The sequence below is a fragment of the Lissotriton vulgaris genome, chromosome 11 (genome assembly GCF_964263255.1).
Source record: "Lissotriton vulgaris chromosome 11, aLisVul1.2, whole genome shotgun sequence".
Lineage (NCBI taxonomy): Eukaryota > Metazoa > Chordata > Amphibia > Caudata > Salamandridae > Lissotriton > Lissotriton vulgaris.
The window spans coordinates 45,499,774-45,788,131 of NC_141699.1; positions in this window are offsets into that span (position 1 = coordinate 45,499,774).

Consider the following 288,358-nt stretch of genomic DNA (forward strand, 5'->3'; position numbering starts at 1 on the left):
GAGGCCTGCTTCACCCTGCTGACTGCTCAAATGAGCCCGTCATTTCTATCACAAGTGACGTCAAGGACCAGCCCTCAGTCAGGCGAGGCCTGCTTCACCCTGCTGTCCACTCAAATTAGCCCGTCATTGCTAGCACAAGTGACGTCCAGGACCAGGCCTCAGTCGGGCGAAGCCTGCTTCACCATGCTGTCTGCTCAAATGAGCCCATTCATTTCTGGCACAAGTGACGTCAAGGACCAGGCCTCAGTCAGGGGAGGTCTGCTTCACCCTGCTGTCTGCTGAAATGAGCCCGTCATTGCTGGCACAAGTGACGTCAAGGACCAGGCCTCAGTCGGGCGAGGCCTGCTTCACCCTGCTGTCTGCTCAAATAAGCCCGTCATTGCTAGCACATGTGACGGCAAGGACCAGGCCTCAGTCAGGCGAGGCCTGCTTCACCCTGCTGTCTGCTCAAATGAGCTCGTCATTGCTAGCACAAGTGATGTCAAGGACCAGGCCTCAGTCAGGCGAGGCCTGTTTCACCCTGCTGTCTGCTGAACTGAGCCCGTCAGTGCTAGCACAAGTGACGTCCAGGACCAGGCCTCAGTCAGGCGAGGCCTGCTTCACCCTGCTGTATGCTCATATGAACCCGTCATTGCTAGCACACGTGACGTCCAGGACCAGGCCTAAATCAGGCGAGGCCTGCTTCAACCTGCTGTCTGCTCAAATGAGCCTGTCATTGCTAGCACAAGTGACGTCAAGGACCAGGCCTCAGTCAGGCGAGGCCTGCTTCACCCTGCTGTCTGCTCAAATGAGCTCATCATTGCTAGCACATGTGTCCTCAAGGACCAGGCATCAGTCGTGCGAGGCCTGTTTCACCCTGCTGTCAGCTGAAATGAGTCCGTCATTACTAGCACAAGTGACGTCAGGGACCAGGCCTCAGTCAGGAGGGGACTGCTTCACCCTGCTGTCTGCTCAAATGAGCCCGTCATTGCTAGCACAAGTGACGTCCAGGACCAGGCCTCCGTCAGGCGGGCCTGCTTCACCCTGCTGTCCGCTCAAATGAGCCCGTCATTGCTAGCACACTTGACGTCAAGGACCAGGCCTTAGTCAAGCGAGGCCTGCTTCACCCTGCCGTCTGCTCAAATGAGCCCGTTATTGCTAGCACATGTGACGTCAAGGACCAGGCCTCAGTCGGGCGAGGTCTGGTTAACCCTGCTGTCTGCTCAAATGAGCTCGTCATTGCTAGCACAAGTGACGTTAGGGACCAGACCTTAGTCAGGCGAGGCCTGTTCACACTGCTGTCTGCTCAAATGAGTCCTGCATGCCACCCTCATTGCTAGTACACGTGACGTCAATGACCAGGCCTCAGTCGGGCGAGGTCTGGTTAACCCTGCTGTCTGCTCAAATGAGCCCGTCATTGCTAGCACAAGTGACGTCAAGGACCAGGCCTCAGTCGGGAGAGGCCTGCTTCACCCTGTTGTCTGCTCAAATGAGCCTGTCATTGCTAACACAAGTGACGTCATGGACCAGGCCTCAGTCGGGAGAGGCCTGCTTCACACTGCTATCTGCTCAAATGAGCCCGTCATTTCTATCACAAGTGACGTCATGGACCAGGCCACAGTCGGGAGAGGCCTGCTTTACCCTGCTGTCTGCTCAAATGAGCCCGTCATTTCTATCACAAGTGACGTCATGGACCAGGCCACAGTCGGGAGAGGCCTGCTTCACCCTGCTGTCTTCTCAAATGAGCCCGTCATTTCTATCACAAGTGACGTCATGGACCAGTCCTCAGTCAGGCGAGGCCTGCTTCACACTGCTATCTGCTCAAATGTGCCCCTCATTGCTAGCACACGTGACGTCCAGGACCAGGCCTCAGTCGGGGGAGGCCTGCTTCACCCTGCTGTCTGCTCAAATGAGCCCGTCATTACTAGCACACATGACGTCCAGGACCAGGTCTCAGTCGGGCGAGGGCTGCTTCACACTTCTGTCTGCTCAAATGAACCCGTCATTGCTAGCACAAGTGACGTCAAGGACCAGGCCTCAGTCAGGCGAGGCCTGCTTCACCCTGCTGTCTGCTCAAATGAGCCCCTCACTGCTAGCACAAGTGACGTCAAGAACCAGGCCTCAGTCAGTCGAGGCCTGCTTCACCCTGCCGTCTGCTCAAATGAGCCCGTCATTTCTATCACAAGTGACGTCAAGGACCAGGCCTCAGTCAGGCGAGGCCTGCTTCACCCTGCTGTCTGCTCAATTGAGCTCGTCATTGCTAGCACAAGTGACGTCCAGGACCAGGCCTCAGTCGGGTGAGGGCTGCTTCAACCTGCTGTCTGCTCAAATGAGCTCATCATTGCTAGCACAAGTGACGTTAGGGACCAGGCCTTAGTCAGGCGAGGCCTGTTCACACTGCTATCCGCTCAAATGAGTCCTGCGTGCCACCGTCATTGCTAGCACACGTGACGTCAAGGACCAGGCCTCAGTCAGGTGAGGCCTGCTTCACCCTGCTGTCTGCTCAAATGAGCCTGTCATTGCTAGCACAAGTGATGTCAAGGACCAGGCCTGTCAGGCGAGGCCTGCTTCCCCCTGCTGTCTGCTCAAATGAGCCCGTCATTGCTAGTACAAGTGACGTCAAGGACCAGGCCTGTCAGGCGAGGCCTGCTTCACCCTGCTGTTTGCTCAAATGAGCCCCTCATTGCTAGCACAAGTGACGTCAAGGACCAGGCCTGTCAGGCGAGGCCTGCTTCACCCTGCTGTCTGCTCAAATGAGACCGTCATTGCTAGCACAAGTGACGTCCAGGACCAGGCCTCCGTCAGGCGGACCTGCTTCACCCTGCTGTCCGCTCAAATGAGCCCGTCATTGCTAGCACACTTGACGTCCAGGACCAGGCCTCAGTCGGTTGAGGCCTGCTTCAACCTGCTGTCTGCTCAAATGAGCTCGTCATTGCTAGCACAAGTGACGTTAGGGACCAGACCTTAGTCAGGCGAGGCCTGTTCACACTGCTATCCGCTCAAATGAGTCCTGCGTGCCACCGTCATTGCTAGCACACGTGACGTCAAGGACCAGGCCTCAGTCAGGTGAGGCCTGCTTCACCCTGCTGTCTGCTCAAATGAGCCTGTCATTGCTAGTTCAAGTGACGTCAAGGACCAGGCCTGTCAGGCGAGGCCTGCTTCACCCTGCTGTTTGCTCAAATGAGCCCGTCATTGCTAGCACAAGTGACGTCAAGGACCAGGCCTGTCAGGCGAGGCCTGCTTCACCCTGCTGTCTGCTCAAATGAGACCGTCATTGCTAGCACAAGTGACGTCCAGGACCAGGCCTCCGTCGGGCGGACCTGCTTCACCCTGCTGTCCGCTCAAATGAGCCCGTCATTGCTAGCACACTTGACGTACAGGACCAGGCCTCAGTCGGTTGAGGCCTGCTTCAACCTGCTGTCTGCTCAAATGAGCTCGTCATTGCTAGCACAAGTGACGTTAGGGACCAGGCCTGTCAGGCGAGGCCTGCTTCCCCCTGCTGTTTGCTCAAATGAGCCCGTCATTGCTAGCACAAGTGACGTCAAGGACCAGGCCTGTCAGGCGAGGCCTGCTTCACCCTGCTGTCTGCTCAAATGAGACCGTCATTGCTAGCACAAGTGACGTCAAGGACCAGGCCTGTCAGGCGAGGCCTGCTTCACCCTGCTGTCTGCTCAAATGAGCCCGTCATTGCTAGTACAAGTGACGTCAAGGACCAGGCCTGTCAGGCGAGGCCTGCTTCACCCTGCTGTTTGCTCAAATGAGCCCGTCATTGCTAGCACAAGTGACGTCAAGGACCAGGCCTGTCAGGCGAGGCCTGCTTCACCCTGCTGTCTGCTCAAATGAGACCGTCATTGCTAGCACAAGTGACGTCCAGGACCAGGCCTCCGTCGGGTGGACCTGCTTCACCCTGCTGTCCGCTCAAATGAGCCCGTCATTGCTACCACACTTGACGTCCAGGACCAGGCCTCAGTCGGTTGAGGCCTGCTTCAACCTGCTGTCTGCTCAAATGAGCTCGTCATTGCTAGCACAAGTGATGTCAAGGACCAGGCCTGTCAGGCGAGGCCTGCTTCCCCCTGCTGTCTGCTCAAATGAGCCCGTCATTGCTAGTACAAGTGACGTCAAGGACCAGGCCTGTCAGGCGAGGCCTGCTTCACCCTGCTGTTTGCTCAAATGAGCCCGTCATTGCTAGCACAAGTGACGTCAAGGACCAGGCCTGTCAGGCGAGGCCTGCTTCACCCTGCTGTCTGCTCAAATGAGACAGTCATTGCTAGCACAAGTGACGTCCAGGACCAGGCCTCCGTCGGGCGGACCTGCTTCACCCTGCTGTCCGCTCAAATGAGCCCGTCATTGCTAGCACACTTGACGTCCAGGACCAGGCCTCAGTCGGTTGAGGCCTGCTTCAACCTGCTGTCTGCTCAAATGAGCTCGTCATTGCTAGCACAAGTGACGTTAGGGACCAGACCTTAGTCAGGCGAGGCCTGTTCACACTGCTATCTGCTCAAATGAGTCCTGCGTGCCACCGTCATTGCTAGTACAAGTGACGTCAAGGACCAGGCCTCAGTCGGGAGAGGCCTGCTTCACCCTGCTGTCTGCTCAAATGAGCCCGTCATTGCTAGCACAAGTGATGTCAAGGACCAGGCCTCAGTCGGGTGAGGGCTGCTTCACCCTGCTGTCTGCTCAAATGAGCCCATCATTGCTAGCACAAGTGACGTCAAGGACCAGGCCAGTCAGGCGAAGCCTGCTTCACCATGCTGTCTGCTCAAATGAGCCCATTCATTTCTGGCACAAGTGACGTCAAGGACCAGGCCTCAGTCAGGGGAGGTCTGCTTCACCCTGCTGTCTGCTCAAATGAGCCCATCATTGCTAGCACATGTGATGTCAAGGACCAGGCCTCAGTCAGGCGAGGCCTGCTTCACCCTTCTGTCTGATCAAATGAGCCCGTCATTTCTATCACAATTGACGTCAAGGACCAGGCCTCAGTCAGGCGAGGCCTGCTTCACCCTTCTGTCTGATCAAATGAGCCCGTCATTTCTATCACATGTGACGTCAAGGACCAGGCCTCAGTCAGGCGAGGCCTGCTTCACCCTTCTGTCTGATCAAATGAGCCCGTCATTTCTATCACAAGTGACGTCAAGGACCAGGCCTCAGTCAGGGGAGGTCTGCTTCACCCTGCTGTCTGCTCAAATGAGCCCATCATTGCTAGCACATGTGATGTCAAGGACCAGGCCTCAGTCAGGCGAGGCCTGCTTCACCCTTCTGTCTGCTCAAATGAGCCTGTCATTGCTAGCACAAGTGACGTCAAGGACCAGGCCTCAGTCAGGCGAGGCCTGCTTCACCCTGCTGTCTGCTCAAATGAGCTCGTCATTGCTAGCACATGTGTCCTCAAGGACCAGGCATCAGTCGTGCGAGGCCTGTTTCACCCTGCTGTCAGCTGAAATGAGTCCGTCATTACTAGCACAAGTGACGTCAGGGACCAGGCCTCAGTCAGGAGGGGACTGCTTCACCCTGCTGTCTGCTCAAATGAGCCCGTCATTGCTAGCACAAGTGACGTCCAGGACCAGGCCTCCGTCAGGCGGGCCTGCTTCACCCTGCTGTCCGCTCAAATGAGCCCGTCATTGCTAGCACACTTGACGTCAAGGACCAGGCCTTAGTCAAGCGAGGCCTGCTTCACCCTGCCGTCTGCTCAAATGAGCCCGTTATTGCTAGCACATGTGACGTCAAGGACCAGGCCTCAGTCGGGCGAGGTCTGGTTAACCCTGCTGTCTGCTCAAATGAGCTCGTCATTGCTAGCACAAGTGACGTTAGGGACCAGACCTTAGTCAGGCGAGGCCTGTTCACACTGCTGTCTGCTCAAATGAGTCCTGCATGCCACCCTCATTGCTAGTACACGTGACGTCAATGACCAGGCCTCAGTCGGGCGAGGTCTGGTTAACCCTGCTGTCTGCTCAAATGAGCCCGTCATTGCTAGCACAAGTGACGTCAAGGACCAGGCCTCAGTCGGGAGAGGCCTGCTTCACCCTGTTGTCTGCTCAAATGAGCCTGTCATTGCTAACACAAGTGACGTCATGGACCAGGCCTCAGTCGGGAGAGGCCTGCTTCACATTGCTATCTGCTCAAATGAGCCCGTCATTTCTATCACAAGTGACGTCATGGACCAGGCCACAGTCGGGAGAGGCCTGCTTTACCCTGCTGTCTGCTCAAATGAGCCCGTCATTTCTATCACAAGTGACGTCATGGACCAGGCCACAGTCGGGAGAGGCCTGCTTCACCCTGCTGTCTTCTCAAATGAGCCCGTCATTTCTATCACAAGTGACGTCATGGACCAGTCCTCAGTCAGGCGAGGCCTGCTTCACACTGCTATCTGCTCAAATGTGCCCCTCATTGCTAGCACACGTGACGTCCAGGACCAGGCCTCAGTCGGGGGAGGCCTGCTTCACCCTGCTGTCTGCTCAAATGAGCCCGTCATTACTAGCACACATGACGTCCAGGACCAGGTCTCAGTCGGGCGAGGGCTGCTTCACACTTCTGTCTGCTCAAATGAACCCGTCATTGCTAGCACAAGTGACGTCAAGGACCAGGCCTCAGTCAGGCGAGGCCTGCTTCACCCTGCTGTCTGCTCAAATGAGCCCCTCACTGCTAGCACAAGTGACGTCAAGAACCAGGCCTCAGTCAGGCGAGGCCTGCTTCACCCTGCCGTCTGCTCAAATGAGCCCGTCATTTCTATCACAAGTGACGTCAAGGACCAGGCCTCAGTCAGGCGAGGCCTGCTTCACCCTGCTGTCTGCTCAATTGAGCTCGTCATTGCTAGCACAAGTGACGTCCAGGACCAGGCCTCAGTCGGGTGAGGGCTGCTTCAACCTGCTGTCTGCTCAAATGAGCTCATCATTGCTAGCACAAGTGACGTTAGGGACCAGGCCTTAGTCAGGCGAGGCCTGTTCACACTGCTATCCGCTCAAATGAGTCCTGCGTGCCACCGTCATTGCTAGCACACGTGACGTCAAGGACCAGGCCTCAGTCAGGTGAGGCCTGCTTCACCCTGCTGTCTGCTCAAATGAGCCTGTCATTGCTAGCACAAGTGATGTCAAGGACCAGGCCTGTCAGGCGAGGCCTGCTTCCCCCTGCTGTCTGCTCAAATGAGCCCGTCATTGCTAGTACAAGTGACGTCAAGGACCAGGCCTGTCAGGCGAGGCCTGCTTCACCCTGCTGTTTGCTCAAATGAGCCCGTCATTGCTAGCACAAGTGATGTCAAGGACCAGGCCTGTCAGGCGAGGCCTGCTTCACCCTGCTGTCTGCTCAAATGAGACCGTCATTGCTAGCACAAGTGACGTCCAGGACCAGGCCTCCGTCAGGCGGACCTGCTTCACCCTGCTGTCCGCTCAAATGAGCCCGTCATTGCTAGCACACTTGACGTCCAGGACCAGGCCTCAGTCGGTTGAGGCCTGCTTCAACCTGCTGTCTGCTCAAATGAGCTCGTCATTGCTAGCACAAGTGACGTTAGGGACCAGACCTTAGTCAGGCGAGGCCTGTTCACACTGCTATCCGCTCAAATGAGTCCTGCGTGCCACCGTCATTGCTAGCACACGTGACGTCAAGGACCAGGCCTCAGTCAGGTGAGGCCTGCTTCACCCTGCTGTCTGCTCAAATGAGCCTGTCATTGCTAGTTCAAGTGACGTCAAGGACCAGGCCTGTCAGGCGAGGCCTGCTTCACCCTGCTGTTTGCTCAAATGAGCCCGTCATTGCTAGCACAAGTGACGTCAAGGACCAGGCCTGTCAGGCGAGGCCTGCTTCACCCTGCTGTCTGCTCAAATGAGACCGTCATTGCTAGCACAAGTGACGTCCAGGACCAGGCCTCCGTCGGGCGGACCTGCTTCACCCTGCTGTCCGCTCAAATGAGCCCGTCATTGCTAGCACACTTGACGTACAGGACCAGGCCTCAGTCGGTTGAGGCCTGCTTCAACCTGCTGTCTGCTCAAATGAGCTCGTCATTGCTAGCACAAGTGACGTTAGGGACCAGGCCTGTCAGGCGAGGCCTGCTTCCCCCTGCTGTTTGCTCAAATGAGCCCGTCATTGCTAGCACAAGTGACGTCAAGGACCAGGCCTGTCAGGCGAGGCCTGCTTCACCCTGCTGTCTGCTCAAATGAGACCGTCATTGCTAGCACAAGTGACGTCAAGGACCAGGCCTGTCAGGCGAGGCCTGCTTCACCCTGCTGTCTGCTCAAATGAGCCCGTCATTGCTAGTACAAGTGACGTCAAGGACCAGGCCTGTCAGGCGAGGCCTGCTTCACCCTGCTGTTTGCTCAAATGAGCCCGTCATTGCTAGCACAAGTGACGTCAAGGACCAGGCCTGTCAGGCGAGGCCTGCTTCACCCTGCTGTCTGCTCAAATGAGACCGTCATTGCTAGCACAAGTGACGTCCAGGACCAGGCCTCCGTCGGGTGGACCTGCTTCACCCTGCTGTCCGCTCAAATGAGCCCGTCATTGCTACCACACTTGACGTCCAGGACCAGGCCTCAGTCGGTTGAGGCCTGCTTCAACCTGCTGTCTGCTCAAATGAGCTCGTCATTGCTAGCACAAGTGATGTCAAGGACCAGGCCTGTCAGGCGAGGCCTGCTTCCCCCTGCTGTCTGCTCAAATGAGCCCGTCATTGCTAGTACAAGTGACGTCAAGGACCAGGCCTGTCAGGCGAGGCCTGCTTCACCCTGCTGTTTGCTCAAATGAGCCCGTCATTGCTAGCACAAGTGACGTCAAGGACCAGGCCTGTCAGGCGAGGCCTGCTTCACCCTGCTGTCTGCTCAAATGAGACCGTCATTGCTAGCACAAGTGACGTCCAGGACCAGGCCTCCGTCGGGCGGACCTGCTTCACCCTGCTGTCCGCTCAAATGAGCCCGTCATTGCTAGCACACTTGACGTCCAGGACCAGGCCTCAGTCGGTTGAGGCCTGCTTCAACCTGCTGTCTGCTCAAATGAGCTCGTCATTGCTAGCACAAGTGACGTTAGGGACCAGACCTTAGTCAGGCGAGGCCTGTTCACACTGCTATCCGCTCAAATGAGTCCTGCGTGCCACCGTCATTGCTAGTACAAGTGACGTCAAGGACCAGGCCTCAGTCGGGAGAGGCCTGCTTCACCCTGCTGTCTGTTCAAATGAGCCCGTCATTGCTAGCACAAGTGATGTCAAGGACCAGGCCTCAGTCGGGTGAGGGCTGCTTCACCCTGCTGTCTGCTCAAATGAGCCCGTCATTGCTAGCACAAGTGACGTCAAGGACCAGGCCAGTCAGGCGAAGCCTGCTTCACCATGCTGTCTGCTCAAATAAGCCCATTCATTTCTGGCACAAGTGACGTCAAGGACCAGGCCTCAGTCAGGGGAGGTCTGCTTCACCCTGCTGTCTGCTCAAATGAGCCCATCATTGCTAGCACATGTGATGTCAAGGACCAGGCCTCAGTCAGGCGAGGCCTGCTTCACCCTTCTGTCTGATCAAATGAGCCCGTCATTTCTATCACAATTGACGTCAAGGACCAGGCCTCAGTCAGGCGAGGCCTGCTTCACCCTTCTGTCTGATCAAATGAGCCCGTCATTTCTATCACATGTGACGTCAAGGACCAGGCCTCAGTCAGGCGAGGCCTGCTTCACCCTTCTGTCTGATCAAATGAGCCCGTCATTTCTATCACAAGTGACGTCAAGGACCAGGCCTCAGTCAGGGGAGGTCTGCTTCACCCTGCTGTCTGCTCAAATGAGCCCATCATTGCTAGCACATGTGATGTCAAGGACCAGGCCTCAGTCAGGCGAGGCCTGCTTCACCCTTCTGTCTGCTCAAATGAGCCTGTCATTGCTAGCACAAGTGACGTCAAGGACCAGGCCTCAGTCAGGCGAGGGCTGCTTCACCCTGCTGTCTGCTCAAATGAGCTCGTCATTGCTAGCACATGTGTCCTCAAGGACCAGGCATCAGTCGTGCGAGGCCTGTTTCACCCTGCTGTCAGCTGAAATGAGTCCGTCATTACTAGCACAAGTGACGTCAGGGACCAGGCCTCAGTCAGGAGGGGACTGCTTCACCCTGCTGTCTGCTCAAATGAGCCCGTCATTGCTAGCACAAGTGACGTCCAGGACCAGGCCTCCGTCAGGCGGGCCTGCTTCACCCTGCTGTCCGCTCAAATGAGCCCGTCATTGCTAGCACACTTGACGTCAAGGACCAGGCCTTAGTCAAGCGAGGCCTGCTTCACCCTGCCGTCTGCTCAAATGAGCCCGTTATTGCTAGCACATGTGACGTCAAGGACCAGGCCTCAGTCGGGCGAGGTCTGGTTAACCCTGCTGTCTGCTCAAATGAGCTCGTCATTGCTAGCACAAGTGACGTTAGGGACCAGACCTTAGTCAGGCGAGGCCTGTTCACACTGCTGTCTGCTCAAATGAGTCCTGCATGCCACCCTCATTGCTAGTACACGTGACGTCAATGACCAGGCCTCAGTCGGGCGAGGTCTGGTTAACCCTGCTGTCTGCTCAAATGAGCCCGTCATTGCTAGCACAAGTGACGTCAAGGACCAGGCCTCAGTCGGGAGAGGCCTGCTTCACCCTGTTGTCTGCTCAAATGAGCCTGTCATTGCTAACACAAGTGACGTCATGGACCAGGCCTCAGTCGGGAGAGGCCTGCTTCACACTGCTATCTGCTCAAATGAGCCCGTCATTTCTATCACAAGTGACGTCATGGACCAGGCCACAGTCGGGAGAGGCCTGCTTTACCCTGCTGTCTGCTCAAATGAGCCCGTCATTTCTATCACAAGTGACGTCATGGACCAGGCCACAGTCGGGAGAGGCCTGCTTCACCCTGCTGTCTTCTCAAATGAGCCCGTCATTTCTATCACAAGTGACGTCATGGACCAGTCCTCAGTCAGGCGAGGCCTGCTTCACACTGCTATCTGCTCAAATGTGCCCCTCATTGCTAGCACACGTGACGTCCAGGACCAGGCCTCAGTCGGGGGAGGCCTGCTTCACCCTGCTGTCTGCTCAAATGAGCCCGTCATTACTAGCACACATGACGTCCAGGACCAGGTCTCAGTCGGGCGAGGGCTGCTTCACACTTCTGTCTGCTCAAATGAACCCGTCATTGCTAGCACAAGTGACGTCAAGGACCAGGCCTCAGTCAGGCGAGGCCTGCTTCACCCTGCTGTCTGCTCAAATGAGCCCCTCACTGCTAGCACAAGTGACGTCAAGAACCAGGCCTCAGTCAGGCGAGGCCTGCTTCACCCTGCCGTCTGCTCAAATGAGCCCGTCATTTCTATCACAAGTGACGTCAAGTACCAGGCCTCAGTCAGGCGAGGCCTGCTTCACCCTGCTGTCTGCTCAATTGAGCTCGTCATTGCTAGCACAAGTGACGTCCAGGACCAGGCCTCAGTCGGGTGAGGGCTGCTTCAACCTGCTGTCTGCTCAAATGAGCTCATCATTGCTAGCACAAGTGACGTTAGGGACCAGGCCTTAGTCAGGCGAGGCCTGTTCACACTGCTATCCGCTCAAATGAGTCCTGCGTGCCACCGTCATTGCTAGCACACGTGACGTCAAGGACCAGGCCTCAGTCAGGTGAGGCCTGCTTCACCCTGCTGTCTGCTCAAATGAGCCTGTCATTGCTAGCACAAGTGATGTCAAGGACCAGGCCTGTCAGGCGAGGCCTGCTTCCCCCTGCTGTCTGCTCAAATGAGCCCGTCATTGCTAGTACAAGTGACGTCAAGGACCAGGCCTGTCAGGCGAGGCCTGCTTCACCCTGCTGTTTGCTCAAATGAGCCCGTCATTGCTAGCACAAGTGACGTCAAGGACCAGGCCTGTCAGGCGAGGCCTGCTTCACCCTGCTGTCTGCTCAAATGAGACCGTCATTGCTAGCACAAGTGACGTCCAGGACCAGGCCTCCGTCAGGCGGACCTGCTTCACCCTGCTGTCCGCTCAAATGAGCCCGTCATTGCTAGCACACTTGACGTCCAGGACCAGGCCTCAGTCGGTTGAGGCCTGCTTCAACCTGCTGTCTGCTCAAATGAGCTCGTCATTGCTAGCACAAGTGACGTTAGGGACCAGACCTTAGTCAGGCGAGGCCTGTTCACACTGCTATCCGCTCAAATGAGTCCTGCGTGCCACCGTCATTGCTAGCACACGTGACGTCAAGGACCAGGCCTCAGTCAGGTGAGGCCTGCTTCACCCTGCTGTCTGCTCAAATGAGCCTGTCATTGCTAGTTCAAGTGACGTCAAGGACCAGGCCTGTCAGGCGAGGCCTGCTTCACCCTGCTGTTTGCTCAAATGAGCCCGTCATTGCTAGCACAAGTGACGTCAAGGACCAGGCCTGTCAGGCGAGGCCTGCTTCACCCTGCTGTCTGCTCAAATGAGACCGTCATTGCTAGCACAAGTGACGTCCAGGACCAGGCCTCCGTCGGGCGGACCTGCTTCACCCTGCTGTCCGCTCAAATGAGCCCGTCATTGCTAGCACACTTGACGTACAGGACCAGGCCTCAGTCGGTTGAGGCCTGCTTCAACCTGCTGTCTGCTCAAATGAGCTCGTCATTGCTAGCACAAGTGACGTTAGGGACCAGGCCTGTCAGGCGAGGCCTGCTTCCCCCTGCTGTTTGCTCAAATGAGCCCGTCATTGCTAGCACAAGTGACGTCAAGGACCAGGCCTGTCAGGCGAGGCCTGCTTCACCCTGCTGTCTGCTCAAATGAGACCGTCATTGCTAGCACAAGTGACGTCAAGGACCAGGCCTGTCAGGCGAGGCCTGCTTCACCCTGCTGTCTGCTCAAATGAGCCCGTCATTGCTAGTACAAGTGACGTCAAGGACCAGGCCTGTCAGGCGAGGCCTGCTTCACCCTGCTGTTTGCTCAAATGAGCCCGTCATTGCTAGCACAAGTGACGTCAAGGACCAGGCCTGTCAGGCGAGGCCTGCTTCACCCTGCTGTCTGCTCAAATGAGACCGTCATTGCTAGCACAAGTGACGTCCAGGACCAGGCCTCCGTCGGGTGGACCTGCTTCACCCTGCTGTCCGCTCAAATGAGCCCGTCATTGCTACCACACTTGACGTCCAGGACCAGGCCTCAGTCGGTTGAGGCCTGCTTCAACCTGCTGTCTGCTCAAATGAGCTCGTCATTGCTAGCACAAGTGATGTCAAGGACCAGGCCTGTCAGGCGAGGCCTGCTTCCCCCTGCTGTCTGCTCAAATGAGCCCGTCATTGCTAGTACAAGTGACGTCAAGGACCAGGCCTGTCAGGCGAGGCCTGCTTCACCCTGCTGTTTGCTCAAATGAGCCCGTCATTGCTAGCACAAGTGACGTCAAGGACCAGGCCTGTCAGGCGAGGCCTGCTTCACCCTGCTGTCTGCTCAAATGAGACCGTCATTGCTAGCACAAGTGACGTCCAGGACCAGGCCTCCGTCGGGCGGACCTGCTTCACCCTGCTGTCCGCTCAAATGAGCCCGTCATTGCTAGCACACTTGACGTCCAGGACCAGGCCTCAGTCGGTTGAGGCCTGCTTCAACCTGCTGTCTGCTCAAATGAGCTCGTCATTGCTAGCACAAGTGACGTTAGGGACCAGACCTTAGTCAGGCGAGGCCTGTTCACACTGCTATCCGCTCAAATGAGTCCTGCGTGCCACCGTCATTGCTAGTACAAGTGACGTCAAGGACCAGGCCTCAGTCGGGAGAGGCCTGCTTCACCCTGCTGTCTGCTCAAATGAGCCCGTCATTGCTAGCACAAGTGATGTCAAGGACCAGGCCTCAGTCGGGTGAGGGCTGCTTCACCCTGCTGTCTGCTCAAATGAGCCCGTCATTGCTAGCACAAGTGACGTCAAGGACCAGGCCAGTCAGGCGAAGCCTGCTTCACCATGCTGTCTGCTCAAATGAGCCCATTCATTTCTGGCACAAGTGACGTCAAGGACCAGGCCTCAGTCAGGGGAGGTCTGCTTCACCCTGCTGTCTGCTCAAATGAGCCCATCATTGCTAGCACATGTGATGTCAAGGACCAGGCCTCAGTCAGGCGAGGCCTGCTTCACCCTTCTGTCTGATCAAATGAGCCCGTCATTTCTATCACAATTGACGTCAAGGACCAGGCCTCAGTCAGGCGAGGCCTGCTTCACCCTTCTGTCTGATCAAATGAGCCCGTCATTTCTATCACATGTGACGTCAAGGACCAGGCCTCAGTCAGGCGAGGCCTGCTTCACCCTTCTGTCTGATCAAATGAGCCCGTCATTTCTATCACAAGTGACGTCAAGGACCAGGTCTCAGTCCGGTGAGGCCTGCTTCACACTTCTGTCTGCTCAAATGAGCCCGTCATTGCTGGCACAAGTGACGTCAAGGACCAGGCCTCAGTCAGGGGAGGTCTGCTTCACCCTGCTGTCTGCTAAAATGAGCCCGTCATTGCTGGCACAAGTGATGTCCAGGACCAGGCCTCAATCAGGCGAGGCCTGCTCCACCCTGCTGACTGCTGAAATGAGCCCGTCATTGCTAGCACACGTGACGTCAAGGACCAGGCCTCAGTCAGGCGAGGCCTGCTTCACCCGGCTGTCTGCTCAAATGAGTGCGTCATTGCTAGCACAAGTGACGTCAAGGACCAGGCCTCAGTCAGGTGAGGCCTGCTTCACCCTGCTGTCTGCTCAAATGAGCGCATCATTGCTAGCACAAGTGACGTCAAGGACCAGGCCTCAGTCAGGCGAGGTCTGCTTCATCCTGTTCTCTGCTCAAATGAGCCCGTCATTGCTAGCACAAGTGACGTCAAGGACCAGGCCTCAGTCAGGCGAGGCCTGCTTCACCCTGCTGTATGCTCATATGAACCCGTCATTGCTAGCACACGTGACGTCCAGGACCAGGCCTAAATCAGGCGAGGCCTGCTTCACACTGCTGTCTGCTCAAATGAGCTTGTCATTGCTAGCACAAGTGACGTCAAGGACCAGGCCTCAGTCAGGCGAGGCCTGCTTCACCCTGCTGTCTGCTCAAATGAGCTTGTCATTGCTAGCACATGTGTCCTCAAGGACCAGGCATCAGTCGTGCGAGGCCTGTTTCACCCTGCTGTCAGCTCAAATGAGCCCGTCATTGCTAGCACAAGTGACGTCAAGGACCAGGCCTCAGTCAGGCGAGGCCTACTTCACCCTTCTGTCTGCTCAAATGAGCCCATCATTTCTATCAAAAGTGACGTCAAGGACCAGGTCTTAGTCGGGCGAGTTCTGATTCCCCCTGCTGTCTGCACAAATGAGCCCTTCATTGCTAGCACAAGTGACGTCAAGGACCAGGTCTCAGTCAGGCGAGTTCTGATTCACCCTGCTGTCTGCTCAAATGAGCCCGTCATTGCTAGCACACGTGACGTCAAGGACAAGGCTTGCTTCCCCCTGCTATCTGCTCAAATGAGCCCGTCATTTCTATCACAAGTGACGTCAAGGACCAGGCCTCAGTCAGGCGAGGCCTGCTTTACCCTGCTGTCTGCTCAAAGGAGCCCGTCATTGCTAGCACACGTGTCGTCCATGACCAGGCCTCAGTCAGGGGAGGTCTGCTTCACCCTGCTGTCTGCTCAAATGAGCCCGTCATTGCTATCACACGTGACGTTCAGGAAAAGGCCTCAGTCAGGCGAGGCCTGCTTCACCCTGCTGTCTGCTCAAATGAGACCGTCATTGCTAGCAATTGTGACGTCCAGGACCAGGCCTCCGTCAGGCGAGGCCTGCTTCACCCTGCTGTCTGCTCAAATGAGCACGTTATCGCTAGCACACGTGACGTCAAGGACCAGGCCTCAGTCAGGCGAGGCCTGCTTCACCCTGCTGTCTGCTCAAATGAGCCCGTCATTGCAAGCACACGTGAAGTCAAGGAAAAGGCCTCAGTCAGGTGAGGCCTGCTTCAACCTGCTGTCTGCTCAAATTAGCCCGTCATTGCTAGCACACATGACGTCAAGGACCAGGTCTCAGTCGGCGAGTTCTGATTCCCCCTGCTGTCTGCTCAAATGAGCCCTTCATTGCTAGCACAAGTGACGTCAAGGACCAGGCCTCAGTCGGGAGAGTCCTGCTTCACCCTGTTGTCTGCTCAAATGAGACCTTCATTGCTAGCACAAGTAACGTCAAGGACCAGGCCTCAGTCAGGGGAGGTCTGCTTCACCCTGCTGTCTGCTCAAATGAGCCCGTCATTGCTTTCACAAGTGACGTCAAGGACCAGTCCTCAGTCAGGCGAGGACTGCTTCACCCTGACGTCTGCTCAATTGAGCCCGTCATTGCCAGCACACGTGACGTCAAGGACCAGGCCTCAGTCAGGCGAGGCCTGCTTCACCCTGCTATCTGCTCAAATGAGCCCGTCACTTCTATCACAAGTGACGTCAAGGACCAGGTCTCAGTCGGGCAAGGCCTGCTTCACCCTGCTGTCTGCTCAAATGAGCCCTTCATTGCTAGCACAAGTGACGTCAAGGACCAGGCCTCAGTCGGGAGAGGCCTGCTTCACCCTGCGGTCTGCTCAAATGAGCCCGTCATTGCCAGCACAAGTGACGTTCAGGACCAGGCCTCAGTCATGCGAGGCCTGCTTCACCCTGCTGTCTGCTCAAATGAGCCCGTCATTGCTAGCACAAGTGACGTCAAGGACCAGGCCTCAGTCAGGCGAGGCCTGCTTCACCCTGCAGTCTGCTCAAATGAGCCCGTCATTGCTAGCAGAAGTGACGTCCAGGACCAGGCCTAAGTCAGGTGAGGCCTGCTTCACCCTGTTGTCTGCTCAAATGAGCCTGTCATTGCTAGAACACGTGACGTCCAGGAAAAGGCCTCAGTCAGGCGAGGCCTGCTTCACCCTGCTGTCTGCTCAACTGAGCCCGTCATTGCTAGCACAAGTGACCTCAAGGACCAGTCCTCAGTCAGGCGAGGACTGCTTCACCCTGACGTCTGCTGAATTGAGCCCGTCATTGCCAGCACAAGTGACGTCCAGGACCAGGCCTCAGTCAGGCGAGGCCTGCTACACCCTGCTGTCTGCTCAACTGAGCCCGTCATTGCTAGCACAAGTGACGTCAAGGACCAGGCCTCAGTCCGGTGAGGCCTGCTTCACCCTGCTGTCTGCTCAAATGAGCCCGTCATTGCTAGCACAAGTGACGTCAAGGACCAGGCCTCAGTCACGCGAGGCCTGCTTCACCCTGCTATCTGCTCAAATGAGCCCGTCACTTCTATCACAAGTGATGTCAAGGACCAGGTCTCAGTCGGGCAAGGCCTGCTTCACCCTGCTCTCTGCTCAAATGAGCCCGTCATTGCCAGCACAAGTGAAGTTCAGGACCAGGCCTCAGTCAGGCGAGGCCTGCTTCACCCTGCTGTCTGCTCAAATGAGCCCGTCATTGCTAGCACAAGTAACGTCAAGGACCAGGCCTCAGTCAGGCGAGACCTGCTTCACCCTGCTGTCTGCTCAAATGAGACTTTCATTGCTAGCACACTTGACGTCCAGGACCAGGCCTCAGTCGGTTGAGGCCTGCTTCAACCTGCTGTCTGCTCAAATGAGCTCGTCATTGCTAGCACAAGTGACGTTAGGGACCAGACCTTAGTCAGGCGAGGCCTGTTCACACTGCTATCCGCTCAAATGAGTCCTGCGTGCCACCGTTATTGCTAGTACAAGTGACGTCAAGGACCAGGCCTCAGTCGGGAGAGGCCTGCTTCACCCTGCTGTCTGCTCAAATGAGCCCGTCATTTCTATCACAAGTGACGTCAAGAACCAGGCCTCAGTCAGGCGAGGCCTGCTTCACCCTGCTGTCTGCTCAATTGAGCTCGTCATTGCTAGCACAAGTGACGTCCAGGACCAGGCCTCAGTCGGGTGAGGGCTGCTTCAACCTGCTGTCTGCTCAAATGAGCTCGTCATTGCTAGCACAAGTGACGTTAGGGACCAGACCTTAGTCAGGCGAGGCCTGTTCACACTGCTATCCGCTCAAATGAGTCCTGCGTGCCACCGTCATTGCTAGCACACGTGACGTCAAGGACCAGGCCTCAGTCAGGTGAGGCCTGCTTCACCCTGCTGTCTGCTCAAATGAGCCCGTCATTGCTAGTTCAAGTGACGTCAAGGACCAGGCCTGTCAGGCGAGGCCTGCTTCACCCTGCTGTTTGCTCAAATGAGCCCGTCATTGCTAGCACAAGTGACGTCAAGGACCAGGCCTGTCAGGCGAGGCCTGCTTCACCCTGCTGTCTGCTCAAATGAGACCGTCATTGCTAGCACAAGTGACGTCCAGGACCAGGCCTCCGTCGGGCGGACCTGCTTCACCCTGCTGTCCGCTCAAATGAGCCCGTCATTGCTAGCACACTTGACGTACAGGACCAGGCCTCAGTCGGTTGAGGCCTGCTTCAACCTGCTGTCTGCTCAAATGAGCTCGTCATTGCTAGCACAAGTGACGTTAGGGACCAGGCTTGTCAGGCGAGGCCTGCTTCCCCCTGCTGTTTGCTCAAATGAGCCCGTCATTGCTAGCACAAGTGACGTCAAGGACCAGGCCTGTCAGGCGAGGCCTGCTTCACCCTGCTGTCTGCTCAAATGAGACCGTCATTGCTAGCACAAGTGACGTCAAGGACCAGGCCTGTCAGGCGAGGCCTGCTTCACCCTGCTGTCTGCTCAAATGAGCCCGTCATTGCTAGTACAAGTGACGTCAAGGACCAGGCCTGTCAGGCGAGGCCTGCTTCACCCTGCTGTTTGCTCAAATGAGCCCGTCATTGCTAGCACAAGTGACGTCAAGGACCAGGCCTGTCAGGCGAGGCCTGCTTCACCCTGCTGTCTGCTCAAATGAGACCGTCATTGCTAGCACAAGTGACGTCCAGGACCAGGCCTCCGTCGGGCGGACCTGCTTCACCCTGCTGTCCGCTCTAATGAGCCCGTCATTGCTACCACACTTGACGTCCAGGACCAGGCCTCAGTCGGTTGAGGCCTGCTTCAACCTGCTGTCTGCTCAAATGAGCTCGTCATTGCTAGCACAAGTGATGTCAAGGACCAGGCCTGTCAGGCGAGGCCTGCTTCCCCCTGCTGTCTGCTCAAATGAGCCCGTCATTGCTAGTACAAGTGACGTCAAGGACCAGGCCTGTCAGGCGAGGCCTGCTTCACCCTGCTGTTTGCTCAAATGAGCCCGTCATTGCTAGCACAAGTGACGTCAAGGACCAGGCCTGTCAGGCGAGGCCTGCTTCACCCTGCTGTCTGCTCAAATGAGACCGTCATTGCTAGCACAAGTGACGTCCAGGACCAGGCCTCCGTCGGGCGGACCTGCTTCACCCTGCTGTCCGCTCAAATGAGCCCGTCATTGCTAGCACACTTGACGTCCAGGACCAGGCCTCAGTCGGTTGAGGCCTGCTTCAACCTGCTGTCTGCTCAAATGAGCTCGTCATTGCTAGCACAAGTGACGTTAGGGACCAGACCTTAGTCAGGCGAGGCCTGTTCACACTGCTATCCGCTCAAATGAGTCCTGCGTGCCACCGTCATTGCTAGTACAAGTGACGTCAAGGACCAGGCCTCAGTCGGGAGAGGCCTGCTTCACCCTGCTGTCTGCTCAAATGAGCCCGTCATTGCTAGCACAAGTGATGTCAAGGACCAGGCCTCAGTCGGGTGAGGGCTGCTTCACCCTGCTGTCTGCTCAAATGAGTCCGTCATTGCTAGCACAAGTGACGTCAAGGACCAGGCCAGTCAGGCGAAGCCTGCTTCACCATGCTGTCTGCTCAAATGAGCCCATTCATTTCTGGCACAAGTGACGTCAAGGACCAGGCCTCAGTCAGGGGAGGTCTGCTTCACCCTGCTGTCTGCTCAAATGAGCCCATCATTGCTAGCACATGTGATGTCAAGGACCAGGCCTCAGTCAGGCGAGGCCTGCTTCACCCTTCTGTCTGATCAAATGAGCCCGTCATTTCTATCACAATTGACGTCAAGGACCAGGCCTCAGTCAGGCGAGGCCTGCTTCACCCTTCTGTCTGATCAAATGAGCCCGTCATTTCTATCACATGTGACGTCAAGGACCAGGCCTCAGTCAGGCGAGGCCTGCTTCACCCTTCTGTCTGATCAAATGAGCCCGTCATTTCTATCACAAGTGACGTCAAGAACCAGGCCTCAGTCAGGCGAGGCCTGCTTCACCCTGCTGTCTGCTCAATTGAGCTCGTCATTGCTAGCACAAGTGACGTCCAGGACCAGGCCTCAGTCGGGTGAGGGCTGCTTCAACCTGCTGTCTGCTCAAATGAGCTCGTCATTGCTAGCACAAGTGACGTTAGGGACCAGACCTTAGTCAGGCGAGGCCTGTTCACACTGCTATCCGCTCAAATGAGTCCTGCGTGCCACCGTCATTGCTAGCACACGTGACGTCAAGGACCAGGTTTCAGTCAGGTGAGGCCTGCTTCACCCTGCTGTCTGCTCAAATGAGCCCGTCATTGCTAGTTCAAGTGACGTCAAGGACCAGGCCTGTCAGGCGAGGCCTGCTTCACCCTGCTGTTTGCTCAAATGAGCCCGTCATTGCTAGCACAAGTGACGTCAAGGACCAGGCCTGTCAGGCGAGGCCTGCTTCACCCTGCTGTCTGCTCAAATGAGACCGTCATTGCTAGCACAAGTGACGTCCAGGACCAGGCCTCCGTCGGGCGGACCTGCTTCACCCTGCTGTCCGCTCAAATGAGCCCGTCATTGCTAGCACACTTGACGTACAGGACCAGGCCTCAGTCGGTTGAGGCCTGCTTCAACCTGCTGTCTGCTCAAATGAGCTCGTCATTGCTAGCACAAGTGACGTTAGGGACCAGGCTTGTCAGGCGAGGCCTGCTTCCCCCTGCTGTTTGCTCAAATGAGCCCGTCATTGCTAGCACAAGTGACGTCAAGGACCAGGCCTGTCAGGCGAGGCCTGCTTCACCCTGCTGTCTGCTCAAATGAGACCGTCATTGCTAGCACAAGTGACGTCAAGGACCAGGCCTGTCAGGCGAGGCCTGCTTCACCCTGCTGTCTGCTCAAATGAGCCCGTCATTGCTAGTACAAGTGACGTCAAGGACCAGGCCTGTCAGGCGAGGCCTGCTTCACCCTGCTGTTTGCTCAAATGAGCCCGTCATTGCTAGCACAAGTGACGTCAAGGACCAGGCCTGTCAGGCGAGGCCTGCTTCACCCTGCTGTCTGCTCAAATGAGACCGTCATTGCTAGCACAAGTGACGTCCAGGACCAGGCCTCCGTCGGGCGGACCTGCTTCACCCTGCTGTCCGCTCTAATGAGCCCGTCATTGCTACCACACTTGACGTCCAGGACCAGGCCTCAGTCGGTTGAGGCCTGCTTCAACCTGCTGTCTGCTCAAATGAGCTCGTCATTGCTAGCACAAGTGATGTCAAGGACCAGGCCTGTCAGGCGAGGCCTGCTTCCCCCTGCTGTCTGCTCAAATGAGCCCGTCATTGCTAGTACAAGTGACGTCAAGGACCAGGCCTGTCAGGCGAGGCCTGCTTCACCCTGCTGTTTGCTCAAATGAGCCCGTCATTGCTAGCACAAGTGACGTCAAGGACCAGGCCTGTCAGGCGAGGCCTGCTTCACCCTGCTGTCTGCTCAAATGAGACCGTCATTGCTAGCACAAGTGACGTCCAGGACCAGGCCTCCGTCGGGCGGACCTGCTTCACCTTGCTGTCCGCTCAAATGAGCCCGTCATTGCTAGCACACTTGACGTCCAGGACCAGGCCTCAGTCGGTTGAGGCCTGCTTCAACCTGCTGTCTGCTCAAATGAGCTCGTCATTGCTAGCACAAGTGACGTTAGGGACCAGACCTTAGTCAGGCGAGGCCTGTTCACACTGCTATCCGCTCAAATGAGTCCTGCGTGCCACCGTCATTGCTAGTACAAGTGACGTCAAGGACCAGTCCTCAGTCGGGAGAGGCCTGCTTCACCCTGCTGTCTGCTCAAATGAGCCCGTCATTGCTAGCACAAGTGATGTCAAGGACCAGGCCTCAGTCGGGTGAGGGCTGCTTCACCCTGCTGTCTGCTCAAATGAGCCCGTCATTGCTAGCACAAGTGACGTCAAGGACCAGGCCAGTCAGGCGAAGCCTGCTTCACCATGCTGTCTGCTCAAATGAGCCCATTCATTTCTGGCACAAGTGACGTCAAGGACCAGGCCTCAGTCAGGGGAGGTCTGCTTCACCCTGCTGTCTGCTCAAATGAGCCCATCATTGCTAGCACATGTGATGTCAAGGACCAGGCCTCAGTCAGGCGAGGCCTGCTTCACCCTTCTGTCTGATCAAATGAGCCCGTCATTTCTATCACAATTGACGTCAAGGACCAGGCCTCAGTCAGGCGAGGCCTGCTTCACCCTTCTGTCTGATCAAATGAGCCCGTCATTTCTATCACATGTGACGTCAAGGACCAGGCGAGGCCTGCTTCACCCTTCTGTCTGATCAAATGAGCCCGTCATTTCTATCACAAGTGACGTCAAGGACCAGGCCTCAGTCCGGTGAGGCCTGCTTCACACTTCTGTCTGCTCAAATGAGCCCGTCATTGCTGGCACAAGTGACGTCAAGGACCAGGCCTCAGTCAGGGGAGGTCTGCTTCACCCTGCTGTCTGCTGAAATGAGCCCGTCATTGCTGGCACAAGTGACGTCCAGGACCAGGCCTCAATCAGGCGAGGCCTGCTCCACCCTGCTGACTGCTGAAATGAGCCCGTCATTGCTAGCACACGTGACGTCAAGGACCAGGCCTCAGTCAGGCGAGGCCTGCTTCACCCGGCTGTCTGCTCAAATGAGTGCGTCATTGCTAGCACAAGTGACGTCAAGGACCAGGCCTCAGTCAGGTGAGGCCTGCTTCACCCTGCTGTCTGCTCAAATGAGCGCATCATTGCTAGCACAAGTGACGTCAAGGACCAGGCCTCAGTCAGGCGAGGTCTGCTTCGTCCTGTTCTCTGCTCAAATGAGCCCGTCATTGCTAGCACAAGTGACGTCAAGGACCAGGCCTCAGTCAGGCGAGGCCTGCTTCACCCTGCTGTATGCTCATATGAACCCGTCATTGCTAGCACACGTGACGTCCAGGACCAGGCCTAAATCAGGCGAGGCCTGCTTCACACTGCTGTCTGCTCAAATGAGCTTGTCATTGCTAGCACAAGTGACGTCAAGGACCAGGCCTCAGTCAGGCGAGGCCTGCTTCACCCTGCTGTCTGCTCAAATGAGCTTGTCATTGCTAGCACATGTGTCCTCAAGGACCAGGCATCAGTCGTGCGAGGCCTGTTTCACCCTGCTGTCAGCTCAAATGAGCCCGTCATTGCTAGCACAAGTGACGTCAAGGACCAGGCCTCGGTCAGGCGAGGCCTACTTCACCCTTCTGTCTGCTCAAATGAGCCCATCATTTCTATCAAAAGTGACGTCAAGGACCAGGTCTTAGTCGGGCGAGTTCTGATTCCCCCTGCTGTCTGCACAAATGAGCCCTTCATTGCTAGCACAAGTGACGTCAAGGACCAGGTCTCAGTCAGGCGAGTTCTGATTCACCCTGCTGTCTGCTCAAATGAGCCCGTCATTGCTAGCACACGTGACGTCAAGGACAAGGCTTGCTTCCCCCTGCTATCTGCTCAAATGAACCCGTCATTTCTATCACAAGTGACGTCAAGGACCAGGCCTCAGTCAGGCGAGGCCTGCTTTACCCTGCTGTCTGCTCAAAGGAGCCCGTCATTGCTAGCACAAGTGACGTCAAGGACCAGGCCTCAGTCGGGCGAGGCCTGCTTCACCCTGCTGCCTGCTCAAATGAGCCTGTCATTGCTAGCACAAGTGACGTCAAGGACCAGGCCTCAGTCGGGCGAGGCCTGCTTCACCCTGCTGCCTGCTCAAATGAGCCTTTCATTGCTAGCACAAGTGACGTCAAGGACCAGGCCTCAGTCGGGCGAGGCCTGCTTCACCCTGCTGTCTGTTCAAATAAGCCCGTCATTGCTAGCACAAGTGACGTCAAGGACCAGGCCTCAGTCAGGACGGGACTGCTTCACCCTGCTGTCTGCTCAAATGAGCCCATCATGCTAGCACAAGTGATGTCCAGGACCAGGCCTCCGTCGGGCGGGCCTGCTTCACCTTGCTGTCCGCTCAAATGAGCCCGTCATTGCTAGCACACTTGACGTCAAGGACCAGGCCTCAGTCAGGCGAGGCCTGCTTCAACCTGCTGTCTGCACAAATGAGCTCGTCATTGCTAGCACAAGTGAGGTTAGGGACCAGACCGTAGTCAGGCGAGGCCTGCTTCACACTGCTGTCTGCTCAAATGAGTCCCGCGTGCCACCGTCATTGCTAGCACACTTTACGTCAAGGACCATGCCTCAGTCGGGCGAGGTCTGGTTCACACTGCTATCTGCTCAAATGAGCCTGTCATTGCTAGCACAAGTGATGTCAAGGACCAGGCCTGTCAGGCGAGGCCTGCTTCACCCTGCTGTTTGCTCAAATAAGCCCGTCATTGCTAGCACAAGTGACGTCAAGGACCAGGCCTGTCAGGCGAGGCCTGCTTCACCCTGCTGTCTGCTCAAATGAGCCCGTCATTGCTAGCACAAGTGACGTCAAGGACCAGGCCTGTCAGGTGAGGCCTGCTTCACCCTGCTGTCTGCTCAAATAAGCCCGTCATTGCGAGCACAAGTGACGTCAAGGACCAGGCCTCAGTCAGGAGGGGACTGCTTCACCCTGCTGTCTGCTCAAATGAGCCCATCATTGCTAGCACAAGTGACGTCCAGGACCAGGCCTCCGTCGAGCGGGCCTGCTTCACCCTGCTGTCCGCTCAAATGAGCCCGTCATTTCTATCACAAGTGACGTCAAGGACCAGGCCTCAGTAAGGCGAGGCCTGCTTCACCCTGCTGTCTGCTCAAATGAGTCCCGCGTGCCACCGTCATTGCTAGTACACGTGACGTCAATGACCAGGCCTCAGTCGGGCGAGGTCTGGTTAACCCTGCTGTCTGCTCAAATGAGCCCGTCATTGTAGCACAAGTGATGTCAAGGACCAGGCCTCAGTCGGGTGAGGGCTGCTTCACACTTCTGTCTGCTCAAATGAGCCGTCATTGCTAGCACAAGTGACGTCAAGGACCAGGCCTCAGTCGGGAGAGGCCTGCTTCACCCTGCTGTCTGCTCAAATGAGCCCTTCATCGCTAGCACAAGTGACGTCATGGACCAGGCCTCAGTCAGGCGAGGCCTGCTTCACACTGCTGTCTGCTCAAATGAGCTCGTCATTGCTAACACAAGTGACATCAAGGACCAGGCCTCAGTCAGGCGAGGTCTGCTTCACCCTGCTGTCTGCTCAAATGAGCCCGTCATTGCTAGCACAAGTGACGTCCAGGACCAGGCCTCAGTCAGGCGAGGCCTGCTTCACCCTGCTGTCTGCTCAAATAAGCCCGTCATTGCTAGCACAAGTGACGTCAAGGACCAGGCCTCAGTCGGGCGAGGCCTGCTTCACCCTGGTGTCTGCTCAAATGAGCCCGTCATTGCAAGCACACGTGACGTCAAGGAAAAGGCCTCAGTCAGGCGAGGCCTGCTTCATCCTGCTGTCTGCTCAAATGAGCCCGTCATTGCTAGCACAAGTAACGTCAAGGACCAGGCCTCAGTCGGGAGAGGCCTGCTTCACCCTGCTGTCTGCTCAAATGAGCCCATCATTGCTAGCACACGTGACGTCAAGGACAAGGCCTCAGTCGGGAGGGGCCTGCTTCACCCTGTTGTCTGCTCAAATGAGCCTGTCATTGCTAACACAAGTGACGTCATGGACCAGGCCTCAGTCGGGAGAGGCCTGCTTCACACTGCTATCTGCTCAAATGAGCCCGTCATTGCTAGCACAAGTGACGTCATGGACAAGGCCACAGTCGGGAGAGGCCGGCTTCACACTGCTATCTGCTCAAATGTGCCCCTCATTGCTAGCACACGTGACGTCCAGGACCAGGCCTCAGTCAGGGGAGGCCTGCTTCACCCGGCTGTCTGCACAAATGAGCCCGTCATTACTAGCACACATGACGTCCAGGACCAGGCCTCAGTCAGGCGAGGCCTGCTTCACCCTGCTGTCTGCTCAAATGAGCCTGTCTTTGCTAGCACACGTGACGTCAAGGATCAGGCCTCAGTCAGGCGAGGCCTGCTTCACCCTGCTGTCTGCTCAAATGAGCCCGTCATTGCTAGCACATGTGACGTCCAGGACCAGGCCTAAGTCAGGCGAGGCCTGCTTCACCCTGCTGTCTGCTCAAATGAGCTCGTCATTGCTAGCACAAGTGACGTCCAGGACCAGACCTAAGTCAGGCGAGGCCTGCTTCACCCTGCTGTCTGCTCAAATGAGCCCGTCATTGCTAGCACAAGTGACGTCAAGGACCAGGCCTCAGTCAGGCGAGGCCTGCTTCACCCTGCTGTATGCTCAAATGAGCTCGTCATTGCTAGCACAAGTGACGTCCAGGACCAGGCCTAAGTCAGGCGAGGCCTGCTTCACCCTGCTGTCTGCTCAAATGAGCCCGTCATTGCTAGCACAAGTGACGTCAAGGACCAGGCCTCAGTCAGGCAAGGTCTGCTTCACCCTCCTGTCTGCTCAAATGAGCCCGTCATTGCTAGCACAAGTGACGTCAAGGACCAGGCCTCAGTCAGGCGAGGTCTGCTTCACCCTCCTGTCTGCTCAAATGAGCCCGTCATTGCTAGCACAAGTGACGTCAAGGACCAGGCCTCAGTCAGGCGAGGCCTGCTTCACCGTGGTGTCTGCTCAAATGAGCCCCTCATTGCTAGCACAAGTGATGTCAAGGACCAGGCCTCAGTCAGGCGAGGCCTGCTTCACCCTGCTCTCTGCTCAAATGAGCTTGTCATTGCTAGCACACATGACGTCCAGGACCAGGCCTCAGTCAGGCGAGGCCTGCTTCACCCTGCTGTCTGCTCAAATGAGCCCGTCATTGCTAGCACACATGACGTCCAGGACCAGGCCTCAGTCAGGCGAGGCCTGCTTCACCCTGCTGTCTGCTCAAATGAGCCCGTCATTGCTAGCACAAGTGACCTCATGGACCAAGCCTCAGTCAGGCGAGGCCTGCTTCACCCTGCTGTCTGCTCAAATGAGGCCGTCATTGCTAGCACACATGACGTCCAGGACCAGGCCTCAGTCAGGTGAGGCCTGCTTCACCCTGCTGTCTGCTCAAATGAGCCCGTCATTGCTAGCACAAGTGACGTCCAGGACCAGGCCTCAGTCAGGCGAGGCCTGCTTCACCCTGCTGTCTGCTCAAATGAGCCCGTCATTGCTAGCACATGTGACGTCCAGGACCAGGTCTCAGTCTGGAGAGGCCTGCTTCACCCTGCTGTCCGCTCAAATGAGGCCGTCATTGCTAGCACACATGACGTCCAGGACCAGGCCTCAGTCAGGTGAGGCCTGCTTCACCCTGCTGTCTGCTCAAATGAGCCCGTCATTGCTAGCACAAGTGACGTCCAGGACCAGGCCTCAGTCAGGCGAGGCCTGCTTCACCCTGCTGTCTGCTCAAATGAGCCCGTCATTGCTAGCACACGTGACATCAAGGACCAGGCCTCAGTCGGGCGAGGCCTGCTTCACCCTGCTGTCTGCTCAAATAAGCCCGTCATTGCTAGCACAAGTGACGTCAAGGACCAGGCCTCAGTCAGGAGGGGACTGCTTCACCCTGCTGTCTGCTCAAATGAGCCCGTCATTGCTAGCACAAGTGACGTCCAGGACCAGGCCTCGGTCGGGCGGACCTGCTTCACCCTGCTGTCCGCTCAAATGAGCCCGTCATTGCTAGCACAGGTGACGTCAAGGACCAGGACTCAGTCAGGGGAGGCCTGCTTCACCCTGCCAACTGCTCAAATGAGCCCGTCATTTCTATCACAAGTGACGTCAAGGACCAGGCCTCAGTCAGGCGAGGCCTGCTTCACCCTGCTGTCCGCTCAAATGAGCCCGTCATTGCTAGCACAAGTGACGTCCAGGACCAGGCCTCAGTCGGGTGAGGGCTGCTTCAACCTGCTGTCTGCTGAAATGAGCTCGTCATTGCTAGCACAAGTGACGTTAGGGACCAGACCTTAGTCAGACGAGGCCTGTTCCCACTGCTATCCCCTCAAATGAGTCCTGCGTGCCACCGTCATTGCTAGTACACGTGACGTCAATGACCAGGCCTCAGTCAGGCGAGGCCTGCTTCACCGTGCTGTCTGCTCAAATGAGCCCGTCATTGCTGGCACAAGTGACGTCAAGGACCACGCCTCAGTCAGGCGAGGCCTGCTTCGCCCTGCTGTCTGCTCAAATGAGCCCGTCATTGCTGGCACAAGTGACGTCAAGGACCAGGTCTCAGTCAGGCGAGGCCTGCTTTGCCCTGCTGTCTGCTCAAATGAGCCTGTCATTACTAGCACAAGTGACGTCAAGGACCAGGCCTCAGTCGGGAGAGGCCTGCTTCACCCTGCTGTCTTTTCAAATGAGCCCTTCATCGCTAGCACAAGTGATGTCAAGGACCAGGCCTCAGTCAGGGGAGGCCTGCTTCACCCTGCTGTCTGCTCAAATGAGCTCGTCATTGCTAGCACAAGTGACATCAAGGACCAGGCCTCAGTCAGGTGAGGCCTGCTTCACCCTGCTGTCTGCTCAAATGAGCCCGTCATTGCTAGCACAAGTGACGTCAAGGACCAGGCCTCAGTCAGGCGAGGCCTGCTTCACCCTGCTGTCTGCTCAAATGAGCCCGTCATTGCTAGCACAAGTGACGTCAAGGACCAGGCCTCAGTCAGGCGAGGCCTGCTTCACCCTGCTGTCTGCTCAAATGAGCTCGTCATTGCTAGCACAAGTGACGTCAAGGACCAGGCCTCAGTCAGGCGAGGCCTGCTTCACCCTGCTGTCTGCTCAAATGAGCTCGTTATTGCTAGCACATGTGACGTCAAGGACCAGGCCTCAGTCAGGCGAGGCCTGCTTCACCCTGCTGTCTGCTCAAATGAGCTCGTCATTGCTAGCACAAGTGACGTCAAGGACCAGGCCTCAGTCAGGCGAGGCCTGCTTCACCCTGCTGTCTGCTCAAATGAGCTCGTCATTGCTGGCACAAGTGACGTCAAGGACCAGGCCTCAGTCAGGCGAGGCCTGCTTCATGCTGCTGTCTGCTGAAATGAGCCTGTCATTGCTGGCACAAGTGACGTCAAGGACCAGGCCTCAGTCAGGCGAGGCCTGCTTCACCCTGCTGTCTGCTGAAATGAGCCCGTCATTGCTGGCACAAGTGACGTCAAGGACCAGGCCTCAGTCAGGCGAGGCCTGCTCCACCCTGCTGACTGCTCAAATGAGCCCGTCATTGCTACCACAAGTGACGTCAAGGACCAGGCCTGTCAGGTGAGGCCTGCTTCACCCTGCTCTCTGCTCAAATGAGCCCGTCATTGCTAGCACAAGTGACGTCAAGGACCAGGCCTCCGTCGGGCGGACCTGCTTCACCCTGCTCTTTGCTCAAATGAGCGCGTCATTGCTAGCACAAGTGACGTCAAGGACCAGGCCTCAGTCAGGCGAGGCCTGCTTCACCCTTCTGTCTGCTCAAATGAGCCCGTCATTGCTAGCACATGTGACGTCAAGGACCAGGCCTCAGTCAGGCGAGGCCTGCTTCACCCTGCTGTCTGCTCAAATGAGCCCGTCATTGCTAGCACAAGTGACGTCAAGGACCAGCCCTCAGTCAGGCGAGGCCAGCTTCACCCTGCTGTCTGCTCAAATGAGCCCGTCATTGCAAGCACAAGTGACGTCCAGGACCAGGCCTCAGTCAGGCGAGGCCTGCTTTACCATGCTGTCTGCTCAAATGAGCCCGTCATTGCTAGCACACGTGACGTCAAGGACCAGGTCTCAGTCAGGCGAGTTCTGATTCCCCCTGCTGTCTGCTCAAATGAGCCCGTCATTGCTAGCACACGTGACGTCAAGGACAAGGCTTGCTTCCCCCTGCTATCTGCTCAAATGAGCCGGTCATTGCTAGCACAAGTGACGTCAAGGACCAGGTCTCAGTCGGGCGAGTTCTGATTCCCCCTGCTGTCTGCTCAAATGAGCCCTTCATTGCTAGCACAAGTGACGTCAAGGACCAGGCCTCAGTCAGGCGAGGCCTGCTTCACCCTGTTGTCTGCTCAAATGAGACCTTCATTGCTTGCACAAGTGACGTCAAGGACTAGTCCTCAGTCAGGCGAGGACTGCTTCACCCTGACGTCTGCTCAATTGAGCCCGTCATTGCTAGCACAAGTGACGTCCAGGACCAGGCCTCAGTCAGGCGAGGCCTGCTTTACCCTGCTGTCTGCTCAAAGGAGCCCGTCATTGCTAGCACACGTGTCGTCCAGGACCAGGCCTCAGTCAGGGGAGGTCTGCTTCACCCTGCTTTCTGCTCAAATGAGCCCGTCATTGCTAGCACAAGTGACATCAAGGACCAGGCCTCATATGGGAGGGGCCTGCTTCACCCTGCTGTCTGCTCAAATGAGCCCGTCATTGCTATCACACGTGACGTTCAGGAAAAGGCCTCAGTCAGGCGAGGCCTGCTTCACACTGCTGTCTGCTCAAATGAGCCGGTCATTGCTAGCACAAGTGACGTCAAGGACCAGGTCTCAGTCGGGCGAGTTCTGATTCCCCCTGCTGTCTGCTCAAATGAGCCCTTCATTGCTAGCACAAGTGACGTCAAGGACCAGGCCTCAGTCCTGTGAGGCCTGCTTCACCCTGCTGTCTGCTCAAATGAGCCCGTCATTGCTAGCACACGTGACGTCAAGGACCAGGCCTCAGTCAGGCGAGGCATGCTTCACCCTGCTGTCTGCTCAAATGAGCCCGTCACTGCTAGCACAAGTGACGTCAAGGACCAGGTGTGAGAAGTTGGCCTGATATGTAGTGTTTCCAATTCTGGAACCACTTGGTATCAGTCCAAACAAACCCCAAAGATGTCTGGTTGTAAGTCAACCTTGTTAGACAAGCTATCCTAGTGGTAGCATGGACTAAGCAGCCTTAAAGGCTTAACCTAAGAGGTCGTGTTAAGCGAGCTGTTTTACCACATACAATCCTGTAATCAAATGAAAGGACACCACACAAGTATATATTATAAAAATATATGTATTTATTTCTAAATTACTCCCCAGTACTCTTTATGAGGAAAGGGGCACAAGCGTTAAATCAAAAGCACAGTAAAACATATAAAGTTGCACAATTATGGATGAGGGCGGGTGGCCACTCAAACCATATACTAAAAAAGTGGTATAAGGAACACCAATCGAACAGTGGTTAGGCCTAGGGCCTAGAGATTCGCTGGGAGCAGTCAGGACTAGCAATGCTGAAGTCGGGAGTAGCCCACAGGAGACGGGTGCAGCACGGAAAGTGCGGCTCGCACCAATGCAATGTCAATGGTGCGTAAAAGTTACTTAAAGTGAGTTAAAAGATACTTCCGCTGAACCTAGAGGAACAAAACTTTAGACACAGACCCTAGAGGTGTGTACCAGTGTGGGAACACCGGCGTTGCAATGTTACCTCACCCACAGGCCGTGGGTGCACAGGGTCGAAGTGGCGTCGGGTTTTGACACGCAGGCTCTTGGTGCTTGAAGCTGTTGCAGCTGCAGGCGATGTGAAGCAGAAGTGTCCGGTGCGATCCAAGGGTGGATCGAAGTAGAAAAGTACCTGAAAGCAGAGGGGACAGAGTCTGGGTCACTCAGCAGTGACCAGGGTGGAACCAGGACGGAACCAGGCAATGTCGGGCGCAATCAGGTGGTTGTCGATAGGCTTCTCTCCGCTGTCACGTGGGCTCTGGGGCATCTGCGACGTCCAGGAGCGGGTCACGATCTGTCCCACGTAGGCTCTCGCCGTCAGCACCGTCGGCTTCAAGATTGCAGCAAACAGCACTTGGCAAAAGCAATCCACGCGGAACCAGGAGATTGCTTATCACTCGAACCAGGAGGGTCAGAGTGGGGGCTCCTTTTCACAGGAGCTGGTGCAGATCTGGAGCAACCAGAAAAGCAAGTCGTATTTCAGTTTTCGTCGGCACAGGGGCCACAAGCCAGCTGGCAAGTGACCGGGCCAACACGTCGAGCCGCCACAAGCAGAAGGGCCCCACGCAGCACTCGTCGAGTGTGGAGGGGGTAGCTTTGGTGCAAGTGTAGCTCGGGGTGGGGGCTTCTCAAACCCCGGTGCACAGCTTCGAGGATCACTCGTGGGCTGCACGGTCAGCGTCTCGTGGCCTTTTCAAGATGGCGTGCCCCACGCTTCCGGTCGCCTCCACTGGTCTCAGCTCTGCAGGGACTGTGGATCGGCCTGGGAGAAGGAAGGCAAGCTTCATCTCGTTGATCTCTGTCGCTCGAGTTCCGACGGGAACTGCAACAAAGCAAGGGTCGAGGGCTGGATGGTACCTGTTTGCACAGGGTGGTCACTCCTTGACCACAAGGGAGATTCTTCAGTCTTCTGCGTTGAGTAGAAAGTCGAAGGGGCCAGAATTCGTTTCTTATGTTTCTTCAGGATGATCTGAGTTGCATTGGCACTGCTCCCACTCTTATTCGAATCTGGTGGGCTGGACATCCTGCTAGGTCCCCTCCTATGGGTGGGACCCAGGAAGGGGGTGGTTACACCCCTCTCCTTTGATCCAGGCCGTGCTGGGACAGGGGCTGGGAGGCCCCAGAACCGGTTTGGCCGGATTATGCAAGGGGCAGCCTTGTGCTCCCCAGGCAGTGTCTGGTTTCTTTGAAACCTCCCTACTACAATCCACTATCTCCTGTCTGGGGTGGTTTGACACCGCCCTGCGACAGGAAACTCTTTGTCCAGGCCACCATATGCTGAGTTTCGGTCAGCAGCAGGAGGCCAGACCCGTGTCTGTGGCAGAGGCATCCATTTTGTGGATCTGAGGCTCATTTTAAATCAACCGCGTTTCAGTAAAGTAACATGTCTTATCCCTCTAGAAGGGTGGAATGCTACCCCCGTCGCCAGAACTGGCGAGGGGGTAGTATTCCAATTCGTATGACACCTTACACGACATGTTTTGATAAAGCCAAACCAAAGTTGCTATATAACCGCGAGGATTATAAGGCGCTTAAGAGTATATGGTATGGCATTATCCCGGATCAGCTTAGGGAGTTATCCCGACAGCTGAAGACAGGCTCAGCTCATGCCAGAGCTCCATCTCACATAAAACCACGCACTCTGCCTCCAGGATTGATGAGGCCTTCCATAGGAGTGGCTTACAGGCTATATATGTGTCCAGATATAGGTTTAGATATAGGTATACTATATCTAAGCAAGGGTTGATTACACCCACTTGCCCCAGCTGAGTGATCAGCCAGTTGTGTCAATTTAAGAACCAGCCAGGGGTGGCAAAAGCTATGCTTCAGCCCCTGGTAGGCCTTGGTGGCACCTATGCCCTGAGCACCTATAGTGCATAGTACAGGGGCTGACAAGGAGTCCATTTCCAATTGTGGTATGTACCTATAGCACATGTATTATAAATTTAGAGAGAGAACAGCAGGCTGGGGGTCTGATTAGCAGGCCCACAGCCTCAGTAAGTCGAAAACCAGTGAAGCAAAAAGCAAAAATTGGGGTGACCATAGGATAGCAGACCCTACTCTCCTACACAACCCCCCCCCAAACGCAGGGACATTAAACTTAACCTTGACCAGATAAGTCTTCATGTTCTAAGTGGAAGTACCTGGAGAGACCATCTGCATTACCATGGTCAGTCCCTGGGCGGTGCTCCACTGTAAAGTCCATCCCCTGTAGGGAAATGGACCACCTGAGCAGTTTGGGATTTTCACCCTTCATCTGATTTAGCCACAAGAGGGGCTTATGGTCTGTCTGAATTAGGAAGTGAGTACCAAACAAGTATGGCCTCAACTTCTTCAGGGCCCAAACCACAGCAAAGGCCTCCCTCTCAATAGCTGACCAACGTTTCTCCCTGGGGGTCAGCCTTCTGCTAATAAAAGCAATGGGCTGGTCTTGACCATCTTGATTAAGTTGTGAAAGCACAGCTCCCACCCCCAACTCAGAAGCATCTGTCTGTACAATGAACTGTTTGGAGTAGTCAGGACTCTTCAGGATAGGTGCAGAGCACATGGCCTTCTTCAGGTCATCAAATGCCTTTTGACAGCTAACTGTCCACTGAACCTTTTTGGGCATCTTCTTGGATGTCAAGTCATTCAATGGTGTCACAATGGACCCATAGTTCTTTACAAATTTTCTGTAATACCCAGTCAGGCCCAAGAAGGCTCTGACTTGTGTCTGGGTAGTTGGAGGAGCCCAGTCCTGTATGGTCTGGATCTTGCTCTCCAGTGGTTGAACTTGACCCCCACCTACTAGGTGGCCCAAGTACACAACCTTGCTCTGCCCTATCTGGCACTTAGTAGCCTTGATAGTCAGGCCTGCCTTTTGCAGGGCCTCCAGAACCTTCTTCAGGTGGATCAGGTGATCCTCCCAGGTGGAGCTAAAGACAGCAATATCATCTAGATATGCTGCACAAAAGTCATCCAACCCAGCAAGGACTTGATTCACCAACCTTTGGAAGGTGGCAGGTGCATTCTTCAAACCAAAGGGCATTACCACAAATTGATAATGTCCACTAGGGGTAGAGAATGCTGTTTTGGCTTTTGACTCTTCAGCTAGTCTGATTTGCCAGTAGCCAGCTGTCAAATCAAATGTGCTCAGAAACTTGGCAGAAGCCAATTTATCAATGAGCTCATCTGCTCTTGGAATGGGATGAGCATCTGTCCTAGTGACAGCATTGAGACCTCTGTAGTCCACACAAAACCTCATTTCTCTCTTCCCATCTTTGGTATGAGGTTTTGGCACAAGGACCACTGGGCTAGCCCATGGGCTCTCTGATGGCTCAATCACTCCAAGCTCCAACATCTTTTGCACCTCAGCCTTTATACAATCCCTGACATGGTCAGGTTGCCTGTAGATCTTATTCTTCACAGGCAGACTGTCACCAGTGTCCACCTCATGGGTGCACCAGTTAGTCTGGCTGGGTGTGAGTGAAAACATATGTCTGTGGGCCTGCAACACCTGTCTGCAGTCCACCTGTTGCTGCTCAGTGAGACTGCCTGCCAAGGCTACTCCATCAACTGAACCATCATCAGGGTTCTGGGAAAGCAGGTCTGGGAGAGGGTCACTCTCTTCCTCCTGTTCCCCATCTGTGGCCATGAGGAGACTCATGTCCTCCCTGTCAACAAATGCTTTCAATCTGTTTACATGGAGCACCCTGTGGGGGCTCCTAGGGGTGCCAAAGTCAACCAAGTAGGTGACTTCTCCCTTCTTTTCAATGATAGAAAGGGGCCAGTCCATTGGTCCTGGAGAGCTGCTGGCCCCACTGGGTCCAACACCCACACCTTCTGCCCTGGCTGGTACTCAACCAGAACAGCCTTTTGGTCATGCCAAGCTTTCTGTAATTCTTGACTTGCCTCAAGGTTTTTGGATGCTCTCTCCATGTATTCAGCCATCCTGGAGCGGAGACCAAGTACATAGTCCACAATGTCTAGTTTAGGCTTTTTGAGAGGTAACTCCCATCCTTCCTTCACCAAACTCAATGGACCCCTTACAGGGTGGCCAAACAAAAGTTCAAAAGGGCTGTAGCCAACCCCCTTCTGTGGGACCTCTCTGTAAGCAAAGAGCAAGCAGGGTAAAAGGATGTCCCATTTCCGCCTAAGCTTCTCTGGTAAACCTTTTATCATTCCCTTTAGGGTCTTGTTGAACCTTTCAACAAGCCCATTGCACTGTGGATGGTAGGGTGTGGTAAACTTATAGTTTACTCCACACTCTTTCCACATTGCTTTCAAGTATCCAGACATTAAGTTGGTACCTCTGTCTGAAAGAACCTCCTTTGGAAAGCCCACTCTTGAGAAAACTGCAATGAGGGCTTTTGCCACCACAGGAGCTGTGGTGGTCCTCAGGGGAATTGCCTCTGGGTACCTGGTGGCATGATCCACTACCACCAGTATAAATCTGTGCCCAGATGCTGTTGGAGGATCCATGGGACCCACAATGTCTATTCCAACTCTTTCAAAGGGTACCACCACCACAGGAAGTGGTATCAGGGGGTCCTTTGTTGTGCCACCTGACTTGCCACTGGCTTGGCAAGTGACACAGGAGCGACAAAACTCCTTGACATTTTCTGACATGTGAGGCCAGTGAAAGTGTGGAACAAGCCTGTCCCAAGTCTTATTCTGGCCTAGGTGTCCTGCAAGGGGAATATCATGGGCCAAGGTAAGAAGGAAACCCCTAAACTTCAAAGGTATAACCAACCTCCTGGTTGTGCCAGGCTTGGGGTCTCTAGCCTCTGAATAAAGGAGTCCTTCATCCCAATACACTTTATGGGTACCTTGAGCATTCCCTGCAGCCTCAGCAGCAGCTTGCTGTCTGAGGGGTTCAAGTGAAGGGCAATCTAATTGGGCCTGCCCCAGGTCTGCCCTTGAGGGTCCCCCTGTCCCCAGAAACTCAACCTGGTCAGGTTCAAGCTCCTCTGAGACAGTCTCCTCTTGGACTGCAGAATCAGTTTCCTGTGAAACTTGATCCTCAACCTGGGGCAAGTGGGAAGGCACAGCCTTAACCCTCTTGCTCCTTCTCTTGGGTTGTGGTTGGTCTATTGTTTCAAGATCCACCACTGGTTCAGGAAGGCACTTCTTAGCCTGAGACCTTGTCACTATAAGGACATGAGCTGAAATCCCTAGCATTTCTGCATGAGTCCTGTACTCCACTTCTGACCAAACTGAGCTTTCAAGATCATTGCCTAACAGACAGTCTACTGGGAGGTCTGCACTCACAACAACTTTCTTTAGGCCATCTACCCCTCCCCAGGAGAAGTTCACAACAGCCACACTATGTGAAGTAGTGGAGTTGCTTGCATTGGTCACTAGGTAACTTTCACCTAGTACAATCTGACCAGGGTCCACAAAGTCAGGTGTCACCATTGTGACACTGGCACAAGTGTCCCTGTAGGCCTGAGCCAGTTTCTCATTGATTAAGGGAGTCTGCCTATATTTGCCCAGGTTACTGGGGCTTACTGCAGTGGTCAAAGATAAGTCCACATCATATAGGAGAACTGCCTGTGTGGGGATTCTGACTAGGCCAGATTCCACCTCAGTACCCAGGGTCAACCCTACTAAACCCTTTGGCTGTGTACCACCACTGCTAACTGTACTAGGGGGTGCAGGTGCTTTAGGAGCTGCAGTGGTGGGGACTGGATTTTACTTAGTGCATTCACTGCCCCAGTGTGAAACTGATTTGCAGGTATTACACCAAGGTTTCTTTGGGCCATCATTCTTCTTTTTCTTGTTTCCATTTTGGGAACCCCCCTCCTTATTGCTAGTTTGGGGGCCTGAAGACTTCTGGTCCTTTTCTTTATCTTTCTGATTCCCACCCTTCTGGTCTGTTTTCTTCTGGTCACCTTGGTTCTGGTTTTTCTGCTTAATCCTTGTTCTGACCCATTTGTCTGCCTTCTTTCCCAATTCTTGGGGAGAGGTCAAATCAGAGTCAACAAGGTATTGATGCAACAGCTGGTTCTGACAGTTATTAAGGATCTGCTCTCTCATCATAAGATTGTACAATCCTGTATAGTCTGAAACTTTACTTCCCTGCAGCCAACCCTCCAGAGTCTTAGTGGCACAATCTACAAAATCAGTCCAGTCCTGAGTCTGTGCTTTTTGGGTGTCTCTGAACAACAACCTGTATTGCTCAGTGGTTAGGCCAAACCCTTCAATAAGAGCACTCTTCAGAACAGAGTAGTTTTTGGCATCCTCAGGTCTAACAGTGAGGAGCCTGTCCCTCCCTTTCTCAGAAAAGGAGTACCATAAAATTGCTGCCCACTGATCCTCAGGGACCTGCTGTACCATGCAGGCCCTCTCAAGAGCAGTCATCCATTTGTGGATGTCATCCCCTTCCTTGTAGGGGGGCACAATTTTTGTCAGGTTTCTATTGTCATAGGCCCTGTCTTTCTCTTTAGGAACTTTGCTGCCACCAGTGGCATCTAAGCCACTTAATTTCTGCTCCCTTGCCAAGGTAAGTTTAGCTTGAGCCAAGGTAAGCTTAGCTTGAGCCAGAGCTACCTACTCCCTCTCTATCTGGAGTTGGACAGCCCTCATTCTGGCCCTATGCTCTTTCCTCTGGGAGGGAGTCATCCCTCTCTGAGATTCTCTTGAGGCACTAGAAAGATGAGAATCCCCTGATTGAGATCTCACCCTCCTGATACCTGGGAGAATTTGGTTATGAGATCTGGAGTGGTGCTGGCCCTCTCCATTCTCATGTAGGTCTAGGTTGGCCTGGTTAAGCCTGGCAACCTGTACCTGGTTTCCCCTCTGATCCTGATCTTCAGGCTCTTCTAAATCTGAGCCTTCCTCTTCCTCTTCCTCCTCCTCTTCTTCTTCATCTGGAAGATTCTCATTCTCAGGGGAGTGTATCCCTTCACCTGATTCTAAGGGAGCCTGACTCACCTTATCTAAGTCATCCTTTTCTAGGAGAGCTACTAGGGAAGGAATGGTAGGGCCTCTGCCCTTTTTCAGCCCCCTGGCTGTGCACAAGGCACTCAGGTCTTTGTGGCTAAGGTTGTCATATCTGGATGTTGTCCCTATAGGATCAACTATTACAGGAGCAGAGCCTGAGGCTCTACCTGTATCAGACATGACTGCTAGTGAGGTGTAAGTGATGCACTTACCTACACTAAGTGTTTTCCTACTGTACCTTGCTAGTGAGTTGTAGTCAGGGTGTGCTAATCCCTTTAATCTACAACTACTAAGTTCAGTAGAACTTAATATGCTAAGCTTTTGATTTATATGTACCTAAGGTACTTGATGTGATCTTTCAATTTGATGTAAAGATTGCAATGGTAAAACAAACAGCAAGCTCAAATCCGCACCGCTGCACACCAATGTGAGAAGTTGGCCTGATATGTAGTGTTTCCAATTCTGGAACCACTTGGTATCAGTCCAAACAAACCCCAAAGATGTCTGGTTGTAAGTCAACCTTGTTAGACAAGCTATCCTAGTGGTAGCATGGACTAAGCAGCCTTAAAGGCTTAACTTAAGAGGTCGTGTTAAGCGAGCTGTTTTACCACATACAATCCTGTAATCAAATGAAAGGACACCACACAAGTATATATTATAAAAATATATGTATTTATTTCTAAATTACTCCCCAGTACTCTTTATGAGGAAAGGGGCACAAGCGTTAAATCAAAAGCACAGTAAAACATATAAAGTTGCACAATTATGGATGAGGGCGGGTGGCCACTCAAACCATATACTAAAAAAGTGGTATAAGGAACACCAATCGAACAGTGGTTAGGCCTAGGGCCTAGAGATTCGCTGGGAGCAGTCAGGACTAGCAATGCTGAAGTCGGGAGTAGCCCACAGGAGACGGGTGCAGCACGGAAAGTGCGGCTCGCACCAATGCAATGTCAATGGTGCGTAAAAGTTACTTAAAGTGAGTTAAAAGATACTTCCGCTGAACCTAGAGGAACAAAACTTTAGACACAGACCCTAGAGGTGTGTACCAGTGTGGGAACACCGGCGTTGCAATGTTACCTCACCCACAGGCCGTGGGTGCACAGGGTCGAAGTGGCGTCGGGTTTTGACACGCAGGCTCTTGGTGCTTGAAGCTGTTGCAGCTGCAGGCGATGTGAAGCAGAAGTGTCCGGTGCGATCCAAGGGTGGATCGAAGTAGAAAAGTACCTGAAAGCAGAGGGGACAGAGTCTGGGTCACTCAGCAGTGACCAGGGTGGAACCAGGACGGAACCAGGCAATGTCGGGCGCAATCAGGTGGTTGTCGATAGGCTTCTCTCCGCTGTCACGTGGGCTCTGGGGCATCTGCGACGTCCAGGAGCGGGTCACAATCTGTCCCACGTAGGCTCTCGCCGTCAGCACCGTCGGCTTCAAGATTGCAGCAAACAGCACTTGGCAAAAGCAATCCACGCGGAACCGGGAGATTGATTATCACTCGAACCAGGAGGGTCAGAGTGGGGGCTCCTTTTCACAGGAGCTGGTGCAGATCTGGAGCAACCAGAAAAGCAAGTCGTATTTCAGTTTTCATCGGCACAGGGGCCACAAGCCAGCTGGCAAGTGACCGGGCCAACGCGTCAAGCCGCCACAAGCAGAAGGGCCCCACGCAGCACTCGTCGAGTGTGGAGGGGGTAGCTTTGGTGCAAGTGTAGCTCGGGGTGGGGGCTTCTCAAACCCCGGTGCACAGCTTCGAGGATCACTCGTGGGCTGCACGGTCAGCGTCTCGTGGCCTTTTCAAGATGGCATGCCCCACGCTTCCGGTCGCCTCCACTGGTCTCAGCTCTGCAGGGACTGTGGATCGGGCTAGGAGAAGGCAGGCAAGATTGATCTCGTCAATCTCTGTCGCTCGAGTTCCGGCGGGAACTGCAACAAAGCAAGGGTCGAGGGCTGGATGGTACCTGTTTGCACAGGGTGGTCACTCCTTGACCACAAGGGAGATTCTTCAGTCTTCTGCGTTGAGTAGAAAGTCGAAGGGGCCAGAATTCGTTTCTTATGTTTCTTCAGGATGATCTGAGTTGCATTGGCACTGCTCCCACTCTTATTCGAATCTGGTGGGCTGGACATCCTGCTAGGTCCCCTCCTATGGGTGGGACCCAGGAAGGGGGTGGTTACACCCCTCTCCTTTGATCCAGGCCGCGCTGGGACAGGGGCTGGGAGTCCCCAGAACCAGTTTGGCCGGATTATGCAAGGGGCAGCCTTGTGCTCCCCAGGCAGTGTCTGGTTTCTACTACAATCCACTATCTCCTGTCTGGGGTGGTTTGACACCGCCCTGCGACAGGAAACTCTTTGTCCAGGCCACCATATGCTGAGTTTCGGTCAGCAGCAGGAGGCCAGACCCGTGTCTGTGGCAGAGGCATCCATTTTGTGGATCTGAGGCTCATTTTAAATCAACCGCGTTTCAGTAAAGTAACATGTCTTATCCCTCTAGAAGGGTGGAATGCTACCCCCGTCGCCAGAACTGGTGAGGGGTAGTATTCCAATTCGTATGACACCTTACACGACATGTTTTGATAAAGCCAAACCAAAGTTGCTATATAACCGCGAGGATTATAAGGCGCTTAAGAGTATATGGTATGGCATTATCCCGGATCAGCTTAGGGAGTTGTTCCCGACAGCTGCAGACAGGCTCAGCTCATGCCAGAGCTCCATCTCACATAAAACCACGCACTCTGCCTCCAGGATTGATGAGGCCTTCCATAGGAGTGGCTTACAGGCTATATATGTGTCCAGAAATAGGTTTAGATATAGGTATACTATATCTAAGCAAGGGGTGATTACACCCACTTGCCCCAGCTGAGTGATCAGCCAGTTGTGTCAATTTAAGAACCAGCCAGGGGTGGCAAAAGCTATGCTTCAGCCCCTGGTAGGCCTTGGTGGCACCTATGCCCTGAGCACCTATAGTGCATAGTACAGGGGCTGACAAGGAGTCCATTTCCAATTGTGGTATGTACCTATAGCACATGTATTATAAATTTAGAGAGAGAACAGCAGGCTGGGGGTCTGATTAGCAGGCCCACAGCCTCAGTAAGTCGAAAACCAGTGAAGCAAAAAGCAAAAATTGGGGTGACCATAGGATAGCAGACCCTACTCTCCTACACCAGGCCTCAGTCAGGCGAGGCCTGCTTCACCCTGCTGTCTGCTCAAATGAGCCCGTCATTGCTAGCACAAGTGACGTCAAGGACCAGGCCTCAGTCAGGCGACGCCTGCTTCACCCTGCTGTCTGCTCCAATGAGCCCCTCATTGCTAGCAGAAGTGACGTCAAGGACCAGGCCTCAGTCAGGCGAGGCCTGCTTCACCCTGTTGTCTGCTCAAATGAGCCTGTCATTGCTAGAACACGTGACGTCCAGGAAAAGGCCTCAGTCAGGCGAGGCCTGCTTCACCCTGCTGTCTGCTCAATTGAGCCCGTCATTGCCAGCACAAGTGACGTCCAGTACCAGGCCTCAGACAGGCGAGGCCTGCTTCACCCTTCTGTCTGATCAAATGAGCCCGTCATTGCTAGCACAAGTGACGTCAAGGACCAGGCCTCAGCCGGGAGAGGCCTGCTTCACCCTGCTGTCTGCTCAAATGAGACTTTCATTGCTAGCATGTGAGAAGTTGGCCTGATATGTAGTGTTTCCAATTCTGGAACCACTGGTTATCAGTCCAAACAAACCCCAAAGATGTCAGGTTGTAAGTCAACCTTGTAGACAAGCTATCCTAGTGGTAGCATGGACTAAGCAGCCTTAAAGGCTTAACTTAAGAGGTCGTGTTAAGCGAGCTTGTTTTACCACATACAATCCTGTAATCAAATGAAAGGACACCACACAAGTATATATTATAAAAATATATGTATTTATTTCTAAATTACTCCCCAGTACTCTTTATGAGGAAAGGGGCACAAGCGTTAAATCAAAAGCACTGTTACACATATAAAGTTGCACGTTTATGGATGAGGGCGGGTGGCCACTCAGACCATATATTAAAAAAGTGGTATAAGTAACACTTTACGAACAATGGTTAGGCCTAGGGCCTAGAGATTCGCTGGGAGCAGTCAGGACAAGCAATGAAGAAGTCGGGAGTAGCCCACAGGAGACGGGTGCAGCACGGAAAGTGCGGCGCGCACCAATGCACTGTCAATGGTGCGTAAAAGTCAGTTAAAGTGAATTAAAAGATACTTCCGCTGAACCTAGGAACACAAAACTTTAGACACAGACCCTAGAGGTGTGTACCAGTGTATGGACACCGGCGTTGCAAAGTTACCTCACCCACAGGCCGTGGGTGCACAGGGTCGAAGTGGCGTCGGGTTCTGTCACGCAGGTTCTTGGTGCTTGGAGCTGTTGCAGCTGCAGGCGCTGTGAAGCAGAAGTGTCCGGTGCGATCCAAGGGTGGATCGAAGTAGAAAAGTACCTGAAAGCAGAGGGGACAGAGTCTGGGTCACTCAGCAGTGACCAGGGTGGAACCAGGACGGAACCAGGCAATGTCGGGCGCAATCAGGCGGTTGTCGATAGGCTTCTCTCCGCTGTCACGTGGGCTCTGGGGCATCTGCGACGTCCAGGAGCAGGTCACGATCTGTCCCACGTAGGCTCTCGCCGTCAGCACCGTCGGCTTGAAGATTGTAGCAAACAGCACTTGGCAAAAGCAATCCACGCGGAACCGGGAGATTGCTTATCACTCGAACCAGGAGGGTCAGAGTGGGTGCTCCTTTTCACAGGAGCTGGTGCAGATCTGGAGCAACCAGAAAAGCAAGTCGGATTTCAAAGTTCGTCGGCACAGGGGCCACAAGCCAGCTGGCAAGTGACCGGGCCAACGCGTCGAGCGCACACAAGCAGAAGGGCCCCACGCAGCACTCGTCGAGTGTGGAGGGGTGAGCTTTGGTGCAAGTGGAGCTCGGGGCTGGGGCTTCTCAAACCCCGGTGTACAGCTTCGAGGGTCACTCGTGGGCCGCACGGTCAGCGTCTCGTGGCCTTTTCAAGATGGCGTGCCCCACGCTTCCGGTCGCCTCCACGGGTCTCAGCTCTGCAGGGACTGTGGATCGGGCAGGTAGAAGGCAGGCAAGATTGATCTCGTCGATCTCTGTCGCTCGAGTTCCGGCGGGAACTGCAACAAAGCAAGGGTCGAGGGCTGGATGGTGCCTGTTTGCACAGGGTGGTCACTCCTTGACCACAAGGGAGATTCTTCAGTCTTCTCACGTCGTGTAGAAAGTCGAAGGGTCCAGATTTCGTTTCTTATGTTTCTTCAGGATGATCTGAGGTCCGTTGGGACTGCTCCCCCTCTTATTCGAATCTCGGGGGTTGGACATCCTGCTAGGTCCCCTCCTATGGGTGGGACCCAGGAAGGGGGTGGTTACACCCCTCTCCTTTGATCCTGGCCGCGCTGGGACAGGGGCTGGGAGGCCCCAGAACCGGTTTGGCCGGATCCTGCAAGGGGCAGCCTTGTGCTCCCCAGGCAGTGTCTGGTTTCATTGAAACCTCCCTACTCCAATCCACTATCTCCTGTCTGGGGTGGTTTGACACCGCCCTGTGACAGGAAACTCTTTGTCCAGGCCTCCTCTGCCGGGTTTCGGTCAGCAGCAGGAGGTCAGACCCGTGTCTGTGGCAGGGGCATCCATTTTGTGGATCTGAGGCTCATTTTAAATCAACCGCGTTTCAGTAAAGTAACATGTCTTCTCCCTCTAGAAGGGTGGAATGCTACCCCCGTCGCCAGAACTGGCGAGGGGGTAGTATTCCAATTCGTATGACACCTTACACGACATGTTTTGATAAAGCCAAACCAAAGTTGCTATATAACCGCGAGGATTATAAGGCGCTTAAGAGTATATGGTATGGCGTTATCCCGGATCAGCTTAGGGAGTTGTTCCCGACAGCTGCAGACAGGCTCAGCTCATGCCAGAGCACCATCTCACATAAAACCACGCACTCTGCCTCCAGGATTGATGAGGCCTTCCATAGGAGTGGCTTACAGGCTATATATGTGTCCAGATATAGGTTTAGATATAGGTATACTATATCTAAGCAAGGGGTGATTACACCCACTTGCCCCAGCTGAGTGATCAGCCAGTTGTGTCAATTTAAGAACCAGCCAGGGGTGGCAAAAGCTATGCTTCAGCCCCTGGTAGGCCTTGGTGGCACCTATGCCCTGGGCACCTATAGTGCATGGTACAGGGGCTGACAAGGAGTCCATTTCCAATTGTGGTATGTACCTATAGCACATGTATTATGAATTTAGAGAGAGAACAGCAGGCTGGGGGTCTGATTAGCAGGCCCACAGCCTCAGTAAGTCGAAAACCAGTGAAGCAAAAAGCAAAAATTGGGGTGACCATAGGATAGCAGACCCTACTCTCCTACATAACCCCCCCCCAAACGCAGGGACATTAAACTTAACCTTGACCAGATAAGTCTTCATGTTCTAAGTGGAAGTACCTGGAGAGACCATCTGCATTACCATGGTCAGTCCCTGGGCGGTGCTCCACTGTAAAGTCCATCCCCTGTAGGGAAATGGACCACCTGAGCAGTTTGGGATTTTCACCCTTCATCTGATTTAGCCACAAGAGGGGCTTATGGTCTGTCTGAATTAGGAAGAGAGTACCAAACAAGTATGGCCTCAACTTCTTCAGGGCCCAAACCACAGCAAAGGCCTCCCTCTCAATAGCTGACCAACGTTTCTCCCTGGGGGTCAGCCTTCTGCTAATAAAAGCAATGGGCTGGTCTTGACCATCTTGATTAAGTTGTGAAAGCACAGCTCCCACCCCCAACTCAGAAGCATCTGTCTGTACAATGAACTGTTTGGAGTAGTCAGGACTCTTCAGGATAGGTGCAGAGCACATGGCCTTCTTCAGGTCATCAAATGCCTTTTGACAGCTAACTGTCCACTGAACCTTTTTGGGCATCTTCTTGGATGTCAAGTCATTCAATGGTGTCACAATGGACCCATAGTTCTTTACAAATTTTCTGTAATACCCAGTCAGGCCCAAGAAGGCTCTGACTTGTGTCTGGGTAGTTGGAGGAGCCCAGTCCTGTATGGTCTGGATCTTGCTCTCCAGTGGTTGAACTTGACCCCCACCTACTAGGTGGCCCAAGTACACAACCTTGCTCTGCCCTATCTGGCACTTAGTAGCCTTGATAGTCAGGCCTGCCTTTTGCAGGGCCTCCAGAACCTTCTTCAGGTGGATCAGGTGATCCTCCCAGGTGGAGCTAAAGACAGCAATATCATCTAGATATGCTGCACAAAAGTCATCCAGCCCAGCAAGGACTTGGTTCACCAACCTTTGGAAAGTGGCAGGTGCATTCTTCAAGCCAAAGGGCATTACCACAAACTGATAATGCCCACTAGGGGTAGAGAATGCTGTTTTGGCTTTTGACTCTTCAGCTAGTCTGATTTGCCAGTAGCCAGCTGTCAAATCAAATGTGCTCAGAAACTTGGCAGAAGCCAATTTATCAATGAGCTCATCTGCTCTTGGAATGGGATGAGCATCTGTCCTAGTGACAGCATTGAGACCTCTGTAGTCCACACAAAACCTCATTTCTCTCTTCCCATCTTTGGTATGAGGTTTTGGCACAAGGACCACTGGGCTAGCCCATGGGCTCTCTGATGGCTCAATCACTCCAAGCTCCAACATCTTTTGCACCTCAGCCTTTATACAATCCCTGACATGGTCAGGTTGCCTGTAGATCTTATTCTTCACAGGCAGATTGTCACCAGTATCCACCTCATGGGTGCACCAGTTAGTCTGACTGGGTGTGAGTGAAAACAAATGTCTGTGGGCCTGCAACACCTGTCTGCAGTCCACCTGTTGCTGCTCAGTGAGGCTGCCTGCCAAGGCTACTCCATCAACTGAACCATCATCAGGGTTCTGGGAATGCAGGTCTGGGAGAGGGTCACTCTCTTCCTCCTGTTCCCCATCTGTGGCCATGAGGAGACTCATGTCCTCCCTGTCAACAAATGCTTTCAAACGATTGACATGGAGCACCCTGTGGGGGCTCCTAGGGGTGCCAAAGTCAACCACATAGGTGACTTCTCCCTTTTTCTCAATGATAGGGTAGGGTCCAGTCCATTTATCCTGGAGAGCTGCTGGCCCCACTGGGTCCAACACCCACACCTTCTGCCCTGGCTGGTACTCAACCAGAACAGCCTTTTGGTCATGCCAGGCTTTCTGTAATTCCTGACTTGCCTCAAGGTTTTTGGATGCTCTCTCCATGTATTCAGCCATCCTGGAGCGGAGACCAAGTACATAGTCCACAATGTCTAGTTTAGGCTTTTTGAGAGGTAACTCCCATCCTTCCTTCACCAAACTCAATGGACCTCTTACAGGGTGGCCAAACAAAAGTTCAAAAGGGCTGTAGCCAACCCCCTTCTGTGGGACCTCTCTGTAAGCAAAGAGCAAGCAGGGTAAAAGGATGTCCCATTTCCGCCTAAGCTTCTCTGGTAAACCTTTTATCATTCCCTTTAGGGTCTTGTTGAACCTTTCCACAAGCCCATTGCACTGTGGATGGTAGGGTGTGGTAAACTTATAGTTTACTCCACACTCTTTCCACATTGCTTTTAAGTATCCAGACATGAAGTTAGTACCTCTGTCTGAAAGAACCTCCTTTGGAAAGCCCACTCTTGAGAAAACTGCAATGAGGGCTTTTGCCACCACAGGAGCTGTGGTGGTCCTCAGGGGAATTGCTTCTGGGTACCTGGTGGCATGATCCACTACCACCAGTATAAATCTGTGCCCAGATGCTGTTTGAGGATCCATGGGACCCACAATGTCTATTCCAACTCTTTCAAAGGGTACCCCCACCACAGGTAGTGGTATCAGGGGGGCCTTTGTTGTGCCACCTGACTTACCACTGGCTTGGCAAGTGACACAGGAGCGACAAAACTCCTTGACATTTTCTGACATGTGAGGCCAGTGAAAGTGTGGAACAAGCCTGTCCCAAGTCTTATTCTGGCCTAAGTGTCCTGCAAGGGGAATATCATGGGCCAAGGTAAGAAGGAAGCCCCTAAATTTCAAAGGTATAACCAACCTCCTGGTTGTGCCAGGCTTGGGGTCTCTAGCCTCTGAATAAAGGAGTCCTTCATCCCAATACACTCTATGGGTACCTTGAGCATTCCCTGCAGCCTCAGCAGCAGCTTGCTGTCTGAGGGGTTCAAGTGAAGGGCAATCTAATTGGGCCTGCCCCAGGTCTGCCCTTGAGGGTCCCCCTGTCCCCAGAAACTCAACCTGATCAGGTTCAAGCTCCTCTGAGACAGTCTCCTCTTGGACTGCAGAATCAGTTTCCTGTGAAACCTGATCCTCAACCTGGGGCAAGTGGGAAGGCACAGCCTTAACCCTCTTGCTCCTTCTCTTGGGTTGTGGTTGGTCTATTGTTTCAAGATCCACCACTGGTTCAGGAAGGCACTTCTTAGCCTGAGACCTTGTCACAGCAAGGACATGAGCTGAAATCCCTAGCATTTCTGCATGAGTCCTGTACTCCACTTCTGACCAAACTGAGCTTTCAAGATCATTGCCTAACAGACAGTCTACTGGGAGGTCTGCACTCACAACAACTTTCTTTAGGCCATCTACCCCTCCCCAGGAGAAGTTCACAACAGCCACACTATGGGAAGTAGTGGAGTTGCTTGCATTGGTCACTAGGTAACTTTCACCTAGTACAATTTGTCCAGGGTCCACAAAGCCAGGTGCCACCATTGTGACACTGGCACAAGTGTCCCTGTAGGCCTGAGCCAGTTTCTCATTAATTAAGGGAGTCTGCCTATATTTGCCCAGGTTACTGGGGCTTACTGCAGTGGGCAAAGATAAGTCCACATCGTATAGGAGAACTGCCTGTGTGGGGATTCTGACTAGGCCAGATTCCACCTCAGTACCCAGGGTCAACCCTACTAAACCCTTTGGCTGTGTACCACCACTGCTGACTGTACTAGGGGGTTGTGAGAAGTTGGCCTGATAGGTAGTGTTTCCAATTCTGGAACCACTGGTTATCAGTCCAAGCAAACCCCAAAGATGTCAGGTTGTAAGTCAACCTTGTAGACAAGCTATCCTAGTGGTAGCATGGACTAAGCAGCCTTAAAGGCTTAACTTAAGAGGTCGTGTTAAGCGAGCTTGTTTTACCACATACAATCCTGTAATCAAATGAAAGGACACCACACAAGTATATATTATAAAAATATATGTATTTATTACTAAATTACTCCCCAGTACTCTTTATGAGGAAAGGGGCACAAGCGTTAAATCAAAAGCACTGTTACACATATAAAGTTGCACGTTTATGGATGAGGGCGGGTGGCCACTCAGACCATATATCAAAAAAGTGGTATAAGTAACACTTTACGAACAATGGTTAGGCCTAGGGCCTAGAGATTCGCTGGGAGCAGTCAGGACAAGCAATGAAGAAGTCGGGAGTAGCCCACAGGAGACGGATGCAGCACGGAAAGTGCAGCGCGCACCAATGCACTGTCAATGGTGCGTAAAAGTCAATTAAAGTGAATAAAAAGATACTTCCGCTGAACCTAGGAACACAAAACTTTAGACACAGACCCTAGAGGTGTGTACCAGTGTAAAGACACCGGCGTTGCAAAGTTACCTCACCCACAGGCCGTGGGTGCACAGGGTCGAAGTGGCGTCGGGTTCTGTCACGCAGGTTCTGGGTGCTTGGAGCTGTTGCAGCTGCAGGCGCTGTGAAGCAGAAGTGTCCGGTGCGATCCAAGGGTGGATCGATGTAGAAAAGTACCTGAAAGCAGAGGGGACAGAGTCTGGGTCACTCAGCAGTGACCAGGGTGGAACCAGGACGGAACCAGGCAATGTCGGGCGCAATCAGGCGGTTGTCGATAGGCTTCTCTCCGCTGTCACGTGGGCTCTGGGGCATCTGCGACGTCCAGGAGCAGGTCACGATCTGTCCCACGTAGGCTCTCGCCGTCAGCACCGTCGGCTTGAAGATTGTAGCAAACAGCACTTGGCAAAAGCAATCCACGCGGAACCGGGAGATTGATTATCACTCGAACCAGGAGGGTCAGAGTGGGTGCTCCTTTTCACAGGAGCTGGTGCAGATCTGGAGCAACCAGAAAAGCAAGTCGTATTTCGAAGTTCGTCGGCACAGGGGCCACAAGCCAGCTGGCAAGTGACCGGGCCAACGCGTCGAGCGCACACAAGCAGAAGGGCCCCACGCAGCACTCGTCGAGTGTGGAGGGGTGAGCTTTGGTGCAAGTGGAGCTCGGGGCTGGGGCTTCTCAAACCCCGGTGTACAGCTTCGAGGGTCACTCGTGGGCCGCACGGTCAGCGTCTCGTGGCCTTTTCAAGATGGCGTGCCCCACGCTTCCGGTCGCCTCCACGGGTCTCAGCTCTGCAGGGACTGTGGATCGGGCAGGTAGAAGGCAGGCAAGCTTGATCTCGTCGATCTCTGTCGCTCGAGTTCCGGCGGGAACTGCAACAAAGCAAGGGTCGAGGGCTGGATGGTGCCTGTTTGCACAGGGTGGTCACTCCTTGACCACAAGGGAGATTCTTCAGTCTTCTCACGTCGTGTAGAAAGTCGAAGGGTCCAGATTTCGTTTCTTATGTTTCTTCAGGATGATCTGAGGTCCGTTGGGACTGCTCCCCCTCTTATTCGAATCTAGGGGGTTGGACATCCTGCTAGGTCCCCTCCTATGGGTGGGACCCAGGAAGGGGGTGGTTACACCCCTCTCCTTTGATCCTGGCCGCGCTGGGACAGGGGCTGGGAGGCCCCAGAACCGGTTTGGCCGGATCCTGCAAGGGGCAGCCTTGTGCTCCCCAGGCAGTGTCTGGTTTCATTGAAACCTCCCTACTCCAATCCACTATCTCCTGTCTGGGGTGGTTTGACACCGCCCTGTGACAGGAAACTCTTTGTCCAGGCCTCCTCTGCCGGGTTTCGGTCAGCAGCAGGAGGTCAGACCCGTGTCTGTGGCAGGGGCATCCATTTTGTGGATCTGAGGCTCATTTTAAATCAACCGCGTTTCAGTAAAGTAACATGTCTTCTCCCTCTAGAAGGGTGGAATGCTATCCCCGTCGCCAGAACTGGCGAGGGGATAGTATTCCAATTCGTATGACACCTTACACGACATGTTTTGATAAAGCCAAACCAAAGTTGCTATATAACCGCGAGGATTATAATGCGCTTAAGAGTATATGGTATGGCATTATCCCGGATCAGCTTAGGGAGTTGTTCCCGACAGCTGCAGACAGGCTCAGCTCATGCCAGAGCACCATCTCACATAAAACCACGCACTCTGCCTCCAGGATTGATGAGGCCTTCCATAGGAGTGGCTTACAGGCTATATATGTGTCCAGATATAGGTTTAGATATAGGTATACTATATCTAAGCAAGGGGTGATTACACCCACTTACCCCAGCTGAGTGATCAGCCAGTTGTGTCAATTTAAGAACCAGCCAGGGGTGGCAAAAGCTATGCTTCAGCCCCTGGTAGGCCTTGGTGGCACCTATGCCCTGGGCACCTATAGTGCATGGTACAGGGGCTGACAAGGAGTCCATTTCCAATTGTGGTATGTACCTATAGCACATGTATTACAAATTTAGAGAGAGAACAGCAGGCTGGGGGTCTGATTAGCAGGCCCACAGCCTCAGTAAGTCGAAAACCAGTGAAGCAAAAAGCAAAAATTGGGGTGACCATAGGATAGCAGACCCTACTCTCCTACATAACCCCCCCCCAAACGCAGGGACATTAAACTTAACCTTGACCAGATAAGTCTTCATGTTCTAAGTGGAAGTACCGGGAGAGACCATCTGCATTACCATGGTCAGTCCCTGGGCGGTGCTCCACTGTAAAGTCCATCCCCTGTAGGGAAATGGACCACCTGAGCAGTTTGGGATTTTCACCCTTCATCTGATTTAGCCACAAGAGGGGCTTATGGTCTGTCTGAATTAGGAAGTGAGTACCAAACAAGTATGGCCTCAGCTTCTTCAGGGCCCAAACCACAGCAAAGGCCTCCCTCTCAATAGCTGACCAACGTTTCTCCCTGGGGGTCAGCCTTCTGCTAATAAAAGCAATGGGCTGGTCTTGACCATCTTGATTAAGTTGTGAAAGCACAGCTCCCACCCCCAACTCAGAAGCATCTGTCTGTACAATGAACTGTTTGGAGTAGTCAGGACTCTTCAGGATAGGTGCAGAGCACATGGCCTTCTTCAGGTCATCAAATGCCTTTTGACAGCTAACTGTCCACTGAACCTTTTTGGGCATCTTCTTGGATGTCAAGTCATTCAATGGTGTCACAATGGACCCATAGTTCTTTACAAATTTTCTGTAATACCCAGTCAGGCCCAAGAAGGCTCTGACTTGTGTCTGGGTAGTTGGAGGAGTCCAGTCCTGTATGGTCTGGATCTTGCTCTCCAGTGGTTGAACTTGACCCCCACCTACTAGGTGGCCCAAGTACACAACCTTGCTCTGCCCTATCTGGCACTTAGTAGCCTTGATAGTCAGGCCTGCCTTTTGCAGGGCCTCCAGAACCTTCTTCAGGTGGATCAGGTGATCCTCCCAGGTGGAGCTAAAGACAGCAATATCATCTAGATATGCTGCACAAAAGTCATCCAGCCCAGCAAGGACTTGGTTCACCAACCTTTGGAAAGTGGCAGGTGCATTCTTCAAACCAAAGGGCATTACCACAAACTGATAATGCCCACTAGGGGTAGAGAATGCTGTTTTGGCTTTTGACTCTTCAGCTAGTCTGATTTGCCAGTAGCCAGCTGTCAAATCAAATGTGCTCAGAAACTTGGCAGAAGCCAATTTATCAATGAGCTCATCTGCTCTTGGAATGGGATGAGCATCTGTCCTAGTGACAGCATTGAGACCTCTGTAGTCCACACAAAACCTCATTTCTCTCTTCCCATCTTTGGTATGAGGTTTTGGCACAAGGACCACTGGGCTAGCCCATGGGCTCTCTGATGGCTCAATCACTCCAAGCTCCAACATCTTTTGCACCTCAGCCTTTATACAATCCCTGACATGGTCAGGTTGCCTGTAGATTTTATTCTTCACAGGCAGATTGTCACCAGTATCCACCTCATGGGTGCACCAGCTAGTCTGACTGGGTGTGAGTGAAAACAAGTGTCTGTGGGCCTGCAACACCTGTCTGCAGTCCACCTGTTGCTGCTCAGTGAGGCTGCCTGCCAAGGCTACTCCATCAACTGAACCATCATCAGGGTTCTGGGAAAGCAGGTCTGGGAGAGGGTCACTCTCTTCCTCCTGTTCCCCATCTGTGGCCATGAGGAGACTCATGTCCTCCCTGTCAACAAATGCTTTCAAACGATTGACATGGAGCACCCTGTGGGGGCTCCTAGGGGTGCCAAAGTCAACCAGGTAGGTGACTTCTCCCTTCTTTTCAATGATAGGGTAGGGTCCAGTCCATTGGTCCTGGAGAGCTGCTGGCCCCACTGGGTCCAACACCCACACCTTCTGCCCTGGCTGGTACTCAACCAGAACAGCCTTTTGGTCATGCCAGGCTTTCTGTAATTCCTGACTGGCCTCAAGGTTTTTGGATGCTCTCTCCATGTATTCAGCCATCCTGGAGCGGAGACCAAGTACATAATCCACAATGTCTAGTTTAGGCTTTTTGAGAGGTAACTCCCATCCTTCCTTCACCAAACTCAATGGACCTCTTACAGGGTGGCCAAACAAAAGTTCAAAAGGGCTGTAGCCAACCCCCTTCTGTGGGACCTCTCTGTAAGCAAAGAGCAAGCAGGGTAAAAGGATGTCCCATTTCCGCCTAAGCTTCTCTGGTAACCCTTTTATCATTCCCTTTAGGGTCTTGTTGAACCTTTCCACAAGCCCATTGCACTGTGGATGGTAGGGTGTGGTAAACTTATAGTTTACTCCACACTCTTTCCACATTGCTTTTAAGTATCCAGACATGAAGTTGGTACCTCTGTCTGAAAGAACCTCCTTTGGAAAGCCCACTCTTGAGAAAACTGCAATGAGGGCTTTTGCCACCACAGGAGCTGTGGTGGTCCTCAGGGGAATTGCTTCTGGGTACCTGGTGGCATGATCCACTACCACCAGTATAAATCTGTGCCCAGATGCTGTTTGAGGATCCATGGGACCCACAATGTCTATTCCAACTCTTTCAAAGGGTACCCCCACCACAGGTAGTGGTATCAGGGGGGCCTTTGTTGTGCCACCTGACTTACCACTGGCTTGGCAAGTGACACAGGAGCGACAAAACTCCTTGACATTTTCTGACATGTGAGGCCAGTGAAAGTGTGGAACAAGCCTGTCCCAAGTCTTGTTCTGGCCTAAGTGTCCTGCAAGGGGAATATCATGGGCCAAGGTAAGAAGGAAGCCCCTAAACTTCAAAGGTATAACCAACCTCCTGGTGGTGCCAGGCTTGGGGTCTCTAGCCTCTGAATAAAGGAGTCCTTCATCCCAATACACCTTATGGGTACCTTGAGCATTCCCTGCAGCCTCAGCAGCAGCTTGCTGTCTGAGGGGTTCAAGTGAAGGGCAATCTAATTGGGCCTGCCCCAGGTCTGCCCTTGAGGGTCCCCCTGTCCCCAGAAACTCAACCTGATCAGGTTCAAGCTCCTCAGAGACAGTCTCCTCTTGGACTGCAGAATCAGTTTCCTGTGAAACCTGATCCTCAACCTGGGGCAAGTGGGAAGGCACAGCCTTAACCCTCTTGCTCCTTCTCTTGGGTTGTGGTTGGTCTATTGTTTCAAGATCCACCACTGGTTCAGGAAGGCACTTCTTAGCCTGAGACCTTGTCACTGCAAGGACATGAGCTGAAATCCCTAGCATTTCTGCATGAGTCCTGTACTCCACTTCTGACCAAACTGAGCTTTCAAGATCATTGCCTAACAGACAGTCTACTGGGAGGTCTGCACTCACAACAACTTTCTTTAGGCCATCTACCCCTCCCCAGGAGAAGTTCACAACAGCCACACTATGGGAAGTAGTGGAGTTGCTTGCATTGGTCACTAGGTAACTTTCACCTAGTACAATTTGTCCAGGGTCCACAAAGCCAGGTGCCACCATTGTGACACTGGCACAAGTGTCCCTGTAGGCCTGAGCCAGTTTCTCATTAATTAAGGGAGTCTGCCTATATTTGCCCAGGTTACTGGGGCTTACTGCAGTGGGCAAAGATATGTCCACATCATATAGGAGAACTGCCTGTGTGGGGATTCTGACTAGGCCAGATTCCACCTCAGTACCCAGGGTCAACCCTACTAAACCCTTTGGCTGTGTACCACCACTGCTGACTGTACTAGGGGGTGCAGTTGCTTTAGGAGCTGCAGTGGTGGGGACTGGATTTTTCTTAGTGCATTCACTGCCCCAGTGTGAAACTGATTTGCAGGTATTACACCAAGGTTTCTTTGGGCCATCGTTCTTCTTTTTCTTGTTTCCATTTTGGGAACCCCCCTCCTTATTGCTAGTTTGGGGGCCTGAAGACTTCTGGTCCTTTTCTTTATCTTTCTGATTCCCACCCTTCTGGTCTGTTTTCTTCTGGTCACCTTGGTTCTGGTTTTTCTGCTTAATCCTTGTTCTGACCCATTTGTCTGCCTTCTTTCCCAATTCTTGGGGAGAGGTCAAATCAGAGTCAACAAGGTATTGATGCAACAGCTGGTTCTGACAGTTATTAAGGATCTGTTCTCTCATCATAAGATTGTACAATCCTGTATAGTCTGAAACTTTACTTCCCTGCAGCCAACCCTCCAGAGCCTTAGTGGCACAATCTACAAAATCAGTCCAGTCCTGAGTCTGTGCTTTTTGGGTGTCTCTGAACAACAACCTGTATTGCTCAGTGGTTAGGCCAAACCCTTCAATAAGAGCACTCTTCAGAACAGAGTAGTTTTTGGCATCCTCAGGTCTAACAGTGAGGAGCCTGTCCCTCCCTTTCTCAGAAAAGGAGTACCATAAAATTGCTGCCCACTGATCCTCAGGGACCTGCTGTACCATGCAGGCCCTCTCAAGAGCAGTCATCCATTTGTGGATATCATCCCCTTCCTTGTAGGGGGGCACAATTTTTGTCAGGTTTCTATTGTCATAGGCCCTGTCTTTTTCTTTAGGAACTTTGCTGCCACCAGTGGCATCTAAGCCACACAATTTTTTCTCTCTTGCTAAAGCAAGTTTAGCTTGAGCCAAGGCTACCTCTTCCCTTTCTATTTGGAGTTGGACAGCCCTCATCCTGGCCCTATGCTCTATTCTCTGGGAGGAAGTCATTCCTCTTTGAGATTCTCTTGAGGCACTAGAAAGGTGAGAGTCCCTTGACAGAGATCTCTCCCTTCTATTACCTGGGAGAATTTGGTTATGAGATCTGGAGTGGTGCTGGCCCCCTCCATTCCCATGTAGGTCCAAGTTGGCCTGGTTAAGCCTGGCAACCTGTACCTGGTTTCCCACCTGATCCTGATCTTCAGGCTCATCTACATCAGAGCCTTCCTCTGGGTCTTCCTCTTCCTCCTCTACTCCTTCTTGAAGATCATCATTCTCAGGGGAGTTTATCCCTTCCTCTGTTTCTAAGGGAGTCTGACTCGCCTTGTCTAGGTCATCCTTTTCTAGGAGAGCTATTAGGGAAGGAATGGTAGGGCCTCTGCCCTTTTTTAGCCCCCTGGCTGTGCACAAGGCACTCAGGTCTTTGTGGCTAAGATTGTCATATCTGGATGTTGTCCCTATAGGATCAACTATTACAGGAGCAGAGCCTGAGGCTCTTTCTGTATCAGACATGACTGCTAGTGAGGTGTAAGTGGTGCACTTACCTACACTAAGTGGTTTCCTACTGTACCTTGCTAGTGAGTTGTAGTCAGGGTGTGCTAATCCCTTTAATCTACAACTACTAAGTTCAGTAGAACTTAATATGCTAAGCTTTTGATTTATATGTACCTAGAGGTACTTGATGTGATCTTTCAATTTGATAAAGATTGCAATGGTAAAACAAACAGCAAGCTCAAATCCGCACCGCTGCACACCAATGTGAGAAGTTGGCCTGATAGGTAGTGTTTCCAATTCTGGAACCACTGGTTATCAGTCCAAGCAAACCCCAAAGATGTCAGGTTGTAAGTCAACCTTGTAGACAAGCTATCCTAGTGGTAGCATGGACTAAGCAGCCTTAAAGGCTTAACTTAAGAGGTCGTGTTAAGCGAGCTTGTTTTACCACATACAATCCTGTAATCAAATGAAAGGACACCACACAAGTATATATTATAAAAATATATGTATTTATTACTAAATTACTCCCCAGTACTCTTTATGAGGAAAGGGGCACAAGCGTTAAATCAAAAGCACTGTTACACATATAAAGTTGCACGTTTATGGATGAGGGCGGGTGGCCACTCAGACCATATATCAAAAAAGTGGTATAAGTAACACTTTACGAACAATGGTTAGGCCTAGGGCCTAGAGATTCGCTGGGAGCAGTCAGGACAAGCAATGAAGAAGTCGGGAGTAGCCCACAGGAGACGGATGCAGCACGGAAAGTGCAGCGCGCACCAATGCACTGTCAATGGTGCGTAAAAGTCAATTAAAGTGAATAAAAAGATACTTCCGCTGAACCTAGGAACACAAAACTTTAGACACAGACCCTAGAGGTGTGTACCAGTGTAAAGACACCGGCGTTGCAAAGTTACCTCACCCACAGGCCGTGGGTGCACAGGGTCGAAGTGGCGTCGGGTTCTGTCACGCAGGTTCTGGGTGCTTGGAGCTGTTGCAGCTGCAGGCGCTGTGAAGCAGAAGTGTCCGGTGCGATCCAAGGGTGGATCGATGTAGAAAAGTACCTGAAAGCAGAGGGGACAGAGTCTGGGTCACTCAGCAGTGACCAGGGTGGAACCAGGACGGAACCAGGCAATGTCGGGCGCAATCAGGCGGTTGTCGATAGGCTTCTCTCCGCTGTCACGTGGGCTCTGGGGCATCTGCGACGTCCAGGAGCAGGTCACGATCTGTCCCACGTAGGCTCTCGCCGTCAGCACCGTCGGCTTGAAGATTGTAGCAAACAGCACTTGGCAAAAGCAATCCACGCGGAACCGGGAGATTGCTTATCACTCGAACCAGGAGGGTCAGAGTGGGTGCTCCTTTTCACAGGAGCTGGTGCAGATCTGGAGCAACCAGAAAAGCAAGTCGTATTTCGAAGTTCGTCGGCACAGGGGCCACAAGCCAGCTGGCAAGTGACCGGGCCAACGCGTCGAGCGCACACAAGCAGAAGGGCCCCACGCAGCACTCGTCGAGTGTGGAGGGGTGAGCTTTGGTGCAAGTGGAGCTCGGGGCTGGGGCTTCTCAAACCCCGGTGTACAGCTTCGAGGGTCACTCGTGGGCCGCACGGTCAGCGTCTCGTGGCCTTTTCAAGATGGCGTGCCCCACGCTTCCGGTCGCCTCCACGGGTCTCAGCTCTGCAGGGACTGTGGATCGGGCAGGTAGAAGGCAGGCAAGCTTGATCTCGTCGATCTCTGTCGCTCGAGTTCCGGCGGGAACTGCAACAAAGCAAGGGTCGAGGGCTGGATGGTGCCTGTTTGCACAGGGTGGTCACTCCTTGACCACAAGGGAGATTCTTCAGTCTTCTCACGTCGTGTAGAAAGTCGAAGGGTCCAGATTTCGTTTCTTATGTTTCTTCAGGATGATCTGAGGTCCGTTGGGACTGCTCCCCCTCTTATTCGAATCTAGGGGGTTGGACATCCTGCTAGGTCCCCTCCTATGGGTGGGACCCAGGAAGGGGGTGGTTACACCCCTCTCCTTTGATCCTGGCCGCGCTGGGACAGGGGCTGGGAGGCCCCAGAACCGGTTTGGCCGGATCCTGCAAGGGGCAGCCTTGTGCTCCCCAGGCAGTGTCTGGTTTCATTGAAACCTCCCTACTCCAATCCACTATCTCCTGTCTGGGGTGGTTTGACACCGCCCTGTGACAGGAAACTCTTTGTCCAGGCCTCCTCTGCCGGGTTTCGGTCAGCAGCAGGAGGTCAGACCCGTGTCTGTGGCAGGGGCATCCATTTTGTGGATCTGAGGCTCATTTTAAATCAACCGCGTTTCAGTAAAGTAACATGTCTTCTCCCTCTAGAAGGGTGGAATGCTATCCCCGTCGCCAGAACTGGCGAGGGGATAGTATTCCAATTCGTATGACACCTTACACGACATGTTTTGATAAAGCCAAACCAAAGTTGCTATATAACCGCGAGGATTATAATGCGCTTAAGAGTATATGGTATGGCATTATCCCGGATCAGCTTAGGGAGTTGTTCCCGACAGCTGCAGACAGGCTCAGCTCATGCCAGAGCACCATCTCACATAAAACCACGCACTCTGCCTCCAGGATTGATGAGGCCTTCCATAGGAGTGGCTTACAGGCTATATATGTGTCCAGATATAGGTTTAGATATAGGTATACTATATCTAAGCAAGGGGTGATTACACCCACTTACCCCAGCTGAGTGATCAGCCAGTTGTGTCAATTTAAGAACCAGCCAGGGGTGGCAAAAGCTATGCTTCAGCCCCTGGTAGGCCTTGGTGGCACCTATGCCCTGGGCACCTATAGTGCATGGTACAGGGGCTGACAAGGAGTCCATTTCCAATTGTGGTATGTACCTATAGCACATGTATTACAAATTTAGAGAGAGAACAGCAGGCTGGGGGTCTGATTAGCAGGCCCACAGCCTCAGTAAGTCGAAAACCAGTGAAGCAAAAAGCAAAAATTGGGGTGACCATAGGATAGCAGACCCTACTCTCCTACAGGGGTGCAGTTGCTTTAGGAGCTGCAGTGGTGGGGACTGGATTTTTCTTAGTGCATTCACTGCCCCAGTGTGAAACTGATTTGCAGGTATTACACCAAGGTTTCTTTGGGCCATCATTCTTCTTTTTCTTGTTTCCATTTTGGGAACCCCCCTCCTTATTGCTAGTTTGGGGGCCTGAAGACTTCTGGTCCTTTTCTTTATCTTTCTGATTCCCACCCTTCTGGTCTGTTTTCTTCTGGTCACCTTGGTTCTGGTTTTTCTGCTTAATCCTTGTTCTGACCCATTTGTCTGCCTTCTTTCCCAATTCTTGGGGAGAGGTCAAATCAGAGTCAACAAGGTATTGATGCAACAGCTGGTTCTGACAGTTATTAAGGATCTGTTCTCTCATCATAAGATTGTACAATCCTGTATAGTCTGAAACTTTACTTCCCTGCAGCCAACCCTCCAGAGCCTTAGTGGCACAATCTACAAAATCAGTCCAGTCCTGAGTCTGTGCTTTTTGGGTGTCTCTGAACAACAACCTGTATTGCTCAGTGGTTAGGCCAAACCCTTCAATAAGAGCACTCTTCAGAACAGAGTAGTTTTTGGCATCCTCAGGTCTAACAGTGAGGAGCCTGTCCCTCCCTTTCTCAGAAAAGGAGTACCATAAAATTGCTGCCCACTGATCCTCAGGGACCTGCTGTACCATGCAGGCCCTCTCAAGAGCAGTCATCCATTTGTGGATATCATCCCCTTCCTTGTAGGGGGGCACAATTTTTGTCAGGTTTCTATTGTCATAGGCCCTGTCTTTTTCTTTAGGAACTTTGCTGCCACCAGTGGCATCTAAGCCACACAATTTTCTCTCTCTTGCTAAAGCAAGTTTAGCTTGAGCCAAGGCTACCTCTTCCCTTTCTATTTGGAGTTGGACAGCCCTCATCCTGGCCCTATGCTCTTTTCTCTGGGAGGAAGTCATTCCTCTTTGAGATTCTCTTGAGGCACTAGAAAGGTGAGAGTCCCTTGACAGAGATCTCTCCCTTCTATTACCTGGGAGAATTTGGTTATGAGATCTGGAGTGGTGCTGGCCCCCTCCATTCCCATGTAGGTCCAAGTTGGCCTGGTTAAGCCTGGCAACCTGTACCTGGTTTCCCCCCTGATCCTGATCTTCAGGCTCATCTACATCAGAGCCTTCTTCTTCTTCCTCCTCTACTACATCATCTTGAAGATCCTCATTCTCAGGGGAGTTTATCCCTTCCTCTGTTTCTAAGGGAGTCTGACTCACCTTATCTAGGTCATCCTTTTCTAGGAGAGCTACTAGGGAAGGAATGGTAGGGCCTCTGCCCTTTTTTAGCCCCCTGGCTGTGCACAAGGCACTCAGGTCTTTGTGGCTAAGGTTGTCATATCTGGATGTTGTCCCTATAGGATCAACTATTACAGGAGCAGAGCCTGAAGCTCTACCTGTATCAGACATGACTGCTAGTGAGGTGTAAGTGGTGCACTTACCTACACTAAGTGGTTTCCTACTGTACCTTGCTAGTGAGTTGTAGTCAGGGTGTGCTACTCCCTTTAATCTACAACTACTAAGTTCAGTAGAACTTAATATGCTAAGCTTTTGATTTATATGTACCTAGAGGTACTTGATGTGATCTTTCAATTTGATAAAGATTGCAATGGTAAAACAAACAGCAAGCTCAAATCCGCACCGCTGCACACCAATGTGAGAAGTTGGCCTGATATGTAGTGTTTCCAATTCTGGAACCACTGGTTATCAGTCCAAACAAACCCCAAAGATGTCAGGTTGTAAGTCAACCTTGTAGACAAGCTATCCTAGTGGTAGCATGGACTAAGCAGCCTTAAAGGCTTAACTTAAGAGGTCGTGTTAAGCGAGCTTGTTTTACCACATACAATCCTGTAATCAAATGAAAGGACACCACACAAGTATATATTATAAAAATATATGTATTTATTTCTAAATTACTCCCCAGTACTCTTTATGAGGAAAGGGGCACAAGCGTTAAATCAAAAGCACTGTTACACATATAAAGTTGCACGTTTATGGATGAGGGCGGGTGGCCACTCAGACCATATATTAAAAAAGTGGTATAAGTAACACTTTACGAACAATGGTTAGGCCTAGGGCCTAGAGATTCGCTGGGAGCAGTCAGGACAAGCAATGAAGAAGTCGGGAGTAGCCCACAGGAGACGGGTGCAGCACGGAAAGTGCGGCGCGCACCAATGCACTGTCAATGGTGCGTAAAAGTCAGTTAAAGTGAATTAAAAGATACTTCCGCTGAACCTAGGAACACAAAACTTTAGACACAGACCCTAGAGGTGTGTACCAGTGTATGGACACCGGCGTTGCAAAGTTACCTCACCCACAGGCCGTGGGTGCACAGGGTCGAAGTGGCGTCGGGTTCTGTCACGCAGGTTCTTGGTGCTTGGAGCTGTTGCAGCTGCAGGCGCTGTGAAGCAGAAGTGTCCGGTGCAATCCAAGGGTGGATCGAAGTAGAAAAGTACCTGAAAGCAGAGGGGACAGAGTCTGGGTCACTCAGCAGTGACCAGGGTGGAACCAGGACGGAACCAGGCAATGTCGGGCGCAATCAGGCGGTTGTCGATAGGCTTCTCTCCGCTGTCACGTGGGCTCTGGGGCATCTGCGACGTCCAGGAGCAGGTCACGATCTGTCCCACGTAGGCTCTCGCCGTCAGCACCGTCGGCTTGAAGATTGTAGCAAACAGCACTTGGCAAAAGCAATCCACGCGGAACCGGGAGATTGCTTATCACTCGAACCAGGAGGGTCAGAGTGGGTGCTCCTTTTCACAGGAGCTGGTGCAGATCTGGAGCAACCAGAAAAGCAAGTCGGATTTCAAAGTTCGTCGGCACAGGGGCCACAAGCCAGCTGGCAAGTGACCGGGCCAACGCGTCGAGCGCACACAAGCAGAAGGGCCCCACGCAGCACTCGTCGAGTGTGGAGGGGTGAGCTTTGGTGCAAGTGGAGCTCGGGGCTGGGGCTTCTAAAACCCCGGTGTACAGCTTCGAGGGTCACTCGTGGGCCGCACGGTCAGCGTCTCGTGGCCTTTTCAAGATGGCGTGCCCCACGCTTCCGGTCGCCTCCACGGGTCTCAGCTCTGCAGGGACTGTGGATCGGGCAGGTAGAAGGCAGGCAAGCTTGATCTCGTCGATCTCTGTCGCTCGAGTTCCGGCGGGAACTGCAACAAAGCAAGGGTCGAGGGCTGGATGGTGCCTGTTTGCACAGGGTGGTCACTCCTTGACCACAAGGGAGATTCTTCAGTCTTCTCACGTCGTGTAGAAAGTCGAAGGGTCCAGATTTCGTTTCTTATGTTTCTTCAGGATGATCTGAGGTCCGTTGGGACTGCTCCCCCTCTTATTCGAATCTCGGGGGTTGGACATCCTGCTAGGTCCCCTCCTATGGGTGGGAGCCAGGAAGGGGGTGGTTACACCCCTCTCCTTTGATCCTGGCCGCGCTGGGACAGGGGCTGGGAGGCCCCAGAACCGGTTTGGCCGGATCCTGCAAGGGGCAGCCTTGTGCTCCCCAGGCAGTGTCTGGTTTCATTGAAACCTCCCTACTCCAATCCACTATCTCCTGTCTGGGGTGGTTTGACACCGCCCTGTGACAGGAAACTCTTTGTCCAGGCCTCCTCTGCCGGGTTTCGGTCAGCAGCAGGAGGTCAGACCCGTGTCTGTGGCAGGGGCATCCATTTTGTGGATCTGAGGCTCATTTTAAATCAACCGCGTTTCAGTAAAGTAACATGTCTTCTCCCTCTAGAAGGGTGGAATGCTACCCCCGTCGCCAGAACTGGCGAGGGGGTAGTATTCCAATTCGTATGACACCTTACACGACATGTTTTGATAAAGCCAAACCAAAGTTGCTATATAACCGCGAGGATTATAAGGCGCTTAAGAGTATATGGTATGGCGTTATCCCGGATCAGCTTAGGGAGTTGTTCCCGACAGCTGCAGACAGGCTCAGCTCATGCCAGAGCACCATCTCACATAAAACCACGCACTCTGCCTCCAGGATTGATGAGGCCTTCCATAGGAGTGGCTTACAGGCTATATATGTGTCCAGATATAGGTTTAGATATAGGTATACTATATCTAAGCAAGGGGTGATTACACCCACTTGCCCCAGCTGAGTGATCAGCCAGTTGTGTCAATTTAAGAACCAGCCAGGGGTGGCAAAAGCTATGCTTCAGCCCCTGGTAGGCCTTGGTGGCACCTATGCCCTGGGCACCTATAGTGCATGGTACAGGGGCTGACAAGGAGTCCATTTCCAATTGTGGTATGTACCTATAGCACATGTATTATGAATTTAGAGAGAGAACAGCAGGCTGGGGGTCTGATTAGCAGGCCCACAGCCTCAGTAAGTCGAAAACCAGTGAAGCAAAAAGCAAAAATTGGGGTGACCATAGGATAGCAGACCCTACTCTCCTACATAGCACAAGTGACGTCAAGGACCAGGCCTCAGTCAGGGGAGGTCTGCTTCACCCTGCTGTCTGCTCAAATGAGCCCGTCATTGCTAGCACACGTGATGTCAAGGACCAGGCCTTATTCAGGCGAGGCCTGCTTCACCCTGCTGTCTGCTCAAATGAGCCCGTCATTGCTAGCACAAGTGACGTCAAGGACCAGGCCTCAGTCAGGGGAGACCTGCTTCACCCTGCTGTCTGCTCAAATGAGCCGGTCATTGCTAGCACAAGTGACGTCAAGGACCAGTCCTCAGTCAGGCGAGGACTGCTTCACCCTGCTGTCTGCTCAATTTAGCCCGTCATTGCCAGTACAAGGGACATCCAGGACCAGGCCTCAGTCCGACGAGGCCTGCTTGACCCTGCTGTCTGCTCAAATGAGCCCGTCATTGCTAGCATAAGTGACGTCAAGGACCAGGCCTCAGTCAGGCGAGGCCTGCTTCACTGTGCTGTCTGCTCAAATGAGCCCGTCATTGCAAGCACACGTGACGTCAAGGACCAGGCCTCAGTCAGGCGAGGCCTGCTTCACCCTGCTGTCTGCTCAAATGAGCCAGTCATTGCTAGCACAAGTGACGTTCAGGACCAGGCCTAAGTCAGGCAAGGCCTGCTTCACCCTCCTGTCTGCTGAAATGAGCCCGTCATTTCTAGCACAAGTGACGTCCAGGACCAGGCCTTAGTCAGGCGAGGCCTGCTACTCCCTGCTGTCTGCTCAAATGAGCCCTTCATTTCTAGCAAACGTGACGTCAAGGACCAGGCCTCAGTCAGGCGAGGCCTGCTTCACCCTGCTGTCTGCTCAAATGAGCTTGTCATTGCTAGCACAAGTGACGTCAAGGACCAGGCCTCAGTCAGGCGAGGCCTGCTTCACCCTGCTGTCTGCTCAACTGACGCCGTCATTGCTAGCACAAGTGACATCAAGGACCAGGCCTTAGTCAGGCGAGGCCTGCTTCACCCTGCTGTCTGCTCAAATGAGCCCGTCATTGCTAGTACAAGTGACGTCAAGGACCAGGCCTCAGTCAGGCAAGGCCTGCTTCACCCTGCTGTCTGCTCAAATGAGCCTGTCATTGCTAGCACACGTGACGTCCAGGAAAAGGTCTCAGTCAGGTGAGGCCTGCTTCACCCTGCTGTCTGCTCAAATGAGCCTGTCATTGCTAACACAAGTGACGTCAAGGACCAGGCCTCAGTCAGGCGAGGCCTTATTCACCCTGCTGTCTGCTCAAATGAGCCTGTCATTGCTAGCACACGTGACGTCCAGGAAAAGGACTCAGTCAGGTGAGGCCTGCTTCACCCTGCTGTCTGCTCAAATGAGCCTTTCATTGCTAACACAAGTGACGTCAAGGACCAGGCCTCAGTCAGGCGAGGCCTGATTCACCCTGCTGTCTGCTCAAATGAGCCCGTCATTTCTAGCACACGTGACGTCAAGGACCAGGCCTCAGTCGGGCGAGGCCTGCTTCACCCTGCTGTCTTCTCAAATGAGCCCGTCATTGCTAGCACACGTGACGTCAATGACCAGGCCTCAGTCAGGGGAGGCCTGCTTCACCCTGCTGCCTGCTCAAATGAGCCCGTCATTGCTAGCACACGTGACGTCAAGGACCAGGCCTCAGTCAGGGGAGGCCTGCTTCACCCTGCTGCCTGCTCAAATGAGCCCGTCATTGCTATTACACGTGACGTCCAGGACCAGGCCTCAGTCAGGCGAGGCCTGCTTCACACTTCTGTCTGCTCAAATGAGCCCGTCATTGCTAGCACACGTGACGTCCAGGAAAAGGTCTCGGTCAGGTGAGGCCTGCTTCACCCTGCTGTCTGCTCAAATGAGCCTGTCATTGCTAACACAAATGACGTCAAGGACCAGGCCTCAGTCAGGCGAGGCCTGATTCACCCTGCTGTCTGCTCAAATGAGCCCGTCATTGCTAGCACACGTGACGTCAAGGACCAGGCCTCAGTCGGGCGAGGCCTGCTTCACCCTGCTGTCTTCTCAAATGAGCCCGTCATTGCTAGCACACGTGACGTCAAGGACCAGGCCTCAGTCGGGCGAGGCCTGCTTCACCCTGCTGTCTGCTCAAATGAGCCCGTAATTGCTAGCAAAAGTGACGTCCAGGACCAGGCCTCAGTCAGGCGAGGCCTGCTTCACCCTGCTGTCTTCTCAAATGAGCCCGTCATTGCTAGCACAAGTGACATCAAGGACCAGGCCTCGGTCAGGCGAGGCCTGCTTCACCCTGCTGTCTGCTCAAATGAGCCTGTCATTGCTAGCACAAGTGACGTCAAGGACCAGTCCTGTCAGGCGAGGCCTGCTTCACCCTGCTGTCTGCTCAAATGAGCCCGTCATTGCTAGCACAAGTGACGTCAAGGACCAGGCCTCAGTGAGGCGAGGCCTGCTTCACCCTGCTGTCTGCTCAAATGAACCCGTCATTGCTAGCACAAGTGACGCCAAGGACCAGGCCTCAGTCAGGCGAGGCCTGCTTCACCCTGCTGTCCGCTCAAATGAGCCTGTCATTGCTAGCACACGTGACGTCCAGGACCAGTCCTCTGTCAGGCGAGGCCTGCTTCACCCTGCTGTCTGCTCAAATGAGACCGTCATTGCTAGCAATTGTGACGTCCAGGACCAGGCCTCAGTCAGGCGAGGCCTGCTTCACCCTGCTGTCTGCTCAAATGATCCCGTCATTGCTAGCACACGTGACGTCAAGGACCAGGCCTCAGTCAGGCGACGCCTGCTTCACCCTGCTGTCTGCTCAAATGAGCCCGTCATTGCTAGCACATGTGACGTCCAGGACCAGTCCTCAGTCAGGCGAGGCCTGCTTCACCCTGCTGTCGGCTCAAATGAGCCTGTCATTGCTAGCACACGTGACGTCCAGGACCAGTCCTCAGTCAGGCGAGGCCTGCTTCACCCTGCTGTCTGCTCAAATGAGACCGTCATTGCTAGCAATTGTGACGTCCAGGACCAGGCCTCAGTCAGGCGAGGCCTGCTTCACCCTGCTGTCTGCTCAAATGATCCCGTCATTGCTAGCACACGTGACGTCAAGGATCAAGCCTCAGTCAGGCGAGGCCTGCTTCACCCTGCTGTCTGCACAAATGATCCCGTCATTGCTAGCACACGTGACGTCAAGGATCAAGCCTCAGTCAGGCGAGGCCTGCTTCACCCTGCTGTCTGCTCAGAATGAGCCCGTCATTGCTAGCATACGTGACGTCAAGGACCAGGCCTCAGTCAGGCGAGGCCTGCTTCACTGTGCTGTCTGCTCAAATGAGCCCGTCATTGCAAGCACACGTGACGTCAAGGACCAGGCCTCAGTCAGGGGAGGCCTGCTTCACCCTGCTGTCTGCTCAAATGAGCCAGTCATTGCTAGCACAAGCGACGTTCAGGACCAGGCCTAAGTCAGGCGAGGCCTGCTTCACCCTCCTGTCTGCTGAAATGAGCCCGTCATTTCTAGCACAAGTGACGTCCAGGACCAGGCCTTAGTCAGGTGAGGCCTGCTACTCCCTGCTGTCTGCTCAAATGAGCCCTTCATTGCTAGCACAAGTGACGTCAAGGACCAGGCCTCAGTCAGGCGAGGCCTGCTTCACCCTGCTGTCTGCTCAACTGAGCCCGTCATTGCTAGCACAAGTGACATCAAGGACCAGGCCTTAGTCAGGCGAGGCCTGCTTCACCCTGCTGTCTGCTCAAATGAGCCCGTCATTGCTAGTACAAGTGACGTCAAGGACCAGGCCTCAGTCAGGCGAGGCCTGCTTCACCCTGCTGTCTGCTCAAATGAGCCTGTCATTGCTAGCACACGTGACGTCCAGGAAAAGGTCTCAGTCAGGTGAGGCCTGCTTCACCCTGCTGTCTGCTCAAATGAGCCTGTCATTGCTAACACAAGTGACGTCAAGGACCAGGCCTCAGTCAGGCGAGGCCTTATTCACCCTGCTGTCTGCTCAAATGAGCCTGTCATTGCTAGCACACGTGACGTCCAGGAAAAGGACTCAGTCAGGTGAGGCCTGCTTCACCCTGCTGTCTGCTCAAATGAGCCTTTCATTGCTAACACAAGTGACGTCAAGGACCAGGCCTCAGTCAGGCGAGGCCTGATTCACCCTGCTGTCTGCTCAAATGAGCCTGTCATTGCTAGCACACGTGACGTCAAGGACCAGGCCTCAGTCGGGCGAGGCCTGCTTCACCCTGCTGTCTTCTCAAATGAGCCCGTCATTGCTAGCACACGTGACGTCAACGACCAGGCCTCAGTCAGGGGAGGCCTGCTTCACCCTGCTGCCTGCTCAAATGAGCCCGTCATTGCTAGCACACGTGGCGTCAAGGACCAGGCCTTAGTCAGGGGAGGCCTGCTTCACCCTGCTGCCTGCTCAAATGAGCCCGTCATTGCTATTACACGTGACGTCCAGGACCAGGCCTCAGTCAGGCGAGGCCTGCTTCACACTGCTGTCTTCTCAAATGAGCCCGTCATTGCTAGCACAAGTGACATCAAGGACCAGGCCTCGGTCAGGCGAGGCCTGCTTGACCCTGCTGTCTGCTCAAATGAGCCCGTCATTGCTAGCAAAAGTGACGTCCAGGACCAGGCCTCAGTCAGGCGAGGCCTGCTTCACCCTGCTGTCTTCTCAAATGAGCCCGTCATTGCTAGCACAAGTGACATCAAGGACCAGGCCTCGGTCAGGCGAGGCCTGCTTGACCCTGCTGTCTGCTCAAATGAGCCTGTCATTGCTAGCACAAGTGACGTGAAGGACCAGGCCTGTCAGGCGAGGCCTGCTTCATCCTGCTGTCTGCTCAAATGAGCCCGTCATTGCTAGCACACATGACGTCCAGAACCAGGCCTCAGTCAGGCGAGGACTGCTTCACCCTGCTGTCTTCTCAAATGAGCCCGTCATTGCTAGCACAAGTGACATCAAGGACCAGGCCTCGGTCAGGCGAGGCCTGCTTGACCCTGCTGTCTGCTCAAATGAGCCTGTCATTGCTAGCACAAGTGACGTGAAGGACCAGGCCTGTCAGGCGAGGCCTGCTTCATCCTGCTGTCTGCTCAAATGAGCCCGTCATTGCTAGCACAAATGACGTCCAGGACCAGTCCTCCGTCGGGCGGGCCTGCTTCACCCTGCTGTCTGCTCAAATGAGCCCGTCATTGCTAGCACACATGACGTCCAGAACCAGGCCTCAGTCAGGCGAGGTCTGCTTCACCCTGCTGTCTGCTCAAATGAGCCCGTCATTGCTAGCACACATGACGTCCAGAACCAGGCCTCAGTCAGGCGAGGTCTGCTTCACCCTGCTGTCTGCTCAAATGATCCCGTCATTGCTAGCACAAGTGACGTCAAGGACCGGGCCTCAGTCAGGGGAGGCCTGCTTCACCCTGCTGTCTGCTCAAATGAGCCCGTCATTGCTAGCACAAGTGACGTCAAGGACCAGGCCTCAGTCCGGCGAGGCCTGCTTCACCCTGCTGTCTGCTCAAATGAGCCCGTCATTGCTGGCACAAGTGACGTCAAGGACCAGGCCTCAGTCAGGCGAGGCCTGCTTCACCCTGCTGTCTGCTCAAATGAGCCCGTCATTGCTAGCACAAGTGACGTCAAGGACCAGGCCTCAGTCAGGCGAGGCCTGCTTCACCCTGCTGTGCACTCAAATGAGCCTGTCATTGCTGGCACAAGTGACGTCAAGGACCAGGCCTCAGTCGGGCGAGGGCTGCTTCACACTGCTGTCTGCTCAATTGAGCTCGTCATTGCCAGCACAAGGGACGTCCAGGACCAGGCCTCAGTCCGACGAGGCCTGCTTCACCCTGCTGTCTGCTCATTTGAGCCCGTCATTGCTAGCATACGTGACGTCAAGGACCAGGCCTCAGTCAGGCGAGGCCTGCTTGCCCCTGCTGTCTGCTCAAATGAGCCCTTCATTGCTAGCGCACAAGTGACGTCAAGGACCAGGTCTCAGTCAGGCGAGGCCTGCTTCACCCTGCTGTCTGCTCAAATGAGCCCGTCATTGCTAGCACAAGTGACATCAAGGACCAGGCCTCAGTCAGGCGAGGCCTGCTTCACCCTGCTGTCTGCTCAAATGAGCCCGTCATTGCTATCACATGTGATGTCAAGGACCAGGCCTCAGTCAGGCGAGGCCTGCTTCACCCTGCTGTCTGCTCAAATGAGCCTGTCATTGCTAGCACAAGAGACGTCAAGGACCAGGCCTCAGTCAGGCGAGGCCTGCTTCACCCTGCTGTCTGCTCAAATGAGCCCGTCATTGCTAGCCAAGTGACCTCAAGGACCAGGCCTTAGTCAGGCAAGGCCTGCTTCACCCTGCTGTCTGCTCAAATGAGCCTGTCATTGCTAGCTCACGTGACGTCCAGGAAAAGGTCTCAGTCAGGCGAGGCCTGCTTCACCCTGCTGTCTTCTCAAATGAGCCCGTCATTGCTAGCACACGTGACGTCCAGGACCAGGCCTCAGTCAGGCGAGGCCTGCTTCACCCTGCTGTCTGCTCAAATGAGCCCGTCATTGCTAGCCAAGTGACCTCAAGGACCAGGCCTCAGTCAGGCGAGGCCTGCTTCACCCTGCTGTTTTCTCAAATGAGCCTGTCATTGCTAGCACAAGAGACGTCAAGGACCAGGCCTCAGTCAGGCGAGGCCTGCTTCACCCTGCTGTTTTCTCAAATGAGCCTGTCATTGCTAGCACAAGTGACCTCAAGGACCAGGCCTCAGTCAGGCGAGGCCTGCTTCACCCTGCTGTCAGCTCAAATGAACCCGTCATTGCTAGCACACGTGACGTCCAGGACCAGGCCTCAGTCAGGCGAGGCCTGCTTCACCCTGCTGTCTGCTCAAATGAGACTGACATTGCTAGCAATTGTGACGTCCAGGACCAGGCCTCAGTCAGGCGAGGCCTGCTTCACCCTGCTGTCTGCTCAAATGATCCCGTCATTGCTAGCACACGTGACGTCAAGGATCCAGCCTCAGTCAGGCGAGGCCTGCTTCACCCAGCTGTCTGCTCAAATGTGCCCGTCACTGCTAGCACAAGTGACGTCAAGGACCAGGCCTCAGTCAGGCGAGGCCTGCTTCACCCTGCTGTCTGCTCAAATGAGCCCTTCATTGCTAGCACAAGTGACGTCAAGGACCAGGCCTCAGTCATGCGAGGCCTGCTTCACCCTGCTGTATGCTCAAATGAGCATGTCATTGCTAGCACAAGTGACGTCAAGGACCAGGCCTCAGTCAGGCAAGGCCTGCTTCACCCTGCTGTCTGCTCAAATGAGCCCGTCATTGCTAGCCAAGTGACCTCAAGGACCAGGCCTCAGTCAGGCAAGGCCTGCTTCACCCTGCTGTCTTCTCAAATGAGCCTGTCATTGCTAGCTCACGTGACGTCCAGGAAAAGGTCTCAGTCAGGCGAGGCCTGCTTCACCCTGCTGTCTTCTCAAATGAGCCCGTCATTGCTAGCACACGTGACGTCCAGGACCAGGCCTCAGTCAGGCGAGGCCTGCTTCACCCTGCTGTCTGCTCAAATGAGCCCGTCATTGCTAGCCAAGTGACCTCAAGGACCAGGCCTCAGTCAGGCGAGGCCTGCTTCACCCTGCTGTTTTCTCAAATGAGCCTGTCATTGCTAGCACAAGAGACGTCAAGGACCAGGCCTCAGTCAGGCGAGGCCTGCTTCACCCTGCTGTTTTCTCAAATGAGCCTGTCATTGCTAGCACAAGTGACCTCAAGGACCAGGCCTCAGTCAGGCGAGGCCTGCTTCACCCTGCTGTCAGCTCAAATGAACCCGTCATTGCTAGCACACGTGACGTCCAGGACCAGGCCTCAGTCAGGCGAGGCCTGCTTCACCCTGCTGTCTGCTCAAATGAGACTGACATTGCTAGCAATTGTGACGTCCAGGACCAGGCCTCAGTCAGGCGAGGCCTGCTTCACCCTGCTGTCTGCTCAAATGATCCCGTCATTGCTAGCACACGTGACGTCAAGGATCCAGCCTCAGTCAGGCGAGGCCTGCTTCATCCAGCTGTCTGCTCAAATGAGCCCGTCACTGCTAGCACAAGTGACGTCAAGGACCAGGCCTCAGTCAGGCGAGGCCTGCTTCACCCTGCTGTCTGCTCAAATGAGCCCTTCATTGCTAGCACAAGTGACGTCAAGGACCAGGCCTCAGTCATGCGAGGCCTGCTTCACCCTGCTGTATGCTCAAATGAGCATGTCATTGCTAGCACAAGTGACGTCAAGGACCAGGCCTCAGTCAGGCAAGGCCTGCTTCACCCTGCTGTCTGCTCAAATGAGCCCGTCATTGCTAGCACAAGTGACGTCAAGGACCAGGCCTCAGTCAGGCGAGGCCTTCTTCACCGTGCTGTCTGCTCAAATGAGCCCATCATTGCTAGCACAAGTGACGTCAAGGACCAGGCCTCAGTCAGGGGAGGTCTGCTTCACCCTACTGTCTGGTCAACTGAGCCCGTCATTGCTAGCACACGTGACCTCAAGGACCAGGCCTCAGTCAGGCAAGGCCTGCTTCACCCTGCTGTCTTCTCAAATGAGCCCGTCATTGCTAGCACACGTGACGGCCAGGACCAGGCCTGTCAGGCGAGGCCTGCTTCATCCTGCTGTCTGCTCAAATGAACCCTTCATTGCTAGCACAAGTGACGTCAAGGACCAGGCATCAGTCAGGCGAGGCCTGCTTCACCCTGCTGTCTGCTCAAATGAGCCCGTCATTGCTAAAACAAGTGACGTCATGGACCAGGCCTCAGTCAGGCGAGACCTGCTTCACCCTGCTGTCTGCTCAAATGAGCACGTCATTGCTAGCATAAGTGACGTCAAGGACCAGGCCTCAGTCGGGAGAGGTCTGCTTCACACTACTATCTGCTCAAATGAGCCTGTCATTGCTAGCACAAGTGATGTCATGGACCATGCCTCAGTCGGGAGAGGTCTGCTTCACACTGCTATCTGCTCAAATGAGCCTGTCATTGCTATCACACGTGACGTCAAGGACCAGGCCTCATTCAGGCGAGGCCTACTTCACCCTGCTGTCTGCTCAAATGAGCCCGTCATTGCTAGCACATGTGACGTCAAGGACCAGGCCTCAGTCAGGCGAGGCCTACTGCACCCTGCTGTCTGCTCAAATGAGACCTTCATTGCTAGTACACGTGACGTCAAGGACCAGGCCTCAGTCAGGCGAGGCCTGCTTCACGCTAATGGCTGCTCAAATGGGCCCGCCATTGCTAGCACAAGTGACTGTCTGCTCAAATGAGCCCGTCATTGCTAGCACAAGTGACGTCCAGGACCAGGCCTCAGTCAGGCGAGGCCTGCTTCACCCTGATATCTGCTCAAATGAGACCTTCATTGCTAGCACAAGTGACGTCAAGGACCAGGCCTCAGTCAGGGAAGGTCTGCTTCACCCTACTGTCTGCTCAACTGAGCCCGTCATTGCTAGCACATGTGACGTCAAGGACCAGGCCTCAGTCAGGGGAGGTCTGCTTCACCCTACTGTCTGCTCAACTGAGCCCGTCATTGCTAGCACAAGTGACATCAAGGACCAGGTCTTAGTCAGGCGAGGCCTGCTTCACCCTGCTGTCTGCTCAAATGAGCCCGTCATTGCTAGCCAAGTGACCTCAAGGACCAGGCCTTAGTCAGGCAAGGCCTGCTTCACCCTGCTGTCTGCTCAAATGAGCCTGTCATTGCTAGCTCACGTGACGTCCAGGAAAAGGTCTCAGTCAGGCGAGGCCTGCTTCACCCTGCTGTCTTCTCAAATGAGCCCGTCATTGCTAGCACACGTGACGTCCAGGACCAGGCCTCAGTCAGGCGAGGCCTGCTTCACCCTGCTGTCTGCTCAAATGAGCCCGTCATTGCTAGCCAAGTGACCTCAAGGACCAGGCCTCAGTCAGGCGAGGCCTGCTTCACCCTGCTGTTTTCTCAAATGAGCCTGTCATTGCTAGCACAAGAGACGTCAAGGACCAGGCCTCAGTCAGGCGAGGCCTGCTTCACCCTGCTGTTTTCTCAAATGAGCCTGTCATTGCTAGCACAAGTGACCTCAAGGACCAGGCCTCAGTCAGGCGAGGCCTGCTTCACCCTGCTGTCAGCTCAAATGAACCCGTCATTGCTAGCACACGTGACGTCCAGGACCAGGCCTCAGTCAGGCGAGGCCTGCTTCACCCTGCTGTCTGCTCAAATGAGACTGACATTGCTAGCAATTGTGACGTCCAGGACCAGGCCTCAGTCAGGCGAGGCCTGCTTCACCCTGCTGTCTGCTCAAATGATCCCGTCATTGCTAGCACACGTGACGTCAAGGATCCAGCCTCAGTCAGGCGAGGCCTGCTTCACCCAGCTGTCTGCTCAAATGTGCCCGTCACTGCTAGCACAAGTGACGTCAAGGACCAGGCCTCAGTCAGGCGAGGCCTGCTTCACCCTGCTGTCTGCTCAAATGAGCCCTTCATTGCTAGCACAAGTGACGTCAAGGACCAGGCCTCAGTCATGCGAGGCCTGCTTCACCCTGCTGTATGCTCAAATGAGCATGTCATTGCTAGCACAAGTGACGTCAAGGACCAGGCCTCAGTCAGGCAAGGCCTGCTTCACCCTGCTGTCTGCTCAAATGAGCCCGTCATTGCTAGCCAAGTGACCTCAAGGACCAGGCCTCAGTCAGGCAAGGCCTGCTTCACCCTGCTGTCTTCTCAAATGAGCCTGTCATTGCTAGCTCACGTGACGTCCAGGAAAAGGTCTCAGTCAGGCGAGGCCTGCTTCACCCTGCTGTCTTCTCAAATGAGCCCGTCATTGCTAGCACACGTGACGTCCAGGACCAGGCCTCAGTCAGGCGAGGCCTGCTTCACCCTGCTGTCTGCTCAAATGAGCCCGTCATTGCTAGCCAAGTGACCTCAAGGACCAGGCCTCAGTCAGGCGAGGCCTGCTTCACCCTGCTGTTTTCTCAAATGAGCCTGTCATTGCTAGCACAAGAGACGTCAAGGACCAGGCCTCAGTCAGGCGAGGCCTGCTTCACCCTGCTGTTTTCTCAAATGAGCCTGTCATTGCTAGCACAAGTGACCTCAAGGACCAGGCCTCAGTCAGGCGAGGCCTGCTTCACCCTGCTGTCAGCTCAAATGAACCCGTCATTGCTAGCACACGTGACGTCCAGGACCAGGCCTCAGTCAGGCGAGGCCTGCTTCACCCTGCTGTCTGCTCAAATGAGACTGACATTGCTAGCAATTGTGACGTCCAGGACCAGGCCTCAGTCAGGCGAGGCCTGCTTCACCCTGCTGTCTGCTCAAATGATCCCGTCATTGCTAGCACACGTGACGTCAAGGATCCAGCCTCAGTCAGGCGAGGCCTGCTTCATCCAGCTGTCTGCTCAAATGAGCCCGTCACTGCTAGCACAAGTGACGTCAAGGACCAGGCCTCAGTCAGGCGAGGCCTGCTTCACCCTGCTGTCTGCTCAAATGAGCCCTTCATTGCTAGCACAAGTGACGTCAAGGACCAGGCCTCAGTCATGCGAGGCCTGCTTCACCCTGCTGTATGCTCAAATGAGCATGTCATTGCTAGCACAAGTGACGTCAAGGACCAGGCCTCAGTCAGGCAAGGCCTGCTTCACCCTGCTGTCTGCTCAAATGAGCCCGTCATTGCTAGCACAAGTGACGTCAAGGACCAGGCCTCAGTCAGGCGAGGCCTTCTTCACCGTGCTGTCTGCTCAAATGAGCCCATCATTGCTAGCACAAGTGACGTCAAGGACCAGGCCTCAGTCAGGGGAGGTCTGCTTCACCCTACTGTCTGGTCAACTGAGCCCGTCATTGCTAGCACACGTGACCTCAAGGACCAGGCCTCAGTCAGGCAAGGCCTGCTTCACCCTGCTGTCTTCTCAAATGAGCCCGTCATTGCTAGCACACGTGACGGCCAGGACCAGGCCTGTCAGGCGAGGCCTGCTTCATCCTGCTGTCTGCTCAAATGAACCCTTCATTGCTAGCACAAGTGACGTCAAGGACCAGGCATCAGTCAGGCGAGGCCTGCTTCACCCTGCTGTCTGCTCAAATGAGCCCGTCATTGCTAAAACAAGTGACGTCATGGACCAGGCCTCAGTCAGGCGAGACCTGCTTCACCCTGCTGTCTGCTCAAATGAGCACGTCATTGCTAGCATAAGTGACGTCAAGGACCAGGCCTCAGTCGGGAGAGGTCTGCTTCACACTACTATCTGCTCAAATGAGCCTGTCATTGCTAGCACAAGTGATGTCATGGACCATGCCTCAGTCGGGAGAGGTCTGCTTCACACTGCTATCTGCTCAAATGAGCCTGTCATTGCTATCACACGTGACGTCAAGGACCAGGCCTCATTCAGGCGAGGCCTACTTCACACTGCTGTCTGCTCAAATGAGCCCGTCATTGCTAGCACATGTGACGTCAAGGACCAGGCCTCAGTCAGGCGAGGCCTACTGCACCCTGCTGTCTGCTCAAATGAGACCTTCATTGCTAGTACACGTGACGTCAAGGACCAGGCCTCAGTCAGGCGAGGCCTGCTTCACGCTAATGGCTGCTCAAATGGGCCCGCCATTGCTAGCACAAGTGACTGTCTGCTCAAATGAGCCCGTCATTGCTAGCACAAGTGACGTCCAGGACCAGGCCTCAGTCAGGCGAGGCCTGCTTCACCCTGATATCTGCTCAAATGAGACCTTCATTGCTAGCACAAGTGACGTCAAGGACCAGGCCTCAGTCAGGGAAGGTCTGCTTCACCCTACTGTCTGCTCAACTGAGCCCGTCATTGCTAGCACATGTGACGTCAAGGACCAGGCCTCAGTCAGGGGAGGTCTGCTTCACCCTACTGTCTGCTCAACTGAGCCCGTCATTGCTAGCACAAGTGACATCAAGGACCAGGTCTTAGTCGGGCGAGGCCTACTTCACCCTGCTGTCTTCTCAAATGAGCCCTTCATTGCTAGCACAAGTGACGTCAAGGACCAGGCCTCAGTCGGGAGAGGCCTGCTTCACCCTGCTGTCTGCTCAAATGAGCCGTCATTGCCAGCATGAGTGACGTTCAGGACCAGGCCTCAGTCAGGCGAGGCCTGCTTCACCGTCCTGTCTGCTCAAATGAGCCCGTCATTGCTAGCACAAGTGACGTGAAGGACCAGGGCTCAGTCAGGCGAGGCCTGCTTCACCCTGCTATCTGCTCAAATGAGCCCGTCATTGCTAGCACAAGGGACCTCAAGGACCAGGCCTCAGTCAGGCGAGGCCTGCTTCACCCTGCTGTCTGCTCAAATGAGCCCGTCATTGATAGCAATTGTGACGTCCAGGACCAGGCCTCAGTCAGGCGAGGCCTGCTTCACCCTGACGTCTACTCAATTGAGCCCGTCATTGCTAGCACAAGTGACGTCAAGGACCAGGCCTCAGTCCTGTGAGGCCTGCTTCACCCTGCTTGTGAGAAGTTGGCCTGTTAGGTAGTGTTTCCAATTCTGGAACCACTTAGTAACAGTCCAAACAAACCCCAAAGATGTCTGGTTGTAAGTCAACCTTGTTAGACAAGCTATCCTAGAGGTAGCATGGACTAAGCAGCCTTAAAGGCTTAACTTAAGAGGTCGTGTTAAGCGAGCTGTTTTACCACATACAATCCTGTAATCAAATGAAAGGACACCACACAAGTATATATTATAAAAATATATGTATTTATTTCTAAATTACTCCCCAGTACTCTTTATGAGGAAAGGGGCACAAGCAATAAATCAAAAGCACAGTAAAACATATAAAGTTGCACAATTATGGATGAGGGCGGGTGGCCACTCAGACCATATACTAAAAAAGTGGTATAAGGAACACTTATCGAACAGTGGTTAGGCCTAGGGCCTAGAGATTCGCTGGTAGCAGTCAGGACTAGCAATGCTGAAGTCGGGAGTAGCCCACAGGAGACGGGTGCAGCACGGAAAGTGCGGCTCGCACCAATGCAATGTCAATGGTGCGTAAAAGTTAGATAAAGTGAATTAAAAGATACTTCCGCTGAACCTAGAGGAACAAAACTTCAGACACAGACCCTAGAGGTGTGTACCAGTGTACGTACACTGGCGTTGCAATGTTACCTCACCCACAGGCCGTGGGTGCACAGGGTCGAAGTGGCGTCGGGTTTTGACACGCAGGCTCTTGGTGCTTGAAGCTGTTGCAGCTGCAGGCGATGTGAAGCAGAAGTGTCCGGTGCGATCCAAGGGTGGATCGAAGTAGAAAAGTACCTGAAAGCAGAGGGGACAGAGTCTGGGTCACTCAGCAGTGACCAGGGTGGAACCAGGACGGAACCAGGCAATGTCGGGCGCAATCAGGTGGTTGTCGATAGGCTTCTCTCCACTGTCACGTGGGCTCGGGGGCATCTGCGACGTCCAGGAGCGGGTCACGATCTGTCCCACGTAGGCTCTCGCCGTCAGCACCATTGGCTTCAAGATTGCAGCAAACAGCACTTGGCAAAAGCAATCCACGCGGAACCGGGAGATTGCTTATCACTCAAACCGGGAGGGTCAGAGTGGGGACTCCTTTTCACAGGAGCTGGTGCAGATCTGGACCAACCAGAAAAGCAAGTCGTATTTCAAGTTTCGTCGGCACAGGGGCCACAAGCCAGCTGGCAAGGGACCGGGCCAACGTGTCGAGCCAAAACAAGCAGAAGGGCCCCACGCAGCACTCGTCGAGTGTGGAGGGGGTAGCTTTGGTGCAAGTGTAGCTCGGGGTAGGGGCTTCTCAGACCCCGGTGCACAGCTTCAAGGATCACTCGTGGGCTGCACGGTCAGCGTTTCGTGGCCTTTTCAAGATGGCGTGCCCCACACTTCCGGTCGCCTCCACTGGTCTCAGCTCTGCAGGGACTGTGGATCGGGCTGGGAGAAGGCAGGCAAGCTTGATCTCGTTGATCTCTGTCGCTCGAGTTCCGGCGGGAACTGCAACAAAGCAAGGGTCGAGGGCTGGATGGTGCCTGTTTGCACAGGGTGGTCACTTCTTGACCACAAGGGAGATTCTTCAGTCTTCTGCGTTGAGTAGAAAGTCGAAGGGTCCAGAATTCGTTTCTTATGTTTCTTCAGGATGATCTGAGTTGCATTGGCACTGCTCCCACTCTTATTCGAATCTGGTGGGCTGGACATCCTGCTAGGTCCCCTCCTACGGGTGGGACCCAGGAAGGGGGTGGTTACAACCCTTTCCTTTGATCCAGGCCGCGCTGGGACAGGGCTGGGAGGCCCCAGAACCGGTTTGGCCGGATTATGCAAGGGGCAGCCTTGTGCTCCCCAGGCAGTGTCTGGTTTCTTTGAAACCTCCCTACTACAATCCACTATCTCCTGTCTGGGGTGGTTTAACACCGCCCCTCGACAGGAAACCCTTGTCCAGGCCTCCTCTGCCGAGTTTCGGTCAGCAGCAGGAGGCCAGACCCGTGTCTGTGGCAGGGGCATCCATTTTGTGGACCTGAGGCTCATTTTAAATCAACCGCGTTTCAGTAAAGTAACATGTCTTCTCCCTCTAGAAGGGTGGAATGCTACCCCCGTCGCCAGAACTGGCGAGGGGGTAGTATTCCAATTCGTATGACACCTTACACGACATGTTTTGATAAAGCCAAACCAAAGTTGCTATATAACCGCGAGGATTATAAGGCGCTAAAGAGTATATGGTATGGCATTATCCCGGATCAGCTTAGGGAGTTGTTCCCGACAGCTGCAGACAGGCTCAGCTCATGCCAGAGCTCCATCTCACATAAAACCACGCACTCTGCCTCCAGGATTGATGAGGCCTTCCATAGGAGTGGCTTACAGGCTATATATGTGTCCAGATATAGGTTTAGATATAGGTATACTATATCTAAGCAAGGGGTGATTACACCCACTTGCCCCAGCTGAGTGATCAGCCAGTTGTGTCAATTTAAGAACCAGCCAGGGGTGGCAAAAGCTATGCTTCAGCCCCTGGTAGGCCTTGGTGGCACCTATGCCCTGAGCTGAGGTTCCGTGACAATTTGAACCCGTGTTTTCAATATTGTCGGAAATACCAAATATTGGTATCAGCGAACCCCAAATGATCCATTTAGCATATCCCGGTGTTTTCGCTACGCTACGAGCAAGAGTACTCCTGTAATCAACCGCATTTCTGATCTAACCATGGCATCCATCTTAGATCATGGCGGCCATTTTGTGTTTCTTGCCCTCACATACGCAATAACCTCTGATCACTTCATTTCAATTAAGGACACGTAGCCTTAGCCGGAGATTCACCTCTCTAGTGACACGTGCACCTTAGACCAGAACACGCCGTAGTTGCATGACTCGACAAAGGCTGCCTCCCCTGCCCGAGGCCAGCCCTGCTGAACTGGTTCTCGAGTCCTTTTGCCTGATCACGATTAGGCGGCCGAAGTCGGTAGCCTTGCCCATTTACAACCCACAAACATCCCTTATCCCGCTTTTCTATCTTCTGCACCTGGCTCTGCTCCTTTCCTTCTGGGCCTTTATTAGGGGGAGGTAACGAAATTTACGATGAGGCGGTCCGGATCTTGAATGAAAAGTTGACATGAGATTATGATGGAAAAGTGGGAACCCCTCGTTCGTAATGTTTTGACATCAGATATTGTCGACGATTCCTGTGCAACGCCATCTATTTATTGTTTAGGACACAAAGGTTTGGGAATGTACTAACATGTGAAGAATTTGCCTGAAGCCCAATTAACAGTATATAAGGAGCAACCCTCTTTGTACAAATCGAACAGGCTCCTAGACACTGCCCATGCGTGGTTTCTGTGACTTCTGTGTCCCTGCAGTAATAAACCTTTGGTCTTTGACGCCACCATCGAGAAGCCCGTGTTTCTGTTTATTTGTGCACCAAGACAGGTGGAACTCCGGGGTCTTCGGGTGTTGTTCCCTGACACCTCTGGACGGAACCAAAAAGTCCAGAACTCCAATTGGCGCCCAACGTGGGGTGACGTCATTCGGTACCGGTCCAAAAGCCTGAAGAGTTCGAGAAGCTTCGTGTGAAGATTCCTGAGGGAGGCGCCCCACTTCATCGATCCCGGCATATCGCAAAAGTGGCCCGACGTTCTCTTCCACGAGGGTTCCCGTTCAGGACGGCTGCAGTGGGCCGTTGCCTTGACCGTCGCCCTGTCTTGGACCCGAGGTGCAGTCCTTAGTACGGCGAAACGAGACGGGTTTCTCCTTGGTGACGTCTTCAGTGCCTCAGTTAAGTATTTAGTGATTGCTAGCTGGTTACTTCGTGAGGGTTGTTAAAATCCTTTTTGGTTCTTGGTTTGGTTTGGTTTCGTAAGATTATCACTGGTTGTTGTTTTGGTTACGATAATCTATGTGGTTTAGTTTGGGTATCGATACATCAGTTCGTTTTTGGTAGGCCTAAGTTCTTGGTTCGAGTGCACATTCTTGTTTGTGTTGTTTGTTCTGTGTTCCGGATTACAAAATGGTAAGTCGGAGAAATTGTATGTTGTCATGTTTTGGTTGCAACAGTGATTCACGATTGGAGGACTCATGTCTGGTTCCTCCGATTGGGACTCCTTTATATGATCTTTATTGTAAGCATGGTGTGGGTCCTATATCTTATAATGAGGTTTGGGTCCGATACACTGAAAAGGACGGTGTCCTCAGTTGGCCACTGCATGGTAGTTTTGAACCCGAAATCCTTGATAATTTAGAAGCGAAATTGTTTAGGAAGAAAGCCCGGCCGGCAATGTTTGATTCTTTCCGTTACTGGCGAAAAGAATCTAAACAGAGAGAGATTAAAAGGTTGAAGAAAGAACAGAAAGAGCAAGAGTTGACTTTAGAACAAGCGGCTAAGCAGCTGCAAGTTAACGAGTCTGAGAAGGCCATAGAGGTGGCCATTAGAGAGCATAATTTAGCGATTGACAATTGTTATCCTGCCTTGCCATCGAAAACAGCTAAGATACTGGAGGACCCCGAAAACGATCCTCTGTCGTCTTACTTGTTACGGTCACCTCCACCGTATGCACAAGGTGCTACGGCTCCACCTGCACCAAATGTTCAATTGCCGGTTGCTGGACAACCTGGTATTCCTGCTCCTGCCCTTCAGAATCAAGCTCCTGTACCTCCTGTAGTCAATGTTAATGTTCCTACGGCACCTCCTCTTCCTGGGTTGCCAACTTCTTTACCTATACCTGTGTCGCTTACACCTACTGTTCCACAGGCTATCTTCCTTGATACTCCTACTGTCCCGCTATCTGTTCCAACTGCTACTGTGTTCTCTGCATCTGCCAGTATGTTGACTCCGCTCTCTGTTCGTCGAAGAATCACCGATTCTGTCTCTAGCATTCTATCTCCTTTCTATAAAACTTTAATTAAGACTCCTACTTCTGACTCTGTACAAAGACGTAGTCAGCTTCCAAGTACTGAGGAACGGGGAATATTAGATTCCACGGCTCTCAGATGGATTTCGAAGAGTAGGAGATATAGCACGAGAGATGTACTAGATACATTTATGCAATGGAATGAACCAACGCAACGATATGTTTTTGACGAGATGTGCTCTCTTTTACGTAAGGAACTAGAAGAAGATGACTCTGAATCGAATTTAGAAGAATTAATTAAGGTTCAGAAAGAGTTTGCTGCAGGAATGATAGTAGGTCAAAATATAAAAGAAGCGATGGAACTGATTTTAAGTTACAGAAATGATCCATCACTTCGTTCACCGAGAGACTTAGAGAAAAGTAGTATGAAGCAAACTCGCCAATATCCAATGAGGGAGGTTCCTCCAATTTGTACAAGCTGATGCTGCCAATGGTATTGTAGCCGCTCCGGCGCAATTCCAGAGAGTGTGGATACACATTCCGTGGAAGCGAGCCGAAGTGTTAGCAGTAAAACAGGCCTTGCCAGATCCGCGTAAGAATCCTGCTGGATACTATAAGGAATTAGCACAGACAGTTGAGGCTTGTGTAATGAATCTGGCGGACATTGACATGTTATTTGGCAATGTAGTTCCGCAACCAATTTGGGCTAAGATACGTAAAGAGAATCATCCAGTTGCCCTAGGTGGTGATTGGGCAGCTATCATTGCAGCGGATGGTCAGCAAATAGGTGGTTCCAAACCCGAACCTCTAATTGCTAATCTTCCAGGTAGGATAATAGACTTAATGAAGACTCTGATGCCCGCATTGCGTGTTAATTGGGACAAGCTGTCCGCATGCAGGCAGAAGAAAGACGAAAGTGTCTCCGACTTTTTCACGAGGTTCGAAGAGACTTTTGTAGATCATAGTGGTCAGGATATGAGCACAGAAGGAGGACAGAGATTGTTTGTTGATAAATTCGTGCACAATTTGTTACCTGAGCTATGCAATAAATTAAAAGATTCCGAGAGTGCGTGGGCTGTTTCTACAACTGCGCAAATACTTGCAACTGCACAGTATTATGAAAATAGGGATAAAGAAGAGAAAGAGAAATCAGATAAGAAAACGAAAGACTTAAAGACTAAAGTTCTTCTGCAGCAGGCGTATCCGCCTCGCATGAATCAGACTAATACACAGCAAGGTTCGTATCAAAGGACAGATTATAGTTCACCTAGGCCGCAATATCAGTGGAATCAGTGTGCGTATTGTAAGAAAGAAGGTCATTATAAAAATGAGTGTCCAGTCCTAGCGCAAAATAATGCAGCAGCAGCTCAGAGGGGTCGTGGTGGTTTTGTGCAGAATTCTAGAGGTCGAGGAAGAGGTGCTATGCCTCCACAGACGAATGACCGCCCTTCCAATCACTTTGATCAACGAAATGGACAGTCTGCTCAGCAAAATAGATCTCAACAGTATCATGTTGAAGACTATTGTGAAGTGGATGAGGGATTTCAGCAAAATGGGTACTAGGACAGCCATGGACAGAGAGAGGGAGTAGTATCAGTTCCAGTGGATCAGAGTGGGCCTTATGTCGCAGTAGCAACATCAGGTGTAGTCGAACCGTTTCTGTTGGATACTGGTGCAGCAAAAAGTTCTATCATTCATGCGAAACTCCCTGGCGCACCTTTGTCCGGCTTAACAAATGTTTCTGTAGGTTTTTCAGGCGCCCCTGTTTACAACCCCATATCTGGTCCTTTGTCTATTTCTGTTAGACCGTGCCAATTGAAAGCACCCCTGATTTTGACGACAGGTTGTAATGAGAATCTGCTTGGTTTAGACTTATTAAAACGACTATATGCGACATTGTACTGTTCTCCGGAAGGAGTACAGCTTACATTGGGTAAAAATATCACCTCTCCGATGTATTTGTCAATGGATGCACTCCCGCCAGAGCTGCATTCACTCCCTGATACTCTTTGGGCGACTGGTCCTAACGATGTAGGCCTTTTGGAAATACCACCATATGTAGTCACTTTGAAAGCAAATGTAAAATTTCCACGAATTCCTCAATACAAAATATCTAGTGAAGGTGAACGTGCACTTTTATTGATTGTACAAGATTTGATTAAGAAAGGTGTGGTTGAAGAAACTAGAGGAAATATCTGTAACAGTCCTGTATTACCGATTTTGAAACGAACTGATCCCACAAAGCCTCTAGTGTATAGGTTTGTCATTGATCTCAGAGAAGTTAATAAGATTGTGGTACCGCAGTTCCCTGTAGTTCCAGATATTACTGCCTTGTTAACATTAATTCCTGCTACAGCCACATGGTTTTCAGTCATCGACTTGAAAAATGCCTTTTTCAGCATTCCGATAGCCGAGGAAAGCAGAGATATTTTCGGCTTCTGTCTAGGAGGTCGAAGCTTCAGATTTAAACGTGCTCCACAAGGCTATTGTGAGAGCCCATCCATTTACAGTCAGGCATTAAAAAGTCAGTTAGATTCCTTTGTACTTCCTCAAGGTTCTGCCCTAGTGCAGTATGTAGACGATCTTCTAGTGGCTGCCGATGACAAGGAAACTTGCAAAGCAGCTACGATTTCGTTATTGCATCATTTGTCCAATTTGAATCACAAGGTATCACCTTCGAAAATGCAATACTGCTGCCAAGAAGTGACCTACCTAGGTCATCTCTTGTCAAAGGAGGGAAGGAAGTTGACCCCAGAGAGAATAAAAGCAATTACACAGATGAGTGTTCCTCGCACGCAGAGAGAAGTACGTGCCTTTTTAGGTATTACCTCTTACTGTAGGCAGTGGATCCCAAATTTTTCTCTTTTAGCAAAACCGTTGGTAGCTTTGACTGGGAAAAATGTTCCGAGTCCGGTGCCATGGTCTGCTGAATGTCAGGAGAGTTTTTCTGAGTTACGAAAAGCATTGTGTGCAGCTCCTGTTTTGGGTACACCCGACTACAGCAAGCCATTCACGCTCTATGTTCACGAGAGAGAAGGTTGCGCGTTGAGTGTTCTGACACAGAAATTTGGTGATAAACAACGCCCTTGTGCGTATTTTTCATCAACATTAGATCCGGTAGCTAGAGCGTTGCCTAGTTGTTTGAGAGCTACAGCGGCAGCTGCGGCTTCCATTCGACAATCTGCTGGTTTGGTGATGAATACCATGCTAGTGGTCATGGTTCCTCATGCTGTGGATACACTCATGAATCGAACCAAGACGCAACACCTTACCAGTGCGAGATTATCTGGCTACGAGCTGACACTGCTAGCGAGTCATATTCAGATCAAAAGATGCAATGTATTGAATCCAGCAACATTGTTGCCGGCTAATCAAGAGTCGAGTGATTCCGAGCCCCATGATTGCTGTTTTAGAACCGAGGAAGAGACAAAAGGACGAATTGATTTAAAAGACACCCCATTGTCAGATCCAGATGGCACGTTGTATGTTGATGGGTCATGTTTTAAATTGGAAAATGGTGATGTGACTGCTGCCTATGCGGTAACGACTTTGAGAACGATTGTGGAGACTGCAAGAGTGAGTCAGAATTCTGCCCAAGCTGCGGAATTAATAGCTCTAACAAGAGCGTGTGTCTTAGCTAAGGGAAAGAGAGTGAATGTGTTTACAGATAGTCAGTACGCATTTGGCGTGGCCCATAGTTTTGGCCGTTTGTGGAAAGAAAGAGGTTTCATTACGTCCCATGGGACTAAGATTCAACATGGTCAGTTAGTTAACGACTTGTTGGAATCTCTAACCTTGCCGACTGCAGTTGCGATTGTGAAATGCAGTGCTCATAAAGCAATCACGGATGATGTTGGTCGTGGGAATGCTTTTGCTGATGAAACCGCTAAACAGACAGCTAGGAATATGATGAGTAGAATGTATGTTGCAACATCTGCAAGATGGATTTCCGAGTCTGGAATGTGTGAGGATACAGTGGAAAGTGTAAAAGAGATTCAGAAAGAGGCAACTGAGGAGGAAAAACGTGCATGGAAAGAAAGTACGGGCAAGTTGGATTCGAGTGGGTGTTGGATTGATTTGTCAGAACAACAGCGTTGGATGTTGCCTGATGCGTATGTGCTTGCAGTGGTGACAATGGCGCATGGAGTAGCGCATATAAGTTCTAAAGGAATCTGTAAGATGTTAGCTCCGGTCTGGAAGAATGATGGGATCAGTAAATGTGCAGAGAGAGTGGTGAAAAATTGTATGGTATGCCTGATGCATAATCCTGGCAAGGGAACCCCAACTCCTGCTGGTCACTTCGCTCCTCCTTCCTGCCCCTTTGAGGTAATTCAGCTAGATTTCATACACATGGATCGCTGTAATAATCTGAAATACGTCCTGGTGGTAGTCTGTGCATTCTCCAGATGGATCGAAGCATATCCACTAAAGGACAATACTGCCCTATCAACTGCAAAAATTCTTCTCAAAGAATATTTCCCTAGGTATGGAATGCCACAGATTGTATGGTCAGATAACGGAAGTGAGTTTATAGGGAAAGTTATGCAGAGTGTGTGTGCCGGTTTGGGCATTAAACAGAAATTTCACAGTGCAAACCATCCCCAGTCTGCTGGTTTAGTGGAGGGTTACAATGGCACCCTCAAACTAAAACTAGCTAAAATACAGGCATCCACGGGTTTATCCTGGCCAGACGCACTACCCTTGGCTTTGTTATCAACGAGAGCAACTGTACATTCTAGAGTAGGGCTTAGTCCTTACGAAATTGTTTTTGGCCGTCCGGCGAATGTTTGGGGAGTGCCTAGGCCAAAGGAGTTTTGTTCTCTAGAATATCCTATGTTGATCGATTACCTTTACGACTTGACTGCTAAATTGAGTCTTATTCACCAACAGGTTTTCGATGCATTGCCAAAGCCTCCGGAGAGTCCAGGGCATCAGCTGAAACCCGGTGACCACGTTGTGGTCCGAAATTTCGCGAGGACAAAGAACCTTCAGCCCAAGTTTGTCGGACCTTTCCAAGTGCTGCTTGCAACAAGAACTGCCGTTCGTGTGGCTGGATGTAAGCACTGGATACACGCAACTCATGTCAAACGTGTACCTTTGCCACTTCCTTACGACGACTGGGTGAAGAAGGGAATTGGTGCCTCTGAATGCGAGCAAACACCCAAGTTTATCCCTTTCAGCGATGCCGAATTGGTAACTGACACTCCGAACTCTGACTCTCTCCTGAAAAGACTCCTTTGAACTCTGAACATTTGTCATCTGCGAACCTGAACACTGCAACAGCTACTAAGGATACATTATTTTCCGATCAAACAGTTCCTACAAAACTCAGATACAACTTACGACCTCGTAATATGGACAAATAAAGCAGGAAACTGCCTATTGTGATATTTTGAAATTTTGAACTTTTTGCCTTCAGCCAGGAAGTTTGCTATTTATTTTATTGTTTTTAATAATTGCCTTGCCGTCTGGGTAGCCGTAGGGTCGTGGCTGTGTACCTAGTTGAATCTGCGGGGGTCTGACACAAGGTCGATCTTTCTGTTGGTTCTGGGAACTCCCAGGGCTGATAGAGGCATTTTCATCTACGTACACATCATCAGTGGTCGCGAGCGGATTGTAGAAGATGGAGCTTCCTGCGCTGCAACGAGAAAATGGGATTTATGTTCGCAGAAACAGACTTTACAGAATTCTTCACAGCAAATGCTTTCTGATACAATGCGCCATTACATTTTTGATTGTTTTGATAACGTTGGTGGGTGGAATCGTCTTTGGTATGAGTTTGATTTTTATGCCAGTAACTACAGTACCTCCCCTTGATCCTGCTACTTCTACTGTTTCTTCTATACACTCTTTTCACTCGTTTCCTGAACATGAGCAAGCTCGACGCTCAGAATTTATCAATAACACTTTTGTACAGCTCTTGCACCAACACCAACTGGTAGTTAACACTACAGACTGCTGGGTGTGTGGCTTGATACCCCACACTATGGATAAAGGTATTCCCTATCTGGTTTTGCCTTTCAGCTATAATGGATCATTTCAGGCCCTTCAAACCATCTTTGCTTATGCCCTTGAAACCTATCCTCCACGTCCACCACGTTCCACTAAATATAACTCTGCCAACAAAGCTTTAGTCCAGGGAATTATTGACATGATCAAGGACGTCAATAATACTCCATCTTACCCTAGAGACGAATTGCGAGTATATTTGAGTTGGAATTCTTCAGAGTATCGCCTTAGTTTAGGGGAAACCAAGCGTAAAAGCTCAACTCCAATCTGGGTCGTACCTCACCGAGGTCAGGTCTGTTTGCAAGGTAATGGGAGAAATCCGAGAGCTCAGCTAGGGAGGAGTGAGTGCGTAGAGACTTACGTGTTTCCGTCTAACTCTTCCCCTGCTTTCCTTACTGCTAGGGGTACCTACTTCATCTGTCAAGATAGAGCGTATACATGGTTGCCTGCTGACTTTTCAGGTTCATGTTATATTGCTTGATTGTTGCCTCCAACGTACACTGCTTCATCTGATTATCACAAGACCAGAGTAGCAAGAGGTGTTTTCAGCAAGGAAGACACCGCTGGTCAGGAAGCTGGAGACTTCTTCAAAGGCTTCCTTCCGTTCTGGGGGCCTATGGCCAATAGTAGAAACTTACGTCAGCTAACACGGGTAGTTGAATCTACTATTACCGAAACTGCTGGTGCCCTTAGCAACTTGACAGCTGAGCTTCAGGCGGATAGACTCATGACGTTGCAGAACCGTATGGTTCTAGACGTAATACTTGCAGATCGAGGTGGGGTATGCAGAATGATCCAATCGAGCTGCTGTGTCTTTATTCCCAATAATGCTCCAACAGTCTATGAGGCGATCTCTAAACTACACAAGATTTCCGACTCTATACACGTAGACAAGGGAAATTGGTCCTTCATGGAGTGGTTTTGGACTCTGGTCTCAGCGTGGGGATGGAAGGTTCTGATGGTCATTGGTGTCATCTTAGTATTCCTATTCTCATGCTGCCTGATTATCCAGTGTGGTCCAGCTCTGTGTAGTCTTTGTGCTGCAACCTGTTTTAGGAAACCACCTGCGTTTGGAGAAAAGGCGCGAGAAAGGATGATGATACAACAGCATGTCACTGACCTGATGAGCATAGAATTAGACTCTGACATAGACTGAGTAATTGCCTATGTAAGGGCAAAAGGAGGGTCTCAGGTTCCGTGACGATTTGAACCCGTGTTTTCAATATTGTCGGAAATACCAAATATTGGTATCAGCGAACCGCAAATGATCCATTTAGCATATCCCGGTGTTTTCGCTACGCTACGAGCAAGAGTACTCCTGTAATCAACCACATTTCTGATCTACCCATGGCATCCATCTTAGATCATGGCGGCCATTTTGTGTTTCTTGCCCTCACATACGCAATAACCTCTGATCACTTCATTTCAATTAAGGACACGTAGCCTTAGCCGGAGATTCACCTCTCTAGTGACACGTGCACCTTAGACCAGAACACGCTGTAGTTGCATGACTCGACAAAGGCTGCCTCCCCTGCCCGAGGCCAGCCCTGCTGAACTGGTTCTCGAGTCCTTTTGCCTGATCACGATTAGGCGGCCGAAGTCGGTAGCCTTGCCCATTTACAACTCACAAACATCCCTTATCCCGCTTTTCTATCTTCTGCACCTGGCTCTGCTCCTTTCCTTCTGGGCCTTTATTAGGGGGAGGTAACGAAATTTACGATGAGGCGGTCCGGATCTTGAATGAAAAGTTGACATGAGATTATGATGGAAAAGTGGGAACCCCTCGTTCGTAATGTTTTGACATCAGATATTGTCGACGATTCCTGTGCAACACCAACTATTTATTGTTTAGGACACAAAGGTTTGGGAATGTACTAACATGTGAAGAATTTGCCTGAAGCCCAATTAACAGTATATAAGGAGCAACCCTCTTTGTACAAATCGAACAGGCTCCTAGACACTGCCCATGCGTGGTTTCTGTGACTTCTGTGTCCCTGCAGTAATAAACCTTTGGTCTTTGACGCCACCATCGAGAAGCCCGTGTTTCTGTTTATTTGTGCACCAAGACAGGTGGAACACCGGGGTCTTCGGGTGTTGTTCCCTGACACCTCTGGACGGAACCAAAAAGTCCAGAACTCCAGAGCACCTATAGTGCATGGTACAGGGGCTGACAAGGAGTCCATTTCCAATTGTGGTATGTACCTATAGCACATGTATTATGAATTTAGAGAGAGAACAGCAGGCTGGGGGTCTGATTAGCAGGCCCACAGCCTCAGTAAGTCGAAAACCAGTGAAGCAAAAAGCAAAAATTGGGGTGACCATAGGATAGCAGACCCTACTCTCCTACACAACCCCCCCCCCCCAAACGCAGGGACATTAAACTTAACCTTGACCAGATAAGTCTTCATGTTCTAAGTGGAAGTACCTGGAGAGACCATCTGCATTACCATGGTCAGTCCCTGGGCGGTGATCCACTGTAAAGTCCATCCCCTGTAGGGAAATGGACCACCTGAGCAGTTTGGGATTTTCACCCTTCATCTGATTTAGCCACAAGAGGGGCTTATGGTCTGTCTGAATTAGGAAGTGAGTACCAAACAAGTATGGCCTCAACTTCTTCAGGGCCCAAACCACAGCAAAGGCCTCCCTCTCAATAGCTGACCAACGTTTCTCCCTGGGGGTCAGCCTTCTGCTAATAAAAGCAATGGGCTGGTCTTGACCATCTTGATTAAGTTGTGAAAGCACAGCTCCCACCCCCAACTCAGAAGCATCTGTCTGTACAATGAACTGTTTGGAGTAGTCAGGACTCTTCAGGATAGGTGCAGAGCACATGGCCTTCTTCAGGCCATCAAATGCCTTTTGACAGCTAACTGTCCACTGAACCTTTTTGGGCATCTTCTTGGATGTCAAGTCATTCAATGGTGTCACAATGGACCCATAGTTCTTTACAAATTTTCTGTAATACCCAGTCAGGCCCAAGAAGGCTCTGACTTGTGTCTGGGTAGTTGGAGGAGCCCAGTCCTGTATGGTCTGGATCTTGCTCTCCAGTGGTTGAACTTGACCCCCACCTACTAGGTGGCCCAAGTACACAACCTTGCTCTGCCCTATCTGGCACTTAGTAGCCTTGATAGTCAGGCCTGCCTTTTGCAGGGCCGCCAGAACCTTCTTCAGGTGGATCAGGTGATCCTCCCAGGTGGAGCTAAAGACAGCAATATCATCTAGATATGCTGCACAAAAGTCATCCAGCCCAGCAAGGACTTGATTCACCAACCTTTGGAAGGTGGCAGGTGCATTCTTCAAACCAAAGGGCATTACCACAAATTGATAATGTCCACTAGGGGTAGAGAATGCTGTTTTGGCTTTTGACTCCTCAGCTAGTCTGATTTGCCAGTAGCCAGCTGTCAAATCAAATGTGCTCAGAAACTTGGCAGAAGCCAATTTATCAATGAGCTCATCTGCTCTTGGAATGGGATGAGCATCTGTCCTAGTGACAGCATTGAGACCTCTGTAGTCCACACAAAACCTCATTTCTCTCTTCCCATCTTTGGTATGAGGTTTTGGCACAAGGACCACTGGGCTAGCCCATGGGCTCTCTGATGGCTCAATCACTCCAAGCTCCAACATCTTTTGCACCTCAGCCTTTATACAATCCCTGACATGGTCAGGTTGCCTGTAGATCTTATTATTCACAGGCAGACTGTCACCAGTGTCCACCTCATGGGTGCACCAGTTAGTCTGGCTGGGTGTGAGTGAAAACATATGTCTGTGAGCCTGCAACACCTGTCTGCAGTCCACCTGTTGCTGCTCAGTGAGGCTGCCTGCCAAGGCTACTCCATCAACTGAACCATCATCAGGGTTCTGGGAAAGCAGGTCTGGGAGAGGGTCACTCTCTTCCTCCTGTTCCCCATCTGTGGCCATGAGGAGACTCATGTCCTCCCTGTCAACAAATGCTTTCAATCTGTTTACATGGAGCACCCTGTGGGGGCTCCTAGGGGTGCCAAAGTCAACCAAGTAGGTGACTTCTCCCTTCTTTTCAATGATAGGGTAGGGTCCAGTCCATTGGTCCTGGAGAGCTGCTGGCCCCACTGGGTCCAACACCCACACCTTCTGCCCTGGCTGGTACTCAACCAGAACATATAAATAAACAAGGAGAATCCTACTACCAGTGTGAAAGGAAAGAGGAACGAAGGGGGGACACACAGTGTTGTGTAAAATACCCCTCACACACCAACAGGCCCCTTGGTGTCATGCTTCATCATCGGGGTCTTCGCACCCCGCTAAGGGGATGCGGCACGCTTCGACCTGCGACTACGCGGGAGCGTTGACAAATCAGACTATGTGTGGTGTGTGTTGAGTGCAAGTGAAGGGAATTAGATGTGAGTGGGAGGTGTAGTGAGAAATTAAAAAGTACCTGGCTAGTGGGTAAAATGGAAAAAAACTTTATTTCGTACCCCTGGCTGGTGCTGTTAAAAAATGTGCAAAGGAACGAGGCTTCTTGTCTTATTTAGGGACAAAACCTCTGGTGTGCGTCGACATGTTTCGGTACAGGTGTACCTTCTTCAGGACGGGGCACAACTCCCAACCCTACTCACGTTTTTCTAAGGAAAATAGGTTTTGTTTTACTTTTTCTAAAAAGTGATAACACTCATTAAAGGTGGCTACAATGTGCCTACAGCGGTTCTCTGGAACATGTATTAATTTCTCACTACACCTCCCACTCACATCTAATTCCCTTCACTTGCACTCAACACACACCACACATAGTCTGATTTGTCAATGCTCCCGCGTAGTCGCAGGTCGAAGCGTGCCGCATCCCCTTAGCGGGGTGCGAAGACCCCGATGATGAAGCATGACACCAAGGGGCCTGTTGGTGTGTGAGGGGTATTTTACACAACACTGTGTGTCCCCCCTTCGTTCCTCTTTCCTTTCACACTGGTAGTAGGATTCTCCTTGTTTATTTATCAGTGCCCGTGGAGTGGGAATCCTACGTTGTACTCTACCTCCCTTCCTTGTTAAGTATACTCAACCAGAACAGCCTTTTGGTCATGCCAAGCTTTCTGTAATTCTTGACTTGCCTCAAGGTTTTTGGATGCTCTCTCCATGTATTCAGCCATCCTGGAGCGGAGACCAAGTACATAGTCCACAATGTCTAGTTTAGGCTTTTTGAGAGGTAACTCCCATCCTTCCTTCACCAAACTCAATGGACCTCTTACAGGGTGGCCAAACAAAAGTTCAAAAGGGCTGTAGCCAACCCCCTTCTGTGGGACCTCTCTGTAAGCAAAGAGCAAGCAGGGTAAAAGGATGTCCCATTTCCGCCTAAGCTTCTCTGGTAACCCTTTTATCATTCCCTTTAGGGTCTTGTTGAACCTTTCAACAAGCCCATTGCACTGTGGATGGTAGGGTGTGGTAAACTTATAGTTTACTCCACACTCTTTCCACATTGCTTTCAAGTATCCAGACATAAAGTTGGTACCTCTGTCTGAAAGAACCTCCTTTGGAAAGCCCACTCTTGAGAAAACTGCAATGAGGGCTTTTGCCACCACAGGAGCTGTGGTGGTCCTCAGGGGAACTGCCTCTGGGTACCTGGTGGCATGATCCACTACCACCAGTATAAATCTGTGCCCAGATGCTGTTGGAGGATCCATGGGACCCACAATGTCTATTCCAACTCTTTCAAAGGGTACCCCCACCACAGGTAGTGGTATCAGGGGGGCCTTTGTTGTGCCACCTGACTTACCACTGGCTTGGCAAGTGACACAGGAGCGACAAAACTCCTTGACATTTTCTGACATGTGAGGCCAGTGAAAGTGTGGAACAAACCTGTCCCAAGTCTTATTCTGGCCTAGGTGTCCTGCAAGGGGAATATCATGGGCCAAGGTAAGAAGGAAACCCCTAAACTTCAAAGGTATAACCAACCTCCTGGTTGTGCCAGGCTTGGGGTCTCTAGCCTCTGAATAAAGGAGTCCTTCATCCCAATACACTTTATGGGTACCTTGAGCATTCCCTGCAGCCTCAGCAGCAGCTTGCTGTCTGAGGGGTTCAAGTGAAGGGCAATCTAATTGGGCCTGCCCCAGGTCTGCCCTTGAGGGTCCCCCTGTCCCCAGAAACTCAACCTGGTCAGGTTCAAGCTCCTCTGAGACAGTCTCCTCTTGGACTGCAGAATCAGTTTCCTGTGAAACTTGATCCTCAACCTGGGACAAGTGGGAAGGCACAGCCTTAACCCTCTTGCTCCTTCTCTTGGGTTGTGGTTGGTCTATTGTTTCAAGATCCACCACTGGTTCAGGAAGGCACTTCTTAGCCTGAGACCTTGTCACTGCAAGGACATGAGCTGCAATCCCTAGCATTTCTGCATGAGTCCTGTACTCCACTTCTGACCAAACTGAGCTTTCAAGATCATTGCCTAACAGACAGTCTACTGGGAGGTCTGCACTCACAACAACTTTCTTTAGGCCATCTACCCCTCCCCAGGAGAAGTTCACAACAGCCACACTATGGGAAGTAGTGGAGTTGCTTGCATTGGTCACGAGGTAACTTTCACCTAGTACAATCTGTCCAGGGTCCACAAAGTCAGGTGTCACCATTGTGACACTGGCACAAGTGTCCCTGTAGGCCTGAGCCAGTTTCTCATTGATTAAGGGAGTCTGCCTATATTTGCCCAGGTTACTGGGGCTTAATGCAGTGGTCAAAGATAAGTCCACATCATATAGGAGAACTGCCTGTGTGGGGATTCTGACTAGGCCAGATTCCACCTCAGTACCCAGGGTCAACCCTACTAAACCCTTTGGCTGTGTACCACCACTGTTAACTGTACTAGGGGGTGCAGGTGCTTTAGGAGCTGCAGTGGTGGGGACTGGATTTTTCTTAGTGCATTCACTGCCCCAGTGTGAAACTGATTTGCAGGTATTACACCAAGGTTTCTTTGGGCCATCATTCTTCTTTTTCTTGTTTCCATTTTGGGAACCCCCTCCTTATTGCTAGTTTGGGGGCCTGAACACTTCTGGTCCTTTTCTTTATCTTTCTGATTCCCACCCTTCTGGTCTGTTTTCTTCTGGTCACCTTGGTTCTGGTTTTTCTGCTTAATCCTTGTTCTGACCCATTTGTCTGCCTTCTTTCCCAATTCTTGGGGAGAGGTCAAATCAGAGTCAACAAGGTATTGATGCAACAGCTGGTTCTGACAGTTATTAAGGATCTGCTCTCTCATCATAAGATTGTACAATCCTGTATAGTCTGAAACTTTACTTCCCTGCAGCCAACCCTCCAGAGCCTTAGTGGCACAATCTACAAAATCAGTCCAGTCCTGAGTCTGTGCTTTTTGGGTGTCTCTGAACAACAACCTGTATTGCTCAGTGGTTAGGCCAAACCCTTCAATAAGAGCACTCTTCAGAACAGAGTAGTTTTTGGCATCCTCAGGTCTAACAGTGAGGAGCCTGTCCCTCCCTTTCTCAGAAAAGGAGTACCATAAAATTGCTGCCCACTGATCCTCAGGGACCTGCTGTACCATGCAGGCCCTCTCAAGAGCAGTCATCCATTTGTGGATATCATCCCCTTCCTTGTAGGGGGGCAAAATTTTTGTCAGGTTTCTATTGTCATAGGCCCTGTCTTTTTCTTTAGGAACTTTGCTGCCACCAGTGGCATCTAAGCCACACAATTTTCTTTCTCTTGCTAAAGCAAGTTTAGCTTGAGCCAAGGCTACCTCTTCCCTTTCTATTTGGAGTTGGACAGCCCTCATCCTGGCCCTATGCTCTTTTCTCTGGGAGGGAGTCATCCCTCTTTGAGATTCTCTTGAGGGACTAGAAAGATGAGAGTCCCTTGATTGAGATCTCACCCTCCTGTTACCTGGGAGAATTTGGTTATGAGATCTGGAGTGGTGCTGGCCCTCTCCATTCTCATGTAGGTCCAGGTTGGCCTGGTTAAGCCTGGCAACCTGTACCTGGTTTCCCCTCTGATCCTGATCTTCAGGCTCTTCTAAATCAGAGCCTTCCTCTTCCTCTTCCTCCTCCTCTTCTTCATCTTCTGGAAGATTCTCATTCTCAGGGGAGTGTATCCCTTCACCTGATTCTAAGGGAGCCTGACTCACCTTATCTAGGTCATCCTTTTCTAGGAGAGCTACTAGGGAAGGAATGGTAGGGCCTCTGCCCTTTTTTAGCCCCCTGGCTGTGCACAAGGCACTCAGGTCTTTGTGGCTAAGGTTGTCATATCTGGATGTTGTCCCTATAGGATCAACTATTACAGGAGCAGAGCCTGAGGCTCTACCTGTATCAGACATGACTGCTAGTGAGGTGTAAGTGATGCACTTACCTACACTAAGTGTTTTCCTACTGTACCTTGCTAGTGAGTTGTAGTCAGGGTGTGCTAATCCCTTTAATCTACAACTACTAAGTTCAGTAGAACTTAATATGCTAAGCTTTTGATTTATATGTACCTAAGGTACTTGATGTGATCTTTCAATTTGATAAAGATTGCAATGGTAAAACAAACAGCAAGCTCAAATCCGCACCGCTGCACACCAATGTGAGAAGTTGGCCTATTAGGTAGTGTTTCCAATTCTGGAACCACTTAGTAACAGTCCAAACAAACCCCAAAGATGTCTGGTTGTAAGTCAACCTTGTTAGACAAGCTATCCTAGAGGTAGCATGGACTAAGCAGCCTTAAAGGCTTAACTTAAGAGGTCGTGTTAAGCGAGCTGTTTTACCACATACAATCCTGTAATCAAATGAAAGGACACCACACAAGTATATATTATAAAAATATATGTATTTATTTCTAAATTACTCCCCAGTACTCTTTATGAGGAAAGGGGCACAAGCGTTAAATCAAAAGCACAGTAAAACATATAAAGTTGCACAATTATGGATGAGGGCGGGTGGCCACTCAGACCATATACTAAAAAAGTGGTATAAGGAACACTTATCGAACAGTGGTTAGGCCTAGGGCCTAGAGATTCGCTGGGAGCAGTCAGGACTAGCAATGCTGAAGTCGGGAGTAGCCCACAGGAGACGGGTGCAGCACGGAAAGTGCGTCTCGCACCAATGCAATGTCAATGGTGCGTAAAAGTTAGATAAAGTGAATTAAAAGATACTTCCGCTGAACCTAGAGGAACAAAACTTCAGACACAGACCCTAGAGGTGTGTACCAGTGTATGTACACCGGCGTTGCAATGTTACCTCACCCACAGGCCGTGGGTGCACAGGGTCGAAGTGGCGTCGGGTTTTGACACGCAGGCTCTTGGTGCTTGAAGCTGCAGGCGATGTGAAGCAGAAGTGTCCGGTGCGATCCAAGGGTGGATCGAAGTAGAAAAGTACCTGAAAGCAGAGGGGACAGAGTTTGGGTCACTCAGCAGTGACCAGGGTGGAACCAGGACGGAACCAGGCAATGTCGGGCGCAATCAGGTGGTTGTCGATAGGCTTCTCTCTGCTGTCACGTGGGCTCGGGGGCATCTGCGACGTCCAGGAGCGGGTCACGATCTGTCCCACGTAGGCTCTCGCCGTCAGCACCGTCGGCTTCAAGATTGCAGCAAACAGCACTTGGCAAAAGCAATCCACGCGGAACCGGGAGATTGCTTATCACTCAAACCAGGAGGGTCAGAGTGGGGGCTACTTTTCACTGGAGCTGGTGCAGATCTGGAGCAACCAGAAAAGCAAGTTGTATTTCAAGTTTCGTCGGCACAGGGGCCACAAGCTAGCTGGCAAGTGACCGGGCCAACGCGTCGAGCCAAAACAAGCAGAAGGGCCGCACGCAGCACTCGTCGAGTGTGGAGGGGGTAGCTTTGGTGCAAGTGTAGCTCAGGGTGGGGGCTTCTCAGACCCTGGTGCACAGCTTCGAGGATCACTCGTGGGCTGCACGGTCAGCGTCTCGTGGCCTTTTTAAGATGGCGTGCCCCACGCTTCCGGTCGCCTCCACTGGTCTCAGCTCTGCAGGGACTGTGGATCGGGCTGGGAGAAGGCAGGCAAGCTTGATCTCGTCGATCTCTGTCGCTCGAGTTCCGGCGGGAACTGCAACAAAGCAAGGGTTGAGGGCTGGATGGTGCCTGTTTGCACAGGGTGGTCACTCCTTGACCACAAGGGAGATTCTTCAGTCTTCTGCGTTGAGTAGAAAGTCGAAGGGTCCAGAATTCGTTTCTTATGTTTCTTCAGGATGATCTGAGTTGCATTGGCACTGCTCCCACTCTTATTCGAATCTGGTGGGCTGGACATCCTGCTAGGTCCCCTCCTATGGGTGGGACCCAGGAAGGGGGTGGTTACACCCCTTTCCTTTAATCCAGGCCGCGCTGGGATAGGGGCTGGGAGGCCCCAGAACCGGTTTGGCCGGATTATGCAAGGGGCAGCCTTGTGCTCCCCAGGCAGTGTCTGGTTTCTTTGAAACCTCCCTACTACAATTCACTATCTCCTGTCTGGGGTGGTTTAACACCGCCCCTCGACAGGAAACCCTTTGTCCAGGCCTCCTCTGCCGAGTTTCTGTCAGCAGCAGGAGGCCAGACCCGTGTCTGTGGCAGGGGCATCCATTTTGTGGATCTGAGGCTCATTTTAAATCAACCGCGTTTCAGTAAAGTAACATGTCTTCTCCCTCTAGAAGGGTGGAATGCTACCCCCGTCGCCAGAACTGGCGAGGGGGTAGTATTCCAATTCGTATGACACCTTACACGACATGTTTTGATAAAGCCAAACCAAAGTTGCTATATAACCGCGAGGATTATAAGGCGCTAAAGAGTATATGGTATGGCATTATCCCGGATCAGCTTAGGGAGTTGTTCCCGACAGCTGCAGACAGGCTCAGCTCATGCCAGAGCTCCATCTCACATAAAACCACGCACTCTGCCTCCAGGATTGATGAGGCCTTCCATAGGAGTGGCTTACAGGCTATATATGTGTCCAGATATAGGTTTAGATATAGGTATACTATATCTAAGCAAGGGGTGATTACACCCACTTGCCCCAGCTGAGTGATCAGCCAGTTGTGTCAATTTAAGAACCAGCCAGGGGTGGCAAAAGCTATGCTTCAGCCCCTGGTAGGCCTTGGTGGCACCTATGCCCTGAGCACCTATAGTGCATGGTACAGGGGCTGACAAGGAGTCCATTTCCAATTGTGGTATGTACCTATAGCACATGTATTATGAATTTAGAGAGAGAACAGCAGGCTGGGGGTCTGATTAGCAGGCTCACAGCCTCAGTAAGTCGAAAACCAGTGAAGCAAAAAGCAAAAATTGGGGTGACCATAGGATAGCAGACCCTACTCTCCTACACTGCTGTCTGCTCAAATGAGCCCGTCATTGCTAGCACACGTGACGTCAAGGACCAGGCCTCAGTCAGGCGAGGCATGCTTCACCCTGCTGTCTGCTCAAATGAGCCCGTCACTGCTAGCACAAGTGACGTCAAGGACCAGGCCTCAGTCAGGCGAGGCCAGCTTCACCCTGCTATCTGCTCAAATGAGCCCATCACTTCCATCACAAGTGACGTCAAGGACCAGGTCTCAGTCGGGCAAGGCCTGCTTCACCCTGCTGTCTGCTCAAATGAGCCCTTCATTGCTAGCACAAGTGACGTCAAGGACCAGGCCTCAGTCGGGAGAGGCCTGCTTCACCCTGCGGTCTGCTCAAATGAGCCCGTCATTGCCAGCACAAGTGACGTTCAGGACCAGGCCTCAGTCAGGCGAGGCCTGCTTCACCCTGCTGTCTGCTCAAATGAGCCCGTCATTGCTAGCACAAGTGACGTCAAGGACCAGGCCTCAGTCAGGCGACGCCTGCTTCACCCTGCTGTCTGCTCCAATGAGCCCCTCATTGCTAGCAGAAGTGACGTCAAGGACCAGGCCTCAGTCAGGCAAGGCCTGCTTCACCCTGTTGTCTGCTCAAATGAGCCTGTCATTGCTAGAACACGTGACGTCCAGGAAAAGGCCTCAGTCAGGCGAGGCCTGCTTCACCCTGCTGTCTGCTCAATTGAGCCCGTCATTGCCAGCACAAGTGACGTCCAGTACCAGGCCTCAGACAGGCGAGGCCTGCTTCACCCTTCTGTCTGATCAAATGAGCCCGTCATTGCTAGCACAAGTGACGTCAAGGACCAGGCCTCAGTCGGGAGAGGCCTGCTTCACCCTGCTGTCTGCTCAAATGAGACTTTCATTGCTAGCACAAGTGACGTCAAGGACCAGGCCTCAGTCAGGGGAGGTCTGCTTCACCCTGCTGTCTGCTCAAATGAGCCCGTCATTGCTAGCACACGTGATGTCAAGGACCAGGCCTTATTCAGGCGAGGCCTGCTTCACCCTGCTGTCTGCTCAAATGAGCCCGTCATTGCTAGCACAAGTGACGTCAAGGACCAGGCCTCAGTCAGGCGAGACCTGCTTCACCCTGCTGTCTGCTCAAATGAGCCGGTCATTGCTAGCACAAGTGACGTCAAGGACCAGTCCTCAGTCAGGCGAGGACTGCTTCACCCTGCTGTCTGCTCAATTTAGCCCGTCATTGCCAGTACAAGGGACGTCCAGGACCAGGCCTCAGTCCGATGAGGCCTGCTTGACCCTGCTGTCTGCTCAAATGAGCCTGTCATTGCTAGCATACGTGAAGTCAAGGACCAGGCCTCAGTCAGGCGAGGCCTGCTTCACTGTGCTGTCTGCTCAAATGAGCCCGTCATTGCAAGCACACGTGACGTCAAGGACCAGGCCTCAGTCAGGCGAGGCCTGCTTCATCCTGCTGTCTGCTCAAATGAGCCAGTCATTGCTAGCACAAGCGACGTTCAGGACCAGGCCTAAGTCAGGCGAGGCCTGCTTCACCCTCCTGTCTGCTGAAATGAGCCCGTCATTTCTAGCACAAGTGACGTCCAGGACCAGGCCTCAGTCAGGCGAGGCCTGCTACTCCCTGCTGTCTGCTCAAATGAGCCCTTCATTGCTAGCAAACGTGACGTCAAGGACCAGGCCTCAGTCAGGCGAGGCCTGCTTCACCCTGCTGTCTGCTCAAATGAGCTTGTCATTGCTGGCACACGTGTCCTCAAGGACCAGGCATCAGTCTGGCGAGACCTGCTTCACCCTGGTGTCTGCTCAAATGAGCCCTTCATTGCTAGCACAAGTGACGTCAAGGACCAGGCCTCAGTCAGGGGAGGCCTGCTTCACCCTGCTGTCTGCTCAACTGAGCCCGTCATTGCTAGCACAAGTGACATCAAGGACAAGGCCTTAGTCAGGCGAGGCCTGCTTCACCCTGCTGTCTGCTCAAATGAGCCCGTCATTGCTAGTACAAGTGACGTCAAGGACCAGGCCTCAGTCAGGCGAGGCCTGCTTCACCCTGCTGTCTGCTCAAATGAGCCTGTCATTGCTAGCACACGTGACGTAAAGGAAAAGGTCTCAGTCAGGCGAGGCCTGCTTCACCCTGCTGTCTTCTCAAATGAGCCTGTCATTGCTAGCACACGTGACGTCCAGGAAAAGGTCTCAGTCAGGTGAGGCCTGCTTCACCCTGCTGTCTGCTCAAATGAGCCTGTCATTGCTAACACAAGTGACGTCAAGGACCAGGCCTCATTCAGGCGAGGCCTTATTCACCCTGCTGTCTGCTCAAATGAGCCTGTCATTGCTAGCACACGTGACGTCCAGGAAAAGGTCTCAGTCAGGAGAGGCCTGCTTCACCCTGTTGTCTGCTCAAATGAGCCTTTCATTGCTAACACAAGTGACGTCAAGGACCAGGCCTCAGTCAGGCGAGGCCTGATTCACCCTGCTGTCTGCTCAAATGAGCCCGTCATTGCTAGCACACGTGACGTCAAGGACCAGGCCTCAGTCGGGCGAGGCCTGCTTCACTCTGCTGTCTTCTCAAATGAGCCCGTCATTGCTAGCACACGTGACGTCAACGACCAGGCCTCAGTCAGGGGAGGCCTGCTTCACCCTGCTGCCTGCTCAAATGAGCCAGTCATTGCTATTACACGTGATGTCAAGGAACAGGCCTCAGTCAGGGGAGGCCTGCTTCACCCTGCTGCCTGCTCAAATGAGCCCGTCATTGCTATTACACGTGACGTCCAGGACCAGGCCTCAGTCAGGGGAGGCCTGCTTCACCCTGCTGCCTGCTCAAATGAGCCCGTCATTGCTATTACACGTGACGTCAACGACCAGGCCTCAGTCAGGGGAGGCCTGCTTCACCCTGCTGTCTGCTCAAATGAGCATGTCATTGCTAGCACAAGTGACATCAAGGACCAGGCCTCGGTCAGGCGAGGCCTGCTCCACCCTGCTGTCTGCTCCAATGAGCCCCTCATTGCTAGCACAAGAGACGTCAAGGACCAGGCATCAGTCGGGCGAGGCCTGCTTCACCCTGCTGTCTGCTCAAATGATCCCGTCATTGCTAGCACAAGTGACATCAAGGACCAGGCCTAAGTCAGGCAAGGCCTGCTTCACCCTGCTGTTTGCTCAAATGAGCCCGTCATTGCTTGCACAAGTGACGTCAAGGACCAGTCCTCAGTCAGGCGAGGACTGCTTCACCCTGACGTCTGCTCAATTGAGCCCGTCATTGCTGGCACAAGTGACGTCAAGGACCAGGCCTCAGTCAGGCGAGGCCTGCTTCACTCTGCTGTCTGCTCAAATGAGCCCGTCATTGCTAGCACACATGACGTCAAGGACCAGGCCTCAGTCAGGCGAGGCCTGCTTCACCCTGCTGTCTGCTCAAATGAGCCCGTCATTGCTAGCACAAGTGACGTCAAGGACCAGGCCTCAGTCAGGCGAGGCCTGCTTCACCCTGCTGTCTGCTCAAATGAGCCCGTCATTGCTGGCACAAGTGACGTCAAGGACCAGGCCTCAGTCAGGCGAGGCCTGCTTCACCCTGCTGTCTGCTCAAATGAGCCCGTCATTGCTAGCACAAGTGACGTCAAGGACCAGGCCTTAGTCAGGCGAGGCCTGCTTCACCCTGCTGTGCGCTCAAATGAGCCTGTCATTGCTGGCACAAGTGACGTCAAGGACCAGGCCTCAGTCGGGCGAGGGCTGCTTCACACTGCTGTCTGCTCAATTGAGCTCGTCATTGCCAGCACAAGAGACGTCCAGGACCAGGCCTCAGTCCGACAAGCCCTGCTTCACCCTGCTGTCTGCTCATTTGAGCCCGTCATTGCTAGCACAAGTGACGTCAAGGACCAGGCCTCAGTCAGGCGAGGCCTGCTTGCCCCTGCTGTCTGCTCAAATGAGCCCTTCATTGCTAGCGCACAAGTGACGTCAAGTGCAGGGCCTCAGTCGGGCGAGTTCTGATTCACACTGCAGTCTCCTCAAATGAGCCCGTCATTGCTAGCACAAGTGACCTCAAGGACCAGGCCTCAGTCGGGAGAGGTCTGCTTCACCCTGCTGTCTGCTCAAATGAGCCCGTCATTGCAAGCACAAGTGATGTCAAGGACCAAGCCTCAGTCAGGCGAGGCCTGCTTCACCCTGCTGTCTGCTCAAATGAGCCCGTCATTGCTAGCACAAGTGACATCAAGGACCAGGCCTCAGTCAGGCGAGGCCTGCTTCACCCTGTTGTCTGCTCAAATGAGCCCGTCATTGCAAGCACAAGTGATGTCAAGGACCAGGCCTCAGTCAGGCGAGGCCTGCTTCACCCTGCTGTCTGCTCAAATGAGCCCGTCATTGCTATCACAAGTGACGTCAAGGACCAGGCCTCAGTCGGGAGAGGTCTGCTTCACCCTGCTGTCTGCTCAAATGAGCCCGTCATTGCTAGCACAAGTGACGTCAAGGACCAGGCCTCAGTCAGGCGAGGCCTGCTTCACCTTGCTGGCTGCAAAAATGAGCCTGTCCTTGCTAGCACAAGAGACGTCAAGGACCAGGCCTCAGTCAGGCGAGGCCTGCTTCACCCTGCTGTCTGCTCAAATGAGCCCGTCATTGCTAGCCAAGTGACGTCTAGGACCAGGCCTCAGTCAGGCGAGGCCTGCTTCACCCTGCTGTCTGCTCAAATGAGACTGACATTGCTAGCAATTGTGACGTCCAGGACCAGGCCTCAGTCAGGCGAGGCCTGCTTCACCCTGCTGTCTGCTCAAATGAGCCCCTCATTGCTAGCACACGTGACGTCCAGGATCAAGCCTCAATCAGGCGAGGCCTGCTTCACCCAGCTGTCTTCTCAAATGAGCCCGTCATTGCTAGCACACATGACGTCCAGAACCAGGCCTCAGTCAGGCGAGGCCTGCTTCACCCTACTGTAAGCTCAAATGAGCCTGTCATTGCTAGCACACGATACGTCAAGGACCAGGCCTCAGTCAGGCGAGGCCTGCTTCACCCTGCTGTCTGCTCAAATGAGCCCTTCATTGCTAGCACAAGTGACGTCAAGGACCAGGCCTCAGTCATGTGAGGCCTGCTTCACCCTGCTGTAAGCTCAAATGAGCATGTCATTGCTAGCACAAGTGACGTCAAGGACCAGGCCTCAGTCAGGCAAGGCCTGCTTCACCCTGCTGTCTGCTCAAATGAGCCCGTCATTGCTAGCACAAGTGATGTCAAGGACCAGGCCTCAGTCAGGCGAGGCCTGCTTCACCCTGCTGTCTGCTCAAATGAGCCCGTCATTGCTAGCACAAGTGACGTCAAGGACCAGGCCTCAGTCAGGCGAGGCCTGCTTCACCCTGCTGTGCGCTCAAATGAGCCTGTCATTGCTGGCACAAGTGACGTCAAGGACCAGGCCTCAGTCGGGCGAGGGCTGCTTCACACTGCTGTCTGCTCAATTGAGCTCGTCATTGCCAGCACAAGAGACGTCCAGGACCAGGCCTCAGTCCGACAAGGCCTGCTTCACCCTGCTGTCTGCTCATTTGAGCCCGTCATTGCTAGCATACGTGACGTCACGGACCAGGCCTCAGTCAGGCGAGGCCTGCTTGCCCCTGCTGTCTGCTCAAATGAGCCCTTCATTGCTAGCGCACAAGTGACGTCAAGTGCCAGGCCTCAGTCGGGCGAGTTCTGATTCACACTGCTGTCTGCTCAAATGAGCCCGTCATTGCTAGCACAAGTGACCTCAAGGACCAGGCCTCAGTCGGGAGAGGTCTGCTTCACCCTGCTGTCTGCTCAAATGAGCCCGTCATTGCAAGCACAAGTGATGTCAAGGACCAAGCCTCAGTCAGGCGAGGCCTGCTTCACCCTGCTGTCTGCTCAAATGAGCCCGTCATTGCTAGCACAAGTGACATCAAGGACCAGGCCTCAGTCAGGCGAGGCCTGCTTCACCCTGCTGTCTGCTCAAATGAGCCCGTCATTGCAAGCACAAGTGATGTCAAGGACCAGGCCTCAGTCAGACGAGGCCTGCTTCACCCTGCTGTCTGCTCAAATGAGCCCGTCATTGCTATCACAAGTGACGTCAAGGACCAGGCCTCAGTCGGGAGAGGTCTGCTTCACCCTGCTGTCTGCTCAAATGAGCCCGTCATTGCTAGCCAAGTGACGTCCAGGACCAGGCCTCAGTCAGGCGAGGCCTGCTTCACCCTGCTGTCTGCTCAAATGAGACTGACATTGCTAGCAATTGTGACGTCCAGGACCAGGCCTCAGTCAGGCGAGGCCTGCTTCACCCTGCTGTCTGCTCAAATGAGCCCCTCATTGCTAGCACACGTGACGTCCAGGATCAAGCCTCAGTCAGGCGAGGCCTGCTTCACCCAGCTGTCTTCTCAAATGAGCCCGTCATTGCTAGCACACATGACGTCCAGAACCAGGCCTCAGTCAGGCGAGGCCTGCTTCACCCGGCTGTCTGCTCAAATGATCCCGTCATTGCTAGCACACGTGACGTCAAGGACCAGGCCTCAGTCAGGCGAGGCCTGCTTCACCCTGCTGTCTGCTCAAATGAGCCCTTCATTGCTAGCACAAGTGACGTCAAGGACCAGGCCTCAGTCATGTGAGGCCTGCTTCACCCTGCTGTAAGCTCAAATGAGCATGTCATTGCTAGCACAAGTGACGTCAAGGACCAGGCCTCAGTCAGGCAAGGCCTGCTTCACCCTGCTGTCTGCTCAAATGAGCCCGTCATTGCTAGCACACGTGACCTCAAGGACCAGGCCTCAGTCAGGCAAGGCCTGCTTCACCCTGCTGTCTTCTCAAATGAGCCCGTCATTGCTAGCACACGTGACGTCCAGGACCAGGCCTGTCAGGCGAGGTCTGCTTCATCCTGCTGTCTGCTCAAATGAACCCTTCATTGCTAGCACAAGTGACGTCAAGGACCAGGCATCAGTCATGCGAGGCCTGCTTCACCCTGCTGTCTGCTCAAATGAGCCCGTCATTGCTAAAACAAGTGACGTCATGGACCAGGCCTCAGTCAGGCGAGACCTGCTTCACCCTGCTGTCTGCTCAAATGAGCACGTCATTGCTAGCATAAGTGACGTCAAGGATCAGGCCTCAGTCGGGAGAGGTCTGCTTCACACTACTATCTGCTCAAATGAGCCTGTCATTGCTAGCACAAGTGAAGTCATGGACCATGCCTCAGTCGGGAGAGATCTGCTTCACACTGCTATCTGCTCAAATGAGCCTGTCATTGCTATCACACGTGACGTCAAGGACCAGGCCTCATTCAGGCGAGGCCTACTTCACCCTGCTGTCTGCTCAAATGAGCCCGTCATTGATAGCACATGTGACGTCAAGGACCAGGCCTCAGTCAGGCGAGGCCTACTTCACCCTGCTGTCTGCTCAAATGAGCCCATCATTGCTAGCACATGTGACGTCAAGGACCAGGCCTCAGTCAGGCGAGGCCTACTTCACCCTGCTGTCTGCTCAAATGAGACCGTCATTGCTAGTACACGTGACGTCAAGGACCAGGCCTCAGTCAGGCGAGGCCTGCTTCACGCTAATGGCTGGTCAAATGGGCCCGCCATTGCAAGCACAAGTGACGTTAAGGACCAGGCCTCAGTCAGGCGAGGCCTGCTTCACCCTGATATCTGCTCAAATGAGACCTTCATTGCTAGCACAAGTGACGTCAAGGACCAGGCCTCAGACAGGCGAGGCCTGCTTCACCCTGCTGTCTGCTCAAATGAGCCCGTCATTGCTAGCACAAGTGACGTCCAGGACCAGGCCTCAGTCAGGCGAGGCCTGCTTCACCCTGATATCTGCTCAAATGAGACCTTCATTGCTATCACAAGTGACGTCAAGGACCAGGCCTCAGTCAGGGGAGGTCTGCTTCACCCTACTGTCTGCTCAACTGAGCCCGTCATTGCTAGCACATGTGACGTCAAGGACCAGGCCTCAGTCAGGGGAGTTCTGCTTCACCCTACTGTCTGCTCAACTGAGCCCGTCATTGCTAGCACAAGTGACATCAAGGACCAGGTCTTAGTCGGGCGAGGCCTACTTCACCCTGCTGTCTTCTCAAATGAGCCCTTCATTGCTAGCACAAGTGACGTCAAGGACCAGGCCTCAGTCGGGAGAGGCCTGCATCACCCTGCTGTCTGCTCAAATGAGCCGTCATTGCCAGCATGAGTGACGTTCAGGACCAGGCCTCAGTCAGGCGAGGCCTGCTTCACCCTGCTATCTGCTCAAATGAGCCCGTCATTGCTAGCACAAGGGACCTCAAGGACCAGGCCTCAGTCAGGCGAGGCCTGCTTCACCCTGCTGTCTGCTCAAATGAGCCCGTCATTGATAGCAATTGTCACGTCCAGGACCAGGCCTCAGTCAGGCGAGGCCTGCTTCACCCTGCTGTCTGCTCAAATGAGCCTGTCATTGCTAGCACACGTGACGTCCAGGACCAGGCCTCAGTCAGGCGAGGCCTGCTTCACCCTGCTGTCTGCTCAAATGAGACCGTCATTGCTAGCAATTGTGATGTCCAGGACCAGGCCTCAGTCAGTCGAGGCCTGCTTCATCCTGCTGTCTTCTCAAATGAGCCCGTCATTGCTAGCAATTGTGACGTCAAGGACCAGGCCTCGGTTAGGCGAGGCCTGCTTCACCCTGCTGTCTGCTCAAATGAGCCCGTCATTGCTAGCAATTGTGACGTCAAGGACCAGGCCTCAGTCAGGCGAGGCCTGCTTCACCCTGCTGTCTCTTCAAATGAGCCTGTCATTGCTAGCACAAGTGATGTCAAGGACCAGGCCTGTCAGGCGAGGCCTGCTTCCCCCTGCTGTCTGCTCAAATGAGCCCATCATTGCTAGCACATGTGACGTCAAGGACCAGGCCTCAGTCAGGCGAGGCCTGCTTCACCCTTCTGTCTGATCAAATGAGCCCGTCATTGCTAGCACAAGTGACTTCAAGGACCAGGCCTCAGTCAGGCGAGGCCTGCTTCACCCTGCTGTCTTCTCAAATGAGCCCGTCATTGCTAGCACAAGTGACGTCAAGGACCAGGCCTCAGTCAGGTGAGACCTGCTTCACCCTGCTGTCTGCTCAAATGAGTCCGTCACTGCTAGCAATTGTGACGTCAAGGACCAGGCCTCAGTCAGGCGAGGCCTGCTTCACCCTGCTGCCTGCTCAAATGAGCCCGTCATTGCTATCACACGTGACGTCCAGGACCAGGCCTCAGTCAGGCGAGGCCTGCTTCACACTTCTGTCTGCTCAAATGAGCCCGTCATTGCTAGCACAAGTGACGTGAAGGACCAGGCCTCAGTCAGGCGAGGCCTACTTCACCCTTCTGTCTGCTCAAATGAGCCCATCATTGCTAGCACAAGTGACGTCAAGGACCAGGCCTCAGTCAGGCGAGGCCTGCTTCACCCTGCTGTATGCTCATATGAATCCATCATTGCTAGCACACGTGACGTACAGGACCAGGCCTAAGTCAGGCGAGGCCTGCTTCACACTGCTGTCTGCTCAATTGAGCTCGTCATTGCTAGCACAATTGACGTCAAGGACCAGGCCTCAGTCAGGCGAGGCCTGCTTCACCCTGCTGTCTGCTGAAATGAGCCCATCATTGCTAGCACAAGTGACGTCCAGGACCAGGCCTCAGTCAGGCGAGGCCTGCTTCACCCTGCTGTCTGCTCAAATGAGCCCGTCATTGCTAGCACACGTGACGTCAAGGACCAGGCCCAGGTCAGGCGAGGCCTGCTTCACCCTGCTGTCTGCTCAAAGGAGCCCGTCATTGCTAGCACATGTGACGTCAAGGACCAGGCCTCAGTCAGGCGAGGCCTGCTTCACCCTGCTGTCTGCTCAAATGAGCCCGTCATTGCTACCACACGTGAAGTCAGGGACCAGGCCTCAGTCAGGCGAAGCTTGCTTCACCCTCCTGTCTGCTCAAATGAGCCCGTCATTGCTAGCACAAATGACCTCAAGGACCAGGCCTCAGTCAGGCAAGGCCTGCTTCACCCTGCTGTCTTCTCAAATGAGCCCGTCATTGCTAGCACACGTGACGTCCAGGACCAGGCCTGTCAGGCGAGGCCTGCTTCATCCTGCTGTCTGCTCAAATGAACCCTTCATTGCTAGCACAAGTGACGTCAAGGACCAGGCATCAGTCATGCGAGGCCTGCTTCACCCTGCTGTCTGCTCAAATGAGCCCGTCATTGCTAAAACAAGTGACGTCATGGACCAGGCCTCAGTCAGGCGAGGCCTGCTTCATCCTGCTGTCTGCTCAAATGAGCCCGTCATTGATAGCACATGTGACGTCAAGGACCAGGCCTCAGTCAGGCGAGGCCTACTTCACCCTGCTGTCTGCTCAAATGAGCCCATCATTGCTGGCACAAATGACGTCAAGGACCAGGCCTAAGTCAGGCGAGGCCTGCTTCACCCTGCTGTCTGCTCAAATGAGCCTGTCATTGCTAGCACACGTGACGTCAAGGACCAGGCCTCAGGCAGGCGAGGCCTGTTTCACCCAGCTGTTTGCTCAAATGAGCCCATCATTACTAGCACATGTGACGTCAAGGACCAGGCCTTATTCAGGTGAGGCCTGCTTCACCCTGCTGTCTGCTGAAATGAGCCAGTCATTGCTAGCACACGTGACGTCAAGGACCAGGCCTCAGTCGGGCGAGGCCTGCTTCACCATGCTGTCTGCTCAAATGAGCCCATCATTGCTGGCACAAATGACGTCAAGGACCAGGCCTAAGTCAGGCGAGGCCTGCTTCACCCTGCTGTCTGCTCAAATGAGCCCGTCATTGCTGGCACAAATGACGTCAAGGACCAGGCATCAGTCGGGCGAGGCCTGCATCACCCTGCTGTCTGCTCAAATGAGCTCGTCATTGCTAGCACAAGTGACGTCAAGGACCAGGCCTCAGTCAGGCGGGGCCTGCTTCACCCTACTGTCTGCTCAAATGAGCCCGTCTTTGCTAGTACTCGTGCGTGACGTCAAGGACCAGGCCACAGTCAGGCGGGGCCTGCTTCACCCTGCTGTCTGCTCAAATGAGCCCGTCATTGCTAGCACAAGTGACGTCAAGGACCAGGCCTCAGTCAGGGGAGGTCTGCTTCACCCTGCTGTCTGCTCAAATGAGCCCGTCATTGCTGGCACAAATGACGTCAAGGACCAGGCCTAAGTCAGGCGAGGCCTGCTTCACCCTGCTGTCTGCTCAAATGAGCCCGTCATTGCTGGCACAAATGACGTCAAGGACCAGGCCTAAGTCAGGCGAGGCCTGCTTCACCCTGCTGTCTGCTCAAATGAGCCCGTCATTTTTAGCACATGTGACGTCAAGGACCAGGCATCAGTCGGGCGAGGCCTGCATCACCCTGCTGTCTGCTCAAATGAGCTCGTCATTGCTAGCACAAGTGACGTCAAGGACCAGGCCTCAGTCAGGCGAGGCCTGCTTCACCCTACTGTCTGCTCAAATGAGCCCGTCTTTGCTAGTACCCGTGACGTCAAGGACCAGGCCACAGTCAGGCGGGGCCTGCTTCACCCTGCTGTCTGCTCAAATGAGCCCGTCATTGCAAGCACACGTGACGTCAAGGAAAAGGCCTCAGTCAGGCAAGGCCTGCTTCACCCTGCTGTCTGCTCAAATAAGCCCGTCATTGCTAGCACACGTGACATCTAGGACCAGGCCTCAGTCAGGCGAGGCCTGCCTCACCCTGCTGTCTGCTCAAATGAGCCCGTCATTGCTAGCAATTGTGACGTCAAGGACCAGGCCTCAGTCAGGCGAGGCCTGCTTCACCCTGCTGTCTGCTCAAATGAGCCCGTCATTGCTAGCACAGGTGACGTCCAAGACCAGGCCTCAGTCAGGCGAGGCCTGCTTCACCCTGCTGTCTGCTCTAATGAGCCCGTCATTGCTAGCAATTGTGACGTCAAGGAGCAGGCCTCAGTCAGGCGAGGCCTGCTTCACCCTGCTGTCTGCTCAATTGAGCCCATCATTGCTAGCACAAGTGACGTCAAGAACCAGGCCTCAGTCAGGCGAGGCCTGCTTCACCTGACTGTCTGCTCAAATGAGCCCGTCATTGCTAGCACACGTGAAGTCAAGGAAAAGGCCTCAGTCAGGCGAGGCCTGCTTCACCCTGCTGACTGCTGAAATGAGCCCGTCATTGCTAGCACACGTGACGTCAAGGACCAGGCCTCAGTCAGGCGAGCCCTGCTTCACCCTGCTGTCTGCTCAAATGAGCTCATTGCAAGCACACGTGAAGTCAAGGAAAAGGCCTCAGTCAGGCAAGGCCTGCTTCACCCTGCTGACTGCTGAAATGAGCCCGTCATTGCTAGCACACGTGACGTCAAGGACCAGGCCTCAGTCAGGCGAGGCCTGCTTAACCCTGCTGTCTGCTCAAATGAGCCCGTCATTGCTAGCACACGTGACGCCTAGGACCAGGCCTAAGTCAGGCGAGGCCTTCTTCACCCTGCTGTCTGCTCAAATGAGCCTGTCATTGCTAGCACACATGACGTCCAGGACCATGCCTCAGGCAGGCGAGGCCTGTTTCACCCAGCTGTTTGCTCAAATGAGCCTGTCATTGCTAGCGCACGTGACGTCCAGAACCAGGCCTCAGTCAGGCGAGGCCTGCTTCACCCTGCTGACTGCTGAAATGAGCCCGTCATTGCTAGCACACGTGACGTCAAGGACCAGGCCTCAGTCAGGCGAGGCCTGCTTAACCCTGCTGTCTGCTCAAATGAGCCCGTCATTGCTAGCACATGTGACGTCAAGGACCAGGCCTCAGTCAGGCAATGTGAGAAGTTGGCCTGATATGTAGTGTTTCCAATTCTGGAACCACTGGGTATCAGTCCAAACAAACCCCAAAGATGTCTGGTTGTAAGTCAACCTTGTTAGACAAGCTATCCTAGTGGTAGCATGGACTAAGCAGCCTTAAAGGCTTAACTTAAGAGGTCGTGTTAAGCGAGCTGTTTTACCACATACAATCCTGTAATCAAATGAAAGGACACCACACAAGTATATATTATAAAAATATATGTATTTATTTCTAAATTACTCCCCAGTACTCTTTATGAGGAAAGGGGCACAAGCGTTAAATCAAAAGCACTGTTACACATATAAAGTTGCACGTTTATGGATGAGGGCGGGTGGCCACTCAGACCATATATTAAAAAAGTGGTATAAGTAACACTTATCGAACAATGGTTAGGCCTAGGGCCTAGAGATTCGCTGGGAGCAGTCAGGACAAGCAATGAAGAAGTCGGGAGTAGCCCACAGGAGACGGGTGCAGCACGGAAAGTGCGGCGCGCACCAATGCACTGTCAATGGTGCGTAAAAGTCAGTTAAAGTGAATTAAAAGATACTTCCGCTGAACCTAGGAACACAAAACTTTAGACACAGACCCTAGAGGTGTGTACCAGTGTAAAGACACCGGCGTTGCAAAGTTACCTCACCCACAGGCCGTGGGTGCACAGGGTCGAAGTGGCGTCGGGTTCTGTCACGCAGGTTCTTGGTGCTTGAAGCTGTTGCAGCTGCAGGCGCTGTGAAGCAGAAGTATCCGGTGTGATCCAAGGGTGGATCGAAGTAGAAAAGTACCTGAAAGCAGAGGGGACAGAGTCTGGGTCACTCAGCAGTGACCAGGGTGGAACCAGGACGGAACCAGGCAATGTCGGGCGCAATCAGGCGGTTGTCGATAGGCTTCTCTCCGCTGTCACGTGGGCTCTGGGGCATCTGCGACGTCCAGGAGCAGGTCACGATCTGTCCCACGTAGGCTCTCGCCGTCAGCACCGTCGGCTTCAAGATTGCAGCAAACAGCACTTGGCAAAAGCAATCCACGCGGAACCGGGAGATTGCTTATCACTCGAACCAGGAGGGTCAGAGTGGGTGCTCCTTTTCACAGGAGCTGGTGCAGATCTGGAGCAACCAGAAAAGCAAGTCGTATTTCAAAGTTCGTCGGCACAGGGGCCACAAGCCAGCTGGCAAGTGACCGGGCCAACGCGTCGAGCGCACACAAGCAGAAGGGCCCCACGCAGCACTCGTCGAGTGTGGAGGGGTGAGCTTTGGTGCAAGTGGAGCTCGGGGCTGGGGCTTCTCAAACCCCGGTGTACAGCTTCGAGGGTCACTCGTGGGCCGCACGGTCAGCGTCTCGTGGCCTTTTCAAGATGGCGTGCCCCACGCTTCCGGTCGCCTCCACGGGTCCCAGCTCTGCAGGGACTGTGGATCGGGCAGGTAGAAGGCAGGCAAGCTTGATCTCGTCGATCTCTGTCGCTCGAGTTCCGGCGGGAACTGCAACAAAGCAAGGGTCGAGGGCTGGATGGTGCCTGTTTGCACAGGGTGGTCACTCCTTGACCACAAGGGAGATTCTTCAGTCTTCTCACGTCGTGTAGAAAGTCGAAGGGTCCAGATTTCGTTTCTTATGTTTCTTCAGGATGATCTGAGGTCCGTTGGGACTGCTCCCCCTCTTATTCGAATCTGGGGGGTTGGACATCCTGCTAGGTCCCCTCCTATGGGTGGGACCCAGGAAGGGGGTGGTTACACCCCTCTCCTTTGATCCTGGCCGCGCTGGGACAGGGGCTGGGAGGCCCCAGAACCGGTTTGGCCGGATCCTGCAAGGGGCAGCCTTGTGCTCCCCAGGCAGTGTCTGGTTTCTTTGAAACCTCCCTACTCCAATCCACTATCTCCTGTCTGGGGTGGTTTGACACCGCCCTGTGACAGGAAACTCTTTGTCCAGGCCTCCTCTGCCGGGTTTCGGTCAGCAGCAGGAGGTCAGACCCGTGTCTGTGGCAGGGGCATCCATTTTGTGGATCTGAGGCTCATTTTAAATCAACCGCGTTTCAGTAAAGTAACATGTCTTCTCCCTCTAGAAGGGTGGAATGCTACCCCCGTCGCCAGAACTGGCGAGGGGGTAGTATTCCAATTCGTATGACACCTTACACGACATGTTTTGATAAAGCCAAACCAAAGTTGCTATATAACCGCGAGGATTATAATGCGCTTAAGAGTATATGGTATGGCGTTATCCCGGATCAGCTTAGGGAGTTGTTCCCGACAGCTGCAGACAGGCTCAGCTCATGCCAGAGCACCATCTCACATAAAACCACGCACTCTGCCTCCAGGATTGATGAGGCCTTCCATAGGAGTGGCTTACAGGCTATATATGTGTCCAGATATAGGTTTAGATATAGGTATACTATATCTAAGCAAGGGGTGATTACACCCACTTGCCCCAGCTGAGTGATCAGCCAGTTGTGTCAATTTAAGAACCAGCCAGGGGTGGCAAAAGCTATGCTTCAGCCCCTGGTAGGCCTTGGTGGCACCTATGCCCTGGGCACCTATAGTGCATGGTACAGGGGCTGACAAGGAGTCCATTTCCAATTGTGGTATGTACCTATAGCACATGTATTATAAATTTAGAGAGAGAACAGCAGGCTGGGGGTCTGATTGGCAGGCCCACAGCCTCAGTAAGTCGAAAACCAGTGAAGCAAAAAGCAAAAATTGGGGTGACCATAGGATAGCAGACCCTACTCTCCTACATAACCCCCCCCCAAACGCAGGGACATTAAACTTAACCTTGACCAGATAAGTCTTCATGTTCTAAGTGGAAGTACCGGGAGAGACCATCTGCATTACCATGGTCAGTCCCTGGGCGGTGCTCCACTGTAAAGTCCATCCCCTGTAGGGAAATGGACCACCTGAGCAGTTTGGGATTTTCACCCTTCATCTGATTTAGCCACAAGAGGGGCTTATGGTCTGTCTGAATTAGGAAGTGAGTACCAAACAAGTATGGCCTCAACTTCTTCAGGGCCCAAACCACAGCAAAGGCCTCCCTCTCAATAGCTGACCAACGTTTCTCCCTGGGGGTCAGCCTTCTGCTAATAAAAGCAATGGGCTGGTCTTGACCATCTTGATTAAGTTGTGAAAGCACAGCTCCCACCCCCAACTCAGAAGCATCTGTCTGTACAATGAACTGTTTGGAGTAGTCAGGACTCTTCAGGATAGGTGCAGAGCACATGGCCTTCTTCAGGTCATCAAATGCCTTTTGACAGCTAACTGTCCACTGAACCTTTTTGGGCATCTTCTTGGATGTCAAGTCATTCAATGGTGTCACAATGGACCCATAGTTCTTTACAAATTTTCTGTAATACCCAGTCAGGCCCAAGAAGGCTCTGACTTGTGTCTGGGTAGTTGGAGGAGCCCAGTCCTGTATGGTCTGGATCTTGCTCTCCAGTGGTTGAACTTGACCCCCACCTACTAGGTGGCCCAAGTACACAACCTTGCTCTGCCCTATCTGGCACTTAGTGGCCTTGATAGTCAGGCCTGCCTTTTGCAGGGCCTCCAGAACCTTCTTCAGGTGGATCAGGTGATCCTCCCAGGTGGAGCTAAAGACAGCAATATCATCTAGATATGCTGCGCAAAAGTCATCCAACCCAGCAAGGACTTGGTTCACCAACCTTTGGAAAGTGGCAGGTGCATTCTTCAAACCAAAGGGCATTACCACAAACTGATAATGTCCACTAGGGGTAGAGAATGCTGTTTTGGCTTTTGACTCTTCAGCTAGTCTGATTTGCCAGTAGCCAGCTGTCAAATCAAATGTGCTCAGAAACTTGGCAGAAGCCAATTTATCAATGAGCTCATCTGCTCTTGGAATGGGATGAGCATCTGTCCTAGTGACAGCATTGAGACCTCTGTAGTCCACACAAAACCTCATTTCTCTCTTCCCATCTTTGGTATGAGGTTTTGGCACAAGGACCACTGGGCTAGCCCATGGGCTCTCTGATGGCTCAATCACTCCAAGCTCCAACATCTTTTGCACCTCAGCCTTTATACAATCCCTGACATGGTCAGGTTGCCTGTAGATCTTATTCTTCACAGGCAGATTGTCACCAGTATCCACCTCATGGGTGCACCAGTTAGTCTGACTGGGTGTGAGTGAAAACAAATGTCTGTGGGCCTGCAACACCTGTCTGCAGTCCACCTGTTGCTGCTCAGTGAGGCTGCCTGCCAAGGCTACTCCATCAACTGAACCATCATCAGGGTTCTGGGAAAGCAGGTCTGGGAGAGGGTCACTCTCTTCCTCCTGTTCCCCATCTGTGGCCATGAGGAGACTCATGTCCTCCCTGTCAACAAATGCTTTCAAACGATTTACATGGAGCACCCTGTGGGGGCTCCTAGGGGTGCCAAAGTCAACCAAGTAGGTGACTTCTCCCTTCTTTTCAATGATAGGGTAGGGTCCAGTCCATTGGTCCTGGAGAGCTGCTGGCCCCACTGGGTCCAACACCCACACCTTCTGCCCTGGCTGGTACTCAACCAGAACAGCCTTTTGGTCATGCCAGGCTTTCTGTAATTCCTGACTTGCCTCAAGGTTTTTGGATGCTCTCTCCATGTATTCAGCCATCCTGGAGCGGAGACCAAGTACATAGTCCACAATGTCTAGTTTATGCTTTTTGAGAGGTAACTCCCATCCTTCCTTCACCAAACTCAATGGACCTCTTACAGGGTGGCCAAACAAAAGTTCAAAAGGGCTGTAGCCAACCCCCTTCTGTGGGACCTCTCTGTAAGCAAAGAGCAAGCAGGGTAAAAGGATGTCCCATTTCCGCCTAAGCTTCTCTGGTAAACCTTTTATCATTCCCTTTAGGGTCTTGTTGAACCTTTCCACAAGCCCATTGCACTGTGGATGGTAGGGTGTGGTAAACTTATAGTTTACTCCACACTCTTTCCACATTGCTTTTAAGTATCCAGACATGAAGTTAGTACCTCTGTCTGAAAGAACCTCCTTTGGAAAGCCCACTCTTGAGAAAACTGCAATGAGGGCTTTTGCCACCACAGGAGCTGTGGTGGTCCTCAGGGGAATTGCTTCTGGGTACCTGGTGGCATGATCCACTACCACCAGTATAAATCTGTGCCCAGATGCTGTTTGAGGATCCATGGGACCCACAATGTCTATTCCAACTCTTTCAAAGGGTACCCCCACCACAGGTAGTGGTATCAGGGGGGCCTTTGTTGTGCCACCTGACTTACCACTGGCTTGGCAAGTGACACAGGAGCGACAAAACTCCTTGACATTTTCTGACATGTGAGGCCAGTGAAAGTGTGGAACAAGCCTGTCCCAAGTCTTATTCTGGCCTAAGTGTCCTGCAAGGGGAATATCATGGGCCAAGGTAAGAAGGAAGCCCCTAAACTTCAAAGGTATAACCAACCTCCTGGTTGTGCCAGGCTTGGGGTCTCTAGCCTCTGAATAAAGGAGTCCTTCATCCCAATACACTCTATGGGTACCTTGAGCATTCCCTGCAGCCTCAGCAGCAGCTTGCTGTCTGAGGGGTTCAAGTGAAGGGCAATCTAATTGGGCCTGCCCCAGGTCTGCCCTTGAGGGTCCCCCTGTCCCCAGAAACTCAACCTGATCAGGTTCAAGCTCCTCTGAGACAGTCTCCTCTTGGACTGCAGAATCAGTTTCCTGTGAAACCTGATCCTCAACCTGGGGCAAGTGGGAAGGCACAGCCTTAACCCTATTGCTCCTTCTCTTGGGTTGTGGTTGGTCTATTGTTTCAAGATCCACCACTGGTTCAGGAAGGCACTTCTTAGCCTGAGACCTTGTCACTGCAAGGACATGAGCTGAAATCCCTAGCATTTCTGCATGAGTCCTGTACTCCACTTCTGACCAAACTGAGCTTTCAAGATCATTGCCTAACAGACAGTCTACTGGGAGGTCTGCACTCACAACAACTTTCTTTAGGCCATCTACCCCTCCCCAGGAGAAGTTCACAACAGCCACACTATGGGAAGTAGTGGAGTTGCTTGCATTGGTCACTAGGTAACTTTCACCTAGTACAATTTGTCCAGGGTCCACAAAGCCAGGTGCCACCATTGTGACACTGGCACAAGTGTCCCTGTAGGCCTGAGCCAGTTTCTCATTAATTAAGGGAGTCTGCCTATATTTGCCCAGGTTACTGGGGCTTACTGCAGTGGGCAAAGATAAGTCCACATCATATAGGAGAACTGCCTGTGTGGGGATTCTGACTAGGCCAGATTCCACCTCAGTACCCAGGGTCAACCCTACTAAACCCTTTGGCTGTGTACCACCACTGCTGACTGTACTAGGGGGTGCAGTTGCTTTAGGAGCTGCAGTGGTGGGGACTGGATTTTTCTTAGTGCATTCACTGCCCCAGTGTGAAACTGATTTGCAGGTATTACACCAAGGTTTCTTTGGGCCATCATTCTTCTTTTTCTTGTTTCCATTTTGGGAACCCCCCTCCTTATTGCTAGTTTGGGGGCCTGAAGACTTCTGGTCCTTTTCTTTATCTTTCTGATTCCCACCCTTCTGGTCTGTTTTCTTCTGGTCACCTTGGTTCTGGTTTTTCTGCTTAATCCTTGTTCTGACCCATTTGTCTGCCTTCTTTCCCAATTCTTGGGGAGAGGTCAAATCAGAGTCAACAAGGTATTGATGCAACAGCTGGTTCTGACAGTTATTAAGGATCTGTTCTCTCATCATAAGATTGTACAATCCTGTATAGTCTGAAACTTTACTTCCCTGCAGCCAACCCTCCAGAGCCTTAGTGGCACAATCTACAAAATCAGTCCAGTCCTGAGTCTGTGCTTTTTGGGTGTCTCTGAACAACAACCTGTATTGCTCAGTGGTTAGGCCAAACCCTTCAATAAGAGCACTCTTCAGAACAGAGTAGTTTTTGGCATCCTCAGGTCTAACAGTGAGGAGCCTGTCTCTCCCTTTCTCAGAAAAGGAGTACCATAAAATTGCTGCCCACTGATCCTCAGGGACCTGCTGTACCATGCAGGCCCTCTCAAGAGCAGTCATCCATTTGTGGATATCATCCCCTTCCTTGTAGGGGGGCACAATTTTTGTCAGGTTTCTATTGTCATAGGCCCTGTCTTTTTCTTTAGGAACTTTGCTGCCACCAGTGGCATCTAAGCCACTTAATTTCTGTCCCCTAGCCAAGGTAAGTTTAGCTTGAGCTAAGGTAAGTTTAGCTTGAGCCAGAGCTACCTCCTCCCTCTCTATCTGGAGTTGGACAGCCCTCATTCTGGCCCTATGCTCTTTTCTCTGGGAGGAAGTCATTCCTCTTTGAGATTCTCTTGAGGCACTAGAAAGGTGAGAGTCCCTTGACAGAGATCTCTCCCTTCTATTACCTGGGAGAATTTGGTTATGAGATCTGGAGTGGTGCTGGCCCTCTCCATTCCCATGTAGGTCCAAGTTGGCCTGGTTAAGCCTGGCAACCTGTACCTGGTTTCCCCCCTGATCCTGATCTTCAGGCTCATCTAGATCAGAGCCTTCTTCTTCTTCTTCTTCCTCCTCCACTACATCATCTTGAAGATCCTCATTCTCAGGGGAGTTTATCCCTTCCTCTGTTTCTAAGGGAGTCTGACTCACCTTATCTAGGTCATCCTTTTCTAGGAGAGCTACTAGGGAAGGAATGGTAGGGCCTCTGCCCTTTTTTTAGCCCCCTGGCTGTGCACAAGGCACTCAGGTCTTTGTGGCTAAGGTTGTCATATCTGGATGTTGTCCCTATAGGATCAACTATTACAGGAGCAGAGCCTGAAGCTCTACCTGTATCAGACATGACTGCTAGTGAGGTGTAAGTGGTGCACTTACCTACACTAAGTGGTTTCCTACTGTACCTTGCTAGTGAGTTGTAGTCAGGGTGTGCTAATCCCTTTAATCTACAACTACTAAGTTCAGTAGAACTTAATATGCTAAGCTTTTGATTTATATGTACCTAGAGGTACTTGATGTGATCTTTCAATTTGATAAAGATTGTAATGGTAAAACAAACAGCAAGCTCAAATCCGCACCGCTGCACACCAATGTGAGAAGTTGGCCTGATATGTAGTGTTTCCAATTCTGGAACCACTGGGTATCAGTCCAAACAAACCCCAAAGATGTCTGGTTGTAAGTCAACCTTGTTAGACAAGCTATCCTAGTGGTAGCATGGACTAAGCAGCCTTAAAGGCTTAACTTAAGAGGTCGTGTTAAGCGAGCTGTTTTACCACATACAATCCTGTAATCAAATGAAAGGACACCACACAAGTATATATTATAAAAATATATGTATTTATTTCTAAATTACTCCCCAGTACTCTTTATGAGGAAAGGGGCACAAGCGTTAAATCAAAAGCACTGTTACACATATAAAGTTGCACGTTTATGGATGAGGGCGGGTGGCCACTCAGACCATATATTAAAAAAGTGGTATAAGTAACACTTATCGAACAATGGTTAGGCCTAGGGCCTAGAGATTCGCTGGGAGCAGTCAGGACAAGCAATGAAGAAGTCGGGAGTAGCCCACAGGAGACGGGTGCAGCACGGAAAGTGCGGCGCGCACCAATGCACTGTCAATGGTGCGTAAAAGTCAGTTAAAGTGAATTAAAAGATACTTCCGCTGAACCTAGGAACACAAAACTTTAGACACAGACCCTAGAGGTGTGTACCAGTGTAAAGACACCGGCGTTGCAAAGTTACCTCACCCACAGGCCGTGGGTGCACAGGGTCGAAGTGGCGTCGGGTTCTGTCACGCAGGTTCTTGGTGCTTGAAGCTGTTGCAGCTGCAGGCGCTGTGAAGCAGAAGTGTCCGGTGCGATCCAAGGGTGGATCGAAGTAGAAAAGTACCTGAAAGCAGAGGGGACAGAGTCTGGGTCACTCAGCAGTGACCAGGGTGGAACCAGGACGGAACCAGGCAATGTCGGGCGCAATCAGGCGGTTGTCGATAGGCTTCTCTCCGCTGTCACGTGGGCTCTGGGGCATCTGCGACGTCCAGGAGCAGGTCACGATCTGTCCCACGTAGGCTCTCGCCGTCAGCACCGTCGGCTTCAAGATTGCAGCAAACAGCACTTGGCAAAAGCAATCCACGCGGAACCGGGAGATTGCTTATCACTCGAACCAGGAGGGTCAGAGTGGGTGCTCCTTTTCACAGGAGCTGGTGCAGATCTAAAGCAACCAGAAAAGCAAGTCGTATTTCAAAGTTCGTCGGCACAGGGGCCACAAGCCAGCTGGCAAGTGACCGGGCCAACGCGTCGAGCGCACACAAGCAGAAGGGCCCCACGCAGCACTCGTCGAGTGTGGAGGGGTGAGCTTTGGTGCAAGTGGAGCTCGGGGCTGGGGCTTCTCAAACCCCGGTGTACAGCTTCGAGGGTCACTCGTGGGCCGCACGGTCAGCGTCTCGTGGCCTTTTCAAGATGGCGTGCCCCACGCTTCCGGTCGCCTCCACGGGTCCCAGCTCTGCAGGGACTGTGGATCGGGCAGGTAGAAGGCAGGCAAGCTTGATCTCGTCGATCTCTGTCGCTCGAGTTCTGGCGGGAACTGCAACAAAGCAAGGGTCGAGGGCTGGATGGTGCCTGTTTGCACAGGGTGGTCACTCCTTGACCACAAGGGAGATTCTTCAGTCTTCTCACGTTGTGTAGAAAGTCGAAGGGTCCAGATTTCGTTTCTTATGTTTCTTCAGGATGATCTGAGGTCCGTTGGGACTGCTCCCCCTCTTATTCGAATCTGGGGGGTTGGACATCCTGCTAGGTCCCCTCCTATGGGTGGGACCCAGGAAGGGGGTGGTTACACCCCTCTCCTTTGATCCTGGCCGCGCTGGGACAGGGGCTGGGGGGCCCCAGAAATGGTTTGGCCGGATCCTGCAAGGGGCAGCCTTGTGCTCCCCAGGCAGTGTCTGGTTTCTTTGAAACCTCCCTACTCCAATCCACTATCTCCTGTCTGGGGTGGTTTGACACCGCCCTGTGACAGGAAACTCTTTGTCCAGGCCTCCTCTGCCGGGTTTCGGTCAGCAGCAGGAGGTCAGACCCGTGTCTGTGGCAGGGGCATCCATTTTGTGGATCTGAGGCTCATTTTAAATCAACCGCGTTTCAGTAAAGTAACATGTCTTCTCCCTCTAGAAGGGTGGAATGCTACCCCCGTCGCCAGAACTGGCGAGGGGGTAGTATTCCAATTCGTATGACACCTTACACGACATGTTTTGATAAAGCCAAACCAAAGTTGCTATATAACCGCGAGGATTATAATGCGCTTAAGAGTATATGGTATGGCGTTATCCCGGATCAGCTTAGGGAGTTGTTCCCGACAGCTGCAGACAGGCTCAGCTCATGCCAGAGCACCATCTCACATAAAACCACGCACTCTGCCTCCAGGATTGATGAGGCCTTCCATAGGAGTGGCTTACAGGCTATATATGTGTCCAGATATAGGTTTAGATATAGGTATACTATATCTAAGCAAGGGGTGATTACACCCACTTGCCCCAGCTGAGTGATCAGCCAGTTGTGTCAATTTAAGAACCAGCCAGGGGTGGCAAAAGCTATGCTTCAGCCCCTGGTAGGCCTTGGTGGCACCTATGCCCTGGGCACCTATAGTGCATGGTACAGGGGCTGACAAGGAGTCCATTTCCAATTGTGGTATGTACCTATAGCACATGTATTATAAATTTAGAGAGAGAACAGCAGGCTGGGGGTCTGATTGGCAGGCCCACAGCCTCAGTAAGTCGAAAACCAGTGAAGCAAAAAGCAAAAATTGGGGTGACCATAGGATAGCAGACCCTACTCTCCTACAGGCAAGGCCTGCTTCACCCTGCTGTCTGCTCAAATGAGCCCGTCATTGCTAGCATTTGTACTCCTGGGGCACAGCCGGGAGCTCTGTTTGAAATTGTGTCATTTTTAAAAATATTGTGTGTGAATTGATTTTAAAAATTTACGCTTCTTTCCCTCACCTGCCAGGCTGGTTGGGGCACTCATCCTGTTACTAATTACCCGTGCAGCCGATCGAAACGCTGCCACGGGGTAGGAAATTGCAAGCACCGCCATCAGCGAGCGAGCCTGCTCACAGGCCATGCCCACTTCTCCAGGCCATGCCCCCTTTGATTATATAAAGCGAGCCTGCCCACAGGCCACGCCCACTTCTCCAGGCCACGCCCCTTTTGATTATATAAAGCGCCGACGCCCAGCCCTTCCCAGAATCTGTACTCCTGAGGCACAGCCGGGAGCTCTGTTTGAAATTGTGTCATTTTTAAAAATATTGTGTGTGAATTGATTTTAAAAATTTACGCTTCTTTCCCTCACCTGCCAGGCTGGTTGGGGCACTCATCCTGTTACTAATTACCCGTGCAGCCGATCTGAACGCTGCCACGGGGTAGGAAATTGCAAGCACCGCCATCACCGAGCGAGCCTGCTCACAGGCCACGCCCACTTCTCCAGGGCACGCCCCCTTTGATTATATAAAGCGAGCCTGCCCACAGGCCACGCCCACTTCTCCAGGCCACGCCCCTTTGATTATATAAAGCGCCGACGCCCAGCCCTTCCCAGAATCTGTACTCCTGAGGCACAGCCGGGAGCTTTGTTTGAAATTGTGTCATTTTTAAAAATATTGTGTGTGAATTGATTTTAAAAATTTACGCTTCTTTCCCTCACCTGCCAGGCTGGTTGGGGCACTCATCCTGTTACTAATTACCCGTGCAGCCGATCTGAACGCTGCCACGGGGTAGGAAATTGCAAGCACCGCCATCAGCGAGCGAGCCTGCTCACAGGCCATGCCCACTTCTCCAGGCCACACCTCCTACGTCCTTTTCTCTGGATAAAACTATGTGTAACACCCGGACGCGCAGCGGACAGGCGCAGCGGGCGCGCCAAAGGCAAGCCCGTCTGGGCCCGTCCGGGCCCAGCCGGCCCCAGGCCCAGGAACTCTGCCGGATCCGCTGTAGAAACGTGTGGTGTATACAAGTGACATGCTTCGAGCCCTTCGCAAAGGAAAAAAAGCAGGACTGTAACTACGTCCATGCTGAAGGTAAACCCTTCGCCAACTGTGTACGATGTAACCCAGCCGAACAAGGCTTGGGAAAGCCGGGGCTACAGATTGGCCTCCTTAACTGCCGCTCCCTCCCTAAGCATGCGGACGAAATCAACTTGTTGATACAGGATCATGGCCTGGACGCGCTGTTTCTCACAGAAACTTGGCTCTCTGCTAGCACGGACTCGGATATTGTCATTGCCCTTCCCCCAGGCTACCTCATTCAAACTTTACATAGACTTAAAGGGAGAGGAGGGGGGCTGGCAATTATCCACAGAGAACATCTCGCCTGTAGGACTAGCAACGCCAACATTGCAGACTGCGAAAGCTGCCATTTCGCCCTTCAAATCTCCCCAACACACTCCATCTCAGGACTGTTGATTTATCGCCCTCCGGGGACAACAGGGAATTTCCTCAACGCCGTCATTGACATGGTATCACAATCAGCCTCCTCTGCCTCGAACTTCCTCCTCGTGGGCAATCTCAACCTTCACCTTAACGACCCCACCGATCCCTTAGCTTTGGATCTCCTGCAGGACCTTAGGTCATTTAACATCCGACTTGTCAACAACGAACCCTCCCACGACAAAGGACACCTTCTGGACCCCGTCCTGACCAATATTGGGGATATCACCTCAGATCCCCTCATCCCCCTTCCGTGGTCAGACCACTTTCTTGTTCCCTTCTCCTGGGACCTTGCCACAGCACTCCCCCAACCCCCCAAAATCCGAGAGACGGACCGACGTTGGCACAAGCTTGAACCGGCAGAGTGGGCCAGCTTACTCTCAGATTCGACACCTGCCCTCTCCATGGATCCGGTGACGGCCGACGAACAATTCAATTCCTGGCTCACATCTTCACTAGACCAACTCCTCCCGAAAACCACCACTCTTAAACACATAAAAAGAGTGGCTCCCGCTCCCTGGTATACTCCGGCGCTCAAATCTCTGAGACAGGAATGCAAGAGATCAGAACGCTTTTGGAGGAAGGACAAATCTAACAAAAATAAGGAAGCCTATCACAAATTTACAAAACCGCCCTCCGCAAAACCAAAAGTCTATTCTTCCAAGAGAGAATAGAACACTCCGCTAGCTCCAGTAAAGAATCTTTTACCATTTTAAAAGAACTCCTCAAAGTCCCTGACTCGGGACCGAGAGACCCACCAGACCCCAAAGCTGATGAGGAAAAGGGCCACAAGCTGGCTAACTTCTTCAAGGAGAAAATCCCAAAAATCCTCGACTCTATTCCACCTACTAGCTCGAGCGAGGAGAGAGAAGCCAGCAACTCTCCTACCCTCCCATGCATGAATTCCTGGGGACAAGTGACAGTAGAAGAAGTCGAAGATACGCTGCAAGTTATTAAAAGCGGATCTCCCAGGGACCCTGCCCCTTTACGTATTCTCAAAAAGGTAGCACCCTTGATCGCCCCTTCTCTCACTCACCTCATCAACGCCTCCCTTCAACAAGGAGTCGTCCCCCCTAGTTGGAAGGCGGCAGTCGTCAAGGCACTTCTAAAAAAACCCTCCCTTGACCCTGTCGACCTGGCAAACTATAGACCAATCTCCCTCCTCCCGGGAATCAGCAAGATCGCGGAAAAAATGGTGAACAGAAAGCTGTCACAATTTTTGGAGAACAACAACCGTCTAAAAAACTCGCAGACAGGTTTCCGCCCCGGGCAGGGCACCGACATTGCCCTTCTCATGGTGGTGGAGGAGGCCAGAGCACTCTTAGACGAAGGAGGATCAGTGGCAGTGATCCTCCTCGACCTCAGTGCGGCCTTCGACACAGTCAACCATCAGCTCCTCATCCAACGACTCATGAGCGTCGGTGTGGAAGGAACTGCTCTGTCCTGGATATCGTCCTTTTTGAGTCAACGCTCCTTTCAAATCTGGGAGAATAACACCTGCTCCTCCGACACTCCCCTCCAATGTGGCGTGCCTCAGGGCTCCTCCCTGAGCCCCACATTATTTAACATCTACATGTCCCCATTGGAGGAGGTTGTTATCCCGTTCGGAGTGAGCATCGTCAGCTATGCCGACGACACTCAGTTAGTGGTGTCCCTTTCTCATCCGAAACAACAACCTGCGGACCTTTACAACTGTCTGACGCAGATACAAGGATGGATGAATAGATCGTCTCTGAAACTCAACGGCTCAAAGACTGACATTCTCCTCCTTGGCCAGAAGGGACCCACTTCACTTCATAACATCTGGCCACCCTGTTTAGGCCCGATCCCAGATCCGAAACCAGAGGTAAAAAGCCTGGGTGTCTGGCTCAATAAGGAATTATCTTTTGCAACACAGGCAAAAAAGATAGCCGGTACGTGTTTTGGACTGCTCAGGTCAATTCGAAAGATCCTGCCCCTACTCCCCCACAACTCTCAAACACTGCTGATCCAAGGACTGATTCTTTCTAGGCTCGACTTTAGTAATTCCATCTACTTAGGGGCCCTGGAGGCAACCCTGAATAAACTACAAAGGGTCCAAAATGCAGCTGCCCGGATCCTTACTAACTCCCCGGCCAGAGCCTCAGCCAAACCAGCGCTGAAGTGTCTCCATTGGCTTCCGGTTAGAGAACGTGTGATGTTCAAGGCCCTCTGCCTAGCACACAGACTGCTCCAAAACAATGGTCCCCCAAGCCTAAAAAAATTTATCAAACCATACAAACCCCTAGATCCCTCCGCTCCGACCAGGAACACCTCATTGTCACCCCCAGAATTAAGAAGGCCCGAACAGGAGGAAGACGTTTCTCGGTTCACACCGCACGTCTCTGGAACGCCTTACCGCACTACCTGAGAACCGAATCCAACTACCTACGGTTCAGGAAGCAATTGAAAACCCACCTCTTCCCTTAAACTGTCTCTCCCCTTCCCTTGCTGACTCCTAGTTGTACTGATTTTAGCGCTGAGATACTTACGGGTGACTACGCGCTCTATAAAATTAAATAATAATAATAATAATAATAATAGCACACGTGACGTCAGAGACCAGGCCTCAGTCAGGCGAGGTCTGCTTCACCTTGCTGTCTGCGCAAAAGAGCCCATCATTGCTAGCACACGTGAGGTCAAGGACCAGGCCTCAGTCAGGCGAGGCCTGCTTCACACTGCTGTCTGCTCAAATGAGCCCGTCACTGCTAGCACAAGTGACTTCAAAAACCAGGCCTCAGTCAGGCGAGGCCTGCTTCACCCTGCTGTCCGCTCAAGTGAGCCCGTCATTGCTAGCACAAGTGACGTCAAGGACCAGGTTTCAGTCAGGCGAGGCCTGCTTCACCCTGCTGTCTGCTCAAATGAGCCCGTCATTGCTGGCACAAGTGACGTCAAGGACCAGGCCTCAGTCAGGCGAGGCCTGCTTCACCCTGCTGTCTGCTCAAATGAACCCGTCATTGCTAGCACACGTGACGTCAAGGACCAAGCCTCAGTCGGGCAAGGCCCTGGTTCACCCTGCTGTCTGCTCAATTGAGCCCATCATTGCTACACAAGTGACGTCAAGAACCAGGCCTCAGTCAGGCCAGGCCTGCTTCACCCGGCTGTCTGCTCAAATGAGCCCGTCATTGCTAGCACACGTAACGTCAAGGACCAGGCCTCTTGGAATGTGTTTTGCTCGGTGATATTGGATGAGGGTTGAAGCGTGCATCCTTTGGTTTAATTGACGTCGTGTCAGGTATTCCAGTTGTTTGAGTTGCTGGGTTATTGATCCCCCATGAACATCCATGCTTTTGACTTCCTTGATTAGAGTGTAAATTTTATCCGCTTGTTCTGTGGTGTAAGCCAATGTGCTGGCTCTATTATCGGTCATTCCTGTGATAGTTTCAAACTGCATATTATTACTAACACATGTGACGTCAAGGACCAGGCCTTATTCAGGCGAGGCCTGCTTCACCCTGCTGTCTGCTCAAATGAGCCCGTCATTGCTAGCACACGTGACGTCAAGGACCAAGCCTCAGTCGGGCAAGGCCCTGGTTCACCCTGCTGTCTGCTCAATTGAGCCCATCATTGCTAGCACAAGTGACGTCAAGAACCAGGCCTCAGTCAGGCCAGGCCTGCTTCACCCGGCTGTCTGCTCAAATGAGCCCGTCATTGCTAGCACACGTAACGTCAAGGACCAGGCCTCTTGGAATGTGTTTTGCTCGGTGATATTGGATGAGGGTTGAAGCGTGCATCCTTTGGTTTAATTGACGTCGTGTCAGGTATTCCAGTTGTTTGAGTTGCTGGGTTATTGATCCCCATGAACATCCATGCTTTTGACTTCCTTGATTAGAGTGTAAATTTTATCCGCTTGTTCTGTGGTGTAAGCCAATGTGCTGGCTCTATTATCGGTCATTCCTGTGATAGTTTCAAACTGCATATTATTACTAACACATGTGACGTCAAGGACCAGGCCTTATTCAGGCGAGGCCTGCTTCACCCTGCTGTCTGCTCAAATGAGCCCGTCATTGCTAGCACACGTGAAGTCAAGGAAAAGGCCTCAGTTAGGCAAGGCCTGCTTCACCCTGCTGACTGCTGAAATGAGCCCGTCATTGCTAGCACACGTGACGTCAAGGACCGGGCCTCAGTCAGGCGAGCCCTGCTTCACCCTGCTGTCTGCTCAAATGAGCCCGTCATTGCAAGCACACGTGAAGTCAAGGAAAAGGCCTCAGTCAGGCGAGGCCTGCTTCACCCTGCTGACTGCTGAAATGAGCCCGTCATTGCTAGCACACGTGACGTCAAGGACCAGGCCTCAGTCAGGCGAGGCCTGCTTAACCCTGCTGTCTGCTCAAATGAGCCCGTCATTGCTAGCACACGTGACGCCTAGGACCAGGCCTAAGTCAGGCGAGGCCTTCTTCACCCTGCTGTCTGCTCAAATGAGCCTGTCATTGCTAGCACACATGACGTCCAGGACCAGGCTGTTGCGTGTTTATCTAGGTTCCTGATCGATACTGTGACCTTATGCCCCTATTCGGCTATAAATCCATTTATTCCCTATATTGGCATAACCGTTCAAGTGCGATTTTCTGGAAAGTCATCTCTGGCCTCACACGAACAGAGCCACATTCCAGCATGACTCTCTGCTACTTCCTTTGCGACCAATTAGTGCAATGACAGTGCAGCAGTCCCTATCTGATATTCCTAGATAACACTCCGAGTTCTTCAACAAGATAAAAACTTAGCAAACCTGGAAATCCCCGCTTGCTATGTTTTGATTAGTAATGGAACTCTAATGAGCAACTGATAACTGTCACTTCCTAGTGACATCTTTAATTGACGTCTTATGTCCAGCAAACTTGCGTCAAACCCGGCACCTGTCAGGTATAAATATTACCAACGTTGCCTTAAGCAATGTGAGTTCGTTGCCTGTTGCTGATGCCAGCTGCCTGCATGACCCTGTGTTGGTAAAAACTAGCACTCTGTCGCTGCAGCCTGCTATCCTGTGGTGGTGAAGCTGCTGATTACCATTATCGCCGCTAAAGCGCGACCTATGGTGCAGTACGCTTAAGGAGCTGAACAGCCGTCCTCTGCGAAGACATCCAGCAGATTCCAGCTGCCCGCGGACGCTGTCACCCCTCCTTCCTCGACGCGCTGAGAGAAGCCGCTGCCTTTCTCGTGCAGAGAAATCCAGTCCCGGCGCTTCCGGTTTACCCTCGCGGTTGACTGGGATATCGAGAGAGACCCCTGAAGGAGATACCAATCCTCCATCATTCTATTCAGAGGTATGGTGTTGACTAAACCCTTAGACGAGAATTCTTGAAACAAACCTTGGCAAAACCAACTTAACTTAAAGCTACTTACTTGCTCCCCTTTTCACGTGTTAGGCTTAGGTCAGGCACACTGGGGTAGGCTTAGTTAGAAGCACCAGTTGAGTATGTTAGCCTAATGTATATATGACTGTATATATGTTTTATTACTTTTAAACCATTGTATGGCTAAGAAACCATATCAATGCTTTTACAGTTCTATTTCGCAATACTTATCTTACTGTACGTACTTTTTATAATAACAATTATTGCAATTGTGGCAATACATTTCTCTTGTACGAGAAGAAAGACTGTTCAATAAATGTTAACCCTTTATTGACAAACGCCCGTCTCTCTATTCTCTACATCTCGTGAAAGTAAACTGCACTAGACTGACTGAGTGAAATCTATGTCTATTGTTTCACACGACCCTAGAGATCGACTCTTGATCTGAGGAGCAAAGTTGTCATGTTGCACGGTTGTTGGAAAACTGAATCCCTTCTTGTCTGTGCCAAGGAAGATGATCACTTCCTATGCAGAGAAGAAAGTTTCCAGTGACCTCTGAGCTAGTTGGTAACACAACCCAATTAAGTTTAGCATAGTCAGTGGAGGCCTGGAATATAAGCAGTTCCACGCCGATACTACTGTTTATGTTATTCCAATGCGCAGGGCCTAGTGGGAAACTAGGAACTACACTACAAGGCCTCAGGCAGGCGAGGCCTGTTTCACCCAGCTGTTTGCTCAGAAGAGCCTGTCATTGCTAGCGCACGTGACGTCCAGGACCAGGCCTCAGTCAGGCGAGGCCTGCTTCAACCTGCTGTTTGCTCAAATGAGCCCGTCATTGCTAGCAATTGTGACGTCAAGGACCTGGCCTCAGTCAGGCGAGACCTGCTTCACCCTACTGTCTGCTCAAATGAGCCTGTCATTGCTAGCATACATGACGTCCAGGACCAGGCCTCAGGCAGGCGAGGCCTGTTTCACCCTGCTGTCTGCTCAAATGAGCCCGTCATTGCCAGCACAAGTGACGTCAGTCAAGGACCAGGCCTCAGTCAGGCGAGGCCTGCTTCACCCTGCTGTCTGCTCAAATGTGCCCGTCATTGCTGGCACAAGTGACGTCAAGGACCAGGCCTCAGTCAGGCGAGGCCTGCTTCACCCTGCTGTCTGCTCAAATGAGCCCGTCATTTCTAGCACATGTGACGTCAAGGACCAGGCCTCAGTCGGGCGAGGCCTGCTTCACCCTGCTGTCTGCTCAAATGAGCCCGTCATTGCTAGCAAACGTGACGTCAAGGACCAGGCCTCAGTCAGGCGAGGCCTGCTTCACCCTGCTGTCTGCTCAAATGAGCCCCTCATTGCTGGCACAAGTGAAGTCAAGGACCAGGCCTCAGTCGGGCGAGGCCAGCTTCACCCTGCTGTCTGCTCAAATGAGCCCGTCATTGCTAGCAGACGTGACGTCAAGGAAAAGGCCTCAGTCAGGCGAGGCCTGCTTCATCCTGCTGTCTGCTCAAATGAGCCCGTCATTGCTAGCACACGTGACATTAAGGAAAAGGCCTCAGTCAGGCGAGGCCTGCTTCACCCTGCTGTCTGCTCAAATAAGCCCGTCATTGCTAGCACACGTAACGTCAAGGACCAGGCCTCAGTCAGGCGAGGCCTGCTTCACCCTGCTGTCTGCTCAAATGTGCCCATCATTGCTAGCCCACGTGACGTCAAGGAAAAGGCCTCAGGCAGGCGAGGCCTGCTTCATCCTGCTGTCTGCTCAAATGAGCCCGTCATTGCTAGCACACGTGACATTAAGGAAAAGGCCTCAGTCAGGCGAGGCCTGCTTCACCCTGCTGTCTGCTCAAATGAGCCCATCATTGCTAGCACACGTGATGTCAAGGACCAGACCTCAGTCAGGCGAGGCCTGCTTCACCCTGCTGTCCGCTCAAATGAGGCCGTCATTGCTAGCACACATGACGTCAAGGACCAGGCCTCAGTCAGGCGAGGCCTGCTTCACCCTGCTGTCTGCTCAAATGAGCCCGTCATTGCTAGCACACGTGAAGTCCAGGACCAGGCCTCAGTCAGGCGAGGCCTGCTTCACCCTGCTGTCTGCTCAAATGAGCCCGTCATTGCTAGCACACGTGACGTCCAGGACCAGGCCTCAGTCAGGTGAGGCCTGCTTCACCCTGCTGTCTGCTCAAATGAGCCCGTCATTGCTAGCACACGTGACGTCCAGGACCAGGCCTCAGTCAGGCGAGGCCTGCTTCACCCTGCTGTCTGCTCAAATGAGCCCGTCATTGCTGGCACACATGATGTCAAGGACCAGGCCTGTCAGGGGAGGCCTGCTTCACCCTGCTGTCCGCTCAAATGAGCCCGTCATTGCAAGCACACGTGAAATTAAGGAAAAGGCCTCAGTCAGGCGAGGCCTGCTTCACCCTGCTGTCTGCTCAAATGAGCCCGTCATTGCTAGCACACGTGATGTCAAGGACCAGGCCTCAGTCAGGCGAGGCCTGCTTCACCCTGCTGTCCGCTCAAATGAGGCCGTCATTGCTAGCACACATGACGTCAAGGACCAGGCCTCAGTCAGGCGAGGCCTGCTTGACCCTGCTGTCTGCTCAAATGAGCCCGTCATTGCTAGCACAAGTGACGTCAAGGACCAGGCCTCAGTCAGGCGAGGCCTGCTTCACCCTGCTGTCTGCTCAAATGAGCTTGTCATTGCTAGCACAAGTGACGTCAAGGACGAGGCCTCAGTCAGGCGAAGCCTGCTTCACCCAGCTGTCTGATCAAATGAGCCCGTCATTGCAAGCACACGTGAAGTCAAGGAAAAGGCCTCAGTCAGGCGAGGCCTGCTTCACCCTGCTGTCTGCTCAAATGAGCCCGTCATTGCTAGCACACGTGACGTCAAGGACCAGGCCTCAGTCAGGCGAGGCCTGCTTAACCCTGCTGTCTGCTCAAATGAGCCCGTCATTGCTAGCACACGTGACGCCTAGGACCAGGCCTAAGTCAGGCGAGGCCTTCTTCACCCTGCTGTCTGCTCAAATGAGCCTGTCATTGCTAGCACACATGACGTCCAGGACCAGGCCTCAGGCAGGCGAGGCCTGTTTCACCCAGCTGTTTGCTCAAATGAGCCTGTCATTGCTAGCGCACGTGACGTCCAGGACCAGGCCTCAGTCAGGCGAGGCCTGCTTCACCCTGCTGTCTGCTCAAATAAGCCCGTCATTGCTAGCACACGTAACGTCAAGGACCAGGCCTCAGTCAGACGAGGCCTGCTTCACCCTGCTGTCTGCTCAAATGTGCCCGTCATTGCTAGCCCACGTGACGTCAAGGAAAAGGCCTCAGTCAGGCGAGGCCTGCTTCATCCTGCTGTCTGCTCAAATGAGCCCGTCATTGCTAGCACACGTGATGTCAAGGACCAGACCTCAGTCAGGCGAGGCCTGCTTCACCCTGCTGTCCGCTCAAATGAGGCCGTCATTGCTAGCACACATGACGTCAAGGACCAGGCCTCAGTCAGGCGAGGCCTGCTTCACCCTGCTGTCTGCTCAAATGAGCCCGTCATTGCTAGCACACGTGAAGTCCAGGACCAGGCCTCAGTCAGGCGAGGCCTGCTTCACCCTGCTGTCTGCTCAAATGAGCCCGTCATTGCTAGCACACGTGACGTCCAGGACCAGGCCTCAGTCAGGCGAGGCCTGCTTCACCCTGCTGTCTGCTCAAATGAGCCCGTCATTGCTGGCACACATGATGTCAAGGACCAGGCCTGTCAGGCGAGGCCTGCTTCACCCTGCTGTCCGCTCAAATGAGCCCGTCATTGCAAGCACACGTGAAATTAAGGAAAAGGCCTCAGTCAGACGAGGCCTGCTTCACCCTGCTGTCTGCTCAAATGAGCCCGTCATTGCTAGCACACGTGATGTCAAGGACCAGGCCTCAGTCAGGCGAGGCCTGCTTCACCCTGCTGTCCGCTCAAATGAGGCCGTCATTGCTAGCACACATGACGTCAAGGACCAGGCCTCAGTCAGGCGAGGCCTGCTTGACCCTGCTGTCTGCTCAAATGAGCCCGTCATTGCTAGCACAAGTGACGTCAAGAACCAGGCCTCAGTCAGGCGAGGCCTGCTTCACCCTGCTGTCTGCTCAAATGAGCTCGTCATTGCTAGCACAAGTGACGTCAAGGACCAGGCCTCAGTCAGGCGAAGCCTGCTTCACCCAGCTGTCTGATCAAATGAGCCCGTCATTGCAAGCACACGTGAAGTCAAGGAAAAGGCCTCAGTCAGGCGAGGCCTGCTTCACCCTGCTGTCTGCTCAAATGAGCCCGTCATTGCTAGCACATGTTACGTCCAGGACCAGGCCTAAGTCAGACGAGGCCTGCTTCACTCTGCTGTCTGCTCAAATGAGCCTGTCATTGCTAGCACACGTGAAGTCAAGGAAAAGGCCTCAGTCAGGCGAGGCCTGCTTCACACTGCTGTCTGCTCAAATTATCCCGTCATTGCTAGCACACATGACGTCAAGGACCAGGCCTCAGTCAGGCGAGGCCTGCTTCACCCTGCTGTCTGCTCAAATGAGCCCGTCATTGCTAGCACACGTGACGCCTAGGACCAGGCCTAAGTCAGGCGAGGCCTTCTTCACCCTGCTGTCTGCGCAAATGAGCCCGTCATTGCTAGCACACGTGACCTCCAGTTCCAGGCCTCAGTCAGGCGAGGCCTGCTTCACCCTGCTGTCTGCTCAAATGAGCCTGTCATTGCTAGCACACGTGACGTCCAGGACCAGGCCTCAGGCAGGCGAGGCCTGTTTCACCCAGCTGTTTGCTCAAATGAGCCTGTCATTGCTAGCACACGTGACGTCCAGGACCAGGCCTCAGTCAGAAGAGGCCTGCTTCACCATGCTGTCTGCTCAAATGAGCCCGTCATTGCTAGCAATTGTGACGTCAAGGACCAGGCCTCAGTCAGGCGAGGCCTGCTTCACCCTGCTGTCTGCTCAAATGAGCCCGTCATTGCTGGCACAAATGACGTCAAGGACCAGGCCTAAGTCAGGCGAGGACTGCTTCACCCTGCTGTCTGCTCAAATGAGCCCGTCATTGCTAGCACACGTGATGTCAAGGACCAGACCTCAGTCAGGCGAGGCCTGCTTCACCCTGCTGTCCGCTCAAATGAGGCCGTCATTGCTAGCACATGTGATGTCAAGGACCAGGCCTCAGTCAGGCGAGGCCTGCTTCACCCTGCTGCCCGCTCAAATGAGGCCGTCATTGCTAGCACACATGACGTCAAGGACCAGGCCTCAGTCGGGCGAGGCCTGCTTCACCCTGCTGTCTGCTCAAATGAGCTCGTCATTGCTAGCACAAGTGACGTCAAGGACCAGGCCTCAGTCAGGCGAGGCCTGCTTCACCCTACTGTCTGCTCAAATGAGCCCGTCATTGCTAGTACTCGTGACGTCAAGGACCAGGCCACAGGCAGGCGGGGCCTGCTTCACCCTGCTGTCTGCTCAAATGAGCCCGTCATTGCAAGCACACGTGACGTCAAGGAAAAGGCCTCAGTCAGGCAAGGCCTGCTTCACCCTGCTGTCTGCTCAAATAAGCCCGTCATTGCTAGCACACGTGACATCTAGGACCAGGCCTCAGTCAGGCAAAGCCTGCCTCATCCTGCAGTCTGCTCAAATGAGCCTGTCATTGCTAGCACACGTGACGTCTAGGACCAGGCCTCAGTCAGGCGAGGCCTGCTTCACCCTGCTGTCTGCTCAAATGAGCCCGTCATTGCTAGCACAGGTGACGTCCAAGACCAGGCCTCAGTCAGGCGAGGCCTGCTTCACCCTGCTGTCTGCTCTAATGAGCCCGTCATTGCTAGCAATTGTGACGTCAAGGACCAGGTTTCAGTCAGGCGAGGCCTGCTTCACCCTGCTGTCTGCTCAAATGAACCCGTCATTGCTAGCACACGTGACGTCAAGGACCAAGCCTCAGTCGGGCAAGGCCCTGGTTCACCCTGCTGTCTGCTCAATTGAGCCCATCATTGCTAGCACAAGTGACGTCAAGAACCAGGCCTCAGTCAGGCGAGGCCTGCTTCACCCGATTGTCTGCTCAAATGAGCCCGTCATTGCTAGCACACGTAACGTCAAGGACCAGGGCTGAGTCAGGCGAGGCCTGCTTCACCCGGCTGTCTGCTCAAATGAGCCCGTTATTGCTAGCACACGTGACGTCAAGGACCAGGCCTCAGTCAGGCGAGCCCTGCTTCACCCTTCTGTCTGCTCAAATGAGCCCGTCATTGCAAGCACACGTGAAGTCAAGGAAAAGGCCTCAGTCAGGCGAGGCCTGCTTCACCCTGCTGACTGCTGAAATGAGCCCGTCATTGCTAGCACACGTGACGCCTAGGACCAGGCCTAAGTCAGGCGAGGCCTTCTTTACCCTGCTGTCTGCTCAAATGAGCCTGTCATTGCTAGCACACATGACGTCCAGGACCAGGCCTCAGGCAGGCGAGGCCTGTTTCACCCTGCTGTCTGCTCAAATGAGCCCGTCATTGCTAGCAATTGTGACGTCAAGGACCAGGCCTCAGTCAGGCGAGACCTGCTTCACCCTGCTGTCTGCTCAAATGAGCCCGTCATTGCTAGCACACGTGACGTCAAGGACCAGGCCTCAGTCAGAAGAGGCCTGCTTCACCATGCTATCTGCTCAAATGAGCCCGTAATTGCTAGCAATTGTGACGTCAAGGACCAGGCCTCAGTCAGGCGAGACCTGCTTCACCCTACTGTCTGCTCAAATGAGCCTGTCATTGCTAGCACACATGACGTCCAGGACCAGGCCTCAGGCAGGCGAGGCCTGTTTCACCCTGCTGTCTGCTCAAATGAGCCCGTCATTGCCAGCACAAGTGACGTCAGTCAAGTACCAGGCCTCAGTCAGGCGAGGCCTGCTTCACCCTGCTGTCTGCTCAAATGTGCCCGTCATTGCTGGCACAAGTGGCGTCAAGGACCAGGCCTCAGTCAGGCGAGGCCTGCTTCACCCTGCTGTCTGCTCAAATGAGCCCGTCATTTCTAGCACATGTGACGTCAAGGACCAGGCCTCAGTCGGGCGAGGCCTGCTTCACCCTGCTGTCTGCTCAAATGAGCCCGTCATTGCCAGCACAAGTGACGTCAGTCAAGTACCAGGCCTCAGTCAGGCGAGGCCTGCTTCACCCTGCTGTCTGCTCAAATGTGCCCGTCATTGCTGGCACAAGTGGCGTCAAGGACCAGGCCTCAGTCAGGGGAGGCCTGCTTCACCCTGCTATCTGCTCAAATGAGCCCCTCATTGCTGGCACAAGTGACGTCAAGGACCAGGCCTCAGTCGGGCGAGGCCAGCTTCACCCTGCTGTCCGCTCAAATGGGCCCGTCATTGCTAGCACAAATGACTGTCTGCTCAAATGAGCTCGTCATTGCTGGCACAAGTGACGTCAAGGACCAGGCCTCAGTCGGGCGAGGCCTGGTTCACCCTGCTGTCTGCTCAATTGAGCCCATCATTGCTAGCACAAGTGACGTCAAGAACCAGGCCTCGGTCAGGCCAGGCCTGCTTCACCCGGCTGTCTGCTCAAATGAGCCCGTCATTGCTAGCACACGTAACGTCAAGGACCAGGCCTCAGTCAGGCGAGGCCTGCTTCATCCTGCTGTCTGCTCAAATGAGCCTGTCATTGCAAGCACACGTGACGTCAAGGAAAAGGCCTCAGTCAGGCGAGGCCTGCTTCACCCTGCTGTCTGCTCAAATGTGCCCGTCATTGCTAGCCCACGTGATGTCAAGGAAAAGGCCTCAGTCAGGCGAGGCCTGCTTCACCCTGCTGTCTGCTCAAATGAGCCCGTCATTGCTAGCACAAGTGACGTCAAGGACCAGGCCTCAGTCGGGCGAGGCCAGCTTCACCCTGCTGTCCGCTCAAATGGGCCCGTCATTGCTAGCACAAATGACTGTCTGCTCAAATGAGCTCGTCATTGCTGGCACAAGTGACGTCAAGGACCAGGCCTCAGTCGGGCGAGGCCTGGTTCACCCTGCTGTCTGCTCAATTGAGCCCATCATTGCTAGCACAAGTGACGTCAAGAACCAGGCCTCGGTCAGGCCAGGCCTGCTTCACCCGGCTGTCTGCTCAAATGAGCCCGTCATTGCTAGCACACGTAACGTCAAGGACCAGGCCTCAGTCAGGCGAGGCCTGCTTCACCCTGCTGTCTGCTCAAATGTGCCCGTCATTGCTAGCCCACGTGACGTCAAGGAAAAGGCCTCAGTCAGGCGAGGCCTGCTTCATCCTGCTGTCTGCTCAAATGAGCCCGTCATTGCAAGCACACGTGACGTCAAGGAAAAGGCCTCAGTCAGGCGAGGCCTGCTTCACCCTGCTGTCTGCTCAAATGAGCCCGTCATTGCTAGCACAAGTGACGTCAAGGACCAGGCCTCAGTCAGGCGAGGCCTGCTCCACCCTGCTGTCTGCTCAAATGAGCCCGTCATTGCTAGCACAAGTGACGTCAAGGACCAGGCCTCAATCAGGCGAGGCCTGCTTCACCCTGCTGTCTGCTCAAATGAGCCCTTCATTGCTAGCACATATGACGTCAAGGACCAGGCCTCAGTCAGGCAAGGCCTGCTCCACCCTGCTGTCTGCTCAAATGAGCCCGTCATTGCTAGCACAAGTGACGTCAAAGACCAGGCCTCAGTCAGGCGAGACCTGCTTCACCCTGCTGTCTGCTCAAATGAGCCCGTCATTGCTAGCACAAGTGACGTCAAAGACCAGGCCTCAGTCAGGCGAGACCTGCTCCACCCAGCTGTCTGCTCAAATGTGCCCGTCATTGCTAGCACAAGTGACGTCAAAGACCAGGCCTCAGTCAGGCGAGGCCTGCTTCACCCTGCTGTCTGCTCAAATGAGCCCGTCATTGCAAGCACACGTGAAGTCAAGGAAAAGGCCTCAGTCAGGCGAGGCCTGCTTCACCCTGCTGTCTGCTCAAATTAGCCCGTCATTGCTAGCACACATGACGTCAAGGACCAGGCCTCAGTCAGGCGAGGCCTGCTTCACCCTGCTGTCTGCTCAAATGAGCCCGTCATTGCTAGCACACGTGAAGTCAAGGAAAAGGCCTCAGTCGGGCGAGGCCTGCTTCACCCTGCTGACTGCTGAAATGAGCCCGTCATTGCTAGCACACGTGACGTCAAGGACCAGGCCTCAGTCAGGCGAGGCCTGCTTAACCCTGCTGTCTGCTCAAATGAGCCCGTCATTGCTAGCACACGTGACGCCTAGGACCAGGCCTAAGTCAGTCGTGGCCTTCTTCACCCTGCTCTCTGCTCAAATGAGCCTGTCATTGCTAGCACACATGACGTCCAGGACCAGGCCTCAGGCAGGCGAGGCCTGTTTCACCCAGCTGTTTGCTCAAATGAGCCTGTCATTGCTAGCACACGTGACGTCCAGTACCAGGCCTCAGTCAGAAGAGGCCTGCTTCACACTTCTGTCTGCTCAAATTAGCCTGTCATTGCTAGCACACGTGACGTCCAGGACCAGGCCTCAGTCAGAAGATGCCTGCTTCACCCTGCTATCTGCTCAAATGAGCCCGTCATTGCTAGCAATTGTGACGTCAAGGACCAGGCCTCGGTCAGGCGAGACCTGCTTCACCCTGCTGTCTGCTCAAATGAGCCCGTCATTGCTAGCACACGTGACGTCAAGGACCAGGCCTCAGTCAGGCGAGGCCTGCTTCACCCTGCTGTCTGCTCAAATGAGCCCGTCATTGCCAGCACAAGTGACGTCAGTCAAGGACCAGGCCTCAGTCAGGCGAGGCCTGCTTCCCCCTGCTGTCTGCTCAAATGAGCCCGTCATTTCTAGCACATGTGACGTCAAGGACCAGGCCTCAGTCGGACCAGGCCTCAGTCGGGCGAGGCCTGCTTCACCCTGCTGTCTGCTCAAATGTGCCCGTCATTGCTATCCCTTGTGACGTCAAGGAAAAGGCCTCAGTCAGGGGAGGCCTGCTTCATCCTGCTGTCTGCTCAAATGAGCCCGTCATTGCAAGCACAAATGACATTAAGGAAAAGGCCTCAGTCAGGCGAGGCCTGCTTCACCCTGCTGTCTGCTCAAATGAGCCCGTCATTGCTAGCACACGTGATGTCAAGGACCAGGCCTCAGTCAGGCGAGGCCTGCTTCACCCTGCTGTTCGCTCAAATGAGGCCGTCATTGCTAGCACACATGACGTCAAGGACCAGGCCTCAGTCAGGCGAGGCCTGCTTCACCCTGCTGCCTGCTCAAATGACCCCGTCATTGCTAGCACACGTGACGTCCAGGACCAGGCCTCAGTCAGGCGAGGCCTGCTTCACCCTGCTGTCTGCTCAAATGAGCCCATCATTGCTAGCACACGTGATGTCAAGGACCAGGCCTCAGTCAGGCGAGGCCTGCTTCACCCTGCTGTCCGCTCAAATGAGCCCATCATTGCAAGCACACGTGACATTAAGGAAAAGGCCTCAGTCAGGCGAGGCCTGCTTCACCCTGCTGTCTGCTCAAATGAGCCCTTTATCGCTAGCACAAGTGACGTCAAGGACCAGGCCTCAGTCGGGCGAGGCCTGCTTCACCCTGCTGTCTGCTCAAATGAGCCCTTCATCGCTAGCACAAGTGACGTCAAGGACCAGGCCTCAGTCGGGAGAGGCCTGCTTCACCCTGCTGTCTGCTCAAATGAGCCCTTCATCGCTAGCACAAGTGACGTCAAGGACCAGGCCTCAGTCGGGCGAGGCCTGCTTCACCCTGCTGTCTGCTGAAATGAGCCCGTCATTGCTAGCACAAGTGACGTCAAGGACCAGGCCTCAGTCAGGCGAGGCCTGCTTCACCCTGCTGTCCGCTCAAATGAGCCCGTCATTGCAAGCACACGTGACATTAGGGAAAAGGCCTCAGTCAGGCGAGGCCTGCTTCACCCTGCTGTCTTCTCAAATGAGCCCGTCATTGCTAGCACACGTGACGTCCTGGACCAGGCCTCAGTCAGGCGAGGCCTGCTTCACCCTTCTGTCTGCTCAAATGAGCCTGTCATTGCTAGCACAAGTGACATAAAGGACCAGGCCTCGGTCAGGCGAGGCCTGCTTCACCCTGCTGTCTGCCCAATGAGCCCGTCATTGCTAGCACAGTGAGGTCCAGGACCAGGCCTCAGTCGCGCGAGGCCTGCTTCACCCTGCTGTCTGCTCAAATGAGCCCGTCACTGCTAGCACACGTGACGTCAAGGACCAGGCCTTAGTCAGGCGAGGCCCGGTTCACCCTGCTGTCTGCTCAAATGAGCCCATCATTGCTAGCACACGTGACGTCCAGGACCAGGCCTCAGTCAGGCGAGGCCTGCTTCACCCTGCTGTCCGCTCAAATGAGGCCGTCATTGCTAGCACACATGACGTCAAGGACCAGGCCTCAGTCAGGCGAGGCCTGCTTCACCTTGCTGTCTGCTCAAATGAGCTCGTCATTGCTAGCACAAGTGACGTCAAGGACCAGTCCTCAGTCAGGCGAGGCCTGCTTCACCCTGCTGTCTTCTCAAATGAGCCCGTCATTGCTAGCACACGTGACGTCCAGGACCAGGTCTCAGTCGGGAGAGGCCTGCTTCACCCTGCTGTCCGCTCAAATGAGGCCGTCATTGCTAGCACACATGACGTCCAGGACCAGGCCTCAGTCATGCGAGGCCTGCTTCACCTTGCTGTCTGCTCAAATGAGCTCGTCATTGCTAGCACAAGTGACGTCAAGGACCGGGCCTCAGTCAGGCGAGGCCTGCATCACCCTGCTGTCTGCTCAAATGAGCCCGTCATTGCTAGCACACGTGACGTCCAGGACCAGTCCTCAGTCAGGCGAGGCCTGCTTCACCCTGCTGTCCGCTGAAATGAGGCCGTCATTGCTAGCACACATGACGTCCAGGACCAGGCCTCAGTCAGGCGAGGCCTGCTTCACCTTGCTGTCTGCTCAAATGAGCTCGTCATTGCTAGCACAAGTGACGTCAAGGACCGGGCCTCAGTCAGGCGAGGCCTGCTTCACCCTGCTGTCTGCTCAAATGAGCCCGTCATTGCTAGCACAAGTGACGTCAAGGACCAGGCCTGTCAGGCGAGGCCTGCTTCACCCTGCTGTCTTCTCAAATGAATCCGTCATTGCTAGCACACGTGACGTCCAGGACCAGGCCTCAGTCAGGCGAGGCCTGCCCCACCCTGCTGTCTGCTCAAATGAGCCCGTCATTGCTATCACACGTGACGTCAAGGACCAGGCCTCAGTCAGGCGAGGCCTGCTTCACCCTCCTGTCTGCTCAAATGAGCCCGTCATTGCTATCACACGTGACGTCAAGGACCAGGCCTCAGTCAGGCGAGGCCTGCTTCACCCTTCTGTCTGATCAAATGAGCCCGTCATTGCTAGCACATGTTATGTCCAGGACCAGGCCTAAGTCAGACGAGGCCTGCTTCACCCTGCTGTCTGATCAAATGAGCCCGTCATTGCTAGCACAAGTGACGTCAAGGACCAGGCCTGTCAGGCGAGGCCTGCTTCACCCTGCTGTCTGCTCAAATGAGCCCGTCATTGCTAGCACATGTTACGTCCAGGACCAGGCCTAAGTCAGACGAGGCCTGCTTCACCCTGCTGTCTGATCAAATGGGCCTGTCATTGCTACCACAAGTGACGTCAAGGACCAGCCCTGTCAGGCGAGGCCTGCTTCACCCTGCTGTCTGCTCAAATGAGCTTGTCATTGCAGGCACACGTGTCCTTAAGGACCAGGCATCAGTCAGGCGAGGCCTGCTTCACCCTGCTGTCTGCTCAAATGAGCCCGTCATTGCTAGCACAAGTGACGTCCAGGACCAGGCCTCAGTCAGGCGAGGCCTGATTCACCCTGCTGTCTGCTCAAATGAGCTCGTCATTGCTAGAACAAGTGACATCCAGGACCAGGCCTCAGTCAGGCGAGGCCTGCTTCACCCTGCTGTCCGCTCAAATGAGCCCGTAATTTCTAGCACACGTGACGTCAAGGACCAGGCATCAGTCAGGGGAGGTCTGCTTCACCCTGCTGTCTGCTCAAATGAGCCCGTCATTGCTAACACAAGTGACATCAGGGACCAGGCCTGTCAGGCGAGGCCTGCTTCACCCTGCTGTCTGCTCAAATGAGCTCGTCATTGCTAGAACAAGTGACATCCAGGACCAGGCCTCAGTCAGGCGAGGCCTGCTTCACCCTGCTGTCCGCTCAAATGAGCCCGTAATTTCTAGCACACGTGACGTCAAGGACCAGGCATCAGTCAGGCGAGGCCTGCTTCACCCTGCTGTCCGCTCAAATGAGGCCGTCATTGCTAGCACACATGACGTCAAGGACCAGGCCTCAGTCAGGCGAGGCCTGCTTCACCCTGCTGTCTGCTCAAATGAGCCCGTCATTGCTAGCACACGTGTCCTCAAGGACCAGGCCCCAGTCAGGCGAGGGCTGCTTCACCCTACTGTCTGCTCAATTGAGCCCGTCATTGCTAGCACACGTGACGTCCAGGACCAGGCCTCGGTCAGGCGAGGCCTGCTTCACCCTGCTGTCTGTTCAAATGAGACACGCGCGCCTCCGTCATTGCTGGCACAAGTGATGTCAAGATTAAGAAGCTATAGCAGCAGCAAATTACTTACAACAGGAGCCTTGAGCTGAGAAGCCTGCAGCTGCATCATTTTCATTGGGTGGCGTCAGCCTTTATGCTAAACGCTGGCTTCCCATTGAAAATGATGCTTCTGAACCACTGTCCTTTCTTCCTTTTGGGCGGCCCATCCGGACTTGGTCGTCTCCTTCACGGTTGTCGTGAATCACTTTCTTATCGTTAGGGGGCCATCTGTTTTCACTCAGGCACATGCTTATTTTGGCATCATGCCTTCACTTAACGTGAAAGCGAAAGCATGATGCAAATATAAACAAGCAGCTGAGTGAAAACAGATGGCGAGCGCTTGTTTACTTCTGCCGTCCACGTTGTGACCTTTTTCCGTCTTGCCTTTTCTTCCACGAAGTTTCTAAATCATATAATATGTAGTGCAGTAGTGTGGCTCACCGGTTAGAGGCGGCAGACCCGAGAGCAGAGGACGGCCTGGGACCAGGGTTCGATTCCCGACGCGGCAGGTTTCTGGACCAGGGTCAGCGGACTCGATAATTCTCTCGCCTCGGTGCCCACTCTGATCAGCGATCACACTCGGCAACTCTGGGCATAAGCTTGCCTCATCTGCACTAACGGCCCCACCAGACCGCCGGGGATGCCTGGTCTCACCCTGGAGATACCCATTAAGGGACCATCTCTCAGGGAAGCCAGGAAGGGTTTCGCAGCGGTCGAAGCGCGGAGATACTCCTCCGGGAGTCTATCCTAGCGCTATATAAACCCACAATTAATTAATTAATTAATTAATTAATTAATTATAATGACTAGAAAGTTGTTGAAAAGGGACAGTGTAGGAGAGTAGGGTCTGCTATCCTATGGTCACCCCATTTTTTTGCTTTTTACTTCACTGGTTTTCGACTTGCTGAGGCTGTGGGCCTGCTAATCAGACCCCCAGCCTGCTGTTCTCTCTCTAAATTCATAATACATGTGCTATAGGTACATACCACAATTGGAAATGGACTCCTTGTCAGCCCCTGTATCATGCACTATAGGTGCTCAGGGCATAGGTGCCACCAAGGCCTACCAGGGGCTGCAGCATATATTTTGCCACCCCTGGCTGGTTCCTAAATTGACACAACTGGCTGATCACTCAGCTGGGGCAAGTTGGTGTAATCACCCCTTGCTTAGATATAGTATACCTATATCTAAACCTATATCTGGACACATATAAACCTGTGAGCCATTCCTATGGAAGGCCTTACCAATCCTGGAGGCAGAGTGCGTGGTTTAATGTGAGATGGAGCTCTGGCATGAGCTGAGCCTGTCTGCAGCTGTCGGGAACAACTCCCTAAGCTGATCCAGGATAATGCCATACCATATACTATTAAGTGCCTTATAATCCTTGCGGTTATATAGCAACTTTGGTTTGGCTTTATCAAAACATGTCGTGTAAGGTGTCATACGAATTGGAATACTACCCCCTCGCCAGTTCTGGCGACGGGGGTAGCATTCCACCCCTCTAGAATGAGAAGACATGTTACTTTACTTAAACACGGTTGATTTTAAAAGAGCCTCAGATCCACAAAATGGATGCCTCTGCCACAGACACGGGTCTGGCCTCCTGCTGCTGACCAAAACTCAGCAGATGGTGGCCTGGACAAAGGGTTTCCAGTCGCAGGGCAGTGTCACACCACCCCAGACAGGAGATAGTGGATTGTAGCAGGGAGGTTTGAAAGAAACCAGACACTGCCTGGGGAGCACAAGGCTGCCCCTTGCATAATCCGGCCAAACCGGTTCTGGGGCACACCAGCCCCTGACCCAGCACGGCCAGGATCAAAGGAAAGGGGTGTATCCACCCCCTTCCTGGGTCCCACCCATAGGAAGAGACCTAGCAGGTAATCCAGCCCACCAGATTCGAATAAGAGTGGGAGCAGTGCCAATGCAACTCAGATTATCCTGAAGAAACATAAGAAACAAAACTCTGGACCCGTCGACATCCTACTCAACATAGAAGACTGAAGAATCTCCCCTGTGGTCAAGGAGTGACCACCCTGTGCAAACAGGCACCATCCAGCATCTAGACCCTTGCTTTGTTGCAGTTCCCGCCGGAACTCGAGCGACAGAGATCGACAAGATCAAGCTTGCCTGCCTTCATCCAGCCCGATCCACAGTCCCTGCAGAGCTGAGACCCGTGGAGGTGACCGGAAGCGTGGGGCACGCCATCTTGAAAAGGCCACGAGACGCTGACTGCGCAGCCCACGAGTGACCCTCAAAGCTGTGCACCGGGGTTTGAGAAGCCCCAACCCTGAGCTACTCTTGCACCGAAGCCACCCCCTCCACACTCGACGAGTTCTGCGTGGGGCCCTTCTGCTTGTGTTGGCTCGACGCGTTGGCCTGGTCACTTGCTAGCTGGCTTGTGGCCCCTGGGCCGACGAAAACCTTAAACCGACTTGCTTTTCTGGTTGCTCCAGATTTGCACCAACTCCTGTGAAAAGGAGCACCCGCTCTGACCCTCCTGGTCTGAGTGAGAAGCAATCTCCCGGTTCCGCGTGGATTGCTTTGCCAAGTGTTGTTTGCTCCAATCTTGAAGCCGACGGCGCTAACGGCAAGAGCCTGCGTGGGACAGAACGTGAGCTGCTCCTGGACGTCGCAGATGCCCCAGAGCCCACTTGACAGCGGAGAGAAGCTCCTCGACAACCATCTGATTGCGCCCGACATTGCCTGGTTCCGTCCTGGTTCCACCCTGGTCACTGCTGAGTGACCCAGACTCTGTCCCCTCTGCTTTCAGATACTTTTCGACTTCGATCCACCCTTGGATGACACCGGACACTTCTGCTTCCCATCGCCTGCAGCATCTTCAGCTCCAAGCACCAAGAGCCTGCGTGTCAAAACCCGACGCCACTTCGACCCTGTGCACCCGCTTCCTGTGGGTGAGGTCACATTGCAAAGCCGGTGTTCCTACACTGGTACACACCTCTAGGGTCTGTGTTTTAAGTTTTGTTCCTCTAGGTTCAGCGGAAGTATCCTTAAACTAACTTTGTGTAACTTTTACGCACCATTGACTTTGCATTGGTGCAAGCCACACTTTACGTGCTGCACCCGAATCCCGCAGGCTTTTCCCGACTTCAGCATTGCTTGTCCCGACTGCTCCCAGCGATTCCCTAGGCCCTAGGCCTAACCACTGTTCGATTGGTATCTCTTATATTACTTTTTTAGTATATGGTCTGAGTGGCCACCCGCCCTCATCCATAATTGTGCAACTTTGTATGTTATACTGTGCTTTTGGTTTAACGCTTGTGCCCCTTTGTTCATAAAGAGTACTGGGGATTATTTTAGAAATAAACACATATATTTTTATAATATATACTTGTGTGGTGTCACCATAAGGGATTGTTTGGACTGATACAAGGTGGTTCCAGAATTGGAAACATCATATATCAGGCCAACTTCTCACAGACAGGGTGGAAAATTAAAAACAAATCTCACAGGATCAGACAAAGGTGCTTGAACTCCAGAATCGCAGGTGCATGCAGGAAGCGTGCTCCTCCGACCGCTCCAGTCCCGCGGCCACAGGTAGGAACGTTGATAAATCCCAGCGCTTCGAAGCCTGGCCGTATGCCAGCAGGTATCCTTTTCTCTGCAGCAGCTAATCACGCTTGTGCCTATTAGAAAATTTTACGCTGATCAGTCATGGCAGCTATTGGTGCTGGGAGAGTGGAGGATGACCCCGCCCTTACAGTTTCACAAGCAGCCCATTGTCTGGCACCAGAGGAGGGCTTGCCCTCTCTTCTCGTGGCCAGATTGGACTGAAGAGATAGCCTTGCTTGCAAGCCTACAGGAATCTGTGTCATATAAGGACAGCAACGAGGCGAAGACCCTCTTACAAACGCACCTCAGTGAGCGCAAACGCTGACCATGCTGTGGATTGGTGAGTGCCATTTTGTGAATTAGGTAAATTGAAAATCAGGGCGCGCTGTTATCGCGTTTCCCATTTGCACACACACTTTAATTGCCCGCTGCATATCGTAGCTGGTATATTCGAGGTGTGGGTGTTATTAATTATCTGTGCGGATCCGGGAGAACCATGTGACGAAAATCTGCGAAAATCGAAATGTCCTATTTGGGACGCACTGCTCCTTCAGACTGCTGGACAAGGCGATGTGACTCTTACAGGACCCCCGCCGTTGCATTGAAAGAGGGTTCTTGCGTTTTTATGGCTTTTAAAAATCCTGGCTAGATTATTTTTTACACGTGACAAGCTCACCTTCAGAAGGGAGTGTAGATCCCTTCACACACCCACCACCCCCTTGCGTTAGTGTGTATTTTGACAGAGACGTGTGCATTCCTCACCTGTTTATTGCAACATTTTAGGGCACATGCAACTTCCTTGAGCAAGGTAGGGTTCATCGCTTTCGTGTCTCAGAGTCAAGCAGCGTGTGCAGCACGTCATGGACTTGCATATGACAGCTACACCCCTACCTTTTGAGAAAAAAGCCAAACTACGGATTCGTCATCAGGGCTGGCACTTTAATAAGGAGTCTGTAGATAGATGGCCCATGGCACCAGCACAAGAGATTCAAAGAGTGCCCAAGAAAGCAAAAAAAGCTTTCAAAGACAGCCTTGTTGCACGGGTGGGAGAGCACTCAAAGGATACAATACTATTTTGTTTGGAGCTCTGATAATCCTTAGACTGAAGCCACACCTTTGGAGCTCTGATAGTCCTGACCTTGCACTGAAGCCTCACAGTTGGAGCCCTGATAGTCCTAACCTTGCACTGAAGCCACACCGTTGGAGCCCTGATAGTCCTGACCTTGCACTGAAGCCACACCGTTGTAGCCCTGATAGTCCTGACCTTGCACTGAAGCCACACATTTGGAGCTCTGATAGTCCTCACCTTGCACTGAAGCCACACATTTGGAGCTCTGATAGTCCTCACCTTGCACTGAAGCCTCACCTTTGGAGATCGGATAGTCCTGACCTTGCACTTAAGCCACACCTTTGGAGCTCTCATGGTCCTGACCCTGCACTGAAGCCACACCTTTGGAGCTCTGATATTCCTGACCTTGCACTGAAGCCGCAACTTTGGAGCTCTGATAATCCTTGCACTGAAGCCTCACCTTTGGAGCTCAGATAGTCCTGACCTTGCACTTAAGCCACACCTTTGGAGCTCTCATGGTCCTGACCCTGCACTGAAGCCACACCTTTGGAGCTCTGATATTCCTAACCTTGCACTGAAGCCGCAACTTTGGAGCTCTGATAATCCTTGCACTGAAGCCTCACCTTTGGAGCTCAGGTAGTCCTGACCTTGCACTTAAGCCACACCTTCGGAGCTCTCATGGTCCTCACCTTGCACTGAAGCCACACCTTTGGAGCTCAGATAGTCCTGACCTTGCACTGAAGCCACACCTTTGGAGCTCTGATAGTCCTGACCTTGCACTTAAACCACACCTTTGGAGCTCTGATAGTCCTGACCCTGCACTTAAGCCTCACCTTTGGAGCTCAGATAGTCCTGACTGAGGTTCCGTGACGATTTGAACCCGTGTTTTCAACATTGTCGTAAACTCATAATTTTGGTATCAGTGAACCGCAAATGATCCATTTAGCATATCCTGGTGTTTTCGCTATGCTACGAGCAAGAGCACTCCTGTTATGAACACATTTCTGGTTTACCCATGGCATCCATCTTAGATTACGGCAGCCATTTTGTATTTCTTGCCCTCACATAGTCAATGGACACGCAGTGACCTCTTTCACTTAAGGACACGTAAGCTTTAGCCGGCGATTCACCTTGCTAGTGACACGTGCACCTTAGGACAGAAAACGCCATGGCTGCATGACTCGGCAGAAGCTGCCTCCCCAGCCTGAGGCCAGCCCTGCTATACTGGTTCTCGTGTTCGTTGGCCTGATCATGATTAGGCGGCCGAAGCTGGTAGCCTTGCCCATTTACGACCCACAAACATCTCTTATCCTGCTTTTCTATCTTCTGCACCTGGCTCTGCTCCTTTCCTTCTGGGCCTTTATTAGGGGGAGGTAACGAAATTTACGATGAGGCGGTCCGGCTCTTGAATGAAAAGTTGACATGGGATTATGATGAAACAGTGGGAACCCCTCGTTCGTAATGTTTTGACATCAGATATTGTTGACGATTCCTGTGTAACGCCAAATATTTATTGTTTAGGACCGAAGGTTTAGAAATGTACTAGCATGTAAAGAATTTGCCCCAAGCTGAAATTTTAGTATTTAAGGAGCAACCCACTTTGTACAAATCGAACAGGCTTCTAGATACTGCCCGTGTGTAGTTTCTGTGACTTCTGTGTCCCTGCAGTAATAAACCTTTGGTCTTTGACGCCACCATCGAGAAGCCCGTGTTTCTGTTTATTTGTGCACCGAGACAGGTAGAACTCCGGGGTCTTCGGGTGTTATCCCTGACACCTCTGGACGGAACCAAAAAGTCCAGAACTCCAATTGGCGCCCAATGTGGGGCGACGTCATTCGGTACCGGTCCAAAAGCCTGAAGAGTTCGAGAAGCTTCGTGTGAAGATTCCTGAGGGAGGCGCCCCACTTCATCGATCCCGGCATGTCGCAAAAGTGGCCCGACGTTCTCTTCCACGAGGGTTCCCGTTCGGACGGCTGCAGTGGTCCGCTGCCTTGACTGTCGCCCTGTCTTGGACCCGAGGTGCAGACCTTAGTACGGCGAGACGAGACGGGTTTCTCCTTGGTGACGTCTTCAGTGACTCAGTTAAGTATTAAGTGGTTGCTAGTTGGTTACTTCGTAAGGGTTTGCTTCTGTTTGGATAATCCTTTTAATTCTTGGTTTGGTTTGGTTTCGTAAGATTATCACTGGTTGTTCTAGTTACGATAATCATTTGGTTTAGTTTGGTTATCGATACATTTGTTCGCTTTGGTAGGCCTAAGTTCTTGGTTCGAGTGCGCACCTTTTGTTTGTGTTTGTTCTGTGTTCCGGATTATAAAATGGTAAGTCGGAAAAATTGTATGTTGTCGTGTTTTGGTTGCAACAGTGATTCCCGGTTGGAGGACTCATGTCTGGTTCCTCCGATTGGAACTCCTCTTTATGATCTGTATTGTAAGTTCTGAGTGGGTCCTATATCTTATAATGAGGTGTGGATCCGATATACAGAGAAAGACGGTGTCCTTAGTTGGCCACTGCATGGTAGTTTTGAACCCGAAATTCTTTATAATTTGGAAATGAAATTGTTTAAGAAGAAAGCCCGGCCGGCAATGTTTGATTCTTTCCGTTATTGGCGAAAAGAATCCAAACAGAGAGAAACTAAAAAGTTAAAGAAAGAACAGAAAGAGCAAGAGTTGACTTTAGAACAGTCTGCCAAGCAGCTGCAACTCAACGAGTCTGAGAAAGCGATGGAGGTGGCCAATAGAGAGCGTAATTTAGCGATAGACAAGTGCTATCCTGCCTTGCCATTGAGTACAGCTAAGATAGTAGAGGACCCTGAAAAGGATCCCCTGTTGTCTTACTTGTTGAGGTCACCCCCACCGTATGCGCAGGGCGCTACAGCTCCACCTTTACCGAATGTGCAATTACCGGTTGCTGGACAGCCTGGTATTCCTGCTCCTGCTCCCCTGAATCAAGCTCCTGTACCTCCTGTGGTCAATATTAATGTTCCTCTGGCACCCCCTCTTCCAGGGTTGCCGGCTCCTTTGCCTATGCCTGCACCGCTCATACCTGTTGTTTCACAAGCTACTTTGCCTGCTACTCCTACTGTTCCTGTTTTATCTGTTCCGACTGCTACTCTACTTACGGCTTCTGCTAGCATTATGACTCCGCTTTCTGTTCGTCGGAGAATCACTGATTCTGTCTCTAATATTCTATCTCCCTTCTATAAAACTTTAATGAAGACTCCCGCCTCTGACTCCGTTCAGAGACGCAGTCAGCTTCCCAGTATTGAAGAACGGGGAATATTAGATTCCACAGCTCTTAGATGGATTTCAAAAAGTGGCAGATATAGTGTAAGAGATGTATTAGATACATTTATGCAATGGAATGAACCGACACAGCGATATGTGTTTGATGAAATGTGCTCCCTTTTGCGTGAGGAATTGGAAGAGGATGACTCTGAATCAATTCTAGACGAATTAATTCATTGTTCAGAAAGAATTTGCTGCAGGTATGATAGTTGGTCAGAGTATAAAGGAAGCGATGGAACTGATTTTAAGTTATAGGAATGATCCATCCCTTCGTTCACCAAGGGAGTTAGAAAAACGTAGTACGAAACAAGGTCGCCAATATCCTATGAGGGAGGTTCCTCCAATTTGGCACGAAGCTGTACAAGCTGATGCGCACCGTGGTATTGCTGCCGCTCCGGCCCAATTCCAGAGAGTGTGGATACACATTCCGTGGAAACGAGCCAAAGTGTTAGCAGTGAAACAGGCCTTGCCAGATCCGCGTAAGAATCCAGCCGGATACTACAAAGAGTTAGCGCAGACAGTTGAAGCTTGTGTAATGAATTTAGCGGACATTGACATGTTATTTGGCAATGTAGTTCCCCAACCAATTTGGGCTAAAATTCGTAGAGAAAATCATCCAGTTGCCCTAGGTGGTGATTGGGCAGCTATAATAGCGGCAGATGGTCAACAAATAGGTGGTTCTAAACCCGAACCTCTAATTGCTGATTTGCCCGGCAGAATAATCGACTTAATGAAGACTCTGATGCCAGCATTGCGCGTTAACTGGGACAAGTTGTCCGCATGCAGGCAGAAGAAAGACGAAAGTGTCTCCGACTTTTTCACAAGGTTTGAAGAAACTTTCGTAGATCACAGTGGTCAGGATATGAGCACGGAAGGAGGACAGAGATTATTTGTTGATAAATTTGTGCACAATCTATTACCAGAGCTCAGTAATAAATTGAAAGATTCTGAAAGTGCGTGGGCTATCTCTACGACTGCGCAAATACTTGCAACTGCCCAGTATTATGAAAATAGGGATAAAGAGGAGAAGGAAAAGTCAGATAAGAAAACGAAAGATTTAAAAACTAAAGTTCTTTTGCAACAAGCATATCCGCCTCGCACAAATCAGACTAACACACAGCAAGGGTCATATCAGAGGACAGATTATGGTTCACAGAGACCGCAATACCAATGGAATCAGTGTGCTTATTGCAAGAAAGAAGGTCATTATAAAAATGAGTGTCCAGTATTAGCACAAAACAATGCTGCAGCAGCTCAGAGAGGTCGTGGTGGTTCTATGCAAAATTCTAGAGGTCGAGGACGAGGTGCTATGCCTCCACAGACGAATGATCGCCCTTCTAAATATTTTGATCAACGAAATGGACAGTCTGCCCAACAAAATAGATCTCAACAGTATCACGTTGAAGACTACTGTGAAGTTAGTGAGGAATTTCAGCAAAGTGAGTACTAGGACAGCCATGGACAAAGAGAGGGAGTAGTATCAGTTCCAGTAGATCAGAGTGGGCCTTATGTCGCAGTAGCAACATCAGGTGTAGTCGAACCGTTTCTGTTGGATACTGGTGCAGCAAAAAGTTCTATCATACATGCGAAACTCCCTGGCGCACCTTTGTCTGGCTTAACAAATGTTTCTGTATGTTTTTCAGGCGCCCCTGTTTACAACCCCGTATCTGGTCCTTTGTCTATTTCTGTTGGACCCCGTCAATTGAAAGCACCCTTGATTTTGACGACCGGTTGTAATGAAAATCTGCTTGGTTTAGACTTGTTAAAATGCCTGTACGCGACATTGTACTGTTCTCCGGCAGGAGTACAGCTTACATTGGGTAAGAGAATCATCTCTCCGATGTACTTATCGATGGATGCGCTCCCACCAGAGCTGCGTTCTCTCCCTGATACTCTTTGGGCGACTGGTCCTAACGATGTAGGTCTTTTAGAAATTCCACCATATGTAGTCACTTTGAAAGCGAATGTAAAATTTCCACGAATCCCACAATACAAGATCTCTAGTGAAGGTGAACATGCGCTTTTATTGATTGTGCAAGATTTGATCAAGAAAGACGTAGTAGAAGAAACTAGAGGAAATGTCTGTAACCGTCCTGTATTGCCAATTCTGAAACGCACTGATCCTTCAAAGCCTCCAGTCTCTAGATTTGTAATCGATCTTAGAGAGGTTAACAAAATTGTGATTCCACAGTTTCCTGTGGTTCCAGACATTACTGCATTGTTAACGTTGATTCCTGCTACAGCCACATGGTTTTCAGTTATCGACTTGAAGAATGCCTTTTTCAGCATTCCGATAGCCGAGGAAAGCAGAGATATTTTCGGCTTCTCTCTAGGAGGTCGAAGCTTCAGGTTTAAACGTGCTCCACAAGGCTATTGTGAGAGCCCGTCTATTTACAGCCAGGCATTAAAAAGTCAGTTAGATTCCTTTGTACTTCCTCCTGGTTCTGCTTTAGTGCAATATGTCGATGATCTTCTAGTGGCTGCCGATGACAAGGAAACTTGCAAAGCAGCTACAATTTCCTTATTGCATCATTTGTCTAGTTTGAATCACAAGGTGTCGCCTTCGAAAATGCAATACTGTTGTCAAGAAGTGACCTACCTAGATCATCTCTTGTCAAAGGAGGGAAGAAAGTTGACCCCAGAGAGAATAAAAGCAATTACGCAGATGAGTGTTCCTAGCACACAGAGAGAAGTGCGTGCCTTTTTAGGTATTACCTCATACTGTAGGCAATGGATCCCAAATTTTTCTCTTTTGGCAAAACCATTGGTGGCCTTGACTGGGAAAGGTGTTCCGGGTCCGGTGCCATGGTCTGCCGAATGTCAGCAGAGTTTTTCTGAGCTACGAAATGCATTGTGTTCAGCTCCTGTATTGGGTACACCCGACTACAGCAAGCCATTCACGCTTTATGTTCACGAAAGAGAAGGTTGCGCGTTGAGTGTTCTGACGCAAAGATTTGGTGATAAACAACGCCCTTGTGTGTATTTTTCATCAACATTAGATCCGGTAGCCAGAGCGTTGCCTAGTTGTTTGAGAGCTACAGCAGCAGCTGCAGCTTCCATTCGACAATCTGCTGGTTTGGTGATGAACAACATGCTAGTGGTTATGGTTCCTCATGCTGTAGATACACTCATGAACCGAACCAAGACACAGCACCTTACCAGTGCTAGATTATCAGGCTACGAGCTGACACTGCTAGCGAGTCATATTCAGATCAAAAGATGCAATATATTGAATCCAGCAACATTGTTGCCGACTAGTCAGGAGTCGAGTGATTCGGAACCACATGACTGTTGTTTCAGAACAAAGGAAGAGACAAAAGGATGAATTGATCTTAAAGACACGCCGTTACCAGATCCAGATGGCACGTTGTATGTTGATGGGTCTTGCTTTAAATTGGAGAATGGTGATGTGACAGCTGCTTACGCAGTAACAACTTTGAGTACGATTGTGGAGACTGCAAGAGTGAGTCAGAATTCTGCCCAAGCTGCAGAATTGATCGCACTGACGAGAGCGTGTTTTAGCTAAGGGAAAGAGAGTGAATGTGTTCACAGATAGTCAGTACGCATTCGGCGTGGCCCATAGTTTTGGCCGTTTGTGGAAAGAGAGAGGTTTCATTACGTCCCATGGGACTAAGATTCAACATGGTCAGCTAGTTAATGACTTGTTGGAATCTCTAACCTTGCCGACTGAAGTTGCGACTGTGAAGTGCAGTGCTCACCGAGCAATCACGGATGATGTTGGTCGTGGGAATGCTTTTGCTGATGAGACCGCTAAACAGACAGCTAGGAATATGATGAGTAGAATGTATGTTGCAACATCTGCAAGATGGATTTCTGAGTCTGGAATGTGTGAGGACACAGTGGAAAGTGTGAAAGAAATTCAGAAAGAGGCGACTGAGGAGGAAAAGCTTGCATGGAAAGAGAATACGGGTAAATTGGACTCGAGTGGGTGTTGGATTGATTTGTCAGAACAGCAGCGTTGGATGTTGCCAGATGCGTATGTGCTTGCAGTAGTAACGATGGCGCATGGAGCAGCACACATCAGTTCTAAAGGGATTTGTAAGATGTTGGCTCCAGTCTGGAAGAATGATGGGATTAGTAAGTGTGCAGAGAGAGTGGTGAGAAATTGCATGATATGCCTGATGCATAATCCTGGCAAGGGAATCCCCACACCCGCTGGTCACTTCGCTCCTCCTTCTTGCCCCTTTGAAGTGATTCAGTTAGACTTCATTCACATGGATCGTTGCAATAATCTAAAGTACGTCCTAGTGGTAGTCTGTGCTTTTTCCAGATGGATCGAAGCATATCCACTAAAGGACAATACTGCCTTGTCCACTGCCAAAATCCTTCTCAAAGAATACTTCCCCAGGTTTGGAATGCCACGGATTGTATGGTCAGATAACGGAAGTGAATTCGTAGGGAAAGTTATGCAGAGTGTGTGTGCCGGTTTAGGGATAAAACAAAAATTCCACAGTGCGAATCATCCCCAGTCTGCTGGTTTAGTTGAGGGTTACAATGGCACCCTCAAACTGAAACTTGCTAAAATACAGGCCTCCACGGGTTTGTCCTGGCCAGATGCACTACCTTTGGCTCTGTTATCCACAAGAGCGACTGTACATTCTCGAGTAGGGCTTAGCCCTTATGAGATTGTATTCGGTCGACCTGCGAATATTTGGGGGGTACCTAGACCGAAGGAGTTTAAGCAGCTGGAATATCCAATGTTAATTGATTACCTTTTCGACTTGACTGCTAAATTGAGTCTTATTCACCAACAGGTTTTCGATGCATTGCCAAAGCCACCGGAGAGTCCAGGTCATCAGCTGAAACCGGGTGACCAAGTGGTCATCAGAAACTTTGGACGGACGAGAAATCTCCAACCCAAATTCGTCGGACCATTCCAGGTCCTGTTGGCGACGAGGACTGCTATACGTGTGGCTGGCAGAAAGAACTGGATCCATGCGACGCACGCTAAACGTGTACCCCTTCCACTTCCTTATGACAACTGGGTGAAGAAAGGAATCGGTGCCTCTGAAACTGAACCAGTCCCCAGGTTCATCCCTTTCAGCGATGCAGAACTGATCACTGATTCACCGAACTCTGACTCCCCTTCTGAAACTGCTCCTTTGAACTCCGAACATTTATCCTCTGCATCAAAAGAACATTTGCCATCTGCGAACCTGAACATTGCAACCTCTGCTGAAAATACACTGTTTCCGGATCAGACAGCTCCAGGAAAATTGAGATTCAACTTACGATCTCACATAAAGGACAAATAAAGCAGGAAACTGCCTAGTTTACATATTTGAATTTTGATACATTGCCTCCAGCCAGGAAGTTTGCTAATATTTTGTATTGTTATATTGTTTTAAATTGCCTTGCCGTCTGGGTAGCCGTAGGGTCGTGGCTGTGTGCCTAGTTGAATCTGCGGGGGTCAGACACAAGGTCGATCTTTCTGTTAGTTCTGGGAACTCCCAGGGCTGATAGAGGCATTTTCAACTACGTACACATCATCAGTGGTCGCGAGCGGTTGTAGAAGATGGAGCTTCCTGAGCTGCACCGAGAGAATGTAATTTATGTTCGCAGAAATAGACTTTACAAAATTCTTCATAGCAAATGCTTTCTGATGCAATGTGCAATTACGTTTTTGATTGTTTTAATAACGTTGGTGGGTGGAATCGTCTTTTGTATGCATTTAATTTTTACACCGGTAACAACTACAGTGCCTCCCCTTGATCCCGTTTCTTCCACTGTTGCTTCTTATCATTCTTTTCACTCGTTTCCTGAACACGAACAAGCTCGACGCTCAGAATTCATTAATAACACTTTTGTACAGCTCTTGCATCAACACCAACTGGTAGTTAACACAACAGACTGCTGGGTGTGTGGTTTGATACCCCGCACTATGGATAAAGGCATCCCCTATCTAGTCTTGCCTTTTAGCTATAATGGATCATTTCAGGCCTTTCAGACCATTTTTGTCTATGCCCTTGAGACCTATCCTCCGCGTCCACCACGTTCCACTAAATATAACTCTGCCAATAAAGCTTTAGTCAAGGGAATCATTGACATGATTAAAGACGTCAATAACACCCTATCTTACCCTAGAGATGAATTACGGGTATATTTGAGTTGGAATTCTACAGAGTATCGCATTAGTTTGGGAGAAAGCAAGCGTTAGAGCTCCGCTCCAGTCTGGGTCGTACCTCACCGAGGTCAAGTCTGTTTGCAAGGAAATGGGAGAAATCCGAGAGCTCAGCTAGGGAAGAGTGAGTGCGTTGAGACTTACGTGTTTCCGTCTAACTCTTCCCCTGCCTTTCTTACTGCTAGGGGTACCTACTTCTAAGCATGGGCGAATTTTGCGGATCTCGCGTTCGCGAATTTTGCGGATTTGCGAACTCGCAATCCGCAAAATCCGCAAATTCCCGCGAATTTGCGGATTTTTTTTTTTGTGTTCGCCCGTGTTTCTGCCAGTTCGCGAGGGTTTTTACAATTTCGCAATTTGCGAACTTACCTGTCGGGTCGCAAGTTTTGCGAACTTGTTGTTTCTACGTGTCCAGCCTGTTTGGGACACTCTTCTTCATCACTGCCACTCTCTATCACCACTGCCACTCTCTGACTACTCATGCCACCCTCTGGCCCACCCATGCCACCCTCTGTTTCATCACCACACCCTCTGGTTGTCCAGTGTACATTATTTTCGGCAAAGCAAAGCACACCTTCCCTGCCTCAAGTGACCTGAATTAATTTGGGGCTGATTAATGTGTCACAGAATATTTTTTTAGCTGGCACCTGCTTCCTTAGTGCGCCCTGATTAGTGATCTTTTGCACTTGCTAAGTGCTTTCATTGTTGCAAAATTAGTTACAACACCTGCCCTGCCCCAACTGACAATAATGAATTAGGGGCTGCTTAATGGATTTTAACTTCCAGCCTGGCTCCTGCTTGTCTCCCTTAGCTGTAATTCAGGACCTTTGTGGCATATGTGTAACTATTCTGAGGTTCAGAGCAGGGTCACATAATAGTTGCAACTGGCAACTGAACTCTGGAGGGGCCCCTCAGGAAGCACTACAGGAAATGGCTACTAATGATGAGCCTGAACTTTTGAACCTGGCAAGTAGTTTCAGTTTTGCTAAGATCGTATTTCTGCAATTTAGCACTTATTCGCGGGGCGCGAAGTTGTACTGGGAAGCCGCGAACTCACGCGAACAGTGCGAGCAGTGCGAGCAAAATCCGCTGCTCGCGGATTTGCGGATTTTGCGGGAGATTCGCGAATCTCGCGGATTGCGAATTTCCCGAAAATCCGCAAAATCCGCGAGCGAAACGGATTTTCCGCCCATACCTACCTACTTCATCTGTCAAGACAGAGCATATACATGGCTGCCTGCTGACTTTTCAGGTTCATGTTATATTGCTCGACTGTTGCCTCCAACATACACTACTTCTTCATATTATCACAAGACCAGAGTAGCAAGAGGTGTTTTCAGCAAGGAAGATACCGCTGGTCAGGAAGCTGGAGACTTCTTCAAAGGTTTCCTTCCGTTCTGGGGGCCTATGGCCAATAGTAGAAATCTACGTCAGCTAACACGGGTAGTTGAATTTACTATTACAGAAACTGCTGGTGCCCTTAGTAACTTAACAGCTGAGCTCCAGGCGGATCGTCTCATGACGTTGCAGAACCGTATGGTTCTAGACATAATACTTGCAGATCGAGGTGGGGTATGCAGAATGATCCAATCGAGCTGCTGTGTTTTTATTCCAAATAATGCTCCGACTGTATATGAAGCGATCTCTAAGCTACACAAGATTTCCGACTCTATTCACGTAGACAAGGGAAACTGGTCCTTAATGGAATGGCTCTGGACTCTGCTATCAGCGTGGGGATGGAAGGTTCTGATGGTCGTTGGTATCATCCTAGTATTCCTGTTCTCGTGCTGCCTTACTATGCAATGTGGTCCCGCTTTGTGTAGCCTCTGTGCTGCAACCTGTTTCAGAAAACCACCTGTGTTTGGAGACAAGGTACGAGAAAGGATGATGATGCAACAACATGTCACTGACCTGATGAGCATCGAAATAGACTCTGACATAGACTGAGTAATTGCCTATGTAAGGGCAAAAGGAGGGTTCCGAGGTTCCATGACGATTTGAACCCGTGTTTTCAACATTGTCGTAAACTCATAATTTTGGTATCAGTGAACCGCAAATGATCCATTTAGCATATCCTGGTGTTTTCGCTATGCTACGAGCAAGAGCACTCCTGTTATGAACACATTTCTGGTTTACCCATGGCATCCATCTTAGATTACGGCAGCCATTTTGTATTTCTTGCCCTCACATAGTCAATGGACACGCAGTGACCTCTTTCACTTAAGGACACGTAAGCTTTAGCCGGCGATTCACCTTGCTAGTGACACGTGCACCTTAGGACAGAAAACGCCATGGCTGCATGACTCGGCAGAAGCTGCCTCCCCAGCCTGAGGCCAGCCCTGCTATACTGGTTCTCGTGTTCGTTGGCCTGATCATGATTAGGCGGCCGAAGCTGGTAGCCTTGCCCATTTACGACCCACAAACATCTCTTATCCTGCTTTTCTATCTTCTGCACCTGGCTCTGCTCCTTTCCTTCTGGGCCTTTATTAGGGGGAGGTAACGAAATTTACGATGAGGCGGTCCGGCTCTTGAATGAAAAGTTGACATGGGATTATGATGAAACAGTGGGAACCCCTCGTTCGTAATGTTTTGACATCAGATATTGTTGACGATTCCTGTGTAACGCCAAATATTTATTGTTTAGGACACGAAGGTTTAGAAATGTACTAGCATGTAAAGAATTTGCCCCAAGCTGAAATTTTAGTATTTAAGGAGCAACCCACTTTGTACAAATCAAACAGGCTCCTAGATACTGCCCGTGTGTAGTTTCTGTGACTTCTGTGTCCCTGCAGTAATAAACCTTTGGTCTTTGACGCCACCATCGAGAAGCCCGTGTTTCTGTTTATTTGTGCACCGAGACAGGTAGAACTCCGGGGTCTTCGGGTGTTATCCCTGACACCTCTGGACGGAACCAAAAAGTCCAGAACTCCATGACCTTGCACTTAAGCCACACCTTCGGAGCTCTCATGGTCCTGACCTTGCACTGAAGCCACACCTTTGGAGCTCAGATAGTCCTGACCTTGCACTGAAGCCTCACCTTTGGAGCTCGGATAGTCCTGACCTTGCACTTAAACCACACCTTTGGAGCTCTGATAGTCCTGACCCTGCACTTAAGCCACACCTTTGGAGCTCTGATAGTCCTGACCTTGCACTGAAGCCACACCTTTGGAGCTCTGATAGTCCTGACCTTGCACTTAAGCCACACCTTGGGAGCTCTGATATTCATGACCTTGCACTGAAGCCGCACCTTTGTAGCTCTGATAATCCTTGCACTGAAGGCACACCTTTGGAGCTCTGATAGTCCTGACCTTGCATTGAAGCCGCACCTTTGGAGCTCGGAAAGTCCTGACCTTGCACTGAAGACACACCTTTGGAGCTCTGATAGTCCTGACCTTGCATTGAAGCCACACCTTTGGAGCTCGGATAGTCCTGACCTTGCACTGAAGCCACACCTTTGGAGCTCTGATAGTCCTGACCCTGCACTGAAGCCACACCTTTGGAGCGCTGATAGTCTTGACCTTGCACTGAAGCCACACCTTTGGAGGTCTGATTGTCCTGACGTTGCACTGAAGCCACACCATTGCAGACATGATATTCCTGACCTTGCACTGAAGACTGACTTTGGAGCTCTGATAGTCTTTCGTTGCACTGAAGTCACACCATTGCAGCCCTGATATTCCTGACCTTGCACTGAAGCCTCACCTTTGGAGCTCGGATAGTCCTGACCTTGCCCTTAAACCACACCTTTGGAGCTCTGATAGTCCTGACCTTGCACTGAAGCCTAACCTTTGGAGATCGGATAGTTCTGACCTTGCACTGAAGCCACACCTTTGGAGCCCTGATATTCCTGACCTTGCACTGAAGCCACACCTTTGGAGCTCTGAAAGTCCTGACCCTGCACTGAAGCCTCGCCTTTGGAGCTCTGAAAGTCCTGACCCTGCACTGAAGCCACACCTTTGGAGCTCTGATATTCCTGACCTTGCACTGAAGCCACACCTTTGGAGCTCTGAAAGTCCTGACCCTGCACTGAAGCCACACCTTTGGAGCTCTGATATTCCTGACCTTGCTCTGTAGCCACACCTTTGGAGCCCTGATATTCCTGACCTTGCACTGAAGCCACACCTTTGGAGCTCTGAAAGTCCTGACCTTGCACTGAAGTCTCACCTTTGGAGCTCTGATAGTCCTGACCTTGCACTTAAGCCACACCTTTGGAGCTCTGATAGTCCTGACCTTGCACTGAAGCCACACCTTTGGAGCTCAGATGGTCCTCACCCTGCACTTAAGCCACACCTTTGGAGCTTTGACATTCCTGACCTTGCACTGAAGCCGCACCTTTGGAGCTCTGATAATCCTTGCACTGAAGCCTCGCCTTGGAGCTCTGATAGTCCTGACCTTGCACTGAAGCCTCGCCTTTGGAGCTCTGATAGTCCTGACCTTGCGCTGTATCCACACCTTTGGAGCTCTGATAGTCCTGAACTTGCACTGAAGCCTCACCTTTGGAGCCCTGATAGTCCTGACCTTGCACTGAAGCCACACCTTTGGAGCTCTGATAGTCCTGACTTTGCACTGAAGCCACACCTTTGGAGCTCTGATAGTCCTGACCATAGCACTGAAGCCGCACCTTTGGAGCTCTGATAGTCCTGACCTTGCACTGAAGCCACACCTTTGGAGCTCAGATAGTCCTGACCTTGCACTGAAGCCTAACCTTTGGAGATCGGATAGTTCTGACCTTGCACTTAAGCCACACCTTTGGAGCTCTGATTGTCCTGACCTTGCACTGAAGCCACACCTTTGGAGCTCTGATATTTCTGACCTTGCACTGAAGCCGCACCTTTGGAGCTCTGATAATCCTTGCACTGAAGTCACACCTTTGGAGCTCTGATATTCCTGACCTTGCACTGAAGTAGCACCTTTGGAGCTCTGATAGCCCTGACCTTGCACTGAAGCCACAACTTTGGAGCTCTGATAGTCCTGACCTTGCACCTAAGCCACACCTTTGGAGCTCTGATAGTCCTGACCTTGCACTGAAGCCACACCTTTGGAGCTCTGATAATCCTTGCACTGAAGACTCACCTTTGGAGCTCTGATATTCCTGACCTTGCACTGAAGCCACACCTTTGGAGCTCGGATAGTCCTGACCTTGCACTGAAGCCACACCTTTGGAGCTCGGATAGTCCTGACCTTGCACTGAAGCCACACCTTTGGAGCTCTGATAGTCCTGTCGTTGCACTGAAGCCACACCATTGCAGCCCTGATATTCCTGACCTTGCACTGAAGCCACACCTTTGGAGCTCGGATAGTCCTGACCTTGCACTGAAGCCACACCTTTGGAGCTCGGATAGTCCTGACCTTGCACTGAAGCCACACCTTTGGAGCTCTGATATTCCTGACCTTGCACTGAAGCCACACCTTTGGAGCTCGGATAGTCCTGACCTTGCACTGAAGCCACACCTTTGGAGCTCGGATAGTCCTGTCCTTGCACTGAAGCCACACCTTTGGAGCTCTGATAGTCCTGACGTTGCACTGAAACCACACCATTGCAGCCCTGATATTCCTGACCTTGCACTGAAGACTCACCTTTGGAGCTCTGATATTCCTGACCTTGCACTGAAGCCACACCTTTGGAGCTCAGATAGTCCTGACCTTGCACTGAAGCCACACCTTTGGAGCTCGGATAGTCCTGACCTTGCACTGAAGCCACACCTTTGGAACTCTGATAGTCCTGTTGTTGCACTGAAGCCACACCTTTGGAGCTCTGATAATCCTGACCTTGCACTGAAGCCACAACTTTTGTCCTGGCTGCACCCCTTGAACTGCAGTACAGCTCTCCCCTCTGCCCCCCTTCCTGGCTGCACCCCTCTCCCCTGCCCCTCCTGCTTGCAGCCCTTTTCCTGGCTGCAACCCTCAGACTGCAGTACAGCTCTCCCCTCCACCCCCTGTCTGGGCTGCACCCCTCAGACTGCAGTACAGCTCCCCCCTCCACCCCCTGTCCGGGATGCACCCCTCAGACTGCATCACAGCTCTCCCCTCCACCCCCTGTCCTGGCTGCACCCGTTCAACTGCAGTACAGCTCCCCCCTCCACCCCCTGTCCGGGCTGCACACCTCAGACTGCAGTGCAGCTCTCCCCTCCACCCCCTGTCCTGGCTGCACCCGTTGAACTGCAGTACAGCTCCCCCCTCCACCCCCTGTCTGGGCTGCACCCCTCACACTGCAGTGCAGCTCTCCCCTGCCCCCCTGCTTGCACCCCTGCCCTCACCGCACCCCTTGGACTGCAGCACAGCTCTCCCCTCTACCCCTTGTCCTGGCTGCACCCCTCAGATTCCAGTACATCCCTAACCTCCACCCCCTGTACTGGCTGCAGCCCTCAGACTGCAGTACAGCTTTCTTCCGGCCCCCTGCTTGCACCCCCTGTCCTGGCTGCACCCCTAAGACTGCAGCAAAGCTCTCCCCTCTGAGGAAATATAAATTTTGGTCATGTTGTGTTCCCTAGCGCGCACCCCACCGTCTCCATGTACCAGCTAAAAGTGCATGTAACTTCCCTCCTGTGTCAGTTATGAAGACGCAAATACATTTGCGTCCAACGTTAACTTGTCCTCTTTCAGATCCACCCTGAATGGATTAAATAGTCCGTTCCTAAGTATGCTATGCCAACGTCTTTTTGTAGTGTACCTTACATGTTTTTCCTGCCCTGGCAAAGTAGGCCCTGAATTTCTGCCATCGAGCCTCTTTTCTGGCTTCTGTCTCTGACAGCCTCAGCCCAGGCTGCCTCTGTACCCGTGAACTCTGACTTACTTCCAGCGCGGCCCACCGCGCTCAGCTCAGCCTGTTTTCTGCCAAGACTGACTATAACCTTCGAGTTATCTGTTCCGCTCTTCGAAAATGCATTCCTGCCTACTAGCTTCAGTAAACATCCTCCCCAGCTGCAGAGCCAAAGGGCCGACCTGTCTCAGTGCAAGTAATTCATAGCTTCTGTTGCCATGCTTCCATGGAAGGCCCCTTGCCCCCACGCTTCTCATGCAGACACTTAGGCGCTTATACACGCATCCACAGTTAGTATAGAATAGCTTCTACCCTAGAGACCTTTCCGTCCAGATAATATGGTTCCTAAACATCAGATATCAGATATGATAGAAGTACAAGTTGATCTGACATGCCAGACTTTCTGTCTCTTTCCGTCAGTGTAAATGTCAAGTCCCCTGCACCCCTCCAGTTTCACGTCTATCACACGTCATGCAGCTGCGCGCGCATCCAAGCTTCCGATTTCTGCTGACATTGCAACATTTCCGTTAGTGCCACCCCTTCTGTGACACCTACCTGGTGATGTTTCTAACACACACCTCCAGTTCACGCCCAGTCCACGCCTTCTGATTACGTACTAGTAACACGTGGATACTGTTATCTTGTCTTCTCTCAGCTGTTACGCCTACTATACTGTTTCCTATGACATGAATTAAGTATATAAGCTATGTACTGTCAATAAAATGTAGCGCTCTATCCCTTCTTCTACCCCTGCGGTAGGAAGAACATGATATTATGGTCCTGACCATTCCTTTTTGAGGAATAAAACCCCTAAAAACTCTAACACCACGGACTCTGGTTCTTTCTTTCCGATTTGAGTTATTATTGATTAAGTACTTACCTGCATAGAAATTAAGAGAGTAAATTATATATTTACGTCATTTTGGCGCCCGAACAGGGACTCCTCCCCCACCTCACGCGCCGGTTGGTGCGTTGCAAGCTCTGTCCCCTGCCATCAGTTAGATGGAAACTACGCGTACCGGCAGGATTTCCTGCATCTCCCTCTGACCCACGGAGGTGACGAAGACTGCGATCAGTGCCCAGACGAGGCGGTGAGGAGTGCGGAGGATCCCGACCAGAACCTAGCCGAAAGAAGCAAGGTCCGAGGTGTCAAGAGGCCCGCCAGGTTTCCGAAGTTTTCCGAAGTTTTCCGAAGTTTCGAGTCGAGTCCAGTCGAGTTTTCCGAGGCCTTCTGTTTCCGTGCTTCCCGGTGAGTACCATTGCTGGGACGTATCTAGACGGGTTTGGGTACACAAGTCCGGTCTGCACTGTTTCTAGGCAGTGTATCTGTACTGTTTAGCAGTATATCTAGTATTCTGAATTTCTGCACTGTTACACCAGTGTATCCGTACTGTTTAGCAGTACATCCAGTATAGGGGGCAGTCATCTATGTCTCAAATGTCTTTTCATGTGATTAATGTCGTGGTATGAATGTGACCGTTTTAATGTGCATTATTGTGTTTCTTGTGTAAACTAGCTGTATCCAGTATTAAGTAGTAAGGATTGAGCATTCAGTAATAAGTAAACAAGATGCCGTTTTTCAACAAGCTAAAGCAGATAGGAACTAGGAAAGGGATACTGGAGGAAGAAATTCCTATTCCCCCTAGGGACACTCCAGGTAACTTTATGTATCACAAACATGGCATAGATGCCATATTGTATCTAGAGTTATGGGCCGACTATACCAAGCATCTAGACGAAAGACACAGATGGCCTGTTACCGGAACATGGGATGCCGAGTGCATCATGAAGGTAGAGGAAGTGCTATGGAAAAAGAAAGCTAGACAATCTCAGAAAGACGCCATAGAATTTTGGCGTAAGGAATCACATAAGCGTGCTGAGAAAGCACTCCGTAGAGAAGACAGACTTAAAGAATCAGAAAAAGCCCAAGAAAACGAATTGGTTACTGAAGGGATCCGAGTAAAAACAGAACAAATAGACCGTGCCCGAAACAATCTCGTAAACGGTATGTATCTTGCGGCCGAGGGTACACCTGAGGCCCTATCAGAAATACCGAAAAACTTACCGCCGCCATTAGTTCCAACTAAAGTAATGCATAAGACTACTAAAGACATATTCCTAAATTCTTATCTAGAGGATGTAGCACCGGCTTACACCAATCTGCCTGTTCGTGCCTTGTCTACTGACAGGGACGGGGGTGGCAACCCGCCCCCAGATCATGTTCCGCCGGTACCGCGACAGACCTCCCCCGTTCCGCCAGCCCCACCACTTCCCGCACCCAAAATTGACCTACCGAAACCACGTCTACCTGATCCTACTAAACGACAAATTCAAGTTCAGATACAGACTCCACAGGGAGATAATGCCCAAGCCTCCGCTTCAGGAGGTGCGACCGCGGGTCTTCGAACCCCGCCATTAACACACAGATTCAATCTCAGGGATATGCAGAGTCCTCTCACGTTCAGGTCACCCCGCCTTGACGCATTAAAAGAAAACCTTTCAGTTTGCAGATATGATCCAGTACCCGGAAAAGACGATCTAATGATATTGGCATCACTACGGTTAAGATCTGCTACTGATATCTTGTTATGCTATGTAGGAATGAAGGACCGTCTAGATAGAATATATGAGTTTGTTCAGACAGGGAAAGACCCTGACAGTATCAAGGATGCCATGGAGAAACAGAAAGTTGACGTTCAAGCACAAATACTACGATTTTTCATAAATTGTCTAATAAGAGAACGAGACAGGCCTGGAACAGATCAGAGTGAATTAGATGCACTGAACAAGTGGGGTCAAAATATAGCTGAAGGAAAACATGACAAGGGGACTTGCATAGCCAGTATGTACAAGAAAATTAGAAAAGCAGTGATAGCAGTACACCAAAAAGAGAAAGAAAAAGCTTCCTCCGAGGAGGAAGAAGAACTTGAAGAACCAGAAAGGACTACAGATACTATAGCGTATGTAGGTAAGGGAACTTACCTTAGGAAGGGCATCCGTCCGGAAAACAAGAGAGTTTTTCTCTCTGCTTTAACAAACCCGAATTCTTCTGAACATCAGTTCCAGGAGACTGATAAAAGACTACGAGAAAGAATGGGGTACCATGTACTCAATTCAATGGATGAACAAGAACTAGCCCGGTCAGCCATATTATGGGCTGAAAATCCGGATATGTATAATGATGATACACTAGCACAGACGTTTCTGAACCTTTCCCCAGACGAACAGAAATTAGCAGGTGTATACATGATTCAGCACCTCCTCACGAAATACAGAAACCAACATTCCGATCCAGGTCCCTTACACGAAACATTAGAAGCATTACTCCTGGATAGATGGAGAGGTTTCAGTACCAAGTTAATACAAATTCTAGAACAACGACATAAATATAACACTTTCGTAAGCTCTGAATATGTTCCCGCCCCGCCTCCAGAAAGGAAAATGTACCACATGCAATGCGGGAGTGGCATTGAAAGCCAGAACCCCTTACGAGAAGTACACCCAGTTATGGGTGCGGATCACCTCTTGAAACGTGTATATGTACACACGCCACTGACTAAGTTAGAACTGTTAGAAATGAAGAAACTAGTCCCGTGTCATGATAAAGACCCTGCAGGTTTTCACAGAGAGCTTAAAGACATGTTACTAATGGGGGATTACACGTATGAGGATATCATGAAAATGTTGAAGGTGCTGTTGCCTACGGGCATCTACGAGAAATTAAAGGAAAAAGAATGGGAGGTGGGGGACAAAAAGATTGTATGGGCAGAAATAGAAGATGAAGAAAGTAAACGTGTCCCAGGGGTAGGCCTTGGGGATAAGACTAAAGCATTACCCGGTTTAATAGTACAGGTCCTGCCAAGATTATTGACAACTAGAAAAGAAGATTGGGACGCCATCTCGTCCTGTAAACAGAAAAATGATGAAGATACTAGTGACTTCTATTCAAGATTCGAGAAATGTTTCATTATTAATAGTGGCCTAAAACCATGTAGCGAGTCATATCCGCACCTTTTTGTATCAAAATTAGTCGAGAACTCCCTACCACTAGTTAAAAACCGAGTGTACAAAGTTGAAAGTACTTGGCAGGCAAATACGCCATCCCAGATGTTACAGATGCTACAATACCATCAGAACAGAATTAGAGAAGAACAAGATCAGGAACAGAAACGCATGAAAGACACAAAGATGAAAATGTTAGTAGCTCAGACGGTCCCAGCCGACGGTCAAAGGAAGGGTGGGACCCAGACAAGTCACACTACAGCTCCCGTTAAAGGGACATGCAATTACTGCAAGCAGCCAGGTCATTACGTACATGAATGCCCCGTCCTGAAACATAACATAGCAACAGGTAAAACTAAAGAGAGACCGCATCCACCTAGACAAGATCAGGTTCAGCATCAGACCTCACAGAATGTACAGCCCATGCAGAACACACAGCCTATGCATGCTTCATGACATCCCATACAGCACAGACAGTAGCAGTACCACAGCCCATTGCCGCGACTCAGCAAGTTTCACAACAGATGTACCAGTATGCCCAATCTGCATATCCAGATTACCCCCGATATACATGAAACAGCCTAGAGAGGGAAGGTGGCTTGCCTCTTATTGAAACTCCTGTAGATCAAGAAGGTCCTTATGTACACAGTCACGTATTGGGAAAAGACAGAAAGTTTTTAATTGATACGGGGGCAAGTCGCACCACAATCAGCCATAATGAAGTCCCAGGGGCACCCCTCTCAGGCTCACAGAATGTTTCCCTTGGTTTTTCAGGACAGCCTATTGTAAATGAAGTATCGGAACCAGTACCCTTGGCTGTGGGTCCATTATCACGAGTTACAGATGTGTTACTTACGAACTCATGCCCAGAAAATCTGTTAGGAATTAAAACATTGAAGGCTCTAGGAGCTATAATCTGCTGTTCCCCGGAGGGAGTTAGACTCTTTCTACGGGATTTCAAGGGTCATTATGTGTTGCGAGAATTCGATGTCAGATTGAAAAATGTACCAGATCACCTATGGGCAAAAGGCCCAACTGATGTAGGTTGTATGCATATCACACCATACCGTGTTACACTCAAGACAGGAGTTGTTCTACCACGAATTAGACAATACAAGTTACCACCCGATGCTGTAGTGGCTTTACTGGAAATCATTGAAGAGCTTATAGCACAGGGAGTGGTCGTAGAGACTGACTCCAATATCTGTAATTCACCTATCATTCCAATTCTTAAACGTACTGACCCCAATGCACCGCCAGTATATCGGCTGGTGATTGATCTTCGAGAGCTGAATAAATGTATTGTACCACAGTACCCAGTGGTCCCCGATATCTCTTCCCTATTGACTGCTATTGATTCAGAAGCAACGTTCTTTACTGTAATTGATCTCAAGAACGCTTTCTTCAGTGTACCTATTGATCCGGAGAGCCAATATCTCTTCGGATTCAGTTTAAATGGACGAAGTTTCAAATTTTCCCACGCACCTCAAGGATTCACGGAAAGCCCCAGCATCTATAGTCAAGCACTGAAAAGGCAACTAGATTGTATTCAAATGCCAGTTAACACAGCCTTACTGCAATACGTCGATGATCTGTTGATCACCGCACGAAGTGAGCCCGAATGTGAACAAGCATCGCTGACAGTTCTACATTTTCTGGCAGACAAGGGACACAAGGTGTCTCCTTCGAAGCTGCAATTCTGTGTTCAGCAAGTTGTGTACTTGGGTCACTTGCTGTCCAAAGTGGGGAGACAGCTCACTCCCGATCGCATTCAGTTAATTGTAAATATGCCACGACCCCAGACACAAAAGGAAGTGCGGGCCTTCATAGGCCTCACCTCGTACTGCAGACAATGGATTCCTCAATATGCATTTCTAGCTAAACCACTCATCCAGTTAACGACGCAGGAGGCAGCAACCTCGACTGTCCTCCCTTGGACTCAGGAACATACACAAGCCTTTGAGGAATTAAAGAAAGCATTATGCCAAGCACCAGTTTTAGCGACACCATGTTACAGCAAACCGTTTACACTTTTTGTTACAGAACGTGATGGTACAGCATTGTCTGTCCTCACTCAAGATCAAGCAGGTTCACATAAGCCTTGTGCTTATTTCTCTAGTACATTGGATTCAGTAGCCCAGGCACTCCCTGCATGCTTAAAGTCAGTAGCAGCAACAGCGTTAGCAATAAGACAGAGCGATTCAATTGTTTTAGGCCATCAGTTAACAGTACAAGTTCCACACTCTGTAGAGGTTCTTTTAAACAGAACTCAGACTCAACACTTGACTATAGCACGACTGACAGGTTATGAATTAACGCTATTCCAGCCACACATAGAAATAAGACGCTGCAGCATTCTGAACCCCGCAACACTGCTACCTATAATTATGACAGATCCAGCCCCGCATGATTGCATAGAGATCATTAATGCAGTAACAAAGCCCAGACAAGACTTAACAGATGTTCCATTGACAAATCCAGACCTGACACTTTATGTGGATGGTTCATGCATGCGAACAAGTACAGGAGAATTAGTGGCCGCATATGCCGTGACCACTGAAACCGAAGTTAAAGAAACACATCGTATCGATACACTGTCTGCTCAAGCGGCAGAGCTTATCGCTCTGACCCGAGCCTGTATTCTAGCCAAGAACAGAAATGTCAATATATATACTGATTCCCGTTATGCGTTCGGAGTTGTACACGACTTCGGCATGTTATGGCAAGAACGAGGTTTTCTGACCTCTCACGGTGCCAAGATCCAACATGGTCCCCTCATTCAAGCACTGTTAGAAGCAATACATCTGCCTTCAGGCATATCCGTCATGAAGTGTAAAGCACATACTAAAGTCACAGATTCTATTTCCCAGGGTAACGACCTGGCAGATCAGACAGCAAAACATACAGCATTGACTCACACTCAGACAACTGACATGACAAAGACAACCGGACCGACACATTGTATGACAGTCAGAGATCCCACACTAGATGTTATCGATATTCAGACACATGCTACCCCAGAAGAAATAAAGAAATGGATTGAACTAGGAGGGATCCAGACAGATCAAGGTTGGATGACGAAGGGAAAATCTACATGGTTTCTCCCTGACTCTATGGTTCAAGTCATGATTAATACAGCACATAGTCCAGCACATCTAGGAGAGAAAGCGATGTTAGACAGTTTACAAAATCTTTGGAACAATAAACACTTACGAGCAGCAGCGAAACAGAAAGTGCGTACTTGCATGATCTGTTGTCAGTTCAATCCAGGTAAAAGCGTCCCTGTAGAGCAAGGTGGATTTCATCCTCCCGATCACCCTTTTGAAGTCCTCCAGATGGATTATATCCAGATGGACCGTTGTCGAGGATTTAAATATGTTCTCGTAGTTGTTTGTGCTCTGTCCCGCTGGACCGAAGCATACCCAGTCCCAGATTACACTGCTCCGACCACTGCCAGGCAGTTGGTTCATGAATTTTTCCCACGGTACGGCTTGCCTCGTGTCGTGTACTCAGATAACGGTCAGCCATTCTCATCCGCATTAATGAAAGAAGTTTCTTTATTGCTAGGATACCAGTGGAAATTCCATTGTGTCCGACACCCCGAAGCCGCAGGCCTTGTAGAGAGGCATAATCAGACATTGAAAATACGACTTGCTAAAATATGTAAAGAGAAAGGGGTCGACTGGATAGTCGCCCTGCCAGTGGCACTATTCTATATGAGAATGGTTGCCCATTCGAGATCAGGGCTATCCCCGTACGAAGTGGTTTTTGGCAGACCACCGAATATGTGGGGGACGCCCATTCCGAAAAGAATTACTGATGTTGATTGCAATATGTTGACAGATTACCTTGCCTCCTTGATGTCTGCACTCCAATCATGTCGTTCACAGGTTGCCGCAGCCTTCCCTGACAACACTGATGTAAAGCCACAAGATGTCCGTCCTGGGGACCTAGTATTGGTGCGAAACTTTGATAGGAAGAGTCCGTTGGAGCCCCGCTGGAAATCACCGAAGACCGTCCTTCTCACCACGAGGACCGCCGTGAAGATCGAAGGGAGAAAGGGGTGGGTCCATACGAGTCATGTGAAAAGATTCCATGAACTGAAACCAGACCTAGACTCGTCCACCCCCATCAAAGACTGTGTTGAGGAAAAAGACTTTACAGTATCTGAACGAGAAAAAACTCCCCAAGAGGAGTACCGATCGAAACTCCGATCTAGCAAGTCAGACAGTTTAATTGTTTAAGTCCTCCCCTAGGTGAATCGGTTAAATAGTTTCTGACATGTATCCCCTAGATCGAGACAGAGAGAGAGAATTCAAGAAACGTACATACTGTAAATCACTGCGTAGTCACTGTATAGTGACATTGTTAATAATGTTTTTTCTAAGTCTTCTGATCATAGTTGCCAGTATACTTCTCCCTATCTACTACCCTATTTTCAGGCGTGAACAATCTGTTTACAATGTCTCTGCTGAACACACTTTTAGCGAGTTGCCTCCTCATGAACTCCCCTACAGACTTGCGCTGCGCAACAACACATTCATTAGTATGCTACACCATTCCCATCAAACTAACAATGCTACAGACTGCTGGATATGTGGCCGACTCCCTCCCTACCAGAATTACAAGGGAGCTCTGCCCCTCTTTCCGTACCCGTTCACTCACAATGGCTCCTGTGGTGCATGGTTTAAAATAATTAATTCCTTAGATCCTGATATTGCTGTTTTCGACGGGGGTTGGGTTTGGGGAAACCTGAACTTGGTCCTGCTCGACGTCTGTTACCCTGATAAGGAGGGACTCCCCACTAGAATAGGAACTGATCTAGAAAATGAAGTGTATGGATTAGGTAATTATACAATTAGCCTTATGATTCTTACTGTTGAATCCGAAGCCACACCTGTTATACCCACTATGTCAGTATTGCCAGTCACTGGCGAATTATGTATCAGGAAGAAAGGTTCAGTACACTTAGGTCATAGTAAATGCACTACTGTGGTCGAATTCAGTGATCATGGAAAATCGTCCTTTAAAGCTATCAGTCATTCCTATTTTGTTTGTGGTCATACCGCATACATACGTCTACCTCCAGATTGGGATGGTACCTGTTATATTGCATTCCTTCTGCCACCTGTTTTCCTAGCTCCTCCTGATTACCACAGAAATACAAATCTAGTAAAGAATAGACCCAGAAGAGATATCCCACTTGTCGACTACACAGAAACGGCATGGGAACAGTATACCGATTTTAATAAAGGATTCTTTTTCTTTTTAGGACCTGTTCAAAATAGTAAACTAATACGCAGATTAACGAGAACACTTGAAGCAGTAGTGAATGAAACTGCCTCCGCCTTAGGTAACTTAACAGAAGAGCAGTCCGCCATGCGGGTTGTTGTCCTTCAGAATCGTCTTGTTATTGAGGTCATCTTGGCAGATAGAGGTGGAGCCTGTAAGGTCATCGGGTCAAGTTGCTGTGTTTTCATACCACAAAACGCACCATCTGTATATCAAGCTATTACACGTCTCCATAAAATTGCGAATCAGATACATCAGAATCCAGGCACCTGGACTTGGTCCGGTTGGTTCTGGACAACGTTAACCGCTTGGGGATGGAAGATCCTATCCTTCCTAGGCATTGGCCTAGTCCTAGTATTCAGTTGCTGCCTGTGCCTGCAGTGCGGGCCAGCGATTTGTGGACTGTGTGCCACCTCTTGTATTGAACATTCCAGTTTCCTTTCAAGCCGTCAAAGAAAGAAAGATGAGCAAATGATGCTGCAAGAACAAACTGATCGATTCATGAGGATCGAGATTTCATGAAGGGTCCGTAGGGAACAAGGAGGGAATGAGGAAATATAAATTTTGGTCATGTTGTGTTCCCTAGCGCGCACCCCACCGTCTCCATGTACCAGCTAAAAGTGCATGTAACTTCCCTCCTGTGTCAGTTATGAAGACGCAAATACATTTGCGTCCAACGTTAACTTGTCCTCTTTCAGATCCACCCTGAATGGATTAAATAGTCCGTTCCTAAGTATGCTATGCCAACGTCTTTTTGTAGTGTACCTTACATGTTTTTCCTGCCCTGGCAAAGTAGGCCCTGAATTTCTGCCATCGAGCCTCTTTTCTGGCTTCTGTCTCTGACAGCCTCAGCCCAGGCTGCCTCTGTACCCGTGAACTCTGACTTACTTCCAGCGCGGCCCACCGCGCTCAGCTCAGCCTGTTTTCTGCCATGACTGACTATAACCTTCGAGTTATCTGTTCCGCTCTTCGAAAATGCATTCCTGCCTACTAGCTTCAGTAAACATCCTCCCCAGCTGCAGAGCCAAAGGGCCGACCTGTCTCAGTGCAAGTAATTCATAGCTTCTGTTGCCATGCTTCCATGGAAGGCCCCTTGCCCCCACGCTTCTCATGCAGACACTTAGGCGCTTATACACGCATCCACAGTTAGTATAGAATAGCTTCTACCCTAGAGACCTTTCCGTCCAGATAATATGGTTCCTAAACATCAGATATCAGATATGATAGAAGTACAAGTTGATCTGACATGCCAGACTTTCTGTCTCTTTCCGTCAGTGTAAATGTCAAGTCCCCTGCACCCCTCCAGTTTCACGTCTATCACACGTCATGCAGCTGCGCGCGCATCCAAGCTTCCGATTTCTGCTGACATTGCAACATTTCCGTTAGTGCCACCCCTTCTGTGACACCTACCTGGTGACGTTTCTAACACACACCTCCAGTTCACGCCCAGTCCACGCCTTCTGATTACGTACTAGTAACACGTGGATACTGTTATCTTGTCTTCTCTCAGCTGTTACGCCTACTATACTGTTTCCTATGACATGAATTAAGTATATAAACTATGTACTGTCAATAAAATGTAGCGCTCTATCCCTTCTTCTACCCCTGCGGTAGGAAGAACATGATATTATGGTCCTGACCATTCCTTTTTGAGGAATAAAACCCCTAAAAACTCTAACACCACGGACTCTGGTTCTTTCTTTCCGATTTGAGTTATTATTGATTAAGTACTTACCTGCATAGAAATTAAGAGAGTAAATTATATATTTACGTCACCTCCACCCCCTTTCCTGGCTGCACCCCTCACACTGCATGCAATACAGCTCTCCCCTGCACCCTGGCCCCCAGCTTGCACCCCCTTTCTTGGCTGCACTGAGGTGCCGGGTTTTTAGAGACCCGGTGGTGCCAGGGGACCACACCCGAAGACCTCTGGGTTCTCCCTGTTCTGGACTACAGAAACACAGAGTCTTCTAGTTGAAGTCAGAGATCGAGGTTTATTGGTTGCAACCAAGTAACATGTGTCCTAGAATTACAACAGCACGGGCTGTAAGTTCTCAGAAGACTGTTCGTTTTTACAGAACCAGCCTTCTCCTTATATACAGAAATAACAGCTGCGGGCAAGAATTCTTGAGTTTATGATATGGTTATACACATATTTCTACAATAATACAAAGAGCGAAGTCATGCTGGTCAGCACATATTTTAGATGTCCGGATCGTGATGGATTACCCTGCCAGGCCCAGAATTCCCATCAGATATCGATGAAACACCAATAAGGTCGGGTACCCTCCCGTGGTAAAACTGGTCATAAACAAGAATCATGGACAGGTGTATGTGTATGGAAAACATGGTCTGTATGTAGTGAATGGTTTATGGCATGTTGTGCCTTGATGATATCTTACTCGGCCACTGGGCGAGGAGCTGCCCAAACAGGTTTGGCTGGAGGCAGTGGAGTCAGCTCGGCCAGGTCATGGGGAAGTCAGCTACGGTGGACGTGTCCTTTCAGATCAAACTCGGCCTTAATCAATTGACTATATGAGGGCAAGTCATAAGATGGATGCCGTTTACAAAATGGAGTCTGAGGGTTCGGAACGGAAACCACGATTTAAGGGTGTTAGTATCATTCAATCATGACGCAAATGCATAGGGATAATGTCCTAATCATTACTGGTCCGTCGATACCAAATTCGTCATGGTACGACGATATTTTGTGATACGAGTGTTTGGACCTCGATACCGGTGGAACATCAGGGTCTGGAATTTCAGTACCACAGCACCCCTCAGACTGCAGTACAGCTCTCACCGGCCCCCTGCTTGCACCCCCTGTCCTGGCTGCACCCCTCAGACTGCAGCACAGCTCTCCCCTCCACCCCCTGTCCTGGCTGCACCACTCAGACTGCAGTACAGCTCTCCCCTCCACCCCATGTCCTGGCTGCACCTCTCAGACTGCAGCACAGCCCTCCCCTCCACCCGCCCCATGCTTGCACCCCCTGCCTAGCTGCCACCTGGGACTGCAGCACAGCCCTCCTCTCCACCCCGGCCCCTGCTTGCACCCCCTGTCCTGGCTGTACCCCTCGGACTGCAGCACAGCCCTACCCTCCACCCTGCCCCCTGCTTGCACCCCCTGTCCTGGTTGTACCCCTCAGACTGCAGTACATCTCTCTCCTCCACCCCCTGTCCTGCCTGCACCCCTTAAGCTGCAGTACAGCTCTTCCCATGACCCCCACCACCCTGCTTGCACTGCCTGTCCTGGCTGCATCCCTCAGACTGCAGCACAGCTCTCTCCTCCACCCCCTGCCTGGCTGCAACCCTCAGACTGCAGCACAGCTCTCCCCTTCACCCCCTGTCCTGGCTGAACCCCTAGAGTGCAGTACAGCTCTCCCCCCACCCCCTGACCTGGCTGCACCCCTTGAACTGCAGTACAGCTCTCCCCATGACCCCTGTCAACCTGCTTGCACCCCCTGTCCTGGCTGCACCCCTCAGACTGCAGCACAGCTCTCCCCTCCACCCCCTGTCCTGGCTGCACCGCTCACACTGCAGCACAGCTCTCCTCCGCCCCCCTGCGTGCACCCCAGTCCTCATTGCACCCCTCACACTGCAGCACAGCCCTCCCCTCCACTCCGTCCCCTGCTTGCCCCATGCCGTGCCCTCACTGCACCCCTCGGATTGCAGCACAGCTGTCCCCTCCACTAACTACAGCACAGCTCTCCCCTCCTCCCCCTGTCCTGGCCCCCTGCGTGCACCCCAGTCCTCATTGCACCCCTCAAACTGCAGTACAGCTCTCCCCTCCACCCCTCTGCCTGCACCCCCTGTCTTTGCTGCACCCCATGCATTCCAGCACATCCCTCCCCTCCACCCCCGCTCTCCTGCTTGCACCCGCTGTCCTGGCTGCACCCATTAAACTGCATTATAGCTCCCCCTTCCACTCCACCCCTCTGCTTGCACCCCCTGTTCTGGCTGCACCCATTGACCTGCAGTACAGCTCCCCTTCCACCCACACCCCCTGCTTGCACCCCCTGCCCTGGCTGCACCTCTCAGACTGCAGTACAGCTCTCCCCGCCCCCCCTGCTTGCACCCCCTGTCCTGGCTGCACCCCTCGCACTGCAGTACAGCTCTCCCCTCCACCCCCTGTCCTTGCTGCACCCCTCAGACTGCAGTGCAGCTCTCCCCTGCCTCCCTGCTTGCACCCCTGCCCTCACCGCACCCCTTGGACTGCAGCATAGCTCTCCTCTTCACTAACTGCAGTACAGCTCTCCCCTCCAACACATGTCCTAGCTGCACCCCTCAGACTGCAGTACAGCTCTCCCCTCTACCTCCTGTCCTGGCTGCACCCCTCAGACTGCAGTACAGCTCTCCCCCGCCCACCTGCGTGTACCCCTGCCCTCACTGCACCCCTTGGACTGCATCGAAGCTCTCCTCTTCACTAATTGCAATACAGCTCTCCCCTCCACCTCCTGTCCTGGCTGCTCTCCTCAGAACGCAGTACAGCTCTCCCCTCCACCCCCTGGCCTGGCTGCACCCCTCAGAATGCAGTACAGCTCTCCCCTCCACCCCCTGTCCTGGCTGCACCCCTTAGACTGTTGTACAGCTCTCCCCTCCACCCCCGCCCCATGCCCTGCCCTCACTGCACCCCTCGGACTGCAATACAAGTCTCCCCTACACTAACTGCAGTACAGCTCTCCCCACCACCTTCTGTCCTGGCTGCACCCCTGAGACTGCAGTACAGCTCTCCCCTCCACCCCCTGTCCTGGTTGCACCCCTCAGACTGCAGTACATCTCTGCCTGGCCTCCCAGCGTGCACCCCTACCCTCACTGCACCCCTTGCACTGCAGCACAGCTCTCCCCTTCACTAACTGCAGTACAGCTCTCCCCTCCACCCCCTGTCCTGGCTGCACCCCTCAGACTGCAGTATAGATCTCCTCCGCCCCCCGTGTTCACCCCTGCCCTCACTGCACCCCTTGGACTGCAGCACAGCTCTCCCCTTCACTAACTGCAGTACAGCTCGCCCCTCCTCCTCCGGCCCCCCAGCTTGCACCCCCGTCCTGGCTGCACCCTTTTGTAGTAATCAAAAATCCACTTTTGAGGGGTTCCACTGATACTTAGTCCATTTAAACCAACAAAGAAGAAATTGGCACAGAAGCCGAAATATAACAGAGACTTTTATTAACCTCATATGAGATGAGACTACGTCACACAGAAGCCTTAACAACTGAATGAGGCAGTCGAGCAGTACAGAACAGGGTTACATGCTCAGCATAAAAGCAAGGGGCAGTCCTGGCTCATGTAAGCCTGCAAAATGACCAAGATGGGCATGCAAAATATACTTGCTCAACAAAGTGGGAGGAGAGTTACTTCTTTTTAGAAATGGGATCTCTGGCTGACCAAGGCTTGCGCCACAGTCAGTCAGAGACCACAATTCTACGTCAGGGCAAGGGAGTTACACGCCAAGATAACCCCTGCTCACCCCCTTGGTAAAGTGACACGAGCAGTAAGGCTAAACTTGGAGGCTATGTAAGTTAAGTGTTTGCGCACGCACCCCCAGCAACAACACCCAAGGCCCACCACAAAGGAAACTCCACACAAGGTTATATAAAAAATAGCCTTTGTATTGTACAAAACACATTAGATAATAAATACACACTTTACAATGTTCCATAGGCACGGGCAGAATTTACAGGGGCTTAGGTGCATGGGACAGGGCCACTCGCACCACTGTCAGGTAGAAACACTTTTAGAACTAGCACTTGGTAGAATTAGCAGTCTGTAGGGATAACCCTTAGCACATAGAAAAATTGTAGAACCAAATAGAAAATAAAGCACACAACCAGTAAACACTGGTAACAGGTAAGTACCACCTACGCAACCCAAACCACCTTAGGGAAATATCACGCAGGGAACCAGGACCTCACTACCAACACCTGTACTAGGAAGAACAACCACCTAAGTATCACTATACATTTAGGGGTATAGGCATAAGAATATTACACATGTTGCATAAACATACATTCAGCGATGTAGCAAAGAACAAGTGCGCAGACATTACATAAGCCACAACCTGTGACTGTCCCCAGGCTAACTGGCCTCTCTTGGGCTTGGATGCCCTGTGTCCCAAATGTCAGGGCAGGCTGCAGGCAGCCAAAGAAGAAACCTAAACAAGGCAGCTGCCCACTAAGTGCTGGGAAGCTGTAGTAGTGAGCCTGGCACCAGCGTGCCTCCTGGCTCTCTGCGGGGCTCCTAAACAAACAATCAATGGGGCCAAGAATCACCTGTGAGCCTTGCAGGCTCGGTGGCCACAACAACTATGCCCCTGGGAGCCTCGTGGGCTCTAATCGATGCTGCCACCACTGGGGGAGCAGCCCGCTGACAGCTGGGGCCGCTCTACCACCAGGAATGCCGGGGATCGTTGAAGCCTTGTAGGCTCGAAGAAAAATGCCCCCGTGATTCTGGAGCCTCGTGGGCTCTAAATAAAGAATGCCCGAAACGTTGGAGTCCCACTCGGGGGACTCGAAATGCCAAAATGCACCCCAAGAGACTCGGGGCTCAAAATCGCATATGCCCCCTCACGACGATGGAGCCTTTCAGGTTCAGAACAAATAACTGCCCGGGCCCCCACAGGGCCTTTCAAGAATGATGATGTCCCTGTCACTGGTGTCCTCCCTCTCTGGGGGACTTGCACACAATCGCCCCCTGCTCCACTCACCGGTGTCGGGCGGGGCGGGAAACACGGTCGGTGTGCCTCTTCAAGCAGCGAGGGGCTCTCCTTCAACTCTGGAGCCCAGCCTGCATTTTCAGCTGCTCAGTGGGGCCGCTCTGGGGAGATGCACCGGCGGGGTGCGTTGCCTCACTCTACCCCCCCAGCCGGCTTTCACTCACCAGCTTTCTTTGGTGGGGGGGCTCCTCTCCTCTGCACTCGTCGGTGCACTCTGGGGCTCCCCTTCACATAGGGACCTCGCTGACTGCGGCCGGGGACACTGCTGGTCTCCCTCTCCACACGGGGGACCGGTGATTCCCAGCACAGCTTCCAGAGGCTCACGCAGGAGCGCGGGGTCGGATCCCGTTGCTTCCTGCTTCCGGTTCAGGCAGTCGGGGCTCTCCCTCGTGAGCGCCTCGCCGACACGACGCGGCAGGTTCCTTCCTCTGAGGCTGCGGGGGCGGGACTTCCGGCCCTTCTCCGGGGGCCACGCTGCGATTGGCCGGCCAACAAGCTGCTTCCGGGTTGCCGTGGGCAGAGCGGCGGCCCGAGGGAATGCTTTCCTCATCGGTGTCAATCCGGGGTAGGCTCCCGGTTGAAATATCAAGAATTGCCAGCAGGTCCCTGGCGGGGTGGGCACCCGTCAGGGGCAAATCAAGGGCGGTAAACATGGCAACATGTGGCATGGGCAGCCGCAAAAGTGGAATAAAAGCGCAACCAAGCGCTTAGGGGCAAAAATTGAATGCTCCCAGGCTCTTGTGTAAAATAAAGCGCTCACAAGCGCTAGGGGCCAAAATAAAGTGCTCCCAGGTGCTAGTGGCCCAACAGTCAGCAACAAAGTCCTTCAAGGGTGCGGGGGGCAAGGCTGGGCCAGGGCCAGCTCACAGGGTCCTCCTAGGCAGGGAGGCAATCCCCAGTGGCAGTTTTCCTGGCGCCCAGCAGCATCAGCAGGCCCCCCTTGCCTGGATCAAAAAGAAGAACCTTTTGTAAGGGGACACAGCCCCTTTTTATACAGTAAAAAACTTTTGTCTGTGTGTAGGGTGGGGGAGAAACCAGTCTCATCTGGTTTTGGAGCACTCTTGATGTGCTCAGCCACCCTTTCTATTTACTAGTTAGGCTAGGGTCATCAGTCGCATCACAGGGGGCGGAGCCAGCATTGTGTGGGGAAAGCCCAGCCCTATTCATGTCCCAGGTGTACTCCTTCCTCGCATCACTCATGCTAATCTCAACACTCACCACCGGGGCAGACCCATCCTGACTCCTGGAGCCTGGCACACCAGCCAGCTCCAGCCAATCACATGCCAGACATAAATTACACAAACATGCCAACTTCTATAAGTGGCACTTCCACACTAGACACAATCACGCCACATACATCATTGCACAGCATTTAATCACACGAGCCCGCACATACCAAACTCGAGCCTGCACACCTTACGCATCAGGAACTAACATGAACACATACATTCCCCATGCATCCCTATGGGAGGGCAGGCCAAACTCACCACACTCACTCAGAGTGCGCACGCACTTTCCACTGGGACACAGTGAAAGTGCGCAGAAGCCAGAAATCACTAGCACTAAGTCACATCCATAAGCAAAAAGTTTGGTGGTGAACCTGCCAGAAGGGCCAAGTCCAACACAACCCCCTTCTAGCCAAAATGCAGGGCAGACCAATCACCACTGTGATGGGCTTCCCTGCTTGGGGCGATGGAACATGGACGCAGGCCCGCAACTGCCGGGGCTCCCTCCTGCTCTACGCCACGGTGAACCCTTGGGGTTCCTTCCAAAACCACTGTCTGGAACAACTGGGCTACCCCACTGGTACTCCCAAGCTGCCCGCGGCCAGGACCAGGCCCTGGGCCACCCAGGTGCCACTGGTTCTTGCCTATTCACAGAGTGGGTGGTAGTAACGCATGGCACATAGGAGCTATTTTCCACTCTTCCTGTCTGTAAGACAGGGCTAGACTGCCACTGGTTCTCCAGCCTAGGGTCTACACCCTCAGGTGAACCAGGAGTCCCAGGGGAGGATCTCCTCCCCCTACCTCTCTGTCTAGGGTTCCTCCTCCTCCTGTGAGGGGTACCCCTGGCATGCCATACTCCCTACCTTGGGTTTAACCCCTCAGGTTGCACCGGGGTCAGAGGTGGGCTCTCCCACCATCTGCACCCCCTTCCGGAGTTCTGCACCCTCCCAACTGAAGTGGTACCCCTGGAAGAAGCACTGGTCAGGACGCTGGTTACAGACGTCCCACCCTTCAGGTCAGGCATATCCTGAACCTTAAAACAACCAAAGGTACCAGAGGGTCTGAAATCAAAAAAAGTTCAAACGTGTTCGATAGCCACCTAACCAACCACAGTCCCTCATTCACCCAGGGGTCAAAATGATCGACACAAAGGCTCTCAAGGGATGAGGAAAATACCCATCAGTCACCATACGGATCCGCCCTTCATCATTTGGGATTTTATCCGGACCACCCGTCTGAGAAAATTAGTGTCACAATCAAAGGATGACCTGGTGGTAAGGAGGTCCCTTATGTTGTTTTTAATAACAGTGTGGTCTACCACTCGATATTAATGAGTGGAAAAAAGGCATGGGACTGGGGTGTGCAGTGCAAATAACTGTGAGTGAGAAAAAGAAAACAAAACAAGAGAGTGTGTTAAAATTGGTCAAAAGAGCACGGAACAACCTTTATTCTGTGTATGCTCTCAATACCAAGATTAAAAATATATAACCTTAGGCAGTCAAATTAGGTAGACCGTCTGAGGTGAGGTCGACATGTTTCAGCAAACATGGACTATTGTGTCCTTGCTTTCATCAGGACCAGAAATATGATGCTAGTGCTACTGCACAATGTGAAATAAATCATAAAGTGACAGAGTGACAAAAGGAAAAGAGAAACAAGTGCAAAAAGTCACCTGTATGATCCAAATACCATTACAGTAAGTGCTGTTCACTGTGGAAAAAATAAAGGAAGTGAGTGTCAGGTTAGGCTATCTATACTCTTTGAACTACAAAATAAGTCCATCATCTATGGATCAACAAGAGAATTACATCAAAATGATGTTGATCTATGCTCTCTTATTATTAGAGGGTCAGTTATCATCCATTCGGAAATACATATTATTAACCAAACGTCATTCAGTTCTTACCTTAATCTGTAATGTAGAATTGCCTCACCCCACCTGGCAGCGGCTCAGGGGAAAATGAAGCACCGCTCTAGAAAACATGTAAAGCACATGTAAACATAGTGTGCACAACAAAAAACAAACCCCTCTCTACTATCAATGACCGGAAATAGCAATACTCGCACTGACAAATAATGCTACCGTTCCTAGTTGCGACCAGATCTAAAGGAAGAACAGACTCCCTTACGCCAAACGGGCTCTTTGAAACGGAGCATAGCAGCGAGTAATTCGGCAGAACAGACTCCCTTACATCAAACGGGCTCTTTGAAACTGAGCATAGCAGCGAGTAATTCGGCAGGAAACAGCTCGTCTTACCTATCCGTCGGTACTCCGTGGCCGGCGTCCTAGCCGACTGGGGAGGTACCGGATGGCAGTTTCGAGGCTGTTTATCAACCGCGCTTCCATTGGTTGCCAGGTCACGTGGTGTGCACGGACGCGCGATCTCATTGGGTCTGCTCGCGTAAAACGTCTTACAAGCTTACCCATTGGTGGTCTCAGGGTAAACAAGCAATCCGATAGGCGGAAGGGCGGCCAAACTGAACAGGGTCTAATTATGTGTGTGGATTATCAAGGTAACTGTGGGGACAGTGTTACTGAATGCAATACCAGACTCTTATGTACAAGGTAAAGTCCTCAACAGATTCAGATGACAACACTCATGTCATGAGTTGTCATAAATTCCAAAATGGGTGTGAACTGAAAGAGATCCACTCTAGAAGGGATGGAAGGTCCAATAAAGTGGACATAAGGCCAACGTAAACCGTGAAGGTTTGAAGGGTTATTACTGTATAGTTGAGCGTAATTAAACAATGCGCTCATGTACTTTGTCCACGTGGTGGACATATGGCCCCGATAGGGTGGTTAATATTAATCAGGGGAGAAGTGTGCAGAAGGCAAAACAGGTTAGTAATGACATATTCATTAGGTTGATTATATCTCAGATTAGAACACTCATTGTAATATGACAGACTACAAGGTGGACCATGGGATTTCATCGTTCAGGCCTTCATGATGTGTGTTAAGTTTTAGTACCCATTTTTGTTCTTTGATCAGTAGGTACTTAGCCACATCCGCTGTGTGTGATGGAATGAAGGGTTGTTCAAGGACGGTCCACTGAAAATCCGTAGCTAGATGTTTTGCTTCCAGAAAATGGGTGGTTAATTTCGTGGCCTGTCTGGCACATCGAATGGTGCTTTTGTGCTCCGATATCCTTATGCGGACTTTACGTGTAGTCATACCCACATACTTATATCCACAAGGGCAGGTTATCAGGTAGATCAGACGGTCACTATTGCAGTTAGTAAACTTCGTCTGCTTCCAGGGTCTTGATGTACCAATATCAATTTCGACCGATTTAGTTGTCTGTGCACAAACTTGACAATTCCTGGGACTGGAGGGAGGTTCCATAGTGACCCTACAGCTCTTGGTTGATCTTCAAGTGGTCTGGTATGTACCAGTCTGTCTTTCAGATTGGGACCCCTTTTGAAGGAGACTAGGGGACGTGGAAGGGTCAAACGTCCTGAATTCAGAATCGGCCAGTGTTTCCGGACCATACTCTGGATCTTGTTGGAGAGATTACCAAAAGTATGAACGAAAGTTAGTCGATCCAGTGTATCCTTGGGGGGTCTGGGTTCCAACAGAGCTTGCTGATTATTGTTCATAGCTCGTTTCATGGATTGTTGGACTAGTCTGGGGGGTATTTACGGGCAACCAGTTGAGTGCTCAAGATACTGGAGTGTTTTTTATATGCTGTGGTTGTGGAACAGTTTCTTTGAACCAGTAAAAACTGACCAAAAGGAAGATTCTCCTTCAGAGATTTCGGGTGGTGGCTGTCAAACAATAATAGTGAATTTCTGGAGGTGGGTTTCCTATAGACCTCTGTTTGTAGGCCCTCTGGTTTAGCAATGATTAATAGGTCAAGAAATGCAAGTTCATATTGACCTATCTCAACGGTGAACTTCAAATGTGTGTTTCTGCTGTTGAGCCAACTCAGGAATTCTAGACATTTTTCTTTGGTACCTCTCCATGTGTCAAAAATGTAATCGATATACCTTTTCCAGGTCCTCAGGTTATCGATATAGGGATTGCGATCATTCAAGATGTGTTCTTGCTCGAATGAGTGAACGTATAAATTCGCTAGGCTGGGAGCATAAACGCTCCCCATGCTGGTTCCAGATGTTTGTAAATAGACCTGCTCTTCAAATTGAAAGAAGTTCTGTTTCATGGCCAATGTGGCGCAGGCCATTATAAACTGCACTGGTGAGATAGGTCAATATGAACTTGCATTTCTTGACCTATTAATCATTGCTAAACCAGAGTCGGCACATACCAAACTCGAGCCTGCACACCTTACGCATCAGGAACTAACATGGACACATACATTCCCCATGCATCCCAATGGGAGGACTGACCAAACTCACCACACGCACTCAGAGTACGCACGCACTTTCCACTGGGACACAGTGAAAGTGCGCAGAAGCCAGAAATCACTAGCACTAAGTCACATCCATAAGCAAAAAGTTTAGGGGTGAACCTGCCAGAAGGGCCAAGTCCAACACTTCTCCATACAGCAGCAAAAATAGCCTGCCAGTAATACTAGAGAGGCGGGTGCATTCTACTAGCTAGGCCCTTAAGGGCATGTGCGAAGTGGAGGATGCTGAATATAGTTTGTCTCTAGGCAGGCTACAAGAGCAGTGAACAGAAAGGTGGGACAGAGCACATGGCAGACAAAATGGCCGCCAGAAACACAAAATAGCTTTCAGCTCATGCTAACAAATCTGTCCAATATTTAACAGAAGGAACTTTTAGCATGAGCTAAAGACATTCCTATGATCCAGTAGGAACATAGAAAATATTTGTACATTAATTTTTAATACATTTATTAATATCCTAATTCATTGCTAGGTGGGCATTTTCCATTCTAAACATTTCATTAAGCTTGTATGAGCAGGAATACAAAGAGTACAAAGCATCGGTTCATCATTAACATTCAGATAGCAGAAGAAAGTAATGACCACTATAGAATCATAATTTTTCTAGTCCTAAGCAAAAGCAAGTCCTAAAATCATCTGGGAAATATTTTCAAGTCTCCTATGTATTTCAGTGACTTATATACTCAGGTGAGACAGTGGCGATCCTTATCAATGCTCTCAGGGAAAATGGGAATACTCTTCATCAGAGAAGAGACAGAACGCTACTTTAAAACAATGCCAGCCGAACAGTAAGAACAGTCACACAAATTTACTTATGGCGGACCATTTTTGGATGCTAAGGGCAGAGCCACTAGAGGCTATTCCTCTTCCATGGCAATTCAGTCAAATGGGAACATATCCAACACCCACTTGTATACAGTGGCACTGAAAACAATTGTGCAACTTATGCCAAAGTCTGTTCTAAGCCTCTTTGGTAGGCTTCTGTCATCCATCAAATCTGCTTCCGTTGTCTTCTTCCGCATTGGGCTTCTTGATCCAGGCCTTCCATGAAAATAATGCTTCTCAGTATCTGTTGGAGTGCCCTCCTGGCAAACACTCACAGCTCACTCGAAAGTCTCAATGTCTCAATGCAGTGGACCAGTGTCTCTCCTCTGCGGCAGGCACTACAGATATTGTGCTCTTTGTTGGTCATGGGCACAGATCATCTCGTGCAGACCCAGGTACTGCTTAAACAGAAAAATCAATAACATTTAATCTTCAGCTACATTCCCAGGCTCCAACACTCATTAATCAGTGGGCTGCCACAATGTAGTGCCTTTTGCCAATCTTTGATCCTCCGGTGCACTGCCCTTCTGTTGGAGCAATGAAAAGGGGTTGCAAAAACACAGGCCAAGGGGCTAAAAGGACTGCACACTGTCAGAGGTTACCAGCACATGACAGGTAGAAAACTGAATCCTCAAAACAACCCTGCCATCAACAACAGGGATCCTTCTCTTTCGCTGTTTGGCACTGAAACTCTGGTTATGTGGCAAACAGGGAGCCAGCTCCAACTTCTTGTCTGATGTCCAACGCCGTCTGATGGAGCAAGAACGATGCTTTGGAGATACCATTGATGGTGCGCTGGTGATCGCTGTCCAGCCTTGCTACTTTCTGGGTACTGGGACTGTAGGTCCAAGACGTCTGCCCTTCATCTGTAGCTGTCACTGATGAGAATTAGGACTCGTCTTTATCTTTGTTCTGCAGGTTATTATGACTCTTCCTTTTACTCTGGAAAATCCAGCAGAACCTAGTAATGTAGGAAATATGATACAGTTGTTAGTTTCCTTCAAATTAGCCTAAAACAGATCATTGTATTTACCATGGGACTGCAAGCAGGTGGCCTGCAATCTGCGAGGGAGTGGCCAGAAGCCATGAGACAACTCTGGTCTAAAATGCACTGTCACTATCAAAGGATACAAAGGCAAAGGCAGTACTTCTAGTCTCTTCAATTGGGTACTTCTCATATCCTCACTAACCTCAATGTGAGAGCATTATCCTTTTTCATCTAAGGGTTCATAGCTACATGGGAATTCTATCTAAATGTGTGTCCTCACACATAGTGGCATTGTCTAATGGGATAAATTCCTTATCTAGAACACCTCAAAAAAGGAAATCACATGATACAGATTATCAGGGACATGTAGATACCTCCCTTTAATAATTGTGCATCAGGTGAACTATGCAATAAACAGGCTGATGATCAAAATATGGAAACAAAAGACAAGAACTACAGAGTCCTGGTATTTCCATGATTAGAACACATCTGATCCCACCAAAAATTAAAGCAGCAGGAACAAAAGGATAAAAAACCAAATTTAAATAGGCATTAACAATGTGTCATGTTAAAGAAAACGTAAGGTATCTCCTATTGAGGTGGAAAACTTGTCTTACTATAGTATTGAGTTAGTTAACCAGTCTATCAAAACCCTGACAGTCACACTGGAAAACATGAAAGTGGGGCGCAGCGGCAAAAAAAAAATATATAGGAAGAACAAGAAATTACTTGGGTAATAGTCAGGCATGTAACACAACACCAAGAGTACGGGTGATACACTAAAGACCAAAATAGTACACAAATTTAACTCTACCACTGGCTGCTACACCATATACTGTAATATCGGCTACTGTTCCAGTTCCTTCCTTAGGTTCCAATCAAGGAACATTTAATCAAGGGCTGCCTGTTCCCTAACCCCTTTGCTGCTGATGACGAGCTCAGCTAGTCATCAGCCACGGTAGTCGTGTGCGGATAACGAGCTGAGCTCGTCACGTAACGTGGCTTTTCGTAAATTGCTGCACACAGCGGGAAAAGCCGCCGGAGCGATGTGGTTAAGGCAGTAACATGGCTAACTGCAGGTGACACACTTTTAATCCTGTATATCTCTTTTTCTTTTCTTCAATGCCATTGTAGCCAAATAGATATACACTGATGAAGTGTCGTTTTTCATGTTCACAGCATGAAGTATCATATCTGTGGAATTTAGTAACCAGAACAAGTCCAATCAACTGTTGCGTAGCGATGGGCATCGTCATGACCATCCCCTCACAACACAGGGGAGCTTGTAATAGTATCAAAAGTAAAATTATCAAAATAACGCAAAAGAAACCCACGCATAAAATAAAAACTCACATGTCAAGCCTTCAGGTATACGCGCTGTATATCAAGCACAGAAAGCATAGACAAATTACAATAGCATATGTAAATGAGCGGTGACGCACCACACAATGTCATGCACTTTATGCACTGTGATCCTGAGGCCCAAACCCCAATATTCTGGCCTGCTTAATTTGTCAGTCTTAAAATTAATATTTAATTTTCTTTTACTTTCCTCAATTTTCTTTTACTTTCCTCACCCTCCTTTTGACAACAGGTCACCTTAGTGGTGATCGGCTGTCAAATACAACTTACTGTGTCACTTCTGACACACAGGACCAGCAGAAACAACATGTAAGCATGTTAAGCCACCTTAATTTTGACTGTCCAAAAGTAAAACTGTTGTTCCTTGCGTCACAATTTTTCCTGTGAAAAATAAATCTGAATTTGCTAATCATTTTTACCTAGGCATGTAGCCCAAAAAATTCTAAGAAAGAGCTTCATCTTATTTTCTGTCTAAAACTAATGCAACATTTTTTTTTCTGTTAAATTAAGGCAACTACGTGGACATTATTTTTTAAGAGCAGAAGCAGTGTGTACTATACTTCTATTACAATCCAGAAGTCAGCTATTTGTATTATACCTAAATGTATGCAGTTACTGAAGCCTAAGGCACTTTAAAGCTACTGTAAATAGCAAGAATGCTGTTTAAATAGTCTATTTAACCCAATTTCGACTTTGATATTTGGGGCACTTAAAAATAAATATTCTATAATTGTGTTACATATTAATCATCCTCAGAATGTTCTTTACAGATTGCCGAGATTGGACATTAGACATATCTCATGTAAATCCTTAGAAAAATGAGTTTTGTACGCCTGCGCCAAGTGAAATTCCATATGCAAATGTCCTCATTATGCAGTACAACACAAATTAAATTACATTGTAATGCTAGGAGGTCACAGTATGAGTATTAAGCTTTATAAATCTTAAAAAACGATTTTAAAAGCATTTATTTAAAGAAAAACAAAATTGTCATAATTAATAATTATTTTTAATAAAACCAATAATTTTTGATAATTCCACATATAAAAGCAAGCTTCCTCTCTTGCCTATCATATTGAGATGCATTCATTCACAAGCCTAAGCACAGAAGCCTAACTTGAAACATGACAAATTCTTGCGCCACTTTAAAAGGACAATTATTATTTAGCAACAGAACCAAGAATGTGCTTACAAAAATGCTTCAAGAGAGGAAAACCGTAATTCAATCAATCAATCAATCAATAATAACACTTGTATAGCGCACTACTCACCCGGAAGGGTCTCAAGGCGCTTGGGGGAAGGGGTCTGCTACTGCTCGAACAGCCAGGTCTTGAGTTGTCTCCTGAAGGCGAGGTGGTCCTGGGTCAGCCGAAGGTGGATGGAGAGGGAGTTCCATGTCTTGGCCGCCAGGTAGGAGAAGGATCTGCCTCCGGCGGTGGCTCTTCGGATGTGTGGTACGGCGGCGAGGGCGACGCTAGTAGACCGTAGCTGGCGAGTGGGCGTGTAGAAGGTTAGCCGGTCGTTGAGGTACTTGGGGCCCAGGTCGTGGAGAGACTTGTGTGCGTGGGTGAGGAGCCTGAACGTGATCCTCTTGTTGACGGGGTGCCAGTGCTGGTCCCTCAGGTGGCCGGAGATGTGGCTGCGTCGGGGGATGTCCAGGATGAGTCGGGTGGAGGCGTTCTGGATGCGTTGGAGTCTTTTCTGTAGCTTGGCTGTGGTTCCGGCGTAGAGGGTGTTTCCGTAGTACAGTCGGCTGGTGACGAGGGCCTGGGTGACCGTCTTCCTGGTTTCGGTCGGGATCCATCGGAAGATCTTGCAAAGCATGCGAAGGATGTGAAAGCATGATGAGGAGACGGCGTTGACTTGTCTGGTCATCGAGAGAGAGGAGTCCAGGATGAAGCCCAGGTTGCGTGCGTTGTCTGTTGGCTTGGGAGCGGTGCCCAGGGCTGGGGTCCACCAGGAGTCATCCCAGGCGGAGGGCGATGGTCCCAGGATGAGGACCTCCGTCTTGTCTGAGTTCAGTTTCAGGCAGCTGTTCTTCATCCACTCGGCGACGTCTTTCATCCCTTCGTGTAGGCTGGTTCTGGCGCTGTCGGGGTCTCTGGTGAGGGAGAGGATCAGCTGGGTGTCCTCGGCATAGGAGATGATGTTGAGGTTGTGTTGGCGTGCGATGGCAGCGAGAGGTCTCATGTAGACGTTGACGAGGGTGGGGCTGAGTGATGATCCTTGCGGGACGCCACAGATGACTTCATTGGCCTCGGATCGAAACGGTAGGGGGCTGACTCTCTGTGTTCTTCCGGCGAGGAACAAGATGATCCACTCCAGTGCCTTCTCATGGATGTGGGTGTTGCTGAGGCATTGGACTAGGGTGCGGTGGCAGACAGTGTCGAAAGCTGCAGAGAGGTCCAGGAGGATGAGTGCCGCTGCTTCCCCGTTGTCGAGCAGGGCTTGGATGTCGTTGGTGGCTGCGATGAGGGCGGTCTCGGTGCTGTGGTTGGCTCTGAAACCAGACTGCGAGGGGTCGAGGGATCCGTTTGTCTCGAGGAAGGTGTCAAGCTGTCTGTTGATGATCTTCTCGATGACTTTGGCAGGAAAAGGGAGGAACGAGATGGGGCAGAAGTTTTTGAGGTCGGTGGGGTTCGCTGTTGGTTTCTTCAGTAGGGCGCTGAGCTCGGCATGCTTCCAGCTCTCCGGGAAGGTGGCGGTGTTGAAGGAGGTATTGATGACGTCCCGGAGTTGGGCTGCGATGGTGGAGTCGGCCTTGCTGGGGCAGGGGTCGGTTGGAGATCCGGAGTGGATGGTGTTCATCGTGCGGGCTGTGTCTTCGGTGGTCACTGTGGTCCAGGTGCGGAGGGTGGCGGTGGGGTGCATTGGTTTGACGGTTGGGTGCATGAATGGTGCGCCAAAACTATTGTGGATGTCGGCAATCTTGCGGTGGAAGAACGAGGCGAGAGAGTCGCAGAGATATTGTGAAGGAGTGATGTTGTTGTTGCCGGTGCTCGGGTTGGAGAACTCCTTGACGATGCTGAAGAGTTCCTTGCTGTCGTGGGCGTTGTTGTCCAGTCGCTCCTTCAGTGATTTCTTCTTGGTGGTGCGGATTAGCTGGTGGTGCTTGCGGGTGACGTGTTTGAGGGCGGTCATGTTGTCAGTGGACTGGTCGAGAAGCCAGGCTTTCTCGAGGGTGCGGCAGGTCTTCTTGGAGTCCTTGAGTTCGTCGGTGAACGAGGGGGCCTTCTTGCTTCTGGGTCTGTTGGAAGGGTTCTTCAGTGGTGCAAGGTCATCGGCACAGGTGGTCAGCCACTGCGTGAAGTTGCGGGCTGCTTTGTTGGGGTCCGTTGTGCTGGCAGGTGGGTTCTGGCTGAGGGAGGTGGTGAGCTGGTCAGTGTGATCTTGCTCCAGCTCCTGTGAGGAGCCTGTTGCCGGTGGTGGTGGGCTGTGGTTTTTCTGAAGGTAAAGTGGACGCAGCTGTAATCGGTCCAGTGGAGTGGCTGAAGGTGATATGCTTGCTGGATGAGAAGACGGGATCAAGCGTGAGCCGGCGTAGTGGGTGGGGGTGCTGACCAGTTGCTTGAGTCCGAGGTTGGCAAGGTTGTCCAGCAGGGCGACGGTGTTGCGGTCCTTGTTGTTCTCCAGGCGGAAGTTGAGGTCTCCTAGGAGGATGTAGTCGGCAGAGGGGAGGGCGTGTGGGCTGATGAAGTCTGTGATGTCTTCGCTGAATTGTGTGCGTGGTCCCGGGGATCTGTAGATGAGGGTGCCTCTGAGGGTCGTCTTTGGGTCGGTGTGAATCTGGAAGTGGAGGTGCTCGGTGGCGGCGAAGGTGTCATTGGAGTCGGTCGTGATGCAGATGGTGTTCTTGTGGACGATGGCGATGCCTCCTCCGGTCTGGTTGACTCGGTCCCTCCTGATGATCTTGTACCTGTCCGGGATGGCGATGGCGATGTCGGGGGCTGAGGAGGCGTTCATCCAGGTTTCCGTGAGGAAGGCGATGTCTGGTGATGTTGTGTCGAGGAGGTTCCAGAGTTACATGGCGTGTCTGTGGACGGAGCGGTTGTTGAGCAGGATGCACTTGAGGTTGCTGCTGGAGCTTGGCTTGGCGGGCGCGGTGCAGGTTCGGAGGCAGGTGAACTTGCAGGTTCTGCAGGTGAAGGGTCCTTGAATGTATTTCAGGGCGGCCCGGCAGCAGGTGGGGTTCCGGCCGGCATTGAGTGCGTTGAGGGCAGCAGCATCGTAAGTCTGTCGGGTCATCTTGCATCGGTGGGGGCCAGGGGTCCTGGCACTGGGCGCGGTCCAGGCGTGGACGGGCGCAAACGGGCTTGCCTTTGGCGCGCCTTCGGCACACAATTGGCGCGCCAACTGCGCGTCAACGCTGCGCGTGGGCATGGGCGTTATAAGTAAGGAGCCGGGAGGGAGGATCAGCTGGGTGGGGGGAGCGGGGCGGCGAATGGGCAGGAGGTGGGCGGAGCCGCAGGGAGTCAGTGGCGGGAAAGGAGGTCTGAGGGCAGCACAGCGGTGGCTGGGTCGTCCGGGGGGGTGAGAAACGAGTGAAAAAAGGGGGCAGAACGAAGGCAACAGCACACAAGGCAAGGGGAAGGAAAAGCGAAATGGAGGGAGAAACGAAGGCAGCAGTACACAAGGCAGGCAAACGAAGGCAGCAGTACACAAAGCAAGGGGAAGGAAAAAACGAGATGGAGAGAGAAACAAAGGCAGCAGTTCACAAGGCAGGCAAACGAGGGCAGTGGTACACAAGGCTGGAAAACAAGGCAGCGGTGTGTGGGGGCGACCTCGCCTGGTTACAGGTTCAGCGGTCGTTTTACAAATAATGAACCTTTTTTTTAAAAGAGCATTCTGAAATGCAAAGTTTCACCCGTGTTTAACTGAGGAGGTCCTGGCTGAGTAAACATTCCTGTCTATTTGTGGCCTCCAAAAAAAGACAGCTGTTTGCTTAGCGGCAATAAAAGCCTGTCTCTCAGTGTTGTAACATGAGCACGGTGGCAGTCTTATTTAAAACCGACATTTCAAGCTTTAAAATGCGTGTGCAATACAGAAAAATCCAATGTATTCAGATGATGTGTTTGCCTGTTAATATCTAATACAATGCATCCAAGGAAAATGCGTTATAATTGTTTAATTATTATAAAACACACAATTTCGTTTTTGAGGCTGTTTTATATCTATTGAATGTGATTTTTAATTTTATCTTGTAAGCATTTAACAGTTTGTACATGTGCGTAATTGCTCACTCTATAAATTAAATAGCAACATATAGCTATTATAGCATATCATATGGTTAATTTCAGAATTTTTATTTAATTTCTGCTAAATATTAATTAACTAAAATTTTACCTAACAGACTGAAGACAACAAGAAAGTCCACAAACACATACTGATCTCTTTTCAGACATATACAGAAAGGGGTCAAACACTCAGGACACACAATACCGCGCGCTTAATAGCCATCATTTCATAAATAGCGCCATCGCTATCTACTTACAGAAGTTGCACTAATAGGAAAACCACACAGACATTTAAACACACATTTAACCCACAGATCAACACTTATGACAGAAACAAAGGACAGCCCACAGACTGTACTTAAACCAAACCATTTGTAAATACTAGTTGTAAGTCATATTTACAAGAAGCGCTTCTCAATAGTATTCCAAAAGACTGCAAAAACAGCTCAACAAACTGTTTTATTTCCAATAAGCCAAAATACACTCAACTCACTAGCTTTGGCTGGCAGAACACCAAAAATCGCTCTGCATATCTCATTCATAAAATTGCGCAGAAAAAGGATCCTTGTATGTATTTTGTCATATTTTAATTCTCTGGGGATGCAGAATCACCAAGGAAGAAATATGTTTTTATACCTAAACCTATTTAAATATTCCCTCAAGGGGCCGGCTAATTCAATTTATATTTCACTATGGTACCTTTCAAAAAGCAACGCATTCTTCTATGTGTGCTTGAAACAGGCATGCCAAAAATAGTGCATTGGAGTAGAGAAAAATCTCCTCATTACCTGCCTATATGTGTTGCATCACATACATCTACAAATTCAAATTCATAGGGCTAACTCAATATTTGGCCAATTTCAAATGCATATCATATTCATATTCAAAATCAAGCTCCCGGGTAAGTGTACCTAAACTAAGCTTACCAATCGGGTCCCGGGTAAGTGTTCCTAGACTACCTTACCAATCGGGTTTCAAACCTATACAAGTGCCACAAAACGGCTATTATCAAACAAATGGTTATCCAAATTCTAACTGCCAAGTTCTAAATGACCTAATGGTCTTTTTAAAATACTCACGCCAAAAAGGTTCTCAGTCAGAATCAAAATCAGGAAGATCAGAAATATACTGGGCTGCAGAGACAGAGAATCCCCAGAATCTCCGTGCACAGAGAAAATGTAAAAGTATTTGAGCTTATATAGCGCACAGCTACCCGCAGTGGGTTTCCCGGCGCTTGCTTAGGGAACCCGTCCTGCCCAGAGTCGCAGAGTGTGAACCCGTGAGTCCAAAAGGCACCGGAGCGAGAATTATCGAGTCCGTGGAATTTTTATCCCAAGATCCGCCAAGGCGCGGAATTGAACCCTGGTCCAGGGCCGATCTCAGCTTCCGGGTCTGCCACCTCTAACCCCTGAGCCACACTTCTCCACAAGAGTACCCCCTTAGTAGAATCCTGTTCTCTCCTCCACAGTAGATTTCTGTCTCCTGACAAGATTACTCCCTCAGATAGTCACTTCTGATGAGGTCCACGTTGGCACGCCAAACTGCCAGAAATCATAAATCCACTTCTCAGGGGTTCTGCTGATACTTAGTCCGTTTAAACCAACAAAGAAGAAATTGGCACAGAAGCCAAAATATAACAGAGAGTTTTATTAACCTCAAATGAGGTGAGACTACGCCACACAGATGCCTTAGCAACTGAATGAGGCAGTCTAAGGAGTACAGAACACTGGGGCCTTATATATGTGAGGGTTGCATACTCAGCATAAGACCAAGGGGCAGTCCTGGCTCAAGTAAGCATGCAAAATGACCAAGATGGGCATGCAAGATCTACTTGCTCAACAAAGTGGGAGGAGAGTTACTTCTCCATACAGCAGCACAAATAGCCTGACAGTTATACTAGAGAGGCAGGTGCATTCTACTAGCTAGGCCCTTCTGGGCATGTGCCTAGTGGAGGATGCTGAATATAGTTTGTGTCTAGGCAGGCTACAAGAGCAGTTAAAAAAAAAGGTAAGACAGAGCACATGCAGACAAAATGGCCGCCAGAAATACAAAATGGCTTTCAGCTCATGCTAACAAATCTGTTCAATATTTAACAATATGGCCTGCAGTACAGCTTTCCCCTCCATTCCTGGAGCTCTTCCCTTGCCCTTACAGGTCTCTTCCTGCCCCCCCTTCATACTCTTCACCTCTCACCAAATCTTTTGGTCCAGCTATACCTCTTAGCACAATCCAGGTCCCATCGATCTAGAAACCCTTCCCTCCCCCAACAAAATATTCCTCTTCTATAGTGCTCCTGCACCTTTAGGTAATATCAGCGCTATGTGATTATGCATAAATAAATAATACATACCAAGCATTTGCAATGCAATAGGTCTCGCATTTACGCAGGTTTCAGCCATTGGCATTGCAAATGACAATGCCTTTGAATAATGTTTTGGATTTTAAAACACAAATAAAAAAAGGCAATGCCATTTACAATGCCAAAACTTAAACTCGTGTGAATGCGAGACCTGTTGCATTGCAAATGCTTGTTTATTTGTGTTTTAAAAACCAAAACATGATTCAAAGATATTGTCATTTGCAATGCCAATGGCTCAAACTTGTATAAATGCGAGACCTATTACATTGCAAATGCTTGTTTAATGAAGCACCACAGCATTGCTGGTGGTACTTTGGACCATGCCTCCCTAGCATCTTAATCCCCAAAGGGCACCACTGAACTCCCACTGCAAGTTTCGTTTTGCTACATGTGTTTTCCTTCCCATAGGCTAACATTGTAGAGTTTGATGCTCACGCCTCAAACCCGTAATTTGAACTATTTTGCGATTTTCTTCCATAATCGATATCTACAAATGTACTAAAGTTATTCTAAAGACTTTGGTTTCTAAATTCATATAAAAATCTAATTTGTTTTTATAAATTGCTCTCAGATATCTCATTCAGTGTGTGAACCATTTATTGAGTGCACAACAAATGCTTAGACTTCCCTTTGATAAGCCTAAGCTGTTCGGCCACACTACCACAAATAGAGCACCTGGGATTATTAAAGTATGTCTTGTAAACCAATAAGGGTTGTCTGGACTTTTTGCATAGTGTGTTCTTATATTGGCATCACTGCATAAAATGTCAGCTTCCTACCATGTGGAAGTTGAGATGAGGGCACCATAGATACAAAGGCTGGCACTTTACCATTGACGAGTGTGTGACTACAGAAAGTGCCCACTCACCATGACATCCAGTTAATCCATATTAGGGCTTTCCAGCAGTGAAAAGAAACCAAGAGTGTGACTACAGGGAAGTGCCCTCTTATCACAACCATGAAAACTCGTTAACCCATATTAAGGGTTTCCAGTTGTGAAAAGAAACCCAGATGTGAGAGCTCTTGCCTCGTTAATAGCATAGTTCGAGAGCGTTTAGATAGGGAATATGGAGGACAACTCGGACGAAGGCTGTTTGACCCACATGGACAAGGATCTTACCAAAATATGTTATCTAAATATACACATAAATGAGCAGAATAGAAAGTCATCGTATACCAACAACTATCCATATTATTGTTTGTTATTAATCATATCAAGGTATCAAGGTATCAAGGTGACCCAATCAACAAAGAAGAAAACTATATGGGATTACCCAAGATGTTTTAAGTACTGGATCCTTGTCTTTCAAGTACTCCCGGCATGTTATTGAGCCCGCCGTGGTGGTATTATCCCTACCACGGTGTAGTGTAGTTCCTATATTCCCAATAGGCTCTGCGCATTGGAATAACATAAACAATAGTATAGACGTAGGACTGAGGCCGACTGGGTCTCTATTAAATATGTTAGACTTAATTGTGTGTGTGCCAGCTAGCCCAGAGGTCACTAGAAACTTTCTCAAGTAAACAAGAAGGTGTTAACTTTCCTGAATAGACAGGAAAGGATTAGCTTCTGACAACCATATAACATGACAACTTTGTTCCCCCTGAAATAAGGAATATCTCTAGAGTCCCGAAAACAATAGATAGCTATTTTGCTCAGTCAATCGTGCATGCTTTGTTTCACCAGAAGTGCAGAGAAATAGAGAGACGGGCATTTTCAATAAAAGGGTTATTTATAAAGCAGTCTTCTTTCTCATGCAAGAGAAATGAATTTCTACAATTGCAATACTTGTCATAAAGTAAAGTGCGTACAGTAAAATGAGTATTATGAAATAATACTGTAAAAGCATTTATATGGTTTCTAAGCCATAAGATACTTAAAATGAATAAAATAAATACAATACGCCTACCCCAGTGTACCTAACCTAAGCCTAGTACAGGGAAGGAGTAGATGAGTTACAGTTTTTGCCAAGAATCTGAATCAAGAATTCTCTGTGGGTCTAATCAGCTCCGTACCTTGGTTACAGAATGAAGGAGGTCTTGTATCTCTTTCTCAGGACTCGATCTCCCAGCAACCGCAAGGGTGTCAGGGAAACACTGGAGCTGGACTTCTCGGCAGGAGAAAAGACAGTGTCTCTCTCAGTGCGTCAACAGGGAGGGTCGGCTTCCTTTGGCACTCGCATCAGCAGGGCGTTGGGCAAGTAGATAGCCGATCTGCTCCAAACCACCGTGTGTTGCTTAAGACAGATGCTGGTATATTTATACCTGGAAGGTGCCGAGTTTGACGTAAGGTTGGACATAAGACGCCACTAAGAACTCGCAGTTCTTTCAGGACTCCAGTTGTTCCAGGACAAATCAATACAAAAGCAGGGGGTATTCCCGGGCTGCTGGAGGCTTGGTTTGTTTAAGAACGCGTTGTGCTTTCTAGGAGTCTATGGGAGTAGCCTTGCTGTATTTGGACTGCATTGTCTATGACTTAATATGGATATGATTCTTATGCCTTTATAAGGATATGATTTGATATAACCACATAAGGGCATAAATCGGGAATGTTTTAATTAGGGTCCTAGATACATTCGCAACACCCACTCCACGTATAATGTCCATCATTACTAAATACTAAGCAATACTAAACATATAACGATGCATGTGTTCTCCAGCCCACCCCAAAATACATAGTAAGCATTTCAAATGGTATTTACATGAAAAATGAGTATAATACTGTACGTTTTTAGTAAGCAGTGGTGTCATTCAGATAATGAATATTTTGTACATTTAGAATGTTGACTGAATGAATCACGAAATTTACATTTATGAAATGGCTCTTAATACAGAAGAGAAGGTCGAGACCATTTCATCACATATTTATACAAGACGGTATATGTGCTAGAGGCTAAGTCAAAATATTGTCTCTAGAGAATTTAAAAATAGAAATCTTGTTCTCTAAGAATAGTTCTACTATAAGCTAATATTTTGGGAACTGGAGAAAAATAATTTCGCTTTCGGGAAGAAAAATAGTTCCAATGTTTTTTAGCAGTTCTGTTTATCAAAACTGAAGGCCGAATTCAGAGTTCAGGGAACGCTGTGTGCTCGCTTTTTCAAAAGTTATTCTCGTTGTTAGGAGAGAAAATGAACTCAGTTAGGCTGGTAAAAAAAATTTCTACAACAGTAGGTGAAAGTTGGACCAGGTCCGAAAAAGTAAAAATAGTGCATATGTGCAAAGCATTGCCATCATCGGTGTCTAGATCAGCAATGGTCACGGAAGTTTGTACCTGTGTGCCGCTTTCATCTCGTACCTCACCGCCACCTAATCGTAATGATGAGGTCTCAACGAATACCGTCAGCAGAATGGGTAGCCGCTGGGGATAACACATTGCATGAGCCGTTACCGAACCAAGCAAAGTATCGACATCCATAGGTACTGCTGATGGGAGTGTGAGACAGATGTCTAACACGCATTCTTCTCCGCAAAGCAGGCTTCGTAGAACAGGTAAAATGCAATCTTGCCAGATTGGTCTGAATGAAAGAAACCAGGTAGTATTCAGATCTCTTAGCCGAGCCAAGCCGAGGACTTTAGTAATCCGCTCTCGGTATCGCATTGCTAGGATCGTATCTTCCATTGTAGCCTGAGTTTTGTCTGTGACTTGACTTGCCATATCGGAGCAGAAGGAACAAAAATAAGATACCTGCTACGAGTCCCAAGATGAGAGGCAGGCCGCCGAACACAGAATGTACGAAATTCGGGAAGATGCCCAGGACTGCTTCAAAGGGTGCTAACAGTCCCGAAAAGATTGTCTTAAATACATGTGCGATGTCACTGGTATCTGACATGTTTAAGATTTGACTTAACATTTCTACGAAATGCACGGGGCAATTTGTCTATAATAATGCATGTATCTCCAAGTTTGGCTCAGTGGAGAAGTGTGGCTCAATGGTTAGAGCGGCAGTCCCTGATGCAAAGGTCTAGCCCGGGACCAGGGTTCAATTCCTGACCTCGGCGGGTCCACGAACCTGATAGTTCTCGCCTCAGTGCCTATTCCAATCATGGAGTCCCACTCTGCAACTCTGGGCTATAGCTTGCTTAATCTCCACAACGGCCCCCACCACGCTAAGGATGCCTGGCCTCCACCTTGGGGGTGCCCAGGAGTGGACGCCTCACAGGGATAGACAGGATGGGTTCTACAGCGTTATTCGTACAAGCGCCTTGAGACCCTTGCCGGTGAGTAGTGCGCTATACAAGTATCAATTTTTTTTTTGCTGCTGTCCTTGCAACTTGCAGATCATACGTTTCTCTAGACGAGGTTAAAGGCACAGTTGTTTGTAAAAGAATAGACTTCATTCTGCTTAAAGTATTAATTCGAATAGAAGAGCTATTCAAAGAAGGCCATATTGCCGCCTCCATGTCTGGTTTGTTGTTTGGAGACAATACTTGCATACAGCAAGTGACCCTGGAAGTAACGCTCATGAGATAGGCCGTTCCTGGCGCCATGCCACAACAGCTGTGGTCACTTATTATAACATAGCTACCGTTGGAAAGCTTCCTGAAAAAAGGCTCTATCTGTGTAGTAGGGGTGCTGTACAGGTGACATGAAAGGTTATTTGATGAACCTTCGCAGGCTCCATGCAAGTTAATTCCTTGACACAGAAGTTTACCGCTTAGTGAATTTTTACAGACGTTACCACTAAGAAATACCTCTTTCTTACCCCCACTCCAACATCTATGTGTATAAGGTAAATTCCAGGTTGACTTGATGTACCCTTTACCCAACATTTCATACAGGCCTGCTGGTATATACTTTTGGCAGTATTGAAACTGAAAAGTCGATATCAGAATTGTAAAGGTGCCATGTATTATCCATTCAATGACAGGCTTTTCGGAGACTGTCAATGGCAATCTTTCTAGTTTTTTAATGCTTAGCACCGTATAGTCTGCCCCTCTTTGTGCCAAAGAGATTTGTTTATCAGTAAGGTTAAAGATAGAAAATAATGACGTTGTTTTGATTAGACACCATGGCACATAGCCTGAACTCAGATTTTGTAACGTCCAGCTTAACTGTACAATAGAACATAATTGGGACTGGCCATGTTGTAACATTAGCATATCCTGTTCTATTATATCAATAGCAGAAGATACAATGCTGTCCAGTGAATACATTCTGGAGGACAGAGTCGTTAACCCATTGTCCACTGCAGACAGTGATTTTTACAAATTAATACGATCAATTTCTCGTATTTTTTCAGCAGTTTCAATTTGTGTTACTTTCCAAGCTTCGTTGTAAGCTGCGTATATACTGGCGTATATGAAACATTTTTGACACTGTTTGCGAGGTCCCAGTAAGAAATCTCGCAAGTCAGCACCTTCTTTAAATAAAGTCAAGTGTTGCTTAATTTCAGGTAGTGTGGATTTCTGTAGCCATTCGAGGCATAGTTTTCCTACACTGTATGTTGTTATTATCCCTGGATGATGTCTCTGGGAATATCTTGGGTCTGGCCTGTTCTGTTTGAACCCCTGTATTTTGTTCAGGAATCTATCTTGACAGTTATTTGTGTCTGTGGGCCAGATCAACCATTTTCACCAATCAGGATTAGTTCTGTTTTGTTTTAAAATATAGGACACATCTAACCCCTCATCTGTAGTGTTATTTCTATCAGGCATAGGCTTTGGTATAGACGGGTTGTTTAAATCTTTTATCTTGGCTAGGCCAAGACAGGTTGTTTGTTTAATGGTGTCATTCAAGAACATTATTTGTTCTGGGATCATGCAGGCTCTGAATAATGATTCTAGACCTTTTACCTGCCAGTCTTTTGTACCCCAGACAGTTTTTGTCCTAATGTTGTTTTTCCAAAATTCAAAACCAAATGTAGACATTTTTTCATAAAATTTTTCAGAATAAATCAGTTTTGTGTTTAACATGTTTTCATTCCTGTCTTATTCATAATTTTCAAATAAAACGTTTCTGAATCAGTGATATTAAACCCTGAGAAGTATAGGAATTTCTCATAAAATGTTTTCGAAACTGCCTTTTGGCGGAGTTGGACAATGTTCCCTTTGATTATAACTGAAAACATTTCTAGGATTAGCAGCTGTATGCAAATAATGATGCCCAAAATGATTAAAGCAATACATTTCTTCATAATTCGATGAACCTTGTAAATAATCATGTTCTGTATATTTTGGTGACATTTCTAAATCTGACATCATATTATTATTATTTTCAAAATCCCAATCATCAGAGAAAGTACTAGGTGATACAAAGTCACTTATAGGAATCTTGAACTGATGTAGATATTTCAAGAGGTCAACCGAGCCATCGATGTCGTAATCAGCAGTGTCCCACGCTACACCACCAGGTATAGGAATAGCTGTGATGTTCACTGATGATAGTTCTCTTTTTTCAATGTGAGATGATCAGTGAGGTTTTAGAACCAAGTTGATGTTCTGACTTGCTGGGTCCATTGTACTCTATTTTCCATCAATCATTATTCCCAAGCTTAAAACTAAGATGAGCCAGAGCAGGAGGAAAAGTACACCTAACACAATCCACAGTTCAATCAAGGGTGAAATCAGATATGTTTCTCCAAGTTGATGAAAGAGTTCTGTAATTTTGTCTTTGAAAGTTTTGTTTGCTGGCTTGTCTCCATGTTCACTTGGATCATCAGGAAAGTAATCGAAATTGATAAAGTAGCCAGATGCAGTTCTGTCAATTGTTGGAATTGCTTCCGGATTTTCATTAATCTTTGAGTTTGCTTCTTCCTTTGTCTTATTAGAATAGTCTGAGGCTACATCATTGTAGACAGGTGTTTCTTGATGAACTGATGCAATTTGGATTTCAAGAGGCACAAGTTCCATGGCTTTGTTGCATAGTCCTTTTTTATTCACTGCAGGTTTATCAAATGTGATTAGTCTTTCAGTTTGAACCTCTTGTATTGTAGCAAGGTTTGGTCTTCTGCTACATCTTGGGAGTCCACTGGGCCTACTACTTATTATTGGCCACATGGTTGTGGTTTTACCAGGTCGATTGATACAACTCGTTTCTCTTTTTTACCAGCAAGGGGCGGTAGTACTACTGATCTTGTTCCGCTGATAGCTAAGACAGGTACTGCTTTTCTGTAAGAAGGCCCAAATTCCTTCTTCACTGCGATCTTTTCTCTGACCAGATCCCCAATCTTTGGAATCCAGACAGGTCTTGCTGGGACAGGTGGTTTTTCTTCAATGGTTGTTTGCTTTAGCTTTGTGTTACTTAGACTTCTTCTTGTTTCATTCAAGTCCTGTAAAACAGCCAAACGATCTTTGATATCAAAAGCTTTTTGTTCCACCATTGAAGTCTGACAATCGAGGTCTTCGTTTATCATTCTTGTACCAAACAAAAGTTCATACGGAGTGATTCCACCCAGAGAATTTCTTGGCAGATTGTTAAGACTACGTTGGACACTTATTAGATGTTTGACCCACCCATCACCCGAACCTAATACCCTCGCTGTTATAGATTGCTTTATGTCAGGGTTTTTTCTCTCCACTACCGCATTTCCCTCAGGATGGAATGGACTAGAGTACTGCAATGCAATGCCCAAGCTGGTCATGCCCTCCCTGTAAGCTCGAGAGCTAAACGCAGGACCCTGGTCATAATGTAGCATGCAAATTGCGTATGTGCCGATAAAGACTCGCAAATGTTTTATAACAGTTCTGGCATCAGCCAAGCGCTGGGGCCACATCCAAATGAATCTCATCTTAATATTTATGGGATCGCATTTGTCCAGTCAGACGCCTGCGTGTAGATAGTCTAATGCTGTCTAATAGAGGTGTCTGGGCTGGTCTTATTGTGCTCGAGTCAGATATCTGGTCCGATTCATAACTGCGATCTCTGTTGCAGTCCTGACAATACATTGCAAAGTTATAAATTTGCACGCTCATTCCCGACCACCAGTATTTTGATTGCAATTCTATTAGAGATTTCAGGATCTCTTGGTGCCTCAGACCCATTCCCAGGTGTGCTTCCTGAATCAAGTAAGCACTCCGGTTCGTGTTTGGAATTACTCTATCCCCCACTCTAGGGATTTGAGCAAACGGAACGGAGTTCGCATCAATTATGTATGTATTTCCGAGTGGATAGTTTAGAGGTAACGCCGCATAATTGCCTACCATTGAGGCTCTTACTGCTAGTAGCATTTCTCCATCTATTTGTTTTTAGAACGCTTTTTTGTAGCTACGGAAGCCGGATGACCAGCTGCCGCTGTGGCTTTATTAGCCAATGAATTCCCTGCAACGTGAACGCCATCACGTTGAATACTCTGTGTATGTATCACGTGAGTCTTTCGTAGTTCTGTCTGTAAAAGAACTATATGTTCCCATAGTTTTTTATTTTTTATTGTGTCACCTGTCTCATCTTTGTAACCTTTTTTAATCCAGCTCTGCATGGAATTATTGTAAGATTCGACGCAGTAATGTGAATCGCACACTATTAGTGTGGGGAATTCGCGATCTGAATTTTCAAGCGACATCTTCAAAGTTCGTAGTTCAGCTCGCTGAGCTGTACAATTTCTGATTGATTCAGTTTTAGTGACCATTGGTCTGAATTTACCTAAGCGCCAGCGACCTTTAACAATCGTGCACGCATCATTGTAAACTTTTTTATCCACAACGTAGTGTTGTGCAAATCTATCTGTGTAGATTAAACAGGTGTACTGTTCCAGAGGTAGAATTTCGATCGACAGAGGACATTCTTGTTCGTATTCCAGATGTTCAAGCTTTTTCATTTTGGGATCAAATGCATGTATCACGTCAGTTGTAGCAAGATAATTAACCCATTGTATCCATTTTGGATCTAATGCCATAGCATTTGGAATGCTCGGTCTTGTTACTGCTTCAAGGGCTGATACTGCTGTTAAGACAGGTATCCTCTTCCCATGAGCTAAGGCATTTTTTTTTTGCTACAGCCGTTTGAACAGCAGTTAGAATTTTTTCAGTAGAACGAATTTCATTTCAGCTTGTGTCTACAAGTGTGATTTATAAGCTGTTGGTATCATTTTTCCCTCATTAGAGGTATGGTATGTGAATCCGCATCTTCCTGGAATGACTCGGATTACAAGGTTGCGTTCGTTTGCGCGTGTTTGCAGTTTTGTTTAAGTTACCATGTTTATTCGTAATGATCGTAAAATTTCTGTGTGTTTTTGAGTCCAAATATTGGTTTGAAATCAGGTTTTATTAATTCGTAGAGCGGTTTAACCCTCTCCGCATAATTTAGAATGTAAGTTCTTCCGAAGTTCAGGGAACCTAGAATTGATTGTAAGTTTTTCAGCGTTTTTGGAGCTTGGAGTACTGCACACTTCTCTAAGAATTGTCTGCTAAGCTTTTGCCTTCACTTGATAATTCATATCCTAAAAATAGGACAGTCTGGTGGGCAATTCGTGACTTTTTAAAGGTGAATTTGTACCCTTCAGATGCGAACCCAAGTATGATGATGTTCACTCTTTTCAAGTGTGTCTCCAAGTCATTGTCTGTAAGATAGATGTCATCGACATAAGATAATGCCTCATCATCATATATTTGTAGTAACTCTGTTACCCTGGCTGAAAATAATCCTGAGCTATTCTTGAATCCTTGTGGGAGACGACAAAATTGCTTTTGGGTCCCCTTGCTTGAGAAAGCGGTTGAATACCTGCTTTCTGGTGCAATGTTTTGACAGAAAAAAACATTTCAAATATCTAATATCGTTTTATATTTTTTTTGCACGATATTATTCATTGGTGCTGCACTGTGTGAGTTTTGTACTGCAAATGTTTTGCAACAAGAGTTTAAATGTCTGTTGTCCAATACTAGACGATATGAATTGTCTGGTTTGGAGACAGGAAATAAAAGATTGTTCATTTGTGATGAGCATGTTTCAACCACCCCCTAATATTCGAGTTGATCTAAGATCTCTCTGACTTGTTTTTTAACTTCTTGCTTAACAGGATACTGCCTCTGTGCAGTAGGTTGATTTTTTAACTGGATTTTATGGTGAGGAGAATCCTCATCCCATCCTACATGATTTTTATATAATGCAGGGGCTTGGACCACTGCCCATTTTCTTGCATATGTGTATTTTTTATGAATTATAATGTGATTTGATAAGGCAGGCATAATCATTTCTTCGCCGAGTGGGCACTCCCTAACAAACTCTGGTGGCCAGTCTTTCTCTGCTAGAAGGATATCATAGCATTTAGATAGATTCTCCCAAAAGAGACCATTTATTTTCCTAGTGTTGTCCCCCTCTGTACATAATGTTATTTCATATAATTTATGGGGCACGCTAACTCTGGTGTCTGCAGTTTCCATCTGAAGGTATTCATTAGAGTCCACTGTCTCCAGAAGATTCATCAGGATCTTGCGAGCAGGACCCTGGTCATAATGTAGCATGCAAATTGCGTATGTGCCGATAAAGACTCGCAAATGTTTTATAACAGTTCTGGCATCAGCCAAGCGCTGGGGCCACATCCAAATGAATCTCATCTTAATATTTATGGGATCGCATTTGTCCAGTCAGACGCCTGCGTGTAGATAGTCTAATGCTGTCTAATAGAGGTGTCTGGGCTGGTCTTATTGTGCTCGAGTCAGATATCTGGTCCGATTCATAACTGCGATCTCTGTTGCAGTCCTGACAATCCATTGCAAAGTTATAAATTTGCACGCTCATTCCCGACCACCAGTATTTTGATTGCAATTCTATTAGAGATTTCAGGATCTCTTGGTGCCTCAGACCCATTCCCAGGTGTGCTTCCTGAATCAAGTAAGCACTCCGGTTCGTGTTTGGAATTACTCTATCCCCCACTCTAGGGATTTGAGCAAACGGAACGGAGTTCGCATCAATTATGTATGTTTTTCCGAGTGGATAGTTTAGAGGTAACGCCGCATAATTGTCTACCATTGAGGCTCTTACTGCTAGTAGCATTTCTCCATCTATTTGTTTTTAGAACGCTTTTTTGTAGCTACGGAAGCCGGATGACCAGCTGCCGCTGTGGCTTTATTAGCCAATGAATTCCCTGCAACGTGAACGCCATCACGTTGAATACTCTGTGTATGTATCACGTGAGTCTTTCGTAGTTCTGTCTGTAAAAGAACTACATGTTCCCATAGTTTTTTATTTTTTATTGTGTCACCTGTCTCATCTTTGTAACCTTTTTTAATCCAGCTCTGCATGGAATTATTGTAAGATTCGACGCAGTAATGTGAATCGCACACTATTAGTGTGGGGAATTCGCGATCTGAATTTTCAAGCGACATCTTCAAAGTTCGTAGTTCAGCTCGCTGAGCTGTACAATTTCTGATTGATTCAGTTTTAGTGACCATTGGTCTGAATTTACCTAAGCGCCAGCGACCTTTAACAATCGTGCACGCAGCATTGTAAACTTTTTTATCCACAACGTAGTGTTGTGCAAATCTATCTGTGTAGATTAAACAGGTGTACTGTTCCAGAGGTAGAATTTCGATCGACAGAGGACATTCTTGTTCGTATTCCAGATGTTCAAGCTTTTTCATTTTGGGATCAAATGCATGTATCACGTCAGTTGTAGCAAGAGAATTAACCCATTGTATCCATTTTGGATCTAATGCCATAGCATTTGGAATGCTCGGTCTTGTTACTGCTTCAAGGGCTGATACTGCTGTTAAGACAGGTATCCTCTTCCCATGAGCTAAGGCATTTTTTTTTTGCTACAGCCGTTTGAACAGCAGTTAGAATTTTTTCAGTAGAACGAATTTCATTTCAGATTGTGTCTACAAGTGTGATTTATAAGCTGTTGGTATCATTTTTCCCTCATTAGAGGTATGGTATGTGAATCCGCATCTTCCTGGAATGACTCGGATTACAAGGTTGCGTTCGTTTGCGCGTGTTTGCAGTTTTGTTTAAGTTACCATGTTTATTCGTAATGATCGTAAAATTTCTGTGTGTTTTTGAGTCCAAATATTGGTTTGAAATCAGGTTTTATTAATTCGTAGAGCGGTTTAACCCTCTCCGCATAATTTAGAATGTAAGTTCTTCCGAAGTTCAGGGAACCTAGAATTGATTGTAAGTTTTTCAGCGTTTTTGGAGCTTGGAGTACTGCACACTTCTCTAAGAATTGTCTGCTAAGCTTTTGCCTTCACTTGATAATTCATATCCTAAAAATAGGACAGTCTGGTGGGCAATTCGTGACTTTTTAAAGGTGAATTTGTACCCTTCAGATGCGAACCCAAGTATGATGATGTTCACTCTTTTCAAGTGTGTCTCCAAGTCATTGTCTGTAAGATAGATGTCATCGACATAAGATAATGCCTCATCATCATATATTTGTAGTAACTCTGTTACCCTGGCTGAAAATAATCCTGAGCTATTCTTGAATCCTTGTGGGAGACGACAAAATTGCTTTTGGGTCCCCTTGCTTGAGAAAGCGGTTGAATACCTGCTTTCTGGTGCAATGTTTTGACAGAAAAAAACATTTCAAATATCTAATATCGTTTTATATTTTTTTTGCACGATATTATTCATTGGTGCTGCACTGTGTGAGTTTTGTACTGCAAATGTTTTGCAACAAGAGTTTAAATGTCTGTTGTCCAATACTAGACGATATGAATTGTCTGGTTTGGAGACAGGAAATAAAAGATTGTTCATTTGTGATGAGCATGTTTCAATCACCCCCTAATATTCGAGTTGATCTAAGATCTCTCTGACTTGTTTTTTAACTTCTTGCTTAACAGGATACTGCCTCTGTGCAGTAGGTTGATTTTTTAACTGGATTTTATGGTGAGGAGAATCCTCATCCCATCCTACATGATTTTTATATAATGCAGGGGCTTGGACCACTGCCCATTTTCTTGCATATGTGTATTTTTTATGAATTATAATGTGATTTGATAAGGCAGGCATAATCATTTCTTCGCCGAGTGGGCACTCCCTAACAAACTCTGGTGGCCAGTCTTTCTCTGCTAGAAGGATATCATAGCATTTAGATAGATTCTCCCAAAAGAGACCATTTATTTTCTTAGTGTTGTCCCCCTCTGTACATAATGTTATTTCATATAGTTTATGGGGCACGCTAACTCTGGTGTCTGCAGTTTCCATCTGAAGGTATTCATTAGAGTCCACTGTCTCCAGAAGATTCATCAGGATCTTGCGCGCTATGGTCACTTCTGCTGCGCTGTCTAGCATTGGTTGGGCCCACTCTCCATTCTTGAGTTGTGTCCTCAGGATCCTCGACATGTTTTTTCTTTATGCTTGCTACCTTCTTTTTGGGAAATAGTAATTTTTTATTTTGATGAGCAGGTTCTTTGTCTTTGGACTTAACGCGCTCTTCTTAATGTTCTGAAAAGATCGAGAGGGACGTGTATCAATATCTTGATATCTGTCAGGTTTTCTCAAATTGTCCCTATTTCTAATGTTATATCTTTTTTTAGAGGGATCCGGTTGGGGAGACCTACCCCCCCGGTCCGAAGACCTATCTCTCCGTTGGGGAGACCTTCCTCTGGTCTGGAACTGTTTTTCCCTGAGAGTGGTTTGCTTATTACCCTACCACTTCTTTTTAGGAGTTATTAAGTTATTTTTAATGAAAGTCTTTTCAGGATTTTCAGTTAGTTGTGGTTTTAGTGGTTTCCCACCCAAACTATCTCTACCTAATTCTTCATAGGATTTTTCAATTATTCTGGCAAGTTCAAAAGGTTGGTCTGCTATATCTATTTCTTTTACTTTTTGTTGGATCGCCACGGATGCTGCTTCTCCTTTTATGTTGGCTAGTAGTATAGCCAAGACTTGCTTAAAGTCTTTCCGTAATTTCATACCTATATTTAAAGCAGGTTCTGGACCCTATTCATTTTGAATCTGTCTTAATACGTCTGGTATAACCGCCATGGATGGAACACCATGTGTTTTTGTGTAGATTGAAGCAAAAACTGTTCCCCAAGTGTCACAGTCCTCCACATGTGGTGCAATCCCCATTGGTAGGCAGATTGTCAGAATTCTGTGTTTTTCTTGAGGGGTAGTATCAGGAAATACTGCCTCTATTTGAGTAATTTTTTGAGCTAACCAGAACGGAATTTGTTCCCGTTTTGCGGGTAATTTACCAATGACTGATTGTATGGTCTGTGGTGTAATTTTATTTGTGTTCCCCTGGTGAGGGGTTTGCTGTGGAATTTGTATTGCTGGTTGGACTGTTAAAGTCTGCATGACATATTGTACTAATTGTCTATGTATTTTAATTAGTTGTTTTAGCTGAACTAAAAGTTCTCCGCTTGACATTTTTTCAATGTCAGGATGTGGTGTATAGCTGGCTAGAACCGGCCATGTGGCTCCTGGTCTACCTAGTGGACCGAGCCTGGTAATGTGATTTTGATGTTTTAGGGCGCCTTTAAACCAGAGCTGATGCTCTTGGTAAGTTAATGGAATTTCAACTTCTTCAAAAGGCGTGTATTCCGCTGGAGGTTCCCCTACTTTGTAGTAGTGGAACTCGTGTGTTACAGCATTAGCTGCTGGAAACGTTATCCATGAATAGAATACCTCTGTCTGCCGATATTAATGTGCCTCGACAACAAATATGACTGTGCCATCTTTTGATGATACTCCATTTTCTATAAGTTTTATAGTTAAAGGTTTTCCTTACATTTACCGGGATGAGTATTGCATCTGGTCGATTTTCATTTGTAGGAGAGTAGGGTCTGCTTTCCTATGGTCACCCAATTTTTTGCTTTTTGCTTCACTGGTTTTCGACTTAATTTGGCTGTGGGCCTGCTAATCAGACCCACAGCCTGCTATTCTTTCTCTAAATTCACATCCATGTACTTTAGGTACATAACCAATTGGACATTGGGTTACCTTATCAGCCCCTGTACAGTGTACTATAGGTACCCAGGGCATAGGTGCATCCAGGCCCCTAAAATAATACTAAAGATGGGGGAGTCCCAAAATGGAAAGAAGAAGAAGAATGATGGCCCAAGGAAACATTGGTGTAATTACTGTAAGTCAGTTTCTCACTAGTTTAGTGAGTGCACTAAAAAAGCTGGAGCCCCTGCCACTGCAGCCCCTAAGGCAACTGCACCCCCTAGTACAGTCAGCAGTGGCAGCCCCCAAACTAAAGTGATAGTGGGGTTAACCATGGGTACTGAGATGGAGTCTGGCCTAGTCAGAGTTCCTACACAGGCAGTCTTGATCTGTGATGGGGACATGGACATGTCCCCTACTATGATTCCCCGTACTCTGGGCAAGTACAGGCAAACACCTTTGATTAATGGTAAAGTGTCTCAGGCCTACAGGGACACATGTGCCAGTGTCACCATGGTGACACCTAACTTTGTGGACCCTGGACAATTTATACTGGGTGATAATTACCTGTTGACCAATGCTAGCAATGTCACTACTCCCCATAGTGTGGCAGTTGTTAACTTCTCCTGGGGAGGGGTAAATGGCCTCAAGAGAGTTGTGGTAAGTGCAGACCTCCCAGTTGACTGTCTTTTGGGCAATGATCTAGAGGATTCAATGTGGTCAGAAGTGGAGTACAGGACTCATGCAGAGATGCTAGGTATTTTAGCACATGTCCTTGCTGTGACCAGGTCCAAGGCCAAAATGTGCTTACCTGAACCTGTGCTGGATCTTGGAACAATAGACCAAGCACAACCTAAGAGAAAGAGCAAGAGGGTTAAGGCAGTGCCTTCCCACTTGCCCCAGGTTGAGGATCAAACCTCACAGGAGGCTGATTCTGTGATCCAGGAGGAGGCTGTCCCTGAAGAGCTGAAACCTGATCAGGTTGAGTTTCTGGGGACAGGGGGACCCTCAAGGGCAGATCTGGGGCAGGCTCAATTAACTTGCCCTTCTCTTGAACCCCTCAGACAGCAGGCTGCTGCTGAGGCTGCTGGGAATGCTCAAGGTACCCATAGAGTGTATTGGAATGATGGGCTTCTTTATTCAGAGGCTAGAGCTCCCAAGCCTGGTGCTGCCAGGAGGTTGGTCACACCTCTGCAATTTAGGGGCTTCCTTCTTACCTTGGCACATGATATTCCTTTGGCAGGACACTTAGGCCAGAACAAAACTTGGGACAGGCTTGTCCCTCACTTTCACTGGCCTCACATGTCAGAAGATATCAAGGAGTTTTGTCGCTCCTGTGTCACCTGCCAAGCCAGTGGCAAGTCAGGTGGCACTACAAAGGCCAACCTCATACCACTACCTGTGGTGGGGGTACACTTTGAAAGATTGGGGATAGACATTGCTGGACCAATGGACCCCAAACAGCATCTGGGCACAGATTTATACAGGTGGTAGTGGATCATACCACCAGGTATCCGGAGGCAATTCCCCTGAGGACCACAATAGCTTCTGTTGTGGCAAGGGCCCTACTTGGAGTTTTCTCCAGAGTAGGCTTTCCAAAGGAGGTTCTTTCAGACAGAGGTACCAACTTCATGTCTGGATATCTAAAAGCAATGTGGAAAGAGTGTGGTGTTAACTACAAGTTCACTACACCCTACCATCCACAGTGTAATGGGCTTGGTGAAAGATTCAACAACACCCTAAAAGGGATGATAAAAGGGTTACCTGAAAAGCTTAGGCGAAGATGGGACATCCTTTTACCCTGCATTCTCTTTGCTTACAGAGAGGTCCCACAAAATGGGGTTGGCTACAGCCCTTTTGAACTTTTGTTTGGGCATCCTGTAAGGGGTCCCTTGTGTCTTGTGAAGGAAGGATGGGAGTTACCTCTCAAAAAGCCTAACCTTGACATAGTGGACTATGTACTTGGTCTCCGCTCCAGGATGGCTGAATACATGGAGAAAGCATCCAAAAACCTAGAGGCTAGCCAAGAACTCCAAAAAGCTTGCCATGACCAAAAGGCTGTGCTGACTGAGTACCAGCCAGGACAGAAGGTGTGGGTGTTGGAGCCAGTGGCCCCAGCAGCTCTCCAAGACAAACGGTCTGGACACCACACCATCATTGAGAAAAAGGGAGAGGTCACCTACTTGGTGGACCTTGGCACCCCTAGGAGCCCCCACAGGGGGCTCCATGTAAACAGATTGAAAGCATTTGTTGACAGGGCAGACATGAGCTTGCTCATGGCTACAGATGGGGAACAAGAGGAAGAGAGTGACCCTCTCCCAGACTTGTTATCCCATAACCCTGATGATGGTTCAGTTGATGGTTTGGCCTTGGATGGCAGCCTCACTGACCATCAGCAACAGGACTACAGACAAGTTTTACAGTCTTTCAGACATATATTTTCATTGACACCTAGTCAGACTAACTGGTGCACCCATGAGGTGGACACTGGTGACAGTCCGCCTGTGAAGAGTAAGATCTACAGGCAACCTGACCATGTCAGGGACTGTATAAAGACTGAGGTGCAGAAGATGCTTGAACTTGGAGTAATTGAGCCATCAGAGAGCCCCTGGACCAGCCCAGTAGTCCTTGTGCCAAAACCTCATACCAAAGAGGGAAAGAGAGAAATGAGGTTTGCTGTGGACTATAGAGGTCTCAATGCTATCACTAGGACAGATGCTCACCCCATTCCAAGAGCATATGAGCTCATTGAAAAATTCGCTTCTGCCAAGTTTCTGAGCACATTTGATTTGAAAGCTGGCTAGTGGCAAATCAGGTTAGCTGAGGCGTCAAAGGCCAAAACAGTATTCTCAACCCCTAGAGGCCATTATCAATTTGTGGTAATGCCCTTTGGATTGAAGAATGCACCTGCCACTTTCCAAAGTTTGGTGAACCAAGTACTTTCTGGGTTGGATGACTTTTGTGCAGCTTATCTAAATGATATTGCTGTCTTCAGCACCACCTGGGAGGATCACCTGATCCACCTGAGGAAGGTTTTGGAGGCCCTGCAAAAGGCAGGCCTAACTATCAAGGCAACAAAGTGCCAGATCGGGCAGAGCAAGGTTGTGTACCTGGGCCACCTGGTAGGTGGGGGTCAGGTTCAACCATTGGAGAGTAAGATCCAGACCATACAGGACTGGGCTCCTCCAACCACCCAGGCACAGGTCAGAGCTTTCTTGGGCCTGCCTGGGTATTACAGAAAATTTGTGAAGAATTATGGGTCCATTGTGACACCATTAAATGATCTGACATCCAAAAAGATGCCAAAGAAGGTTCAGTGGACAGTTAGCTGTCAAAAGGCATTTGATGACCTGAAGAAGGCCATGTGCTCTGCACCTATCCTAAAGAGTCTTGACTACTCCAAAGAGTTCATTGTCCAAACAGATGCTTCTGAGTTGGGGGTGGGAGCTGTGCTTTCACAACTTAATGTAGATGGTCAAGACCAGCCCATTGCTTTCATTAGCAGAAGGCTGACCCCTAGAGAGAAACGTTGGTCAGCCATTGAGAGGGAGGCCTTTGCTGTGGTTTGGGCCCTGAAGAAGCTGAGGCCATACTTGTTGGCATTCACTTCAGAATTCATACAGACCATAAGCCCCTCTTGTGGCTAAATCAGATGAAGGGTGAAAATCCCAAAATGCTTAGGTGGTCCATTTCCCTACAGGGGATGGACTTTACAGTGGAGCGCAGACCAGGGACTGCCCAGGGCAATGCAGATGGTCTCTCCAGGTATTTCCACTTTGAACATGAAGACTTATCTGGTCAAGGTTAAGTTTAATGTCCCTGTGTTTGGGGGTGGGGGTATGTAGGAGAGTAGGGTCTGCTTTCCTATGGTCAACCCATTTTATGCTTTTTGCTTCACTGGTTTTCGACCTAATGTGGCTGTGGGCCTGCTAATCAGACCCACAACCTGCTGTTCTCTCTCTAAATTCACATCCATGTACTTTAGGTTCATAACCAATTGGACATTGGGTCACCTTATCGGCTCCTGTACAGTGTACTATAGGTACCCAGGGCATAGGCGCCTCCAAGGCCCGCCAGGGGCTGCAGCATATCTTTTGCCACCCCTGGCTGGCTATCCAAACTGACACAACTGGCTGAACACTGAGCTGGGGCAAGGTCGTGTAATCACCCCTTGCTTAGATATAGTATACTTATATCTAAACCTATATCTGGACACATTTACACCTATAAGTCACTCCTATGGCAGGCCTTATCAATTCTGGAGGCAGAGTGCTTCATTTTATGTGAGATGGTGCTCTAGCATGAGCTGAGCCTGTCTGCAGCTTTCGGGACCAACTCCCTTAGCTTTTCTGGGATATTGCCATACCATATACTCTTAAGAGCATTATAATCCTCGGGTTACTTGCTAAGTTTGGTTTGGCTTTATCAAAACATGTCGTGTAAGGTGTCATACGCTTTGGAATACTACCCCCTTGCCAATTCTGGTGACGGGGTAGCATTCCACACTTCTAGTGGGAGAAGACATGTTACTTTGCTTAAACGCGGTTAAATCTAACCAGAGCCCCAGCATCACAAAATGGATGCTGCTGCCACAGACACAAGTCTGGCCTCCTCCTGCTGACCGAAACTCCGGCAGGGGAGGCCTGGACAAATGGTAGCCTGTCACAGGGAGGTGTTACACCACCCCAGACAGGAGATAGTGGATTGTAGCAGGGAGGGTTGAATGAAACTAGACACTGCCTAGGGCGCACAAGGCGTCCCATGCATAGCCTAGTTCAAACCGGTGCTGGGGCACTCCAGCCCTAGCTGTGGCACGAAACTGGACAAAGGGAAAGGAGTGTAACCACCCCCTTCCTGGGTCCCACCATAGGAGGGACCTAGGTGGGGATCCAGCCCCTTGATTTGGAATAAAGGTAGGAGCTGTGCCAATGCAATTTAGATCATCCTGACTGAAACTTTGAAACAAAACTCTGGACCCTTCGACATCCTACTCAACATAGAAGACTAAAGAATCTCCCTTTTGGTCAAGGAGTGGCCATCCTGTGCAAGCAGGCACCATCAGCGCATCAAGACTTCCTTTGCCATTGCTCCCGTCAGAGCTTGAAATACAGAGGCCAACAAGACCTAGACTCCCAGACTTCCAACAGCCCGATCCACAGTCCTAGCAAAGCTTAGACCCGTGGAGGCGACGAGAGACGTGGGACCGGCCATCTTGAAAAGTCAACGAAGTGCTTCCAGCGCAGCTCCCGAGGCACCCTCGACATTGTGCTTTGGGGTTTGAGAAGCCCCAGCCCCGAGCAACCTGTGTTCCAAAGATCACCTCTCCAAACTCTCCGATTGCTGCGTGGGGCCATTTTGCACTTTTCTTGCTCGACGCGTTGTCTGGTCGCTTGCCCGTTGGCTAGTGGCCTCTGTGACTACGAAACATCAAAACTACACTGCTGGTCTGGTTGCTCCAGGCTGGCCCCTGCTCCCCTGAAAAGGAGCCATCCTGTGGGCCTCTCCCGACCTAACTTTTGTTAGTCCAGTGTAGGCCCAGCGATTCCCTATGCCCTAGGCCTGTTCATTGTTCGTGACGTGGTACTTATACCACTTTCTTAATATATGGTTTGAGTGGTCATCCGGCCTATCCATAATTGTGCAGCACATTGTATGTTATACTGTGTTCTTTGTTTAACGCTTGTGCTCCTGTGCTCCTAAAGAGTTAAGGGGATTATTCTAGAAATAAATACATATATTTTGTAATATATAACTTGTGTGGTGTCCTTTCATTTGGTATTTTAAAGGATTGCATATGGTAAAACAGCTGGCTTCACATGCCTTCTTGAGTTTAGCCTGAGACTGCTTATGTCCATGCTACTATTAGGATAGCTGGTCTATAAGGTTGACTTACAACCAATCATCATAAGGGTCGTTTGGACTGGTGCAAGGTGCTCACTAGAATAGTGTACACCATATACCAGGCCAACTTCTCACATCATTAAATCCTGTAACGTCTGAACCCGGTTGATTCGCATCTACTGCAGTTCCACCGGTTGCGTTGTTGTCGCCGTTAGTTGACATTGTTTAATGAAAATTTGCAGATCAAGTTTCAAGGAAACAAAGATTAGGTGCACAATATTTTGTAACACTGTATCCTTCAACGTTGACTAAACCAAAAACTAATACATAGGATTCTCTTCCTACTAAGCTTTGGCGGATATTAAACTTTTACCCACTCCAGATGTCTATTGGAGTTTTTTCGGGAAAAAGGGGTCTGTGTGAAAAGCACGACTGAGTTACTTTAGTCTCGAGAGTTAAATCATCGCCTTACCAAATGTTGGGCGCCATGTAGTGTACTTTCTATATTACTAATAGGCTCTGCGCATTGGAATAACATAAACGATAGTGTAGACCTAGGACTGAGGTCGACTAGGTCTCTATTGAATATGTTAGACTTAATTGTGTGTGTTTGCCAGCTAGCTCAGAGGTCACTAGAAACTTTCTCGAGTAAACAAGAAGGTGTTAACTTTCCTGAATAGACAAGAAGGGATTAGCTTCTGACAACCATATAACATGACAACTTTGTTCCCCCTGAAATAAGGAATATCTCTAGAGTCCCGGAAACAATAGATAGCTATTTCACTCAGTCAATCGTGCATGCTTCGTTTCACCAGAAGTGCAGAGAAATAGAGAGATGGGCGTTTTCAATAAAAGGGTTATTTATTGAGCAGTCTTCTTTCTCATGCAAGAGAAATGAATTGCCACAATTGCAATACTTGTCATAAAGTAAAGTGCGTACAGTAAAATGAGTATTATGAAATAATACTGTAAAAGCATTATATGGTTTCTAAGCCATAAGATACTTAAAATGGATAAAATACATACAATGATAAAATAATGACTAAACGTACTCAACTGATGTTTCTAAGATACGCCTACCCCAGTGTACCTAACCTAAGCCTAGTACAGGGAAGGAGAAGATGAGTTACAGTTTTTGCCAAGAATCTGAATCAAGAATTCTCTGTGGGTCTAATCAGCTCCGTACCTTGGTTATAGAATGAACGAGGTCTTGTATCTCTTTCTCAGGACTCTATCTCCAAGCAACCCGCGCGGGTGTCAGGGAAACAATGGAGCTGGATTTCTCGGCAGGAGAAAAGACAGCGTCTCTCTCAGTGCGTCAACAGGGACGGTCGGCTTCCTTCAGCACTCGCATCAGCAGAGCGTCGGGCAAGTAGATAGCCGATCTGCTCCAAACCACCGTGTGTTGCTTAAGGCAGATGCTGGTATATTTATACCTAGAAGGTGCCAAGTTTGACGTAAGGTTGGACACAAGAAGTCATTAAGAACTTGCAGTTCTTTTAGGACTCCAGGAGTTCTAGGACAGATCAATACAGAAGCAGGGGGAATTCCCAGGCTGCTGGAGGCTTGGTTTGTTTAAGAACGCGTTGTGCTTTCTAGGGATCTATGGGAGTAGCCTTGCCATATTTGGACTGCATTGGCTATGACTTAATATGGATATGATTCTTATGCCTTTATAAGGATATGATTTGATATAACCACATAAGGGCATAAATCGGGAATGTTTTAATTAGTGTCCTAGATACATTCACAACAACGGTGGGGTTAGGTCAACGATCATGAAGCATGCCACAAGTCTGTGGGTGAGGTCACCTGTCCATTTTTCCTAGATACCTGGAGGGCTTTAGGTAATTGTCGTAATTTGACAATGGCCGGGTTAGCGCTTAGCTTTGCTACACGTTATTTCCCTAACTTGGCTTTACTTAAAAACGCCATTTTGCATATTGCGGCGGCCATTTTAAGGAATGAGCGGCCTCGTGGTCAGCATGCCCTTTAGTCCGTTGTCCGTACCACTGGCCACTCGACTTTGCCCAGCAACAGGCTATTTTTAGCAACGGTCAAGCCTGTATATGCGCAGTTCCAACTGACCAGTCACCCCTCAGGAATGTGCTGCCAAACTGACCAGTGGGGTTGTAACCCCTCCCATGAGTTGGCTGTGCTCCAAAAATGACCATATATGTACATAAACTCTGTAACCTCGTACCGCCTATCTTTTTATTGCTTGTAAATTGTATAAAAGAAGGACTCACACCAACGTTCGGTGTGATACTTCTTGCATTGCCGTAGGGTGCTGTAGGAATGTACCACCACCCCATGGGGTCTTAATAAACTTGTCCTTTGTACTTTTCAGTTTCCGTGCCAACAGTTCTTTCGGTGTAAGTGGGTTATCTACGGAGCATGTAGGCCTTGGGAACCCGATACCACAAATTGGCCACCACAAAGGGACTCATCGGTGACTCGGATGCCCGAAGGAGAGGTCGTGACGAAGGATTGGAAACTCGCCATGGACGCGTATGCTGCCACTGAGTGACCCGAGTCTTGGCACCCACGGTGTTTTCTTCCTTTCCTTCTGATCTGACCTTCCAGGTGGCGCCGGTCTCCGACTGAGATCTTGATCGTCTGCGTTGGTGTACAGTGCCTATTTGGCTGATTCGATTAAAGACCTTGGCAGTTGGAACCTGGATATTTGAGATTGGGTAAGATTTGCGATCGGTAAGGTAGTCTACGGACGCCTACTGAAGTTCTAAGATTTGTGATCGGTAAGGTAGTCTACGGACGCTTACTGAAGTTCTATGATTGTGACTATGATTTGAGTTAGCTAACATTTTGATTTTGTGAACTTTGAATATATGTGTAGTGCACTTCACATAGGCAGGCATGTAGAGATGTTTCTCTAACTTTGTTTAGTATTCTGAGCGGCACATTTGTGTGAAGTACTGTAAGTGCCATTTGTATGGTATCACGCTTTCGTGGTACTTTTTGAACATGCCTGTTTTCAGCACACTCCGAGGGATGTGCTGTCTTGGAAATGGTACCACAATTAGGTTAGCGGAATCTCAGCCGGCTCCCCCAGAAGGAACTCCAAACCGTGAGATGTACGTCAAATTTGGCCTTCCCCCTATACTGTACAGTAAATTATGGCATAAATATACTAGAACCGATCCCGAGTTGCAATGGCCACTACATGGGTCGTTTGATTTGCGAAAGGTTCAATTTGTGGAGCAATGTTTGTTTCAGCGTAGGTCTAGACAGAATATGTTTGATTGTGTGCGAATGTGGGAGAAAGCAGTGCGTGAACGTATGAAGCGTGAAGTTGCCTTGGCGGACAAAGAGCAGCGCAAGGCTGCTCGAGATAAGGCTTTACAGCTTGAGGAAAAGGAGGCACAGGAAAAGAAAGAGAGGGAGGAACGGGAACGTAATTTGCAAACGACCGGTCAATTTCCTATTCGACGACCACTTTATCCTGTCCTTAATAATGAAATTGATTATTTTTCGTTGTTAGATCGATCGCCGCCTCCTTACGTTCCTCCTACGGCTCCGACTGAAGATTCTGGCGATGAAGACCAAGATAAAACGGATAAGTCGAGTGTCAGGTTATCTGCTCAGAGAGGAGCGGAGTTGCGGAGTCTTGCTAGGAAGTTGAATTTGAATCAAGTTACTGTAACAGAAGTTGTAACTGAAAGGGGTAAATGGACAGACCGAGAATTGTTGTGTTTTATGAATACTCTTGCAACTGAAGTTGTTACTCGATTTCGTAAATATTCAGACACCCTAGAGCCTAAAGCTGTGTCGGTTTATTGTGAGAATTTGGATAAAGGTTTATTTATCCTTTCAGATGTTGATGACCTTTTCAAACAACTGCTCCAGCTACGGGATGAGGCGTCCAGATTGCGGGAAGAAGGGAAAAAGGCTACGGAGTCTGTGCCGGGGTCGACGGAGCAGTCCAAACTGTGTTCTGTCCGGGGTTCGGATAAGAATTCTAAAGTGCATGTTATGCCTATGCGTGAAGCTGCACCTTTGTATGTCCCCCCTAAAGGGGACGGTACAGATGAGGATAAAACATCGAAGGATGCAATGAGGTATTTTGTGTATAATTGGGTATATACGCCTTGGAATAGAGCGGACGTTATGGCATTGAAAAATTCTTTACCCGATCTTCGTAAAAATCCTGCCGCATTCTATGAAGGGGTGGAGGGGGCTATTTCTTCCTGTGTTATGACTCTTGTTGATATAGATCTATTTTTTGGGTTAATTCTTCTGCCCGATATGTGGAGATCGATTCGAAAAACTAATGATGAAACGGCGTTTGGGGGAACTTGGAAAGAAATAAACAGGGCTGACTTAGATAGGGAACCTGCATGTAAACCATGTGATTTGATTTTAGACCTTCCAGCGGCTATCTTAACTAAACTAAAAACGCTTGTTCCTTCCAAAAAGATCGATTGGACTATGTTAGCCTCGGGCAAACAAAAGTTGGATGAATCGGTATCAGATTTCTTTACACGTTTTGAAGAGGCGTTACACGATTACAGTGGTCAATCGTTAACAGATGATACGGGTAGGCATCTGTTTGTAGATAAGTATGAGGCTAATCTCCTACCGGAGATTGCAAAATGATTAAAGACGAGTGAAAGTTCCTGGGCCACGGCGACCCCTGCGTCTTTGTTAACTATGGCTCAGTATTATGAGCGGCAGGAAATAGAGGCTAAAGAAAGTGTGGATAAGAAAGCGAAGGAATTGAAAACGAAGGTGATGTTGGCGCAGGTCCGCGGGACACAGTCTAGAGGGCATGAGAGAGGTAGACGAGGAGGGAGTAATGCGTCGTACGGTCGTACCGATATAGCGGAGGACCAGTGTGCATATTGTAAAGAGTTTGGGCATTGGGCTGACGATTGTCCGGTACTTCGTGAACAGCGTAGTCAGCGTGGTCGAGGAGGTGGTAGGGCGAGGAATACTTATTCAGGAACGAGAGGTGGCGGAAGTGATCGTGGTGGGTTTGAGACGAGGGGCCGTGGCCAGGATGAACGAAATACTTTTGATAGACGAAATCAATATCAGATCTCGGAGGGTGGGAATGTGGAGCATCAGGATTATATGCATGCATAGGATTGCGTAGGATGGGGTACGGAATCAGTTGAAGTGCCAGTAGATCAAAGTGGTCCATATGTATCAGCGAGCATTTTGGGTTCTACTGATCAGTTTTTAGTCGACACAGGAGCTACTCGTAGCGCTTTGTCCAAAAACTTGGTTCCAAGGGCTCCCCTGTCTGACGAAACAATAACATGTATAGGGTTTGATGGCACACCCTCTCCTAGCCCAGTATCTCAACCTCTTGCACTTTGTATTGACAAGTTTTTCAGTTTTGGTCCATTTTTGTTGTCACCTCACACCCCGGATAACATTCTGGGTAATGATTTGCTCAAATGCTTTCGAGCAACGATACGCTGCGCTCCCGAGGGAGTGCGGGTTATTTTGAATGACAATTACCCAGATTCAGACAGATTTTGTACCATGAAGGAAATTGAAGCATTAGTCTCTCTCCCTCACACGCTGTGGGCGACCTCAGACACGGATGTGGGACAGATGCTTATTCCACCTATTCGAATTACTGTAAAGGAGGGAGTACTTTTGCCACGTGTACCACAGTATAAGATTTCCAGGGAAGGTGAAATTGCCCTGACGCTCATTGTTCAGGATTTGATCATTGCAGGAGTGGTGGAGGAGGTTCCTTACAATGTTTGTAACAGCCCTATTCTTCCGATCCTTAAGAAAGACACTGACGACAAGGTCTATCGATTTATTATTGATTTGAGAGAAATTAACAAAATTGTCATTCCCCAATACCCGGTGGTGTCTGACATCACGACGTTGCTTACATCGGTCCCCCCCACAGCGACGACCTTCACTGTAATTGACTTAAAAAATGCATTCTTTTCCATTCCCATCCACCCCGATAGCAGGTATTTGTTTGGCTTTACGTTAAATAATAAATCGTATAGATTTTGTCGTGTTCCTCAAGGTTACACTGAGAGTCCTAGTATCTATAGCCAGGCCTTAAAAAGACAGCTTGATTCTTTTGAATTACAATCTGGAGTAGCCCTTATACAGTATGTTGACGACCTCCTGTTGGCTGCAGACACTTATGCACAATGTGAGGAGAGTACGCTTGCCTTGCTTTCCTTTTTGGCTCAGAACAATCATAAGGTTTCAAAGAAAAAGCTTCAATACTGTAGACCCAAGGTGACCTACCTCGGTCATCTTTTGTCTAAGGAGGGGCGTGCATTAACATCAGATCGAATTCAGGCGATTTTAGACACACCAGTCCCCCGTACTCAGAGAGATGTACGCGCCTTCATAGGATTAACGTCCTTTTGTAGACAGTGGATAATGGGATTTTCACACATTATAAAACCTTTGTTAGTGTTATTGTCCAAAAATACACCAATGCCCCTTGAATGGACAGATGAATGTCAAAATGCTTTTGAACAATTGAGACAGGCCCTTTGCTCTGCACCCGTGCTAGGTACACCAGACTACTCAAAGATTTTCACATTGTACGTGCACGAGAAAGATGGGTGCGCGTTATCAGTGTTAGTGCAGGCACACGGGGACAAACAGAGGCCATGCGCGTATTTCTCAGCCATTCTTGATCCTGTAGCACGAGGGTTACCTGGGTGTTTTCGAGCAGTTGCACCAACAGCGGTAGCTATACGGCAGAGTGAGGGAATAGTATTATCGCACAAACTGTTGGTGCTAGTTCCCCATGCAGTAGATGCTCTGTTAAATCAAACAAAGACTCAATATCTTACCAGCGCACGTTTAACAGGATATGAGCTCACGCTTTTGGCGCCACATATCACACTGAAAAGATGTGCTACCCTGAACCCTGCCACTTTATTGCCCTATCCGGTTGAGGAGGGTCAGGAAGAAAAACATCACGATTGTGTTTTCCTGACCGAGGAACAGACAAAGGGTTGTGTCGACTTACAGGATATGCCACTTCCAGATGTGGATGGGGAACTGTGGGTTGATGGATCGTGTTTGAGGCTGCCAGATGGTACGACTTCCGCAGCATATGCGATCACGACACTTAAGACAGTGGTAGAAACAGCACGAATACCACAGAAATCGGCTCAAGCAGCAGAGCTGATAGCCTTGACAAGAGCCTGCGAACTGAGTGCTGGCCTATGTGTGAACATCTACACAGACAGCCTGTACGCCTTCGGAGTAGCGCACGACTTCGGGCTACTCTGGAGAGAACGTGGTTTTTTGACCTCTCATGGAGTACACATTATGCACGGAGAACTAGTGCGTGATCTCCTAAACGCGCTGCTCTGTCCAAAGAAAGTAGCGATAATTAAGTGCAGTGCACATAAAAAGATCACTGATGAAGTAGGACAGGGCAATGCTTTTGCAGACAGTATAGCAAGACAAACAGCTATGTCTCGAAATGACTCCCCCATGTATGCAGTGAAGTCGCAGGCCGAGCATTGGCACGATGCTAGAACAGAGATACTAGATATCCAAAAATCAGCGACAGAAGCAGAACTTGTAACATGAGCAGCCGAAGGGATACTGGATGACGAGGGTTGTTGGAGGAGTAAGGACATGGAGAGATGGAAATTGCCGGCAGCTTACTTGCAGGTGATGGTTCAGATGACACACGGGTTAGCGCATGTGGGTTCTCTCGCAATTACTCGATTGTTAACGCGAGTTTGGGAGCATCCTGAGATTGCCAATACTGCTAAGAGAGTAGTGCAGACCTGTCTGATATGTTTACAACACAATCCTGCGAAAGGGACGCATACTCCGAAAGGAGGTTTCGTTCCACCTTCTGCACCATTCGAGGTACTTCAAATGGAGTATATCCAGCTTGAGCGCTGCAATAACCTTAAGTATGTCTTAGTGGTGGTGTGTGCCTTTAGCAAATGGGTCGAGGCCTTCCCCACGAAAGATAATACAGCTTTGACAACAGCTAAGGTTTTGCTCAAAGAGTACTTCCCTCGATTTGGAGTTTGCAAATTTTTGTGGAGCGATAATGGTCCCCATTTCGTTGGGAAAATTGTGGAGCATGTACTGAAGGGGTTGGGGATCCAGCAGATGTTTCATGCTGTGTTCCACCCTCAGTCAGCAGGTCTTGTCGAGCGGTACAATGCTACGTTGAAGTTGAAACTGGCTAAGATTGTGGCGTCCACGTCATTGAAGTGGCCTGATGCCTTGCCGCTAGCATTGCTTTCTCTTAGATCAGTGCCCCACTCTCGAACAGGCCTCACACCGTATGAAGTGGTGTTTGGAAGGCCTATGAACATATGGGGAGTGCCTAAGCCACGATTGATACATGATGTGCCTTGCATAATGATGAACGATTATTTTGCACGATTAACAAATGATTTGCTTTCTATTCATCAACAGGTTCGAGAAGCGCTCCCTGACAATTCTACTGGAGAGGCTCACAATCTTCGTCCTGGCGACTTTGTGATGGTGAAGTCGTTTGAGAGGGCAAATAGCTTGGAACCGAGGTGGCGTGGCCCCGAGCAAGTCCTCCTGGCAACTCGAACAGCTGTGCGAGTGACCAACAGAAAGTGGTGGGTGCACTCAACTCACTGCCGCCGCGTCTCTCCAGATCTGGTGAATCCTACTGTGCTGTCCGACTACAAATAAATTTTGGATAAAGAAAAGAGCCCAGCTGTGACATCGGCCGAATCTGAGGGAGCCTTCCCGGACCACACTGTTTCTGGACGACAGCGCTACGATCTGCTGCCAAGATAGGAAGAAGATTTTTGTGCAAGACTTGTTGGTTACCGCTCTGGGGTTTGTGAAACGGAAGCCGGGAATCTCAAGGGGGGGGGAATCAGTTCTGCAAAGAGTAGCGACACCCGTCTTGACCCCGGAGAAGAAAACAACGGCTACCTCGGAGCTCAGCACCACTGTTTTGTTTTAATTTTTGTAGTTGTATATTCAAGACTATTTGAGACATTGTGTACTTTGAACTATGGTTTCCTCTGCATCACGAGACAAGAGAATCCTTGGTGTTATCTTGTTCGTACTGACAATTGTGGTGATAGCAGTAATAGCCTGGGTAGTAGAACTTGTGGTGCCTGTACGAGAACATTTGCTGCCGACTACCCCGGCTCCATCGGAACATTTTCACTTCACCTTACCCTACCATGAAGAACGGCACCGACAGACTTACTTGAACAATAGCTTCATTCAGATCTTGCATCATACTCACAATATGACGAACACTTCTAATTGTTGGGTGTGTGGGATGTTGCCTGGTCATCAGAAGAAAAGGGGGCACTTCACTCATCCCACTCCCATTCTCACATAATGGTTCCTGCAATGCCTGGTATACTCTTCTATTCACTTTACGATGGCCAACAAAAGGGGGGGTGCTCTTCCGTTTGAACAAGATTTGTTACCATCATCGGGATGGGTATCCACGAGCTGAGGGTACTCGATTTGAATGGGAAGAGTACCGCCCCGATAATGTGTCTGCACCCCGTGTTTACAGTAATCAAAGGAATAATAATATGTCCAGTTCACATGTTATTAATGTCATCACTACCAAGGCTGATCTCTGCATACGTAATAAAGGTACAATCCCGGTGGGGAAAAGTGAATGTAACACTACACTTACATTTGACAGTCCGAATGGCATATCATTTGTGGCATCTCGAAATACCTACTTTATCTGTGGTAATAAAGGCTATCATCAGCTCTCTTTAGGATGGTTAGGCACATGTTACGTATCTTTTGTATTGCCCCCTGTATTCATTGCCCCACCAATGTACCATAATGATTATGTGCTCTACCATGATTTTGTACTAAATCGTGTTAAACGTGCTGTGGTCTTGGATGATATTGACCAGACCGATACTGCCTTACAACAGTATGTAGACTTTAATCTGGGATTGTTCTCTTTTGTGGGGGCTGCTTTGAATAGTCGGAAAATACGACGACTGACTCGTGTAGTTGAGGCTGTGGCTAATGACACTGCAATTGCCCTAGGGAATATCACAGAAGAACTGCAAATTTCTAGGATTGCTACGCTTCAAAATCGCATGGTTCTTGATGTGGTTCTAGCTGATCGAGGGGGGGCATGTAGAATCATCGGAAGTAGCTGCTGCGTGTACGTGCCAGATAATTCGCTGTCTGTTTATGATGCAATATCAAAGCTTCACAAGATAGCTGCTGAAATACACCCGGACAATGGCACTTGGACTCTTTCAGGGTGGTTCTGGTCAATGCTTAGCACATGGGGTTGGAAGCTGCTGACGATTTTATGTATTGTAGTTGGGATACTATTCTCTGTATGTTTATGTATACAATGTGGCCCTGCCTTATGTTCTATGTGTTTATCAGCCTGTATTCCATCCAGACGAGCTCTTGCCCAAAAAGAAATGATGCTTCATACAGAAGTAGCTCAAATAATGTTAATTGATATTGAAGATGAGCATCCCGACTACGTCCACTATGAGGTAGCTTCAATTAAACGCTAAAAGGGTCGTCTGTCGTAATTTGACAATGGCCGGGTTAGCGCTTAGCTTTGCTACACGTTATTTCCCTTAACTTGGCTTTACTTGAAAACGCCATTTTGCATATTGCGGCGGCCATTTTAAGGAATGAGCGGCCTCGTGGTCAGCATGCCCTTTAGTCCGTTGTCTGGCCACTCGACTTTGCCCAGCAACAGGCTATTTTTAGCAACGGTCAAGCCTGTATATGCGCAGTTCCAACTGACCAGTCACCCCTCAGGAATGTGCTGCCAAACTGACCAGTGGGGTTGTAACCCCTCCCATGAGTTGGCTGTGCTCCAAAAATGACCATATATGTACATAAACTCTGTAACCTCGTACCGCCTATCTTTTTATTGCTTGTAAATTGTATAAAAGAAGGACTCACACCAACGTTCGGTGTGATACTTTTGCATTGCCGTAGGGTGCTGTAGGAATGTACCACCACCCCATGGGGTCTTAATAAACTTGTCCTTTGTACTTTTCAGTTTCCGTGCCAACAGTTCTTTCGGTGTAAGTGGGTTATCTACGGAGCATGTAGGCCTTGGGAACCCGATACCACATAATGACAATTAATAACAGTGTTACTCCCCATTCCCTAGCATTCATTGTTGTTCTATCAAATGTTGAAGTTGGCCATGGACAATAACAAGGAGCCTTTCAAGTCAAAGGTAGTCACGTCACATGTTGAGAAGAAGTTCAAAGCTTACCCAAGCGACCCCCTCCACATATGTGTCTAGGTCCACCAAGATTCCCTGTTGGTGCACACAGTGTAGAAGCAGGCCTCATCTCAAGATACAGATGATGCCGCACCCCCTGCAGAAAAAGAGATCAAGCGCTTTGAAGCCACTGGCACAAACAAGGTTGTTGGAGCAGTCACCCAGTGGCATATTGCCAATTTGGTTGCCTTTCTGTTAATGTATGTGAGGAAATGTCGTTTTTGCATGCCCGCCACCAAAGTTTTGGACTCATGCTGGTGTTTTTTTTACTTTGAAGGTGCACCTAGGCCTGCTAACTAGAGCTCGATGCCAGTACTTGGACCCTCAAAATTTAATGTTTGATTGGCTTAAATTCAATTGCAATACGGTAACTTGCATACAAGCCAGAGTTTATCGTTTAATGCTACCCAGGGCTTGTAAGCTAAATTGTCCCTAAATGGGAAGCAACACTTCATGTACCACCCTAATTCTGACAAAGTAAAATGTGTTTGACAGCCTGCCACTGCACACTGGTAAAGTAGTTTTGAACTGCTAACACAATATATTTAACCCAATAACAATGTTCAGACCTCGATTTTTAAGTTAAATAAGTCACCCTTCGGGTAGGCTTGACGAGCTCTAAAGCAGGGTGCTGTATATTAAAAAGTAAGACGTGTAATTTTATGTCCGAACAGTTAAAAAAATAAATTGTCATTTTTAGTTTGGGAAGGCTAGGAGCCCCAATGGCAAGTACAAGGTACATGCAAACAACTCAGCTGACTCCTGAATGCGATTACTAAAGTTGGTACTCCAAGTTGATTTTAGTGCAACTTTTGAACAAAAGGCAACTTTAGAAAATTGCTGCTCTGAGCCCAAGTTTAACAGTAGCAATTGGTAGATACAAATTACACAACAGCCTTCTGTCCCAACGGGGAGAGGTGTGAACATCTACCAGAAAAGGACAACATGGAGGCAGGTGTTACCTCTTCCTGGCTGAAAGATTTATGTTTCTAAATTGGTGCTGGGTTTCTTTTGGGTCACATTTCTTTCCTATTCATTTGTTTTGATACTTCTAACTGCTTTGCACTTGTTCCTTTGTTAAATTCGAGCTCAGGTTTTCCAACAAGCAGCTCCTTAGCCTCTGGTAACTCTCTTGCTAACTGGAAGGAGCTCTCCTGTATTTAGCCCAGCCTACTAAATTAGAAGTTTTTGCTTGGTTGAATTATCATATGTGCACCAAACTTCTGAAGCGTGTATTTTAGATTAATATGTATTTAGGTTCAGAACTCATGAACTGATGTTTTGAGGCAAAATGGACTTCCAAAATATATTTAAAGTTGTTATTTGAGTGATACATCAGCAGCTATGGAGAGACTTGATATTAAGATTACTACCTTGACGACAAATAATAGTAGCTTGGGATGCTTTCCTTTCATCATAAGTGGCTTTTATTTACAGAAAGGGGGAGACCCCTGGTCTAGCTACTTGAAGCCACAGCTACGCAGGTTTGAGCTAAGGTTTCACTCACTAGCTAGACTGTACCCAAGGCAGTTTACTGATTTTATTACCTGGTGAGGTTGCACACCCACACCATGTAATTAACCACATTTCCCCACAATGTGTGACTGGTTAAATTGGCAGGAGATGCCTCCCTGAGACCTATAGGAAGAGGGGGAAAAGCCTGTGACTGAAGGAGATTATCTCCAATGCCAGTATCTGCTGTACCCTCAATGCTGCCGAACCAGCCTCACTTTTGATGAACCCCAGAATCTCACTCCACCACCGTGCATGGCTGTGCGTCTTAGGGTTTAAGCCAAAGGTACAAAACTACCTCAGCAGCATTCGTGTGATGTGGAATATTTCTCTGGGCCCCAAGTATACGAGGCGTAATAAAATAAACTTTACCTTGCCAAGTCCACTGGCGTTGTAGTCTGCCACTCCTGTGGTTGTCTTTCTTTGGCAGTAACACACTGGTGGGCCCAGCTCACACTCTGGCCAGGCACAAATATACCAGTTTCAACCGCAGACCCTTCATGAATCTTAGCAGGATGAGGTTATACCGTGGGTGGCTACCAGAGTATGAATGGCAGTAATAGAGGCGTCCCTGACAAAGGAGAACAACTCCCAACCACTGTCTCAGTCACACCCTCACGATCCTACAACACCTATCAGAGTCTAAAATAGTTCACCCTCCTACATTTAGAAGCAGGAATGAAACTCTTTCTCGCCAGCTGTGTGTTAGCACATGAAATCTTTCTCTAGACAATCTACAACCAGTTCAATCTCCTATTTATTTTGGAGTTGCATATAGAACTAGCTAGACCTGAAGGTATCCAAGGCTTTGCAGGCTATGCACACAAGTTTCCTCGAGCTACATGCGAGGAGTCATATGGGTCAAATCAGTCTAGTACAATATAGCATTAAAGTAGTAAAATAAGTCACAAAAGTATATTGTAATTGCATTTACATAGCCCTTACTACCCCTGATGAGGCGTTGGAGCGCTTTTCGACAAGTAGCCCGCTACTCCGGAACCCGAAAAGGATTAGTGGCAAATTAGTATAGGGGAATATGAATTTTTTTTGGGTGGTAGACATCTGAGTCTGTTATTTGGATTAAATAGGATTGTGGAGGGATAGAAGAGGTAGGGGTTTGTATTTATATAGAGCTTGGCATGCCTGATGAGGTATCACAGCGCATTCGAGGAGTAGCACACTACTCCGCAACCCAAACAGGATTAGTGGTGAATTAGAATAGGGAATTAATTTGAGCAGCCGATATGTAAGTCTTTTAGTTGGATTGAACAGGATAGTGGAGGGATAGAGAGGGAAGGGTCTAGAAATTGTTTATTTGGAGATCATAGCAGCAGGAGCAGGCTTGTGATGAGCAGGTACCAAGAGGACTGAACCCAACAGTGGAGGAATCACTGAAGGGGGGCGGGAGTCTGTTTGAAGACCATATATAGAGAAGCAGATGCCATAGAGACTGGTGCCTCGCCTGGGGCTCTGGGTCCCACTTGTTCATGCAGGACAGATGCTTAGGGACAGATTAGAGACTGAGCGAGCCAGGCAACCACTCATGTGGTCCTCTCGATGAGGGTTGGATCTTTTGGAAACACAGCTCAGTTTATGACCTTGTTGAAGTTGTTAAGCAGTATCAATTTGATGTCTTCGTTTGAAGCAGTAAAAGGAGGGGTTGCAGCGGAGATCCTTGGAGAGTGAGTTCCAAATCTCTGTGCTTTTCCGAAGAAACAGCAGGCTTGGGATAATTTCTTCTTCAGCTTAGGAGGTATGAGAAGAAGTGAATTGGAGCTTCTTGATGCCCAGTTTCTTCCTGCTCTCCATAGTGTAGCTACTAGGTGTTTGGGTGTCAGGACTATCAGGTCACGCAGTAGCAAAAGACACCTGGCAAACACTATAGGTCACAAGACTCTTTTTGGTAGAAATAATTCATTGGGACTTTTCAAGCATTGGGCTCATGCAGATTCTAAGATGGCCGCCAAGAGAGGTGGTTTTCAGCACGGAGTCAGCGATTTAGCATTCAGCTGCAATTGTGGAGTTTCAGGTATCGGGCCCGCGCTGTGGCGCACTTTACCTGGAACTAGAGGAGAAACAGTCACCTCAGATTTGGGGCTGCGAAGGTAGTCAGGGAATTTAGTGTCGTGGGTTAAAATAAAGATTTCTTACCGTCGGAAAGCCTTCGGTGAAACCTGCAAATTCAAGTAAGACTGTTCCGCATTGAATGCTGATGTTTTGAGCATGCGCATATCGACGACTGTGGAAACAACTTTCTCTTGGTCTTGCGCATTTGAATTGAAGTTGGGTTCTGAGCATGCTCATTGTTAACAGACATTCCACGTGAGGAGCAAAGGGTAGAGTCAGCACAAGTTTTAGGTGTGCTAGGCCTGTCTTAGATGGGATAGTATGGGATGCTGTTACATTTAAAATCCATGGCCTTACAGAGGTTATAAATGTCCCCAATGTACTTCGTGTTTCAATAGGGGATGTTGTAAAACAGAACATACGCTCTGATGATTGGGATGTCCAAGCCGTAGAGGCTCTGATTTAAAATATTATGCTGCCTTTGATGTCGAAGATTTGTATTTAGATTCAACTAATTATGCAGACTTATTCTGCTACCAGCACTATGGAAATCATTTTCTACATAAAGCTAACAAGTTTAGAAATGTGGTTAATTATACACGGTAACAAGACAAAATATCAAATTCAAAATATAGAATTACCAAAATATCGAAGTCAAAATATAGAATGGATAAAATATCGAAAGGACAGAATATAGTGGTGAAAAAAATCAAATTGAAGGGAAGTAATTTAATATCGAATAATAATTTTTACCCCTACCCTATCCAACACTTTCCCTACTGATGCACTCTCTGGAGTGGGAATAGTAATTTTTACCCCTACGCTATCCAACGCTTTCCCAACTGTTGCACTCTCTGGAGTGGGAATAGTAATTTTTACCCCTACGCTATCCAACGCTTTCCCTACTGTTGCACTCTGTGGAGTGGGAATAGTAATTTTTACCCCTACACTATCCAACGCTTTCCCTATTGTTGCACTAACTGGAGTCGTAATAATAAATGTTTTATTTATTATTTCATTCATTTTAAATTACTTTTAAGACATTTACAAAAATTCAATATTTTGACTAACTATATTTTTTAAAACTATATTTTTGATTCACTATTTTTGTACTTACCTGTTTGTAGATAGGAATTCAATATTTTTGCATTCTATATTTTTTCTTCGATATTTTGGTAATTCTATATTTGTGTATTCGATATTATGTCAGTGATCCTTATACACAATGGGTCTAGCACCAATTGAGGGCAGCTCAAAAACCCTTTTGAAAAAGAATTCTTATTTTACTGATTTTAATCAATCAAATCCTGACGCATTTTATTTTAAGATGACTGTTGAGTCCTCTTCCAAAGTTAGACTCACCCACACTAAGGGCCCGATGTAGGTGGCCCAATACCGATCGGTAACGGCCGAAAATACCGATTTTTGGCCCTTACCGAGCGGTATCCAGCCATTGGGATGTAGGAGCCTGAAATCCGGCCAAATCGGTATTTTTTACCGAATCGGTATAGATACCGAATCGGTAAAAAACCGAATCGGAAATACACCGAATCGGTAAATGAACGAATCGCTAACATACTGAATCGGTAAATATACCGAATCGGACCATTTACCGAATCGGTAGAGTTACCGAATCGGTAAATAGTCCGAATCGGACCATCTACCGAATCGCCTCCAACTCGAATCACCTCCAACTCATCCAGAGAAATTTTTCGGATAGCCAAATTCTTGATTGGTACCCCCGACTCCTACTGATCCTAGTAAAGCTCAGGCTCGCTGTGATAGTCAAGCTGAATACTTTCATAGTAAAATACAGAAAATTGCCTCTGCTTTTGAACCACCAAATCTATTCCAGGACACAGGAACTACCTCACTAAACACCATGACTCCAACACTAGATGAGTTTCCTTTGTTAGATGAGAACTCACTTGGGGCTATCATGCTGAAAATTAAATCTGGATCTCCTACGGACCCCGCCCCCCCCTGCCAGTTAGTAACAATTGAGAACACCATCAAACCTGTTATTCTTAATATTTTGAATGCTTCTATTACTACAGGCTCAGTGCCTACTGTGTGGAAATGTGCCCAAGTTAAGGCTTTACTGAAAAAACCTACCCTGGACCCGGAGAACATGGCCAACTACCGACCTATTTCTCTCCTTCCGTGGGTCAGTAAACTTTTAGAAAAACACATTAACACGTCCATTACTCAATTCTTAGAGAATCATCATCTTCTCCATGACTCCCAAGCTGGTTTCCGTCCCAAATTGGGAACTGAGGTGGCTCTCTTGGCGGTTACTGAGTTGGCTAGGAAACAAATGGATCAAGGCGGCACTACAGCAATCATGCTGCTCGACCTTAGTGCCGCCTTCGACACTGTCAACACCAACATTCTCCTTCACCGTCTGTCTCAAATGGGAATTTCTGGGAAGGCCTTGCACTGGCTCCAGTCTTTTCTGAAGAACCGCTCCTTTAAGGTTGTTGAGGGCACCACCCATTTAAAAATCTGGCCCTTGGATCAAGGTGTGCCCCAGGGCTCTGCTTTGAGCCCTACTCTTTTTAATATTTATATGCAGCCTTTAGCTGATATAGTGCAATCATTTGGCCTTGACATAGTGACTTACGCCGATGATACGCAATTAGTCGTATCTATGAACCAGTCGGACTCTTCCTCGCCTAACCTAAGCAACTGTCTGGTAGCGGTTGCTCAGTGGATGGCTACCTCGCATTTAAAATTAAATGGCGAGAAAACGGAGCTCATGATGCTAGGCAACCCAGCCATTCCCAGTCCTCTGTTGGATTGGCCTCCGTGTATGGACCCCCCGCCCCAACCAAAGTCCCATATAAAGAGTCTAGGCATCTGGCTGGACACTAACCTCAGCTTCCTGCAGCAAGCTACTACTCTGTCCGCCATATGCTTTGGGCTCATGCGTATGCTGAGAAAGGTGTTACCACTTCTCCCCTTTGAAGCTCGCAGAATAATGGTGCAAGCCATTATTTTGTCCCGCTTGGACTATGAGAACTCCCTATATTTAGGGGCTCCCACCTCCACAATAAGGAAGTTGCAGGTGACACAAAATGCTGCAGCTCGCCTTTTATTAGGCCTCAACAAACGGCAATCAGGCACCATGGCCCTGAGGAAACTGCACTGGCTTCCCATTAAGGCCAGAGTGTTGTTCAAATCCTTGTGTATTATGCACAAAGCCATGTGGAAGACTGCCCCTACCATGATCTGCTCCCTAGCAAACCCCTACCTCACAGATCACTGCGATCTAGTACTGCTTTCCTGGCTACTGTCAATAAGATCAGACGTACCAGATGGGGTGGGCTTTCCTTCTCCTGGAATGCCGCAAAGGAATGGAACTCTCTGCCCACTCTCCTTTGCAGTGAACCCAGCCTTCTAAAATTTCGGAAGGATCTGAAAACTTACCTGTTCATTTAACTTTCTTCCCCTTTTAATAGTATGACTGTACACAGCGCTACGAGGCCTCCGGGTTGTTTGCGCTTTATAAAACCCGATTAATAATAATAATAATAATAATAAAGTTACCGAATCGGTAAATAGTCCGAATCCGACCATCTACCGAATCGGTATAGTTACCGATTCGGACAGGCCAAAACTCTGATAGAGATGTAGGGAAGCACAGAAATACCGATTTTGCCTCAAAATCGGTATTTCAAAATCGGTATTTACGATGGATTGGAATCAGGTGGTAACCAACTGCAACCTATAAAATGAGACCCAAAATGCAATTCAACTTGCAGGATGGCGGCATTTTATGTCATTGCAAGGCGGCTACAGCAGGAAGAAGAGAGGGAATGGCAAAGAGAGGAGCAGGTCAACAGACAGAGGATCACCCTGTTCATGCTCACAGAGGCAGAGATCCTACAGAGGTACAGGCTGGACTCAGACACCATTCTGGAGCTCATCAGGGACCTAAAACCAGTGTTGGACCACCCCACCCCAAGGGCACACGACATCCCAACGTACGTGCAGTTGCTATGCAGCCTACACCTACTTGCGTCTGGCAGCTATCAATGTGCAGTTGCTGCAGTAGGAGAGGTGACCCAGAGCAGCCTGTCAAGGTTTTTCAACAAATTCCTTGACGCCATGATACAGAGGATGGACCAATACATTTCTTTCCCTGCAACCCATGCGGAACTGGTACAAACCAAAGCAAACTTTTACCAGATGGCACGATTTCCCCACATCATCGGCTGCATTGACGGGCACGCACATTCCGATTTTCCCCCCTGCTGACACAGAATACAAATACCGCAATAGGAAGTCTACGCACACCATCAATGTGCAGGTGATTTGCAATGCTAAGTGCACCATCACAGACCTGGTTGCAAAATTCCCAGGGAGTACCCACGACTCCTACATATTCCAAAACAGCGGCATCTATGCACGGCTGACGGCTGGGGAATTTGGTGAAGGATACCTCCTAGGTGAGACACATCATCAGACCCCCATAACAAAATGTAGCACTGTGAAGTACATGTATGCATGTGAGTAATGTTACCCCTTTTTCCTTTTAGGCGACAGTGCATATGCCCTCCGCTCATTCATACTCACCCCCTACCTCAACCCCTCTACACCCAGCCAAAGGAGGTATAACCGGGCCCACAAAAACACAAGGAATGTAGTAGAATGGACCTTTGGCATCTGTAAAAGCAGGTTCAGATGCTTGCACAAGAGTGGAGGTGCAAGGCAGTATACCCCCATCACCTGCTGCAAGATCATAGCTGTCTGTGCAATGTTGCACAACCTTGCGGTGAAGAAGGGCACTGAGGTGGAGTTGTCAGACTACGAGGACCATGACGACGACGTTGCTGTGCCACAAACACAACCTGCTGGGGTATCTACACCAAGTGATGGCAGATACAGACGTGAGGAGATAACAGAAAACTATTTCTGAGTGAGTACAGATGCACAGACAGGTTATGAATGTGAAAAAATAATTGTATAATGTTGGCACAATGTTACAGCACTGATGTGCAACAAATGAAATAATTACAGAAAAGGTGGGGAATGGAAATGGGCCGGGTTGCCTCACCCACACTGGCAGTGTCATTTCCTGCTGCGCTTTGCTGAACCACTGGGATGTGGCTCCCCCCCTTCTGCATGGCCGGCGGCCTCAGCGGAGCGCCTGGTGCTCCGGCACGGCTCGGACACAGCGCTGGCCGGGCTGCTGTGGCTGCTGCTGTCCCCAGCCTCGGCCATGTCCAGGGCAGGATTTACCACAGTGTTTGAAATAATGAGGGCCTCCATGGCAGTGGTGATGCGGGCCATGCCCCGGGTCACCTCCGCAGTGTTTTGAGTGAGGCAGTCTTCCATATTTGCCCCTCGGCGGCATAGCAGGGCCGTTGCTGCGGCAAGCTGGTTGATTGCCCGGTTTTGTACACGGGCATCCCTGCGCCTAATGTGCTCATGCTCCTCTATCTTGGCACACAGCTGTGTTATGGCAGTTGTCATGCGACCCAGTCGTGTTGCAATTTCCCTGTTACTTGCCACAAAATCAACAAATCCCTTTGATATTTCCACCATCTGCAGGTTGTGTTCCCGCAATTGGCGCTGGCAAGTCAGGATGGACTTGGCCTGCATCCGCTGGATCCGCACCATGCTCCCCTCAAGCCCTTGGAAGACGGTGCCCTCCCGTGCTGGTAAAGCACTGCTGGAAGTGCGTGGGCAGCGGCGATTGGTGCTGCCCTGCTGGGAGGCCTGCTGTGCCACAGGTGTCGCAGCTGTGGGTGCTGGTGCCTGACCCGCAGCTCCCTCCATGATGGTCAATGGGGCCACAATAATCCTCCTGGCAGGAGATGTGGCAGGTGCTGGCTGGGACCGTGTGGGTGAGTTCTCTGGTAAGAACTGCAATGTGGGAGATTGTGACAGTACGGGGGAGTGGGGAAATGAGAGGGCATGTCCTGGGTCATCCTCATTGGCCATGGCACTGCTGTCCTCCTCCTCCTACTGCGACGGAACCATGCTGCTTGACCCTGCCACCGCACTGTCCGCTGTTGCTGGAGCTGTCGCTTGTGGAGCTGCAGCTCCACTGCCTGATGGCGCCCCTAGGTATAAAGAAGCATTTGTGAACTGAGTGCAAATGTCTAACAGTCACTACAGTAAAAGCATTGCACATGTCATTTTCATTACTCTGAATCTTTTTTTTAAGTGCATTGCAGTTTAATGTGCACTGACATTTGTTCCTACATTAGCTGACTACATTTCCCATGATGCATTGCTCATGTATGTTGCTAGCAGTACTGGACTGGGGTTTGGCTGTACATTGAGGCTAAAGGGGAGGTGTCTGGTAGGGTGTGTCATGCTGCGCATGCTTCTTACCTTTTGATGTAGCTCTGGCTGAGCTGTCCAGGTCCCCAACTCCCACCACACTCTCGGTCTCGATCAATGTGGACACCAGTTCCTCCAGTTCAGTGAGGGGGGGCGCGGGGTTCCTGCCTCCACCAGTCAGGCCTGCCTGCTTGTGGAGCTCCGCCAATTTCCTCTTGGTGAGGCTCTGGATATCATAAAACCTCTTCTTGAGGTCCTCCAGGCTCCTGGGCGTCACACCAACTGCATTGACCCTCTCACTGATGGCACTCCACAGTTTCCTCTTGGTGGACTCAGGGACTGTGATGGACAACCTCCCAAACAGCTGCCTGTGGACCCTCACCACCTCCTCCACCAATACTTGCAGCTCCATGCTGCTGAACTTGACCTTGCGCTTTCGCTCAGCCTTCTGGCTCTCAGAGCTGCTTGCCATTTCCGCTGTGCTCACAAATCAGCTACCACTCTCTCTGCTGCTCACTCTGACTGCTCAGCTCTGGCTGCCTCTCCAGAAAGTTCTAATGAGTTGCACCTGCCCTGGTAGCCACTCCCTGCTAGGGTGGGGGGAGGGTGGTTCCACCTCATTGGCTGTTGTCATTAGTTTCACTTTTACTTGCTTGCCGATTCGGTATTTACCGATTCGGTATTTACCGATTCGGTATTTACCGAATCGGTATTTGCCGAATCGGTAATTACCGATTCGGTATTTACAATGCATTCCTATGGGCCTTTTGGCCCATAGGGTTGTATTGCCATTACCGAATCGGTATTTACCGATTCGGTATTTACCGATTCGGTATCTACCGTTTCGGTGAATACCGATTCGGTAAGTATCGAAACACGATACCGATTGTTTCCGAATCGGTATTTTACCGATTTTTTTTCTGTACATCTCATTTTCCGATTTCAGAATACCGATTCGGTAAAAATCAGTATTTTAAAATCGGTAAATGACTTTTACCTACATCGGGCCCTAAATTATTTGCATTGTGCATGTCTCATCCCTAACCATATGTTGTTTTTGAACTCCACTATTTCGCAAACTACTTGCTTTGGATTGGCCACTGCAAAAAAATGAAATGCTCCTTCCATTCCTAATTTGAGATGTTGGACCCGGGACCCCGGCTGGCCAAGGCTCACGCCAAAGTCAGTCAGAGATCACCATGTCTAAGGTCAGGGCAAGGGAGTTACACACCAACATAACCCCTGCTCACCCTCTAGGTAACGTGACACGAGCAGCAAGGCTAATCTCGGAGGCGATGTGTAAAGCGTTTGCGCGCGCACCCAGCAACAACACCCAAGGCCCACCACAAAGGAAACTCCACACAAGGTTATATAAAAAAAATAGCCTTTGTATTATAGCCAAAACACATTAGATAAACACCACACACTTTACAATGTGCCAACAGGCACGGGCAGAATTTACAAGGGATTATGTACAGGACAGGGCCACATGGACCACTGTCGGGGGTAGGCACTTTTTAGAAATAATACTTGTAGGTATAACACTTAGCACATAAACATATAATGACTGTAGCACTAAAATAGTAAATGTAGCACACAACCAGTAATTACTGGTAGGGGTAAATACCTCCTACGCAACCCTAAACACTGTAGGAAAATCACGCAGGGAACTAGGACCTTATCATCAGGACCTATAGAAGGAAAACCATCACCTAAACAGGTCACTTTTAGCAAAGGGAAGGAAACCTAAACAATCACCTAAGCAGGTCACATTTAGCAAAGGTAATAAAACATAAACAATCCTCTAAGCAGGTCACTTTTAGAAAAGGGGATACACATAAACAATCACCTAAGCAGGTCACTTTTAGCAAAGGTAATAACATAAACAATCCTCTAAGCAGGTTACTTTTAGCAAAGGGGATAAAACATAAAACACATGCAGGTAGAACATTTGCGCAGGAATCACATAAGCAAGTAAACCTTAATGCGCAGGGTGCATGTAGCACAACACTAGAACTGTCCCTCAGGCCAACTGGCCTCGCAAGTGCTTAAATGCCCTGAGTCCAAATTTCAGGGAGGCTGCGCAGGCAGCCAAGAACACAAGCCTAAACGTAGCAACTGTCCACTAAGTGCTGGACAGTTGTAAATCAATGATGGCCAACGTTGGAGCCTCGTGGGCTCAAGAACACAATGGGCAGAACACAGCGTGGGAGCCACGGGGCTCTAACCAACTACTGCCCCCAAGATCCTCTCTTGGCTCTAAAACAAATATGGCACCGGGATCCTTTCTGGGCTCGCAGAACAACTGTAGGCTTGGAGCCTCGTGGGCTCGAAAACAAGGAACTGGCACTCGAGCCTCGCAGGCTCGTAAACCCGACTGCGGCACTGCTGAGCCTCTCGGGGCTCTGAATCAAATAGGGGCGGGAGCCTCGGGGCTCTGCACACAACTGCGTGCACGGGGGACTCGGGAACAGCCAAGTGCGGCGCCGCTGTAGTTGAAGTCCCACTCGGGGACTCGAGGAGAAGGAAATACTGCCACACAAGAGCCTCTGCGGTTCAACAAAAAGGAAATGGCCGGGCGTCGGTGGAGCCCCACCCTCTGGGGCTCAAGAACAAGTGTGGCCCGACATTGGAGCCTCCCAGGAGCTCAAGACAGCGACACCCTGCCACATGGAGCCTCCCCTAGCCCTCCTCACTTACCGGGCTACTCTGGCGGGGGCTCCCTGCGTGTTTCGCGCTGCTCCTCTCTGCTACTCCGGGGCTCTCCTCTCACTTGGCAGCCTCGGCAAGACGTGGCAGGCTGCTTCCTGCTTCTTCGGCCTGGCCCCGTCATGCTGCAATCCGCCTGACTTCCGCTCCGGGGACAGCCAATGGCAGCGCAGAGATTCTCCTCTGGGGCCGCCATTGGCAGCGCGGCCCTGGGGGTATGGAGGCGGGACATCACCTTGCAGAGGGTCCCCGGGATGGCGGCGGTGATTTTCACGGGCAATGCCGGGTGGGCACCGGCTTTCTTAAATAAATAATCAAATTGAGGTGGGCACTCGATCGTGGCAGAAAAGCGCTATTAAGCGCTCGGGGAAATAAATATCAGCGCGCCCAGCACTATAAGCAAGGTAAAGCACTCCCCAGCGCTAGCAGAGAGAGGAAAGCGCTCCTAAGCGCCAGGGGACAGAATCAAGCACCCAGAGCGCTATGGGTCAACAGCAAAGCGCCTTGAGACCCTATGGGTGAGTAGTGCGCTATACAAATTTCTGAACTTGAACTTGAACTGGAGGCAGGCAGGATGCAAGGCTGGGCCCAGAGCCAGCTCACTGGGTCTCCAGGCAGGGAGACAATCCAAGTGGCGGTCCTCCTGGCCCCAGCAACAGCTGCATCCCCCTCAGCTAGGATCCAAAAGCAGAACATTTTGTTAGGGGACACAGCCCCTTCTTATACTGTAAATTCCTTTGTCTGTAGGTGCAGGGTGGGGGAGAAACCAGTCGCAGCTGGTTTTGGAGCACCCTTGATGGCTCAACCACCCCTTTCATTCACTAGCAGGGCTAGGGTCATCAGTCGTACCACAGGGGGCAGAGCCAGCATTGTGTGGGGAAAGTCCAGGCCCATTAGGAACCAGGTGCAGCCCTCCCCAGCCATCAACATGCTAATCTCACTCTCACCATCGGGCAGACCCATCCAGACTTCCTGGAGCCAGGCTCACCAGCCAGCTCCAGCCAATCACACGCCAGGCATATTTTACATTAATATGCCAATTCCTAGAAGTGGCACTTCCGCACAAGAACTAAATCTGTTGGCTAGGCGCACAGCTGGTGCTTGGTTGAGGTTAATGATTTGGTTTGTAGTGTTTATTAGAAAGGTTGGGTGCTCCAACAAGTGGCGTAACCGTCCTAATACGCCCAAATTAGTTACTGGTTGAGTGCGTTATACGCTGTAAACGCATCCTTGAAATTGGGCACATCGTTTGGTTCGTCATAAAAAGACAGACTCCTTGTAAGTTGATGAATGATCAGTTTATTTCATCACTGATTTATACTTGTTTTTTTTGTAACAAGTTCATATACATCAGTTTTTCAAGAAATGGTTGTTTTCCAAGTGATTTTTACATTTAGAACCATCCTAAAGGATAATTTGCAATCCTGCTCCAAAGCATTTCGGGCATTACTTGCCCTTTTTCCAGGAGCTCTGTAAACACAATAGCACACATTTACTATTCGAACCATTACTCACATGGTGTAGCACATTACAAGGTAAATACTTTGTTTCAATGATTGAAAGAACATTGTGTCTGATAACATGCGGGAGGTGTTTGCCTTATAACCCTGAATGTGTGGAACCTGGAAAAGGATTTGGGAGTGGGGAGAGTGGCAAAAAACACTTACGTGTCTTGTTCTAGGCAAGTGGTAGAATAATCTATGCGGAACAAAAACAGGTAAAAATATCTGTTAGATGCGGTAAGACCCGAGTTTGACAAGCAACACGGGTCAATGACGGAGCTCCGACTTACTTGGCTAAGCGTGGAGTTTCAATTTGAGGGTTCGTGGCTGTTCCCACCACCTCCACAAACCTCCTTGAACTTGAAGTAAGTACCTTTAAACTAACTTGGAAGGTACGCTTACCACACTTCTTTGAAAAAGTGCTTCCACCATCCACTGAACCAAAAACAGACCAACTACTGGGCTTAAAAACAACTAGCTCTAACATGCCACCGTGGAGTTATAAGAGCATCGACACGTTTGAGACACTTGTCAGACAAGACATATCCAAAATCAACTTCTCTAAAAATTCAAACAAAACATCACCATGAAGGACTAAACTACTCTTCAAAGAATTGCCAGCAACAAAACCATTAAATGTGTGAAAGCAGATAAAGGTGGCGCAATCGTCATTCTTAACACCAGTATGTATGATGCCAAAATCATGGAACACATCACTGACCCAGCAACTTACATGTTATTACAAAATAACCCAACTGATCAATACAAAATTGAACTCACAGAACTTGTAACCAAAGCATATGAAGATGGTACCATCGATGACCGAACCAAAAAATACCTCATCGTTGAACACCCCAAGAGTCCGACCATAACTATGTTGCCCAAAATACACAAAGATCCGGTGGACCCTCCGTTTCAACCCATTGTGTCAACCAGAGGGTCACTCCATGAACCCATCGTAACTAGTCTTAATAGCTACATCAAAGACACCACCGACTTCCTAAAAAAACTGGCTGAGATAAACATAGACCCTGAAGAAACCATTATCTTTTGCACAGCTGACGTCAAAAGTCTCTATACATCCATTCCACACGATGGCTGAATAGAAGCCATAGAAAAAGCCCTCATGAACAGCAATATCACCAATCCTCTACAAATTTTCCTCATGGAACTTATGGTATTTACTTTATACCATAGCTACTTTACACATAACCATCTCCTGATGTCCGGCATGTCTGTGGGCAATTGTGCAGCACCGACCTATGCTAACATTTACATGTCAGAATTTGAATCCACCCACATTTACGCCAATTCCAAATGGACAGACAACCTGAAACTATATGTTCGTTATATTGACGATTTATTTTTAATCTGGAAAGACACCCGAGAAAACCTTGAGTCAGCCTTGTTCGATCTTAACACCAAAGATAACCGAATAATCCTCACATGGAACATAGATGAACATGCCATCACTTTCCTTCACGTTGTGATTAAATTGACAGAAAATGGATTGGAAACAGACTTATTTCGTAAACCCACTGATCGCAACAACACAGTTCATCACACAAGCTTCCACCAGAACTCCCTCAAAAGAAATTTACCATTCAGTCAAATGTTACGAGTCAAACGAATTGTCTCTGACCCTGAAAAATGCAAGATACAAATGAATGAGATGGCGAGTAGATTTCTACAAAGAGGCTATCCACAAGAAATCATAACTGAAGCAATTACCAGAGCATCTATCACCACCCGCCAGGAAGCCTTAACAGGTTCCTCCAAAAAAGATGAAAAAAGAACTGTATTAGTTTCCAAATATTCCACTTTTAATAAAACCTACAAAAGCATTATTGTTATCTGAACCTGACTTCGGCAACATGTTTGAAAATCCTCCCATCTTTGCCTACACCAGGTCTGTAAACCTGAAAGAAATCTTATCAAAACAACCCATGGAACAACTGTCTTACACCGGCACAAGGCCGTGCCTAAATTGCAACAACTGCAACAACATCATCGAGGGAAATATCATCAAACACCCCATGAGAGGATTTCAAATTAAACTAAAGGTCAACGCCACATGCGACTCAACGAATCTCATCTACCTACTCAAATGCCCATGTGGAATGATATACGTGGGAAAAACCACCAGAAAAATAAAAGTTTGTCTGAACGAACATAAGTCAAATCTCCGCACTAAAAACCAAAAATCAAGCATAGCTACACATTTCAATGACTTACACCGTAATGTAGCACAGATGAAATTTTTGGTGCTTGAAACTGTGCGAAAACAAGAAGGAACGGCTAACAACAAAAGACTCTTACAACGAGAGACTTCCTGGATATACAGACTCCAGGCAATGAAACCGTACGGTCTCAATGACCGCATTGATTTTAGTAGCTATTTGTAATGCCGGCTGGCATTTATGTTTCCTCGTTTCTTTTGTACATAATGCTTTAGGATACTGTAATCCCTTTATGAACATTGTTTCACCCATCCATTTACATACACACCAACCCCCCTCTAAGATGGCCGCCTCTTTCCCGTTCACTCTGGTCCATCGCTTGTTTCTATGATCGCAACCCATCACTTGTTATCCCACCACCACCCACCCACTTCCTGACAACCACTTCGCCAACTACGCGGAACTCCGCAGCCGTGAACCCTCGAATTGAATCTCCACGCTTAACCAAGTAAGTCGGAGCTCTGTCATTGACCCGTGTTGCTTGTCAAACTCGGGTCTCACCGCATCTAACAGATATTTTTACCTGTTTTTGTTCCGCATAGATTATTCTACCACTTGCCTAGAACAAGACACGTAAGTGTTTTTTGCCACTCTCCCCACTCCCAAATCTTTTTCTGGGTTCCACACATTCAGGGTTATAAGGCAAACACCTATCGCATGATATCAGACACAATGTTCTTTCAATCATTGAAACAATGTATTTACCTTGTGATGTGCTACACCATGTGAGTAATAGTTCGAATAGTAAATGTGTGCTATTGTGTTTACAAAGCTCCTGGAAAAAGGGCAAGTAATGCCCGAAATGCATTGGAGCAGGATTGCAAATTATCCTTTAGGATGGTTCTAAATGTAAAAATCACTTGGAAAACAACCATTTCTTGAAAAACTGATGTATATGAACTTGTTACAAAAAAACAAGTATAAATCAGTGATGAAATGAACTGATCATTCATCAACTTACAAGGAGTCTGTCTTTTTATGACGAACCAAACAGATGTGCCCAATTTCTAGGATGCGCTTACAGCGTATAACGCACTCAACCAGTAACTACTTCCGCACAAGACACACTCATGCCACATACATCATTGCGAAGCATTCATTCTCACGAGTTCGCACATACCAAATTCGAGTCTGCACTCCCCACGCATCAGGAACTACCAGGGATACACACATTCCTCATGCATTCCTATGGGAGAGCAGGCCAGCCTAACTACTTGCACGCACTTTACTCTGGGACACAGGGAAAAAGTGCGCAGAGACCCAAAAATCATCAACACAGATCACAGATTAAAAGCAAAAAGATTAGGGGTGAACCTGCCAGAAGGGCCAAGTCCAACATGGGAGAATACACTACATGGTACAATCACACTGATAGGTCCATTGTAGTCATGGGCGGAAAATCCGTTCCGCTCGCGGACTTTGCGGATTTTTGGTAAATTGGCAATCCGCAAACTCTCGTGAATTTACCGAAAATCCGCAAATTTGCACGCAGCAGATTTTTTTGCTTGGTGATACAATATTGCGGCGTGCGGCGTTCACTTACCGTCATTCAGCGTTTGCGGAGTTGTTTTTCTCGATATTTTGCGAGTGCTGCGCCATTTTGGATCTTGCTGCGGGATCCCACAGGAGTTTGGCGACGCATCGCGAGAGTTCGCAATTGCGAACATGTAGATGCGGCGGGCAGCAACAATCTTGCGCTCGCGAAATTACAAAATTTGCAATTCTGCACAAGAAATCCACCAGCAAGCAGCATAAACCTTCGGAAAATGATGATTTTTATCAGAATAACTCCTCAGGTTGACATTTGCCTGCACTTTTTTGGATTTGAGGCCTTTTTGACTTTCTTTGGATCACTTTTGGATTAGAAATCAACTTTCACAAGTAAGTTTGTTTGGGGTATTACAGTTGCTGTTCTGCAGAAAAATGAGTTTTGCAAAACTGAAAGCACTTAGCAGGTGCAAAAGTTCACTCATCATTAGTAACCATTCCCTGTAGTGCTTCCTGAGGGGCCCCTCCAGAGTTCAGTTGCCTACGTTTGTTTGGGGCATTACAGTTGCTGTTCTGCAGAAAAATAAGTTTTGCAAAACTGAAAGCACTCAGCAGGTGCAAAAGTTCAAAGTCATCATTAGTAACCATTCCCTATAGTGCTTCCTGAGGGGCCCCTCCAGAGTTCAGTTGCCTACTTGCAACTATTCTATGACCCTGCTCTGACCCTCACAGCAGGCTCATAGAATAGCTACAAGTAGGCCACAAAGGTCCTGGGAAAAAAATTGCACTGCAACAGAAAGCAAATTACAGGTAAGGAAGCAGGTGCCAGACAGGAAGTTTAAATTCAGTGACACATTAATCAACCCCAAATTAATTCATGTCAGTTGAAGCAGGGCAGGTGTGCTTGCTTCCCCCCTCCCATAATCTACAGTGATGAATCAGAGGGTGGCAGTGATGTACCAGAGGGTGGCATGGGTGAATCAGAGGGTGGCAGTGGTGAAACAGAGGGTGCTGTGAAACTGTGATGATGAACCAGACGTAGAAACAACAAAGTCGTGACCGTTGCGAGCAGACAAGTAAGTTCGCAATTGCGAACTGGTACAAAACCCTCGCGAACTGGCAGAAACCCTTGAGAAAACACAAAAAAAAATCAGCAAATTCGCGAGAATTCGTGGATTTTGCAGATTGCGAGTTCGCAAATACGCAAATTTGCGAACTGCAGATTCGCAAAATTTGCCCATGCTCAGTCCATTGATGATTTGTAACTCGGGCGTAGTTCGCAAAGTAGTGCTACGCAAAGCTATACGTAGTACACTTCGCCCTACACGAACTGTGTAGTACCCTGTTCGTGATGATTGCACAGTGCCGGATACTTGTTCACAATGTGCAATCATTGAAAACGGCATCTTGCACAGTGCAAGCTGTCTTTTTCTTCCGCTCCAGTAGATTTTTCCTCGAGCAGCATCTTTGCAAACGCGGACAGGTAGTTTCTCATGGCGAGCGGTCGCGAACATACACGACCACTTGCAATGAGAAATCTGACCTCCCCGCATTGAGAATCTCACGGGAGGTTTATTTTCCATACTCGAGATCAGCAACTTGATGTTGCTGTTCGCAAACGAGGAAAAAGTCTCGCCGGGATATCATTCTGCTTGCTTGTGGTCGCCAACTTGACGTTGATGACCGCGAGCCAGCAAAAAATGAATGCTGCACTACGCTACGCTTATTTGCACTGTGCTACGTGTAGTTCGCATGGTGCGAAGTAGCGCAAACTTCACAAATTACGCGAGTATAGCATAGTGCTTTGCCATGGTTAATGATTTTTAGTCCCTGATAGCAAATTCCTACTTTAATATTTCCAGCTTGGATCCCGAGGGTTGGTTGTTATGGCAAAGAAGTGCAGATTCATGCCAACATCGTTTTCTGGGTCTGGCCCCTGGCTATACACAGGTTAGGGTGGATCCCCGTTTGAAACCATCCATTCTGTTACTACCTATTTAGTAGGCATGTTATGTCAGAACTGGTTTAAACATTCCACTTTAGCGTCAGTTAAACTTCACTTATCCAAATTATCTGACGATGTTGATTTGAATGACTTAGTTAAAGACCATTGGACAGCTCGTATCTCCATGAAGTTTTGTCTCTACCATTTACCTATTGGTGCCTGAGGGAGGGTAAAGAAGTTTATTTAAAAGGGGAAGACTGCACTTCTACACCTGAATACTCACTGGTTTACAAAAACTTGCAATTGCACGGCTCTTGTAACACGCAGGCTCCCAATTTAGTCTTGCATTTTAAAGGGAGTCCGGTCCCAGCTATTACACCGACTTTCACATTGCTTGCAAATGGTAGCTATTTACTTTTAAATAATGAAGATTGCTGTGGTGTGCTGGCAGGGATTCCGTATTTATAACTGTCTCCCAACTTGTAGTCTGCTGTAAGAATGTGCTGTTTCTCCCTCAGCATCGGAAGCTCGATGCATCCATCTGGCCTTCCATTCCGACATTGAAAGCAGAGTTCAACAAGATGAGAAGAATAAGGGCTCTATTGTCTCAAAAAGAGGTTTCCCTTACTTCATTGCGTGAAACATTTGTCCATCACATGGCAAAGACCCGCACTGAAGTGCATCCACTTTTAAATACTGATCTCCCACTGCATTGCAGCACTTTGATTCACACTATATTCAATGCCTCGTTGACCTTTTGGTTCGGCTCGTTTTTTTTTTTTAAAGTAGTAAGCTCTGTCCTTGTGACCTCATTCCAAACTATATTTGGGGTGATACCAGCATTTTTTCATTCTATTTTTCCCGGCCTCTTCAGCGGCTTACCATTGATTCTCGACCTGGCTGCTGGTGTGCTGCTTATAATTTGCCTGCTCCAAAATGGCTGTACATCCTGTGTCACAAGACAACGTGCCCCGCCTGCTCCAGCTTCCTAATCAGATGCTTGAATATTATGGAATGCGACCCCTAGCGACTTTGAGTGTGGCATGGATTGTCCTTCCGGTTCTCCTACTTTACTTGCATGCAACTTGTTTTCCATTACGTGGATTGCTGTTTTGAATGGGCTCTGGATTTGTGCCTCTGAAATATGGTGTCTTTTAACCCGGATTATGATCTGCTGGTGAGTCCCTTAGTTGCTCATGAGTTAGATTGTTCTGATATAGGAATACTGGCCTGTGCAGCTGCACATGGAGTCCTAGGCAATTGGGACATATGGGCTGCAGCCAAGTTATCTCGAAGTACACCCGAGCTGTCCTCTGATTGTGCTAGAGGTTCTGGAGGTCGAAGAATATGTATGTTCCTTCACGTTATTGGATTGGATGGCTGAAATGTTTTCAGATAATAACAATGACTTCCTCTTGGAGGCAGTTGCAACATACTGTGCATGCATGCTGTTGTATTGATTTGGTGTCTGTCCAGCTTCATCGCAGCGAATGCTCAAACAATTATTTCCCTTTTATTTCTGGGTAACAAACGCCCCTTTTTTTATTTTTCAATTTGCTTTACTAATCTGAACTTATTACTCACAATTATACGTTTTGGCAAATTTTTGAACTTGATTCTGTCTCACTCAAACTTGAACTCTGCATTCCTAAATTGCCTCCCTTTGTGTGCATGTTCCGATCAAGGGAGGGTGTAGTGAAGGCAGGGCCTTGCATTCACACATTGCTTTGTTAGCTTAGTTTTAATAATGGTTTAAACACCATTTTGCCACTTTGCAACTTTTGCACAAGACACTGCATATATCTGGTATTGTAAGTTAGACCGCTTGACTTTTCTTCACATGAGAAAACCTTGTTTTCGACATCCCTAGACTTACACCGTGATCTCTTTCTGTACAGTGTGTGCAGAAGCCTCCAAGGTTAACAAAATAATGTAAGCTGTTATTTTGGCTGATAAGCCCACGCTCTAGACACAACATGCACACAGCTGTGGCTGACTAAAATTCCAGTGCCTTTAATATTGCAGTGCATGCCTGATTAGAATACTTGGAGAAAATCAGTTTCCAGAGAGAGAGAGTGTTAGATTTGGGGGTCTTTAGTTGGCACAGGTAAGAACTTGTGACATATAGGGACCCTCTTCTCTAGTCAGGACAAGGGGATTACACTCCTAAAATAATCCATGCTCACCCTCTAGGGCAGAGGTCTTCAATCTGTGGGGCGCGACCCCCAAGGGGGGTCCTTGGAAGGGGGTCTGAGATTCTGTCGGAGCATGCAGTTCCTGGCGTTGGTCTGATTGAGGGTGCTCACGGCGGAGGCCTAATTCGCACCGAGGGTGAAAAACATTAAAGACTCATTAACAAGTAAAAGGTCTTTTAAAGACCTGTGAAGTACTCGGGTCTGGCTGTGTGTTTGCATCTGAAGCTGTTTCAGCCAGGCTCACATACACGAGCTGGGGGGCTGGATGAGGAGGAGGCTGTAGCCCTTTGAGTTCAATGGACATTGCGTGCCTGGAGCTGTGGGTCCCATAAATCATTGTTTCAAGTCCCAGGAGTCCTCATATCTGATGCCTGTGCGGGAGAAATGTGACTGATAATCTGTTCTTCATGGTGAGATGTTGTTACAGCCTATATGCCCCCTCCGCCCCCCCCATCCCCAGCAGGGAGGTAAAGAGATGCCCTCCCATGAGCGGGAAAGAAGAAGGAAGATGACGCAGAGAGATGTTGATCACCCCCCATGAGAGAGGCACAGAAAAGCTGGATGGTTGAATGATTGGTGGATTAATGGATGAAAGGGTAGACTGATGAAGGATGGATGGATGGATGTAAGGATGAAGGATGGATGGATGTGTGAAAAGGTGGGTGGATGAATGATGAGTGGATGGATGAAAGGGTAGATGGATGGATGAAAGGGTGGATGGATGAAGGATGGATGGATGGATGTAAGGATGAAAGGGTAGATGGATGAAGGATGATGCATGGATGGATAAAAGGTAGCATGGATGAATGATGGATTGATGGATGTGTGAAAGGTTGGGTGGATGAATGATGGATGGATGGATGAAGGATGGATATATGGATGGAAGGATGAAAGGGTGGATGGATGAAGGATGGATGTATGGATGGATAAAAGGTTGCATGGATGGATGTATGAAAAGGTGGGGGGATGAATGATGGGTGGATGGATGGATGGAAGGGTGGATGGGTAAAGGATGGATGTATTGGTGGAAGGATGAAAGGGTAGATGGATGAAGGATGGATGTATGTGTGAAAGTGTGGGTGGATGAATGATGGATGGATGTGATGAGGTCTAACAGGAGCCTTTATGGTTGTCAAAAGTTGATGAAGAGGAGTACCAGTTTCTAGAAACTTTTGTCGGAAGGGGGTCCTTACGCCTAAAAAGGTTTTACAAGGGGGTCTCGGCATTAAAAAGTTTGAAGACCTCTGCTCTAGGGTGAGCGTGGCACAAGCAGTCAAGGCTTATTTCAGAGGTGTTGTAAGTTAAGCATTTGTGACCACATACAGTAACCCAGTGCCAACACTACAAATGGACACCACACAAGTTTTATATAAAATATAAGTAGACTTTATATAGAATTACCACAAGACCATAAACGACAAAAATATACACTATGATTACTTTAAGATGGTATATTTCAGCTTAGTTCAGTTCAGTTCTTAGATGCGACACTCTGCGTCAATGTACCTTAGGTTGCGTTGCGCTTTCATGACAAGCAATGTCGCAGGGATGGGAAATGCGGCAATGTTCAGATACAAAGAAATAAATACGTGAAGATCTTCCAGATGCGGCACGCTGCTCGGGGATGCGAGAAACTCTCAATTCGATGCGTGGACTGCAGCGGCGACACCCTTACGATGCGACGGCAACAGCTCCAGCTGCGACACTCTTCTCTACGATGCGTGAAGCTTCCGCTTGATGCGGCAACTACAGCGGCGACATCCAAGATGCGACGGCAGCAGCTCCGACAAAGGCGCGCTTCTCGGGGATGCGAGGTGCTCTTGGTTGATGCGGTGCAATGCGACAGTTCCAGCGGCGACACCCTCCTGCTTCGGAGTTGCGACAACAGGCACAGCGACGGCGACACGCACCGACCTCGTTGCAAGATTCTTCACATGATGCGGTGCAGTGAGACCGCTTCAGCGGTGACACCCTCCTTCTTTGGAGTTGTGGCAGCAGCAGCAGCGATGGGGACACGCTTCCTCTTCCTTGTGGCACGCTTCACTCCGATGCGATGCAGTGCGACAGTTCGAGCGGTGACACCCTTCTTCGGGGTTGCGACGGCAGGCACAGCGACACGCTTCTTCTCGTTGAGTCACGCTTCCAGCTCCTTGCGACATGCAGTTCTGCAGAGGCTAAAAACAGCAGCAGGCACTTCCAAAAGAACTCTGGGGAACTGGGGGGTGAAGCCTGTTGTCCCTGAGACTTCAGCAGGAGGCAAACTCTTTTCCAAGCCCTTGGAGATCCTTCACAAGTTGAAAGCTAAGTACACAAAGTTCCTTTACCCTTCCTTTGGCAGTAAGGCAACCGTGCAGGCCAATCCCACTAGCAGCACTTCAGCTTGGGAATAGTCTCTCCTCAGTTTCTTCAGGTTCCTCTCCTCATTAAAGGTTTCTTCTTGTAGTCAAAAGTGATCTAATTTCTTAGGATCAGGATCCCAATATTTATACCCCAAAATCCTTTGTTCACTGAGGGGAGAGGGGCCTTTGCCCAGTCCAAACCAGTTCTGAAGCACTCTGTTTACAGACTTCTTCTTTCCTTTCACAGTTCAGGGCATGCACATCAGACGCCCCACAGTAGGTGAAGCCAGCATTGTGGAAGGCAAGTACAGTCCTGGAGCATTTTGTTTACAGGACTCGCTCTCCTCTTTCAGTGTGCCGGGCAGAGACATCAGCCGCTTCCCTGGGGGTGGAGCCAGCATTGTGGAAGTCAGGCACAGCCCTATTCAAGGTTCAGGTGCAACTCTTCCCTCCCATCTAGATGCATATCTCTCTATTCATCACTGGGTGACTCAGCCTGTCTCCTGGAATACCCCAGCCCCTGTCACTCACAAAAATAGACATAGGAATACACTATCAGAGGCAGGTTTGAATGGTTAGACAAGCATATACCTACTTTCTAAAAGTGGTATTTGCAAACACAGAATATTAAAATAAACTTTACTAAAATATGCATTTTATTATTCTGAGTTTAGGCATACTAAACTCGAATTTCCACCATGTCTGGCCTACGGAGAACAGGTAGCCTTGCAAGAGTGAAAAATTAGGACAAGCGACACACGTCAGGGCTTGTCCTACCTTATACTTACAATATACCCTGCCCTTGGGCCCACCACAAGTGTGACTGATATGAAGAAAAGGGAAGGTTTAGGGACTGGTAAGTGGGTGTACTTGCCCAGTCAGCATGACAGTACCAGACTGCAAGCAGGCTCTGCAATGGCAGACCCATTTTACAAGTCTGCTTCTGTGGGTGGCACCACCAGTGCTGCAAGCCTACCGGCAGCATTTGGATTTACATGCCCTGGGCACACTCAGTGCACCAGACTAGGGTCTGACAGGTAAACCAAATAGCCAAACATGGAACCACTGATTAATACATCAATTTACAGTAGAGAGCACTTGCACTGTGGCACTGAATAGCAGTGGCACAGTGCCCAAAGCATACAACACCAGCAAAAATACATTAGGTAAGAGCGAAAAATTAAAGGGAGACCCACACCAATGATGCCAGGTCTAACAGAGAGCTTGTTGCAGATCTGATGTGATTCACTTCTGCTAAGCAGTAAGGTAGTATCAGTGGACAGTGTAAAGCATTTGTTGTACACACTCAGTCAGCACATGGTCTCACACACTCAAGAACTGAACTCTAGGACATTTGTTTTGTATATAAAAATATATTGTTTATTTTAGAACCACAAGTAGGTATCATAAATACTTTCTCAGAATGAGATGTTGCACTTTAATATTTTCAAATAGCAGAAGACTTTAGAATGCAATAGATACGGCTGTTGCAATATGCAACATAAACATAACACAATAATAACATTGAACTCAATGGGAAGTTTAACCCCTTGGATGCTGATGACGGAACGGCTCCATCATCAGCTGCGGGTGCGCTGTGCTGATGACGGAGCGGTTCCGTCATGGCCCACTCGGAACGCCTGCGCGGTGCGGATTCCGCACCTGCGCTGAACGTTCTATTGAGCGGGGCGGCCCATGACGGAACCGCTCCGTCATGAGCACAGCTCAACCGAGGCTGGTGACGGAGCGGTTCTGTCACCAGCATGCGGCCACCGCGCGGCCACCCCGCCCCCTTAGCACTGCGACGGACTAGCCGCCGCAGTGAAGGGGTTAAAGAAAATGCAATAAAATCACTTTAAAAAAGTTTCTCTTACTCAGGGCTGGATCTTGGATTCAGCCCTGGTGCATTTCCTGTAAACAGTTGAAAGAAATCGTTTTTGTTACACAGGCGATTTTTAAGGAATATTTGTAAGTTTTGAAAATTAACACAAGAAATTTGGGTGAAAACTAAACAATGCAATCCAATGGAGGAAAATCAAGTTAACAGTAAGTTACAGTCATAATGACTTTTTAGGGTCAGTGCTGGGCACAAAGATCCAGCACTGGAATCTCTCCTGGTTACAGGTGAGTAATTTTGTTTTCGCTGTTCATATGATTTTTAAAGAATATTTCAAAGTTTTGAGTAAATACTCGACTGGCAGAGTTAATGTTCTGGGGTAAGACTCAAGGGTCTCGCAGGGTCAGATAGGTAAAGTTGTTACACCATCAGCGGCACAGGTGCAGCAGGGTGCAGAGTGAGTAGGCCCACTGTTAGCCTATGGCGGGTAAGGGGCCTTTGGTTGGTGGCTGCTATCAGGCAGGCCACACGGCTGTGGGAGCTGAGCTCCTGGTCACTTACACAGGGCAAGTAGAATAGAACAGATGCTGCACCTCCAGTGGCACTCGGGTGGCTGGGTGCAGGGTCCTTTTGGTCCGTCGGGTGCCCAATGTATTTCAGTGGAAAAGCAGGAAGTTGAACAAAGGCTGCAGGCTCAGGGACGGAGATTCTTCAGGTGCGACCACCACTTGTGAGGTTAGTTGGGAAGCTGCAGGTTAGGTCGGCACCCCAGAGGAGGGGGCCGCAGGGCACCGGGTGCAGGGGTGTCTTTTAGTGTTGGGAAATCTTACCCTCAGCTAGTCGCGGTTGGAGGGGTCCCTGGTTGTGAGTCTGCAGGCGTTGTCAGGAGTGTCGAGGAGGGTCCTTGGGTCCTGGGTTCTGGATCACGGTCACTGGGGGGACGTCCTCGTGGTCTTTGTCCACTCAGGCAAACGCTCGGCTCAGCGGGTGCAGAATGTGCTGGATTCACAGTTCCTGGTTGGCACCAGGGGTGTTGCTTGTTTGAGCATTACCACTGCTTGTGGGAGTCCAAGTCTTTAGATGAGCAAGGCAGTCAGGTCCTCCGGGGTATTTTAGGTTGCTGACCACAGGAGACAGATATAGCAGGAGCGGGTTTAAGGATCGACAGGCCGGTAGGGCTGGGGCCAAGTCAGTGGGTGTCCTCCTCTTGTTAGCAGCTGCACAGCAGGTCTTCTTCTTCTTGCTCTTCTTTCTTGTTTCAGAATCGGGATCTGAGGAAGGAAGGTTCAGGGTGCCCCTAAATACTACACTTAGGGGTGTTCTAGGTAGGGCAAAAGGCAGGGACAAATGGGTGGAGGAGTGTGGCTCAATGGTTAGAGCGGCAGACCCTGATGCAGAGTTCTGGCCAGGGACCAGGGTTCAATTCCCGCCTCGGCAGGGTCTCGGGCTCAATTTCCTCGGACCTGTTAATTCTCACCTAGGTGCCTATTCAAATCACGGGCTCCACGCTGCAACTCTGGGGAATAGCTTGCTTAGCCTCCACACCGGCCTCAACAGCGCTAAGGATGCCTGGCTTCACCCTGGGGGTGCCCAGGAGTGGACACTTCAGAGGGAAATCCAGGAGGGGTTCCACAGCGGTATGAGTATCAGCGCCAGGAAGCCGTATAGGCGACACCGCAAGGTGACGTCTGGTGACAGTGCGCTCTGTAAGTACCATGACATTTACATTTACATTTTATATTTTGCCACTCTCCAGTGGAAGGGGAGAGGAGCCTATCTCTGATTGGGTAGGGCTCCCCATTGTCAAAATGGTGAGAGCCAGGAGCTTTACCTCGCCTCCCCCCCTTGAGGAGTGGGGTTGGCAGAGGCTGGCACACCCCCGTTCATTCCTTTGTTTTTCCTGCCTATCTTCCTGTCAGAGTGGGGGACAGAACCGGCGGGGGCCAGTTGCTGAGTACAGCAAATGGCCTGAAGAAGCTCACAAAGGACGCTGGTTGTGGGTACTCTAAGTTGCCCTCTGTCGTGTATTTTACATTAAATCCCACACTGACATCATTGTGGATTTAATGTGCAGAGAAGTTTGATACCAAACTTGTCAGTCTTCAGTGCAGACATTATGGTGCTGTGGAGTTCGTAATGGCAACCTCCAGGCACCACATACTCTTAATGGCCTCACTGCACTTACAGTCCCCAGGAATGGCCCTGGGTACTGTAGGGGACAGGGCTCATGCACTCGTGCCCACACCACTGGCATAGGGCACCCAGCTGGAGGGGTGACTGAGGGCAGTGTGTTTGTGGGCATGACACAGAGGGAGTATGTCATGTCGACTCTTTGTTTTGTTCTGCACCTAGACACTCAGTCTGCAGAGGCAGTGTGTGTGTTTAAGGGATCAGGGCCTCTAAAGGTGGCACAATAAGTGCTGCAGCCCTTAGTGCCTTCTCAGGTCACAGTGCCCTGGGTACCTAAGGTACTATTTACCTGGGGCTAACATGTGGCCAGAGATGCCAATTGGGTTCAAGCTTTAGTACAGTTTTTAGGAAAGGAACACAGGCCCTGGGTATCTTATTGGCATGGATCCAGGGCACACCAAGGAGAAGTGCATCAGTCATCAGACAAAAAGTCGTCCCAGGCGGAGCGTGAAGATCCCAGTATGAGGACTTCCGTCTTGTCCGAGCTCAGTTTCAGGCGGCTGTTCTTCATCCATTCGGCTACCTCTTTCATCCCTTCGTGAAGGTTGGCTCTGGCGGTGGCGGGGTCGTTGGTGAGGGAGAGGATCAGCTGGGTGTCGTCGGCGTAGGAGATGATGTTGAGGTTGTGCTGGCGTGCGATGGCTGCGAGGGGGCTCATGTAGACGTTGAAGAGGGTCGGGCTGAGCGAGGAGCCTTGAGGAACGCCGCAGATGACTTCGGTGGCTTCTGATCTGAACGGGGGGAGGCAGACTCTCTGTGTCCTTCCGGCGAGGAAGGAGATGATCCACTCCAGTGCCTTCTCCTGGATTCCGACGTTACTGAGGCGCTGTACTAGGGTACGGTAGCAGACAGTGTCGAAGGCCGTGGAGAGGTCTAGGAGGATGAGGGCCGCTGTTTCTCCGTTGTCGAGCAGGGTTCGGATGTCATCGGTGGCTGCGATCAGTGCGGTCTCGGTGCTGTGGTTGGCCCGGAAGCCAGACTGCGCGAGGTCGAGAGAACCATTCGTCTCGAGGAAAGCGGCCAGCTGCTTGTTGACGGTCTTCTCGGTGACTTTTGCAGGAAACGGGAGCAGCGAGATGGGGCGGTAGTTCTTGAGGTTGGTGGGGTCGGCTGATGGTTTCTTAAGTAGAGCGCTGAGTTCGGCGTGCTTCCAGCTCTCCGGGAAGGTAGCGGTGTTGAAGGAGGTGTTGATGATGTACCGCAGGTAGGGTGCAATGACAGTGTCGGCCTTGTTGAAGACGTGGTGAGGGCAGGGTTCGGTCGGAGATCCGGAGTGGATGAAGTTCATCGTGCAGACGGTGTCTTCGGTGCTGATCGGGGTCCAGGCGCGGAGGGTGGTGGTGGGGGGCGCTGGTTCGTCGTGGCGTGCGTCGGTTGAGTGCTGAAGCTGTTGTGTATGTCCGCGATCTTGTTGTGGAAGTAGGAGGCGAGGGAGTTGCAGAGGTGTTGCGAAGGGGTGATGTCGTTGTTTCCGGCGTCGGGGTTGGAGAGCTCTTTAACGATGTTGAAGAGTTCCTTGCTGTTGTGTGCATTGTTGTCCAAGCGTCCCTTGATTGCAGTTTTCTTGGTGGCGTGAATCAGTTGGTGGTGTTTTCGGGTTGCGAGCTTGAGGGCAGTCATGTTGTCCAGTGTTGGGTCTTTGCGTCCGGCTTTCTCGAGGGCTCTGCAGTTCTTCTTGGAGCTCTTGAGTTCGTCGGTGAACCATGGGGCTTTCTTGCTGCCGGGTCTGCTGAGCTTGGTCCTCAGAGGGGCGAGGTCGTCTGCGGAGTCGCTGATCCACTTCGTGAGGTTGGTGGCCGCTTCGCTGGGGTTCGTTGCGCTGGTGGGTGGGTTCTTGCTCAGGGAAGTTGCGAGCTGGTCAGCTGTGATCTTGTTCCAGCTTCTGCGTGCAACCTGTTGCTGGTGGTGGTGGATCGTGGTCCTTCTGAAGCTGAAGTGGACGCAGCTGTGGTCCGTCCAGTGGAGTCCGGTGGCATGGCTGAAGGTGATGTCCTTGCTGGATGAGAAGACGGGGTCGAGTGTGTGTCCAGCGTAGTGGGTGGGGATGGTCACCAGCTGCTTGAGTCCGAGGTTTGCGAGGTTGTCCAGCAGGGTGGTGGTGTTGCGGTCGTTGTTGTTCTCCAGGTGGAAGTTGAGGTCCCCGAGGATGATGTAGTCAGCGGAGAGGAGGGCGTGCGGGCTGACGAAGTCGGCGATATCTTCGCTGAATTGTGTGCGTGGTCCCGGGGGTCTGTAGATGAGGGTGCCTCTGAGGGTCGTCTTTGGGTCGGTGTGGATATGGAAGTGGAGGTGCTCGGCAGGTGCGAGGGTGTCGTCGGTGTTGGTCGTGATGCGGATGGTATTCTTGTGGATGATGGCGATGCCTCCTCCATTCTGGTTGACGCGCTCCATCCGGATGATCATGTAGACGTCTGGGATGGCGATGGCAATGTCGGGCGCTGAGGAGGTGTTCATCCAGGTTTCCCTGAGGGAGGCGACGTCTGGGGCTGTGATGTCGAGCAGGTTCCAGAGCTCGACGGCGTGTCTGTGGATGGAGCGGGTGTTGAGCAGGATGCACTTGAGGTGGCTGCTGCTGTTGCGTGTCGTGGTCTTGGTCAGTGCTGGAGTAGTGCAGGTCCGGATGCAGGCGAACTTGCAGGAGTGGCAGCAGAAGGGTCCGTGGGTGCGTCTCGGGGTGGCTCGGTAGCAACCTGGGGTTCGGCCGGCGTTGAGTGCGTAGAGTTCGGTGGCGTCGTAGGTCCGGCGGGTGGGCTGGAGTCTGCGGGGGCCAGGGGTCCTGGCACTGGGCACGGTCCAGGCGCGGACGGGCTTACCTTTGGGGCACCTTCAGCGCTCAGTCGGTGCTCCCGCTGCGCGCGTCCGCTGCGCGGTCGCTGACGGGGCGTCATAGTCATAAGAAGGGAGCCGGGAGGGCGGGTCAGCTGGAAGGCGGGAGCGTGGGAGCCAATCGGCTGGTGGGGGGGCGGGGCCGCAGGCAGGCAGCGGCGTGAAAAGCAAGTGCGGGCTTGGCGGGCTTGGCGGGCGGCCCTGCGGCGGCTGGGGTGCTCGCTGACGGCATAGGCGAGCAGGCAGGCAGGCACAGCAGCAGGAGGCAGGTGGCAGGAGCAGGAGGTACTAGGAGCGTTGGGGTGACCAGGCCGAGGCGCAGTGGTCACTCCCGAGATGGAGATGGGTTCCCCTTAAGAAGGGAGCCGGGATGGCGGGTCAGCTGGGAGGCGGGAGCGTGGGATCCAATCGGCTGGTGGGGAGCGGGGCCGCAGGCAGGCAGCGGCGGGAAAAGCGAGTGCGGGCTTGGCGGGCGGCCCTGCGGCAGCTGGGGCGCTCACTGATGGCGTAGGCGAGCAGGCAGGGAGGCAGAGCAGCAGGAGGCAGGTGGCAGGAGCAGGAGGTACTAGGAGCGTTGCGGTGACCAGGCCGAGGCGCAGTGGTCTTCACCCCATCTTTTTATTTTGACTTCAGAGGTGCCTACCTCTGCAAAGTCTAACTTAGATAGGGCAAAGCCCAGCTTACCTATAGAGGTTACCCACAGTTTGAGCAACCCCACCATGACCAATATGGTCAGAGGGTGTAGCTTGCTATTTGGCAGGGGGTTGGGCCACCATACCAAGGATAGGGCTGCCATGAAGGCTAACACCCAGCAGAGGCTACTAACAGTGGTCAGTGCCCAGACCCACAGCTTTAGCTCCTGACTGGCAAGTGAAGGGATTATTTTATAGGTCTCTGTGGGTCCCGGCTGTCTGTCTGTTCTTTTAGGGTGTGGGGTCACTATACTTTGTAGTGAACACCCTTCCTCCACCCTGTGTTCTGTCAGTTGTGGAGCCACCAACTCAGACTGGACGGTTGCCTGACTAGCCAGGTCTTTTTGTTGGCTAGGGGTGGCTTTACTAGGGCCACTTTTGGAGTTTTCCCTCACTGGCCTTCTGGAACTGTGGATAACAATTGCCTACCTTTCCTACCTTTTTTTGCCTTACTCTTTGGCGGCTTAGCTGCACTGACTGCAGGTTGAGCCCCCCAGGTTTCTTGAGTGAGGCCTGGCATTGGGCCAGTGCCTCTCTTTGGCTCAGATCCACCTCTAAGTGGTAATTCCCCAGGAGGCGATCAAGGGGGAGGTCTTTACTGACTACAACCTTTCTCCATCTAAGGGACCCAGCTATGGCTAGGGGCACTACAGCCACATGCCTAACAGTGACTCCCCCTGGGACAACCCTTACTCTTCTACTTTCCCCTGGGACATACTGGTGTCGGAGTACCAACATGTCATGCACCACAGTGCGACTGGTACAGGTATCTCTCAGGGCAGTGGCTGGGATTCCATTCACCGGTAGGTGGTGGAAGTGTCTACTCCCCTCTGGGATCTCAATCTTACCTCTTGGGCCCATTTTCCAGTTAAAAGCTAGGAGGACATCCTCATCTGAGGACACCTTCCTCCAGAGCTACAGTGGCAACTCTTGTGGATACACTAGTCACCCCTGGAACTGTACTAGGGATCTTGTTTTTAGGACAGTTAAGGTCCTTGGTCTGGTGTTCTGACTTCTGACAGTTGTGACACCATATTCTGTTGGGATCCCAATTCTTACCTTGATGCACTGGTTTAGTTTGTGAGGTGTCTTTGGGCCCACCCTCCTGGACAGGTTGTTGGGGGGCTACCTGGGACTCCTTACTTTTATCCTTAAGGGGTTCACTATCTTTCTACTGGGGAGGCTTTGTTACCCCTTTCTTTGGTCACCACCAGTGGATGTCCTAGTTTCCCTTGTTTTGACCCAGTGGTCTGCCTTCCTTCCCAATTCTTATGGGGAAAGTGGACCTAGGTTTACCAGATACTGATGCAACTTTTCATCAATGCAGTTACTTAAAATGTGTTTGAAAGGGGTTGTAAATTCATTAAAGTCATGCATATTGTTTTCAATTAACCGGCCACCCAGTGTCTTTACTGAGTAGTCTACAAAATCAATCCAGGATTGGTTTTGGGTTTTGTGAGCCCCCTGAATCTAATTCTGTATTCCTCAGTGGTGAGTCCAAATCCCTCAATCTGAGTCTTCTTCATGAGATCATAGGACCCTGCATCTGGTCCAAAGAGGGTCAGAAGCCTGTCTCTGCAGTTACCAGAGAACAGTTCCCACAGGAGTGTCCCCCAGACCATCTTTTTCACCCTCCTGGTGAGCAGTGAGCAGCGGATATATTCATTGGAGACATGCAGTTGTTGTGCAGACAAGGGTAGGACATTGGTTTTTCATCTATTTTTCCTGTACCTTTTTTTAAAATTACAGAATGTTTTAAGTGATCTTTTGATAAACGTTGAAAACAGCTGGGGCTCAAGATGCAAGAACTGTTCACAAACCAGTGGGTGCTAATTAAACACAGACTCTTTTGCAAACAGGGCTTCATTTTGTAATTATTCATGTGTACTATAATCAGTTGTGTTGCTAAATGTATATGTGCAGGTGGTCACAAAACCAATTGACTCTTGAATAGCTATGAGGCAGCAGGCATTTTGTAAACCCCGTAATGTCCACTCAGGATGGAGGCCTGTGAAGAACAGCAAATGGCCTTCCATACCTCATGATTCCAAGGGGACAGTTGTGGAGAAGTGTGGCTCACTGGTTAGAGGAGGCAGACTTGGAAGCAGAGGTCAGCTCGGGACCAGGGTTCAATTCCTGGCTAGGTGGGGTCTTGAGTCCTGAAATGTCCATGGACTCGACAATTCTCGCTCCGGTGCCTACGGGATTCATGGGTTCACACTCTGCGACTCTGGGCAATAGCTTGCTTAATCTCCACAACGGCCCCTCGCGGTGTTTCACCTGGCGGATACCCTGCCGGGGTTATCTCACACGGGAATACCAGAATGGGTTCCCTAAGCAAGCGCTTAGAGACCGGTTGGTGATTTGGGCTATATAAATTCCTGTACATTTACATTTACATTTGTACATTTACATTTTAAAGCAAACTGTGTGCCCTAAAGGGACATGGGCTGTTCAAAAGAGAAACAAAAGTAAATAAATGTCTTCCAGGATGTGCATACACCGCTCACTGTGCCTCTGTTTATTCTACACCACTTCCCATGAATCCTTGAACAGGCTGTCCCTTGTGGAACCAGTTACCCCACTTTCGGTGTCAGAAGCTGATTAATCTTTTACAATTACAGTTTGAAGCCACTGATCCATTTTATGACATTCACAAATAATGGAGAGAATCCCCTCTCAGCTCCTGGCTTATTGCTATACAGAATGCACTTCGAACATTAAATAAAGTCAGAAAAAAAGTCTGATTCACATAGTCATTTTAGTACATTTTCATATAGCTTTTTGTGGGAGCAAGGCCTGTGATCTGTGGCAGTTGCAAGCTTCACAAATGCAAAAAAGCTTTTGTATAAGAGGCCATAGCTAACAGAAATATAAAAAAGCTAAGCTCACATGTGACCTGTGTGACAAAGCTTCTGTTTGTTGAGTAACTTCTTTCATATTGCAGGGATGACTTTGTCAATTTTGTGCGGCGTCGGAGGGCTGACTGGGAGCAGACATTGCCACATTTGTAAGGCAATTGTGGTATTGAAATCCTACAACACAAGCAGACTTTTTCAATTGAATACCAGTATTTAATAAATATTTAAACCATGCTATTACCTGAGATGCAAATGTGCTTGAATGGAGTGCTAAGGTCCCATGTGAAAAGAGCGCTGTCATATTGAGTTATTATGGCAGGTAATGTTGGGTGTGACGCTGACACTAGGCTTGGTATCGTTGTTAACCCCACTGGACCTTGTTAACCCCATCTTGTCTGCTGAGACGCTTCCAGTGGCTGAACTCTGGGGCCATCAGATTCTTAGTGATGCTTCTGGCACAGGGTTCTTAAAGGATGAGGTGTTGGATCAAACAGTGAACTCCAGTGAATCTGCTTAGGATGGTGCAAAGGTAAACAGTGGCATTCAACAGGCTGTCCCCATAAATCTGCTCTTTCCTAAGCGTGGCTATGAGCCAAGGCATCTCCTAAAGAATAACAAAACTCTGTAGACCTCTTGAGCTTGGATGATGTGTTAACATTACCATGGGAATATCATGATTAGAACATATGACCATGTATGGGCTCTAGCAAAGAATGGGCAGATCCAACTAACTCCACTAATTCAAGGTGGCATTAATTAAGGGTCAAAGTTAGGAGCAGCTACTTCTTTTTTTTGCTGTTGCAATTGTTTATTTATTTGAATCGTTGCGCAAGAACGATGCCAATAATTCCGCTGAGTGATACAGGAAGTGGTTGGCAGCGATAGCACATTTGCTCCATGGGGTAGTTAGCTACACAAACCTATAGTAGCAGATCTATGCTTGGGTCAGGACCAGAAGGCATAAAAAAGAACAAAAGATAGATTAGGGATTGGGAATGTATTTTTCCAGTTAAGGTGTTGGGGAGAGGGTGAGAGGAGATGGGAGAGGGTAACGGTGCAATGGGGAGGGGGAATGGAACCAGAGGTGAGGGAGCACAGGTGGGGGTTTGCGATAAGGCTCGCCGCAGAGGAGCATGGGGGCATCCTTGTGAAGCTTTCGGTTAGCGCTGCCCAGGCTGACTGTTTGCCTCAGCCTGCAGCTACATTTCACCTGGCACCCGCAGCCATGCCCCACTGATCCTCTGGACCTGGATCGTGGAGGGACGCAGGGAAACCCTTGCTGCCAGGAACGCTAATGCCACGCGGAGAGGCATGACGCCACTGGACGATCAGGGTTGCAGCATGGTCTGTGGCTTTGGGGGCCTTGAATGCGACCCTTCCACCGTGCTCAGGTAGAATCCATGGAGCGGCTGCCACCATGGACCAGGGCACAGTACCCTGCATGGGACCCTCCTGACTGCGGCGGAACAGATACCTGGGGGCCTTGGCTGTTGTGCCCCGGCTGTGGGACAGCAGCAGCATGCCTTTTTTTGTATAAAAGTTCTTTATTCAGGTTAATCTCATAAAGGAACCACAACAGAGGGCAGGGTACAGGATATACCAGCAAAGACCAGCAGAGTTGTGCCCAGCTTGGCACCTACGGCCTCCCAGATGGGTCGCCAGTCTGGCAATCATAGAGGAAGTGGACCAGGTCACAGATTACTGTCACAGTGGCAGCAGTGAGAATGGGGCATCAATCCCTCTGCCTGCAATTCCGTTGTGGTCCACTGCATTTAGAAGAGTTTCTCTCCTTTTACAGCTCGAATAGTAAGTCTCTTGTCATGTACTGTCCACCAATCAGTAGGAACTGCACATTTGCGGGCAACATACTTAGGACGGTGCCAGAATGAATCCATGCACGCCCGCTGGATATGTTGTTCTTTGACCAGATAGTTCACTGTGCCACTGCTAGACCTCCCTAATCTGAACAGGGAGTGAACAGTATAGAAACCACTGAACATGACCACTCTGTTCCCTCGGGAACCGTGGTGACAGACTACAAACTTCCCCTTTGTTGCTGGTGCTTTCTGTTGCTCATGGAAATATACAAAGAATACACAAAGGGCGTTTTCAATATCTATTGAACCAGAGTGATTCTTTTATAGAATATATGGGCTGTGATGATTAATAGACAGAAGCGGATACAAGTTATGAGTGGCAACACAGACAATAATACAAAAAGCTGCACCATCTTATTGAGGCAGGTTATAAATGTGTACATATAAAAGATTATAACAATCGATAGTACTCCTACGATGCCAACTCTTACCTACTTGTCTAAGGTGTGAATGTATGGTTTGCCAAGAAAACCCCCATCTGGATGATCTAACTCTTTTACCTGATGGGTAAGAGTGTATGACTGTGTCTTGGTCAGGAACGGGACACCCCTCACAGACATGTCAGTCAGCTGCTAGGCAAAAGCTGCAGCATTCAGCGACCCTTCAAGATCAGTAGAAGTGTCTCCTGAATATTTTAGGAAACAAAAGGCTGCATTTGGAAAATGGCATCCTTGCCTCGGGTTGGGATTGTAATCGGGCAACCATTGTTTGTGTTCTACAGATAGCTGTGCTGCCATATGAATGTTATAATTTAATCACATTTGTATTACGCACGTGAGAGGCCTTGCACCAAATGCCAGGGCTGTGAGATAGGATTTTCACAAAGTGTTCTGTGTTAGGAAGGTCGGTGTTTCTGTGAAACCAATCCAAGGGTCACAAATGCAAAATGTGTGTCAAACGTTAATTTGGAAAAGATGGCAACTTCAGGAACAAACTTTTGCAATGCAATAGGTCTCGCATTATTAAAGTTTGAGCTATTGATGTTGCATTATTTACCAATGCCAATAGCTCAAACGTTATTAACGCTAGACCTATTGCATTGCAAATGCTTGTTACTATCTGTTATAGGCTCAGGGGCCCCCTTCCGTGTGAGTGACTGGTCTACTGTACCCCTACCCTTCCTGAAACCATACTGTACATCTAGCAATATGTTATTTGACACTGCCCATTCTGCCAACCTGTGTAACAATAGGCGCCCATTAGTTTTGTGTTGGAATCAAGCAACACACTTGGTCTATAGATTTTGGGGGTGGACTAGGCTCCCTTTTTGTAGATGGGGACAGTTACCGATTGATTCCAAGATGCCAGAGTGCTAACCTTTACTGTGGCATTAAGCACAACCACCAAGAGTTGAGCCCAGAGATTCTGGTCCTCAATAAAAAGACATCCATCGGTACCCCTTAAGGCTACTGCATTCCCCCAAAGCCTTCTTTACCTCCTTCAAGTAAAAAACCAAGGAGGAATCACCTTCGCCGGGGACGGGTTCATTTGCAGACCCAATGGGACCAGTGCTATGCTGATAAATCTGCGAAAACTGATCTAGCCTTAAATGATCTGGACTTAGATGGTTTAGAAAGGGCCCCTTCTTCTCTATTAGTTAAGGATTTAGTAGGAGCCCCTTGTTTGAAATTGCATTTGCTTTTACCAGGGGGACTACAAATGAGGGAGCCCATGAGGATGTTTCTTAGGGGGACAGAATTGGCTGGAGCAGATCTCTGGACAGGTGTATGGTGAATTGACATATTAATCGGTTGGTCTCATAATGCAGGCACTAAACCATCTTCCCATACTGCTACCATCTGGTCATCTAGCTTGTCAACTGTCTGATGAGGGGAGGGGCTAGAGGTCTCACTCAGGTTGATCTCCTTAACTCTCTCTGCTCTTGTTAAAAAAGAATCAAGGGTTGTGACAATTCCACCAACTTACTTAGGGCTTACAACTACCCTGCCTTCGGTCCCCACGAAGCTTTCTCTTTACCATGATTCAGCTAAAAGATACAATGAGGTGCAAAAGTGGTGTGATTATAGCTCTATCCGTTCTACACCTCCTAACTAAATCTCACCATGCAGCAAGATGGCAAAACCAAGACAGGTGAACACAGCCCAGACTCCACCGGTCGCTGACAGGCCCACCCCGGGCCCACCCCGGGCCTACCCCGGGCTCACCTCGGGCTCACCCCGGGCTAACCCCAGGCCCACCCCGGGCTCACTGCGGGCCCTCCCCGGGCCCGCCCAGGGCACTCCCTGGGCCCGCCCTGAGCTGTGGGGCAATGCAGCATATTAAATACGCAGCAAATGCACTGCAGGTGAGCTAACAACAGGGGACTATGGGGCGTGTAGTTCCCCAGCAGTGGTGTTCGTACCTGCAACATCGCTCTCCGAGCACTTGGATTGTGCCTCAAGTCCTTCTTTCCATCCCGGTCACCATGTTCTGAAAGCAGGACTCCCTAGCTCACTCTTGCTACTGGATAAGGTAGATTTGATGCAGGCACAGCCCCGCGTAAAACAAGCACAGTGAGAAACTCACACTGCCTTCAGCCTGAACTCCAGTCCTCTCTCAATCGTGGCCCTTTATAAGGCTTTAGAGGCGATTCTGTTCTAAGCATGCACTATACAAGATAATGTGTTACATTGGAAAAAAATACAATAAAACATCTGGATCAGCTAACACTTTTAGCAAATTCAAAATTATGTAAAATATGTCAAATATACACAGAAACTGAATCGCTGACATGGATTACCTTAACGTTTTTTTGGATTTATTGTTCAGAAATCAGTTTGAATGTCTTTTTTTAATTACTACGAGGTCTGAGAGTCGGTTCTCACTTCCTGCCGAACCACCACAAACACCACGTATGAAGCTGTTACTGTACTAGCCCAGACGTGACACTACTTACTGCCTTTCACTTAGACCTACAATAGGGTATTTCATCAGTAAACTGCTTTCTCAGCCTTACATTGAATTCAGCTCATGACCCCGGAGCTCAGTGTCAATGTGAGATACCCCATTACCAACTGCACGGGAGAACACAGACCACAGTCCGCGCCTTTGAATGTCAAGCAGAGGGTAGCAGTAGCCGCTGCTCCGTGCACCACTTTGCCGGCCTGACCTGCAGCTCCACCCGCTGCACGCACTACCGCACGTCGGCTCCAGTGCCAAGCTGGCCCAGGGGCCAGGACAGGTTGTAGGAGGCAGGTGGAGGCACGCTTGGACTGAAGACGGGTCACTGCCACAGCAACGGGTGATGCCTTCAGAGTCTGGGTCTGGCACCGCCTCGGGAGGAGGAGACGGAGACAGACAGGTTCACCACCTCCTGGCTCCACTCCGACTGCAGCATCTTACCTCTTTCCCTTCTCCATGCTGCTGCTCTTACCAACCCTTACACCTGTTGACCGCTGGCAGACGGAGGAAGAAGAAGGCTACTGTTCCAGGGGAGGGACAGTGACATCCATGCAGCTAGAAGGGGTTATGCAAAGCCCTGCCGAGGTCCACCGCATGAGCAGAGAGAGCAACCATCACATGGAAGAAGGAGGGTACTTGGGTGACACTGCGAGCAGGGAGCGTGCACCACACTGCGAGCTCAACGGGCGGAAAGCACACCCCAAGCTGCAAACAAGTGGTGCGTGTGCACCACAGCCACACACGTGGTTTCAATTATCGTGCCAGTGTCTGGGCACAATAATTATAACCACATGGCCTATTGGTGTCTATTACGCGGACCAAGCGCGTAATAGACACTAATAGGCCATGGGTGGAGCAATGCGCCCGCCTCTGGCCAATGGCGTGCAGTCTTTAATAAAAAGACGCACGCAAAGGCCAATCGCATAGCACAGAAGGAACCGCACATGCACGAGCAATATCCCGTTTTGCACCTACTAAATGTCTCGCCCTGCACGTGCACTGCTGCACAGTGCACCGCTAGGCGCGAGACCTAAAAAGGATTTGTGTACGTGCAAGAATTATACTAATTCCTACTGAGCCTAACTGTTCTTTCTTCCCCTTCTACTCTCCCTTTTTGTATAGAAGTTATTTACTAGTGTAATTTTTGCAACATATTTGTCCTTATGATGCCCCTGGTAAATTTTACAGCTGGGCTGAAAGGTCGACCTGCATTTAATTAAGCTGGACTGCCTTAAGTGTACCCTGTACCTGCTTTGCATATACTGTTTAATTCTTAGATTCAAGCATTTGTATGGCGTTGTTGTTTATTCAGTGGCAGTCATTATTTCTGGATAGTTTATATCAGATTTATATGTGTTGCTCTGTAAATCGTTTTTTTATTATTATTAAAACATTTCTTCATATTCACTTTTTGACTTTTGGCATGTAAAGCCTTGAGGCCAAGAATATATAGGTGGGAATAACTGTATAGGAAAATCAAGTTTTATGGTTTAATTAATTTTTTTGTCTCTGGGAGTGTATTTCTCTTGTATTAGGCTTTATGAATTTTTTTATTATTTTGTCATATGTAGGTTTAATTTTATAGCTTGACTCCAATGGGTTTACGATATCCCAAGTTAACCATAGTCGTTTGGTCTAACATAATTACCCTGTTTCTTAGGGTTACTGGGTTGGCTCTGTAAATTTTTACCAACTTGCTAATTATTGTTGGTAGTGAGGTTCTGTATCTGATGGTTCATTTTATGTTTTGTCTTATAATTAACATTTTTTCATGTGTTTATTGTTGAATGTGACTATGTCCACCATGGATACCCGCCAATAATTTGCTGAGTTGTTGACTACATCTAATTTTGTTCCAATTGCAGAAGAGCCTCAAACTTCGACTTTGCAAGAGAAGATACTGAAACTAGAAAGGTTTAAAAAGAAATTGATTCACACTAAGATGTATGGCCGCCTTATGACTGGCTACCTTAAAGGAAATACTATACTGATAGGTTCACACATCAGAAATATTCCAGTTATCTTAGTGTGTGAGCCAAGATACAGAGATTTCAGTCATATCTCTTATCAGTGCTGTAGGAACTGGATGGTCTTGGGCATCGACACGGCCAGTAGATAAATTGATCAGCTAAACAAAAAAATTCCAGATCCAGAAAGAGACACTTTGGATGATCAAAGTCTTCAGGGAGCCAATGACGCATGGTCTAAGCTTCATTGAAAGATCTTGGAATTCGAGATGAGCAATCTAAATAGAAAGTGCTCGGTAAGCTTCAAAAAGATTACTAGCTACAACCGGAATCAGACATAGCCATTTTTGTCTGATACCTTTTACCAATCTAACATTACCAACTTTCACCAAAGGGGTTTACCCACATGAAAACAGGTCACATTCTCAGATTCTACTTTGTCTGGTGACTCTGAGACTGAGATTGACCCTCAGCCCAATAGAAGCTCTGTTTGGTCTGTCTCTCTTCATTTGTTTCACCACACTCAGTTACATTACCTTCCCAACATCCACCCCCTATTTTTTTAGTTGGAGGCCGAGGATGACGGACATTCCTCCCTCACAAGACCTCTGCAACACACTTGGCACCTTCTTCGACTACAAAATCAGGAACATCTACAACAACTTCAAGGAAGACAACCAACACACGGAACCATACCAGCCGCCCTCGACACCCTGAAGCCAATGATTGACAGCTAGACAGCCCTCACCACCGAAGACACACTAAATACAATGAAGGCAATCCACTCCAGGGCCCACATGGACCCCTGCCACACCACATCTTCAACAGAGCCGCCGTCACCATTGCACTCAGGCTTCGTCACACCTTCAACCGCTCCCTGGCGAAAGCCCCCTTCCCCGACGACTGGAAACACGCCCAGACCAACACCCCCCCCCCCAAAGAAGCTCACCAAACTCAAAAACTACAGACCCATCTCCCTGCTCCCGTTCCCAGCTAAAGTCATTGAGAAAGCCATCAACAGCCAACTTGCCACCTTCATTGAAGAGCACAACATCCTTGACCCGTCACAATCCAACTTCAGAAAAAACAACAGCACAGAAACCACCCTCTTTGCCGCAACAGATGACATCCGCTTCCTTGGAAAAAGGAGAAACAGTAGCCCTCATCCTCCTCAATCTCTCAGCATTCTTCGACAAGGTATCCCACTGCACCCTAATATGCAGACTCCACAACGCAGGTATCCGGGACAAGGCCACTGACTAGATCCACTTGTTCCTTCTCCGACAGAACGCAGTGGTTCAGACTCCCCCCTTTTCTCTTGGACCCTACACTAGCCACCTGCAGAGTCTCCAATGGGTCATCCCTCAGCCCAACCCTCTTCAATGTCCACATGGCTCCTCTCGCCCCCATCGTCAGATCCTATGGACTCAACATTGTTTCATACACAGACGACACCCAACTCATCCTCTCCCTATCCAACAAAGCCAACACAGCCAAACACAACTTCCAAGAAGGCATGAAAGCTGTCTCCAAATGGATGAAAAGCAGCTGCCTACAACTCAGCACAGACAAAACAGAAGTGCTCATTATGGGCCCACACCCCGGTACCTGGAACGACATCTAGTGGTCCCTTATCCTCGGTAGTCCACCCACCCCCACGGAACACACATGCAAGCTTGGAATCATCCTAGACTCCGAGCTCAAAATGGACCACCAGATCAACTCAGTAACATCCTCCTGCTTCCACATCCTCCGCCTCCTGCGTAAGAACTTCAAATGGATGCCTCTCGAGTACAGAAAAACGGTCACCCACGCCCTCGTCACTAGGAGACTCGATTACGGCATTGCACTCTATGCCAGAATCAACAAAAACCTCGCCCCCAAGCTACAAAACATCCAGAATGATGCCGCAAGACTGTCGTCAACCTAACATGACACTGCCACATCCCCCAACACCTGTGCACACTTGTAACGGCCGGATTCTTGGACCAGATAGGATCAGCTCCTCAGAGCACCACCAACCCAGCCGAAACGTAACCACCTCCCTCCTCAGTACCCATCTATCCAGGCACCTAGGTACCTACCTGAGGATGGGGAACTCGCAATATACAAGCTCATATTATCAGAAACACCACTACATCTATAGGGATTACTAGGAATACTCACTGATAACTAAGGACGTCCATGCCCTACACCACACTCATACCTCATAGTCTCGTGACCACATGGGTCCAGACTAATCTACCCTGGGGCAGTTCTGATTATTTACCATTACACACTGACAAGCAAGTCAAGTCAGAAAATGTATATAGCGCACTACATACCCAGAGGGTTTCAAGGCGCTTAGAAAGGGGTGGAGGATTACTTGTCAAATATCCACGTTTTAAGTTGCTTTCTGAATGCCAGGTGGTTCTGGGTAAGGCGAAGGTAAGCGGGGAGTGAGTTCCATGTTTTAGCAGCCAGGTATGAGAAGGATCTGCCTCCCATGGTGGTCTTGTTGATGCGAGGTACAGTGGCGAGGGCTTGGCTGGAAGAACGTAGTTGGCGGGGGGGGGGGTGTAGAAGGACAGTCGTGAGTTGAGGCATTCTGGTCCGATGTCGTAGAGTGATTTGTGTGCGTGGGTTAGCAGTCGGAAAGTGATCCTCTTATTGACGGGTAGCCAGTGGAGGTCTTTAAGGTGACCAGAGATGTGTTCGTAGCGTGGGATGTCTAATATGATCCTGGCTGAGGCGTTTTGGATTCGTTGGAGTTTCTTCTGGAGTTTAGCGGTAGTGCCTGCGTAGAGAGTGTTTCCGTAGTCCAGACGGCTCGTGACCAGAGCATGGGTGACTGTTTTCCTTGTTTCGGTGGGGATCCAGCGAAATGTTTTTCTGAGCATGCGAAGAATGTTGAAGCAGGAAGAGGATACGGCGCTGACTTGTCTGTTCATTGAGAGTGAAGAATCCAGGATGACGCCTAGGTTCCGTGCGTGGTCTGTCGGGATGGGAGCTTTTCCGAGGGCTTCCGGCCACCAGGAGTCGTCCTATGCAGAGGGGGATGTACCTAAGATGAGGACTTCTGTTTTGTCTGAGTTCAGTTTCAGACGGCTTTGTTTCATCCATTCGGCAACTTCTTTCATTCCTTCGTGTAGGTTAGTTTTGGCGGTTCTGGGGTCATTGGTGAGAGAAAGGATCAGTTGAGTGTCATCCGCGTAAGAGATGATGTTGAGGTTGTGTTGGCGGGCGATGGCCGCGAGGGGGCTCATGTATACGTTGAAGAGGGTGGGGCTGAGTGGGGATCCTTGTGGCACGCCACAGATGACTTCAGTGGCCTCGGACTTGAATGGTGGGAGGCGGACTCTCTGGGTTCTTCCGGTGAGGAACGAGGTGATCCATTCAAGTGCTTTTCCTTGGATTCCGATGTTATTGAGGCGTTGTAAAAGGGTGCTGTGGCAGACTGTGTCGAATGCTGCAGAGAGGTCGAGGAGGATGAGGGCGACTGTGTCTCCATTGTCCAGTAGAGTTCGAATGTCATCTGTGGCTGCGATGAGGGCGGTCTCAGTACTGTGTTTTGCTCGGAAGCCAGATTGTGAGGAGTCGAGGGATTTGTTGGCTTCGAGGAAGGCGGCGAGCTGGTTGTTGACGGCTTTCTCGATGACTTTGGCCGGGAATGGAAGAAGCGAGATGGGGCGGTAATTTTTGAGTTCGGTGGGGTCCGCTGTGGGTTTTTTCAGAAGGGCGGTGAGTTCAGCGTGTTTCCAGCTTTCCGGGAAGGTGGCGGAGTTGAAGGAGCAGTTGATGACGTCTCGGAGGTGCGGTGCTATGACGGAGTCTGCTTTGTTGAAGATGTGGTGAGGACATGGGTCTGTGGGGGATCCTGAGTGGATGGAATTCATCAGGCGGATTGTGTCCTCAGTGGAGATTGGGTTCCAGTCGATAAGGGTGTTCACGGGGGGAGAATGTTCAGCAAATGGTAGGGTGGGTTGGTTTCCGGGTTCGTTGTCGAAGCTGTTGTGGATGTCCGCAATTTTGTTGTGGAAGAATGATGCTAGGGAGTCGCAGAGGGCTTGAGAGGGGGTGATGTCGTTGGAGTTGGCCGAGGGGTTGGAGAATTCCTTGACGATGTTGAAAAGTTCCTTGCTGTTGTGGGCGTTGTTGTCAAGTCGATCCTTGAATGCTGTTTTCTTGGCCTTTCGGATTAGTTGGTGGTGAGTGCGGGTGGCGTTTTTGAAGGCGTCCTTGGTGCTAGTGGTTGGGTCTTTTTTCCATGCCTTTTCAAGGGAGCGGCAGAGTTTCTTGGACTTCTTAAGATCATCGTTGAACCATGAGGCCTTTTTGCTGCCAGGTTTGCTTTGATGTTTCTTCAGTGGTGCTAAGGTGTCGGCGGTGTTGGATAACCATAGGGTGAGGTTGGCGGCGGCTTCGTTAGCGTTAGAAGAGTGGGCTGGGGTGTTTAGAAGGAGCGATGCGGAGATCTGGTCCGTGGTGATTTTGTTCCAGTTTCTTTGCAGAGTTGGTTGGAGGTGGTTGGTGGGTTTGGGTTTGTTGTAGGTGAAGTGAACGCAGCTGTGGTCAGTCCAGAGGAGATCCGTAGTGTGGCTGAAGGAGACATGATTGCTGGAGGTGAAGATGGGGTCAAGTGTGTGACCTGCGATGTGGGTGGGGGAAGTGACCAGTTGTTTAAGTCCGAGGTTGGCGAGATTGTCCAAGAGGGTGGTGGTATTGCGGTCATTGATCTTTTCAAGGTGAAAGTTGAGGTCTCCCAGAAGGATGTAGTCTTTGGAGGGGAGCGCGTGAGGAGTGATGAAGTCCGTGATGTCTTCACTGAATTTTGCGCGGGGTCCTGGTGGTCTGTAGAGGAGGGTGCCTCTGAGTGTGGTCTTGGGGTCGATGTGGATCTGGAAGTGAAGGTGTTCGGAGTTAATGAGGTTGGCGTCGGAACTGGTTGAGATGCGGATAGATTTCTTATGGACGATAGCGATTCCACCTCCTGTGTGGTCGGTGCGGTCCTTGCGTGTGATCTTATAGTCTTCGGGGATGGCAATAGTGATGTCTGGGGCGGAGGAAGCGTTCATCCATGTTTCTGTTAGGAAGGCGACGTCTGGAGAGATGGTGTCTAGTAGGTTCCAGAGGTCAATGGCGTGCCTGTGGACCGAGCGGGTGTTGAGAAGGATGCACTGTAGGTGGTTGGGGTTAGGAGTCTGTGGTGTGGTCGTAGCGGAGATGTTGTCGGTGCCGATGAATTTGCAGGAGTAGCAGGAGAAAGGTCCATGGGTGTGTCCAGGAGCAGCTTGGACGCAGTTGGGGGCGCGACCGGGGTTAAGGGCTAGGAGGGTGGAGGCGTCGTAGGTAATGCGGGGGGGCTGAGAGGGACGGGGGGCAGGGGGTCTGGCGCTGGGCGCGGTCCAGGCGCGGACGGGCGTAGACGGGCTTACCTTTGGCGCACCTTCGGCGCGGATTGGGCGCGGTCGCTGCGCGTAAACGCTGCGCGCAAATGCTACTGACATATGTGGATAGCGGAAGGGGAGGGGCGAGGGAGGGTCTGCAGGGAGGCGGGGTGGAGTCAACAACAAACAAAATGGCAGCAGTAAGCAGGCAATAGCAAAACAACACAGGGGCACAATGGAGGCGAGCGCGATGCAAAAACACAGCACAATTGCAGGCAATAATGTATTGTCAGGCAGCACACACTCGGCGCTTCTCTAAAATAATGCTACTTATTAAAATGAATGCTCGGCGGTCTAGCGCTAATAAAGCTGGTTGTCTCAAAAATGCACGGCGGTCTAGCGCTAATCACAGAGTAGGCGCTTCACACCACAGTCAGTGCTCGCTCGGCAAGTTGCAATCCTGCGTGCCTACACACTAGTCTGCAGCCCTAGTGCTCTCTTCCTCACAGCCTGGTCCACAATCCGGTGGACCTACACACCAGGCTCACCCCTGGTGCTCTCTTACTCACAGCCCGGTACACAATCCGGTGGACCTACACATCAGGCTTTCACCTGATGCTCTCTCACTCACAGCCCGGTCCACAATCCGGCGGCCCTACACGCCAGGCTTCCACCTGGTGTTCTCTTACTCACAGCCCGGTCCACAATCCGGCGGACCTACACACCAGGCTCACACCTGGTGCTCTCATTAACGCCGCTTACCAACGACGATCACTTTCCTATGAATACCTTTGGAAGGAATCTCTCATTGGCTACTCGGGATATGATACTACAATATTAGGAATTACCACAACTTACCAAATTAGGAGATGTGCAATCTAATCTTCACATCTAGGGGCCCCTCTCTCCCTCATTGCTCAGTCACTACTTACCTGACCGGGAATTACATCCGTTCATGAAAACAATGCCTGACTAGAAGAACAGGTTACCCTGATTGAACAAGAATACGAGGCACATGCTGGTTCACTACTACAATAATATTATGGAATGGCCGAATTACTTAGTGTATAACTATTTCCCTAGCTCAAGGGCTCCTCTCTCTCCCTAATTATTCAGTGGCTACTTACCTGATCAGGGGCAGCATCTGTTCTGGCTGGAAGACCTGACTAGAAGGAAAGGTTACCTGCGATTTAAGATTAAGAACAAGAGACACACACTGTATGCAAAAGTTATTCCCTGATTTAAGCGCTCCTATTTCCTTTTGAGAAAGGTTAGTGTTGGGATTTAGAACGGGTTGCGTCCAGTCCTCTCTCTGTGCACATGCTGTCGATTACACCCCTCCCTCTTGACCCATGTGATCGCATTTAAGGACAAGAAACCGGGCAGTCAGTGCTTGGTTTAGTTACAGGTCACGTTGTCTTTTCTGGTGACCGAGCTACGTGGGATTATCGGCTGTGTTCGTGTTGGATTACTGGGAGATACTTTGCGTGCTTAGCGAGGCTTCGCTCTGATAAGGATACATCCTGTATCTGGATTGGGAGTACGGACTTTGTTGGGTAAATTACCTGATTTAGGCATTGGAGTTTGTACGCGGCTGCGTGCGGACATTTTTAAACGCCAGTGCATTCATTTCCGGATTTTAGACCTCACTCGATATCCTTTTGTGTTATTCGGGTTCATTTTACGAACCAGCTGCTAGTTGGCGGGGTTTTTCCCTTTTGCTTTTTGTGGCCACTGAATTTTCAGGTTGTTGGGAAGCGGGACGTTTTGTTTGTGTACACATATCCAAGAAGGAAGGGGTTTTTTATGTCGGAAGACTTTTTCCCCTAATGTGTATAAAGTATCCCGGAAGCTACTATAGAGTGGAGTTAACTCTAGAAGATTTCTATACTAAGGAAGAGGCCCGGCGTCTCCTGTCCAGCGATACTGACACCTTCAGCGGGTAATACGAGAGGGGTTGTTGTGGTTCCGAAACCTTGGATGTGCATAGAGAGAGTACAGGGGGTGTGAATTCTCATTTGTATTCTTTCTGTTTATCTCTCCTCTGCAGGGTGTGTTTCTCTCTGTACCCCTAGAGATCCATAAGAACTGGAGACGTACTGGGTCCTCTGAAGTCTTCCTCTTCCCCGGGACGGGTTCTTTTATATCCTGACCCCTCTCCTGGCGCAGGCTGTAGTGCGTAGTGATATCCTTATTGCGGGTTGCGGTCTGTGTAGGGATAGAGGGCTGGGAATATCGTCGCTCCTGCAGCGTGGTTCCTAGTGGGAGACAATCTGACAAAAAACCAAGCCTACGAATAGTTGCGCTGCCCGAGCGAGGATGGATGTAGATAAGACCGAGGAGATTGGGCAGGAAGAGAGGGTCCCCACTATGCAGGAATTAATGGGTGACATAACTGCTTTACAAACACAATTGCAGGATTTAAAACAAGAGAATCAGGGGTTGCTTAGGGAGTTGGATGTGGCTAGGTCCCGAGAACAGGGAAGCTGGGGAGCAGGTAAACCTGTGATACAACCCGCCACTTTCCAATATGACCGAGGCGCTAGTAATAGCTCTGCTCCTATGACAGTCAATGTTACCACCCCTACTCCTGTCCCTTTAGCGGTCCCTGAACGCTTTACGGGTGACTCGAATAAATTCGCTGTCTTTATGAATCAGTGCCATCTCCACTTCTTGTGCAGGCCCGCAGCTTTCCCTAACGATTCCGCCAAAGTGGCATTTGTGATCTCCTATTTGGCAGGGACTGCAGCTACCTGGGCTGTGCCGTTAGTGGAGAATGACGATCCCGTCTTGAACAATTATGATACGTTCAAAGAATTGATGCATGCCCTATTTGCTAAACATGCGTTTATGCAGGCCAGTGACGCTGAACTATTGAAGTTACGGCAAGGGAAGCAAGATCTACTCACATATGTTTCCACCTTCAATAGATTGGTGTCCGAAACGCATTGGCCTGTTGATAAACGTACATCCGTTTTTTATCAGGGGTTATGCGAGGAATTAAAGGATGTGGTCTAATTGTACGGAGTTTATTGATCTGGTGGTGAAGTTGAATCACCGGTTATTGGAAAGGAAGGGAGAAAGAACTAGACACTTTCTGTCACGACCTCTGCCTATTCGGAGTGAATCACGGGGAACAGGGGGGGAGGTAAAACAGACCCCTGAACCGATGGAAATAGGTGGAGTCAGAGGACCGTTGTCATCAGTAGAAAAAGAAAGGCGTAGATCCAACAACCTGTGCTTATATTGTGGCCATGAGGGACATTATGCAACTGATTGTCCTGTGAAACCCTCTAAGGAATCTTCGCGTAAGGCGGTGGCTTGTGTGCACAGGGACGCCCTGCTTAAGGACTCTATGGTTCCATGTACCCCGTATCAAATACCCGGCATAGTGAAGAGGATCCCCAGACATTTTACTATCACCGTCTGTTTGGTTTTATCAAACAACCATAGGGCTCCAGTGTCGGCTTTATTAGACTCCGGTGCTACGGGGAACTTTATGGACATCAAGCTGGCCGAGAGAATTGGAGTTCCCTGGGTTTACAAGGAACAACCGGAACCGGTAAGGGCCATTGACGGTACTGAATTGTCATCTGGTACAAACACACGTCAGACCGAACCTCTATGTATGATAGGAGATAATGGTCATTCAGAGGAAATAGGTTTTGATTTGATCGATACCCCTTCTTTCGGTGTGGTTTTGGGAGTACCGTGGTTGCAGACACATAATCCCAAAATAGATTGGATAAGGAGAACAGTGACCTTTGACTCCGTTCATTGTTTGCAGAATTGTTACAAGGTCGCGACCGATTGGATAACCCCCTTGACTTGTGCTGGGAGTTCTGGGGGAACGGGGAAGCGTTGGGAGTCTCTGAATCTTATTCGGCTTTTAGTGATGTATTTGATAAAGGGAAAGCTAGAGAACTTCCCCCGCACCGCTCTTTTGATTGCCGGATCGACCTGATTCCAGGGGCTACGTTACCTTGTAGTCGTGTTTATGCCTTGTCGGGCCCTGAGGAACAGCATTTGAAGTAGTACATCGAAGAGATGCTGGAGAAAGGGTTCATCTGTTCTCTTCCTCGCCTGTGTCATCGGCTATCTTCTTTATTCCGAAGAAGGAATGTGGACTTCGGGCGTGTGTAGACTATAGAGCGCTCAAAAAGGGTACGATTAAGAACAAGTACCCTCTTCCCTTGATACCTGTGTTGCTTGATCAACTGAAGCATGCAACGGTTTTCACCAAGATAGATCTCAGGGGTGCTTACCATCTCATCCGCGTCCGTGAAGGCGATGAATGGAAAACTGCCTTCCGGACCAAATTCGGCCTTTATGAGTATTGCGTTATGCCTTTTGGGCTATGTTACGCTCCGGCTGCTTTTCAGTATTCATCAACGAGGTATTGAGGGAATTTTTGGATTTGAGCGTCATAGTCTACATTGACGATATCCTTGTGTTTTCTACCACTGTTGAGGAACACGAAGTCCATGTAGGGCAGGTCTTGCAGTGTCTGAAGGAACATCAGTTGTATGTTCGACTTGAAAAGTGTAGCTTTCACACGCCTAAAGTGGAGTTTTTGGGATTTGTGATTTCCAAACAGGGGATCATGATGGATCCCAAGAAAACAGAAGCTATCACTTCTTGGCCGTCTCCAACTTGTGTGAGAAATATTCAAGTCCTACTTGGGTTCGCCAATTTCTATCGGCGGTTTATTTCGCATTTCTCAGAGATCATAGCCCCCATGACGGTGTTGTTACGGAAGGGGGTGCCTTTTGTTTGGTCTGATCATGCTCAATCTTCTCTAGATCTATTAATCGAAAGGTTCACTACAGCACCTGTTTTGGTTCATCCTGGCCCTACATTGCCTTTTTTTGTGAAAGCGGATGCTTCTTTGTGTGCTGTGGGGGGGGGGGTGTTGTCCCAGAGAGACGTGGAGAATAGATACATGCATCCGATTGCCTTTTTTTCTAAGACCTTGCTGCCCGCTGGGAGGAATTACACCATGGCGGAGCGTGAATTGTTGGCCATCAAATTGTCATTTGAAGAGTGGCGCCATCATTTGTGGGGTGCTCGGCATCCGATAACTATCTTCACTGACCATAAAATCGTGGAGTTCTTCCGGTCAGCACGTGCCTTAACCCCTCGACAGATGAGGTGGGTCTCATTTTTTAATGAGTATGATTTCATCATTACTTAGAGGCCCGCGGTGCAGCAGTTAAAATCAGATGCATTGTCCCGTATCCATGTGAAACACACTAACCTGACAGTTGAGAAAGAGAGGTGTTCCTTCATAGCTCCTGAAAGAATAGTGGGCAGCATTTCCATTGAGGACTTTAACGAATTGGTTTGGGAAGAACTGGCTAAGATCGATCTTACACCTTGGTTGTCGCAGCCTTTGATTTCCTTAAGAACTGGGTTGCTGTATCATGAGGACAAACTGTTTATTCCCCCTGATCTTCGAGATATGGTCTTGGAATGGTGTCATTCTTCATCTCTTGCTGGGCATCCTGGTTCCACCAAGACCATGGAGTTTTGTTTGCGGTGGTTCTGGTGGGAGTCAGTGGCTAGAGACGTACAGTCGTATGTAAAGGCCTGTCCTGTGTGTGCAGTGAATAAACCAACTCATGCTAAGCCCTCAGGATTGTTGCATCCTCTCCCTGTCCCCAAGGCTCCCTGGCAAACAATAAGTATGGATTTTGTGACTGACTTACCTCTGGAGTCTGGTTTTACAGCCATATTAGTTGTGGTTGATTCATTCAGTAAGATGGCACATTTCATACCCTTAGCTAAGTTGCCTACTGCAGGGAAATTGGCCACGATCTTTTTGTCTTCAGTGGTACGCCTGCATGGATTGCCTCTGGCCATTGTTTCAGATAGGGGGGCTCAATTTGTTTCTCATTTTTGGACTGAATTGTGTGCTGCCTTACGGATGAAACTATGTCTGTCCTCCGCATATCATCCTCAGTCGGATGGTCAGACGGAGAGCACCAATCAGACCATAGAGCAGTATTTGAGGTGTCTGGGAACATCATTATCTTGTAATTGGGTTGTGGCTCTCCCGCTGGCTGAATTTGCCTATAACAACAGTGTGCATTCAGCAGTGGGAATGACCCCTTTCTTTTGTTCCATGGGGTTTCACCCTCGAGCAATCCCCATTCAGCCTTCAGGCCAGGTACCGGCAGTGACTGCCTTAGGTCTCTCTTTGGTTCAGATTTGGAATACGGCTTTGGAACATCTAGAGAAGGCCAAGGTTGACATGAAGAGGCAGGCAGATAAACATAGGGCCCCTGCTCCTTCCTATCTAGTGGGGGATAAGGTGTGGCTTTCCACCAAGAATTTGAGATTAGGGGGGTCGCGAAAATTACAGCCTAGATTTGTGGGTCCTTTTCCTGTTCTCAAGGTAGTTAATCCTGTAGCAATGAAGTTGGGGTTACCTGATGAGTATGGGATCCATCCTGTCTTTCACACCTCCCTCTTGAAACCCTATGCCGTTACCACACAGGTTTTGCCCCCTCCTCCCCCGGTGATGGTAGGTGAGGAAGAGGAGTTTGAGGTTAGTGCTATCTTGGATTCCAGGAGAAGGAATGGGAAACTCATGTATCTGATAGACTGGAAGGGATATCCCCCGGAGGATCATACTTGGGAGGCAGCGAGTGGGGTCCATGCTCCTAGATTAGTGAGGCTTTTTCATTTGCGCCACCCATCCAAGCCCCGTCCGGTTGGGAGGCCTTTGAGGGGAGGTACTGTTGGGATTTAGAACGGGTTGCGTCCAGTCCTCTCTCTGCGCACATGCTGTCGATTACACCCCTCCCTCTTGACCCATGTGATCGCATTTAAGGACAAGAAACCGGGCAGTCAGTGCTTGGTTTAGTTACCGGTCACGTTGTCTTTTCTGGTGACCGAGCTACGTGGGATTATCAGCTGTGTTCGTGTTGGATTACTGGGAGATACGTTGCGTGCTGAGCGAGGCTTCGCTCTGATAAGGATACCTCCTGTATCTGGATTGGGAGGACGGACTTTGTTGGGTAAATTACCTGATTTAGGCATTGGAGTTTGTACGCGGCTGCGTGCGGAAATTTTTAAACGCCAGTGCATTCATTTCCGGATTTTGGACCTCACTCTATATCTTTTTGTGTTATTCGGGTTCATTTTACGAACCAGATGCTAGTTGGCGGGTTTTTTCCCTTTTGCTTTTTGTGGCCACTGAATTTTCGGGTTGTTGGGAAGCGGGACGTTTTGTTTGTGTACACATATCCAAGAAGGAAGGGGTTTTTTATGTCGGAAGACTTTTTCCCCTAATGTGTATAAAGTATCCCAGAAGCTACTATAGAGTGGAGTTAACTCTAGAAGATTTCTATACTAAGGAAGAGGCCCGACGTCTCCTGTACAGCGATACTGACACCTTCAGTGGGTAATACGAGAGGGGTTGTTGTGGTTCCGAAACCCTGGATGTGCATAGAGAGAGTACAGGGGGTGTGAATTCTCATTTGTATTCTTTCTGTTTATCTCTCCTCTGCAGGGTGTGTTTCTCTCTGTACCCCTAGAGAGCCATAAGAACTGGAGACGTACTGGGTCCTCTGAAGTCTTCCTCTTCCCCGGGACGGGTTCTTTTATATCCTGCCGCCTCTCCTGGCGCAGGCTGTAGTGCTCAGTGATATCCTTATTGCGGGCTGCGGTCTGTGTAGGGATAGAGGGCTGGGAATATCGTCGCTCCTGCAGCGTGGTTCCTAGTGGGAGACAATCTGACAGTTAGCTCTATCATAAGAACAACACATGCACACTTGTTCACTAAGAACTGGGGTACCTTTATTACAATAACAATAACATGGGAATAGACACATACACAGATCTGCGGGGTCTCTGTAACTAACAGGAACTGTAACACACCGCTGAAAGAAAAAGGATTAGACATATAGTATAAGGACAAGGTTAAGGTGTAAGTGTAAAGCAAACTAGTTCAGACTACCTCACCTATTAGAAGGAATGTTTCTCTCTCTCTCTGGTGGAATCAGGGCTCTCTCTCTCTCCCTCCGTCACCACGGTTTCACTCCTCTGGCTCAACTGCTCCAGCTGGCAGCTTCAACTCCTCCAGCTGCTTTAATGCATTCTGATAAACTGGCAGCCCCAGCTGATAGTTCCAACTTTGTTCATGTGACTGCTCTCTCCAGCTTCAGCAATTATCTGCCTTCTCTCTCCATTCCAGAAAACCAATTGAACTGAACTATACTCTTCAGCTCCAGCAAACATCCTACTCTTCTCTCTTCAAGAACCAAACTGACCCCCCTCCTCTCCTGCAATTCGCTAATATGGAATTTTCTCTTCTAGTGGAAAGTTCCAGCCAGTAGCCTCCTCCCACCAGGTCCATGCACCGGGCTCCTTGCTCTAGACGCTCCCACAGTGATCAGCTGCTTGTTTCGTCTAGAGACCTGAGCCCAGGGACACTTCCTGATTAGATTTAGCTCTGGCCGGTTCTCTCCGGTTCGCTTAGGACGAACAACAGCTCAAAACTAAAATATTATTTTTACCCTACAAGCATCTCAGTTCTGCAGGGATAGAAAGCAAAATGGAGTCTCTCTAGTTCTGGGCCTTGTAGGCCTGAGAAGGATGAAATAACCCTTAGCTCTGTCAGAGTACCTAAACAAACCATACCAATATGTAATATAAAGTCAGGACTACAAAGGACACATAAATATGTCAAAGCCAATAGGCAATAGATGGATTAGAGTCAAGAATAAGGGGTCTATCATCATATAAAGCAGCTATCCTCTTCTAGGTCTGGAAGAAAGGGCTTAAAAGGGCCAACACAAGGTAAGAATACAGATTATAGATGTTAGCAAGCTTAAAGTCATCAGCACTCCGAAATAGAGCCAAAAACCATGTCAGAACATTCCACCCTTGACTTTATCTTGCGAACATCTATCAACAACAACAAACAAATAAACAAACATCAACATAATCTATCAACAAAACCAAAAACCAAAAGACTCTCTAAAATAAATGACAACTTAAGGAAATACCACCTAAAACTTGACGTAGGTAATACAAATCTAACAACCAACTGAAAACATATCAAAGCACCCTTGACCTGAACGCTGAAATGCATCTGATAACAACAGAAACTAACCAAAGCACCCTTGAACTAAATGTGCCTCAACTTCTAGTGATAACTGATGAAATCTATTGATGTAGGGATATGTTTGTGGAATGAAAACAACAAGGGGCCTAAATGAGGCCTACCTACTTTGGTCAACTTAAGAAGGGATTTTGGTAATTTCTGACAAATAAACATGACAAAGGGTCCCCAAGGTCTGGGCAACTATAACTAATAGATGTAGGACATAACCTGACTAAAAGACACACCTCCCAGGACAACTTAAAGTCTAGGGTGACCACCCTTGGAACTAATCCCACTGTTCTAATTAAGAGTTGATGAATCAAAGTGAAAGTGTAATAACAGGAAAATAAGGATAACCCCATTCCAACAAAATAGCTGGTGTAGCACTATGCTTATCAAGCAATAAGTCAAAGAAAGTTATCTGAGTGTGGTGTATACATTTGTTTTCTAAAAGATCATAGAATTAAATTTGAACCATGCCAAAGGCAATAGGTAAAGATCACAAATCATCTAACTCAGGAAACAGTTTGCACCTAGTTCCTCTCTGTATCATGCTGTGGAACACATGTGTGCACCATCATTTAAAACATTATTATCTTTCCAGTGACAAGACTGTTTTGCAGAAAACAGGAAAACTATGAAATAGGTGAAAGATAAACAAGTGTATCAATAATGAAATAGTGTAGCATACTAAAAGCAAAATATATATGAATCATTACATTAATGTGGCACTGCATCATCAAAACCATGAACAGGACTGGGATTCTTTTTTTTCAAGTAGGGCCTGTATATGGTAACTGCAAAAGTGGCATAATGTCCATCTGAAATAGAAACATGGGAAAAATGCAAGGCTCAAGAATGCAGGCCAAGGAATTACATTTCAGGTCAATGAAGATTTTTTTACAAAAGTTGAGTATATGGAATTTGAACCTGACTGCTGAGGCAGTCAATCGTCAATTATAATATTGATTGTCATTATAGGTAGTGCTTTTCTATAGTTGGTCTCTTCTTAGGAAAAGTTCATCTGCAAAGGCCATGATTCTCCATCTTCATCTGTATCCGGTGCCAAGAACGCACACCCTCCAGTCTGGTCAGCCTGGTACGTCTGCTTCTAATCCTGGATTCAGCCGAGTACGTCTGCTTCTAATCCTGGATTCAGCCTCGGGGGTTTTGGGGGTTGGGGACAATCATTCCGAAAACAAAAAAAAACACATCACTCCAAAATAAGAAAATCACACTCATCCAGGGCCCCCACACGATAAAGCCATCTGAAACAAGAAACACGCATCATCAATCTTGCAAAAATACATTTTCCATTTAAAAAGCACCCCAAGTGCTTTTTATTTTTGAAAGAAACCTCCTAATTCATGAAAAGAATTCTTCTAAATCCAAGGAATGATTTAAACATTCTATATATACAATATTCCTTAAATTTGTTTGGGCAAAATCTAATTTTGTCATACACAGCCAGAAGGGCTGGGGCCTAGCTACTCCTCACTCCTCTGAGAATCAGCCCCTCCCTCTAGAAAGATGTTTGCGCTCAGAGTTTTGAATCAGCTCCAACCATAACAAGCAGGAGCCGGGCTACACTGCCATGTAATTTTGAATCACTGCCAAATGCTGATCTCATTGCAGGAGCAAAGCTACTGCCAATTATTCTGTTTAAGCATCTTCTAATCTCTAGTCAGGGAAGCTTTCAGTGCCTACCATATTTATTTAACTCCAAGGGCCAAGCGTCTGCCAATTATTCTGCATGTGCAAGCATCCCTTATCTGAAGTCAATGAAGCTGTCTGCGCCAACAGCAAGGAAGAGCGACTTGACCCCCGCTTATATAAACATTTCTCCGCGGAAAGAAATTGTAACATAGCCAAGAATAACAAGCTGGCTTTCTCTGCTCTCAGAAATCACCCACGGAGCCTCCACCCTTTCAAAATCTGAGCCGCGAACAGATGGCGGGCTCATATCAGCCAAGGTCAAAGCAAATGCCTTCAAACTGAAAACATACAGCCGTTCCCAGGCCAGAAACACTGACCATTAATTCTAACTAACTGAAGCAGATTTAAACGTGGTAAAAAGCATATTTGTCTGTAACATAGTCACATGCTAGCATTTTAAAATAATTCTGTCATAATGTACTGCTACTTGCTGCTGGAAAGGAAAAATATTAGAACAACATTGCATGCAGACACATTTCATTTTTTTTAAATAACATGTGAAACACCATCAAATTAAACAAGGGGCATAACCAAGAATTCATAATTTAGTGTGCAAGCTTTTCTATTCTACCTATTAAAAGGGCCAGATTATTTTTTTTCAAATAGCCATTTTTTCTAACTGAGTGGGTTTATTCACACAATGGTCTGCTACATATCATGTGCAAAATACAGAACTTTAGAGAAAAGGGCAGCTTGCATTAGAAAAATAATCATGTATATTTTCTAGAACATTTTTTTTTAAAAGCACACGGTTGCATTTCACTAATTAAAAGCACATTCTATGATGGGTCTGTTTTATATTTTCTTCTCAACCGTTAAAGCACTAATTCTAAAACACTGTTTTGTGTACCATCCACAGCTGAAAACCCTTATCTCAATCCGACTGGTTGATTTATAACTTTGCGACCTCCGAGTCAGACACATTAAATCATGTGTTCAAAGGCAAACCCACACAAATTCGTGAACGCATTTCAAATAGAATGTTAAATGAACACTGCTTTCTGTTCTCCATACAAGATGTTACCATTCTGTCAGCAAGCTGACAAAGCACATAGGCAGACCCAGCAACCAATGAAAAAGTCAAATCAAACCACCATTAATCTAAACAGTCACTGACTTTTAGTGTCAGCTCACATAACCATGCATGTCAAACAGCATGTTAAAATAAATACTGCCGTCTCAATCCAAGATATTAACCCTTTGGCAGCTCAAACACAATCATTCCCCAATGTATGCAGTACATGGGAAATTCAAGAACTTATCACTCCACGTTTTCAAATAACACGTGCGCACATCTTCAAAACAATTTCTCCAAGCAATTGAAAGAGATCCAGCTCTCTCCTGCGTAACATAATAATAGCATGCTCTGTACAAGCCATAACCACATGGCGCTATTCACAAGCCATATTTACAAAAAAGTCAACAAGTCCAAATATTGACATGCTCTTCACAAGGCATATATACAAGGCGCAATTCACAAGAAACATAGCCAGTCAAAATGAGAACATGCTCCTCACAAGCCATATTTACAAGGAGCTATTTACAAGGAACTCCATTGAACACATTTCACATTGCACAGCATAAGCAAATGCAGCAAGCAATTTAATGGGCAATTTAAAAGCATTTTTCACACACATATGTACAATTGCATCATCACCAAGATGGAATTGGCTCCCTCATGTAATGTCACCCTTCAAGCCTGACAGTTTAAACACTAAGATGAAAAGCATTTCTTCCACCCTGCATAAGTCAAATGCCATGAGATACTGCAATCTCCTTACACTACAACTGTTCAAGCCCATAGATCAGGCACTACACCTCACCATGCAAGTCACAGACTGTTCCCAGATGTCAAATTTAAAGGGGTTTGAAGTCCAAATACATGTCTAGGGCACCCTCCTCTGCGCTTAATTCAAAACTGCCCGACTACGCCAGATGTAACTGGCGATTAGGGCACTCCCCCACAACTTATGGGAAACTATCCAAAGACATGTCCAGGGCACCCTCCTCTGCGCTTAATTCAAAGCTGCCGACTACGCCAGATGTAACGGACGGATTCTTGGACCAAATAGGATCAGCTCCTCAGAGCACCACCAACCCAGCCGAAACGTAACCACCTCCCTCCTCAGGGCCCATCTATCCAGGCACCTGGGTACCTACCTGAGGATGGGGAACTCGCAATATACAAGCTCATACTATTAGAAACACCACTATATCTATAGGGATTACTAGGAATACTCACTGATTACAAAGGACGTCCATGCCCTACACCACACTCATACCTCATAGTCTCGCGACCACATGGGTCCAGACTAATCTACCCTGGGGCAGTTCTGATTATTTACCATTACACACTGACCACAGTCAGTGCTCGCTCGGCAAGTCGCAATCCTGCGTGCCTACACACTAGTCTGCAGCCCTAGTGCTCTCTTCCTCACAGCCTGGTCCACAATCTGGCGGACCTACACACCAGGCTCACCCCTGGTACTCTCTTACTCACAGCCAGGTCCACAATCCGGCAGACCTACACATCAGGCTTCCACCTGATGCTCTCTTACTCACAGCCCGGTCCACAATCCGGCGGACCTGCACACCAGGCTTCCACCTGGTGCTCTCTTACTCACAGCCCGGTCCACAATCCTGCGGACCTACACACCAGGCTCACACCTGGTGCTCTCATTAACGCTGCTTACCAACAACAATCACTTTCCTATGAATACCTTTGGAAGGAATCTCTCATTGGCTACTCGGGATATGATACTACAATATTAGGAATTACCACAACTTACCAAATTAGGAGATGTGCAATCTAATCTTCACATCTAGGGGCCCCTCTCTCCCTCATTGCTCAGTCACTACTTACCTGACCGGGAATTACATCCGTTCATGAAAACAATGCCTGACAAGAAGAACAGGTTACCCTGATTGAACAAGAATACGAGGCACATGCTGGTTCACTACTACAATAATATTATGGAATGGCCGAATTACTTGGTGTATAACTATTTCCCTAACTCAAGGGCTCCTCTCTCTCCCTAATTATTCAGTGGCTACTTACCTGATCAGGGGCAGCATCTGTTCTGGCTGTAACACCTGACTAGAAGGAAAG